The sequence below is a fragment of the Panthera uncia genome, chromosome C2 (genome assembly GCF_023721935.1).
Source record: "Panthera uncia isolate 11264 chromosome C2, Puncia_PCG_1.0, whole genome shotgun sequence".
Taxonomy (NCBI): domain Eukaryota; kingdom Metazoa; phylum Chordata; class Mammalia; order Carnivora; family Felidae; genus Panthera; species Panthera uncia.
Genome location: NC_064810.1, coordinates 69,113,453 through 69,348,539, shown reverse-complemented (window position 1 = coordinate 69,348,539; position 235,087 = coordinate 69,113,453). Strand labels below are relative to the sequence as shown.

Below are 235,087 nucleotides of genomic sequence, written 5' to 3'. Positions count from 1 at the left end.
TTTTATTTTATTTTATTTTATTTTATTTTATTTTATTTTATTTTATTTTATTTATTTTGTAATCTCTGTACCCAACTTGGAGCTCAAACTCATGACCCTGAGATTGACTTGCATGCTCGTCCACTGACCCAACCAGGCACCCTTCCCTTCTGTATTTTATAACTCCCTTCTTGTGCTCGCTTCGGCAGCACATATACTATAACTCCCTTCTTAGACAGTGAGAAACCTGGCTTCCATTATCATTAATATATTTACTTACTTGATTAGACCTCCCCTACCCCCCATGTGTAAAACCATTTGTCACCCCATCTTCCTGTGCAGATGCCCTCTTCCCTCTACCCAGGCTCCTATACTCCATTGCAGCTCATACCCTCCCCTGCATGTGCTTTGACAACTTGTCCTGGGCCTCATCACCACATGGAGCCCTCCTTGTACGTGGTTCTGGTCCACACTCATACTTTGATACCTTCCGCACCCACTTAGCTTCTGACACGTTGCTCCAGGCTGCTCTTCCTATATAATACAGACCCTTCCTTGTGCTGCTTGGGTTCTGACAACTCACCCTGAGCTGTCTTATGTGAAGAACCTCCTCACCCTACGTACATTCTGACATCTTGATTTGTGCAGCAGATGACTTTATCTTGTCTGGGATCTCGTACCCTGTTATGCTACAGCATATGGCTTTAGGAGTGAATGATTCATGGAAAGCGGGTGAATAGGGAGGGGCAGGAAGGGGAAGGGACAAGCTTTATTCTTTTACTTTTGTTGAAACTTAATTTTGAAATTATACAGAGTCATAGGAAGTCACAAAATTAGTACAGAGAGGTCCTGTGTAGCATTCACCCAGTTTCCTCTAGTGGTTAAATTCTACATAATTATAGTACAGTCTCAAAATCAGGCAGTTGATGCCTATAATCAACTATAGCTATAATATGTCCAGTGTTGTATACTTTATCACACATGTAGATAATGTGTAACTACCATCGAAACCAAGATAACAGAATGAATCTATCATGAGGAGACCTCCCTGGTGCGACCCCTAGTCACACCTCTTCTTCCAACACCATCATTCCTAACCCCTGGCTATCCTACCCCTAATTTATTTTCTACCTCTATGTCGTTGTCATTTTATGTGTTATATTAGTGGACTCCTACAGTATGTGACCTTTTGAGATTGACTTTTTTCAATTAACAGAATGCCTTTGAGAGCCATGTGAGTAGTTGTGTGTATCAATAATTTGTTCCTTTTTATTATAGAATAGTATTTCATGGTGTTGATGGACCACGGTTTAACCATTCATTTACTGAAGAACATTGTAGCTTTTTCCACATTTTGGCTACTACAAATAAAGCTGCTATGAACACTCATGCATAGGTTTTTGTGTGAACATAGATGTACATATCTCCAGGGTAAATACCTTATTATATCCCCACCACCAGGTATAGTCACTCCTAACATTTTGGTGTATGTACCCCTATGCTTTTTTCATATGCATACCAGGCATGGAATGATGTTGCTTGTTTATCTACTGTTTTCATTTACCAGCATATTTTGAACTTTTCGTAACTTCTTATTCTTCTAATACTTCTTAAATGTCTGTTACATATTCCATATGTATGGATAATTTGTAGTTGAGTCCTGTTACTTCTACTAGGTAATGATAAATTTGAGTCCATGCTGGGAATGAATCAATGAAAAGTTGTCTCATACTATATACACCAAAGGCAGAATTTAGGATTTGTGTAACATTGCTTTATAGTAGAACACAACAGACATGAGAAATCATATTCCTTCTTTTTATTTATGCATTCCTGCTAATATGGCATGTGGTGAAGGGCAAATCTTGGGATCATGAATATACATTTTTGAATTAAAGAGAGGACAGTGATCTAGAACAGTATGACTCAGGTCCCCAAAAGTGTGAAAACTTGAGTTACCAGGCCTTGCATCCTTTTTAGATTGTGTTAATAAAGACTTTTAAAAATACATATTGAGCATATTAATGATTTTCTTTTATTTGTTCGTTTGGAAGACATAAAAAAACTTTATTTCATATTAACTTTTTATTTATTTTTTTGTTAATTCAAAACAAAAGTTGAGTTTTGAGTTCTTTTAGATTGTTAATAACGGTTTAGGTTCTGTAGCCTATGTAAACTCTCAAGTGTTTTGTGACAGTTGAATAAAAGTTCTTCATTTGTGGTAACTGCTAATTTTCAGAATTTATCTTAACCTTACTATTCTGTATCAGTCACCCACCCTCAGTGGCCCTACATTTTCAGCTCCAGTCTACGGGCGAACTTGTGAATGTCTACAGTTTATTCATTTAGAGAACTTTGTTTTCTAATTTATTAGAAACTTGAATTAAGGGGCACCTGGGTGGCTCATTTGGTTAAGCATCTGATTTTGGCTCAGGTTATGATCTCATAGTCTGTGAGTCCAAGCCCCATGTCAGGCTCTGTACTGACAGCTCAGAGCCTGGAGCCTGCTTCAAATTCTGTGTCTCCTCTCTCTCTGCACTTCCCCCACTCACACTTTGTCTTTCTCTCTCTCTCAAAAATAAACATTAAAAAAATTTTTAAAAAAAGAAACGAATTAAAATTAAGTAAAATTAGTTTTTCATTTCATTGGTCTCATTAGCCACATTTCAGGTGGTTAAGTGGCTTCTGTTTTGGACAGCAAAGATAAAGAACATTTCCATCATTGCAAAAAATTTTATTGGATACACTGAGTCAGAAAGCTTCTTCACTCAGAAACTAAATTTATTTTAGGAATGTGAAGAAAAGTATTTGGTTTATTCTTTTAATTCTTATATTCATTCAGTAGGATTTAAGAAACCATAACTCTGTATGGTCTTTATTTTTCCAGTTTGATGGCAAGCAAGCATGTTGAGGAGTAAAGACTTAATTTGTGTTGACAAAATGGAGCAAATTGTAATTCATAATCATATATGCCACATTTGTTTTTAGAAAACTGTTGGATTATATCACTTGAGCAAAAGGATTTTGTAAATTAGGAGCTATAAAAAATCACGTTCTAGTCATATGATGGTAAAATAAAATGTAAAGTTATTTCAGGTATTCATAACTCCTGAAAAAATATACTTCAGCATTTGTGTGGCATTTTATTTTAGCCATGAGTTCTTGTGCTATAAAGCAGCATGAAGAAAATTGTAGGAATACTTGCATGCATTTTATATTTATGATTATTTTATTTGATGGCCTAAGGAACTCAAAATGTATTTGGCTATTGGTAAGACCTTTGTTTGATTTTTGAGTCTTTAAATTTTCTTAAATCCTGTTATTAACTTAAGGAGGATTATATAGATATATTCCCATATAACTCTTGCTCTAGTCAGTAAACACCTAACATACACTGATGCTAGTAATTTGAGTATATGTCTTGTAATGGGTAACTTTTTTATTAAAAAAGAAAAAAAACCATTTTCCCCATTTCAGTGATTTTAAGATACTTTTTAGTTTTGCCACATATTTTGTACTCTGGTTTAATTACAGAATTGGATTGCCTTTTGGTAACAAAAGATCTTTCACAGTCATCCTGGAAGGTGATAATTCTGTTTGCCTTTGTATTTATTTGCTTTTAAATAGTCATTGGATAGGATATGTTTCTTCTCTTTTTGGCTATCTCCCCACTTGTTATATCCCCATTACATTGTAAGCTTTTTAAAAAAATTTATATATATAAATATAACAGAGTCATTTATTACTTTTAGCCAATTCTTATTACCATTACATTTCTTTTAAGTTCATGTGAGGGATTTAGAAATAGTTTTGTTAATGTTCATTGGCTGTTGAGGTCCTTGTCTTTGAGGTGAATGCACTGGCTGTTATTAGGGCTCTATGTTTTAAGAAGTGCTTTTATTTTTCCCATTCAAATACTTTTTACTTGAGCATACCCTTTGGAGATCATTTTTCAGAAATAGATTCATTAACTGAGCTTATTTTAAGGAGAAGAGATGGTAAAATGTATCAACAAGGTTTTTTTTGTTTTTGTTTTTAAACAAGACTTTACTCACATGCTATATAGATTCTAGTGTGGTATTTGATAGGAATCGATATTTGAGCAGAATACATAGAGTTAAGTAATCTTGCTTCATAGTTTGCCCTGGTATGAGTCATATTACTCCTTGTTTGTTATTTCAACTCACTTGATAAGCTGATGAATCAAGGTATTTCTTCTAGGAGATTATTTCAGGAAGCTAACACAGAACGATCTGTTTTTTAGTATCCTCCTACACTCTTAAAGTTGTTTGATTTAATTTATTGTTTTTCCTTTATGTGGACATAAATTGTTAATAGACTTCTTTCTAGATGACTTTAATAACATAGCTAGTCTCTTAACACTTTTAATATAGTTCTGTCTGATCTTTGATGTGTAATTGATCCGGAATTGTGGGACAATAGTACTGAATGAGCATTGTACTCTTAGGACAGTAGAACACAAATTGAAAATCATTATTGACAAGGCTAGCTATTATTGTCAGCCTAGCTAGATCAGTCTCAGATCATTTTTTTTTTAAATAATGGTATGATATTGTTTATTATAAAACGATTACATAGTGATTGTAAAGATTAAAATAGTTTAGAACAAAGTAAAAAGTTAAAGTTGTTTCCAGTACTTACTTACTTTACTTCCAAAGAGATAACTACTAATATTAATAGCATTTTGGAAATTTTTAATTTACAAACATGCAGAGTGTGTATATCTCTATATAATGTTTTAAAAATGTATTTCTTATGAAAATATCATATATTTTGGTTTACATAGATTATAGTATTTGTATCATTTTGAGATTTGCTATATTCATTTAAAACACATCTTGTAGAGATTTTGTTATTGTATATAAAACTGGCATATTTTTTATTTAAAAAAATTTTTTTTAGTGTTTGTTTATTTTAGAGAGGTAGAGTGCAAAAGGGGGAGGGGCAGAGAGAGAGGGAGACACCGAATCCAAAGCAGGCTCCAGGCTCTGAGCTGTCAGCGCAGAGCTGTGTGGGACTCAAACCCATGAACTGCGATATCATGACCTGAACTGAAGTCAGATGCTTTACCGACTGAGCCACCCAGGTGCCCCTGGCTTATTTATTTTAGTGACTGATTAAATGGTGTGCTTTATTTAAGGCAATACTGATGGATATTTGTGTTGTTTCTAGTTTGTTTGAAGTAATCATGAAAGGATCATCCTTATGTATGGGTATAGACATAGATGCCTATATATACAAGCATGTTCCTTGTATTTATCAATATGTACCTGCAGATTTGTAACACCCTTTCTCTAGTGGTATGTCTTTTTATTGAAATACAACATTTATACAGAAAATTTGTAAGGAATTTTCTCAAAACTGAACATACTTGTATAACACTGCTCAGATCTCTCAGAGGCTCTCTCCTTCTTAGTCACAACCTTTTTCTAATTCCTAAAGATAACCACTACCATAATACTTTTAGCATGGCCTATTGGTTTTACCTGATTTTGCACTGAATATAAATAGAATCATATACTCTCTAGTATCTGATTTCTGTGGTTCAGATTGTGAGATATATCCATACATGATTGCATGTAATAGTGGTTAATTCTTATTTCTGTAGAAGCATCATTTGTACAAATATATCAAAATTTATTCATTCTAGTGTAATAGGCATTTAGATTGTTTCAAGATGTGGGCTATTATGAAAAGTATTGATGTGACTCTTCTTGGATGTGTCTTTTGGTGCATGTACATAGTCATTTTTGTTGGTTATATACTTAGGGTTGAATTTGATGGGTATGCATATGTTCAGCTTTAGTAGGTACTGGGAAAGTTTTTCTAAGTGATTCTGCCAATTTATAGTAATTGCCCATATCCTTGGTATGTGAAACTGTCAGTGCTTTTAATTTTAGCCATTTTGGTTCAGTACTAGTTTTGCAATGTGATTTTAGGTTGTGTTTCAGTGATAACTAACAAAATTGAGTTTTTCTGTTTAACTGTTTTATACTTAACTGTCAGTTTGAATATTATTTTTTTTGTAAGGCACATGCTTATCTTTTGTCCATTTTTTGGCTAGATTATTTCTCTTACAGATTTGTAGTTTATTTGTTGGAGATCTGTCTATCTGATCTTTGTATGTATATCTTGTGTTTTCCACTCTGATTTGCCATTTTACTCTTTTGATGAACAGAAGTTAATGTTAACATTCAGTTTAGAAGTCTTCCTTTTGGTTAGTGTTCTGTATATCTTATTTAAGAGTTCTTTGCCTTCCTCAAAGTCACAAAGGTATTGACTAATATCAAAGATACTTTGTTAACTTCTAGAAGCTTTATGGTTTTCTCTCCCATTTAGATTAATAATCCATTTGCAGTTGATATTTGCTGATGATGTGAGATAGGGATCAAGGTTTATTTGTTGACTTTTTTTCCCCACTCACCCATAGACATTTTTCAGTTTCACTTTGCTGGCCTAATGTTTTAGTTCTTAGAGCAACTTAATATGTTAAGATAATGACAAACAGATTTCTCTTTGATTAATACCAAGGATTTATACTAATACTGGACTTAACATCTCTTTAAGATTATAAAGTAACATACTTGATAAAAAGGTAAAAATTCTATAAGTATAAAGAAGTTAGCAAAATTTTGCTTTAATGTCACTCCTCTAGGGTAATCACTACTAACATTTGTGTGTTAGCATTTTAGTGTTTCCTTTTTGTTTGTTTTTCTGTGTATGTATTTGTGTTTCTATACAATTTGCTGCATATATATTTGTGTGTTTTAAATTGTAAAATATATTTGCTTACATAATTATATATTTACCACTCAAACTACTAAAATTTCACTACATCATTAATATTATCCAATACTAAGATTTTTCATAACTGTATAATGTCAAATAGGTGTAATTTATCTCAGTCTTTATTACTGGATATTTAGACTGTTTGCACTTTTTTTACTATCTTAAAGAATGTTCTTATATGTAAACATTGTTGCCATGTGAAATTATTTCTTCAGTATAGATTTCTTAAGGCTCTTGATATATCCTGGCCAATTTGTAGTCCACAAAGTTGACCAATTTATTCTTCTTCTAGTAGTGTATGAGATTTCCAACTTAATATCTTTATAAATGATCTAGAATAGGAAATGGGAAATAGAATTTCTAGATTTGAATATGATGTGAGGAAAAGAAAACAGCTGTACTTGGTCTTAGGTTGGCAGTGGAGAAGTAAATTAAAACATGTCTTTAGACAGGAGGCTGAGATAATTCAGCATATTGAAAGGTGGAGAATTTGGAAGAAGGTTCTGATGTGAAAGAAAAGATTAAGCTATTTTTAGCAACATTGAGTTGCAGATAATAGCATGTCTAAGTGGAGATGTTATGTAGAAATTGGTAACCCTCTGTATCTAAGCAATTAGACATCTGTAATTGTAGGATAATAATTAATAACCATAAATATTTGTTTGGAACTTGAAAGTTTTCAAGGTGCTCTTTATATAATCTCATTTGATTTTCTGTTGTGTATAAGCTGGACATTGTTATTACCACGATTAAGAGATGAAGAAATGATTATGATAATGAGTGGCATCAAGAACTATCTACTATCTACTGCTATGTATCGTAGGCAATACTTTCCATATATAATCTCTTTCAACTCTGCAGAAACTCTGTGAGGATTATTTCCTCCATTTTATGCGTGAAGAAAGTTGTAAGTGATTAAATTTTAGTTTGATCTCACACTGCTGGTAATACTTTTTGGAATTAGGTTTTATTTCCTTTAACACCCCACCTAAGCTTTTCTTGTTTTTCCATACTATTTCTGGAAGCCGAGTTCAGCCAGATAGTAATTGGAAGAGGTGGGATTGAAACTCAAGTCTTATTCTTCACCTAAATATTGATGATGTTTTGTCCACTTTGTTATTTGTTTAGTTATTTTCTTTCCCTTTTGTAGTAGCCATTCTAGAACCACTAGAATTTTTTTCCACATTCTGGCAGCAAGCATACTGTTGTTTGTAATTGGAGAAATAAAATGTTCATGCAAAAATTATTTCAAAAGAAGTTTTAATAATTCACATTTATTAAGAAGCTGTTAGTAGTTATGGAAATAACACTAAGCTAAAAGATACAAGATCTTGGTTTAAGTCCTAGTGTTTGAAATATAACATAGCTTGGGTAAGACACCTCCCTGAAGTTTTAGTTTTCTTATTTGTAACATGAAGGTAATAATTAATTCACAGATCACTGCAGTTAGAATTTCAGTTGCTAGATTTGGAAGACTTGGGTTTAAATTTTGATTTCCCCTCTTACTTAAGAGGATTTTAGGGGCCCCTGGGTGGCTCAGTTGGTTGAGCGTCTGACTTCTGCTCAGGTCATGATCTCACAGCTCGTGAGTTCGAGCCCCGTGTCTCGCTCTGTGCTGACAGCTCAGAGCCTGGAGCCTGTTTCTGCTTCTGTGTCTCCCTCTCTCTCTGCCCCTAACCCACTCGCATTGTTTCTGTCTCTCTCAAAAATAAATAAACATTTAAAAAAAAATTTTTTTTTAAAGAGGATTTTAGATAAGTAACCATCCTAGGCCTTGGTTTTCTTATTTTGAACATGTCAGATACTGTCAGATTAACTGCAGTAGACTGTACAGGCTAGATCATGTGCTGCCTCCCCCAACCCTGCTACCATTGTATCCTTAGCACCTAGGACAGTGCCTGGTACACAGTAGATGGTAGATAAATCTTTATTTATCATGCTGAGGAGGAGTCACAAATATATAGATGACCGTATAAATGCTAACTTTTTAAAACCAGCATTATTGAGGTATAATTGATATGCAGAAGATCTTCACATATTTAATGTATACACTATGGTAAGTTTGGGATGCTAAGTATTTTTATATTTAGTGTTCTTAACTTTTTATTTTGTAATAATTTTACATTTATAAAAAGGTTGTAGAAATAATGTAGAGTGCATATAAACCCTAATGCAGTTATCAAGACCAGGAAGTTAATGTTGGTAAAAGTACAGAATTTCATTTGTTTATCCCCTAATGTCCTTTTTTTCCTTTTGAGGATTCAATTCAAGATCCTACACTGCATTTAGTTTTTGCATCTTCTTAAGTCTCCTCCATTCTGTGGCAATAGTCAGTCTTGTTTTCTAGGACCTTGACACTTGATTTGTTATTGGTCAGTTATTTTGTAGAACGTCTCTCAGATCAAAGCGTTGAATTTTTGACAACCCCACAGAAGTGATGTCCGTACACAGTGTGGCTATATCTTATTACTGGTGATACAAATCTTAATTCTTATTTAAGGTGGTATCTTCCAGTTTTCCCCATTGTAAGGTCACTACTTTTCCCTTTGTAATTAACAAAGGGAATGCCAGTGCTGGCATTATTGATTTCATTGCTCAAGTTGTTCCAGGTTTGTCCATTAAGAGCTCCTCCAGACTGGTTCTTATGTCCTTTTGACATGTGCTGTTCCTTTTTCTGGCTCTTTAGTTTGTGCTACCACAAGATGTTACAGGGTCATCTTATATTTTTCCCTGGCCCACCTCTGAAATTAGTCACTTTTCCACTGAGCCCCAGTTGCTTTTATTTGGATAATGGCATTTAGAAATGAAGTTCTGGGTGCTAGGTGTGTTAAACACCATTGCCCCTTGGTAATCTCAACGGACAGAACTAGGAAATACATGTATGTCTACCAACCCACACATGTACACACATCTATACTAATTTCTTTGTTAGTGAAGTCCAGGCATCTGTATTACAAGAGATTGAATGGAGAAGAGGAAGGGAATGCAAACCGTAGTTAAGATGTATCTAGGTCAGCAGCTCTCAAAACTTCTGGTCTTATGACCCTTTTACTCTTTTAAAAAAATATTTTTTTAAATGTTTATTTATTTTTTGAGCGAGAAAGAGAAACAGTGTGAGCCGGGGAGGGGCAGAGAGAGAGAGGGAGGTACAGAATCTGAAGCATGCTCCAGGCTCTGCATTATCAGCACAGAGCCCGACATGGGGCTCGAACCCATGAACCATGAGATCATGACTTGAGCTGAAGTTGGACATTTAACCAACTGAGCCACCCAAGCACCCCATGACCTTACTCTTAAAAAATTTTTGAGTGCTCCCAGTAACTCTTGTTTATTTGGTTACTTATATCATTGCCATTTTAGAAATTAAAACTGGGAAATAAAATTTTATTTATTTATAAAAAATCCAGTTGCAAAGTTAATGTAGAACATATTTTTAAAAAATTATATGGGCAGATCATTAGCTAACTGTTCCCCATCAATTGCAGTATTTTTTCTGTCTCCTAAACAGAGGCTGTCTTTCTTTTTTAATTGTTTTTTTGAAGTGTAGTTGGCACACAATGTCACATTAATTTCAGGTGTATAACATAGTGATTCTTAACTCTGTATGTTACATTATGCTTACCACAAGTGTAGCTATCATCTGTCACCATACAATGCTATTATAACACCACTGACTATATTCTCTATGCTGTACCCTTTATCCCTGTTACTTATTTCATAACTGGAGCCTGTACCTCCCACTCGCCATCACCTATTTTGCCCAGTCCCCCACCTCTCTTCCTGCTGTCAGTCACCATTTTTGTCTCTGATTTATGGATCTGTTTCTGCTTTTTTGGGTTTGTTTGTACATTTGTTGTTTAGACTTCACATAGAAATGGAATCATGTGATAATTCTCTTTGATATATTTCAGTTAGCATAGTACTCTATAGGTCTATCCATGTTGTTGCAAATGGTACAATCTTATTCTTTTTTATGGCTGAGTAATACTCCATTGCCTATGCGTGTAGCACATCTTCTTTATCCATTTATGTATGGTTACTTCTGTCTGTTGGCTACTGTAAATAATGCTGCGGTAAACATAGGGGTGCATATATCTTTTCAAGTTAGTGTTTTTGCTTTCTTTGGGTAAATAGCCAGTAGTAGAATTACTGGATTGTAAGGTATTTCAGGGTTTTTTTTTTTTTTTTTGTCTTTTTTTTTTTTTTTTTTTTTTTTCCGTTTTTAATTTTTTGAGGAACCTCCATACTCTTCCACAGTGGCCACACCAGTTTATATTTGACCAACAGTACACGGGAGTTTTTTTCTCTCCACATCCTCACCAGCACTTGTTATTTCTTATCTTTTTGATTCTAGCCAGTCTGATGGATGGAGGTGATATTTCCTGGTGATTATGATTTGTATTTCCCTGATAATGAGTGAGCATCTTTTTGTGTCTGTTGGCCATCTGTATGTCTTAATTGGAAAAATGTTTATTCAGACCCTCTGCCCACTTGCTAATTATTTATTTTTTGTTCTTGTTTTTATGGTATTGAGTTGTAGAAGTTCTTTATATACTTTGGATATTAATCCCTTATCAGAAAGATCTTTTGTAGATGTCTTCTCCCATTCCATAGATTGCCTTTTCATTTTGTTGATAATTTCTTTTGTTGTGTAAAAGATAATTTCTTTTGGTGTAATCCTAATAGTTTATTTTTGCTTTTATCTTCCTTGCCTGAGGAGACATATCTAGAAAAATGTTTCTTTGGCCAACTGATGTCACAAAGATTACTGCCTTTCTTGTATGAGTTTTACAGTTTCACGCCTCACATTTAGGTCTTTCATCCCTTTTGAGTTTATTTTTGTGTATGGTGTAAGAAAGTGGTCCAGTTTCATTCTTTTGCATGTAGCTGTCCAGTTTTCCCAGCACCATTTGTTAAAGAGACCGTATCTCCTCCATTGTATATTCTTGTCTCCTTTGTCCTAGATTAATTGACTATATGAGTGTGGGTTTATTTCTGGGCTCTATTCTCTTCCATGGATTTATGTGTCTGTTTTTGTGCCAGCGCCATACTGTTTTGATTACTACAGCTTTGTAGTATATCTTGAAATCTGGGATGGTGATATCCCTAGCTTTGTTCTTCTTTCCCAATGTTGCTTTTCATAGGGTCTTTTGTGGCTCTGTATACATTTTGGAATTATATGTTCTAGTTCTGTGAAATTAGAATTTGTTTTACAGTTACATAAATCTGTATATTATCTGGCTTATTGTAACGTAACTGGATTCTCATATTTGCTAATACATTCAGTCTGTAGTGACATCGCATGTTAGCTTCTGGAAAATGCCACTCTGTACTCAGGAAAGCAAAAAAGAAAAAAAAAGTATTATTATGAAAGTATTTTTGATCTCATGACCACCTGAAAGGGTGTCAAGGACCTTCAGGAGTCCCTGGACCACACTTTGAAAATCATTGGTAAAGATTTACTGAAATTCTTACAAAATGAAGGTACATATATACTGGAAGGATGGATTCGGAAGAACTTCCATGAAGAACAGGAGAGAACTTAAATCATGATGTTATGGTAGTTGAAAGAAAGGAATGTCCAGGTAGGATGGGGGTGGGTCAGCACTGTTTCAGGTAAGATAGCTTGATCGGAGCACTTCATCTACTTCATCTTATAGTTATCTCTAATTTATAAGTTGCTAGTATACCAGCCAAAATACAGATTTACAGTAAGAAATACAGAGAAACAGACTACAATGTTTGCTGTAAACTGGTTCCCTGAACCTTTCAAAACCAGAAGATAACTGTGGACTTCCTCAAAACCCTGGCAAATGTAGCTCCTTTCAAAATTTTGAATGCAATCGTGGGTCAGGCAGAAGGGAGAGTTAAGAGTTCATGACTCACACAAAGGCCTATTCCATCAGTGCACCGCTTCTCCTCCTTGACCTAATCTGTGACTCTGTGAGCTTGGAATTAGAAATACTCCTGTTGACCAGTTACACTGAACTGTTCTTGCCAAAACTATCCTGGAAATAGACACAATACATACATCCACACACAGAAACACTCTTGGTCTTAACTTTCTCTTTTTCTGGACTCCGTGAATATTCCCCCTCAATATTGCTAACATTCTTTCTTTAGGCAGTATGTTTGCAGTTTAGTTAATTGTGATTTCATTTTCCTTCATTCAAACACTTGTTATATTTGTAGTCACCTTGATTTAATTTGTTTCCTAGGCAATACTTTGGAACAGTTCCCTTCTAGTGATAAACACATCCTTTTTATATGGATATGTACTACTTTTACTCTCAGAATAATCATCTCTCTAAATTTTGGAGCAGTTATTTTGCCTATATTCTTTCTTTTTTTTAAGTTTATTTATTTTTGAGCGAGAGAGCACATGAGTGGGTGAGGGACAGAGAGCGAATCCCAAGCAGGCTCCACATTGCCAGCGTGGAACCTGATGCAGGGCTTGAACCCTTGAACCACAAGATCATGACCTGAGCTGAAACCAAGAGTCGGATGCTTAACTGACTGAGCCACCCAGGTGCCCCTATTTTGTCAATATTCTTATCACAGATTATTCTTTGTAAAAATTTGTCCATAAGAAGAAGGAAATTGTTAGAAAAATTTTGGTTTACAAGAAATGACTTTATAGGGTAAATGTAAGTGTGCTTTTAGGCAGAGAAAACGCAGCTGGTGGAATAAGGAAAATTATTTTAGAGAGGCAGTGAAGCAGTAGAGCCTTGGAGATGGATAGGAACAGAGTCAGCACAGAGTAGAGAGGAAATTGAAAATTGAACATCTGGCTCCAGAAATGGAGAGGAGGGGTGGTAAGGACAGATACTTCTGCCAAGTGACCTACATCTTTTCTGTAAAGTAGATCATCTAGAATCTAGAAAGCTGAGCTGGGGAGATTATAATTGATACCACCGGCAACAAGGGGCTATTATAGATTCCTCACTAGGGATATGACAAGAAAACAGTTTTATATTAATTTTTTCATGGGAGACTATATGGGGGAGATGATAATATCCTAAAGTAGCAAATTTGATTAAGTTAATTAGAGTGAAATGGATGTTGCTGGATAAGGATGGTAAGATATGGAGAATAAGGAGAAGGAAGAGTCCAAAATGATAGTAAGGGACTCACCTTCTTTCCTGGGAGCTGTGGGTATTGGGTAGACTAAAATGGGCAACCAAATGAAATATTTGCTCATTGTATACTCTGTCTGGTAACATTATTTTAGTAAATTTCACATTTGTCATATTAACTTATTAGCATTATTGAGTCTGGAAGAAAGAAGTTGGGAAGGGTAGCAGGTTGGGAAGGAAAAAAAATAAAAGGGGGATACATAGATAAACCTGCAGCTCTGATTAAGTCTTTGATTTCATCCATGAAGCCTTTTGCAGTTATTTCCAATCTCATTAAGTTTTCCCTTTGATTCCTGCCTTTATTCCCTGTACCATTCATTTAGGTTGAGCCTGACATGTGCTGTCTTGAATTGCTAGGTTGTTTTTTTATTTTTTATTTTTTTATAATGCATCAAAACTCCCCATGTACATTTTTAAGGAGTAAAAATGGAGAAGGAGACCTTACGCTTAGACTATATTCTCAATATCTAGAATTATGTTATGTACACATTAGAATTTTAGTAAATTTAAAGCTTTTGTTGTATTATTTTAGACTGAGTTTAGCACACAACAAGCACTTAATAGCTGTTGCATGAGTAAGTAAAGCTATTATGAGAAATACCGAAGAAGAATATCTTACTTGCAGATATCAAGATAAGATACAAGAGCATGAAATAGTTAAATATGTAAGTAGGATCGTTTGTTTATTTTTGGGCCAGGAATGAAATAAGTTTTGAAAAAGAGTGGTTCTGGATTCTGGTGTTGAGTTACTAGTGATCATGGGACTCAAAGGAAGGATTTTTTCAGTGTACAGAGACCTCTTTATATTTAAGGTTAGGAGAATGAAATGAGAAAGATCAAAAGATGAGGAAAACAAGGTAATTAAGGGATACATTTTAGAAGTAGTAATAAAGAACCAGCTTTGAGCTGTGGCAAGGGGTTGGAAGCATGACACTATAGGACTCTACCTCTTCTAAGGGTGTTGTGGAAGAAGTTATAGGAGTATGGAAGTAGATAGGGTAGTCCTGCTTGATGGCTTCCCTAGTCTCAGAGTGGGAGGCCTAGAGAGGGCTTCAAGTTTAGGTAGAGAAATGCCTGGATTTAGTCCTATCTTTTGAAAGAAGGATAGTTAGGCTGATTGATGGTTTGATGCTATTTCTAGATTGGTAGTGAGGACAGCAGTGAAATTCAGGTCTCAAATGCAGGTATGAAGTTGTACATGGGACAAGGTAGAATGGTAAAGCTTAAGTGACGAGGAAGAAACCAGTTTTTATTTTGTTTTTTTATCTGACATATTTCTCAGTTCGTTGATTTTCTTGATGCTTTAATGAGTATATCTGAAAAATCCAGCAAACCATTCTCTTTATATATCATGTATTTGCTGATTAATTATACTTTGGTTTATTTTAGATGAAAAATAACACTAAAAGTTTGATTTTCTTGTAAAGACAGTTCTCAAGGAAAGAATAGACAACTTAGGGATGATTATTGTCTCTTTTGTCTTGCTTAAGAAAGTTTCATGTTTTTATTGATTATGGTTGTCTTACAAAGAAGACAACTTTTCTCAGATTTTTTTGCAACTGACTCTTAGCTGACTTACCAGCATCATATACATTTCCTTATGGTTTGGAGTTACCTCCATCTTTTCTCAGCACCTTAGGCTGGATCAGTATACTTCAGTGTGTTATTATGTTATATATAGAGGAGATTACTTTATTCCATTAATGAGTAATAAGCCTGTTGGTGCACTCTAAAAATGTAATTTCTTGTGTGCCTGACATTCACAATGTTTTGATCCATTGATACTTCTAGGTTTGAGTCTGCTTTCATATATTAAAACTGTTCCTTATAATAAAAAAAATGCTAGTACAAATACCATTTTCTATATATGTGGAAATAACTGAAAGGCTTAGATACATTTATTAATCTTTTTCACTCTTTGGTTTGTGAATATCTGCTAATTACAGGATTTATTTGTGAATTTGTCTTCTACTCTACTTGGCACTTTGGCTAAAAAGGATTCCTGTTTCTTAGTGCTGCATGCTACATTTTCATGGTTTCTTTGCAGTGTAGAAACGGACAGAAATGTTGGAACTACTTTTTCGTGCCCCTGCAAAGTGGGACAGAGCCATTCAACAACTGGTTGCATAGTCTGTAATCATTCTTCTGTCTCACACCGAACCCAAGTCGTTAGTTATATTCAGTACACATCACTTCAGTGGTGGGAACATGTTTGTATTCCAAAGACTTGTTGGTGGTGATTTTACCACTTTATGTTCCAAATAATGATACCAAAAGAAGCCCTAAGAATGTTCACTACTACTATTCTATAACCTGATAGAAAGAATTAACTGATCATTTACCTCCTGTTTTTGTGCCAAGCTTCTCCTTGATTTATGATTCTCATACTGCCCGCACTTCAGGAATTTATGAAAGCTTCCAATTCCTTATTTTGTCAGCCTGAACCCTAGCTTATGTTGCATTTTCCTCATGAACCCTTTCTACATAGCTATATTTTCCAACTTTCCACTGACTCTGTAAGATGTTTATAATCTTGTGCACCATTTTTTTTAGTGTATTTTTTGAAAAATGTAGCCACTAGTACATTGAATTTCCTGGATTATTATTAAGGAGTTGTTGTTTTACTTTAGCTTATAAAGAACAGAAGTTTATTTCTCCTGATTATGGAGGCTGTAAGTCCAGGATCAGGGTGCTAGCCTGGTAGGGTAGGGGCCCTCTTCCAGGTTGTACATTTATTGGACATTTATGGTTGTACATTTGTTGTAATGGTTGTACAATTTGTTGTAATGGTTATACATTTATTGTAAGGACACTTCTTGTGTCCTTACATGGTGGAAAGGTCAGGATGTGTAATATATTCCAGAGGCTGTTGAGTTGGGCAGTTTTTAGTTTTAAGATTCTGTTTTCATTTCAAGGATAGATTGAAAATGTAGTACTAAAGAATGGATGACTGAGGATCATCAGTTGTGATGAGAATTGACATTACCATTATTGATCTAAGAACCTTGGTGCGTTTTTGTTTTAGAACAAGCACCTCTTTTCATATCTGTGAAAACAGAGCTGAAGATGGAATAATGTTGACATCTTAATGTTTCTTGTAGCATTTATTTGTTGTGTAATTAGTATCCTGTCTTATACATAGCAGTGACCTAAAGTTATATGCAGTTCTATAAACATCTTTATTTGGTGATGATTTAATGTACAGGTCAGGAAAATACAGGCTAAGCTAAGATACTGTCAGTGTTGAGTTTACAGATAATTAAATTTTCATTTTTTGACCTTTCTTTTGATGTGGGTTATCTTTTAGGATTTTTGTGTTGTTTTCATATTTTGTATATCGAGAGAAAGCCTCCTGTGAAGTCTAAACACTCCCTTCGTCCTCCAGTATTTTACTGAATTTTCGAATTAGGCCCCTTTTTGTGCTTTTAATTAACTTCATCAGTTTCCTTAAATATGGGAATGAAATTGATGTTAGTTTGTCCTGACTTCTGCTTTATTCTGTGGTCTGATAATCTTTTCCCAGAATGTCTTTAATATTCTCTTCCAGATAGATTTTTGTAAAATCTTGGTTTATTTCTCAGTTTGTATACTCTTGATTCTTATTACTGTATTGCCTGTTAATGAACTCTTCAACACATTATTTACTTACACACACACACACACACACACACACACACACACACACAGATAATCATTTTGGAAGCACCTATATGTAGGCTTAGTAAAGGATTAACCATGCAATGGCTTTGTCACAGTGGACTTTTTGTTTATTTGTAAAATTGACTCTTTTTTTTTTTTTTTAACAGATAAGTGTAAAGCAGGAAATTACTTTTACTGATGTGTCTGAGCAACTGATGAGAGACAAAAAACAAATCAGAGAGCCAGTAGACTTACAGAAAAAGAAGAAACGGAAACAACGTTCTCCTGCAAAAGTAAGAGAATATATTAAGGTGGTGGTCCCTAACCTATTGATTCCAAACTGTTGGTTAATCTTATGGGCAGGAACCTAGCTGGATCATAAAGCAGACATAAAAATTTCACTTGGCTTCGTAAAGTTGGAATGTTTGTATCAGGAGAATGGGATGCATGTCTGCATGGAGGTGGTGGGCGATTGGTTTCAATTTTTCCACTTTTTTCACCTTATCTTTTTTTCTAAAAACAAACTTTTCTTTTTCCATGTCTCTCTTTTCTGCCCTTGCTGCTCATTCATATTAATATTACAATTTCAAGAAAATTAACCAGTTATTCATCAGGGAAATGTGGGATACCTGTACTACAATGTAAACTCCATGCCTGGAATAGTAGGCATATTAGACCCTTAATAAATACTTGATGGGTAAATGATGGATTGGTAAATAAGTGACCTAGTAAATACTAGTAGTAATTGTCTGCTCTTTTTCCTCTTCAGTACAGTAATAGTTGACTATAGGTGACATTTTGGTATTCCTAAGAAGTATCTGAACTTTGAGCAGTATGTTTATATCTTTATAGTTAACTTTTCAAATTCTGTTTTCCCTCATATAGTGAAGAAGGGTTTTTTAATAAGGTCATATTATAATATGACCTAATTTTGATGGCTACTTGTTTTTGCATTTGTGATTTAGGTAATCATTATTTATATATTTTGTCTATTTTTGGACTCCGTGATATGCTAGAGCCAGCTTTGTATATAAAGATTAATAGATTGAATTTCCTGATTTTTTAACAGTGTGTAAGTGATTTTTACATTAAAGTTCTTAATGGTTTTTATAAAGATGTCTTTTGATACATCGTACTATATTCGGGGATTGCTGTGTTGTTGGAAGTTGTGTTCTCATTGCCTTCATTTTAAATCATGCCGCACTTAAAATATTTGGGTATAGATCTTTGTGTGTTACTGAGTCAGAGGGCATGAATTTTTAAAAAGGGTTCTTCACAGTATCACTCCTTCCAGAAATGTTGTACCAGTTACATTGCTACCTACAGTGGACCTGATGTGTGTCTGTCTTTACTCTCAAGCGTGAGACCTTTCTTTTTCGTAGCTTAAAGTGGACATCTCATTATAGTTTAAATTTTGGTTTATTACTGGCCATACTAAACTTTTTTCCTGCCATAATTATTGGCATTTTATATGTTTTCATGTTTTGTGAAATCCCTCCTGTTTTCCTTCCCCTTCTTTTCTGGGGGCTAATTTTTTCCCCAGTGATTTATATGATACTTTTCTTCCCCACATTAATGAATAAATCAAGTTCTTCATGTATAGAACAATACAGGGTTTTGAGAAAAAATTAATTTATAAAATTGCAATAGAGATTATGTTACTTTGGGCTCACTGCCACTCTATGGGGAATAAAGTCTTTTTAAAAAACATGATTTGTGTAAGTTCTACATTCTCCTTGACATTGCCATTTTTTTTTCCTGGTGCTATTATTGAGTGTAATGTATTCTGAAATTCTGACTAAAACTCAGATTGTTATCTTCTAGTAGGATGTTATTTGGAATCTTTATTTGGTGATATGTTCTAGGTGTTTGTAAATACAGATCAGAGTTTTAGAGGTTTTAAGCTATTTTGCTTGTCTAATTTGTAGATAAACTCATTTATAATGTATTGTAAGTATATGTGTATGTACTTGCTAGATAAAGGATTTGGCCTATTTTACGTATATTACATACAAGAAAATGTTTCGGAAAGGTCTTTTTAGGGAATTCTTAGGAGAGTGAAATAACCAGAAATAATACATGGGAGATGAGGGTTTGAGAATAACAAAAACAATAAGAAAAACAGTAATTTTTTATTTTTATTTTTTTAAACATTTTTTATAAAGTTTATTTATTTATTTTGAGAGAGAGAGAGGAAGGGCAAGTGGGGAGAATTGTCTTGACACGTTACATGTAACAGAGAATTGTTTTGGATGGTTTTTAACATTGGTCTGAAGTCTCCAGGTGAATAATTTTTGCATCTGGAGTCTGAGGCAGAACCAGTGTGTTATTTTACATTTTCTCAAGTTTGTTTTAAAAAATTTACACATAATATTTTTCATTAAAGTAACTGTTTCTGCCTTTTTATAAGAAGAGAAAGAAAAGGTTATCTTGTGTTTATAAGTGAAAGTGTTGTTTGTTTTAAATTCCTTAAAAACAGTTTTAAGTTTCTCAAAGAACTATAACTTGTTGTGCTTAGAGGACTCCACTTTCCCCTAAAACCTTTCCCAGATCTTGAATTTTGTTATTATGAATATTTTGAGTGTGTGCCACCATTGTGTCATATTAGATTGGGGATCTTGTATAGGAAATATAACTAATGTGGTAGACTTTTAGTTAAAATATTAGAGCTTCTACATCCCTATAATTGTGGCTCCTTTCAAGATAAGCTTTGTAGTGAGAAGTACTGTATTGTTACGTCATGTTTAGCTGCTGTGGATTTGAAGCAATAATTGCTTTCTATGCCTTTATCATATGGCAAAGCATTGTCATCTTAAAAATTGAAAATTGCTAAAATGCACTTGGCAACATCTCTGAAGAAGAAGAGGGTAGTCAAAGTAAGGAATGTTAGCTAGGTCAAGTTATTTGGTAGTATCCTGGATTAAGCTGTTTTATGAAAGTAAGTTCCCTACATAATAAAATCTTGCCCCTTTTAAATGCCAAATTTAATTTAATTTTAACCACTTCATTGGAAATTGTTAACGTGTTTTCTTTTTAAATATAACGCATTTGAACTATAATGTCTTGTCTAATATCTATGTTGATGATGTAAATGTTTACAAAACTCGTATGTATTCTAACGAAGCCTTTTGGGAGGACTTGAGATATTAGGGCTTTTTTCCCCCTTACCCTGAAAACTCCTGGCTGGCAGACTTTAAGTATTTTTTGACTGCTTATACTTGCTCATTGTCTCATTTTTTTAATGACATGCTATTCATTTTTACATTGCTATACTTAGTTCCATTGCCCCTTTGACTCTCTTTCTGTTTTGTTGTGGATTAGGACTGTGGAGAACTGAAGTTATTAGAAATGTGTGAAAAGTCTTAGTAAACTTAATTCATTCTCAGTACATTCATGTTAGTGGGTGTCCTCCTGGCTGTCATTAGAATCCCCTATAGGGCTTTTCCAGTTAAAAAATTTTTTTCTTAAGTTTATTTATTTATTTCGAGAGACAGTGGGGGAGGGGTAGAGAGAGAGGGAGAGAGAGATCCTAAGCAGGCTCCACACTGTTAGCACAGAGCCTGTTGCGGGGCTTGAATTTACAAACTGTGAGTTCATGACCTGAGCTGAAACCAAGAGTCGGATGCTCACCCAGCTGAGCCACCCAGGCACCCTGCCCTGGCTTTTCCAGGTTTAAATACCCAGGCCTCATCCCTGGGGATTCTTGTTGTGGGGCTTTCCATTTGTACTTTAAAAGAGTCCAAGGCAATTGTGATTTATGTTTAAGCTTGGGAATCTCAAGTCTTAATACTAGAAGTTTCTGAACAAATGAGATATTACTTTGATACTGACTTGTTATGTGAATCAGGAAGTAACATTTCACACCACAAAGTTTTTATGAGGATTATTGAGTTAACATCAATGAACTCTAAAAATCTTAATTTAAAAAAAAAATTTTGACATTTATTTTGAAAGTGAGTGAGAGCAGGGGAGGGACACGGAGAGAGGGAGAATCTCAAGCAGATTCCACCTGGTCAGTGCACAGAGCCCAACGTGGGGCTTAAACTCATGAAACCGTGAGATCATGACCTGAGCCAAAATCAAGAGTCAAATACTTAACTGACTGAGCCACCCAGGCACCCCTATTTATTTGTTTTTGAGAGGGAGAGCACAAAGGTGGTTGGGGCAGATAGAGAGGGAGACAGAATCCCAAGCAGGCTCTGTGCTGTGCCCAAAGTGGGGCTCTAACACACGAATTCTGAGATTATGACCTGAGCTGAAATCAAGATCGGAAACTTAATGGGCTAAGCCACCCAGCTGCCCCTAAGAATCTTTTTCAGTAAAATATAACAATATTATCTTAATTCAGTATTGTATACATTTTATAGGTCTTTTCAAATGTCTTAGTAATTGAATGAGATAGAGCAGAGTACTTTTAATTGCTTCTTTATTCTGAAATGTATCTCCTTTTTCTTCATTCTCTCAGCAAACAATTTGGTTGCCTATTATATGCCAGAATCTCTTACCAAGTGCTGAAGAAGGGAACTATGTTTGTTACAATACTTTTTAGGTGGTCTGCGTAGAAATTGATTATTCAAAGTTATATTGAACTCAGAAAGCATAGAATATTCCACAAATCACATAGATTGTAAATATAGAGAATCCTTTCTCAGCAATTTATTATAAACCATTGGTTCCCAGAAAAGATTTGTGATTTTGGTATCAAAAAGATCTTAAATTATATAAAATTGAGAAAACTTAATTAAAGGGGACAGAGAAATAGATATTACCAGGCATTTGTCATACTTTCTCCTACGCGTTAACTTGATTGTGGAAGAAGTGGTGTTGAAGCTGAAGAACTGCTTATAAGACCAGGAATAGAAGTACAGAATAGTATTTAAGAGAAAAATGAAGAGGAACATTAGTAAAAGAAGTATTAATATTTTATTTCTCTCATTTCCCAGGGAGTTCCGTATTCTGGATAAATAATTTTCCCATAAAACCAAACCCCCCTAACTTTAAAAAATATTTTGATGTAAACCTTTCTTTAAAAACTATTGCACATTTTTTTTGCCTAGTATTTAGGAAACCTGAGAGAAATGACTCTTTCTAAAACTCATGGTTATTATGCTGAACATTAGTTATTGTACCATGCTTACAAGATAGTGAATTTCATGTTCTGGCACTATCAGAAGCTTGTCATTTTAAATTATTGTTTATTTTTTTATTTTAGAGAAAGAAAATCTTTTTTTTTTTTTTTTTTTTTTTAATGTTAACTTATTTTTGAGAGAGAGAGCAGGGAAGGGGCGGGGCGGGGGGCAGAGGATCCAAAGCTGGTTCTGTGCTGACAGCAGTGATGCCAATTCGGGGCTCAAACTCATGGACCGTGAGATCATGATCTGAGCTGAAGTTGGATGTTTAACTGAGCCACCCAGGTGCCGCCCCGAAAGAGAGAATCTTAAGCAGACTCCATACTCAGTATGAATCCTGACACAGGGCTTGATCCCATGACATGGCCTGAAAAGCTTTTCATTTTAAAATGAAATTTGTAATATATAAAATCTAGTATGGAGAGATAGTAAAAATCTGAAGAATCAAAGTGACAGTGTGAGGGTGGGATATCAGAGATAACCAGGATGGTCAAGATGTTGTGGTGGTTATTGCTGTGTTATTTTGTCGTATGTCTTTGAAATTGCACTATTCTTTTATTTCTAATAGGATTTGAAGAATAAAGAGATTTTTTAATTAATTAATTTATTATTTTTAATGTTCTGTTTTATTTTTGAGAGAGAGTGTGAGCAAGGTAGGGACAGAGAGAGACACACACAGAGTCGAAAGTAGGCTCCAGGCTCCGAGCTGTCAGCACAGAGCCTGATGTGGGGCTCAAACTCATGAGACGTGAGATCATGACCTGAGCCGAAGTCGGACGCCTAACCAACTGAACCACCCAGGCATCCCAGAATAAAGAGAATTTTAGAAGATCTCATTTTCCACCTCCATTTGCAGTGAACTGACTCACAACAGATGAGAAACTTAAACTATCACCTCTTACATTGTCTTTTGGTTTTTGTTGGTGTAGAAGATGGTTTACATTGATTTAAGAATGTATGATGGGGCATCTGGGTAGCTCAGGGCTCAAGTCATGATCTCAAGATTTGTTTTGTGGTTTCAAGCCCTGCATCAGGCTCTGTGTAGACAGCATGGAGCCTGCTTGGGATTTTCTGTCCTTCCCCTGCTCTCTCACTTGCTCTCTCTTTCAAAAATAAACATTAAAAAAAAAAGAATGTATGATAAAACTTACAATCATTAGCTTAAAATATGCCGTAATACTTTTAATAGTACGTAGCAGATAGAGAATGGAGAAAATCATGTCTGTCTTTTCGGACAGTAAAACTTTTTTTCACTGAGGGGTGTCTATATCTACTAATGGACCATGAAATTAAGAAAGTGGATTGAGGAGTTCCATTCAGTTTTGAAATTTTTTACTAAGAAATTATCTCTTAAATTTATAAACAGCTAAGAAAATCAAATATGTTGAGTATTGTTTGGACTCTTACTAATTTCTCTATTCATGATAAAGCCCAATTGCTTGGTCTGTATAATATGCCATATTTCTCCAAAAGCGGGAGTGACAGGAAGCACGATAAAGCATGTGGCGATATTATAGGAGGCATTTTAGGACTTACACCTTGAAATCTAAAATCTTTGGTTGTAATCATGTTCATATGTTGAGGGGGAAAAGAAAAGCAAAAATATTTTATGGTACTGGGTTAGTAGCAAATGGGACTGCTAATCTCTAAGGCAGACACATTTAACTGGTAGATCGCCTTCTACGAAAAGATCTTGAAAGATTGTGAACAAGAACAGAAGCCAAATTTATACCAAGGAAGAAAATTTTTCGTATATTAATGTGCCATTTCTTTTCACTAAGGGACTTTTGTTCTTGGCATACCCACCTCTCTGGCGCTGTTCAGTAACTGAAAAATTGAAAGGCATCACTTTTGGCAGAAATTTTTAAAAAGAATAAAGTGGTGAGCTGTGAGGATGTTTCGTATGGGTAGCAGGTAGCCACGTCATTAGACATTTATAGTCTCACTATGTTCCAGACACCATTTTGGATACTGGGGCTATAGTGATGAGTAAAACAACAAAATTACATGGTTTTATTTAAAACAGATTACAAATTGGAAGAGCCACTGGAGTTCTGAGGCAAGATGAATTTTACTCAGTATCTTTTATACAAATATGTTTGTTATTCTGGCCTAAAAAAAGAAAAAAAATTAAATATAAAATGTCCAAGAATTTTTCTTTGAATTTAAAAATATGCTAGATTTTTCAGTCTTCTTATTCACAAGTCAGTGTTAGCTGTTTCATCCATAAAATCCACCTTAATAAAAGGCAGCACTACCTCCAATGCCAGAAAACAATGACCTGGGACTCCTTAACTCTTCATAAAAGGGCTTTGTACAATCAGGGATGACATCCGTTTCACATTAAGTAACTTGGGCCAGATTGGTTCCTTACAGAGCCTTTCCTTGCAGTTGCTATGCCACAGAAAGCTATTGAGCTGCTATGGGTTTTGGCACTTGGATCTTTGTATTTGTTATCAACATATGTGGAAAAATACCTGGTGCTATCTTGTTTTTGGTTATGTTTTATATAAAGTGCTTAACATCTTTTTGTTATTTATTTTATGTTAGAGATATTTTGAATCTTGTTTTAAAAGATTTTGTGTGGGTTTTTTTTGTTTTTGTTTTTTGTTTTGTTTTGCCCAGTGTTAACTTGCATATTATTTTGTGACTTGGAGGGGTCAAAAAATTTTAAACTGGCCAGAGATGAAGCTTTCTCTTCTCACTGACTCTCATCAGGAAGCTGTGACACCCACTTCCATTTTTGTGCCAAATGTTTCTCTTTATGACTCTGGTGCATAAGTCTTTGAAGCTTTGTTGACCACATTGGCAGTTTGCCCAGAACCCAAATATCCTGTGTAATTTGCATGATAATTACCATTGATTTACATACAGTACAGTCTTCCTGAATTTAAAGTAAAAAAATGTTTTAAAAAATTAAAGCCTTTCCCCTCTTACCTCTCCTGTTTTCTAGGTTTGAGAAAGGGTCATAGCTGTGTTTACAGGCCCTAATCAGTTTCCACAGGCCTTTGTATTTCCTAAGATGTTACATAGATTGTTGTACCCTATGTGGGACACAGTTTCATAGTTCCCACTCTATATGCCCCCACCTCCAGTATTGTTTCCCTCTTGCTTGCTGTGCTTCTCCTGATCTGATCTCCTACTAGTTTTCTTTGTTATCTTCACATCATATTCTGCTATCTCATTTCTTCTCTCCTCAATAATGAAAAAAAAAGATTATTTATTATTACTCTGCTGTGTGTCCGATGAGTCAGTTTAATGTTGCATGTGCAACAAATGATTGATAAATTGGAATACATGAAACCCAAAGGTGAGCTGCACTCAGGCCCTGCCCAAACCAGGCCCCGTAATACTCTCAACCTCATGAAGCCCAGGAAGATAAGGTTGATTTCTTTGTCACCCATCTTCCTTCTCCATAGCCATTCTGATTTATTTATCCAATAAATGTTTTTAGGAATGTGCTCAACAGTAGCTTAGTAGTCTTAGAATAAATAACCTTAGACATCCTAGACTGAACCAGACTCGAAATTCTATGCTGGATGACTTGAAAACTTAGATTGCTCTTTTTCTCTTCTTTAAAAAAGGGGGGGGGGGGATGCAACAGGTAGCATTTATATAGTTCAGAAAAGGGTTTAAGTGTAAACAGTGTAGAGTCCCCCTCCCACTTTATCTCCTCTCTGCCAGGTTCCCGCCATCACAACCAAGGCTACTATACATGTTTTATGTGTACCCTTCTTAAATATTATGCATATACAAATATATATCCTTGTATGTACTTTTTTATATATAAAAATATGCAGAATTGTGTACAAAATTCTAAACCTTGAATATTTTACTTAATAAATCCTGGAGCTTTTTCCATATAAATATATAGAGAGTTTTCTCATTTTATGTTACAACCACATAACATTAAATTGTATTCATTTTCCATGATTTATTTAACCAGTCCTATGCTGATTGATATTTATGCCATATGTATCTAAAACATAAAACTTTTGTCCTATGTTTGTGACAGTTTGAAATTGAAAATAAAGTTATACTCACCCTAGCAGAGAGCACTTAGGGACTCTGTTAGACATCAGCTTTGGAGAAGGGACAGAGTGCTGAGATCTTATTTAACCAAGTTCCAAGGTTTTACTAATAATTTTTACCATTCTGAGTCACATTGTACCTTCCTACAATTAGTGATAACATTATTCTAATAACCTTTTCAAGTTTGGGGGAAAAATGTCATAATTTCTGGTGACCATTGTTTGCATTAAAAGGCATTACCTTGAGGCGCCTGGGTGGCTCAGTTGGTTAAGCATCGGACTCCGACTCAGGTCTTGATCTCACAGTTCGTGGGTTCGAGCCCTGCATCAGGTTCTGTGCTGACAGCTCAGAGCCTAGAGCCTGGAGCCTGCTTTGGATTCTGTGTCTCTTTCTCTCTGCTCCTCCCCCATTTATGCTCTGTCTCTCAAAAATAATTAAACACTTAAAAAACAAATAAAAAAATTAAAAGCATTACCTTTGTGAGTATTATGTTTTTAAGACTTCTTTTGTTTTTATCTTTTTTTGTTTTTAACTAGATCCTTACAATAAATGAGGATGGATCACTTGGTTTGAAAACCCCTAAATCTCACGTTTGTGAGCACTGCAATGCTGCCTTTAGAACGAACTATCACTTACAGAGACATGTGTTCATTCATACAGGTATTTCTTGAATTAAAATGGGCCTATGGCCATTAAGAGATTATTATTTTTACTATTTTCATCTTTGTGTAAATGTCATTCATTTCTAAGACTGTAACTAACCAGGTATTTATTTCAAATCAGAGATTTCATAGGCCAGAATATCAGAAGGAAACCAGGAAAACTTTAAATGAGAAAACAATGGGCACGAATGTGCATAATTAATTATAATTATAATATAATTATATATAATATAATTACACACTTATCTGGCTTAATGTGTTCTTTTCAGTTAGAGAAACTGTTAAAGAATGTATTATTAAAAGCCTATCAACATTTATTTTTCTCTGCAAGACATCCAGATGGAGTTTGAAATATGAATTTGGGAATCAGATATTAAAAAATGATAATTAAGAACATGACATTATAGAGAGCAGAACTAAAGACTAATCACAGATCCTTGGGGAAACACACTGGACACGTAGGTTAAATTAAAGGATATGGGGTGGGAAGATAGAGTAGTAAGGTACGTTTGATGGACTAGGAAATTACAGTATCCCAGAAACTAAAAGAAGAGACGGTTCCAAGGAGGGTATAATCAGCAATGGCACAACCTTCATAGAGGATAGAGAGGAATAGAGAACTGAAGAAGAGCTGTTAGAATAAATAGCAAAGAGAGCACGAGTAGCTTTTAAGAAAGCAGAGTATAAGGGTTAAAGCACAAGTGGGTGGTGGAGGATTTGAGACATGGGGTAAACTACTCTATTAAGAAGAAATGGTGAAAAGGAATGAGAGAAAGTAATAAGTGTTTCAAGATTTCTGGAAAGTTTGTTTGCAAAGGACAGACCTGAAGAATACTTACTAGGAAAGGTTCCAGCAGAGAAGGAATGATTAAAGAGACAAGATTAAAAAAAAAAAAAAAAAAGGAAAAAGATGTTTGAAAGTTCCCAAAGTCCTGGAGAAAATAATTGAAAGGGCATAAAGTGATAGTTAGCCACAGAGAACAAGGTGGGTGGATCTTCTTTTGGATAAAAAGGAAGAAGAGATGTTTAAGATAGCATAGATAACCTGTAGAGTTCTTTCTAGTCTTCTGATTTTTTTATTGTTTTCTCCTTCCCTCTCTTTCTTCTTTTCCTTTTCCTTTCCTTCTCTCTCTCCCTTTCCTTTCCTTCTCTCTCTCCCTTTCCTTTTCCTTTTCCTTTTCCCTTTCCTTTTCCTTTTCCTTTTCCTTTTCCTTTTCCTTTTCCTTTTCCTTTTCCTTTTCCTTTTTTTCAGACATAGAGCAGATTTGATCTCATCTTTCTATGATTGTGAGAATGTGAATTTTCTAATTGTGGGGGGAAAATTGAGGAAATAAAATTCTGTTAAATTAATGAATAGTATAAAAATATTTTATGGATAATTTGGAATTTTAAAGAATTTGGGCTTTCAAGATTTATCTTTCCTCAGAAATAGTAACTATGAACTGTGTTTTATCCAGTAACTAATTTGTGGATGTGAAATTATTTTAAGGTGAAAAACCATTTCAATGTAGTCAATGTGACATGCGTTTCATACAGAAGTACCTGCTACAGAGACATGAGAAGATTCATACTGGTGAGTGTTGCCACCCTTCTTACGGTCATTAAGTTTATCATTCTAAATATGGGGAAAAATTTTTAACAGATAGCAACTGCTTGCCACTTTTCATCAGTTTTGTTTCTTAAGAGTGTATATCATAGTTTAGATTTTTCCTTTCAATAAATCAATCTTAACTGTTAAGACTTGGCTTTAATGTCCAAGCCCAATAAATTACTTTGAAATAGAATTTCATAATAAAATATATTTAAAAGGATGTAAGAAGATTTTTGTGAAATAGCTTTTTCCTAAGATGTTTAAAAAGTTTAGGGTTAGGTAATTATCGTTCATATTAATTAGTGGCAAGAAGCAAAATGCCTGAGCCCTAAGATACCACACTTTTTTTCCCTTACTAGTTCATGTATATAGCTTACTGTGTCAAGAGAGTTGTAATCCTAATAAATTGGAGACTTCCAGTTTTTTGGGCTAAGTTGTTAATGATTTAGAAACAAATATTTCAGATCACTTATAAAGGAACCCATACCTTAAAAAGTTAAGTCTTATTTTAGAGCAGGTGTTTATTTGCTTTTATTTTATTTGCTTTTATTTTATTTTATTTTATTTTTTATTTATTTATTTTTTTATTTATTTATTTTTGGGACAGAGAGAGACAGAGCATGAACGGGGGAGGGGCAGAGAGAGAGGGAGACACAGAATCGGAAACAGGCTCCAGGCTCCGAGCCATCAGCCCAGAGCCTGACGCGGGGCTCGAACTCACGGACCGCGAGATCGTGACCTGGCTGAAGTCGGACGCTTAACCGACTGCGCCACCCAGGCGCCCCTTATTTTATTTTATTTTATTTTATTTTATTCTATTTTATTTTATTTTATTTTATTTTTTGACAAATGTAAAGCCAAGTTTTATATATAACCTTGACTTAGTAGACTGTTAGCTTTTGACTTTGATGTCTATAAGCATGGTGAAAAGTGTTTCTTTAGAATTTATTTCTAGTGTTTTGCCTTTTTTGTGATGGAACAAAAGCAGAGTTGGTGAATTGGTATCACTTTGATTCTTACATTTAAACAGATTTGGGAATGATGGTGATATATGAATATTGAAAATACTAATGTTCTTCATATTTTTCTATATTAAGTAATTAAGCAAGTATCTGCCCAGTGTTATTATTTCGATGTTTTCTCAAGGTACCTGTAGTACCTATGAAAGGGCATCCTGGACAGTTTGTCATATAAAAGAAGCAACTTCTTCTGCCTAATAACTTCCCTTTCTTTTTGCCCCTAACAAAGAAGCATGAATGTGGCCGGTCTCCTTAAATAAAACTTCCAACTGTGCAGCACATGTATATACTTTAAAGTTCTACTTTTCAGAGATCATTATGCACAACATCCATTTCAGTTTCTTAAGTAAACATGTATTCATCACTTCCAGATGGAAGGGAGTGTAATAGGCACTTTGGGAGAAAGAACAACTTTATTGATTTATGCAACTTGTAGCCAAATTTATATTTCTGTACAGTAATAAAACCTGATCAGGTAATGACAAACTGCTTAAATAATTTTGTATGTTCTTAATACCTATTAGGTTTTGATGATTTACTCATTCATTCAACAAAAATTTACTGAGCCTTCAGTATTTTTCAGGTATCAGAAATACACAGGCAATATAAGGTAGTTTCCATGAAATTTATATTCTAATGGGAGAGACATACATATAAACAAGCACAGTGTGAGAAGTGTTGTAGAGTTTTATACAACATGCTGTTGTGCCCTTGAGCAAGAGTCAGATGTGTTAGCTATTAAGGGTATGTAGGGAAGGGAACACAGACAAACTGCAGGAGGCTCAGTTGAGAGAGAGGGGGTGGGGGGAGAGAGGGGAGTGTGTGTGTGTGTGTGTGTGTGTGTGTGTGTGTGTATCTGACAAGAAGATTTTTGAAACAGTACTTTCTGTTACTGCACTCTGCTATTTTCTGTTCTGTTCTAGTAAATTTTTCTTTAATGTGCTGGTCACAACTCTGTAATCTCACTGGAAAAACAACTCTGCTAGGCCAGGAAGGGTATCTTGGATTTAAACAGGTTATAATGGGTAGTTAATATTTATTGATAATTTACTGAGATCAGATATTGTGCTAATAAATATTTTGTTAAATAGCTCATTTAGTTCTCACATTAATCTTGAAAGAGGAGCTATTACTGTCCACATTTTTTGTTGAGGAAGTAAGATGAAGCACACAGAAGAAGTTAAGAAATTTTTCTAAATTTATATAATCTGGTAAATATATGATGGAGCTAAGATTCCAACTTAACTCTGTGACTCCAGATATACATGTGAAATCACTTAACTGCAGAATGGGACTAGAAGCAGAACAATATCTTTGGACTTTTTTGAGTTTTTCTTGCTATGCCACTAAGCCACTTACACCTTAGCCTTCCTAAGTTATTTAGTAAGTATCTTCCTAAGATATTTAGTAATATCTAAAAAGGACGGAAGCAAAGGCTGGGGTTCTCATGTTATAGAGTATACAGTTAGAAAAAGATACGAAATTGAGAGGAACAACCAGAGCAAACCAGTAACTATGGTTCCTTAACAGAGAAAAGTTTCCTTTGAAGAGACACTCAGTTTGCTTCACTGTTCACCCCACCTCAACCCCCCAGATGGAACTGACAAAAAGGGAATTGCTTTTCCTTCTTCATTTTCTTGGTTCTTTTTATGGACTCTTTCTGAAGACAGTAAGGTACTTTTGTCTTGTAATCAAGATACCTGTAAGCTATACCTATCTGGGAATATATATTTAGAACCACAAATATGTTCTCCAACATGTATTATTCTGTCCTTACTGTTCTTCTTTCATGTTTTAAATGGCTTTTAGTTTTGGAGAGGGGGGCAGTGCCCTAAAGTTTGCCCATGTCAAGGCTTTCTCTCTCTACGTTCTTAATTTAGAAGAATGCATCGAAGTAGTTATGGCAGTAAAGAAATTTTGTGTATTTTTATCCATTTTTAAATTGTCTAGAAGGTAATGAGTCATTTATCAACTGATCCTCAAAGGTCATGTCATGAGAAGAACTGCTAGTTCCTACAGGCTCAGTTTTCCTTACGGTCTCCCTCATTCCTCTAGGCCTCATTCTACTGACTCCTGTAGCTTTCCCAGCCTCCAAGCCTGTACTCTGCTCTATTTGCAACACGATTGAAAATCATTACCTGCTTGACTGCTTTTGTCACCAATCAAGAAATCTGTGGCTTTTAAAAACCAAAAGCTTGATTTGCTTTTCAAATAGAAAATTGTAAAACTCAGCTTGGATAGGTTATCACTTAATAATGTTTCCAGAATGTGGATTAACCTATGAAATATCATTTTTAGGGGGAGTACTGTTTCATCTAGAGGCTGATCCATGAAATTCTGGTTAAAGCTGTAGCCTAAAGCATTGAAAAGGGCAAATATTCTTGGGACTGCTATTTTTGGCATTTATGGGAGATTTCTATCTTCTTTGTGAATGTGTTCTAGGCCCTTTGCTTACGGTATGTTTGGGAATATGGGAGAGAAGGTGTGGACTTGAAGCCAAGATTGAACATAAACATCTTAATTGATCATTTTGTTTAGGGTCACGTACATACCAAAGTTAAGCATTCATTGTCACTGGCAGATTTACGATGTCATCATGTACTTTTATTTTATCTACGGTGTCTTTTCCTTTGCATTTTCAAATGCATATATAGACTAAATTTTCAAATAACATATATCCAGTTATGTTCTTCTCTAGGCACCTTGTCACACTTTTACTCTAAGGAAGTGGCAGTCTTACTGCCATGGAGAAGGGGGTATGGGTTTGAGGTGTAAAGAACTTAATATAATTTTCAATATTTTATTTTATTTTATTTGTTTTGGGAGGGGAGGGGGAGAGGGGGAGAGAGAGAATGAATGTGAATCCCAAGCAGGCTCCATGCTGTAGTGCAGAGCCTGATGCAGAGCTGGATCTCACGAACCTTGAGATATCATGACTGAGCTGAAATCAAGTCGGATGCTTAACTGACTGAACCACCCAGCTGCCCCTCAATATTTTATTTTAATTTTGTATTAGTTCTTTAAATTCCAATAAGTAGTAAACCACAGAATACCTATCTTGATATTCTGCCTGTTTTAGCAAATCATGGTTATTTTTATAGTATGGCAGTTTTCATAATTTATTTTTATCTCATTAGTAAGATGTCAGGAGCCATTTTTGTATGTGGGGAAGTTTTTATAGAATCTTCTTCCTCCCTAAAATAAAAAGGATTTTGAAAATAAACCAAATCATTCAGAGTTAAGCATTTTCATTAGTTTCTTTTCCTTTTTTTTTTTTCTTTAAGGCTTTGGGGGCGCCTGGGTGGCTCGGTTGGTCAAGTGTCCGACTTTGGCTCAGATTGTGGTCATGAGTTTGTGAGTTCGAGCCCCACTTTGGGCTCTGTGTTGACAGCTCTCCGCCTGGAGCCGGCTTCAGATTCTGTCTCCCTCTCTCTCTGCCCCTGCCCCGCTCACAGTGTGTCCATCTCTCTCTTAAAAATAAACGTTAAGAAAAAGCTTTTTTAAAGCTTTAGTTCTTCATACATACAATTGTATAGATGAAACATAAGAACCTGGAAAACCTGTCACCTAAGTTAGCACTCTTTACACCTGAAACATGTTGAGCTGCTTTTCCTTCTGACTCTGACTTTTATTCGCAACCGTGTTAAAAGGCTGAACGATAGCATTTTCTTTTTTTAAAAACCAGTTGGGCTAGTGGGGTGGAGTAAGAATGTTGATTCACCCTTGACTAAATTAACTCAACACTTTGTACTTCCTTCATTATAGTTCAGTTATTAATAAAACATACAATTTTTTTCTCTTGTTTGAATCCCCAATCTGTAGTTTATTAGCTATAATAGAGAGAGGTCTCATTAAAGGAAAATGTTACAGACCTAGTTAGAGTTTAACTCTTGTTTGTGGAGATGAAGGAAGTGAATACTGTTTTTGCTACTGAGGATGTTGCCTGCATTACTTGCTGCTGGCACTTTGATTGCTGAAGCTAGATACTAGCACTGGCATGGGCAGAGCCTGCCAAGAAAGATTAAGCAGGGAACTAACTACAGATTGCTGTGACTGACATTTCTCTGGTTTAACAAAGCCAGAAACCAGGTTTTTTCCCTCTGTAAAACTGTTGATAGTTCACACTAAAAGATTTGATTACACATAAAATACATATAAAGCTTTAACACTATAAAACCAAGTATCTCAGTAAAGATGTAAAAGAAATCATACGCACACCCACATATACACATGTGTATACACACACATACATACATAAATAAAACTATGTCATACTTTTAAAGTTTTTTTATTCGGAGAAGTCATTCTGAAAATTAACTCCATTTTAACATTATGCATTAGTACCGAAATACGGAGAACCAGAGGCTGTATAATGAAAGTTGCCTAGTTTTCAATTGTGTATATTTTGTGTATGTGAGTCCCTTCCCCTCAAATCCATGTGAAATGTTCTTTGTTAGTTCATAGTGTCTGCAGTTAAAAAAAAAAAAAAAAAAAGTTTATCGTTTGTTTTGACAGTCTCTAGTTTAACAAATTGGGAATCTCGAAGTAGTCTCATTCTTTTATTTGTATCATTATTGAATGAGTGAACATGTGAGTGAGATGACTCACAATTTGACAAGTCCTGTACAAGCAAGTACAGACAACATGTGCTTGAAGTGTTTAGGCCAGTGAAGATTCAGATTGGTGGCTTCGTGGAAGATGTTAGAGTTTTCCATGTGTTACATGGCAGTTAGGTGTCATCACGGGAACTATAGGTAGTAGAGCAGAAGCATGATGAAGCCAGGACCAGGAGAAAAATCTGGTGTATTGAAGTTGGGAATGTTTGGGCAGAGATAGGTAAGCAGATAATAAGTTCAGAAACACAGAGAGAGGGACAGACATTTTGAAAGACATCAGGACAATTGGAGATGCCACATAACAGGACAAGCAGTGTGTCTTGCTAGGTATGCTAAATGTGCTAGGTTAAAAGAACCAAAAAGAGGCAGGTACTTTAAGATAGTTAAAAAGCTAGAAATTCCTAAGAATTCAGATCATGACCCTAATAATAATGTCAAATAAATTTATTGAGTACCTGTTCTCTGCCAAGAACTGAATTAAACAGTACATAAGTTATCTCACTTTATCCTCACAGCAGTCCTGCAAGGAGAGGCTACTATTCTTCCCCCCCCCCCCCCCTTTTTTTTTTTTTTTTACAGGTAAGGAAACTGAGGGTCAAAATGATTAAATAGTAACTTGCCTCAGTGTGCGCAGTTGGTTAACAACACAGTCCAGGTCTTCAGAATTCATTCTCTTAACCAGCATGCTATTCAAAGGGTAGATCAAGCACCAAGAAAATTTTGGGTTGACAAAAACTTTTGATTTTAAACATGGAGGTTTTTATTTTGTTTGGGTAAGAGCAGAGCCACTCACAGACCTGGCCTTATAGCTTGCAGGTAACTGGGTGTGCCTGCCTGAAATGAAGTCTGTGGATGTAGCAGTAAGAGCAGGTCCCACCTGATATGGAGTAAACAAAAGCAAGATGGACAGTGTGTAAGTGGCCATTCTGAATAGAGCAGAAAAGGGGATGGTGTAGATTGGGGGTGAAGAGCTAAGACTAGAAAGCTTGATTTTAGAACTGTATTGTCAAATCTTGATGCCAGGCTAAGGAGTGACAAATTTATTATCCTGTAAGCATTATAAAATATCAGGGCATTTAAATTCCATGTTGGAAGTATATTATTGGTCTGTGAAGAAAAGTGGAAATTTAGTGAATGTGTTACTTTTTTTGTTAACTGTTTAGAACTAAATGAATAATTTATTCAGATAATTGCAAATGTATTAATCAAGTTTATTTTCAGGTATTAAAGGTTTTTAAACAAATGAAACAACATTGTTAAGCTTTAAGGAATGTAATATTACTTCAGTTTTGTGACCAAGTTGTGAGAAGTAGGCAAAATTTGGAAACCAATGGAGTATTGCAGTGAAACAGAGTTATGTATTTTGGACTTTAGATCCTCTTCATTGTTGTTTTTAATATTTAAATTTATGTATTTTGAGAGAGAGAGCAAGTGGGGAAGGGGCAGAGAGAGAGAGTAGAGAGAGAACCCCAAGCAGTCTCCATGCTGTCTGTGCAGAGCCTGGCGCAGGACTCGATCTCATGAACCCTGAGATCATGGCCTGAGCTAAAACCAAGAGTCAGATGCTTAATCAACTGAGTCACTGAGGTGCCCAAGATTCTCTTCATTTTTGGACAGTATAGGATGCACTAATTCTCAGGAAAAGAGCTAAAAAAGGACTCCCCACATTTAACTTAACACATAGAACTTCTAAATTTTTTGAAAGTTACTTCTGGGCAGCAGTTTCTCAGTTTTGATTGTTTTAAAATCATTTTTAGTTACTTTAGAAAATGTGGTTAGTCTAGAACAAGATAAGTTACTTTAATATGGGTCTTTCCCTGACTCCCCCCTACCCCTTATTATTTCATACTCCACAGAAGATGAAGCATTAAGACAGTTGAATCTAAATCTGATGGTTTCTTGTACACATTCTTTTGGAAGAATACAGTTACTTCCTTGAATTCAAATACCTGAAGACCTTCAGTATTTGAAGCTTTCTGACAACTACTACTTATTATTCCAGAATTCATTTGAGTGGATTACCAGCATTCATGCTTTTCACATCTAGAATTCGTTACATTTTCAGATGTTTGGATTGGCTGATAAAGAAAAAAAATTATTGGTTGAAAAAGTTTTTCATTTGACAACTCTTAATGACAATTTCGGGATTCATATATTTTATTAGGGTCTTTGATGGAAGAGTGGCTGACAAAATGTACTGTCTGGTTTGGACAAAAGATGAAGAAATAGGATATAGAGTAAGGCGATCTGATTTTACTTATCAAGGTTATTTGTTCTTATTTTCCTGGATACTTTAATTCTTTTTAATGTTTATTTTTTATTAAAAAAATTTTTTTTTCAATGTTTATTTATTTTTGAGAGACAGAGACAGAGTGTGAGTAGGGAAGGGGCAGAGAGAGAGGGAGACACAGAATTCAAAGCAGGCTCCAGGCTCTGAGCTGTCAGCACAGAGCCCAGTGCAGGGCTCAAGCCCACGAACTGTGAGATTATGACCTGGGCCGAAGTCGGACGCCCAACCGACTGAGCCACCCAGGTGCCTCTAATGTTTATTTATTTTTGAGAGAATGGATATGAGGCAGAGAGAGAGGGAGACACAGAATCGGAAACAGGCTCCAGGCTCTGAGCTGTCAACACAGAGCCTGATGTGGGGCTTGAACTCACGAACCATGGGATCATGACCTGAGCCAAAGCTGGACATTTAACTGACTTGAGCCACCCAGGCACCCCTCCTGGATACTTTTAAGTTCCTTAGACGTTATCTCTGAAGAGTTTCTGATTTTCACAAGTTCTTAAATGTTATTATCATTTTCAACTCTTACTTTGAATTTTATGGAAGTGTCTTAACATTCTTTGAAAGCAGCCACAATAATAGGAACTGCTTCTACATATTTTATAACTTTTTTGCTCTCCTATAGATCTTTTGGAGAGAGTCACATGAACTTCATGATACTGTTAGGAAGCAAATATGTCATAGGACTGACATCCTAATGTAGTAGTAGGTAGTTAATTTATCTCTTCAGCTCCATCTCCTGTGCTGCTTTTATGCTGTTTGCATTATTGGTCATTGATGGAAATACTTCCTACTCTTTATTTTCTACAGGACATAGAAAATAAATCAATTAGAAGTTTATTGATTCCCCCTCCCCATATATTTTCATCCATCTGTAAATTCTTTCCAAGGCTTAACTGATTCTTCTTTACTTACATTTCATTATCTATTTTGATTTTGACTTTCTAAGGGCATATAAAGAATAACTGCTAAGCAAGAACTTTCAGTGTGCATTTTTAATTATTCTAGAAAGTATATTCAGTCAACTCTTAATTACCTTGGGGAGCTGACTAGATTATAGATTATTTAAAATTTAAAAAGACAGACGCAATTGTGAAAAAATAAATACTGGCACAAAAAGAATAGCATATATTGCTATTGTTTGAAGCTACAATAGTATTCTCATATATAGTCCTGTTCTCCTTATATAATGGAAGAGTGGTCTTCATCCTTAAAATTCAGTCAGGTGTGTTCTTACCTACTTCATCTACTTTTTAGTTATGTATCATTGGATAGAGGGGAGGGACATGAAGTCTGATCAGCAGTAACTCTATAGAGTCTTAAGAAAGTAGCTTTATACCTATAGACAGATCTTCCTGTTAAGACATTTTATTTTTCTAATGCCAGAATTGGGAGGAAATGGAGGATGGACTCATGGAAACCTGGAACTGAAGGGTATTCTTTTAAATTGTTAGGATTCAGTGAAAAATACCAGGATTTCCTTATGCTAAAGCCATGGGCATAAATGATTAGGGACTAGGAGATATTTGAGGGGCTGTTATTAAGGAGATGAAATGCGAAGCAGGGGTGGAGAAGAGAACTATCGTTACAAGGAGGGGTAGAGGCCACCTACTAAAAACATTGCTTGATGCTGCATTTAACCGTTGAGACTTCTATTATTTAATAGGAGAATTTGCTCAGTGGCTAACTGATGTTGTGTAGGTTTTTTATGATATTAAAAAGAATTAGATTGTAGCCACGAAATAGACAATGGTAACAGACTGTTCTAGCAGAATAATAGCAGTTTTGGTCATTTTTCCCTTTGTATTTCATGTGGTATTTTGTATTTCTAAGCTGTTAACATTTGCATTATTTTAACATTTTGGATGACAGTTCTTGAATGATAAATATGTTCCTGAATATTGTGTATAAACAAAGTTTACATTAAATCATTACAGTGGTGAATTGAAAGTTGAAGCCATTGTTCTTTAACAGTCAGGATTTATTTATTTGGTCAGGAGTGTTTGAATTTTAGATTGACTAATTAGCTATTAAAGTTTTTTTGTTTTTCCCCCCCCCCCCCCGGGACGCCTAGGTGGCTCAGTCAGTTAAGCGTCCAACTTCAGCTCAGGTCATGATCTCATGGTCCCTGGGTTTGAGCTCCACGTTGGACTCTGTGCTGACAGCTTGGAGCCTGGAGCCTGCTTCAGATTCTGTGTCTCCTTCTCTCTCTGCCCCTCTCTGCTCTCTCTCTCTCTCAAAAATAAATAAATGATAAAAAAATTTTTTTAAGTTTTTTTTTTTCTACTGAAAGTAACTTCTGAAATGAATCCCAATCTTTCTTTTTCTCTCTCATTGCAACAATTGTTTTTATGAGGTTTCTTAGGAATGCCACTATCATACTCTTGCAAAGCAATGAGGATCTGAATTTATGAACAAGACATTAAGACCAGAAATGGAATGAGATTGATGTGAGAGATATTTTAAAGGAAGAATAAGTATAGATGAAATTTAATAGCAGTGTAAACAGAAGTAACTAATGGAGTGAAGGCAGTATAGGCCAGTTGGTTCTCAGCCTTTATTGTGGAACCCTGGGTTTCAAATGAAATCCTACATGGAGCAACATCAATAGTCAATTAAAAAATAAGGGAAATGATTTCAGGTGGTCTCCTTGGCTCTTGATTAGTTGACAGATGTTACCAGTACTACTCAATTGTTACTTACTCAAGGAGACTGTGCCAGGTATGAAGTGACTGAAGAATTAGCCTCTGTGGAACAACTGTAGGCAAGAATATTTTCAAAATGGAATGATACACTTTAAATGGTTAAATTAAATCTCAATAAAGGTGGTTTTATTTTCTTAAAAAGAATACACAAGAAAACATTATTTCAGTATAATCCAAAGTGGACTCCACTAAGATGTGTTACAACTGATTGTGGGAGAAATATGTGTGGAGCTGAAAAAGTTTAGTTGAACTAATTTACAGAGCTTGAGAAAATGTAAAGCATTTAAAGCTTGTTCATTGTATTACCTGAGCAGTACTTTGTGGAAACATTTGAATTTATTATGTGTCATTGAACCAGTAGTTATCAACTGCAATCTTCATTTGCTCTAATGGATTTAACCCTTATTGCTCCCATGAATTTTCCTCTGAAACAGAAGCGAATATCCTGACTTATTCTAATAGCAGTTTAATATGTTAGAATTGGTAAAGTTTCATTGGAAGGTTGTTCTTTTTTTTTTTTTTTTTAATGTTTATTTTTGAGAGAGAGAGGGAGAAAGAAAGGGAGAGAGAGAATCCCAAGCAGGCTGTACACTGTCAGCACAGAGCTCATTGTGGGGCTTGAACTTGCAAACTGTGAGATCATGACCTGAGCTAAAATCAAGGGTCAGATACTTGACTGACTGAGCCACCCAGGCACCCCTGGGAGTTTCCGAATATAGATGTAACATTAGAATTTTTCTGAATGAGAACTACTCCCAACCACTATTATATAGAACAATGGAAAATGGCTCTGAAAATTAGGTTTTGCTGAAGACTTGAAAATGTTTCTTAGTAAGTTAAACCTAATGCTACAAGGGGAAAACAGTGTTGATAGTGAAACTTATGTGGTAAAGTCGTTTTGAAAGCTGCTAATGTTGAATCACAAAATGCTGCTTTATATACACTTCCCCTATTGTTACCAGTTACAAGAGGCAAAATCTCCATTCCCACATAAATATGGGGTAGATACATTTTCCAGCCTCAAATTATATTTTCATTAGATTTTAGACCTTGATGCAAGCGCAAAAGAAATTTTTGTATTTCACAAACCATTCAACTGTAACGCCACCTCCTCCTTCAGTTGCAAGTAATTCATCTCCAATGTAATAGCATGCTAAAAGGCAAATATCAAGAAAAGAATCTAACAGAATTCTATAAATGCCTTCCAAGTGATGAATAATTCTTAATTAAAATTCTATTTTCATGGATTAATGTCAGTATCTTTGTGACTTTTAAAAGAGTTTTAAAGAATACATAAAATCTCATTACAGATCAGCATTAGCAGATAAACGTTTGCAATCAACTTTGATGATAAGGAACATTAACTTCCAACCCCAATTCAGTGAAACACAACATCCTCCCATAAAAAATTATCCCAGTCTTCTCATTAGTACATCTGTATGGTCAGAAATTATATTCTATTATTACTTTGCTATTCTGTTATTATCATCCTTATTATTATTATATGTTGAATTTCATCAATAAAATATACATGGAAGTTCTTTTTTCCTTATAGAAGTATGTATACAATATCCTTGATTTTTACCTCTTTGCCCACAAAACTTAATATATTTACTATCTGACTCTTTATAGGGTAAGTTTGCCAACCAGTGTCAAAGTTTATTCTTTGACTGTCCTACTCTGTCAGTTCTTAGACCTCTGCTTTATTGATGATCTTGTCATTCATTCTACCTCACTCTTTGTCATACCTTAGGCTAGTGGTTACCAAACCTTAATCTCTTCATGATTTCAGTTTCTCATTTTCTAAGCACTATCTCCTGTCATTGCTGCTGATGCTTTCTGGTACTTAGGTTTCAACAATCTTTTATCTCTACTAGGACCTACAGTCCAGTCATTATACCTCCTTTTCACTAGCGCTCCTTTTCCTCAGCATCTCTTTCCTTTCCAGTTTAAATTCTGTTGTCTTCGTAATCACTACTTTGCTTAACTCATACTTTTTGTTCTCTCTCATACATAGTACTCACTTGGCTAAATTACAACTTTGGGAAATTTAACTCTTGCCGTTTGTGAAATAAAACAAAGCTGTGCTGAATTAGGGTCACATTAAACATTAAGTGGGGCCCTTAATGCCTTTTGGAAATCGTGTATTCCCTCACAGTCCATTCAGTCTACCACTCATCTAGATGGGGTCCATATTTCAGCCCATGAGCCAGTTCCACCTGTTGCCTGTTAGGGTAATTAAACTTTTATTGGAACATAGCCATATCCATTCCTTTATGGAATGTCAGTGGCTGTTTTCTCCTTCCAGTACCAGAGTTGAGTAACTGTGACAGAGATTGTATGACTCTGAAAGCCTAAAATATTCACTGTCTGATCTTTTACAGAAAAAGCTTGCCAACCTTTCTCCCAAATATTTCATACCTTCTCCTTTTCATAAACCTCCAACATTTCCTCCTACCCTCTCACTTTCAGCTGATTGTCTGTTTCCTATTTCACTGAGAAAATCAAAATAATCAAAAGAGAACTTTAGTTCCTAGTACTGTATGTATTCCTCTGTGAGTTGGAAAGCTTTCGATCTTTTGGAGGAAGATGGGCTAATAGTGATTTATTTTATTTTGCAAAATAGCTGGGGATTTTTCTGGTGTTTTGTATACGTATACATTTAGATAGTTTAAATTTTCGTTACCTTTTTCTTCTTAAGGGAAATATATTTTCTTGGCTTTAAACTTCTTTTTTTCATTATTTTAAACTGAGGTTTAATATACATACAATAAGGTTTACTATTTTTAGTGTATGCACTGTGTATACAAATGTATAAAATTTATACATTTGTGTAACCACCACCACAGTCAAGATAGAGAACAGTTGTCACTCCCCCAAATTCCTCTCCAATTCCCATCCTTTGCCTCTTTCAGGATATCCTATAAATTAAACCATGTGGTTTGTATCTTTTGAGTCTAGCTTCTTCCACTTATCATAGTGCCTTTGAGAGTCATCCGTGCTGTTGATGCATCGGTTATTTCATTCTTTTTTACTTCCGAGCATTGTTCTATTGTATGGATATACCACAGTTGGTTCACCCATTCTCCAGTTGAGGTATATTTGGGTTGTTTCCAGTTTTGGGTGATTATGAGTGAAGCTTCTATAAACATTTGCTTTTAAAATTTGCATATAGCTTTTTTGTGAACACATTTTCATTTTGCTTAGGAAACTACCTAGAAGTGGAATTGCTGGGTCATATTTTAAGTGTATGTTTAACTTTATAAGAAACCACCAAACTGGTTTCCCAAGTGGCTGTACCATTTTGTCTTCTATAGTAGTTTGTAAGCAGTCCATTTGATCTGTATCCTTGACAATACTTGGTATTGTCATACTTCTTTTTTTTTTTTTTAGCCATTCTAATAGGCATGTACTTCTCTTTCATTGTTTTAATTTGCATTTTCTTAAGGACCAAACATGTTGATTATCTTTTCATGTGCTTATTTGCCATATGTATGCAAATACAGATATTTGAGGGATGGTTAAAAGTATCAAAGAATGTGTTTGGTAGCAGATATGTGATTTGCAGTTTTTTCTCCTATAGACTTATTTTTTCAAATTGATAGAAAAACATGATTTTCATGAAAGACCTCTTCGTGTTTTCCAAAATAATGTTACATTTAATTTCAGTTTTATGTACAATATTAACTTCCTATTTCTAAATGTAATACAAAATAAAAAGTAAGATAGTAATGAATCTACATTAATTATTTTCTGAAATATGCAGAAACCCAAAACTAAAAATTTGGCAAAAATATTAGGCTTCATTTTTCTCCTTGTTAATATGGACGATAAGTTTTATTATATATTTCAAATAATTTTTTATATTCAATGGGTAATATAAGACTTCTTATATAACATCTGTTATCTAAAAAACGGGTTAAACTGTGAGTCAGTGTTTAGTACCAGAGTGATGAAGCACTAAAAGAATTTAATTTACATCATATGGAAAATAAATTACCTTTGGAAAGTATTTTTAACCTGTAACTTGTTTGTTTTTATTCTAATTATATACAATGTAATTCGTCAGATTTGTGCTTTGCTTGCAGCAATTAAAATGCTGTTACTGCATCATATATGGAATTAATGGCACAATCTCAGTAAGCAAAGATTCTCATTCACAGTGAATAGTCTTAAGAGTCCATAATGAAATTCATAAAGACTTGGTACCATCAAAATAGATTATATAAAATTTTAGAAATTCCATTGTAAAAGTATTGAAGTTGGTACTAAGTACTAAGTTTTAAAGTAGTAAGGCAGTTTGCTTGTCACTGACCATTTTTTTGGAAGTAGAAGATGGGGAGAAAGTAGACAGAAGATATTGGACTTGCTGTAAAATAACCCAGTCTCAGGTTGCCCTAATCCATTTGGAGATTTAGGTTATCAGTCCCTACACTGAGCGCTTAGAAGAAAGGGTGAACTCTCTTTAAAAGACATTAACATCATCCAGAGCCTCTACAAATTTTCATATGTAGTGCTTTGCATTCAGTCAAAAATTACAGAGCATACCAGGTGATAGGACAGAATCACAAAAAAGTAAGAGGAAAAATACAGATAATAAAAAACAGCCTTTAGGGTGGCTAAGATGATAGAATTATTTGGGAAAGAGTTTAAATCATAGAAAATCGTAGAAAGGTATAGAAAATAGTTAAAAAGATGGAGAATTTTACCAGAGAATTGCAGTCCGTAAAAAAAAGAAAATGAAAATTCTAGAACTGAAAAATAAAATATTTGATATACAGAGTATATATATATAACATAGGCTTAACAGAAGAATAGAGATAATGAAAGAGAGGGTTAGTGAAAAGTGGTTTGATATCACTAGAAAATATCACAGAGAAAAAAATGAAAACAGAAAAAGAGACATAAAGGATGTAACCTTTTCCACTGGGATATAGAAAGTGCTAGTCATGATAGAAAAAAATTTGATAAATTGGGTTACATTAACGTTAAGACTAGGTTCGTTAAAGACTCTGTTAAGAAAGTGAAAACTAAACCTGATGATTATGTACAGAATTCCTACTAATTTGTTATGGAGAAGACAAGCTAATAGAAGGGTAGGTAGAACTCTTGAGCAGTCACTTAACACACAAAAAGGATATCCAGATGATTAGCAAACCTGTGAAAGGGTATTCAATTTCATTAGCCATGAGGAAAATTGCTTAAGATTGCAATCCAGTACCACTTGAACACACCCCAGAATGGCTAAAATGGAAAATACACACCCTACAAAGTACTTAGAAGGATGTGGATCACTCAGAACTCTTATATACTGCTGTCAGGTATGTGAATTGGGACATCCACTTTAGTAAACTTTATCTGCCAAGGCTGCACATGTTGTGTTTATATAGTACACGTATATTCACCAAAAGACATGTATAAGAATGTTAAAGCAACATTGTTATTAATAGCCCAAAACTGAGAACATCCCAGATTTCCATAAAGAGTTGAGTCAATAAATCCTAGTACGCTCATGTGATAGAATACCAAACACGATGTTGTGATAAATCTTAAAAGCATGACGTTGAGTATAGGAAGCCAGACACAAAAGAATACATACTGTATGACTCCATTCAGTTTAAGTTCATAAAAAGGCAAAATGAATTATGTGTCAGAAATCAGGATAGTGAATACTGATGGAGAGAGGGTAGAAGTGCATCTGTGTGCATAGATTCTATTTCTTGGATAGGATACTGTTTACACAGGTGTATTATTCACTTTGAGAAAATTCAGTAAACTGCATTTATGTTTCGTATACTTTTGTGTAAGTATATTACACCTCAATCTATCTGTTTTTAGAATATGATAAAGGTAGCGTCTGTGTACTTTTTTGTATGCTTAAAATTTCCATAACAGTTTATTAAAAGGCAAAACTAATCTCTGGTGTCAGGAGTGATTATCTTTGAGAGATTAGTGACCAAGTGAGGCTTCATGAAGTGCTTAGGAGATGCTAGTGATGTTCTTTTTCTTGATTGTGGGTGCTGGTTAAATGAGTCAGTGGACTTTGTAAAAATTGAGTGAACTATGATTATGATTTGTTTACTTTCTCTATGACTCTTACACTCCAATAAAAGCTTTGCTTGCTTAAAATGAAGGAAGGAAGAAAGAAATAATGGGAAGCATTAGGTAAAATAAAATTGACTGTTGATAATTATTAAAGCTGAGTGATGGGTACAAGTACTCTTTATATTGTTTTGTGTGTGTTTGAAAATATAATAATTAATATAAACTATAGGGACAGACAGCAGATAATAAGTTGCCTGGAGAAGGGGGAATAGAACGAGAAAGGGTGAGAGGAAGGGATTATATAGTTGAATTCATTGTCTTGAATGTGGTGATGTTTTCAAAGGTATATTCATTTGTGAAAACTTATCAAACAGTCAAATAGTATGGAAAAAAAAAACACACAAGAAAACCTAGGTTCCATCTATTCCACTCTTGTTCTTTTCTTGTCATTTCCAGACACTGACAGGCATTTAGTACTTGTTAATGAATTGATGAAAGCCTGGTGTGCATTTGGTCCACAGTTTGGGATTGCTGTGAGATAAACCATGAGGTAGATAGATGCATTTGCTGCTGATGTGATTTTTCTGGAGATGAAAGAATGCCACCAGTGTTTTTGTTCCTGGGCCTGATTATATTAGTACCATGACTTTGGGCAGAGGTTTCCTAGCCTGGCAACTGGAGATAATGTACTTAATTGGTAAGAATAGAGTTGATTCAACTGTAAGAGTGCCCAGCAAGTGCTTGGCACATGGTAGGTGCTCAGTAAAATGTTAAGATTAAAAACATAAACCAGACAGGTGTTCTAGGTTGGAATGCATATTTCACCCGCATTTTTAAGATGACACTTTAAAAAATAGAATAAACAAGAACCGTTGTGCTTGTTTATTATCTTTGTTTAACTGACAGCTGAATTCAGAAAAATATAGCTGCTTGAAATTGTTACTAATTCTGAGTCCCATTGTCTGAATTCTTCGCTAAAAGTTCTCTTATGCTACTTGCCCATGTTAGGTTATCTATACCATCCTTCTTAGATGCACTATATATGAAATAAAAGTGTTGGCTGCAATTAATGTAAAAAGGCAAATCATTTTTATTGTGACAATAATAGAGACAGTGGGCAAAAAATCAAAAGACCCTGATTAGGGCTCAGATTAGGAAAAAATATTTTAGTGATTAAAAAAAACTATGTTTTGAGAGAATGCTTCTTCATCCTTTGATGCCCTAGTTAATTTTTTTTTCAATTTTTTTTTTTTTAACGTTTATTTATTTTTGAGACAGAGAGAGACAGAGCGTGAACAGGGGAGGGGCAGAGAGAGAGGGAGACACAGAATCTGAAACAGGCTCCAGGCTCTGAGCTGTCAGCACAGAGCCCGATGCGGGGCTCAAACTCACGGACCGTGAGATCATGACCTGAGCCGAAGTCAGACGCTTAACTGACCGAGCCACCCAGGCGCCCCAATTTTTTTTTTAAATAAAGGAAAGCTGATGTGCATTTGCCCAATCTTATATGAGGATAGTGTCATAAATAAGAAAGGTAAGCTGATGATGGGTTTCTTTCTTTTTATGGAATGCAGTACAGAATACTGCATAGAATAGAGTTCAGTATAGAATAGAGTCTGTTGATTTGGTAACCTCTTTATGTGGTTAGTGTAATCTTAATTGTTTTCTAGAGCACTTGTTTTCAAGAGGTAGCTGGAAAATGGGGTTTTATATTAAGTTCAGAATCAGACTAAAATGTTTACAAGTCAAGGTAGTGCTTACTTAGCTCATTGTTTAAAATTTACATTTGAGATTCTAACTTAAATTTCCTTTTGTTATTATTTTAATTTTAATCTTGTACCGCCTAGGTGTTATCATTAGGACATCAATCACTTAGTGTTAATATGCTTAGATATTGTTACACGTTGTGTGTTGGATGCATGTATTGGCCCATTAGAGAAATAAGATGTGGAAATTGCCATAATTGTATGATGTTCAGTTTAATTTTAGACTTAGGACACTGTTTGTTTGTGTTCCACATGTGAGTCCTAGACCAACTCTCAAATCTTTAAAATTGTGAATAAGGTCTGCCTGGGATATTGCTCTTACTGGAGGTGACTGATAATTTTTTACTGTTGTCTGTCTCATAAAGCGAAGTCTAAAACCTAAGCCAAAAACAGCTCCCCACCTGTCATTTGCTGTTTCATCTTAAGAAGACTAGACCACTTAAAAAATTACAATGTAAATGTATAATTTCATAGCCCCCGCAAAAGAAAAAAAGCCAAAGGAAACGAAAGAACTCTTTCTTCATTTTCTTTTGTGGGAGGAGGTGGTGACCCCAACCAGTTACTTTTTTAAATGGGCAAATATTATCAATGTTTCTAAAGTTTAAAATGGCAGAAGTTGGAAGTTTCTCCCTGACCTCCATTCTAGGGAAAGAAAGCCATTCTATTGTACTGGAAAGGTGGGCTTTAAAATTTGGTACCTGGAAAAATTACTTTTTCCTTTAGTTAACTTAAAACCTTTTGGGGTTTTTGTGGTCAGTATTGATTTAACCGATATGTCTTAATGTTACTGTGGCATCTTCACAGTTTTTATTACTGACCTAATTTATATTTCATTGGTTGTAGTTTCGTCTCAGATTATTTCCTATAGAAGATAGTTTTTTGCATAGTGCAAGCATACCTTATTCTATTGTGCTTTACAGATACTGCTTTTTTTTTTCTTCAAATTTAAGGTTTGTGGCAACTGCGTCAAGTATGCCTATTAGTGCCATTTTTTGGATAGCATTTGTTCACTTTGTGTTTCTGTCACATTTTGGTAATTCTTGCAGTATTTAAAACTTTTCATTATATTTGTTACGGTGATCAGTGATCAGAGATTACAGCTTGCTGAAAGCTTAGATTTTTTAATTAAGAGAATGTGCTTTTTTAAGACATGCTGTTGCACACTTAATAGATTATAGTAGAGTGTAAACATAACTTTTATTTGCACTGGGAAATTTAAAAATTCATTTGACTCCTGTCATTGCAATATTTGCTTTATTGTGGTAGTCTGGAACTGAATCCCTCAATATATCTGAGGTATACCTTTTATGCATTCTTCTTAGACTGATAAATGATCTTTCAAACCTCCTGGAAGGACATAGGCAAAAGATACATTTTCTAAAGTTTTAAGCAAATAACTGAATATGTGATTACTAGCCCATGTATTTATTTCAGTAATCCTTCTTGTTTCCCTTTTCCAAAACTTATTATCAAAGTTAAGGGTGTTTGCATTTGGGATATTATAGTCTAGCCATTGGGTTTATAACTATAATCAATATGTAATATAATGATAATCATTTATTATTAACCTCTTCATTTCTTTTTTTTAATAACTAACATTTATTGAACTATTAAAGTACACCAGGTTTCATTTTTAAATTAGTTCACACAGGTTATCTAATTTATTACTTTACAGATAAGAATATCAAGCCTTAAGAGTTTAAATAACATGCTCAGTTTCTCACAGTTAAGAAATACTGAGCCCAGCATTAAAATCCAGCCGGTCTGGCTCTAGAACCTGTATTCTTAAGTATTTACAGTGCTTCTCATAATAGTGCCTGATCTTTTTTGGTTAGTGTAATATTGGTTATTCTTGTGAATTTTGTCATACCTACCTGTTTTTATGATTTGCTGAAGATGGACCGTTCCTTCTGTTGTGAACTATGTATTACTGGATAGGCCATGTGAATTTTGTCATAGGTTTAGTATTACCATAAATATTTTTGACCTAGATTTTAAGAAGACTTCGTTAAATATATTCACTATCATAGAATTGGTTTGGGGGAGGAATTTTAGGAGAAAATGATCCTAAAGGAGAGAAAAAACATGGTAAGTTTATAGGAATTGGAAGAAGGCAACTTTGATTAGAACTCAGAAAGTAAAGGAGGGAATTGTGAAGAAACATCAGACATGCAGGGGCCAGTTGATAGAGAACCCAGTTGTTGTTGTTGTTGTTGTTGTTGTTGTTGTTGTTGTTTTAAATTCTAAGAACAGTGGAAGGCCATGGATAGGATTTAAAGGTGATCAGATGTACTTACATTAACAAAATCTGGGAGTGGTATGGAATTGTAAGGAGATGAGAGCAGATCCCAGAGAGACTGCTATAAAAAGGTTATTATATAAATAGTCCAGTCCAGGGCATGATAGTGTCTTGAACTTGGGTGATGACAGTGGGAAATGAAAAGAAGTGGGGGGGTTTGGCAGGGATTTAATAGGTGGAACCTGTTCATCAGTTGCATATGGAGAGAGGGGATAAAGAGAAGTTGTGTGGGCCTTTGGGGTGCAAAACTGGATGAATGGGAGTGCCATCCATATGAATAAGGAATCAAGAGAAGGACTAAGCTGTGGGTTGAAGATCACAAGGTTAGTGTGGGATATGATGTATTTGAGATCCCCAGGTGTTCTGGAAGTGGATATGTTTGTTGAGTATGCAGTTTGGATGTATGGGTTTGCAACTCAGATTTAAGTGTAATTAAAGCGATGGAAGTAGATGAGTTTCCCTTCTTGCCAAATAAAAAGAAAGAAAAAGCAAAAAACTTAGGAGGAAGCCTTAAAGAACTAAAACATTTCATAGGTGGAGGGAAGAAGGTGAGCTGGGAGCAGGTGGAGATGCCTAAGGAGCATGGCTGCCATAGAAGGAAGCCAAAGAGAAAGCTAATTTAAAAAAAAAAAAAAAAAAAAAAGGGATCACTTGAGTTGAATGCTATTGAGAGGTCTGCTAAGTTAACTGAAAAGATTTGGTTGAATTTGATAACTTGAAGGTGATGTGCAAGAACCATTTGATGAAATAAGTGCAAAAGCCAGATGGGAATGGTTTGAAGAGGAAGAAGAGGCATAGTTGAAACTGCTAACAATCAGATTAATATGTCAGTCCACAGTGAGCTACTTTATGCATAAAGTTTATGTCCTTAATGCTTGTATATCATTTGGCCCAACAATTACTCATATATTAGAGTAAGAATTCTTACCCGTAAGTAGCTCAATGTGTGCAGTGTTAAAGTTACCAGGGAGAAACACCACAGTGCGAAGAATTTGTGGTCTCAGTGGATAACCATTAGAAGAGAAACCCGAGGCTTCTTGGGTATTGGAGATTACCATTAGCAGAACACCTTGTTTTTTCCTCCCCATGTTACAGCTTTCCTGAATTGAAAATAGTATTTATAAACTTCTTATTTTTTAAGTAAGCTTTTTCTCCTAATCTTGAAATTACTCAAACGCTGTATAAATTGTCTTTTCTAGTAGAGGGGCCCTGGCTTTCAAGGGGAAAAGCAGTAAAAGGATTTTCTATGTGTTAGTTTTATTCTTAGAGAAATTATGTATCAGTCATTTTATTTTTTATTTCCTTTCAAAAGACATAACAAAGTACCAAAGTCGGGAGTAAGATACAGAGCACATTATCACCATTACTTCCCCCACCACACCTGATCCCCCTGTTAATAACCCTGTTACCATTACTTTTTAATATAATATTTGAGAATAATAGCCAGCAAAAGTACATACACACAAAATATACTACAGGCCAAAAACCAATTTTTGCAACCAATATTATTGCATACTTGAAAAACCCATGAGTGTCAATGAAAAATTATTGCAAACTAGTAAATTCAGTAAAATAGAAAACCATACACTTTGTATATACACACCCACAGTAGAAGATATAACAGAAGAAAACACCCTTTTTTACAGTATCAACAATAAGAAATGTGGGATATCCCATATGAAGAAATCACTAAAACACTGTTGACACAAAACAAAACTTGATGAAATGGAAGGACATATTTCCCCTTCCCTGTTCCCCCCCACCCCACCCCCCCGCCCCGGGTTGGTTGGTTGGTTGGTTGGTTGGTTATTTATTTATTTATTTATTTAGTGGTAAGAAAGGTCAACATCATAAAAGATACCAATTAAAAAAAATTTTTTTTTTAACGTTTATTCATTTTTGAGAGAGCGAGGGAGACAGAGTGCAAGTGGGGGAGGGGCAGAGAGCAAGGGAGACACAGAATCTGAAGCAGGCTCCAGGCTCCAAGCTCCAAGCTCCAAGATCCAAGCTCCAAGCTATCAGCACTGAGCCAGACTCGGGGCTCAAACTCACTGAGAGATCATGACCTGAGCTGAAGTCATACATCTAACCAACTGAGCCACCCAGCTGCCCAGGGATACCAATATTTTAATAAGTTAACGTAAACATTTCAGGCAGCTCTCCCTTTCCTACTGCAGTTACTAGACAAGATAATTTTGAAGTAATATGGAAAGTGGATAAACCAGAACAGCAATGAGGGGGATTAGCCCTACCAGATGATAAAATGTATTATAAAGTCATAAAACATTTTCTTTCTGGCTTATGAACAGTCAGACCAATGGAACAGAATAGAAGGTTTAGAAATAGACCCATGGAACTTACTAGTATATGATTTTGATTAAAGAAGTGATCGAAAAAAGTGGAACTTTTCAGTAAATGGTGTTGGGAAAACTAGATAGTCATCTGGACCTCAGGATGAACCCCAGATATATCAGATTTAATGTAAAAGATGAAACTACAAATATGTCTTGAAAATATGGGCAGATTCTCTACATCCATGCTAACATTTGTGATTGTCTTTTTTATTTTAACTTTCCTATTGGGTGTGAAGTATCTCATTGTGGTCTTGATTTGCATTATCCTAATGAACAATGATGAGCATCTTTTCAAGTACTTATTGACTGTTTGCATATCTTTGGAGAACTGTCTATTCAGATCTATTGCCTATTCTTAGATTGTCTTTTTAACTGTTGAGTTGTAAGTGTTCATTTCATATACTAGATGCATATCCCTTATCCGGTACATAATTTACAAATATTTTACCCCATTCCAGAAGTTATCTTTTCACTTAAAAAAAAAAAACACAACATGAAGTTGAGCATTTTAATCATTTTTAAGCATACAATTTAGTGGCATGAAGTACATTTAAAATATTATGTGACCAAATGAAAACCTCTAACCATTAAGCAGTACAACTCTCCTTTCCTCCCTATCCCAGGCCTTGGTAATCTCTATTCTACTTTTGTCTCTGTGAATTTGCCTATTCTAGATAACCTCATCTATGTGGAATCATTCAATACTTGTCTTTTTTGTGTCTGGCTTCTTTCATTTAGCATTATTTCTTTAAGGTTCACCCATGTTGTAGCGTGTATCAGAATTTCATTTCTTCTTATGGCTGAATAATATATCATGGTATGTATATATCACATATTGCTAATCCATTCATCTGCTGATGGACACTTGGGTTGTTTCCATCTTTTGGCTGTTCTTAATACTGTTTCTGTGAGCATTGGGGTACAAGCATCTGAGTGAGTTGTTGTTTTCTATTTCTTTGGGTATGTACATAGGAGTAGAATTGTCTGTGTTTAACATTTTGAGGGGTTGCTAGACTGTTTCCCACAGGAGCTACACCTTTTTTTCTTTTTACCTTCTTGATAGTGTTTTTTGAAGAATTAAACATTTTTTATGAAGTTCATTGTATTTTTTGTTTAGTTGATTGGACTTTTGGTGTCATATCTAAGAAATTATTACCTAATTCAAGGTCATGATATTTCTATGTTTTCCTCTGAGTGTTTTATAGTTTTCATTCTCACATTTAGGCCTATGATCTATTTTGAGTTTAGTTTTGTATATGATGCGAGGTAGGGGTCCAACTCTATTCTTTATGTGAGTGTCAAATTGGTCCAGCATCATTGTTGAAAAAAAACAAAACAAAACGATTTTTTCCCCGTTGAAGTGTATTGGCACCTATGTTGAGAATCAGTTGACCATAAATGTAAAGATCTATTTCTGGATTCTCAATTCTATTCCTTGATCTATGTCTATCCTTATGCCATTACCACACTATCTTATTACTGTAGCTTTGTAGTAGGTTTTGAAATTAGGAAGTGTGAGTCTCCCTACTTAGTTTTTCTTTTTCAAGATTGTTTTGGCTATTCTGGATCCCTTGCATTTCCAAATGAATGTTAGGATCAGGTTCTCAATTTCTGCTTTGAATTTGTAGATCTGCTTGGAGAGTATTAACCGTCTTTTTTTTTTTTTTATTTTTTTTTATTTTTGGGACAGAGAGAGACAGAGCATGAACGGGGGAGGGGCAGAGAGAGAGGGAGACACAGAATCGGAAACAGGCTCCAGGCTCCGAGCCATCAGCCCAGAGCCTGACGCGGGGCTCGAACTCACGGACCGCGAGATCGTGACCTGGCTGAAGTCGGACGCTTAACCGACTGCGCCACCCAGGCGCCCCGTAACCGTCTTAAACAGTATTAAGTCTGCCAGTCCATGAATATCGTGCAGCATTAAATGAATTCTTATCAGTCCACTGATTTTCTCTTTTATCCTTTCTCACTTTTGAGAAGTGACTTTCACTTGTGAGCTCAATAAACTCTATCATCTACATTCTCTGTGTCAAAACATGCAACTGTTTTTTTCTTTTATTCTAAAATATAATCTGCACTCTCCTTCCCTTTTCATCTTAAGTCCTCTGAGATCTTGTTCTTTTGATTATTAGTGATAATATTTCATTTTAATCTTAGTTCAGTATTCCATTTCTCTCCTTCACTGGCTCTTTCCCTTCTGCCTTCAAATAAATTAATTTCAGTCTCTAACACTACTTGCTCTTAAATAGATTGCCTCCTAATTATTACTTCTCATCTCCTTTTCCTCATTTCTTTCACTTCCAAATTTTCTTAATAAGTTATCCTCTCTCCCAGCTTCGATTATTTCTTTGTTTTGTGGAATAAATGAATTGGTCTTGATTAGTTGTGTTAATCTTAATCTAGCCTCTGAACTGTTGAAGTCCGTGCTCAAAACCCTATTACATAGAAGTGGAACTATTCTGTCCTGAAATCTGGGTGGCACTCTTAGAGCCATTTGCCACAACAGCATCAGCCTTTGGGGGTCTCTGTGGAGCCCCCAATGGCACAGTTTGAAAGCTACCACAAGGTCCCTTCGGCCCTAAAATTTGGTAACTCCATAGCAATTACAGAAGTTGCATTCTTGAAAGTTTCAAATAATTTACTTGTCACCAAATTAAATTAATATTCTCCTAGGCACCATTTCTCCTAGACGTTTTATAGTAACTAAACCCTTAGTTTCTCTGTTGTTTCCCACTACATTTTCTTTCTTTGGCTTTAATTACATACACAGTCTCTTTAAGTGCTATTCACTTTAAATTCTAACACCGGCAAGAAGCTTTTCCAAATCATACCAGCTCAGTAACATTTTTCCCACTAGTAATCCACTATAATAATCATTTATGCCATTCATTTGACACTTAAGTGCACAAAATATTTTGAGCTACATAAAGATAATTTAGGCTCAGATTCTGCCCTTAAATGTGATCTTGTAGAATAGAGATGTACAAAATAATTATTGAGATGAATTAATGAGTGCCATAGGAGAGCCACAGATGAAGTTAGTTCTATGGAAATTTAAAGAAGATCAAGATACTTTTCCTTGAAAGAATAGGGCAAAGGATCTCAGAAGATTTGGGTTGGAACTTGAAGGGAATGTAGCGCCTGAACACACAGGGGTAGGCATTCTTGAGTAAAGGAGCAGTGTGAATTGTAGCAGAGGTAGAAAAGCACAAGATGGTAGGTATTTTGATTTGGCTGGAGGAAAAGTTTTAAGAAGAAAGGTAGTGCGATAAAACGTTGTAAAAGTAAACTGGAGCTGGACATAGTTTTATTAGTTAGTTGTCTGTCTAATGTGTGCGTCTTGTTTTCCCAAGCTCTTTGAAGACAAGTAATGAATCTTACACTTCTAATCACCTGCAGCAGGGTTATGGGTTAGAGAGCAAGTATTCCATAAGATTTTGTCAAATGTATGAAAGATAGAAACAGTTGCTTCCCAAAAACATACTATTCAAGGTAACTTATTATCACACCCTTCTGTTTACTGTGGTTTTATCAGTAAAAACTATTTTAGATCTCCATAGTAATGGTTCCTTACAGCCAAAAAGTCCTTATGACACTTTAAAACATAAAATGGAGGGGGTGGAAGCCGGGGTTATGTGTCTGGTGACCAGTACTTGGTTTGATTCATTCCCCGCCAAAAAAAGGGCCTGAGAAATTCTGGTTTGAGTTGAGAAAAGTGATCAGTTATAAACAAACCTTTTGAAATTTAGTCTGTAATTTAAGTACTTTTTATGTTTTAATGAATTAGATTTTTAAGACTATTTCCTAGGATTCAGATTTCATTTAACCACAAATATTTGTTGAAAAGAAATGAAGAATTGAAAAGGTGTATGCAAGTATTGTGTTGGACTATGTATGGGTAACATTTTCTTTTTTCAAAAAATTTTCTAAAATAGTATTTTGTATGATTGAATAAAAAAGATTAAAAGCTTCAACCACTCTTACTAAAACCATGTCCATCTTGCTGTAAGTTCCTGGTACTGTTTGTCTCCACAGAGAGTGTGTTATGTACACACATAATAGAAAGGCAGGGAAATTGAGTATGCCTGCTTTCAGTCTTTTCTTCCCAATGGCACATGCCAATCTTTTATTTTTATAAAGCACAATATTCTTTAATGTTTGTTTATTTATTTTGAGAGAGAGAGGAAGAGTATGCACAAGCACGCATGCTGGGGAGGGGCAGAGAGGGAGGAGAGGATCCCAAGCAGGCTCCATGCTGTCAGCGCAGAGCCTGACTCAGGGCTCCATCTCACAAACAGATTATGACCTGAGCTGAAATCAAGAGCCGGATGCTTAACCAACTGAACCACCCAGGCACCCCAAAGCAAAATATTTTTTACAAATTAAATTGGAAGATATATTTAATATAGGGGTAGAGTTTTTGTCATAACACTTGTTTTGTTTTAAACTTTCTATATCATGTGCTAGGTGAAAAACCATTTCGCTGTGATGAATGTGGTATGAGATTCATACAAAAATATCACATGGAAAGGCATAAGAGAACTCATAGTGGAGAAAAACCTTACCAGTGTGAATACTGTTTACAGGTAAGGGGTGGTTTAAAATGTTTGTTTTTTTAACCATTTTGCTGAGGTATGATGGACATTGAAATTCTTCTATCCTAAATTAAATTATAAAATCATTCTAGTAAATTAGAAAATGTCACTACTAGAACTGTTTGAAGAACCTCCCAACTGCTGTTGATTAGATTATAATTGGCAAACGACTCAACAAATTCATTTGGATTTGCTTATATTATTCTGCTTCTGTCTATTTTTATATTAATTACTTTTTTCTTTTCTTTTCTTGCTTGACGAAAAACACAAACTAAAACAAAAACTCACTGCTGAAATCTGAATTTGACAGTATTTTTCCAGAACAGATCGTGTATTGAAACATAAACGTATGTGCCATGAAAATCATGACAAAAAGCTAAACAGATGTGCCATCAAAGGTGGCCTTCTGACATCTGAGGAAGATTCTGGCTTTTCTACATCACCAAAAGATAACTCACTGCCAAAAAAGAAAAGGCAGAAAACTGAGAAAAAATCATCTGGGATGGACAAAGAAAGTGCTTTGGACAAATCTGACCTGAAGAAAGACAAAAATGATTACCTGCCCCTTTATTCTTCAAGTACTAAAGTAAAAGATGAGTATATGGTAGCAGAGTATGCTGTTGAAATGCCACATTCTTCAGTTGGGGGATCACATTTAGAAGATGCATCAGGAGAAATACATCCACCTAAGTTGGTTCTCAAAAAAATTAATAGTAAGAGAAGTCTGAAGCAGCCATTGGAGCAGAATCAAACAATTTCTCCCTTATCCACATATGAAGAGAGCAAAGTGTCAAAGTATGCTTTTGAACTTGTGGATAAACAAGCTTTACTGGACTCAGAGGGCAATGCTGATATTGATCAGGTCGATAATTTGCAGGAGGGGCCCAGTAAACCTGTGCACAGTAGTACTAATTATGATGATGCCATGCAGTTTTTGAAGAAGAAACGATACCTTCAAGCAGCAAGTAACAATAGTAGGGAGTATGCGCTGAATGTGGGCACCATAGCTTCTCAGCCTTCTGTAACACAAGCAGCTGTGGCAAGTGTCATTGATGAAAGTACTACGGCATCCATATTAGATTCACAGGCACTGAATGTGGAGATTAAGAGTAACCATGACAAAAATGTTATTCCAGATGAGGTACTGCAGACTCTCTTGGATCATTACTCTCATAAAGCTAATGGACAGCATGAGATATCATTCAGTGTTGCAGACACTGAGGTGACTTCTAGCATATCAATAAATTCTTCAGAAGTACCTGAGGTCACCCAGGCAGAGAATGTTGGATCAAGCTCCCAAGCATCCTCATCAGATAAAGCCAACATGTTGCAGGAATACTCAAAGTTTCTGCAGCAGGCTTTGGACAGAACTAGCCAAAATGATGCCTATTTGAATAGCCCGAGCCTTAACTTTGTGACTGATAACCAGACCCTTCCAAATCAGCCAGCATTCTCTTCCATAGACAAGCAAGTCTATGCAGCCATGCCCATCAATAGCTTTCGATCAGGAATGAATTCTCCACTAAGAACAACTCCAGATAAGTCCCACTTTGGACTAATAGTTGGTGATTCACAGCACTCATTTCCCTTTTCAGGTGATGAGACAAACCATGCTTCTGCCACATCAACACAGGACTTTTTGGATCAAGTGACTTCTCAGAAAAAAGCTGAGGCTCAGCCTGTCCACCAAGCTTACCAAATGAGCTCCTTTGAACAGCCCTTCCGCGCTCCATATCATGGATCAAGAGCTGGAATAGCTACTCAGTTTAGCACTGCCAATGGACAGGTGAACCTTCGGGGACCAGGGACAAGTGCTGAATTTCCAGAATTTCCCTTGGTGAATGTAAATGATAATAGAGCTGGGATGACATCTTCACCTGATGCTACAACTGGCCAGACCTTTGGCTAAAAAAAAGTGTAAATAATACTGGCACTTTAGAACAGATTAATCAAGAGTGGGGTTACTCTGTGTAAATGGAGTGCTGTACAGATTTAAGAGCAATGCGTTATAACAAGTTAAGCTGATATGAATAGCAAGATAATCCAATAACTGCATTTTGTTTGGTTAGTCAGCATTCTTTGAACTGCCTTACATGTTGTCACCTTTATAGAAGCAATGCATTACTTGTTTTAGAACAGAAACTTGCTATTCCACCTACACCGAGTTTAAAAGGAAAAAAAAAAAGACTTTCGCACAATTGTTTCCTAATTGATAACATTGTACATTCTTAGGAGATTAGTAATTGTGTGAAATTTACTCATACTGTTTCTAAGTTTTTCAGCATAGTCATTGCACTTCAGCAGGGAATCTGAGTATACTTTACAGACAGAGTGAACTTCAGAGTTTAAATGTCAAGAGATTATGGCTTAAATAAATTAGTGTGTCCTATAGGAGGAAAAAAAGAAACCAAGAAACCACCGTTTAAAAAGAATGATATGCCATATACCCTTGATTTTCATTTTGCATTATATTGACATGTTTTTTTTTTTGAGAAAAGAAAGTAATAAAAATCTGATAGTCTAAGACTCCACTATTTAAAAGCCTAATTACTTTTAAAATATGCATACTTTCAAAACTTTTACCAAAATACGTAACTGTTGAAGCATTCACTTCTCAATGGAAGTATGCATATTGGTGTCAGTTTCTTTGTACAGTTGTACTTAGATATTTTTTATGATTTTTCATGTGCAGGTATCAAGGTTTTGAAGTTTTAGTAAAAAGATATTCTGTAGATTACATTCCCAAGAACATAATGCTTACACAAAATGTATATTCCACGTTTTAAAGCTTAATTGTATTTTACTTTACATATACACTTCAGTTAACATAGAGCACTTAGAATCTATTTGGTATTTTTGATTTCTCAAAGTAAAAAAAAAAAATTAGATTTTTAGGTTTGATATGGTTGTGTCATAATCATCTCATAATTGACAATTTTAATTTTTGGCAATAAAAGGAAATTGGATATCTTTGGAACTGTAAAACCTGGTTTAATCCTTCTCTTTCTAGAATCTTGATAGATTGAATAATTAAACAGTATCCAGAGAAACTAAAGAAATGGGCATTTTAATTGCTTATTTTATCTTGAATTACTTTTTAATGAACACTGCTCATTACAATTTTACAAACCAAAAGTGTTTACTAATTCTAGTAACTACAATTTCTTTTTCAGCTAGATGAGTGATCGGAAACTTTTTGTTGCATTTCAAAATCTAAATAAACTACAGACTTTATCCTTATACCACGAATGTTTTTTTTTTTTAATATATATATATATATATATATACTTTGTCTTAAAATAATACAGCATGGTACCATAAATAGTGCTTTTATATATACACATATGTATACTTTTCTAAAGAATGATGGTTTGATTTACACATTGGACAGTTTTAATTTTTGGAAAATAACATTACTTCTATTGATTTTATTATCCTCTTTAATTTGTTCCAACTTTTTTGCTTATTTTAATTTCCACCATGTTTGTCACAATGCACATACTGATGTAGCACCAGTGATACTCTAAAATTAATATTCTTGGAAGGTGAAACTTTATAGTTGCTAATTTCCACTTTAACTTTTATATTGGCCCTATAGATCTGCAGTCTTTGTTTCAGTATAGAATGTTACACATTTAAATTATTGTTTCTTTTATTTAATGTTATCCCAAGACTGTTCTCATAAAGGGAACAAAGAAAATATCAACCCTTAACATCTTTTACATTTATTTTGAATATTTTGGTGTTTTATGACAATGAATATAAATTATGTTTAATGTGGTTTCCTCTGTACGTTGGTTATTAAGCTTTGCTTGAAATATTAATTTTCCTATTTGACAGCTTTCTTTGCTGCCAAACTTTTCAAGAATTTTATTTAGGCTTCTCTGAGGTAGATGTTTAAGTTCTGCCATTACTGACTTTGAAGAATAGTGTGTGTTGTGTTATACATCATGCAATTGCAAGAAGGCTCTATTCAGGTGAGATGTGAAAAATGGAACTGTGCTCACGCTATATAGGTGTTTATATTTTTCTCATACTGTTATTTGATAATAGGCATTTATTTCCTGAGTTGATTTCTTTCTCTTTTTTCTTTTTCTTTTTTTCTTTTTCTTTTTCTTTTTCTTTTTCTTTTTCTTTTTCTTTTTCTTTTCCTCTTTCTCTTTCTCTTTCTCTTTCTCTCTCTTTCTCTCTTTCTCTCTTTCTCTCTTTCTCTTTCCTTTTTCCTTTTTCCTTTTTTCTTTTTCTTTTTTTGAGCCTGGTCAAAAATTTTGTTGTTCAACAGCTTGTTCAGTCCTGATATAGTATACAGTTTTTGTTTGTTTTAATATCACCAGCACAGTTTTTTTAGAGTGTGACTCTACTGCTGAGCAGTTAGGGTAAGCCAAGGAAGGCAGGCCTTTGAAAATGGTAGTTACGCAAGCAAAATTTCAGGTGTTGCATTCCTGTCTTTGGCACATTTCTTTAAATATACATAATGGCAGACTTTTCTACCACATTGTAAGCATTTGATACTTTGACATAAGTTATTGACGTACCATTTAAGTATAGTAGTTGTGGCTCTCTTACTGTGAAATTCTAAATGCCTACCAGAATTACCTTGTATTATCATCATAGGATAAACATCTCAACAGTTTGGGTTTCCCCACTTTGCTTTAGAAAGTTACTTAATTTGTATCTGGGCATTAATAGTAAAAAGTAAGTAGCCTTTATGTGCTGCTGTAGATCAGAATATTGAGGATATGAGATAATCCTTCTGCAATTTGTGTTTTTCATTTCAGTTAGCAAAGTGTTCCATTAAAACATGCTCTTCTACCATTAAACTTTTGGTCAATGTAAGGGAGGTATGCTTTTGCACTTAGGACCTACTCTCCTGTTTGAAGATTAGAAGCAGATCAGGTTAGATGAGGTAATTTCTGTTGAACATCTTGTAAAGCTTTTTTTTTTTTTTTTTTGACTTCTTATTGTACACATATTCATTTGGTTCAGAATATTTGAGTGGCTCTTAAATCTTTTGGATGTACTTGCAGATTTTCTGTTTGATACCATACAAATCCATCCTTTTAGCTCTGGCTGAGGACTGTCAGTGTTCGGGTAATTTTCCCTTTCTGACAGGCAAAAGAGGTCTTGTGCTCAGGGTAGGCTTTCATTACCACAGGGGAGAGAAACTTGCAAAGTGCCAGCTAGGTTAGATCTTTTGCCACTTCTTTCATTTTATCAATTTGGGTTTTTAAAGGGCTGTTTTAAAAAAAAAAAAAAAGCCGGGAAACTTTAAAAGTAGGCATTACTGTAGTACCGCATTTCTTAGACATAGAACATCTTAAACTAGAACTTGTTTTTTCACAGTATAATTACTTGAAGAAGCACTATTATAATCAATGAGAAACTTTTTGACACTGCAATTTAATTTAAACTTTTTCCGTTTCAAATTGCTTTATTTCAGGGAAATAATTTTCCAGTTGTTTTGCTATATTCTGCAAATAAAACCGTGTTTCCTTTTTTCACTTAAACGTTGGTAGGAAACAAACTAAAGCAGACAAACATTTCTTGTTGTGTTTGTTGCTTTCTTTAATCCAATGGATAAAAAAGTAAAACCCTGTAAACATTATTTTATTTTTTTATGCAATACCATGCTGTAAATACGGTTCATCAAATAAGGATGTACCTATGATTGAATCTTTAATTCTGCACAGTTAGAGTTTATATATAAACGTGTCTTGACAATCAAGGACTTTTATGTGAGTCTTCCTTTATGATGTTTATTAATGTTATGCATTCCATTTGTTTTGAAGTGAGTACCAATGTGCTAATTTGTATTGTCTGAAAGTATGTAATGTTTTTACAGCTTGTTTTTAAGAATCTGTAAATATGTACAAACAAATCACAGTACTGCTTTATGTTAGAAGGCATATGATGTTGTACTGTACGTAAGCAATAATACATAGCAGTGCTAACTGTACAAGTAGCATCAGGAAAGTTCTAAAAACATTTCAGAGTTATTCTCCTTATTTCATTTAATAATGATTATCTTTAATCAGTTTTTATAAGTAAATTCCATTGTTCCTCCTACTGGAACATAACACTGTTTACACAGCATAATTGAAGTTGCAGGGGAGACAGGCTAAATCTGACTTCATCTGTACTCACTTTCACTAAGCATTGAATGGCCTTACCACTCTTCTGCAAGATGGAGGAAGACCGCAAAACTTAGTGCCCATCACACTGAAGGAAGGGGGTGTGGTTTTTTTTTTGTTTGTTTTTTGGTTTTTTTTCCTGCTTCTGTACTGCTACCTAACTTTGTGGTTTGCTTTGGATTTAATATTTGTTTCTGTTTTAGATTCAAGCCCATAAGTTTTGAGGTGACTTCAGCTCCATTGTGACATAGTTCTCTTCATATTTCATAGCTACATTTCAGTAATTCTAAACTTTCTACTTTGATTTTTAGATATGTATTTTTCAAGCTTGATTTCTCAGCTGAACAGATGAATTTATTCAACTTCAATACAAAGAAAGACAAACCTATTGTAGTTTGAATTGAGTAGATATTATACTGTACAGAACAGCTAACTATTTGAACACACACATCACTGCTTTAGAAATAAAACCGCCAATTTATAAATGTATATGACCTACATTTTATAGGAGAAATGTTTTTAAATGCTAGTCATTTATATAATGTGCTTTGAAGGATTTGCTAGTCCACTTCTGTCACTTTTTAGTACACTGGTATCTTTTATATGTAATGTATGCTTTTTATTATTGTAGCAAAGCATTTCAGTAGAATGAATTTTGCAACAATATGGGGGGAATTTTTCATTGTTGGATTTGAATTATACTGGATTTTATCTGTGTAGTCTTGTCTTTATTTTAATGCTGTCTGGAAGGGAACTTGGTATCCAAATAAAGCAGGTAACCTCATTTTACTTCAAGGGCATACTGTGTAGTGCTGAATTTAATCTGGAAATCTGACGATTTTGAAAAGAAAAACACATTTATAAAAATTGTACAGAAGAAATTAAATGTGTGATGGAAATCCTTATGGTGGAGCACGTTGAATTTTCTGATATATAGTGTTATTTTCCTGGGATCCCCTATGCCTTCTTTGTATTTCAACTAATAAAGGAAAAACCCTGTCATTAAAACTGGTAGGATAATAGGATATTCTGATTATACAGTATTACTTTTCCTATCCCATTTTCTGACCCTTTCTCAATCACTGTAAATTTTTATTTTCTATTTCCTATTCATAATTAAACCTGTACATATTATAGACACTGTTGTATAAAACTCAATTGGGTTGCTATGCTTGAATGGGTAACTAAGTGGAAATATTATGGATACTGAGAATTCGTAATATCAGAACAAATTTCCAGGAGAAAGGGGCATCATGTGTCCTGGGAAGAAGGTCACAGCAGATGTTTCTTCAACCCTCTGGTCTATCTATGTGAAGGAATCCACTATAAACTTAGTATCTTGGACAAGTGGGTCTTTCCTTCCCCACCTCCCCCCAAATATATGAGCACTAAATTTCAAAATCTACTCAGGTGAAAATTACTTTGCAATGAAACTTACCACATTGAAATTTTCACTGTTAAAGATATTTGTGATATTTTTAAATACAAATTTTTGCTCAGTAGTCAGCAGCCTGACAATTGAAATTTGGTAAGTCAGTGTGTTTTAAAATATATTTTACCCTCCAAAGAGAATTGTTTTCAAACAATTGGGAGGACTTCTGTTTGTTTAAATGCATTTTTTAATTGTCATTGTAAAAATAAAATCTTGCTTGACCCCGTATTATGCCATGAATGAATTGCTGAGCCTTTATAATACATGAAAGCTTGTTTCATGCATAGTCATGGAACATAGAAATGTTCTTTAAACTGACCTATTCATTAAGTGGTTTAATGAGTTTCACAGCTTCTGGCATTGTTGTCATGTAGTTAACCTTGCCACTTGGAGTTTATAATACCATTTTATGTATTGTGATACTAAAGGAAGCTGTTTTGTTTTATTTTTAATTGAATTATTAGACTAATTTATATTTGCAAATTCTGCATTTTAAATGTGGACACTTGCTGTTTGAAAAATAAAAAAAAATACAGAATACAGTTTTATGAATAATTTCCTAGCTGACTTTTTCACAATATTCTGAACCAAATAACTAATGGTAAATATTTAAAAACTGGTGCATAGATTAATATTAAAAAGAGAAGGATGTCTGTATGGAATTCACAGTTTTTGTACAAATTGAGTAACCATCAGCAGGAACTTTACTGTACTTTTGTGTAGAATGTATAGGCAGTTCTAAAATTTAGGAGTCAAATGTTACGGTCCAATATTGTAGACTTGAAATATGTTTAACATAGGTTTAAAAATTATGTGTTGTTGTTTTTTCTTTATGGGTAAGAGTCTGTAAACCCATCATATGTGAGTTTTTACCCCCTATTAGTGAAGACAGTTTTGTTTTTATCCATTTACCACCTTGCCAATCCCCTGTCTTGTGACACATTGTAAGAAAGCTGTCTGCAGTTAGGAGTGCAGTCCAGGTCCTTGGAACGATATAAACTAATGGCCTTTGCAGAGATTAATCCTAGGACCCTGGCTTTATTAGCATGGTGCTTTAAGTAACCATACATAATAATACCACTGATAGTCTATTAATCCATTTCCTAGATCTCAGTTTTTCTTGAATGGTTAGAAATGGTAGGTAGAGGGGTGGGGAGATATATACTCTACATGACACTTCTACCTTCTGAAGATTACAAGAAAAAATGAAATTGAAGTCACTTGAGTTAATGTTATCATAGAGTCTTACTTGACAATTTGTCATGCACAAAAGGAGTATGAAGATTTCTATGATTATGTTTGGATAGAAATTTACTTTTTTGCAGACTGCTGGCTATCCTGTCTCTCTTTCCCTCCCACCCCCAGCCTGAAAAGGTATTAGGATAAACTATATCCATTTGATGGCTTATAAAGAGTCAATGGAGCAGAAGAGTTTAAGTGCACTAAAGGTAAAATTTTTAGTTCCTCTTGTCATTTTCAAATGTCTTTAAAAGGACATTTATAGTAAAACATGCACACACCCATGCAGATGTGCATATGTGTAAGAGCTAGGATGTGAAATGTGATCCTATAAATGAGAATGACCATTTTCAAAGTGATTTTCAAACTACTGGAAAAACCCAAGTTTAGAAATGGACCTGAATGGAAAAATGGAGAACATTTTGAGTTTTTGCATATTTACGCATTCAGGTGAACTCTTAAAATCATAACTTAATTTTCCCTAGCTGCTCCCGTTCATAGTAAGATTCTGAAATTCATGCTTGTGTTAAGGTGGCCAAGGGAGCCAAAGAAATGTATTATTACCTGTGATGGTACTTATGTTTCTAATGATTTGAATTCTTACTTGCTGGGGCCTCGTATTCAGGATCCATCGCCTGCTAAGGAACAAGCATTGTGCTAGATGCACATAAATGGTTAAGTCTATTAACATCTTTATTTGGGCATCTGAGAGGTTTTTGAGGTGGTGGTAGTTGCAGGGTGTGGTACTGTACATTAGATTATTAAAGCATAAGATGTATTGGATGCTGTGCTGTGTAGCTAAATACCTCAGGCCTCATCAAATGGGTAAGTAGTAGATTTCTTTAGGACAGTTTTCTAGAGAACATAATTTTAATAAATTGGTTGCAGAAGATAGAAAATATCTACAGGCCAAATAAAGTGGAAATAACGTTAAAAATATTGCCTAATTAAAATACCAAACTCATGGATAAAATTCAAACCTGGACTGTGGAAATGAGACTAGCCTTTGTTCAGAAGGAATGTACCTGTTACAGGAATGGGAAATGAATGTGCTCTAGGGATTCGTGAACCCGAGGGGTACCTATATCTTAGTGGGGAGTTGGAAATGGATTCTGGAGGATGCTTTCCTGGAAATAGGAGAGCTAACTGAACCGGTGCCACAGTCTTCATGGAGTGGTATTAATACTAGTTTAAATCATTTGAGTCACACATGAGTCAGTACTCCCAGCTATGATTATGTTTATGATGCTCTTTAAGTCAAATAACTTCCACTAACCCCTAATTATCTTACATTCTCTTTTCCTTGACTGTTTCCTTCAAGGTGTTTGGACCACTATGAAATTTACCCTTAAACCTCCTGAATAACAGTTTTCCTTTGTTTCTTTATGGGAATTCCAGCACTGTCCCACAACTGTTGTCGTGTTGATAATGAGAGTTAAAACTGATTGCTAGAGCACAAAATGAAATGGCAGAAAGAGGATACAACTGAGCAAACACATTCAGAACCACTCTCGGCTTCGCTGGCAACATGCACTGAGAGAAGTTGTGCTGTGCAGTTTGTTGAGTTGGCCCTCACGATCTGAGAGCAGATGGTGGTGCTCAGAGGTGGCATAGCCAGTGCTGCAAGGGACAGCTTTAAATGACCTTTATGTGATCTTCTTGAGTATTGTGAGACTGCAGGGGTGTAGGGTCATGAGATTCTACAAGCTGCATGGGCAGGTTGAGAAGCAGAATGAGCAAGAGAGAAAGAGACAAGTGGTGGTTCTCCCTTGGTCTGTCTGTGTAACATTGTTCATGTCACCCTTCCTGAGCCTCGATGTTTTATCTGTAAGGAGATAATAAAAGTTCTTTCGGAATTGCTGTCAATATCAAGTCATTTGAGATGATTTGTAAACTATAAAGCACTAAACATTTCCTAGTTCATATTTTAGAAGTGGCACAAAGGGGAGCTAGAGCAGAATTGGACAAGTGTTGGAAGCTTCATTTCTTATAAAGCAGAGCATGTGATAAATTCCTGACTTGATGACAATATCCTCTTTCAAAAAATTGGGAGGTATGAGTGGGTTTGTCTGGATTTTATTGACCGGCAAGGAAAAGCTAGTTAGTGAGGTGGGTGGAAGAGATTCCATTTTCAGAGACCCTGGAAGGGATGCAACATTTTTGAGAGTGATGTATATTGCAGTGAATTTTTAAAAGTCAGTAAGCTTGCAGGGGGGAAAAAGAGGCAAAAATATCCTACAAAAGTAAGAACATATTGAACTACTCCATTCCAAGCTATTGGTTAATCAGGAACAAGAACCTGACTGCCCATGAGGCAAAAAGCCAACAGTAAGGTTGGAATTTTGCAGCCAGCTTCACCAGGCAGGAGGAAGGGACACAGGTCTGTGTGGTGGGCCTGGCCTGCTCATTCACCTTTTTCTCTTAAATTTATTTTTCACCATTTCTCTCCAGTTATTGCTATCTCCTTTGTTTTCCTCCTTAGTGACTATATGGTGTTTGCCATAGTGAGTATACACCAAACGGGAACAGCTGCTTGATGGTATGTGATGTTTGGCCTTTCATGCAAGTTAGATTTATTTACCTTAAGTGTTTTTAGTAATATTTCAGAAAAATTCAAAATTAATTGCTCATCAGGAAAAGATTCTTGGTGGTGTTTTATTCACAGTATAGAACAGTGCCTTACCCATAAGCAGGAATGAATGAATGAAGAGTTTTAAATGTGGTAAAAGGCACAAACAGTGAAGGTATTAGAAATGATGGTGGTGCCTTTTTTTTTTTTTAAATGTTTATTTTTGAGAGAGAGTGGGAGCAGGGGAGGGGCAGAGAGAGGGGGAGACACAGAATCTGGAACAGGCTCCAGGCTCTGAGCTGTCAGCACAGAGCCTGACACGGGGCTCGAACTCATGGACTGCGAGATCATGACCTGAGCTGAAGTCGGATGATTAACCGACTGAGCCACCCAGGCACCCCTGATGGTGGAGTTTTTATGGTACTAAGATGATGCTGTGATCAAGGAGCCTGAGAATACTGGATGTCTATGCTCAGCCACAAACTTCTAAACAAGATTCCCACTGGAGACACATGCGAGCATCAGTGGCTAGTGAGAAACATGGTATCTGATGTGTTGGACCTGTTTCCCAAACCCTAGTGTAGAAATGGGCCAGAAGATGTGGCCAGGACTACATGTCTCTAGGGCCATTTACTTCCCCCTAGGCTCCTTACTACTCTCTGGCTCCAGAGAAATGAGAGCTTCTCTATATATGACAAGTGAAGAACAGGAGGCTAGGATTCCATAAATGAACAAACGGTCCCAGCACTTTCCCCTGCTCAGTAGCATGGGAATAAAAGGAAGAAGCCAACAAACAAAGGCCATGTCCACATGTGAGGACATGCTTACTGCTGGGTGTGACTCAGTAAATATTCTATGATCAGATCAATCAGATTGACAACTCATGGTAGGCGGGTCTTGTGACTTTCTCAAATCCCTTTGAACCCTTCATCCCTTTATCATAACCACAGGCCAAGCCACCTTCAAGTCTTGCTTGGGCTCCTACAAGTTTCTACCCATTATCTCTTGATGACCTCTAGTCCTTTCTACAGGTAACAACCATGCAAAAAACCTTCAGAAGCTTCTCAGTTGCTATTTAATAAACACTAAGCACCTTGCGTTGGCCCTGGTGACCGCCACTGCCTACAGCCCCAGCCTTCCCCACAGTGAGTTCATCCTCTGCTCTTCCACTTCCGAATTGCTCTCAGATTCTCACACTCGGTCATGCCCCTTCTGCCACAAAGACTGTTTTCTCTACACTCTACCTATTAACTCCTCACCCTGATTTCAGCCCCAGCATCACTTCCTCGGAAGAGCTTATCCTGATCTCCGTTAGGTCATAACTACCCTCCCCCTCTGCACGTCCCCACCCAACCACAGACTCCTTGCCCTCCATACAGTTGCTTTCAGCATAGATGGCTATTTGTCATGATCTGATTAGTGTGAGAATCTGATTTCCTGCCTGTCCAGAGCCATCATGTCCCTCATCGTGTGCCAGTGTTGGGCTCAGTGCTTGGGGAGGAACAGATACCTGGTGAATATGGTTGAAAGAGAGCAGCCAGGCCCTGTGAGTCACATCTGAGGGTGCAAAGAGCTCGTGGGTGCAACAGAAGAAGCACTGCCTGGGAGTTTGAGGCCCTGTGGATAGCAGCAGTGGGACCACGAAACTGCCCCTGTGAGTTTCAAAATGAGAGGAAAGATGGTGTATTTGGAAAACAACAGCGGAGCTGGATTTCAGTGCTCATCAAAATTCTGGAATGTTCATAACAACTCTGTCACGTAGGCTTGGCAGGCTTTATCATTAACTCCGTGTTGTAAATGAGAAATGAAGGCTCAGACACATGAAAGAGCATGGTGGAAAGAAAGAACTGGGACCCAAATGCAGGTCTGACTTCTCTCATCTGTCCATGGGTCTTCCATATCGGGTATTTAAGCAAGTGCTGAAGGCTAATTGCGTTGTTGTCACGGTCCATTAAGGCTGCCACTGTCATTCATGAACTGGACCCGGTTCATTAGGCTTCTCTCTGCATCTCCTGTGTTCTCTGGTCCCAATAGGTCCTGGCTCAAACTAGATGCCACGTGGCTGCTAGAGGGAGAATGACTTCCTCCTGTCAGAGGGCAAACTCCCAGAATCAACAAACAGTATAGATCCTGGAGGAGAAACAGGATCTCAACAGGAGCTGGAGACACCTGACAGCAGGGAAGTGGCAGCCCCTCCCTCTCCACTTAGCCCTACCCCAGATAGGCAAGGCAAAACTCTTCTTCCTGGGGTCTTGCCCCCACCTCTCTGGGAACTAGGAGATCTCAGCCTGTGTGAGGGGTTTGTATTTATGTCCGGTTTGCAGCTCTCGAGTCGCCCCTTCCAACTCCCAGTAATGCCTGCCGGCCCTTCAAACAAATGTCCTTCTTGCCTTTGGGACTTCTGGAAACACATCTCAACCTTTTTCTGTCTTATCTCTTCACCTGGATTAGAGAGGCCGTTTTGTGTACAGGAGAGAGCCTAATACTGGAACCAGATGTATGTTCAAATCCTAACTCCACCCTCAAAGCCAGCAAACTTTTCTGAATGTGTACAGAAGTCTTGTGATTTTTTTTTTAATAGGCATGTCCCAGGGAGGTGTATCACAATGATCAGCTACAAAGAGAGAGATGGATAGTAAATTACTTGTGCTCCCTGAGTAATATATTTCACAACTTCTCTTTGTCATTGAAAGTTATAACTGGAGTAAGACACCACTGTGGATAGGGTATATTCTATCCCTTAAGTATTTTAAGAGAGAGGCAAAAACTGCCCCAAAAATTACTGAGCTAGAAATTCCATGGGTTTCAACCTTGACTGCATCTTAGAATCACCTGAGAAATTAGGAGAAAATACTGATGCCCAGACTCCACCCCAGACCTGGGTAAAACCACCCCCAGGTGACTGTAAAGTCCAGCCTAGGGAGAGGACCAGCTGACCTACCTCTTGTGACCCTTCTGACTCTGGTTCCAGCGCCTAGGCTGTGAGGTAATTTTGTATATATACATATTTACATCATGATTTAATGTTTTCAACCTGTTTTTACATTTCTGTTTTGGTTGAATGTCTCCAAACTCTGATCTTTCCTCAGAGTTCAGACTTTATGACCAATGAGGTCATTTCTCAAGACATGGTTTCTTCTGCCTTCACACAGAGGGCAATTCTTAGCACCAATCACTGGAAGGGAAAGAGGTGAAGGAGCTTTCGTCAGCGGCTAAGTGGGTGGGGGTAAGGCCCACAGAACAACAACTTCAATGTTACAAACTTCAACTTGAGCTGGAGTTGTTACTGAATGGAAAACAAGTGAGTTTAAAAACAATATTATGATTTTTTTTATTTAACAGGGCTGCAATATTAGTAAGTCCAAACAATGAAATGAATAAAAATCCCCCCCCCTTTTTTTTTTACCTTGGCTGGATGCATTATGTATTCACTATCTATTGCTGAATAACAAAGTACCCCCACAACTTTGTGGCTTAAAACAGCAACAATTTATTGTGTCTCGTGGTTTCTGTGGTCGAGAATTCACACAGCACAGTCAGGACAGCTTGTCCTTACTATAATGTCTGAGGCCTCAGCTGGAAGAACTTAAAGCTGGGGACTGGAATCATTTGAAGGCTTATCTCACATGTCTGGCAGTCGATGCTGGCTATAGGTGGGAACACCCACTTGTATCCTCCGCATGTGGCCCAGGCTTCCTCACAACATGGTGGCTGAATTCCAAGCACAAGTGATCTGAGAGCAAGGAAGCCAGATGGACTGCCTACTGCTTTTATATTCTATCCTAGGAAGTCAAGCAGTGTCATTTCTTCCATTCCTACCGTTGGTTAAGGCACTCACAAAGGTCTGTTCAGGCTCAAGCATAGGGAACATAGACCCATCTCTTTTTGAAGGAACATTAATGGCATATTGCAAGAAGACCATAAGAGATGGGATACGTTAGTGTAACCATCTTCAGAAAATACAATCTGCCCCACATTGTCTTCTAATTTTCTTATTTAGTTTTTAGACTCCAAAAGTAATGTGCTGATCATAAAAAAAAAAAAAACCATTAAAAATCCAGAATTTGTACACCAGAGTAGATTTCCTCTCCCACTATCTCAATCCCACTCCTTAGAGATAATCACTATTAACAGATTGATGTGTTTTTCCATACAAACTACATATATGTATACATTGCATTATAAAAAATAATTACACATTATTCTGCAACTTGGTGTTTTTACTTATTATGTGATGAACAGAGTTCCATGTTAGTACATATAAAAACACCTAATTCTTTCCAATACTGGTTGCCAGAGCATGGCTGTACCATAACTTATTTAATAATCTTCTGTTAATGGATATTTTGCTTCTAATTTTTTTTAACTATTACGGATTAATGATGCAGTTAACATCCTTATATTAGGTTAGATAGGGTAGTATGTTAAAAATGGAATTGTTCTATTCAAAGGATATACAAGGGTAGTGTTTTTAAATATAGCAAATGTGGGTTTTTTAAAAAAATATATCATTGTTATAAGATAAATCTACATTAAGCAAGATGGGTAGGTTTCTCTTGCTTTAACATAAGGAAAATAAACAAACATTTGTTCTTGGGTTTGAAGATGTTTATAAGCTTTGAAGGGAACTTCTCATTTAGAAAGTAATGAGTAACAAAAAAGGTGGTTATGAACAGCAGTGTGGATTTCCTTTTCTAATGTTTTTAGCTCAGGCTGAAATGGAAGTGAATGTGTATTGTTCAAAATTCACACAGACACTTAGAGGGAGGCTCATCAGAAAATGATAGCAAACAGGAAACCAACCTTTTATTTTTAAGGCAAAAAATAAAAGTGTCATGTGTGACCCCAAACTGAATAATAAAAATGAGTCTACTGGCCATGTAGATGTAGTATACGGATATACAGTCAATTCCAATAAAACGACAGTGTTATCCTGCCCACCTATCTATCCGTTGTTTACAGACGGCTAATGTGTAATTTATTCTGGGAGTCTTTTCTCTTGCAGAGATGGGTAATTAAAAACTTCTTTGCTGGGAATGAAGTTTCACCACACGCTACAACATGAATGAACCTTGAGGACATGCTAACTGAAATAAGCCAGACACAGAAGGGCAAATATTGTCTGATTCTGCTTATGTGAAATACCTTGAAGAAGCAAATTCATAGAGACAAAAAGTAGATTAGAGGTGACCATGGGCTGAGGAAGGGGGAGATGGAGAATTATTGCTTAATGGGTGCAGAGTTTCTGTTTGGGGTGATGAAAAAAGAGCAGTGATGGTTGCACAGCATAGTGAATGTAATTAATGCCACTGAATTGTACATTTAAAAATGATCAAAATGGCACACTTTATGCTATGTATCTTTCCATACCAAAAAAGCCTTTACTGGAGCAGGAGATGTTGGGACTCTTGTCAGTGTTCCCATGGTTTTGCCTTCCCTTTTGTTTTTAAAAGAACAACCTCTATTTTTAGGGATTTTCACACAAAGGCTCATGTGGGTGTGGGAAGTACTCCCAGCTGCCCTCCTGTTTTCAGAAGCCCACATGGAAGCCTAGCAAGTTATTTAAGGATTAGGAAATATGCCAGATTGGAAATGGAGATAATTTAATCCTCTGTATGTTAATTCAGTCCCCCCCGCCCCCTCCCCTGCAAGCTGGAGTCCTGGAAATCTTATTTCACTCCCTGGGGAAGTCGGTTCTCAGTCTTGCTGAAGGTGGTGAAGGGCAAAAGAGTTGCACTTTCTTCGAGTTGAGGGTCAGCTGGTGGTGTAGCCAGCCGCACGGGGGGACCTCTGGAGCGCAGTCTCCTCTCCTGCCCAGAGGCTTCTGCACCCGCCCGGGGGGCACGGGGCCAGTGTGGGAGTTGTGGGCCCTCGGGCTCCCCGCCCTTTCTCACTCTGGTGTGCAAGGTTGGACAATTTCTCAGAACTGCAGTGAGTAGGATCGCGCCGCGTCCTATTTCCCAGGGCTGGCCACCTCAGCTGGTGGCACTGAATTGGCCGAGGGCTGCAGCGGCAGTGGCTGGTCCGGTCACGTCTGAGAGCTAGCGGAGTCCCCACTTCCCCTCCCGGTAACTCGGCCGGGGCTCCAGATTCCCGTCCCCTCCTCCCAGGCCTGGCAGCTCTGTCGCGTAGAGCGGAGCCCTCCTGGGAGGCGCTAGGTGTGCGGGCCCCACCCTTGGGGAGGGGAAATCTCAGCAGCCCCTCCCTCTCCACCTGGCACCGAGGTTCCCGAATGAAGGCGTGGCTGGGGTGGCCGAGCCCGGACGAGACCCGCCTCTCCAGCTGGACAGGGGGACCCGCGCAGAGCACACCTGGTCAGCCACGTGGCGGGGGCTAGGGGAGCGGGGACAAGGCGGGCCCCGCGCTAGAGCTCGCTGATCCTGCGGCAGGTGAGGGTGGATGGGGCTGGTGGGTGGGGAGTGCACAGGGTGGTCTTGGGGACGACTCCTCTCCCTGGAGGAGCTCTGTCCGGTAGTAAGGGAACCCGGCGTTGCCACCTGCTCAGGTAATCCCCGCCCCGCCCCCGCGTCACGGGGCGCGCGTGTGCACCTGAGCGTTTGCACGCGGACACTCGGACGCGCGCGTGCCTGCCCCGCGCCCAGAAGAGGAATGGTGGGTTCTCCCCAGGATCGAGAGGCGGGTGTGGGCTGCTCCATCTGGGATTCGCAGAAGTGGGGATGCTGACTGAGACGCGCGGGAGCCAGGGCTGCGGACCCGGAGCGGCTCTCCGGAAACCTGGGGGTCCTTTTCCGCACACCGAGGGCCCGAGCGGCGGGGGTCAAGCCAGGCCCAGCGCGCCTCGCTCCAGACTCGCCTGGCTGTGCGTTGGCAGCGGGGCCGAGAGCCGCGGGGACCTTTCTGGGGTCTCCCTCACACCCAGCTCGTCTCCGCAGCCCGCCAAATCCTCGCAGTCTCCCGGCCCCCAGCTCCCAGCTCTTTTCTTGGAATACTCTTTCCCTTCTCGCCTTCTCTGGCTGCTGTCATTGATCGTGTTCTTCTCACATGACAAACTCTGCCCCCAAACCCCCCCTCATTCTCCCTTTTCTCCTTCCAAAATGTCATGAGCCCTGTCTCTGTCCCATCCCAGTGCTAGGGAAAGGGGCGAACAGGCAGGGCGCAAAGTCCCTGCTCCAGGGAAAGCTGGTTCTGGTACCAAGGGGAAGACTGCCCGTCTGAAGAGAACCAAGCTCTTATAATGATGCTCAGTCCTCTTTTGCTTACCTGCTGTCTCCACTCCCCTACCCTTTCTGGCCCTGCTCCAGAGGGGACCTTCAAAGAACCACCTAAACTCCTCTGTCTCCCTCCGCCCATGGACCAATCTGTATTCACTCACTACCTGCAACCAGTTCTAGGGAGCCAGTTCTGCCTTTGCTGTGGACAGAGGGGTTCACAAGGATGAGAGGGGAGTGTCAGACTGTGTCCTCTGGGGCTGGGTAAACTGGCAGCTGGCTCTGACCCCCATACTGAAGGAGCTCAGGGAAGAAAGCTCTGGGGGCAAGTGTGGCTCCAGGACAGCAAGGTGTGAGCACAGGGAGGTTCTGAAAGATGTGTGGAATAGATTTGGGTACCAAAGAGAGGAAAGGGGTGTTTCCAGATGAGGTAGAACAAGGTCCCTTCCTTGGTCAGGGCTGTGTGTGGTGTATGAAGAAAGGATGGATTCTACGGATGGAGGGAAGAAGAGCCAGCCTGACCAAAGATGGTGTTTACTTTCCAGAGGGGTCTCCCCACCCAGACCACCAGGACCCCATTTCCAGGAGAACAGCCCAGATGTCTCAAGTGCAGGAACTCTTCCATGAGGCAGCCCAACAGGTAGGCTTGTGCCTTGCGGGGGTCTGAGATCCAACAAGGGGCACCCAGACAAGAAGCTGAATGGAAACTTTATGGTAGACTATTTTAAAAGTAATTATCTCAGAAGTTTATTTTGGTATTCTCGCTTAATCAAGAAAATATTAAGCCAACTCTTAATCATCTGTGTGCAGAAAATCTTCTTTGGTATTATTTGTAATGGGTTTTGAATCCTGAGCATTCCTTCTTGCCCCATGGAGGTTTTCCATGAACAGAGTGAGGACTTAGATAATATGAACTCCTTTTACTTTTGAATCAAACCCGTGCAAGGAGGTAAATTTATTTCTGAAAAACTCATATATGCTGAAGCCAAATGGATTTCTGGATTTCCTGATGTCTGCAGGTCTTTTTTTTTTTTTTTTCTTTCCCTGTTGATCATTAGTTGTAGTAAATATTCAACATAGCTATGGAACTGAAGGAGTTCTCTGCAGAAATACAGTTAATTCCTTTAAAAAATAAAAAGCCATGCTTAGGTGTTAATCAGGAAACTACCTGCAGTGGTCTTGCTATTTAATGATCACTCAACCTTGAAGTTTTCACCATCCCTTGGATTTCTCTCATGCTTTGTAGAGAAGGGCAGGAGGGGTTCTGGCATTATAATGGGGTGCGGGGAATAAGCCTGCCATGAAGGGAGAGGATCAACTCAAGCCCTCAAACAATAGCAAGAGAGCAGGCTCCAGAACCTGGGGGTCTTGAGACAAAGGGCAGATGAGGCAGGAGGTGTTGTAAGTTGGTGGGGGAATCCAAACTGGCCAGTTACCCCCTCTTCAGGTTCATGGGTACATGTGAAAAATGCAGCATGGTGGCTGACAGATGGTGAGTACTCAGCACAGGGTACTGCTCCTCTCCCCCTGGCAGGTCCAGGGCTGTACCCCACACCCTTGTACTTAGCTCCTGACATTCAACTCTGCCAGTTTTCATGCTGCTGAGAAGTGAGAGACTGGAGACTCGGCAGAATGCCTGCCCAGAGCTGTTCTTTCCTGGATGGAAAGGCCTGTGGCCATGCTCTTTGTGTGGCCGAGGACCATTAGAGAGACCTTGATTTGTCAGGGGTCTTCACATTTATTTAGCTTGACCAGCTTCTCATGTGTTTTCTTTAGCTATGTAAGACTATACGTGAGTGTTAACACACTTCACATGTATTAGTGGACCACTTCTGAAATAATGGCTGCCATGTTGGGCATGAGAAAGATGCCTACATGAAAAATATGAGGCTCTTGTCCACAGGGATTCCAAAAAAAGAGACAAGATATTCTTGATTCATCTTTGTGAGAAGGATCTGTTGAAGCTCACCTGTACCCCTCTCTCCCCTGTTAAAAACCTTCAGTGGCTCCATGTGTCCGCTACTCAGAGCTCAAACTCCTTAGCTTAGGTCCTGCACAGGCTGATCCTGCTGGAGTTTCAAGCCTAGTCCCTTGAATCTTCTTTGTGCCCCACATGCCAGCCAAAAGTCACCATTCCCCAGGCTCTGTGCTTGTGTCTTTCCCCTTTGGTGGTCTTTGCTGATACTTCTCTCTTAACTGACTTGTCACTGGAACCCTCCAAGTACCTGAGGCAGTGCCTGGCATTTAAGTGGATGATGAATGTTAGTTGGTTGAGCAAATAAACAAGCAGTAGATGCCCACAATGCAAATTAAATTGTCATAAGTGCACCAAGAGAGAGTTCTTTTTATTTTTATTTACTTATTTCTAATATTTTAATGTTTATTTTTTGGGAGAGAGAGAAAGAGAGAGAAAGGGAGAGAGAGGGAGAGGGGGAGGGGACAGAGAGAGAGGGAGACACAGAATCTGAAGCAGGCTCCAGGCCCTGAACTCTCAGCACCAAGCCTGATGCGGGGCTTGAACTCACAAACCACGAGATCATAACCTGAGCCGAAGTCGGATGCTCAACCAAATGAGCCACCCAGGTGCCCCAAAAGAGTTGCTTTTAAAAATGTGGTAGATACAAAGGGCTTTGTATTCCCTCTCTCCATCTCCCTCTCCCTCAATCTTCAAATATTGAGGGACTGGACAGTGTTCAGTGTCAAGGCCTTTGGTGTTCACTTGATGCTTGAAATTCATCCTTTTTCTCTGTCTCCGTTGCACTGTCTTGTCCTGAGCACCATTTCTGAATTGGATTATTCATACTCTCCTAACCTCTTTCTCCACATTGCTCCTTTCTACAGCAGAAATCTATACATTCGACTGCTTTGCTAAAAGCCTTTCAATGGCTTCTTACTGCTTTCAGAATTCAGCTCAAACTCTTGGCCCCCAAAGCCTTCCATGATCTGACTCTGCTCCCCTGCTCCAGGCACATGCTCTATCACTGCACTTACTGTGTAGCATTGAAACAAGCTGTTCCTTTCCTATCTCCCTTATGGTTGTGAACCCCTGATTCATTGTTGCATCCTCAATACCTGTCATTAGTGTTTAGCATATAGAAAATGTTCAGTTAGTGCTGGTTCTACTTAACTGAACTGAGCTCACTAGAGATTGAGGGAGCTGCCATCTGCATTAGGTGTCGAAGTATTGGTGGCAGTAGAACATATATGGTGAAGCCAGGTAACACATCCCAGGCTGAACAGGTAGGAAAATGATACTACCGATTGGTGGGTGCTTATTACGTAATGAACATTTCATATGCATTACTTAATTTAATCTTCATAACACATTCTGGAAGAAATATGATTATTTTGGTTTGACAGATGAGAAAAACAGAGGCACTTAGAACCCAAGCGTGCTTATTGCCAAGGCCTTTCTTCTCTTTGTCTCTTGCCCTAGCGGTGAAACAGAGCCACTCAGATGGCAAACCAGAGGCCTGTGTGGAGAGCAGGTAGCCGGTTGGGTAGCTAACATGTGAAGCTGAACTCTGGGAGTGGCTGGCCCTCCAAGTTTCCTATGAACCTTTTTCTACCTTCACTCCAGCCTTGGTAGTCAGGAATTCTGCTAGGAGCTTTGGAGTTTGAAGGACGGAGGAATAAGAAGGCAGCACCCTGTGCCAAATCCTTCAGTTCAGATCTGCTCTTCTCTTGGTCACTGTGACTAGAAAGTAGCTCTTAGGATATTTGGCCACAGTGGTGATGCTTGTGAGTTAGGTGGAGAGGTGAATTAATGGACTCTTAGTTTCGCTTTAATTATCTCAAGACCAGGTGGTGTGTGCGTGCGTGTGTGTGCGTGTGTGTGTGTGTTGGTCAGTAGTAAGTGGACCAGCTGGGACCTGAGGCCGTAGATCAGGTTAATAGTATGGTGGTCAAGCATACATGGGCTGCCTGGATTCAAGTACTGACTAATACTTTGTGATTTGTGACCTTGGACAAGTTACTTAGCTAAGTCTCTGTTTCCTCACCTATAAAATGGCTACAATAAAGAGAGTTACAAAGATTAAAAGAGATAATTCATGTAAATATTTAGTGTAGTGCTTGGTTCAATAGTGAGCAGCCAGTGAATGTTGGCTAATAATAAAACTAGGGTGAGGAGTATGTATTTGTTCCAGAATGTACATAATGTACAGAATGATAATAAGTAATCAGAAGGTTCAGTTGGGGAATTAATGCAGAACTCAGCACAGCAAAGACTTGAATCCCAAATCCAGAATTATTTCAGTGGCTGAAACCAGAATGTGGGGCATTGTCCAGGATAGCAGGCTGGGTGGGCTGGGTGAGCTGAGGAAGATGGGACACTTTCTAGACCCAGATGGTTGTGGAGTGGCTTGAGATTGTGTGTAAGTATGTGTGTATGTGTGCATGTTTGGGAACCTACTGAATCTCTGGCAGGTACAGGTCTTGTTCTGGCAACCTCTGTCCTCAGGTGCTTCACTAACATGACTTGAACCTGAGAAGCTGGGTTCCAAATTCTGACTTTGTCACTGGTTGTGCTGGACCTTTGGGCAAGTTATTCAGGGCTCCAACTCTGCTTCCACAACTGTGAGATGGGGTGGGAGTACCTGATTTTCAAGGCTTTTATGCCATATGTGTAAAGATCTGGCCCAGAGCCCGTCACATGGTGAGCACTAAATACAGTGTGTGTTCAGTGACTGGATGAAGCAGATTTCACACTGAAACCCAGTAGAGTACACTGTTTGTGAAACATGGGCCTGGGAAGTTAAGGAACAGCTGGAGCCAGAGGGAGGAGAATGGAAGGCTAAAAACCATATATTCCATGCTTGTCTCTGCCAGTCCCTGGACAGAGAGGACTGTGGTGGACATGATATGTCAGGAAGATTAAGCTGGCAGGAGAAAGCAGGTGGCCTGAGACAGGGAGAGATAGCAAATAGACATGCTCAGTGAGGTCTGAAGTCCAGCAGGATCAAAAGCTTTTAGCATGGGGAATAGTGAGAATATTGAGCTCAGCTTACCGTGGATTTATTGAGTGCATATTATTGCCAGGATCTTCAGTAATAGCTATTGCTGGAGATGTTAAAACTGAAATCCCTTAACTGCTATGGAATAAGGAATGCCTCCAATGAATCTGAGGTTCTTGTCTTCCTTCTCCCAGGGTTAGATGGTCTCCAGAGAAACTTAAAGGGGACCTGTGTTACGCTATGGGATGCAAACAAGTCACCAAACGCTGCAGATTAGCTAGTATGAGTGACTTGTGTTCTTTCCTCCCCATCTAGCTTTCTTCCAAGAGATTTGGCTCCTGTAGGAATAGTCTATGAGGACCCTTCTTTAGGAAATCTGGTTGCTAAAGTCTGGCTGACCTGAGCTTATCACCCTGGAAAAGAGCCTGATGAAGACCCAGGAAGTAGGTGCCCTGGTAGAGCCATGGCATCTGGCCTATGTGTAGGAGGAGGTGTTTCCAGGTTGACTTCCGGGGGGTGAGCCGTGTCTGACCCTGAACATGCCCCACCCAGCATTGCCTGACTTCCTTGCCCTCCCTTTCCTTTCTCTGTCCTCTCATCCTGTGCTCTCTCCCTGTTTTCTCTGCCTCAAGTCAGTGGCGTACCCAGGTTAGCTTAGGATGGTAAGGGCAAAAAAGAGAGTGTGGTCATATTGTGGGACACTGGAGAGCAATGAGGTAGCACTAACAAGAGAGGCAGATAGAAGCAAACATTTTAAGAGGCAGAGGGGTTCTCAGAGACCGCTGGCCCAGTCCCCTTCCTCAGCATGTCAAGAAACAAGGCCAAAGGTGTTGAATGACTTGTCAGAAGACATGTGCAACAAGTGGCAGAGATAGGCTAGAACCACAAGTGCTAACCCGTACCACAGCTCTGGATTTAGCGTAATGCATCCTGTCTTTAGGTTATAGTATAATTTTGAGCATTGGTGTCAGGCTTCATTGCAAAAGCTTTGCTTTGGTTTTCTGTGCCCCCATCAGCCAGTGTACAGTGAAGAACTGGCTTGTGTTTTTGCCATGTGTTTATCAGGCCTGTTTTGGAATCTTTAAAACACCAATATTCGGAGTGAGCCTTGGGAGCCACATGTGAGGTTCTAGGGTATTGCTTTGTTAGTATGTAGAGAAATGAATATAACTAAGGAGAAAGGAAAAGGGAACTTAAGACAAAACTGCTCTGTTCGCCCCTCCTTTTACGGATAAAGAAACTGAGGCCCTAAATAGTTGGGCAGAAGAGAAGGGCTCACATCAGGGGTCTCGGGGGTCCTTGGAGCCATGACCCCTCTTGCCTTCCCAGTTTTTGTAGAGCATGAAGCTTGTCTGATTTTAGACATTGTCTTAAGATACAAATCACAAATACAAAATTAGGTATAATCTTTGGAAGGGACTCCATGCACATGAAGCCTTGAAGCTTCAGCTGGTAGCTTCACTGCCAAGCCACCAAAGGTACCCGGACAGAATGAACTTTTGGAGATGGCAGAAGAAAAGAGGCTCACAGTCCTGGAATCTGGGAGAGAAGAAGGGACAGAACTGGTTCTCAGTGTTGAGTCTGAGGCTTTCATGTGGGCACTGTCACCCTTCCTGCTCTCACCTCTTTGTTGCTCTCTCTTTCCATTTTATAGCCCTTGTTTGCTACTTAGCCTAGAAGGTCAACCCCAAAAATGACATTTGAGCCAAAAATGCTGCATATTTGTACAAAGGGGAATGGAGACATTTTATGAATGAAGGTTCCCTAGAGACTGTGATGGAAGTGATTCTTCACTGAAATGAATTAAGTACAATCCTGTCTCATTTATACCCACAGAATCTTCATTTATGGAGGGGATTGAGTGATGACATGAAGAGGTCAATAACATTGAAATTTTACTATTTTCATTTCCCAAAAGAAGGAGGTGAGGATCCCATGCCATGCATGGCCACAGGGGAAGCATCAGGCTCTGGCTAGGAGGCAGAAGCAGGAGCTAGGGGAGAGCCTGGACCACAGCCTTTTCCATGGGAAAATCAGGGCAAGGCAGTTTAGGATTGGCTAGTTGGAATACTTCTGGTGGGCTTTGGGCTATGGGGTGTTCTCTAGTTGCCTAGTGCCTGGCCCTGGGGTGGGTTAGGCCAGGGGAAATATTCACTTGTTGTATGAAGGTTAGATAAAAAGGGGTGATTTGGGAGACAGACTCAGAGTTGGTTGGTTTGCATAGGAAAGGCATGCTCCTGGCCAGCCCTCTCCTATCTCTAAGAATTGGTCAGCCCTGGGAGGGTCAATCTTTCCTCGGTCAGCAAGATTTTTAAGATGTTATAATGTCATAAGATATAGGAAAGGAAAAAGATGATTCCTACATTCTGCCTAGCTGTGAATGGACAGACTAGGAGACTTATAACTTCTTACTGCCTTAGGGTACATTTTATTCATGGCCAGATATGTAAAAAACACAGTCCTTGTCATCTTTTAATAGGCTGGGGCTTGTAAGGAGAATCCTACTAACTCTGAAATACTATTCTTGTAATTTGAGTAAGGTGCCACTAGGTGGTGCTTACTCCCTGGTGTGGCCTGATTGAACGTTGTGACTTCCTATGGGGTGGATATTTTTCCATTAATTTTATCCTTTCTCTAACCAAAATATATCTCTTCAGGATAACAGTTGAAACACCAGATACTTCTACATTCACAGAACAGTATTAAATAATTGTAGTAAGATTTAAGGAAATATACATACCCGAGTATAATTCAATATCTCTTTTTGCTCCTCAATCATTACCGAGTGTACAATTGAAACTAATTCTTAATTTTTTTCTTTCTGAGTTTTAATACCTAATCAAAGGACTATGGTGATTATGGATTTAATACCTAATCAAAGGACTATGGTGGTATGCTTTAGAATAGTTTGACAAAATTCTTCAGAGGTGGCACCTATATAGGCTCTGATGCATTTCCAAGAAAATAATGCTTGGCATTTCTATTTCTCAGGAGAAAGGTCCTATTTTCATTTCTTTTGTTCTTATTTTGGTGTGTGCATGTTTTTTTTCTTTACAGGCATAAAGAGAAAAATATAGTGGTGTAAAAACCCCTGGTCTGTGTAAAAAAAAACCTGTGATGTTCTTTACTAAACAGTCCCTGTCAGCAGTTACAGGACTTAGGTGCTTTCTGATAAACCGGAGGCACTGGTGGCCTTAGCAACCCTCACTCTGGAAAAAATAGTTATGTCTGGTGCAGGTGATAAATTTGCTCTAATGTGAATCCCAGTGTCTGTAAAATTTAACCTAAAACAGAAAGCCATGTCTCATTTTGAGTAAGCTTCACTTTTTATTTTAGGCAGTTACAGTAAAGAACAACACATAGCAAAACCACATTATAATTTCTCTTAAAAGATACACAGATTTTAAGAACAGACATCAATTTTACAAAAGACTTCACTTTAAGTATCCTGTCCATCTGACACATTTAAAATGTGACTCAGAGGCGCCTTGGAGGCTGGATTCGTTGTCTGATTCTTGATTTTGGCTCAGGTCATGATCCCAGGGTCATGGGATTGAGTCCTGTGTCGGGTTCCATGCTGACAGCATGGAGCCTGCTCTGGATTCTCTCTCTGCCCCTCCCCTGCTCTCTCTCAAAATAATTAAATAAACATTACAAAAATATGAATAAATAAATAAAATGTGATTCAAACCACAGGTATCTTTTGGTGCTGCAAAAAATGAGGTTGAGTTAAAACCAGGATTACTGGGGAACCTGGGTGGCTCAGTGGTTAAGGGTCCAATTCTTGATTTTGGCTCAGGTCATGAGCTCACTGTTCATGAGATGGAGCCCCATGTGGGGCTCTGTACTGACAGTGTGGAACCTGCCTGGGATTCTCTCTCTCTCTCCCTCTCTCTCTGCCCCTCGCCCGCTCGCTCACACACATGTGCATGTGTGCGCTTTCTCTCTCTTTCAAAAATAAATAAACATAAATAAAGTATAGGAAATTTACCTGGGTGGCTCAGTCAGTTAAGCACCCAACTGGCTCAGGTCATAATCTTGTGGTTGGTGAGTTTGAGCTCTGCGTCAGGCTCTGTGCTGACAGCTCAGAGCCTGGAGCCTGCTTCAGATTCTGGGTCTCCCTCTCTCTCTGCCCTCCCTTGCTCTCTCTCTCTCTCAAAAATAAATAAACATTAAAAATTTTTTTTTAAATATCAGAAATTTAACTAAATCCCCATGAACTAACAGATTAGACTATAGAAGGCCAATTATGAGATTTCTTTCTTTCACTCTTCTCCCTACATTTTCTCTATCCATCTATATCTCAGTTCCCTAAACAGCCTTAATATCCAGTCAAGTGTAAGTAAAGAACTATGTATGACACTTTCCGCAAAGGAGATTTACTGTTGTTTAAGAACAACAAGGGGTGCCTGGGTGGCTCAGTTGGTTAAGTGTCTGACTCTTCATTTCTGCTCAAGTCATGATCTCACAGTTTGTGAGATTGAGTCCTGTGCTGGGCTCTGTGCTGACAGTGAGGAACCTGCTGGGGATTCTCTCTCTCCCTCTTTGTACTTGTGCACACACACTCTCTCTCAAAATAAATAAGTAAACATTTTTTAAAAAGTACTGTATGCATGTAATAAAAAAACAATTCAAACAATAGAGAATGATATAAAAAGTTAAGTCTTCTGCCCTTCTTCCTTCACCCACACTTTCCAGAGACATCCACTGCTTATGCTTATGGTTTCTCATTTTTATTTTGCATGGTGGTTATCATTGTACCTTTAAGTAATATATTTATGCCTTCATTTCTTGACCAAGTTATCAGTTTATTAAAAAATTTCTTTAATGTTTATTTTTGAGAAAGAGACAGAGCATGAGTGGGGGAGTGGTAGAGAGAGAAGGAGACACAGAATCTGAAGCAGGCTCCAGGTTCTGAGCTGTCAGCACAGAGCCTGATGCGGGGCTCAAACTCATGAGCCATGAGATCATGACCTGAGCCAAAGTCAGACACTTAACCGACTGAGCCACCCAGGTGCCCCAAGTTATCAATTTATGAATCATTTACTTATTGCTTCCTGATCTAACAAAAAGAAGACATTGGAACATTTATTCTTCCATCCCTTTACCCCATTTCCTTTCTAATTTTTTTATTAGTTGGATTATTATTTTTACATTGTCAAGGTTTATAAAATTTATATATTTCTTCCTGTAATTATAATGAACATTTCCACATTTGTTGTAGTTGTTTATAAAAATTTTAAACCTAGAAATGGCATTTACGGGCAACTGGGTGGCTCAGTTGGTTAAGTGCCCGACTTCAGCTCAAGTCATGATTTCACATTTCGTGAGTTTGTCCCCCCTCCCCCACCCTCGCCCGTGGGACTCACTGCTGTCAGTGCAGACCCAGCCTCTGTTTCCCCCTCTTTGCCCCTTCCCGGCTTGTGCACGCTCTCTCTCTCTCTCTCTATGTGTCTCTCTCAAAAATAAGTAAACATTAAAAAAATTTAGGATGGCATTTACAATAGTGAGGGGTGTGTGTATGTTTAACTGGATAACCAAGTGATATTCTTGGACTCATGGAGAAGAAAACATGATATTAAGTTATTAAAGCTTTGCTGCCTCTGAGCAACAGGGTCTTCATTTCTTTCAAGTTTCCTTTCATTATCCTGGCCCTGTGTGGCTACAGCTGTTTCTTATATAGTATGTCACTCTGTTTTGTAATTCTCTTTTCTTCTGGGGGACGGTAATTTTTTTCACGTAGGGATCAGTGGTACTAATTACTCTTCCCTTGTCTAAGTATAGAACTGTGGGAGGCCAAATTGTTTGCATGTATTTCAAAAACATTTTACAACAGACTGAACGCAGAAGTAGATATGAGAATCCAGCTGTGTTGTGTCAGACCAGACATTAAGATGATAGGCAAAATGTATAACAAGGCCTCTTTTCATTAAACTTTTTTGTTTTGGAAAGTAGTTATTTTTCATGAGAATAGGTAATTTATTTTAACAGATAGTGAGCTTATTATTACTGTTATATTGAAATGATTAATAAATATTTAAAAATATCTTCCTGTAAGTTTCTAATATGGTAAATGTTGATAGATATAACACACCTAAACAAAAAGCTCTCTCTGGAGTCCTTGATAATTTTTAAGAATGTAAAGGGGCCTTGAGACCAAAAAGTTTGAGAACGGCTGTTCTAGGGATTAAGTGTACAAATCAAACTTTTCACGGTTTATTTAGAGTTAAGACTGTACCACGTCAATGTAAAATGCAGGAACTTGGCAAGCACCTAGGCCCTTTACCAACCCTGTCTTCAATGTTGTAAGTGCCATACACATGTTACTTCCATACACACGACAAAGGCTCCAAGATAAAGTCATGGCCAGTGATTGCCCTGTCTGTGTCCACGCCCAGGGATGGCCGGCTCTGCACTTGGAGTTTCTCAGGTGCTTTGGAAGGCAGCCTTTCTCTCAGCTGCCCTGCTTCTCCTTCTTTTGCTTCTTCTTACCCCTCTAAGCCCATCTGTAGAATTTCCTCAAATGTCTAATCTGCTGCTGGCACTTGTTTCTTTTCCCCTTCTAGTTATAAGTATACTTTTACACTTAAAAAAAAAACACAACACATCTTTTCTGTCATTTTCATGGTAATTTGGAAGGCACAGCAGTGCTTTATCTGCCATTTTGAAAGAGGTGTCTAATGTTACTTTCTAAAGCACATTTATTCATTCATTCATTCATTCATTCATTCAGCTAACTCACATGTAATAAAAATCTGTTTCATGTTGGGCACAGGAATACACAAGCTATTTTTTTTTTTATAAGTGTCTGGGCTCCTTGTATAAATATAGCTTTTGTTGAACTTACTATTTATTTATTTTTAAACTTTAACATTTTGATAAAATTTCATAGTCATAGAAAGTTGCAGTAGCACAAAGAATGCTCATATACTCTTGACTCAGATTTCACCAGTTGTTAACATTTTGTCCTTTTGCTTTATCATTAGTATGCCCTCTGTTTCTATTCCATTTATGTATATATATATACACATATATATATGTCTACATATTCTAATATATATTATATTCTATATTTTTCCCTAAACCATTTGCGAGTAATTTGTATACACCATGTACCTCTATCTATGAATTCTTCAGTGTGTGTTTCCTAAGAACAAGAATTTTCTTTTGCCTAACCACAGTATATTTATCAAGATCAGGAAATGTAATATTGGTAATCCTATTATCTAATCCATCATTCCACATTCCAGCATTCCAGTTTTGCCAGTTATCCCCCTAATATCCTATAACATTTCTTCCCTGGCCCAGAGTCCAGTCCAGGATTACACATTGCACATAGTTGCCACGTCTCTACCTTTTTTTAAAATAATTTTTTTATTAAGTTTATTTATTTTGAGAGAAGGTGAGGAGGGGCGGAAAGAGTGGGAGAGAGAGAGAATCCCAAGCAGGCTCCACACTGTCAGTGCAGAGACTGATGTGGGGCTCAAACTCACAAACTGCGATGGGGCTCAAACTCACAAACTGAGATCATGACCTGAGCCCAAATCAAAAGCCGAATGCTCAACCAACTGAGCTACCCAGGCACCCCATACTATTCTTTAATCTAGAACTGTTACTTAGACTTTCTTGGTCTTGCATGACCTTGACATTTTTTGAAGAACACAAGTCAGTTATTTTGTGGAACATCTCTCACTTTGAGACATGACCCCTCACAATAGGATATAGGTTTTGTATTTTTGGCAGGAATGCTCTAGAGTGATAGTTGTGTTCCTCTCTAAGATGTACAGGACTTCTGTTCATCTCATTTTTGGTGATGTTCACTTTGGTTATTTATTTAAAGTGGTGTCTGCTAAGTTAATCCACTCTAAAGTTACTGATTTTCCTTTTGTAATTAATAAACAATTTGTTGGGGATACTTTGAGACTGTGGAAATATCCTGTTCCTCATTAGTCTTTCACCCACTGGCATCGGTATCCATGGATGATTCTCTTTTTTTTTTTTTTAAAGTTTATTTATTTATTTCGGGAGAGAGAGAGCATGCACATGCGTGCATGAGTGGGAGAGGGGCAGAGAGTGGGAGAGAGAGAGAATCCCAAGCAGGCTCTGTGCTGTCAACATAGAGCTGGAAGCGGGGCTTGATCTCACAAACCGTGAGATCATGACCGGAGCTGAAATCAAGAGTTGGACACTTAACTGACTGAGCCACCCAGGCACCCCAGTCATGGATGATTCTTGACAGAATCAGTTGTCACTGTCATGATTACAAAATGGTGACATTTCTAATGCCATCACTCCTTCTACAGATGCCAATCAGTCTTCTACTGTAATGAAGGACTTTCCCTTCTTCCTCATATTTTAATTTATTCATTTATTTACATCTGCATGGACTCAGATTCTTATTTTATTACATAAATATTCTCCTGCTGTTATTATTTTGATGCTCAAATTATTCCCGAGTTGGCCAGTTCCCTTCAGGCTAGTTCCTATGTCCTTATAACATATCCTTTTCTTTTTCATCGCTTTCTTGCTTTCTGGCACAAAATATTCCAGGCTCATTTTGTACTTTCTCTTCCCTAGCCTTGAATCAACCATTTCTCCAAAGAGTCTTGGTTACTTAAAGCAAGGAATAGGGGGCATCTGAGGGGCTCAGTCAGTTGAGCATTCGACTTTGGCTCAGGTCATGATGTCGTGGTTTGTGAGTTTGAGCCCCACATTGGGCTTGCTCTGTCAATGCAGAGCCCAATTAGGATCCTCTGTCACCTTCCCTCCACCCCTCCCTGACTTGTGCTCTCTCAAAAATAAATAAATATTTTTTTAAAAAATAAAAAAATTTAAAAATTAAAAAAAAAGAAAGTGAGGAATGGTATTTAAAGACCAAGATCTGGGTGCTAGGTATGTGCATCGCTACTGGGGTGTTTCTGCTTATAGAGCCTTCAGGTGGACAGAGAGAAGGCATACATGCACACACACACACACATCCAGCTCTACATTTTTCTATCTATATTAAAAACCACAAGTTCAAACTGATACTTCTCATTCCAGTCCATCACCCAGGGTTCATTCTTCTGTTCATTCCTCTTTCTTTTGTTGTAATTCCCTTCTTCAACCGTGAGAAACTTAACTCCCATATATATTTACTTATTTGCTCAACCCTACAATTCATAGAAAGTAGATTCAGAATCGAACCTAGTTGTCAAAAACAACCTTTATATCTAGAATTTAATATTTGTACTTATTTTTGCCTTTAGACTGAGAGCACATAGTCAAAGAACCAGTTATTCTGGTGAGTTTCTTTCCCACCTTCAGCGTGGTTACGTTCCTTGCCTGAAATACAGTCAGGCTAACTTATTTCTCTGCGTTCTAATTTTTCTCTCATCCTTATTGATTTGATTTGATTTGATTTGATTTTGAGTATGTAAAACAATAACGTGATTCCAAATGTCAGAACTACTCATCACATAACAATTCTTAAATAGGTATAATATCTGTTGATCCACTGATGTCCTCAAGAATAAACCTTTTGCAGTTGATATTTAGCTGGTTTGCCTATTACTGAGGGAAGGCGTTAGGACCCATGTTGCTCTGTGATGTTAAACTCAAGTAGACTTTCTAGTGGCAGCCTGAGTCCTGCAAGAAAGGCTCTGCCCTTTTGCCAAGGAGGCTGGGAAGGGCAAGGGAAGCTCCTGTTAAGTGGCCATGGCATTGCTGCTGTGGGCTCCTGCCATTTGTGGGATGGTATCAGGTGTCCCAGGCACTGTGCCTTTGGGCTCTGAGTTCAGCGGGCAGAAGTGGCTATTCTGGGGAAGAATCTGCCGTGTGGTTCTAGGAGGCAGAACTATCAGCATCAGTGTTTTCATGGCATAGGAGGGTCTTGCTCCTCCTGGGGCTGTGCAGTTGTGGGACCAGGTTGTGCCTTTGGAGATTATCAGCCTTGGGCAAGGATTAGGATGCACAGCACGGAAAAACCACAGATCAACCTTGTAGAAACTACTGTATATAGACTCTGGCTTTCAAACTAGTTCTGTGGCAGAGGAGACCCACATTACCACGAAGATCTCGCATTTCTAGCAATGCTTAAATCAATATTGACCAAGGGTGCTGCCCAGATTCGAATCCAGGGAAATCAGACTTTGACCACTCCATGTGGATCCTGACCTCCTCTGCTGCAGAACCATTTCCATTTCTAGCATCGGTTGGGCTGACAGAACACTCACTGGGTGTCCATTCTAGAACTAGTACAGTACAGAAAGGGGCTAATTTTTCCAATGCTGGTCCTGGGCGTGGGTTCGGAAGGCAGCTTTCAGGGCTGAGCTACAGAGCGAGGATTTACCCGAAACATGAGGACAAGTTAGGTGGGGAAAATAGAAAATACATGGTCAGTAAGACCTCTTTTCTAACTCTTCTTCCTGACTTCCCTGAGGTGACCTTCACCCACATTTAAAATTGTCTGTCGTGCCTCATGCTTGCAAAAGCTGTCACAATTATCATCACATCTGAACTGCACAGAACCCCTACAAAGCAAGTATGTGGCTGTCTGCATCTCAAACAGGTACCACAGGTGGGCCCCGGCCCCTGGAGCCCCTGCCCAGCTCCTGCACATGCGGTGCCTGTTCCGAGCCGTAGGAGGGGGCCTGCGTCTTCACATTTCAGCAGCAGCTTGGCATATTCTCTGATGTGTAATTAATAAATAATTAGCTTTCTGAAAGCAAACTTCTGGCTCGTGTGTATATTCCAGGCACAATCAGTCTCTGTGGGGAAGGGACAGGCTGTGTCTTGCTCTGACCCTCTCCCGACCTGAGTGGGCAGAAGTAGTTTCTCACCTGGTTTCTTTTCCTCCAGCTGCCATTAGAGAGAAAAGGTACCATCTCACATGTCATGTGTGTTCCTTAAGGCCTGGCAGGTGGTCTGCTGGCGGTGGCTGCAAAAGTCTCCTGGACGTGAGCACATATCATTGCCTACCACAGAACTTTTCTCTCTCACTCCTCTCAGTTTACTGGGTGCAGGAAGCTGAGTGTTTCCTTCTCTGGGCACATTTCATGTACAATTTTCCTGCCTTTCTAGATACCCTGCTCAAGTGTAGAGATTCTCTAGTCACAGGAGAAAGACTTCTATCTCTGAACTACAGTACCCAGCACACAGGCATGGTGTTTCCAGTGTGGGGTGCAGGCCCCTGGGCTCTGAGGACAAACCCTGGCTTCCTTCTAGTCCTGAGAGCTGGGGAAGGAAAACCCTTGCAACAAGCATGAAGGTAGATGTGCCCCCTGGAATCTGCCAAACTTGTCCTAGCAGGCTGAGGGTCCTCAGGACAGAGAGAAACTGATCTTTGAGCTTGGGTGGCTTTTTTTTTTTTTAAGTTTATTTATTTTTTAGAGAGAGAGAGATTGAGGGATGGACAGAGAGAGAGGAGAGAGAGAGAATCCCAAGCAGGCTCCCTGCTGTCAGTGCAGAGCCCGACATGGGGTTTGCATTCACAAACTGTGAGATCATGACATGAGCCAAAGTCATGAGTTGGACGCTTAACCAACTGAGCCACCCAGGTGGTCCTTAAGCATGCTTATGGTGCCCATTCTGAGGGGTTTTGTTTCTCACTCTTTTTTGTCTTATTTCTTAGTGTCCACCTCTGCTTCCCAGTAGGCTCCATATCAGATACTGCCACTTCCCTTCCTCACAGCCTGTTATGTCATGGAATGTGGAATGAGACTTATATTATTCTGGAATTGATGCCTGGGGCCCAGATCTGAGGACGATGAGGTTCTAGGAGAGTTATCAATAGCTGGGACCAGACCTCTCCCCTGGATAGTTCCCCGAGATAGCTTAGAACTGGAGCTGCTCAAAAGTGAGCCAGGCAGCCCTGGCTGTCATGATGCACCTTGGCCCAGCCTGGTCATAGCATCTGGCTTTCTCAGGTGATGGTTGGGATTTAGGCTGTCACCTGTGTCACTCACAGTGGGAAGAAATGGGGAAGACTGTTGTCTTCCTGCAGAGACCTGTAAAGACTGAGTGGAATTCCCAGTGTGTTCTTTTCACCTGTTTCCAGGGGGACATTGGCAGCATAGTGGTTGAACACTTCTCTACAGCTCTGAGCGATGTCAGTAGCCCCCAGGGATTGAGCCCCTTGAGCCAGAGTGAAGATGTGATTCTGAGGAGTGATAGTGACCTGCCTCCAAATCAGTGGCATTTCTCTTCTCAGTAGACAAAGCCATAGACAGAGTATATTTTGCATATGGTACCACCAACTGCAGCTTGAATGGGCCTGGTCCTGGCTGTGGATTGGTATCCAGTGTCCTGGGCAGGGAGCCCCTCCGTTCAGTCTGGTGAGCTGTGACATTTCCACTCCCTAACCAGGCCCAGCTTGCCGGAGCCTGGCTAATCTCACACCTTCTCCACTGGGCACATGGTGCCAGAGCCCCAGCCTGATGAATACAATGAGCCCTTCCTAAGTCTCTTCCAGGAAGCCAGATACCTAGCTAGCCCATCCTCAAGAATCTGCAGTGTGGGCGGATTGCAGCTCTGCCCAGATTGGTAGAAGACAGGATTGCTTTTCAGTCTGCCTCCCAGCTCAGCTCTGTAAGGAAATCTATTTCCCCCCTGAGCATGGACCTGCCTGTGCCAGTCTTGCAAGTGAAAAAAAAAAAAAAAAAAAGCCAGTCTACAGAGAGAACAAATCTGTTCTTCTATTGAACTTCAGTTTGTAGAGGAGAATACTTTTTTTCTAAACCTGCTCATGATTCTCTACTGTGACTCTGGAGGGTCTAGAGACTGTCCTTTTCTCTTTCCTCCATGAAAGAGGACTGTGTGAGGAGCAAGTTTCTGTTTCCCTTCCTTAGCACCTATGTCCCCTGGAAGGGGTTTTCAAACTAAGTGAATCCTCAGCATCTGAAATGGTTAAAAGAGAGGTTCAGGGATGGGGACCATAGAGGCCCACCTGCTTGCTCGTTTCACCCACCCTGCACCCACTGCCCTCCCACTTAGAACTCACTCCTCATAACCCTCTACCCCACAGGGTCTTGCAAACTGAGACTGACCGCGTCATGTCTATGGGGTTGTATCATTTTGCCAACTGAATGGAGACACCAGGAACAGCCTGAAGCTTTCTAGCCTTACCCAGACGGTGGTCAACGTCACTCCTGCCTCTACCAAAACCAAAATGAAAGTGGGGTGGGCAAGACCCCTTGAGACAGGGTTGAGACTGGGCATTCCTTGCATCCTCCAAGTCTGGAAGGAAGCTGAAAGTCTCAGAAGGCCCTCACAAACCAAATGCTTACACTTGGAAATTTTGATTCTTTGGTTCTAAAAAAGTGATTCCAAATGGAATTGCTGACAAATCTGAGGTCAAACTTATTGAAAGTTAGTTAGTTAGCAAACTGCCCCATCTTAAGCTGAGCCTGCAGTAAGTTCTGAGATGCATGGGTTTCTGTCTGCCCTCACTCTGAGGATGAGGCCTGTGGCATCTGACACCCTACAGGTGTTCATCTGGACCTTGGCAACACCTCACAGCCTTCCACAGGGGCCCAGCTGGCTTCTGCAAACAACATGACCTTTCCTTTAGCTATCTAACTGTTAGTGACATCTGGGAACTCTTGGCTAATTTTTTGGCACACAGCTGTTGGGGCCACCCATGTGGATCCCCACAGCATCTTAGACAAATTGGACATGAAAGACAAGACTTGGTCCATGACATGGCAGCAGGACCTCCCTGCAAATGGTTCCAGATAAAGTGAGAAATTTCTCCAAGTCATTCATCTCCCCGCTCTGGTAGACAGCCTTGTGTCCGGTGTGAGCACGGCGCTTAGCCCAGGGCCACCGCAGAAGCCCCCGCTGTTGTTGTTCCCCACTGTACCACCCAACTTGCTCTGGCATAGTAGCTCAGAAGGTGAATAATAAAACTACTTTTCTGGATTTTTTAAATTTTTAAAATTTATTTTATTTTATATTTTTAAATGTTTATTTTTGAGAAAGAGAGACAGAGTGTGAGTGGGGCAGGGGCAGAGAGAGAGGGAGACACAGAATCTGAAGCAGGCTCCAGGTTCTGAGCTGTCAGCACGAAGCCCGATGCAGGGCTCAAACCCACAAACCGCGAGAATGTGACCTGAGCCGAAGTTGGATGCTTTAGCCACCCAGGTGCCCCTGGATGTTTTTGAAAAAGGTAGCTCAGAACTGGTCCAACTGTCACCTACCATCACCCCAGCTGTTCTCCCTCCTCCTGCCCCCAGTGATAGTAATGACTGGGTAGAGGCGCAGAGGGAGAATCTGTGAGCCATAGCCTTCATGGCAGGGCATATCTGAAATATGAGGGGATTCCTTACCCTCCCATAAAGGAGGGAGTTGGGTGTGAGGTTCCAGGGTGTGGGGGAGAAGCTGATATTCCCTTCTCCTGTTGGATGTCTGCTTGGGTGCAGATCCATGGCTCTGCCCTTGGCCTGAGCAGGAGTGAAGGGGAATTGGAAGAAGCTGGCAGGGCAGAGAGAGAGTAGGGTTGTGGAGTAGCCAGTCATGATATTGTGATTTATAATGAGAAATAAATATTTGGTTTTTATCCCCAACCCTGGCACAGAGCTCTTAAAACCCTTGGAATTTTCTAAGTGATAAGAGTGATAAGGGTATCTGGATATTCATAACCATCCCTTTTCAACCACAACTGGGTTTATGTTAATAAGGTGACTTTTGGAAAGCACCTAAGGATGGGGCTGGTTGCCCGGGGCACCAACCATGATTAGAGGGTTGGAACTTTCAGGGAGAGAGGTGGGGGCTGGAGAGTGTGAGTCAAATCCCAATGGCTGGTGATTGAATCAACTATGCCTATGTATGAAGCATCCATAAAACCCCCAAAGAATGAGGTTTGAAGAGCTTCCAGGCTGGTAGACACATAGACATTTGGGGAGCGTCGTGTGCCTGGAGAGAGCATGGAAGCTACACACTTCTCCCCCATGGGCATCTCCCATGGGCTGTTCCAGGGTTATATGCTTTTATAACAGCAGTAATCTAGTAAGTGAAGTGTTTCTCTGAATTCCTTGAGATGTTCTAGCAAACTAATGGAACTCAAGGCGAGTGTCATGAGAACCTCTGATTTAGAGCCAGTCTTTCAGAAGCACAGGTGACAATTTACACTTATGACCACCATCTGAATTGGGGGGTTGACCAGTCTTATGACTATTTCCAGATAAAAAATATCATAATTAAATTGGATTATAGGACACCCAGCTGGTGCTGGAGAAATGCTTGGTATGGGGGGGAAAACCCACACATCAGAATTGGTGTCAGAGTCATACCAGCCGTGGGCCATCTGACTGGTCACTCTGCAAGGTCACTGGTTTGAGTCGTCTAGCTGGCAGACTCCTAAAAAGTCAGCTGTGGGGCAGTGGCAGAGTCTGGGGGCATCCTGGAAGTGGTGCAGCTGCAGGACATGGTGGAGAAGGGAGAGGTGTGAGGAATGGGCATCCAGTGGTGCTTCTATGCTGATGCCTAGAGACAGCGTGTCAGTGCAGGGGGTGGGGGGCTGGGAAATGCCGTTGTGGTCTCTAAAATACTTACTTAGCATTTTATTCTAGGGTTCTCTGTCTCATCCTCTTTCCCTTTTTCCTGTGCTTCTGTATCTTCTTCTTCTCTCTCTCCCTGAGCTTATGCTGGTCTCTCTCTCTCAAGAACATCAGGGTTGCAGCTTTGGAGTTAAACGCAGGCTCTTCCTACTGGCCTCTGATGAGCAAATGCAGGTGCTGGGAAGACTTAGTTATATTCTTTTGTCACTTGGTAAAAAAAAAAAAAGAAGAAGAAGAAAATAAGCACATTCCCCTCAGCATCCTGAGGTAAGCTGTCATGACCTGGTCCCCAAGCTCATTTTAAACCATTTATACTTTTATTCTCAGGGTACGGAGTCTCCTTAAGTTTCTGCCTCCTTTGGGAAGCCTCTTTAAGGCTGATTTAGCCCCACGAGATCCAGGGAGTGAAAGCTTCTCACAAGCCATTAGGTAAACACATAAAGCAGCCTTCAGAGTGGACATGCGAAGGCTGGGATGGAAGAGGAATAAAATTTCTAAATTCATGATGGGAGATCCATGGGTAAGACAGACGTCTTCATAATTTAGCAAAGTTCAGGATGTTACAAATGGGAACCTACAGAATTGGCTGTTAGGAAAGCAAAGGGCAAATAACCGGAGGTGCAGGGCCAAGTACAGATTTTATAGTCTGGCGTGGACTTGGGGCCATCCTGTCTCTCCTCCCAGCCTCCTTCCTCTGCTCTAACAGGGGCCCTCTCCCTGCCTGCCTCCCAGGGGCATTGTGAGGATCAAAGGAGAAGATTGATTTGGAAGGTGAAAGCCACTCTCTGAATTATTGCTCTTCGTTGCTGAGAGCTGCTATTGTTACTGCTGTTTCTAATAAATAACAGACCTATAACAGGCCTTGGTAGGAAAATGTAGGCTTGTGAAAGACAGATGAACAGAAATCTGAGTGGAGTCAGGGACTGGTGGGTTATGCCATCCCATGGGGTGCTTAAGGCTTAACTGACTGCCCTGATGGTTTTTTTAGGACCTTCCTAGGTCTGTGGGTACATGTTACAAGAGGAGAAGAGGAGCTGGGCTCCTCTCCTTTTGTTTTGACCAAGGCCGGTTGGCCTCAGCTTTGGGTCCTCGATCATGGGCACATCCTTTGCTCTCAGCCATTCAGAAGCTCTGACCTTAGATTTTATTTCCTGTAGTCTTAACTTTTCTGCCTTCTCACTGTGCTTATAGGTCACATACATGCTCCAGGTAGACTGCTTGTCCACACCGGTCCATAGTTGGGGCTTCCTAGTCCCTGTAAGGTGAGAATCCCTGATCACTGCTATGGTAGTTTGAGGTACTGGAAGACTAGTGACGTGTGAAGTTAGACTACTATCCTGTGCAAGAGCAGCTCACAACATGAGCTGCTACTAGTTTTCTGCAAGTCATTTTAGTATTTCCACAAGGTTTAGTCTTTTTAGTAAAGAGTTTCCATTTGAGTGTTTTGTTAAAGTGCCTTTGTTATTTTTGAATTAGAAAAATAAGGTAGGCATCTGTTTAACTGCTTATAAATAAGCCTCTGGTTCTAAACAGCTGCCAAAGGATGCCTTAGAATCCTGGGGTGTGGGATGGAATGGAGCTTAGAGATCACCGTAACAGCGGTGTTCAGGCAAGAGAACAGAGACCGCTCCAGGCATTAAAAAAAAACTTTTAAAATGTTTAATTATTTGAGAGAGAGGGAGAGAGCAAGCATGAGCAGGGGAGGGGCAGAGAGAGGGAGACACAGAATCCGAAGCAGGCTCCAGGCTCTGAGCCGTCAGCACATTGCCTGATATGGGGTTCAAATCCACAAACTGGGAGATCATGACCTGAGCCAAAGTTGGACACTTAAATGACTGTGCCACCCAGGTGCCCCAGGCATTTTAAACAGAAGTAATTTAATATGCAGAATTCATTACAGCAGTATTAAGGACGGAGGCTCAAAAAGCATAAAGGAAGTCTACACGAAGATTAGTAACTGCTGGAAGCTGCTATCCCAGTGGGACGGAGATACTGGGAAGGAAAGTGGCCTTATCCAGAAAGCTGGAACTTAGAATCCCACACTCACCTAGAAGTGACACACAACACTTCTACCTATTTTCCAGAGGCCAGAACTCAGTCACATGGCCACGCCTACCTGCAGCCGTGCTGGGAGTGGTCTACTGAGTGGCCAGAAGGGAACCGGCCTGCTGGACAACCAGTCTGTGCCTGTGTGGGTACAGGGATCACTGTCGGGAGAGAACAGCGACGCTTTTGCAGAAACAATCTTCAAGACTGTGCGCACATTCACACCTGCCCTGGCATACTAGGGTGGATGTATGTCAGAGCGGAGTTCTCCTACCCACCTCCTGTTCTACTTCCCTTCCCTTCCCCTTGCTGGCCCTCTGAAGCGCTGCATGCTGAATTCTGTGTGCTCTGTTTTCAGGGGACGCTGGCCCAGCCCCAGCCCTGGTGGAAGAGCCAGCTGTTTGTGTGGGAGCCAGTGCTGTTTGGGACCTGGGACGGTGTGTTCACATCCTGTATGATCAACATTTTTGGGGTTGTCCTTTTCCTGAGGACTGGCTGGTTAGTGGTGAGTGATGAGCTGGTGGCCCTGGAGTTTCTTGTGAGCTTGTGACACGGAAAGGTCTGCACTCTTGGGCATTCCACAGGGCAGGCAACAGATTCCTGAAGCACGGATGCTCCAGAAACATGAAACAAGAAGCAAGTACATATAGCTAGCGTTGCTATTTAAATGAGAATCCTGAGAACCTAGGCCTCAGACAAAGCCTCCAATGGAAGCCTCGCCATGGATTTAAGTTATATGAGCACAGAAATATGAGCAATGTGAGTCAGGGCACATCCTGGATGGGACTAGAGGTGGATCAGAGAGAGCAGACTGGTGGCAGTTTTGCCTCCGGTTTGTGACCCTCTCCTGCTTTCCTGGTATTTTTCAACTTGTCTGGTGCCCTCCTGGTGGCACTGGTTGCCTTGTCCCACCACACACAGATCCTGTGTGAGAGGCTGCACATGGCAGTGCTTGGTCACAGGTGCATGAGATCATGGGGGTACATTTGCTTCCTCCATGGAGAAACCAAAGGCCTCTTCTTTGTGTCTTTTCTGAAGGCATCCTGGGAGCTTCCAAGCAGATGTGTGTCCTGAGCAGGGGTTCTGAACCCCTTACATGGCACCTTCTTCCTAGGACACCAGTAAACTAAACAGGCTGCTCGAAACAAAAGGCTAGCCAGTCAGGGGTCATTGATGAGCACCTAATGTGTTCCAGGCACTACAATGTACCAATGGGATTATGAAACAGAAGGCTCTGTTCTTCCCTCTGGTGAGCTAACAGTCCTGGGTAGATTTCACATCAGGAATCCAAGTGGTTTCTCAAAGCAGCATTAAATACCTCAGGAGTGGAATAGGCTATGAACATATGGTGGCTAAGTGTCCAGGAAAGCTTCCTGGAAGAGGTGTGGTTCAGCCAGGCTTTCAGAGGTGAGCTGGGTTGCACAGATGAAAGAGAGAGGGGGTCATTCAAGGTGTGGAATGTACTAGTCAGGGTTCTTCAAGGGAACACAGGCAGAACCAATAGGAGCTATATATCTATAAAAGATATATAGAATGTCCTATATATATGACTGGGGGGTCTGGTGAGTCCAAGTGAGACTCAGGTAAGAATTGATGTTGCAGGCTTGAATCCAAAGACTGGGAGCACAGGCGGAATTTCTGTGTTGCAGTCTGGCTACAGAATTCTTTCTTCTTTGGGAAACCTCAGTCTTTGCTGTTAAAGCCTTCCAACAGATTGGATGAGGCCCTTTGGCATTATAGACGGTAATCTCTTTTTAACAAAAAATTTTCTTTTTTAACATTTATTTATTTTCAAGAGACAGAGAGAGACAGAGTGCGAGTGGTGGAGGGGCAGAGAGAGAGAGAGAGGGAGACACAGAATCCGAAGCAGGCTCCAGGCTCTGAGTTAGCACAGAGCCCGACGTGGGGCTTGAACCCACTAACCTGAGCTGAAGTTGGACATTTAACTGACTGACCACCCAGGTGCCCCTAGACAGTAATCTCTTTTACTTAAAGTCTACTGACTGTAAATGTTAAGCACAGCTAAAACAAAAACAAACAAACAAAAAAAGTACATTTACAGCAACATCTAGATTACTGTTTGACTAAATAAATGGTCACCATATTCTATCCAAGTTAACACAGAAAATTAACCATCGCATGGGCAAATTCTGGGGAAGGAAAGCTGAGCTGTGACAAGGTGTATGGGGTTCTTAGCCCCTCAGGGGGCCTAGGTGAGGCCAGACCTTCCTGAGCTCTTTTACCTAGGTCATTAGCTCAGGGTTCAGCCTTAATCATGGCCTGGGTTACGCCTGGGTGGCTCAGTCGGTTAAGCGTCCGACTTCAGCTTGGGTCATGATCTCACGTTTAGTGGGTTCGAGCCCTGCTTCGGGCTTTGCAGTCTGTAGCCTACTTCAGATTCTGGGTCTCCCTCTCTCTCTGCCCCTCCCCCACTCACACTCTGTCTCTGTCTCTTGAAAATAAATAAATGTTAAAAAAAATTTTTTTAAAAATCAGATCCACCCAGGGGTGGGTGACTTTTTTTTTTTTTAATTAACATGTGAAAGCTTAGAGTAGGGTCAGCCAAACTCCCTAGTGTAGCTATAAGAATTTATGCCTCCTACACCCTTCCCAGACTTATAGGGACTTCTGCTTACAAAAACACAAAGCCTTCATCTCAGACTCCTTGTTGTGCAGGCAGATTTAGGCTTCTGGTATCCACCTCTGTTTTTAACCTCTTCCTAAGGGCCACCTCACTGCCCAGCACCTCTCCAGCCTGTGTCCAAGGGAGGCCCATCAGTCTGACTGCTGTGTGGCAGAGGAAGATGTAGCCAGTGACAGCTGGGTCCCTGGGCTCTGCTTCACACAAGGTAGTTATGGAATTGTAGAAAGGAGAAAAAGGTAAGCTTTCTCTATTTTTTTAAGTAGGCTCTATGCTCATCATGGGGCTCAAACTTACAACCCCAAGATCAAGATTCACATGTTCTGCTGACTGAGCCAGCCAGCTAGGTGCACCCCAGCTCTCTTTATTTTGATTCTTTTTTTTTTTAAGTTTATTTATTTATTTTGGGAAAGAGAGAGCAGCAGAGGGGCAGAGAGAGAGGGAGAGAGAATCCCAAGCAAGCTCCACACCGTCAGAGCAGAGCCCAATGCAGTGCTCAAACCCATGAACTATGAGATCATGACCTGAGCTGAGATCAAGAGTTGGATGCTTAACGGACTGAGCCACCCAGGCGCCCCTCTATTTTGTTTCTTAAGTCTGTAAGGGCTTCTTCTGAACCCTCCTACTGGGTTATTTTTTGGAGAAATGACTATCCAGAGGTGTCAGTTCCCTCTGCAAAGTGAAGGTACAAGTTGTATTCATTTTCTCTTGCTGTGTAACAAATTAGTCCAGTACCTAGCAGCATGAGGCAAATACGTGTATTATCTTATGTATTATCTTACAGTTTCTGCGGTCCAGGTATCCAAGTGCAGCCTAGCTGGGTTCTTCTGGCTCAGAGTCTCTCCCAGGGTCACAGGCAGGCTCTCAGTCAGGACTGCATTCCCACCTGAAGGCTCTACCAGAGGAGGAGCTGTTTCCAAGATCACTTGCGCAGTTGTTGGCTGGCCTTGTTATGTGGGCCTCTTCCTAGGGCTGCCTCCTTACATGCAGCTCACTTCCCCGGAGACCAGCAGTCTAAGGGAGAGAGAGAGAGAGAGAGAGAGAGAGCACCCAAGATGAAAGCCACGGTCTTTTTCTATCCTCATCTCAGAAGTGATCTCCTGCAGAGTTCTGTTCATTAGAAGTGAGTCACCAGGTCCAACCCCAACTCAAGGGGAGGAGATTACACAGGGCATGTGTGCCAGGGACTGGGGGTCATGGGGGGGGGCTGCCTTTGAAGCTGCCTGCCACACAAATGCATCCTTTTGCCCTGAAATGATCTCTTGTTTTTCAGCTTTGACATTAGTTTTACCTGAAACATCATATTTGATCATGGGAAAAAAAGGCAAATGTGAAATGGCAAAGAAAAGATAGAGCTTCTAGGAGGTGGCATAAAGCTGGAGTGAGTAGAGGTCATGCTCAGATTCTCAAATAGACCATGTGAACTCTAAAGAATAATTTGATAGCACACTTATAATTTTGAAGATGTTAAAGTGGTAGTTTTGGCCTGAAAACCTAAAGATTGGTGCAAGATATTTTATTATCACATGCAAACAATTTGAAAACACAAAGGAAGAAAAGAGTAATTCTATAATTTCATTAAAAATATAAAATCAGCAAAATAAGAAACTGTCTGAATAAAGCATAACTGGATAAAGCATCATCCTGCTCTCTTGGCACTCACAGCCCGGAGGTAAAGATGGGCTTGGAAGCAGTACTTGACAAGTACTGTGGAAAGTACTAAGCCCGGGCACTGTACAAACCAGAGGAGGGTTCCAGGGACAGTTTTCCGGAGGAGGTAGCCCCTAACCTAAAAGGATGGGACGGAGTGAGGCTGTCTAGGAGATGGAGTGAGCAGGAAAGGCATGCCCAGGAGGGTGGTGGGGAAGAGCATGTGACTTCCTGCTAGGGCACAGGGATGAGACAGACTGGAGGGCGGGGAGGGGATGGATGGGGAGGGGCCTCATGAGGGTATCCAGTTGCTTTGACTATACCCTATTGGCAGTGGGAAGTCAGTGAAGAGTTTGAAGCAAAGATGTTTCCCTTCATCTGGAATTTCTTCCAGGCCTTATGCTTGTGGGCTGCCTCTGTCCTTTTTCAGGTACCCAGCTCTTCCTCCCCGACCCCTGTTGCAGCTCTGGAGGTGTCGGGGGAGGTGGCTAGTGCTCCTGGGAGGGGCCTGACTGGCAGGGCCTCCCTGTCCTAACCCCTGACCTTGCTTCTTGCTGTTCTGCTGCAGGGAAATACAGGAGTGCTCATGGGCATGTTTCTGGTGTCCTTCGTCATCCTGGTGGCCCTCATCACCGTGCTGTCTGGCATCGGTGTTGGGGAGCACTGTGGTGTTGGCAGCGGTGGTGTCTACTCGATGATCTCCTCGGTCCTTGGTGGGCAGACCGGTGGCACGATTGGGCTACTGTACGTGTTTGGACAGGTGAGCCTGGGGGCTGGGGGAGGAGAGTTGTGCCCTGAGGCCATCAGCATATGGGATCTGTTCCCTCGCTTGGCTGTTTGCCACCATCTTCTCATCCACGTTCTCATTTGATCTAAAGAGAGGCAAGTTGGGGTAATTGGCCCCATTTTATAGATGGGCAGACTGGGGCTCTGAGAGGGAGCTCAGAGGCATAGCTTAGCCCACTGTCCAGGACCCTGACCCAGAGTCCAGGGCTCCTTCCTCTCTACCTCTGGTGCCTTGTGGCATCCTGATCTGCCCAGGAATGCAGGGCTTGGCTGGAACTATCCTTGATGCCCATTGTAGGGAGGGGAGTGCATGACAGTGGCCCAAGCCCAGGTGGCAGCTGGGTGGCCCTGTCCCTGGGGCACTTTAGTGCTGAAGAAGGGACATTTTACCTGTGCCAAAAGACTTTCCTGGACGCGGGCACTTCTCAAATGACCTGGAGCTTCAGGCTCATTGACAGCTTGATGGCCTTGCCAAGGAGGCCAGAGCCGTGTGTGGACGCCCTGTCTGAGAAGGAGGGGGCGGTGCAGCAGGGTGGACACAGGCTCTCAGAAAACCAGTGAGCAGGGAGAAGCACTGGGACTTACTTAGCTAAAACACAGGGATGGTGACCTAATGAGGACGAAACAAAGACAGACATTAAGAAGCAGCTCTTTGTAAGCACTTCTTGGCTTGAGAAAGGCTTTTATGATGGTGCAAAGGGTGGTGGGTGGTTGAAAACACAGTTTCAAGAAAAGAATTTGTCTAAGGGTACAAGAGTCTCCTCAAAGAAAGGATACGTTTGTTCTTTTCTTTTTCAGCAGGGTTATTTTAGTATAACTACATCTGATTCTCCAACAGCGCAAAGGGTGTGTGTGTGTGTGTGTGTGTGTGTGTGTGTGTGTGTGAGACATGCATGAAGGGCAGAGAGATTGTCACTGCACTCTTAAAGCCACTTGCCTTTACTGGAGAAAGATCTTTAAGCTCCGTAGCTTGGGAGTGAGAAATAAATGGTTAGTTTACTTTATTACCCTGGGGATTTGTCTGTCGATGTTTTACTTCTGCGCTGTCTCCTAGCCAGGTTGCAGTCCTGCTCTCTGGGTAAGCAAGCTTACCTGCAGCAGCAAATACCACGACAGGGACCAGCGCCAAACCAGGGGTCAGCGAAGGGCCCCTGTAGAGGGGAAGCTGGGATGTCGTGTCTCCTGTGTGTGGGTTGCTTCAGAGGAAGGGTGTTCACAGAAAAAGTGTTTTCTGCACACTGGCAGCTGCTGCCGAACAGCCACCCCATCTACACCCTCGCTCGCTTAGCTTGCTCTCTGTTCGGGTCTCGGTGAGAAACACCGGAGCCCCTCTGGCCGGCGTCTTCAGGCCTCTCCTTTGCCTGCTGCTGACCTGGGCTGGCTTCTCTGATCGGGGTGTGGGTGCTGCATAACCCTTTTTATATGCTATTGGATTCACTCCGCTAGGATTTTGTTGAGGATTTGGGGTATGTATTCATGAGGGATATTGGTCTGTAGTGTTCTTGTGATCTCTTTGTCTAGTTTTGGTCTCATGATAAAGCTGGCCCGATAGAATGAGTTGGGAGGTGTTCCCTCCTCTTCTATTTTTTAGAAGAGTTTCTAAAGGATTAGTGTTAATCCTTCTTTAAATGTTTGGTAAAACTTAGTGGTGAAACCATCTGGTCCCTGGCTTTTCTTTATAGGAAGTTTTTTGATAACTAATTCAATCACTTATATAGGCATAATCTGATTTTCTATTTCTTCTTGAGTCAGTTTTGGTAGTTTGTGTCTTTCTAGGAATCTGTCCATTTTATCTCTGTTATTTAATTTATTGGTGTAAAATCATTCATGGATTCCTTGTAATCTTTTTAGTGTTTGTAAGATTGGTAGTAACGGCTTCCCTTCCATTCCTGATTTTAATCATTTGAGACTTTGCTCCTTTTTTTTTTCCTTCAGTCAGTCTAGTTAAAGAAAGTTTTGGTTTTGTTGGTTTTTCTTTCTTTTCTTTTTTTTTTTTCTGGTCTCCAATTTATTCCTACTCCAGTCTTTAGTATTTCCTTCCTCTTGCTTCCTTTGGGTTTAGTTTGCTCTTCTTTTTCTAGTTTCTTAAGGTGGAAGGTTAGGTCACTGACTCGAGACCCTTCTTTCAGGGTGTAATTGGGGTTTCTGAGGGTCCCTATTCCTGGGTCTTACTGACCTGTAACCCCGTCATTCCAGGGCATGAATACACTCATTTATTTTTAATGACTGCTGAGCAGATTGCCTGCTTGCCCTAGAACAGGGGTCAGCAGACTTCCACTATAAGGTCCAGATAGTAAATATCTTTGTTTTTATGAGTCATATATCTCTGTCACAACTATTCAATTCTGCTGTTGTAGTTCAAAAGCTGCCATAGTCAATATGAAAAACTGGGCTTAGCTGTGTTCCTATAAAACTTTTTTACCAAAACAGGCAGCAAGCAGGATTTAGCCAACATGTTAAAGTTTGCTAACACTTGTTTCAGGCATAAAAATTTAGACAATATAAGGGTACCTGGCTGGCTGAGTCAGGGAGCATGCAAGCTCTTGATCTCAGGGTTGTGGGTTTGAGCCTCATATTGGGTGTACAGATTATTTAAAAATAAAATCTTTAAAAAATAGAGAGACTATAAACACTTAAAATAATCATTTTAAAGCTTGCAAATATTTTCATAACCTTGCATCCTCCCAAATCCTTCCCCATCATCTCTCTGAGTTGTTGGTGACCCCTTGGCCAGTGGAGGAAACAGTGAACTGGAGCCCCTCCTCACTCTCTGCCCCACTCACTTTTAAAAAATTTTCAATGTTTTATTTATTTTTTTTTGGGGGGGGGGAGAGAGAGAGAGAGAGAGAGAGAGAGAGAGAGAGAATGAGAATGGGAGAGGGGCAAGAGAGAGACAGAGACAGAATCTGAAGCAGGCTCCAGGCTCTGAGCTGTCAACACAGAGCTCGACACGGGGCTCAAACCCACGAACTGTGAGACATGACCTGAGCTGAAGTCAGATGCTTAATTGACTGAGTCATCCAGGCTCCCTCTGCCCGACTCACTTTTGGGTCTGAGGGCTTCTTTGAGGTTGCTTACCCTAGATACCAAAATACATGGCTTTCACCTGCATGGTTGTGTCTGTAATTACTGCTTTACATGGTCTTTGCTGGACTGTGCAAAAACCATGGAGAACTGGAAAACTTTCGTAGACCTGATATGGGCTGGAGTTTTGTTGTGGGAGTTAACGCAGTCAAGCAGCTTGAACCTTAAACAAGGATTTCATGTCAGAAAGGAGGGGTGTGGAGGGCAGCTCTGGTCTGTTAGGTAGGTACCCAGAGATGAAAAACAAAATGCCCATGATTGTGAGGTGCAGTTGTTGTAACATAAACACGTTGGAGTGGAAGTGTTCTGCCCTGAAAGTAGGTCACTTTCTCTCTATGAAATGGTGGGTGATGCCCCCAGCTCCCTGCAGCAGAAGATTAGAAAGAAAAGGGAAAAGGAATGTCTGTGATTATAAACTTTAAGAGGTGATAAAAATACTGAAAAACTATAATAGGGGTGCCTGAGAGGCTCAATTGGTTAAGTGTCTGACTCTTGATTTCTGCTCAGGTCATGATCTCACGGTTTCGTGAGTTCAAGCCCCACACTGGGATTCTCTCTCTCCCTCTCTCTGTCCTTTCCCTGCTTGTGTGATCTCTCTCTCTCTCTCTCAAAATAAATAAATAAACTTTAAAAATATATACATAATAAACTCTGGGGGTGTTTATGCATTAAACAAGTCGACAGGGAGGTTTTCCAGTGAAGAGGTGTACTCATGGTTGGAGGGGAGGGTAGCTGGACTTCTCTGGGGAGGGGTCTGTGGTGTTGTCCATACCTCTGGGGTGGGGGTGTCAAGCTCAGTGGGCAGAGAGGTGTGGGGGGAACTTTGCTTCCTAGACACACCGTGCTCTCCGTACCTAAGTGTAGCATTTGCATAAAGTCTGCAAATCTTAATATATTTGTTTTTATTTTTCCTTTATAAAATTCCTTTAAAGTTACAAAATGATGTTCATTATAACTAGTTAACATCAGCGATAATGTAAAGAAAAAGTTTATTTCCCTCCCCATCCTAAGGTGTCCATTGTGAATACCCACCATCCTTTTCTGCCACCTTCCTGTGTTTATGTATGTGAATTCATGATTGTTGAAGTGCTTGCTTGTTTTTACAAAAATGGGGACAGAGTTTATACTCTATTCCATGGTTTGTGTTTCTCACTTAACAATAAGTTACAGATATTCCTTGAGGTCAGTGTTTTAAACTGGTGCTTTTTTGAAAAAACTGTTTATTTATTTTGAGAGAGAGTGCATCTGTGGAAGCTCATGCAAGCTCACACAAGTGGGAAAGGGGCAGAGAGAGAGAGTGAGAGAGAGAATCTCAAGCAGGCTCCATACTGCCAGTGCAGAGCCCCATGTGGGGCTTGAACTCACAAACCATGAGATCATGACTTGATCCAAAATCAAGAGTCAGATGCTCAACTGACTGAGCCACCCAGGTGCCCCTAAACCTGTGCTTTTTAACTAGTAGCTTAGCATTGCCTAATATGAATGTATGATAATTCATGGCACATTTGTCTTCTGTATTCATCATTTTACTCTCTTCTATAAGAGTAGTTGTATTTCTTTTCTCATTCCTAAAATCTGTAATTTTTTTTTTCTTAATCAGACTGCTAGGTGTGTATGTATTTTATTTATCTCTTAAAGGATCAGCTGTTATTTTTATTTTAAATATCTTATTTTTAAGTAATCTCTACACCCAACGTGGGGCTCAAACTCACAACCCCGAGATCAAGAGTCACATATTACACAGAGAGGGATAGCCAGGCTTCTCTTAAAGGATCAGCTTTTATTCTCTGAATTCTTTCTTTTGTTATTTTTCTTTTATTAATTTCATATTTCCTTTTATTAAATACCTCTTCCTACTATCTTTTTATTTATATTGGTCTTTTTTATCATGTCTTAAGTTAAATATTTTATTTTTTTTTGCCCTTTTTAACTAATAAAAATATTTAGGGTTATACTTTTTTTTCCTTCTGAATGCAGGATTAGTGTGCCTCTCAAGTTTTAGGATATAATATTCTCCTTTTCATTACTTTCTAGATCATTTGAAATTTAAAAAACTCATTATTTTGCCAACATGGCTCAAATTTATTTCTATTGTATGTTTTCCCCTTGCTGATTTGGAAGTTCTACTGTGCTTTTTGTTCTGAGAAGAGTTATAGTCCACCCTTAGAAAAGCCATAATTATACTTTTGCTATAGTTCCCAACCGAGCAGCATTGCTTACTATGTTCATCCGCCTACCAAATATGAAATCTCTATGACACTTTGACTCCCCCACATTCCATAAATACCCTCACCTCTTACCCCAAAGCTCTTAGATTTTGAGAAGATGGTTTAATTTGTGGTTGTTATTGGTTTCCTTCATAGTAAGTCTTTTCAGTTTTAAGAATCCTTATTTATAAATTACATTGCAAATTTCCAGTGACAATACCATCGTCTATTTAACATTAACAAAGTATTTTATGAAATTCATGGCTAACTACTGTTTCTTCTTTTTCAGTAGCTAATAATAGTACAGTAAAAATGATAAGGCCAATAGCTAGTATCTCTATAACTCAAACTATGAGCCAGATACTGTTCTAAGAACTTACATAAATTATCTCATTTCACCGTTACAGTAACTTCTTTTTTCCTTGACTTTATTTATTTTGAAAGAGAGAGACTGCGAGTGGGGGAGGGGGAGAGAGAGAGAGAGAGAGAGAGAGAGAGAGAGAGAGAGAGAGAAACCCAAGCAGGCTACACACTGTCAATGTGGAGCCCAATGTGGGGCTCGAACTCGAGAACCATGAGGTCACAACCTGAGCCAAAACCAAGAGCCGGACACTCAACCAACTAAGCCAGCCAGGTGCCCCCTCACAATAGCTTTTGAAGCAAGTACTATTATTATTATTTGTATTTCACAGATGAGGAAATGAGGCACAGAGAGCTTAAAACACTTTCCCAAGTCACACAGCTAAGCCTGGGAGCCACAGCATTTGGCTCCAGTCTGATTTCACAGTCCATGCTCCTAACCACCATATCCTTTCACACAGCCTCCACGGGCTTCTCCTTTATGTTTTGTTCCTAGCATCTTCGGGCTAAAAAGTGATTTTAGCTATGAATTGGAGAGAGGGACTCTACTGGAGCCACTGGAGACAAAGGCAGTCTTTACTGCTTGGCCCACTTCATGTGAGCAAATTCTGTTCACCAGCTAGAAAAGGAAAATGGTGGGTTTGGAAGCTCCAGATGCAAATGGTTGCATTCCAGTTCTGGTGTCACCCTCTGCACACGTGAGGTGTCAGACACCTGGGAAGGTGATGATCATCACTGCATTGTTACCATTTGTTTTTTTAAATTCTGATATATCTGGCCATGAAGAGTCCTGTTGACCTGGCCAGATAGTGACAGAATAGCAGCATCCTTGTGCCTGTCACACTCTTGTTATTTAGCCAAGTGTAAGTATGAGTCATGAGGTGATGTTTCTCTCTCATCTCTCTCTCTCTCAAGGATGACTTTCCTTCTGCTTACATTTATTGGGCTCCCCCCTCCCCACTCCAATATAGACAGAAATGCCTAGTGTAAGTTTGGGGAACATTGACAATGATGGTATATGTCTAGTAGCAAAATGAGCTGATCTCAGTGAAGAATGGGACCTCCTTCCTGAGCTCCTCTCCAGTACAGAAATTATATCACCCTTCTGGTCTTTACCTAAAAGAGCAGGAAATTAATGGTACTCCGCTTCCCAGAACTCTTTTCATACAGTCAACATATCACAAAATATCTGTTGAATGTTTGCAACATAGTTAGCAAATGTAGGGGCTTTGAAGAGGTATGGTCAGCATAAACATTTTTGTTTTTTAGCATGTTTGCATTCTTGGTGGCTTGGGGTAGGGGACAAGCTTATATGCATGAACTAAGAATAGACTAGTGACCCAGATAATTAATTGCATTACTTACTGGCAGTAAGCATAATATTTATTCAGAAAAGGGGGATGAGGAAAGGCTTCATGGAAGAGGAACTTGACTGAGGCCCAAGAAGAATTTGTTTCCTGAGAGAACAATGGGAACAGAGCACAGTGATGACCATGACCCAGTGGCCTGGGGGTGGGGAAGGATCAAGCCTGATGGAGAGAAGGGTGCTGAGGAATTATGAAAAGTGAGGTTGGTGTTATTTTCAAATATTTATTTGAAGTTGAGTTTTAAATATATATATATTCTCTCGAGACAGAGCATGAGCAGAGAGAGAGAGGGAGACACAGGATCCTAAGCAGGCTCCAGGCTCCGAGCTGTCAGCACAGAGCCCCACATGGGGCTCGAACTCATGAACCACGAGATCATGACCCGAGTCAAAGTCAGATGCTTAACCCACTGAACCACCCAGGTGCCCCTTAAATATTTTTTTCAAAGATAAAATTATGACTTTCAGGCAAATATAAAATATACATGGACTAAAGATTTTTTTTTAACTAATTAATTAATGGAGGAGCCAGTAAGATGTACCTAGTTCCTGGTGAAGCAATTTCATAAATAAATGTAAGGATAAGATTGCTGATACAAAATTGGTTAATGTCTTACAGGGTAAGAAACCGAATCTTTTGGATTGTCTGTTCCACTGGACAGAAGCTATTTGCATCTCTGCTGGGAAAAAAAAATCTATAAATGGACAGTAACTTCATAAAGTCTGGGACATTTAACACGTTTAATCAATAGTAAACAATGAGTAGAACTAAGTACATTCACCTAGCCAGTCCTTGGGTAGCCTTTGTTCCATATGACATTGAAAGGATTTGCTGCCCACTTTTTTTTTTTATTCTAAGTTTCAGGTAATTTTTTTTTTTTTAATAATAGTGACATACAAAGAAGTGGAGAAAAACTGGGGTTTGCTTTAGTGCCTTTCTTAGGCTCTGCGAGGGGACCCCCTGTGTGCTTCTATTCTGTTTAGCTCTTGAATAACTCAAACAGAGAAGTCCAGAGTGCTCTTTGGCCCAGAGTCCCATCTCCCTCCTTCTCATCTTAGTCACTACTGACTGCCATTTGTGCTCCCCTCTGGGTGATGGTAGAGACGTAGATGAGAAGAAATGGGGCCAGAGGCAGAGGGCATGGCCAGGAAGGGCTCACTGACCCCTCCCCCATGTTGGTTCCCAGGTGCTGAGCCCTGATGAGGGTGGGTGCAGCCCTCAGTGCTGGGCGGGTCTGACCCACGGGTTCCTGATTCTCTGTTCTCTTGCCAACTCTTCCCACCTTGCTTGCCTGTCAGTGTGTCGCAGGGGCCATGTACATCACCGGCTTTGCTGAGTCCATCTCCGATTTGCTGAGCCTCAGGAGTATCTGGGCCGTGCGAGGAATTTCGGTGGCGGTGCATCTGGCCTTGCTGGGGATTAACCTAGCAGGTGTCAAATGGATAATCCGCCTCCAGCTGCTGCTGCTGTTCCTGCTGGCCGTGTCCACACTGGACTTCGTGGTGGGCTCTTTCACACACCTGGACCCAGGTAAGCCTTTGGGAGTTGAGTGGGTGGGGTCTTCTAGGGGTCTGCACTGCTTTCTAGATGTGTGTTGGTGTGAGTTTGCAGGACTACCTCCCCATAAGCTTTGCCTACCAGGCGTGTGCTGTTCCTGGAGCAGGCCCGAAAGCCCCTCCTCACATAGGCATTTTCATTTAGCATATTTTCCACATTCCTTTTTATTTTCTTTTTGTTAAAAAAAAATAGGAACATTTAAAACAAAGAATAAAGTAGAACTGGACTAGATAAAGATTAAATTCATTAACAGTGATTGGGAGAGTGGGCAGGAAATAGATTTGAAAGTAGGTAAGAAGATAGATTTTAATTTTGTGTGTCACATTTTATTTCTTTTGTTTCACTTATTTATTTATTTATTTATTTTAATTTTTTTTTAACGTTTATTTATTATTTTTGAGACAGAGAGAGACAGAGCATGAACAGGGGAGGGGCAGAGAGAGAGGGAGACACAGAATCCGAAATGGGCTCCAGGCTCCGAGCCGTCAGCACAGAGCCCGACGCGGGGCTCGAACTCACGGACCGCGAGATGATGAGCTGAGCTGAAGTCGGACGCTTAACCGACTGAGCCACTCAGGCGCCCCTATTTTTTATTTTAGAGACAGAGAGAGAGAGCTCGCACATGCACACATGTGTGCCGGTGGGGGAGGGGCAGAGGGAGAGGGAGAGAGAGAGAATCTCAAGTAGGCTTTATGTCCAGCATGGAGCTCGACATGGGGCTCGAGCCCACAAACCGTGAGATCATGACCTGAGCCGAAGTCAGGAGTCGGACGCTTAACTGACTGTGCCACCCAGGCACCCCTCTTTTGTGTTAAAAGGACTTGATGCAAATATTACAAATGCTACCAACTGTCATTTGTGGGAGATGGGAACAGATATAGGTTGATCACCTACAGTTTCTTTAATAGTACATTTTCTTTCAAAATAAGAACATAAGTCCATTAACTAAGCTTAAAGAAGGAGAATAAACAGCAGGTGTATTCTGGACCATTTGGAAATGGTGTCACATGTTGGTAACGGATGGACCACTGTTTAACCCTGGCTTTTCCTGGGCCTGGAGGATGCTTGGCAGCTATAATCCTCAATCCTTATGCTTTGAGTGGGATGCTGTTGCCCACAGTGTCTGTAAGGGTATAACTTTGTGGTCTGGGTTGGTTTGGTATCAGAAGTCTTTGTTCCTCTCCAGAGTACAGGGCTGTTCATGGGTGCCTTAGAAAAAAGATAACTGCCTGATATTTCACACTTCGGGGACTCTGGCTTTTTATGGCAACAGTGGCCAGGCATCTACATTGGAATCTGGATAGGGAAAGGGAAATGGAGCCATCCTCTATGATAGAAAAGAGATGAAAAGAAAAAGACCTGCAGCACAAGTGCCTGTGATGGTGGGGGCGAGTGCCTGCTTTGTGCCAGGCCTGGTGCTTAGCACTGCACATGACTTAGCTCGTGGAATCCTTACCATAACCCATGAGAGAAGAACAGTTATACCCATTTTACAGATGAGGAAACTGGGGAGTATATCACTCATGGTGATCCGTGGCAGAGCTGGGAATGAAACTGGATCTATTCACATATGTAGTTGAGCTGTTTCCTAGGTAGGAAGCGATGTCTGTCTTTACACCACCAGCTGCCTTTTGGTGATAATAGCTCTGCATTCCCCCGTGAAGGCTGCCCTGACGTGTTCTAAATAGTCTTGTCTTTCATAAAGATGTTGGTTGCAGGAAGTTCAGAATTCAGTTGGTACACGCTACTCTGGCCTTATTTTTCATATGTTCAAATTCTTCTGTTGGAAAATAGTCTCTCCCCTGAGCTCCCTGAGTGCCCCCTGCACTCTGACATCCTGATCCCTGCCCCAGAGCCTCCAGACTGCCCATGACCCAGCATATAAAGGGTTAAGCCCTGTGCAGAAGGGCTGCCCCAGGACCCGCTCCAATGCTAAGAGCCAATGCAGTGTCCAAACAGATCACTTGGCGCCTGGGCCTTGCAGCTTGCTAAACACTTGGAGCATCTCCATTGCAGGGGAGGAATGATTTGTTTCCTGGCCTTGCACCAACTGCAGAGACAAGCCCACATCCGGAGGGAGACCTGCTGGCTGTTTGGCTGTAAAACTAACTGTCAGTGGGGGCGAGGGGGTCCACTCCAGTCTCCCATTCCTGGGTGCTTTCTCCCTCCATCAGCGTGGTTGCTGAAAAAGCTTAATTAATTAAATTGCAGGTTGATGCTACTAGCCTCTTTGAAACCTCACTAGGCCAATGTGTTTTCCTTCTTCTCGATTAGAAGCTATCTTGGCTGCTCTTCTGTTACTCCAAGTATTTCTCCTTCTTTCTGGTCAGTGCATTAGCAGGGTGTAGTGTGAAGTGAAATTTATTTTCAATCATTTCCATGGCAACTGGCCCCTCTCAAATCTGTTTTTGGTATCACTGATGTTTTATATGGGCTACTTTCTTTGCAGTAAAAATCCAAACTAAAACTAGATCATAAACCTTCAGAATGCATTTAGCAGAATGATTTCAGCCCTTTGGAAAAACGACATGCACATAGACATTTGAAAAAAGGCTGGAAAAAGGACTGGAAGGAACTATACCTAAGTGTCAGCAGTGACTGTCTTTCTGCTGAGGTTATGGGTGGCGGCATTATGTTATTTCTCCTTTCCATCAATTGGTTAGTGCTACTTAAAAAATTAATAGACTGTATTTTTTAAAGTTTATTTATTTATTTATTTTGAGAAAGGGGTGTGCAGAGAGAGAAAGGGAGACAGAGTCCCAAGCAGGCTCCACACTGTCAGCACAGAGCCTATCACGGGGCTCAATCTCATGAACTGTGAGATCACAACCTGAGCCAAAACCAAGAGTCAGATGCTTAACCGACTGAGCCACCCAGGTGCCCCTAATAGACTGAATTTTTTATTAAAAAAAAAAAAAAAATTTTTTTTTTAACGTTTATTTATTTTTGAGACAGAGAGAGACAGAGCATGAACAGGGGAGGAGCAGAGAGAGAGGGAGACACAGAATCTGAAACAGGCTCCAGGCTCTGAGCTGTCAGCACAAAGCCCAACGCGGGGCTCGAACTCATGGACCGTGAGATCATGACCTGAGCCGAAGTCAGACGCCCAACCGACCAAGCCACCCAGGCACCCCTAGACTGAATTTTTTAGAGCAGTTTTAGGTTTATGGAAAATTGAGCAGATGGTGCAGAGGTCCCCATATCTTTTCCCCCTCCTTTCCCCACTTCCGTTCCCCCTCTTATCAATATCTCTCATTACTGTGGCATGTTCATTACAAGTGATGAACCAATGTTGATACCTTATTAGTACCTGAAGTCCATGGTTTAGAGTAGGATTCACCCTTTGTGTTGTGCAGTTCTGTGAGCTCGTACAATAATAATGTGTATCCACCATTACAGTGTCGTAGAGAATAGTTTTAAGGTGTCAGAAATTCCTGTGCTCCACTTGTTCATTCCTCCTTCCTCCCACCCTTGAACTCTTGACAACCACTGATCTTACTCTTTCCCTCTCTTGTTTTGCCTTTCCTAGAGTTGGAATCATATGGTATGTAGCCTTTTCAGACTCACTTCTTTCACTAAGCAAATGCATTCAAGGGTTCTCTGTGCCTTTTTGTGACTCGCTAGTTCATGCCTTTTTGTCACTGAATATTTCACTGTGTAGTTGTAACTCAGTTTTTTTTTTTAATCCATTCACCTAATTAAAGGACATTTTGGTTGATTCCAACTTTTGGCAATTATGAATAAAATGTCTGTAAACATTTGTGTGCAGACACAACTGTTGTTGAAGATACAACTGTTTAACCCATTTGAATAAATACCTAGGAGCATGAATGCTGGGTCATACAGTAAGACTATGTTTACCTCTCTAAGAAACTGCCAAACTGCCTTCCCAAATGGCTGTGCCATTTTGTATCCCCACCAGCAGCTGGTGAGAGTTCCTGTTGCTCCACATTGTCACCAGTGTTTGGTGTTGTCAGTGTGTTGGATGTTAAACACTCTGATATGTATCTCTCTCTAATAGTAGCATCTCGTTATTTGAATTTGAAATTCAGTAATCACCTATAATATTAAGCATCTTTTCATACATTTATTTGATATCTGTATGTCATCTTTGGTGAGGTGTCTGTTCAGGTCTTTTGACCATTTTTTAATCTGGTTGTTTTCTTATTGCTGAGTTTTAAGAATTCTGTGTATATTTTGGACACAAACCCTTTATCACATGTAGGTCTTGTAAATATTTTCTCCCGGTCCATGGCTTATCTTTTTATTCTTAAAATAAATTTTTTTAATGTTTATTTTTGAGAGGCAGAAAGAGCACAAGCTGCGGGAGGGTCAGAGAGAGAGGGAGACACAGAATCCAAAGCAGACTCCAGGCGCTGAGCTGTCAGCATGGAGCCTAATGTGGGGCTTAAACTCACAAGCTGTGAGATCATGACCTGAGCCAAAGTCAGACACTTAACTGACTGAGCCAGGACTTTCCTTATATATATAATTCTATATTGATAGATACAGAGTTCTATATTGATAGTCTTTTTACGTTTAATACTTTATTTTTTTAAAGTTTTTATTAATTTATTTTGAGAGAGAGAGCAGGGGAGGGGCAGAGAGAGAGAGAGAGAGAGGAAGAGAGAGAGAGAATCCCAAGCAGACTCAGCGCTGTCAGCCTGGAGCCCCATGTGGGGCTCGAACTCACAAATTGTAAGATCATTACCTGAGCCAAAATCAAGAGTCGGACGCTTAACCGACTGAGCCACCCAGGTGCCCCATCTTTTTATTCTTTTAACAATGTCTTTTGCTGAGCTGAAGTTTTTAATTGTCATGAAATCTAACATCAATATTTTTCTTTCATGGACCATGCTTTTGGTGTTGTACCTAAAAAACTCATGATTAAATCAAAGGTCATGTAGATTGTCTCCTATGTTATCTTCTAGACTTTTTACAGTTTTGTGTTTTACGTTTAAATCTGTAATCTGTTTTGAGTCAATTTTGTGTACTGTGTAAGGTCAATGTCCAGATTTGCTTTTGCATGTGCCTGCCCTGGTGTTGCACCATTTTTTAAAAGACCACGCTGCCTTTGCTCCTTTGTCAGAGATCTGTTGACTGTATCTGTGTGTGTCTATTTCTGGGCTCCCTGCTCTGTTCTAGTGCTCTTTGCTTGTTCTCCAATACCACACTGGCTTGGTTATTGCTACTTTCTAGGGAGGGCTGGGGTTGGCTGGTGTCAGACCTGCAACTTTGTCCATTTTCTTTTGTGTTATGTTTAAAATCAGGGAAGGAATGTTTTAAAAATACACTTAAGCCTAACTTTATTTCTGTCCCTTTATTTAAATATAAAAGACTAACTAGAAAAAAATCTAAACAGTCCTGGAATGTATAAAGTAAGAACGTGGAAAGTAAGACCACACTTCATTTTCACACCTCTGCCCTCCCCAGGGAGCTTGGTACAGGCATTCCTTATATACTGCTGTCAAATACATCACCCCAAAAGTTAGTGGCATAAGACAACAATAAACATTTATTATTTCTTGCCTTTTCTGTGGGCTAGGAATTTAGCTAAGGCATTGCTGGTGGTTCTGGCTCAAGGTTTCTCATGAGGCTCAGTCAGACGTCAGCAGGGGCGGCAGCTGCCTAAAAGCTTGACCAGGGCTGGAGGAGCTGGCTGGCAAGTTGGGGTTGGTTTTTGGAGGGAGGCCTCCCTCCTCCTCCCTGTTGTCCTTTCCTGAAAGCTGCTTACGTGTCCCCAAGTCATGCAGTGGCCAGCCTCCCTGAGAGCAAACAATCAGAGGGAACAAGAAGGAGAGAGAGCGCACGCTCTGTCCTTCACATGATCTAGCTTCAGAAGTCACAGAGCCCTACTTCCTCCATAGTCTCTTTGTTAGAAGTGAATCACTTAGTTGGGTCCTCTTCAAAGGGAGGGAAATTAGTTTCTATAATTTTGAATGGAGACGTGTCAAAGAATTTGAAGACACACTTTAAACCATAACAGTTCATTTTAAAATCAGAAAAAAAAATTTTTAAGTACACTTAAGTGAAATTATATTTCCCCTTTATTTCAAGACAAATGTTTTATAAGAATTTTAAAAATATTGAAATATAAAATAAAAAGTGGAAGTTCCCTCCCCTACTCTCTTCTTCTGCTCCTGCTCCCCAGAGGGAGATTGGTAAATATCTTTCCAGTCTATTTTCAAGTGCATGTGCATGTACATAAACACATATAACATAGGTCTTTGTAAAAATGTGCTTAAATTCTGTTGTTCTGCTATTTTTCCTCTTTTTTTTTTAATGTTTATTTATTTTTGAGAGAGACAGAGACAGAATGCGAGTGGGTTAGGGGCAGAGTGAGAGGGAGACACAGAATCCAAAGCAGGCTCCAGGCTCTGAGCTGTCAGCACAGAGCCCGACGCGGGGCTCAAACTCACGAGCCGTGAGATCATGACCTGAGCCGAAGTTGAATGCTTAATTGACTGAGCCACCCAGGTGCCCTGCTATTTTTCCTCTTGTACTCAATAATATATTATGGACATCATGACTGTAATGTCAGTACATTTGGGATTCCCTCATTCTTTTTTTGACACTTAAATAGTATTCCATATAACAAGCTGAAAATACTTTATATTTAAACATTTGTTTACTGATGGATATTTAGTTTTTTTCTAGTTTGTTGCTATTAGAAGTATTGCTGACATGAATATCGTTGTGCAAAATTTAAAGCTTATTTCTATAGGATCAAGGGTTGTAAATAGAATTAATAGGACAAAGGTCAAGAATATTTTAAATTTTGATAGGTTCTGGGGCGCCTGGGTGGCTCAGTCAGTTAAGTGTCCAACTTTGGCTCAGGTCATGATCTTGCAGTCTGTGAGTTTGAGCCCTGTGTAGGGCTCTGTGCTGACAGCTCAGAGCCTGGAGCCTGCTTTGGATTCTGTGCCTCCCTCTGTCTCTGTCCCTCCCCCATTCTGTCTCTCTCTCAAAAATAAACATTAAAAGATTTTTTTAAAATTTTATTATGTGCTGCCAAACTGCCTTCTCATAAAGTTGTTCCATTTTGAACTCTCACTGACAGTGTGTAAGAGTTATTGATTCCCCATACCCTGAACAATATTGGATATGTTCATTTTTTTAAATTTCTGGCAAGAAATGATGGGCAAAAATTGTGCTCCTTTAAAAAAAATTAATTTTTCTGAAATCATTAACGAGAATTATTTTATTCATATTTTTATTGCCATTTATATTTATTTTCTTTGAATTATTTATAATCTTTCCCTATTGTTCCTTTGTGCTATCTTCCTTTTCAATGATTTGTAACTCTTCTACCTTCACAATTAATTCAAAATAAAACAAATACCTGGTTAGCTTTTATTAATGTTAGACAGTGTTTGTTGTATATGTTGAAAAGTTTTTTCTAATATGTCATTTGTTCTTTTAAAATTAATTTTTATGTGTAGTTAAAGTAATACATATACATAAAGATACTCATTTTTGAGCCAAATTGCATACTCTGATTGCTTTCTTGTTTGTATATCTTCAGCTTCTCCTGAAACTAAGCTTACTCTATGTCTTAGTTCCTGGGGCTGCCTTAACAAACCACCGCAAACTGGGTGGCTTAAAGCAACAGAAATATAGCAGCTCATTGTTCTCGAGGCCAGAGGTGGGAGAGCGAGGTGTTGGAGGGGCACACTCCCTCCCAAGTCTCTAGAGAACACTTCCTAGTCTCTTCCAGCTTCTGGTGGCTCCTGGTGTTCCTTGGCTGGTGGCCACATTGCTCCTACCTTTGCCTCTGTGGTCACATGGCCTTCTCCTCCTCTTGCCTCTCCTCTGTGAGAAACTCAGGAGGACAACTTGTCACTGGAAATGGTCCAGTTTGGATAATTCGAGATGATCCCACCTGGAGATCCTTAACTTAATTATATCTGCAAAGACCTATTTCCCAAATAAGGCCACATTCACAAGTTTCTGGGGTTAGTGTGTGGGCATATCTTGTTAGGGTCCACAATTCAATCCACTATGCTCTATTTTTTTCATTTGCTTTATTTTCTAGCTTAAAAAATTTTTTTAATGTTTATTTATTTTTAAGAGAAAGAGAGAGAGAGGTAGACAGATAGACCATGAGTGGGGTAAGGGCAGAGAGAGAGGGGGACACAGAATCCGAAACAGGCTCCAGGCTCCATGCTGTCAGCACAGAGCCTGACATGGGGCTTGAACCTATGAACCATGAGATCATGATGTGAGCCGAAGTCAGATGCTTAACCAACCGAGCCACCCAGGCACCCCTCTAGTTTTTTTAAATCACCGTTATAAAAATATCCATAGAGTTTTATTTTTATTTTATTTTTTATTTTTTTAATGTTTGTTTATTTTTGAGAAAGAGAGGGAGACAGAGCACAAGTGGGGGAGGGGCAGAGAAAGAGGGAGACACAGAATTTGAAGCAGGCTCCAGGCTCTGAGCTGTCAGCACAGAGCCCGATGAGGAGCTTGAACCCACAAACTGTGAGATCATGACCTGAACTAGAGATCAACACCTAATCGACTGAGTCACCCAGGAGCCCCATCCATAGAGCTTTTAAATATGTATAGGCATTTTCCCCAATTCTCCCTATGTTACATTTTCTCTTGGAAACCCCATCCTCACCTTCCTTCTGGATGGATGATATCAGACCAGGATCACAACTGTTGTTTGGTACTTGCCCTCACTTCTCCCAGGTGCTGTCCCTACTGTCTGGATCCCAAATCATCCTCTTCTGTCTAGGATGGAAAATGTCACTTTGGTAGGAGTGATTGGTAGGAGATATAAAAATCTAGGCTGAAAATCACTTCCCATAGAATTTTGAAGTCATTACTCTACCTTCTGGCATTCAGCAGCATCCAGGAGTTTGGTGCTATTTGGATTTCTGCTCCTGGTAAGTGACCTCTTTCTCTTCTTCAAGTGCTTCAGAACCTTCCCTTTTCCCTCCAGGTTCTAAGATTTCATGATGAAAATTGCTATTTGTTGACCTGGGGCACTTTCGATTTGGAATTTTCAAATTATTTCTTTGACAATTTCTTCCCCTTTGTTTTTTCTCTCTTTTTTAATTTTTAATTTTTTTCTTGAATTCTGAATACTTGGATATTAGAGCTCCTGGCTTGAACCTCCTGTTATTATTATTATTTTCATCTTCTCTCTTCTCTAGCGTATTCCTTTTTTCCATCTCTATGGGAGAGTTCTTCAACTTTATTTCTAATGTAGTAAATTTTTCGTTTTGACTAGCCTTAATTTCCAAGAGCTCTTCGTCGTTCTTTGATAATTTGAGAATCTTGTTTCATGAATATAATATCTCGTTTTGATTCTTTTAGGCTATAACTTATAGGAGTTTTTTTTTCTTGTCAAATTTTCTTCTGCTCTCAACATTATCTGTTTTTTTTTCTGCATTTCCTTTTTTCTATTATCTTGTTTTGTTCTCTGTGTTAAGTGCTGCAAGCTTTCTTCAATGTCTGGTAGTCCCTGGCTGTTCATTCTTTTTTTTTTTTCTTTTTTAGAGTTTATTTATTTTGAGAGAGAGAGACAGAGACAGAGAGAGAATGAGTGGGGAAGGGGCAGGGAGGGACTCTTAAGCAGGCTTAGTGCCCAGTGTGGAGCCTGACACAGGGCTCGAGCTTATAACTGGGAGATCATGACCTGAGCCGAAATCAAGAGTCTGACACTCAACTAGCTAAGCCACCCAGGTGCCCCTGTTCATTCATTTTTTATTATTTATTTACTTACTTACTTACTTATTTATTTATTTATTTTTTAAACATTTTTTATTTATTTTTGGGACAGAGAGAGACAGAGCATGAACGGGGGAGGGGCAGAGAGAGAGGGAGACACAGAATCGGAAACAGGCTCCAGGCTCCGAGCCATCAGCCCAGAGCCTGACGCGGGGCTCGAACTCACGGACCGCGAGATCGTGACCTGGCTGAAGTCGGACGCTTAACCGACTGCGCCACCCAGGCGCCCCTATTTATTTATTTTTAAAGTTTATTTATTTGTTTTGAGAGAGAGCGTGCACACACATGCACCTGTGCGCACAATGTTGGGGAAGGGAGAGGGGCAGAGAGAGAAGGAGAGAGAGAATCCCAGGCAGACTCCTTACTGTCAACACAGAGCCCGTCTCGGGGCTCTCTGAACCATGAGAACATGACCTGAGCCAAAACCAAGAGTTGGGATGCTCAACTGACCGACTGAGCCACCCAGGTGCCCCCATTCATTTTTAATAAGGAGGCACTGGTCAGCCATTGGAAGGTCTATGTAGCAGAGGTGGTAGTTGTGGCGGCAGGCTTCACTGTGAGGTGATGGTGTGGCACACTGGGCTGTTTCAACCAAGTCTCCCAAATATGAGTTTCTGTAGGTCTTTCCTCTGGTACAGTTAGTGTCTTCCAGAGAACTCTCCAGTCTCCTGCCTCGGACAAGCCTGGCTGCCACAGTGCTGGGAACAGGGCGGAGGAACAGGGCTGGCGGACTCATGGTCAGGGTGCAGACTTTCATTTAGTCTGGTGTCTTTCACCTGGTGCATCCTTCCCTGCACTCAGGCTCCTATGTCACACCTCATCCTGCATCTCAAGCCACTATGTCATGTCTCTCATTTCGTCTCCATGCTGCCTATAAAAATGGATCTCACTCATCATCTCCATTTCCTCACTTCTTGACTCCTTGGTCTTCAAGCAGTCAGCACAGGCCCCTCTCCCTCTCCCCATCTCCCATCCTGTCTCTTCCAAAACAGCATCCTTGCACAAGGCTCTGTGGAGACACAGCTACATTACTGTAAAAAGCTAAATAGCACGGCAACTTAATTTAAACAAGGCCCTCTCAAACATTTGTTTGGCTTAAGGCTCCTAAAATGCCATTTTGTTGGATTATATTTTCATTTATGTAAGATGTGTGTCATGCCAAAATGATTTTATTGCCATAGAAGTCAGGCAAATATAGATAAAATACATTTTAGAAAATAAAGTGACATGTGGCACATTTTAATTCTATGTTCTGCATTTAAAAATGAAATTATGCATCTCCAAGCTTAACTTTTTGGTTATCTAGGAAGATGGCTGCTTTGCATGGGTCTGTAGTCTCCTCCAGTCCACTTCACATGCTCTACTCTGCCTGGGTACTCTGCCATCCGTGGGAGGGGGCTATTGCTCAGTGCACGGCTTGGGCAGGCACAGGTTCTTGTGCTGAGTCTGGCGGGTGGGATCCGGGTCTGCCTATGCCCAGCTGTAAGGCCAGCTTGCTGTTAGGAGCTATTAAAAGATCAAGGATCAGGCATGGCTGACTCTGCCATCTGCTGAAAATGCTGTACTTGAGGTCCCACTGACCTCTTGGTCTTTAAATCCAGAACCTTTGCTCATTTCTTATACCTGACCCCCTTTGCACCAGTGACCACTGTCTCAGTCCATTCAGGCTGCTATAACAAAATATCCTAGACTGGGTGGCTTATAAACAATGGACATTTATTTCTCACAGTTCTGGAGGCTGGAAATCCAAAATCAAGGCACTGGCAGATGTAATGTCTTGCAAGGGCCTGCTTCCTAGTTTGTAGAAGGCTGTCCTCTCACTGTGTCCTCATGTGACCAGAGGGCAAGGAAACTTTCTGAGGCCTCCTTTATAAGGGCACTGATCCCATTCAAGAAGACTCCACCCTCATGACCTAATCCCATCCCAAAGGCCCACCTCCACATATCATCGCACTGAGGATTAGGCTTCAACATATGAATTTGGAGGGGAGGGTACACAAACCTTCAGACTATGGCAACCACCTGTGCTGACTGGAATCAGTCTCTTCCCATTTCTTCTTCAACACAATGCTGCCTTGACTCTTTTCTTAGTCTTCTTGTCCTGGACACAGGCAGGGGACCACGGGTCAGTTGTCAGCGCTGCTTTTCTCTGTGCTGTCTTCTTCAGAGAGATCCTGCCAGCACCACTGCTGCTGTCATCTGCTTCTTCAGCTTTCTTGGATGGAGCTCCCATGTCACCAACTGCCATTCCATTTCTCCCTGGATGTCTGAGCATCACCTTGAATTAGAAGCAAAACTGAAGGCTTGCATTTTTTCCTCTTCCCTTTATTTACCTTCTCCTCACCCCCTTGCCAAAACAAAACAAAACAACAAAACAAAACAAAACACCTGAAAAAAACTCAATAAGCAAATAATTAGGTTATCTCCCAAATGCCTACACCATTTCCCCATGCCTGGAAAGCTGGAGAGAACTTTTATTTCTCTGTGTAGCTTAAACCTTCCTACCCTTTTCAACACAACAATTCTCCCCTTAGATCAGCAGAGGCCACTTCTTATGTGGGGCACTTAGATGATTTCCAGAACTGAATTTATCCTTCCAGGAACTTCCTTTTGGTCGACTCTACCCATCTCCTATGGGCAACCAACCCTCCTGTACACTGAAGCCAGATTACTTTTCCTAAAACCATGCTTTGCTTAGGTTACTCTCCAGCTTAAACATTTCCAGCAGCCTTCTATTGCCTATAGGACAGAGTCCAAACCTAGTGGGTTTGTATTAACTGAGTTTCACGGGCTAGCCCCAAATTACTTGTTTGGTTGCGTCTCCAACTCTGCACCTTCCTGCACCCTCTTCTTCCCAGAAATGTCTCCACTCACTGGGTCATAAATACATATGAATACAGCCCTGTTCCTACATCTAGAATTCTCTCTACGTACTCCGTTTGACATAGGTGCTCTCTCTTGGATGAAATAGTAGGAATTGTATACGAAGAATATGGTCTGAAATCTGGAAGCCTCTGGTGGTCTTGAGCAAGGTTACCTGTTCTGAGCCTTGGTTTTCTCATTGGCAAAAGTGAGGATAAAAGTGTTTACGACACCGGATTGCATTTTTGATTGTGTGGTGGGGCGGGCAGCCACAGCGGTGTGCTCAGGCCCCCCGGGATGTTAACGAGGGCATTGGAGGCTCTGGTTCCTCATTAAAAGTTTTAAAAAATGTACTGATGAAATATTTCAAATATACAGGAAATAATGTAACAGATTCTCATCTACCCATCCCCCAGTTTAATGGATGATATTTTGCCAGTTTTGTTTCAGAACTCTCTTAAAAATAAAAACGTGTAAAGTGTTACAGGTACAATTTAAGTAGTACTTTGCTCCACTCTCTTTTCTCCCCCCCGGCGACCACCATCCTGAGTCTGATATTTGTCCCTCCCGTGTGTTTTTATTTTTCTAACATATGTAGATACCACCGTTGATCTCTATTATTGTTTAGTGTTTGAAAGTTTTACACACATTTTATCATACCGTATGGACCCACTCACCTGGTAAATATTTAAATAGTGTGGATGATTGAATGATTTTGCAGTTTGCTTTTCCCATATTTTTGAGATTTGTTCACGGTAGGTCATGCGTTGCCATTTCTTTCATTTTAACTCTTACGGCGTCCCGGGAGACCCAGACAAGTAAACGATTGCTAAGTGACAAGTCCTGTGACAAGGATTTTGGGGTGGGGGGACTCCCAGTCCAGCCTGAGTCAGGGAAGGTTTTCCAGAGCATTCCTGCTGAGCTCTGAGTGCTAAAGGAGTACAGGATTTAGCCAGAGGAAGAAGAGAAGGAAGCACATCTTGCAGTTCATGCAAAGACCCAGGAGCCTGCTGTGCTTGGGAAAATGAGAGAGCCCGAGTGGCACGTGTGAAGAGGAGCCTGCAGAGCACGTGGAGACAGCTCCTGAAAGCCTGGGCTGTCCCGCTTAGGGGCCTGGGCTTTGTCTTGGGGCAGTGGGAAATGTGACATAAGTTTTCCATTTTAGAAAACTGCTCTGGCCACGGTATGGAAAACCAGTGGCTTGGGGTAGGGGCGGAGGACGGAGGCAGGAAACTTATTTGAGAGGCTGTTGCAGTGATCTGGGAAAGCAGTGATGCTCCAGAGCCTCTGGAGACAGGAAAGGGGGCAGGTTAAAGACAGATGAAATGGCAGGGTGGGATGTAGAGATGAGGCAGAGTGGAGCGACATGGCTGACACGAGGCTGACTGGCTGATGGCTTCGCGCTACTGGGATCTGGGAGGAATCTGGCAGGATAGACGTGGGGGAGAGGGAGAGGTCAGCATAAGAGTTCAAGTGAGGTCCAAGTGGAGACGACTAGAAGGCAGCGATGTGTGGTGGCCAAGGGCTCCCAGGGGCAGTCAGGCCTGGAGATGAAGCACTGGGATGGGCTGGCGCTTGGGGACAGCATGCCCATTTTGAAGCCAATAGCACCACACTTATACTAAGATGGAATTTAATTCACAGAAGAGGCTTTTTTTTTTTCACTTTTCCGTATTAAACAACAACAAATCCTCTCTGATAGAATTCCTAACATACAAAGCAGGTATCCTAAAGATTAATATTCTTTACCAAAGAACATACCCCATAATCTCTTCCGACGACTGTTTCCTGGTCCATTCAGGATATAACAAACACATGAATGTTTTGGCTGCTTCCCTGGAGCTTGCAATCAGCCTGCACTTGGGGTACTGAGGACAAGGCTTGTGGTGTCCCTGGGATGCACAGTGCCCGGCATATAGTAGTTCAGTAAATATTTGTGCAGGAATGTGCACACTAAGGGAAAGATGGTGATGCAGACTGCGACCTCTTCTGGTGCCAGCAGGTGCAGATGGCACATCTGTGCCCCCACTCTGGAACATCTTCCCTAGGGCCCCTTTTTCTTCCTGAGATGAAGACAGTGGCCCAGCTACCATCATGACTCTGTAGCATCATCTTCCCAGCCACGTGTCTTCCCGAGCCTTCCTTGTGGGCTCCTTTCCCCCTGTGGTGGGAGGGCATCTCTGTATAGCTTTGCTGGGAAGGGTTTTCCAAAGCCTGGGAGCAAGGCCTGCCTGGAAGGCCTTGCAGTGCCCCAGGTGGCCTCTGTGTGGAGTCGTGATTCTGGCTGTTTGTTTTCTGGCCTCTGAGGGCCAGGGAGCCTTGTCCCAGGGTAGCTTGCTCAGTCTTTCCTCTCTGCCCACAGAGGTACTAGGAGGAAGCACGACTCCTTTGTGTAGAATGGTCTATGGTATACTGGCATTGGCATTTTACTTACACGGTGGTCAAGTAGGTGATGCTGTACTGAAAGCTTTCACACCCACCATCTCATGAGACCCTCACAGATAAGGAGGCTGGGCAGGGTTATTTTCTCCATCTCACAGATGCAAGAACCCAGAGAAGTGAAGTAAATTCTGAGAAGCCAGGCCTCGGTACTCAGCCCTCCCTGGTCCAGCAGAGTGGAATAGAGTCTTCTTGGAATAACCGATGACCCAGCCTCTATCCTTGGGGGTCTCAACGCTGCCTGCACATTAGAAGTGACAGGGGAGACCCACCGCAGACCAAGTCACCCAGCACCGATGGGCGGGACCTATTGGGCTGTATTTTCTAACTTTCCAGGTGATTCTACTATACACCCAGGGTCGAGAACCCCTGTCTGGCCCCCTGCTCATATAGCATCTGCTTTGCTGTCTAACACAAACTCAGTGGAGTAAGAGCCAGACAGTGGTGAGGCCATGTGTCATACTGCTCAGACTGGCAGAATCCTGGAGACAAGACCAAAGAATTCATTGCCCTAAGAGGGGGCTCAGGACAAAGACTAGCTCCTCCTTCCTCTGCCTGTCTCATTTGACTAGCACTCAGCTAAGGGCCCTATGTGTCACAAAACCTGCTTATTCGTGTGTATGGATGTATGTGGGAAAATTATAATGAGTGCCAACTTTATGTCAGGCACTTTACATATATTATTCTTTAAAAAATTTTTTTCTTAATGTTTGTTTACCTTTGAGAGAGAGAGAGAGAGAGAGAGAGAGGGAGTGTGAGCGGGGGAGGGGCAGAGAGAAGGAGACACAGAATCCAAAGCAGGCTCCAGGCTCTGAGCTGACAACATAGAGCCCGATGTGGGGCTCGAACTCGCAAACTATGAGATCATGACCTGAGCCAAAGTCAGACACTCAACTGACTGAGCCACCCAGGTGTTCCCATATATCGTTCTAATTAAACCTTAAAGCAACCTAGTGATATGGGTGGGATGGTTATTCCCATTTTACAGACAAGAACATTGAAGCCCAGAGAGGTTATGCAACTTCCCTGAGATTGCATAGTAAGTGGCTTAGCCAAAATTGGAACCCAGAGCTCCTGACTCTAAAGCACTATTCCATGGTGGTCTGGCATGCCCTTGAACAAGGGTGATGGAGCCATTCTCCTCCACCAAATCCTTTACTGCTTACCTTCTCCTTTAGATCAAGGGCGTCTGAGAACCTGTTAGTCTCGGCTGGGCCTTCCCATACATGATCAGAGGTATTATGGGTCAGCGCTTGAAGGGGAAGCAGGAACGAGACAGAGGACTATGAGGCTAGGCGAGGAGCCAGAACCAGGTACTGAAGTGGCTAAAACATGGTTCCCGAATCCCTCCAGCACTGTGGGAATAGACAAGGTCAGCTGACCAGGATCTAATTCAGGTCAGGGCATGGTGTCAATCAGGATAGGACCTGGTGCTCCCTCCTGGGTCCTCAGGCCCCATTCCTTTTCCTGGAGAATGCAGGGGTGAGGCCTGGCTCCCAGACTGCTCAGCCCTCAGTCCTCCATATTGTTGGTCTCAGGCAGTCTGACCCCAGCAGAGGTGAGAGTTTCTGCACTTTCTTAGGTGACTCCTTGGAAAGTTTTGCTAATTCAGAAAGGAACAGGACCACAGGACCCCTAGTGGGAGCAGCCGACCATCTGATGGAATTTGTGGCCATGGTAAAAGGGATGGGAAGCAGCCCTCTTTTAGATTTTTCCTATCTTCTTTTCCTTTCTTTTCCTTTCTCTCCATCCCTTTCTGACTCCTTCCCCCCCACCCCCTTCATATCCTGGTTTCCTACTCTGAACTTCTCTCTTTCCCTCTACCGCTATTCATGGCTGGATCCTTTGAATGGGCTACTATACTGGGGTTTCTGGCTCAGCCTGGGGTCCTCATTACTGCCCTAATCCCCCTTTGCAAAACACAGATTTTGCCATGATGGATAAAAGTTAGTTGCTATCCAGTTAAAGACTTGCTCCATTGTAGACTGGTAATGAGCAGGCTTTTGAAGGCTTTTTGAAGACTCAGGCGGTGTTGATGATTTAGGCTTGAAAGGTTTATTCACGTACCAGATCAGAGCCCAACAGGTATGCCAATTAGCACGGCCAACTTTCCAATGGGTTGTGACAAGATGTGTCCTTGGGACCAGAAAGTGGACCTAATTTCTGGAAGCCATATTGTTGTGCTCAGGGAGAGATGAGGCCCAGGAGGTGGGGCTGGGGCTGCATCATCTGCTGCCCAGTCCCCTACCCAAACCCTCCGTTGCCTTGTTTGTCAGGTTATCTTCGGGACTCTACTGGTGGGAGCAGTGTGGGAGTGCAGAGAGGTGGTTTCACCGGGGGCTCCTGAGGAGTCCAAGGTGTCCAGGGCTGCCCCTACACCAAGAGGCCTGTCACAACAACACTGGTGCCCCTGGAGACAGACAGACATCTCAATCCCCTTTTGTCCCCAGCTCCAGAACAGGGCTTTATATCAGCAGGTGCTCAGTATGTTTGCTGAGTGAATGAATGAAGAATGAATCAGATAGACTGAGGGTACAAGGGAAAGGCTCTGGAATGTGACTGGAGGTGTGGAAAGCCCTGGCCCCTTCATCTCTTATCTGTAGTCACCTAGGAGACGGATACTCCCCAGGCCTCCCTTCTGAGAGGCGCCGACCTTCCTGTTTTGGCAGCAGTTCCCAGGTATTCTGTCTGCACAGGCTGCAGCTGGCAAGAGAAGCCACAATGCCTGTGTGGAGGGCCCAGCCCAGGGTGGGGTCAGGTTGTGAGTTCAGTCAGACAGTCTTGGGAAGGAGGAAGGAAGGAAGGGTTGCAGCTGAGAAGAAACTGGCTTTGAAAGTTTTCCTCCTGGATTTTTTGTTTGCAAGGAGTGGAGATGCTTGGAGAGGCATTAAATGCTCGACAAAAGAGTGTAGATGAATCACTGGTAAAATCAGAGTGCAGATCTTACCTGCAGCAGGTCAGCCCGGATGGTTTTGTCTGGGAATGTCTGTGTGCTGGAAGGATGCCACAGGCTCTGTTAATAACAGCTCTGTATCCCTTAGGAAAAAAAAAATTTTTTTGAGAAAGCACATGTGCTTCATATTATGCATATCCACTGAGCATGTGTGTCCAGATGGCTGGGACAGGAGTCTCCTGACCCGTTCTTTCCGACTGTGCAGGTTTGAGAGAAAGACCAGGGATCTGGCAATGTTGGCTAGAAATTCCTGTAGGTCAGCTGGAATCCGGCTGGGGATTTGCTGATGTGAAACATGCATGGACAGTCAAACGCACAACAAAGGAGTCAAAGAGCAAAGCCAACTTGACCTTGAACAAAATCTTCCTTTGCTCCTGAACCACACACCAAGCAAGGCAAATTAAGGGAGATGGGAATATGGATTCCTATTTGTTAAAAAATAGACGATTGTTTTTCATTAGGCTTTTCCAGTTATAGCACATAGGATTGTGGTGACCTCATTTTTGACCAATGGCCAATGCATTCAACTGTCTGGTGGAATAATCTATTAATTGGGCACCTGCCAATTGTCTGCAATAGGAACTAGTTTAGATGTATGTTTTAAAAAGTGATAACGTTGTTATGGGCTCTGCCTAGACATGGGAATGGAAGCCCAAGCAGGTCACCACCAGCACTGCAGTCAGTTTTGGATGACGGGCTGTGTTTTCAGAAGCCTCACTGTCCTATGAGTGTCTTCTCTTACCCCTACACTAATTATATGGTATTGAAGGGAAAGCTGACATGTGCCTAGATTCCTTGAACTTCAGTATGTTGAATCTGGGTGATGTGCCTGATCCTGTGGGTGAGGAAACTTAGGCACAGAGAGGTTGAGTGACCTTTGCTGGGTCACACAGAGCCACAGTTGCAAGCCAGTTCTCCCAGCGCCCCATCCAATGCTGTTTGCCCTACACTCCACTGGGGCCGAGGCCCATGTGTGACTCGTGTTTACAGCAAAGTGGTTGCTCACCCCTGTGTGCTGGCTGATGCTAGTTGGTGAAGGAGGCAGCTATGCCGTTTGACAGCCCACCTGCAAGGCAAGTTTGCCATTTTTAGGGAACCATGTCCCAGTCCCAAGTGTGAAAAGGCTTGGACAATTTGTTGCAAAGGCCACCTGCTTCATCCAACCTGCCTCTTCGAGCAGCCACTGACTAGAAGATGGTGGTAGTTGTGGAACACCAGGAGGCCATGAGGAGAAGGGCTGACCACAGTGAGTCCCCACACTCATGGATTTCTTCAATGGAAATAACTTCTTCTGTAGAAAGATAGTTGCCATGCATAGTAAGACAGTTGCTTATCTATATAATAGTAATAAAACTGAGCACTTAGTATATGTCAGGCATTGTTTCATGTGTTGTACATGTGTTAATTTATTTACTTCTTACAGTGAGAGGTAGGTACTATGATTATTCCCATTTTACAAGTGGGGAAACTGAGGCTGTGCATGGTAAGTACCTGCTGGAGGTTGCCTTGTTGGTAGAGGTAGGAATCAAACCCAGATAGTCCACCCAGAGCCCAGGCTCTCAGTCCTTAACTTTTATGCTTCCTAAGACTCTCATGACTCTAGACTTAGGCCTGCAGTCAGAGATGGGGAACCTTCTGGTTCCTGACTTAATTTCATCTGGTCTTCATGCCACTTTTTACCAGGTAATATAATTTTTGCCTGACACTGTGAAAGTGCAAAATGGAGATTCTCAAAGTTTTTACAGAAGGCATACCCACATCTCACAAAATGAGCATATTACTTTATAAATATAAACAGTTATGATTTTCTCTGTAAAATGAAGTACATCACTTTGCAGAGAAAGAACATGGAAGGGGAGGTCTCTAAACAGGAGGAAAAACATTAATGCTTCCAATATTTGTATTACAATTACTTTCTTAAGTTATTTCATTCTAAAACATATATTGTGTATAGAAGAGTGTCTGAGACATCCATGCTGGTTAAAGAACAGCAGAATGTCATCTAGTGCCCAGGTTAGGAAATAGAAGGTTGCTCCCTCAAGGGCTCCCTGTGCTCTCCGCCAGGGGCTTCTCCTTCCTTCCTCACCAACGTAATCTGACTTTCAGTTATTCAGGTCCCTGACTTTCCCAAGGTTGTAATATGTGTCAGGTACTAAACATCTGGAGGGGTGTGTTGGCAGACAGAACTGCTGTCTGTTTTTACGTCTGAGGTCCTCATTACCATCCTTAGCCATTGACAGTCGGTCGAATAGAACAGTTCTATGGGGTGATGAGTAGGCTGAAGAGGTGAGGGCAGCAATTTCATGGTCAAGTTCATGGTCAAGATGAACCAAGTACATGAGATTCTGAGATAGGCTCAGACCAGTGTTCTGACCTCAGGTTAAAAACTAGGTGTGGTGGGCTCCAGAGAGCTTGGTGATGAGGGCCCTCAGCATGTCTTTGGTCCCATTACTCCAGTCTGGGAGGTCACCCCATATGCATGTACAGAGTTGTTCACCCAGGATCTCTGTTCACCCTCCTTTATCTCCCCTCTCTGTTGGATCTCCATCAGAAATGTCATTCTGATTTGCTCTCTCATCTTTAAAAAAAAAAAAAATTCTTAAATGTTTACTTTGTTTTTGAGACAGAGAGAGAAAGACAGAGTGCGAGTGGGAGAGGGGCAGAGAGAGAGGGAGACACAGAATCCGAAGCAGGCTCCAGGCTCCGAGCTATCAGCACAGAGCCTGATGTGGGACTCGAACTCATGGACTATGAGATCATGACCTGAGCCGAAGTTGGATGCTTAACTGACTAGGCCACCCAGGTGCCCTTGCTGTCTCATCTCGATGGAGGTTATCTTCCAGTAACTTCTTGAGAAAGAGCTCATGGGAGAGAAGTGGTTTGAGACTTTTTGTGTCTGAAAATTCTTTTTTCTGTGCTCACACTCGACCCATAGTTTGGCTGGATGTCAAATTCTAGGTTGCAAACTATTTTCTTTTAAACTTCTGATTGCTTGTCTCCTGGCTTCTAGTATTGCTGTTAAGCAGTCCATTCTGATTCATAATCTTTTACATGTAACTATAAACTAGTAGGAAGTTCTTTTTGTCCCCGGTTTTCTGAAATTTCAAAACGATACACGAACATGAGGTTCTCTTTACATTATGCTGGGCACTGGGTGGGCCGTTTCTGGTCTGGTAATGTATCTTTCAGTTTTGAGAAATCATCTTGAATTATTTCAGTGGTGATATTTTTCTACACTTTCTGTTCTCTCTGGTACTTTTACTATTTGGATATTGGATTTTTTTTATTACCTATTTTTATCTTCACTTTCTGAGGATTCCCTTAACTCAGTCTTGTATGCCTTCAATCAATTTTTTTATTTTGCTAAACTGTTTTTAATAATCAAGACCTTTTTCTTAGTGTTTTGATTGTTACATTTCATTTTATTGTTTTAATGACATCCTTTTTTTTTTTTTTTTTTTTTTTTTGGTTTGCTTCAAGGATGCAATACTTTCTTGTAGCCCTCAGAGTATTTGTTGATATATTTTTCAGAGTTTTCTTATCTTTGCAAAGTTTCTGTTTCCTTTAAGCTGACCTTTTCCTTTTGTTTGGGTCTTTATCATCCCTATCAGAGGGACTTATCAGATATCTGGTCATTCTTGGCTTTCTGCTCCAGAGTAAGAGTAGGGAGAAAAGGCCAATTGGAAGTCTGAGCTCATAGCTGGGTCTGGTCAGTTTAGTCTGGGTACACTAGCTATTGGGGACCCTCTCCCAGGATCATCTTTTTAGGTGCTTCATGAAATGTTTCACTTTCTTCAAAGAGGCATCTTCCAGTCTGCCTGAAGGATGAGTCAAGCCACCCTTGCTATGAGAGCTGAGTTGGGGGAAAGGGTTGGGGACCACTGCTTCAGTATTCAGTAAACATGGACTCGATTTTTCTCAGCTGGGCCTGGCACTCCAGTCAAAGTCCTTGGTTTGCCGTCTCCAGAGAGTGAATACGCTGCAGACTTCTGTTGGCCAGAAAGCACCAGGTGCCTGACTTCCCAGAGAGTCTGCCTTGGACTTCTGGTTTTAATGCACCTCCTCTCCCATGGCCAGACGCCTGGTGCCATCCATCTGAGACTTTGGAGAATTTTGTGGGGTAAATCAGGTTGGTTTTCAGTTTCCCTTTGCTGGTTTGAGATTCCATTTTCTCAGGTCTGATCTCAGGACCACTGGACCACCCAGCGTGTTTCAGCTTCCAAAATGTTGTTGCCGTTTTCCCCATACTTAGGGATTTAGATACTAAAAACAAAACAAAACAAAAAAACCCTCTTTACTATGTATTAGTGGGATTTGTGGAAGGAACAAAATTAGGTACATATATTCAGTCTGCCATCTTACCCCAAAGGTCTGGTGTTAATATTTTTAAATGACAAACTGACCATGTTTAAACATTTTTTTAAATTAGAGATTTTTTTTCTCTAGAAAAAAGAAATTATCTCTCTTGCTCTGGCAGCCTCTGAGGTCTTGTCCTTAAGACTATAATTACTGTGTGGATTGTACTCTGATTTGGGGAGCCACTTGTGAAAACCTTAATAATATTTTTTAAACATAAGGTTTCTGAGTGTTTATGAAGTTGCTTGGGATGATACTGTAGAAGAGATATGAAGAAGGCATTTTCTCTTGGTGGATTGCCACAATGTGATTTGTGACCTGGGGTCACAATAAATACTTGTGACTACTTGTTATCTCCAGTACGTGTGACCTTAGGTGGTGGTACTTCATCATCCCAGTCAGAAACTGTGAAATTAGCATCGTGGAAACCCTCCCAAATGACTGTACCTGTACGAGCTTTCCTCCCCCATTTTGGAGAGTTTGCAGCCTATAGGGAAACAAGTTTTAGGTATTGCTCTGAGGAAAATAGGACTCTGTGCTTGAAATATGTGGGAATAGTGACTAAGGAAAACGCTTCAGTTGTCTAAAGAGGGTTCTATAATGGGCATCGGGGCTCACTAGGATTGAAAATAAACAGAGAAATAGTTTACTTAGAAATGAAACCTTAGCTTGGGGCGCCTGGGTGGCTCCGTTGGTTAAGTGTCCAACTTTGCCTCAGGTCATGATCTTGCAGTTTGTGAGTTTGAGCCCCGTATGGGACTCTGTGCTGTCAACCCAGAGCCTAGAGCCTGCTTCAGATTCTGTCTCTCTCTCTCTCTCTCTCTTTCTCTGCCCCTCCCCTGCTTGCTCTCTCTCTCTCACAAAAATAAGTAAACATTAAAAAAAAAAAAAGAAATGAAACCTTAGCTTGAAATGGGAAAATGCATTTATTCCTGAAAAGATTTTTCACTGTTCATTTTAAAGTTGTGTCTTGCTGGGGCACCTGGGTGGCGCAGTCGGTTAAGCGTCCGACTTCAGCCAGGTCACGATCTCACGGTCCGTGAGTTCGAGCCCCGCGTCGGGCTCTGGGCTGATGGCTCGGAGCCTGGAGCCTGTTTCCGATTCTGTGTCTCCCTCTCTCTCTGTCCCTCCCCCGTTCATGCTCTGTCTCTCTCTGTCCCAAAAATAAAATAAACGTTGAAAAAAAAAAATTTAAAGTTGTGTCTTGCTGACGCCTTGTGTTTCCCTGACTCCTTTATTGCCACTTTGTCCTTCCTTTGTCCTTTGTCTCTTTGTCTCTGTCTCTCTCCCACCCAAGCTTTATTTCCCTCTCTGTCATCAATTCCCTGCAATCAGTTAATCAAAAACCTTTTCTGAGCACTGCTATGTGCAGACCCAATGCTAGAAGTTTAGTTTATACACAGGGATAAGGTACAGTCTCTCCCCTAACCAAATAATCACCAGATGTGGGGTACGTGTTGTAAAGGAAAACACACTGGTAGGGGGTGGTGGAAGACCTTTACCTTGGAGTGTCAGAGAAGTCTTCAAGGAGAGGGAGACGTTTGAATGGACTGTGGAGGTTACTCGGCAGCTCATCTGGTGGTAAACTGGGCAGGGTGATCCCAAGGAAAGGGAACAGTATATGTGAAGACATGGAGATGAAAAATGTATAAAAAATTTTGAGAAAGCGCAGGAAGTTAGGTGTGCTGGAGCATAGGACCACGGGGTGGAGGGGGGTAGCTAGAAGGAAATAAGGTTCCTTAGGTTCAAGGAAGAGCCATGTCCTGAGGAGACAGAGGGAAGCTCAGGAAACTCAGGGCTGCTGTGTAACCCCTGTGGATCCCAGTGCTCCAGAGATCTGCCTTGGTGAGAAATAGAACATTAGCTGGTCTCTCTGTTGAGATTACAGTGGTAGCTGATACCTGCTGTCCCCTGCTGCCTTCTCTCAGAGTCTCCCTGTGCATTCTTGCCAAGACAACACCTGGTTGGATAGGGTGTCCTGGGGAATCTCTTGGACGGTGGACTCCTTCAGGACCAGGCTGTGGAGTCACCTTTGGCTCATACTGCCATCTCTGGTTCAGAGACATGTCCAGGAAAGCAGGGCCATAGGTTCCAAGGAAATCTTGGGGCAGAAATAAATTCTCATGACTCATATTCTCAAAAGACATAAGTATGACAGGTATCAAGGGTTTCCTGGATTGTCCACTACAGAGCGGCCAGGATTCATCCATGGGCTAAGAGGAGCTAGCCAATTTAAAAACTGGGGCTTAAACAACAGAAGTTAATTTTCTCACAATTCTAGAGGCTAGAAGTCCAATATTAAGGTTCCAGCTGATTTGGTTCCTGATGAAGAATGTCTTCCTGGCTTGTAGACGGTCACCTTCTTTCTGTATCCTCACATGGCCTTCCCTCATTGTGCCTGTGTGTGTGTGTGTGTGTGTGTGTGTGTACACATGTGCAGGTTGGAAGAGAATAGGGAGAGAGGAAGAGAGAGAGAGAGGTAGGGAGTTTGGGAAAGAGTGTATGCAGTCACTAGCTCTCTTGTGTCTCTTCTGATAAGGACACTAATCCTATCTGCTCAGTGCCCCACCCTTATGACCTTATTAACACCAATTACTTCCTTATAGGCTCCGTCTCCAAATATAGCCATTCTAGAGCTTCAACATATGGATTTGGGGGTGGGGGGGAGGAGGGGAGGGTGTGGGTTAGGTGGGGATGCAAGCATTCAGTCCATAATAGATAATATATACTAAATTATAGTGTTAATTTATTTTTATTAAGAATAACATATTTAATTTTAAAATATGAAGTATGAAGTTTATTTCCTTATAGCCTTTTTTCTATCCCCCTTTTTGTTACATAATTGGGCTCACACCATATATAGTATTTTTTAAAGTTAAAATTAATGTAGCAACATTCAGAAGCCCCAGATGGAATGTGATATAAACATAGGCTTGATGACATGTCTTATCTTGAGGATTTTCTTAGTCCTTCTAGTTAGAAAAGCAAACAGATAAACAAACAAAATAACTAGGAATAACTTTAGAACTCCACAGGAGGTTTAAAGATACAGAAATCCTAAACATGGAGCAAGGTCAGTGGGTTTTTCCTTTGAGTAGGGAAGTGACAGACTCCCAGTGGCTCTTTGAGAGCCCTGCCTGGGGTTAGTGTGGGTGCACAGGGGGAGATCCTAAAGGCAGGGGACTGGGCCTCAAGCATCCAGCTTACACTGCCAGGAGCCGTGGGGTAGAAAGGAAGACCAGATGCAATTTGGGAAAACAGCTTTGTGATCTCATTCTCTTGTTTCTAAATACCACTTCATTGTTTCCATCCCCTCCCTCCACCCCTCACCCCTCACTCTCTGTACACTCCACCACCACCACCACCACCATCAGGAACACACACTCCTTAAACACAAGCAAATAAAATTTATTTTAACCACGAGAGCCATGATTGTTTTGTTTCTTGTTAGTCTATGATCCAAAATAATAAGAAAACTCCCCAGATTCTGCCATAAGTATTTGCTTTACCCCACACCACTGGCTGTGTGAATGCACGCACACATAAAAGCCACGCGGTGACTGCGCTGCTAACCTGGCCACCTGAGATGCTTTGTAGAAAGCACCCGGCCGCAGCGCCCGGCACCCAAACCCACGCACTTGACTTCCTCCCCTGAGTGTTGACCTGCCCCATCCACGAGTCAGTGACTAATGCTTTCTCCGAACTGAGCTCATTTGCGTGGTTTCACGTGCGTGGTGTTTTGAGTCTCTCTCACACACATCCTCTCCTGGTGGATGGTAGGCTCCCTAATCAGGCACCAGGCGAGAAACCTGGGCGGGGCTGGGGTCCCTGCTTGCCCCCAGGCCCACATTAGTGCTCTAGATGGCTATCATTCGCATGTGCAAATAAGGTCTGCCTCACAAGTCTGCAGCCCAGAACATAGTCTCTTTCACCCTGAACACTGGATCTAGAGATGTGAAGGGAAAAACTTCCTGGGCTACTCCAAGAATTGATGTTACTTTTCTGAAGAAGTGAAAATACTGCATTATGAAGGTATTTTGTTTTTGTTTTTGTTTTTGTTTTTTTGCAGGAGAAAACTTAATGATGAAGTGGTTCCCAAACTGTTACTCCACTCTTACTACTTCCAAACTTGTTTCTAATAGGCCATCAGATTTTAATGTTGCATGTCTATATCAGTTGGTACATTAGAAATCTCATACCTGTACCCTTGCCTGACTTTCTTTACTGAATGGCCCAGAAACAATTAATACTTTTGGAAACACTAAGTATATTTCTGCTTGTAAATAGAGAAAAAAAAAATAAAGTGAAATAATTTATTAAGAGACAAAAAGTAGTGGGTCAAACCGCTTGCTACAGATTTCTTGAATATAAAATCTGAAGAGAGCATAGTGACCAAGGAAGGTCATAGTAGCTAATGTTTATCAAATACTCCCCACGTGCCGGCACTCTACTGGGCATCATCTATCTCAATTTATCCTTACGGTGTCTGTGGGGTCAATGCGCTGTTATTGTCCTTGCCGTAAAGATAAGAAAACTGAGGTTCAGAGAGGTTGTCTTGCTCCTGACCACGCAGCTAGTAAGCCATGAAGCCAGAGTCTGACCTGAGGGTCCATGTCCTTCTTAACCCTCAAACTCATGCTGCTCCTAGCCATGCTGTTGACTGAATTGTTAAATAAGCAGCACACTTACAGCGTGATGTTTAAAATGCATCTGGGAAGTTGTTCAGTAGTCGAGTGGAATGGGAACCATGGTTGCAGCGTTTGGCACTGGGAGATCTCTGGCCAGAGTCCCCTCAACCACTGCCTGTGCACTCTGGGCCAGGACCCTACCTCAGTTGCCTCATAAAAGAACTTGATTTTCGATTCATCATTTGTTAGAACTCAGCAGGCTGTGGTCCCTTTCTGAACCAACCCCTCATCTACTGGTATGCATGGTAGGTGCCACGGAAGGACACTGGCAAGAGCAGAAGCTCCACTAGCGATTGGGGTGGGCTGTGTACCTTCTGTTTCCTCACCTGTAAGACAGGGGGCTTCTTTCACTCCCCAGGTGGCTCCTTCCGGTCATACCCATCTCAGAACTCAACAGAACTTTGTATGATGCTGCCTGCCAGCACGTGAAACATAGCCTAAGTGAAAAAGTACAAGAACACGCTAAAAGACAGAGAGTAGAATCACAACTGGGCCCTCCTATGTCTGCAAAAATAACAAAACAAAGCATCAGAAATAGCAGGGGCGCCTGGGTGGCTCAATTGGTTGAGTGTCTGACTTCAGTTTAGGTCATGATCTCGCAGTTTGTGAGTTTGAGCCCCGCGTCGGGCTCTGTGCTGACAGCTCGGAGCCTGGAGCCTGCTTTGGATTCTGTGTTTCCTCCTCTGTCTGTCTCTCCCTCCCACGCTCATGCTCTCTCTGTGTCTCTCAATAATAAATGAAGGTTAAAAAATTTTTTTTTAATTTATAAAAAAAACCAAAAGAAACAGCAGAAGTGCTGGTGGAGGCCAAGAGAGTTTGGCAGGTAGTTGCAGAAAGTGCTGAGGGACGCAGAGCTCAGCAGAGAGTACAGAGGTCACTGTTTCAGGCTGGAAGAGCCCCAAGGACAGGAAGCGCACCTTACCCCGTTTTCTATCCAGCACCTTAGAAAGGACCTGACACATGGCTGGCTGTCAGTTACGCTTTGCTGAGCGACTGACTGGGAAAGGAACCAGAATAGATCAGGCTCCAATAAGGAGATGGACATAGTTCTAGAGAACACAAATCAGAGCAGCTTATGGAAGTGTGATACCAGTTGTAGAGAATGAAGCCGATCAAACAGATTGTCAGAGCACAGACTCCAGACAAGTGGAATGGAAGGGTGGAAGGAGCGCCTGCCTAGGGGGCCAGCACACTGCACACTTACTCCATTCAGCCTCCCTCTGTCTTCCTTCCATCCACCCACCAGGCAGTAGCTATGGAAGCCTATTGGGTGACAGGAGTCAGGCTCCAGCATACAGTGGAGAATAAAATAGGTGTGGTCCCTACCTCATGAACTATGGAGATGATTAGGGAAGGTCATTGTTAATGGCAATAATATGTGCTTTTATTTATTTATTTATTATTACCATTTTTAATGTTTACTTATTTTTGAGAAAGAGAAAGCACGAGCTGGGGAGGGGCAGAGAGAGAGGGGGACAGAGGATCTGAGGCAGGCTCTGTGCTGTAGCACAGAGCCCGATGTGGGGCTGGAACTCAGGAACCACGAGATCATGACCTGAGCTGAAGTTGGATACTTAACCGACTGAGCCACCCAGGTACCCCTGTGTTTTTATGATTAGTGCTACCAGAACCCAGGCTTCTTACAAGCTATGCGATGGCAGGCGAGTCACTGAAACCCTCTGAGTTTGCTCATCTGAAAAATGGAAATAAATGCCTCCCTGGAAGGGCATTTCTTAAGAATTAGAAATAATATTATATGTCAATAGTGGCTGTGGTTTTCTTTGAGTTTATGTATGTGTGTATATGGGGGAGGGTTCTCTCCCCACCCACCTCCCTGCTGATTTCAAGAAAATGAGCACTTCCTGAATATTATGGAGAACAACATTTTGGTTTTATTGTTTTGATGATGATTTATTCTGTTAAATTTTTTCCTGCTCCTCACAAGCTGACAGAAAATGCTAGATATCTTAAGGTACAACACCTTAAAATCCTGATTGCCAAAAATCATTAGAAACATTCAAAAGTAAATAAAATAGTAAATTCAAGCAGGAAATTGATAATTGTTGTTCCATTGAGGACCATTTTAAATTAAACATGCCAGATGTGATCATTATAAGAATAGTTCTCTGGGGATGCCTGGGTGGCTCAGTCTGTTAAACGTCCAACTTCGGCTCAGGTCATGATCTTGTAGTTCTTAGGTTCGAGCCCTGCGCACGGCTCTGTGCTGACAGCTCAGAACCTAGAGCCTGCCTCAGATTCTGTGTCTCCCTCTCTCTGCCCCTCCCCCCTCCCGCCCCCTTCGTGCTCTGTCTCTTTCTTTCTTAAAAAAATAAATAAACATTAAAAAAAAAAAAAGGAATAGTTCTCTGTATGGTGCAGTCTTAAGTTCCTAAAGTCATAAAGAAACTTCAGTTATGGTCTAAAATAAACAATAGCAACCAAACAAACCCTATCCGTTTTTCCATTTTTTTCTCCAAGTTCTATTTGAAGTCAGAGGAAAATCACTTTTTGCTTTCTTGCATTGCAGTAACTCGGGTGGAAGCCATTTTTCAGACCCTTAAATGTGCTCACAGAATGTTGGGAAGGAGGCACGAAAGACTGGGTTCCAGTCCTGGCCCTGTCGCTCCCTCGCTCTGTGAACTCTGTCTGCGCTTCAGTTTCCTCATCTGGAAAAAAGAGAATAATGATATCTGCCTCACAGCTTGCTTCAGGGTTAAATGAGGTGGTAAACCTTATTTTCTCAATTTTAAAACACCATCAAGTTTGAGACACACTAAATTTTCAGGTGGAAAAAAAGATCACCTTAAGTCTACATGTTGATTGTAAGATATCCAAGTTTCAGGAAATCAAAATGAAAAAAAAAAAATCAGAGTCAAATTGAGGAAATACAGTAAAAAGGAGTACCTGGCCATTAGGGGGATTCTAGACAAGGGTGGGGCTGTCTCACTGCCACGATGTCCTGTCCGAGGGTGGAGGAGCTGCAGCGTGTTGTGCGGGGACCTCCCTGTCCAGCAGTCTGAAACGGGGCCGTCTTTGCAGCATTTCTCTGGATGCCTCCTCCCAACCCCCAATCACATGCCAAGCCTGGTGTGGATCAGTTTGGACACATGGTTTCCTTCCTCTGTGGAAGTTCCACCTTGTAAAGATCAGAAAATGCTTCGGCATTCTCTTCTGGACCAAAGAGGATACTCTCTCCCTGTATGAGTTTCTTTGACACGGACCTAGTGCCTCCCAGCCATTTTCATGTCACTGCACAGCCAGAAAATGATAATATTTGTATAGTACTCCAGGGTAAGGGAGGGACAGTCAGGCCAAGAGGCCAAAATCTTCACCATCTGGAACCCATTCCGGGCATTTAGCGTGGCCCACCTCCTCTAGTTGGTTTCCCCCCTGAAAAAGAAGGTGGAGGGGGAGGAGGAAAAGAAAAAGAGACAAGAAGGAAACCCTGGTAATGTTCACTGTTCTTTGCTGGAGAATTTTGAGGGCATTTTAGTGTTTCAAAGCATTTTTGCAATAATTGTCTTGTATAATGGTCTTGTATCTTGATCAACATAAGCTTGGGCCTATGGATACCATAAACAAGAAAGTTTCTATACCTGTATGTGTGTCAGAACAACTAGGGAATCTTGTTACTGGTATAAATGTATATTTCCCAGTAGCCCGAGGCCTGAGAATCTGAATTGTAAGAAGTATACTCCAGGTGATTCTTCATGTGCCCACAGATCTAGGAACCACTGCCATAAGGCCCTTGGAGAGTTTCACCTGGCACTATACTTTTTATATCCTGCCTTATTCCTATCCTTTCTTACCTTGTAAAGGTAGCCTTTCTGATGCAGTGGTCAAAACCTAGTCACATAGTAAGTTCCCTTGCATATGTGCTTAGTCCTGCCCCTGGTATATGAGGACACTACAATGAGCAGGGAATCTGCTTATCTGCTGGCCCAGAAACCCATCCTCCCAGGCTTGCAATTTTTAAAGAACAGTGTGTCAGTTTGGTTTGGGGACTGCTTGCATCAGAATCACCTAGGAGCTCATTAGAAAAACACTCTGAATCAGACTATCAAATTTTGAACTAATAATCTGCATTTTAAATCAGCACAAGGGTAATTTTTTATTTTTGAGACACAGAGAGACAGAGCATGAATGGGGGAGGGTCAGAGAGAGAGGGAGACACAGAATCCAAAACAGGCTCCAGGCTCTGAGCTGTCAGCACAGAGCCTGCCACAGGGCTCGAACTCACAGAACGCGAGATCATGACCTGAGTCGAAGTCGGACGCCTAACTCACTGAGCCACCCAGGCACCCCAGCACAAGGGTAATTTTTAATGCACATTCAGATTTGGGACCTACTGCCTGTGGGTAATTTAATAATCCCATTGATCTCTAAAAGGTTAATTTCCAGGTAAATAGATTGTTACCTCCATCAAAGGCAGACCTTTTAACCATCCAAACACACAGCTAGCCCCTTCAAGTAACCAGCCTTGCTTCTAGTACCATTATTGGGGTGGTAACCAGGGAAGGATGTTAAGGTCCAAGGAGCCAATGGTGTTCTTAAAAGCTTGATATGATGGCTTGTATACGCGTAAGATTCAACACATCCTGCCCTTGTTTGAGTTTAATCTGGCAGTTGGGATGTTTTCTCTCTGGCTGTTACAGGTCTCCCAATCAAAGTGGACATTTCAGAGGAAGCAGTTGTATCTTAGGGTCCACAAGCCCCTGAAATTGCATGCAAAATCTTATGTAAAAAAAATATATTTTTCTAGGAGAGGGTCCAGAACTAGTGCCAGGTTCTTAAAGGCATGGTTAGCTCAGAAAGGGGAAAGATTAAGGATTCAAACAGAGGAATTTTTAGCGGTTAGAACTGGGGAGAATTGTAAACAAAGGCTCATGTCCTGGTAAGGATTTCTGAACTTGAGCACTCCGAGCCAACAGCAAACCGTGACCTTCAGCATTTCTCAAAACTTACCTAGTTTGTCTCCTCTTTCCTTCCTGCCTCACTCCTTCTTTTAGGCTTGTATCTCTCTGGTTTTCTTCCCCAGTGTTCTTTTTTCTTTCTTGAACTCTCTGCCCTGTCTGGATCTTGTGCCATCCCTCCTCCTGTCCATTCCTTCTCTCCTCCTCTCCCTTGCTGCCCTAATTAGGAAGAGAGCATATGCTCTTTTATTTGTTCTACCTATAGAATAACATTTCATGTTGGTGGTTCTTGGTTTTAAAACTAGATGAATTGAATATTTAAGATTTCTTTGGAAGGGGGAGAAAATTATACCTTAGGTACCCGAATTCCTGGCTTTTTGGATCCGGCCTTTGATATATTGAAGGTTTTCTGTGGGCAGAAGTACTTACTCATCCTTGGCTGGAGGAAGGCAGGAGCAGACATGCCGCAGGCCTTCCTCTTGTTCTGAGTTGAAGAGTGATTGACCAGAATCCTGGGTACTCCCGCCCAGCTCCCACTAGTGATTATTTTCATTTGTTGGCTTTGACTGTGGAAGGCAGAGAAGCAACCTTTAGACTGAGGAGGCCATGGGAACACAGTCAAGGCTGCTGAAGGAAGTGAGAGCTAACACTGTCCAGCTCTACCCTTGTGTCTGCTCTGGCTCTGTGAGCAGGAGGGGGTTTGGCCTGCTCGGCTCCCTGGCCAGTTCTGGGGATAAATGCCTGAAGCATGAAATCACTGGCTTGGGAGGGCTCTTTCACACTGACGGGCCTGCCTGCCTCAGCCCTGAACAGCTGGGAGTTCCAAGGAAGTGGAGGGTGACACCCTGAGGGATGGGCTAGCATGTGTGTCCCGCCTGTGCCCCCAGCTCCTCTCCCTGCACACGGAAGTGTCCTCTGGCTGTGGGGAGTGGGCAGAATACCCTGCGTGGTTCTGTAGAAGAGCTAATAATGGCACTTCCTAGCTCAGGCATTTGGGGGGCACCTGCTGGATTGCGGTGGGTCTGTGAGAGACAAAGTCAGGGAGACGTGCCCTCACGTCGCTCACATTCGGGTGGGGAATGAGGCGACCACCTATATAGACACAGAACCAGGCTGAGGGTAGGTGGTGCAGAGAGGACCAGCTGAGAGCCGGGGTCTGTGACTGGGCCTGGCTTTGTGGCCTGGGGAGCCTCTGAACGCTGGCTGGAGGGGAATGTGGGGTTTGCCACGGGAGCAGTTGGCAGGAAGGTGCTGCCTCCTGGGGGCTGGCAGTAGATGAAGCCCTAAATCAGACATCTGAAGATTATAGAATGGGGCCCTGTGTGAGCCTCCCCTTTACCCTCACTCTGGCCCCGGGGAGGCCAGTGCTAGAAGTTGCTGAGCTTGTGGCAGAAGTGGCCCCAGGCCTGCTTACCATCTAATTTATTTGTCGCTCCAGTCACAGATCTTAACGCTCACTGGGGGCTGGACCATGCGTGTTCATCTTCAGAGACTGTTTCTGAAGACATAGTGAGCCCTCTGGCACGGCGTTGGCCCAACCCCAGCACACAGGTGCTCGGGCCAGCACTGGGCAATGGAACAGCCCCTGGAATTCATTGCACTTGCCAGTGGATTTCTAGGCCCTGTAGAGAGTTGACAAGTGGCTGTAACTGCTGGCCCAATTTGAAACACCGCATCATACTTACAACACTTGTCAGAGCCGTGGCTTTCGAGTCAGACCCGGTGTTCAGAGTCCAGCTAGCCTATAATTTGTGGCATGGACTTTCTGACTGCCTGCCTCATTTCTGAAGAGCAGGTCACAATGCCTACCTTGCTGGATTGTCAAAGCATAAAATACGATAACGTACGAGTGTCGTAGCTGGCGCAAAGTGGTAAGAGGTCCGGTGTGGTAGCTGGAACCAAGTGGGTGCTCAATACATTATTATCACTATCATTGTTTTTCCTGGACACGTATGTCCCTGGGGGTCCCTGGGTTATATTCCACGACTCCAAGCTTCTCTAGCTTCAAGATCTGGGGATCTTGTCAAAATGAAGATTCTGATTCTGCAGGTGTGGGGGTGGGGAGGGGAGAGGAGAGAGCTGAGATTCTGCATTTGTAACAGGCTCCAACCTAGTTCTGCCTAGAGGAGTGTCCTCTTTCCTCCCTTGTCTTTGCTCTCTGCCCTATCGTGCCTCCCCTGCCCCCCAGGTCAGCCGGTCATCAGAACACTTCCTGGGCTCTACTGAAAAATACTCTCAGGCAACAGGTGTGAGCTGGGACCGGCCCAGCCAGGATATATGGTTGCCCCTTCCCACTGAGCACCCCCAGTTATTGCATCCATCTGGGGATGAGGAGAGGATCCTGAGAGAGGAGGGAACTTGTCCATGATTTTGAGGAGCTCCTAATCTGTTGGGGGGACTGTATGAACACACCTTACTGTCCCTGCAGAAAGGCATGCAAAGGCTTACAAAGGAACACGCAGACCAAGAAACCTGCCATCAAGGAACACACTCAAACCAAACTGCATCCTCTCTGGGGCTTCAGCAACCTGGGAAGGTGGCAGGTGCCCTGCCCCGCTTGCCCTTCTCAGAGCCAGAAGACTGAGGGGCTGAGAGGAGAGCATCCCTGGCAGCCGCCCTGGAGGGAGGTGTGTACACAGCATGGGCACTAGCCCAGGGCAGCCCTGGGTAAAGGCATATCCATTTAAGGCCAGTTCTCATTAAGTGGGACCTGTGTCAACTGCTCCCAGGCCTGGGGTCATAGTGACTGTGAGGTTCTCGAAAGTGGGATCATGTGCTAAAAGCAAGGCTGGGATAACAGTGCCCTTGACTTTACTGTAGTTTTGGGTGGGAGCTGGATATGGGTGTTATTGAGAAACTGCATTCTGTGCATCTTGACAGCTTTGCCTCAAATCCCTGCCCCCATCCCCCATCCTACTCCCCACCACTGGCGAATAAAACTCCATAGGTTCTCGATGTCAGCAAAGGGAGCCCTGATTTCTGCCAAAGCTCCTGAGAATATGGTGCTTTCTCCTAAAATCTGCCCATAGAAATGGCGATGAGATGGCTCACTGAGTGGCTCCACTCAGCAAGAGCTGAGCTCCCATACCTTTGCCAGAGGCGTCCACCGCTAGGAATAGTTCGTACCTGGGGCTTTGCCCCTCACTTTCTGAAAAGCTGCAGCCAGGAAGCTCCCTTTATTCTCTATTTCTGCATCTGCAAAGCAGAGAGGAGCCCAGGCCAGAAACAGGGATACAATGATGGTCCCTGCAGGGGGCACTGTGGAAACAAGTGACTTGTTTATGTTTTATTGAGGTTAAACATATGTGACATAAAATTTGCCATTTCAACCATTTTTTAAATGTACAATCCAGTGGCATTTATTACATTCCTCACGTTGTGCAACCATGATGACTTTCTGCTTCTAAGAAACTATGTCTATTAAGCAATAACTACCCATCCCTCCCCCACAGCCCTTGGTGACCTCTATTCTATTTTGTCTTTATGAATTTGCCTGTTCTAGATGTTTCATATAAGTGGAACCTTACCATATCTGTCCTTTTGTATTTTTTTCACTTAGCATAATGTTTTTGAGGTTCACCCATGCCGCAGTATGTGTCAGTATTTCATTCCTTTGTATGGTTGAATAATATTATGTTGTATGGACATACCACATTCTGTTTATCCATTCATCTGTTGGCGAGCATTTGGGTTGTTTCCATTGTTAATTATTAATATTTTATGGGTTTTGTATGTTTCCTGGGTCTAGACACTGGAGACACACCAGGAAATAAGACAGCACGGTTCTTGCCCCCACCTGGTAGGTAGCCAGGCAGGGACAACAGAGAGATGAGTGCCGTCACAGGACCTGTGAGGACCTACCGGACACACTGGTTGGGGGCTTGGCCACACTGGGTCCTGGTCTGGCCTGACCAGCCGTTAACTGTGCGGGGTTCTTTTTCAGGCCTCAGCCTTCCCATCTGTAAAATGGATTTGAGGCTAAAGGCCTCTGTGGCACTATCATTTCATGGTCCTATGATGCTGAATCTTCTGCTATGGAGTTCTAAGAGAACATTTGCTTCCTTTCTTTTTTGGGTCCGGCGTGTGGTGGGAAAGAGGTACCTATGGCTGTAGAAGTGGGGAGAGGAAGGGGTGTCTTGGAATTTGAGTATTTCCAGCAGAGTGCCTGGCAGGAGGGTGGGCTTGCTGACACAACTGTGATTGTCTTGCTGACAACCCCCTGCAGGAGGCCACTTAACCTCTTACCCCCCACCCCCCTTCTCAGTTGCCTGCCCCTGAGAGGGTGTCCAGGCAAGACTAGGGAAGGTCAGAACTCTTGACGGCCAAAGGGGCTAGAGTTGTGTAGGAACAGCCCATTCGGGGGACTACCAGTTGGGTTAGGATTATTTCGGGGTCTCTGGGCCTGGAGTTTAAGCAGGATGGGACTTGGGATGTCAGAGGCCAGGATGGCCAGAAGGAGTAAGTGGTGGCTGGGTGGAACCCACAGCCAGGGTGGAGATTTCCTGTCAAAACAGCCACTTATCCTGGCGGGAGAGTGCATTCCTTTACCCTAGGAGATAAGAAGGCCCGATTTTCCTCTCAGGGTTCCTTTGAGCTGTGAGCAGCCACTGGAGACTCTGTAGCCCCCTCAGTCGGGGCCCCAGCCTGACCAGCTCATGCTCCTGGCTCCCCTCCCAGGCTCCCTGCATCCTTGAGTGAGCACTGACCCCAGCAGTGGCAGCCAAGGGTTGAATCTAGCCTCCTCTGTGCTTTGATTTCTTTACCTGAAAAATGCACCTATCTTGTAGGATCGTTCTGAGCTAATATACTTAAAGGGCTTAGAATAGTGACTGGGATAAAGCCTTACTCAGGGTGTGTGGCAATTGCTAGTCTTATCCCAAGATACCTCTTTGTTTCCTGGGCCCAGGAAAAGTTCCCACCAAAGTCAGGCCCTTTCATGTTCTGGGGCATTTGACAGTTCTTTTCTCTGTAGGCATCTCCAGGCAAAAATTTCTTATTTCAGCTGGCTGACCCCAAGGCAAGAAAAGATTCATTAAGCATTTAAAATAGAGTCTATTTCAGCAGACTGAACAATTTCTTGGGTATTAGAAATCATTCTTCGTTAAGACAAGGTTCTTCCTCCCTTTCACAAGTGAGGACTCCTTTGCTCAGAAAGAATCTCTGAACAGTCCATCCTAGATTGTAGGGATTGTAAGGGTTGGCAGGAGCCTCTCTTGTTATGGGAAACTTTCAGCCACCCCCTTCCAAGGGGGCACCCCTAACCTCTCCCCGCAGACCCTTCATCCCTTGGGTTGCCCAGCCTTGGGGGCTTTCCGGCACTGTTCCCGCCAGCCAGTTGTCCTTCAGGGTGGAGGCCATCCCCAGGGGCCTCGAGGCTCCAGACTGCTCCTCCCTGTGCCCTCTGGGCAGGCACAGCCCCACTTCAGACTTCCCTTCTGGCCACTGCTGGAATGCCCAGCCCTCCCTCTGTGTATTTTCTCTCTGGGTGGGGGCCTGGGAGCTGGAAACCCTGCTCACATCCTCTCCCCACCCTCTCTTTGGAGGACCAAACTCCAAAGAGGCCAAAGCCAGAGAGGAGACTGTGGTGTGGGGAAGGCTAGCAGCTCGCCGCCCAGAACTCCCGTGGGGAAGGAAAGCTGTGCTGTGGGTGGGCATCTTGGGAGCCTCTTCCAAACCTATCATCATTTCCCTTCTGTCTCTCCAGTCTGTGGTCAACACAGTCCCAACCAATACAGCCTGACCCAGTTCAAGTTCAGAGCACTTCTGTGGAGTACCTGTAATGGACTGAGATTGTTATGACCCAGTTTAATGAGATAGCCCTGCAGACTGGGGCTCGGTACTCTGTGGGCTCCGGGCTGGACTCCAAGCTAGGGCCACAGTTCCGCTTCCAGCTCTCATGCTTTGCATAGCTGGTTTGCATCTCTGAGCTCAGTTGTCAAAATGGGCCCACGGATTAGACCATGAAGGTTCGTTATCTGCACTAATGGAGGGCACCCAAGATGCTGTAATAACCAACAGGAGACCTGGTAGCATACTTGTAATCCATAATTGCTTTGTTTCCTTAACATATTCAGGAATGTGACGGCAAGCTGATGTCACAGTTTTGTAGCACATGTTGTATCACCACCACAGGGAAGGGAGGGGGCATCAGGGAGGTAGGGGATGGTGCTGTGATGTTCTAGAAGCTAGTTTGGGATTTTAGATCTGCTGCTGGAAATCAGTGGTATAATTGGACTCTGGGTACTGAGTGTTAAGAATGAGCTTCTTGGGGGGCGCCTGGGTGGCTTAGCTTGTTAAGAGTCCGACTTCGGCTCAGGTCATGATCTCATGGTTCATGAGTTGGAGCTCCACATCAGATTCTCCGCTATCAGCACAGAGCCTGCTTCAGATCTTCTGTCCCCCCTGCCCCCACGGCTTCTCCGCCCCTCCCCTGCTCATGCTTTCTCTCTCAAAAATAAACATTAAAAAAAAAAAAGAGTGGGCTTCTGGCTGGGCCACTTTCAGAATTAGAAGGGATCTAAAACATCACCTGGTAGGCCCTGCACCTGCACCTGGGTGTGTGGTCTGCATCACCGGGGCGCTCAGTAGGGGTGCGGAACCTTGGGCTCATCCCAGAGTGACAGTCAGAATTTGCATTTCAAAGGGAAAAAGGACTCACTCACTGTCCCCCAGGAACCAGGGCACCAACCCCTGTATCTAGACTCTTGGTTCTCTTCTCCCAAATCCATGCTCTTTGGGTCCAAGTTGACTGCCCCGCCCCTTTGCAGCTCCCGGGAGCTAACACCACAGCCCAGAGGAGGAAAAACTCCACTGGCCAGTGCAAGCAGGCAGAGGCATGCAGGTTGAACTGCCCATCTTTGTCCACCTTGGACTGTGTGGGGTTGGGCAGTGTCTGAGTAAATTGGGGGGCTGCTTGGGCAAGAACTCTGCGGGGCACTTAGTAGCAGGATGGGGCCCTGGACACTCTCTTTCTTCCCTTTTTCACTGACCTATCTTTGTGAGGCTATTTCAGACCTGTTCTCTCCCTTAAGCTGCAGATCTCTCCCCACAGGGCGACAACCTAGAGTGGTCACAACAGCCCTGGAGGTTGAGTGGACCCTCAGGCCACCATTCCAGCACCACCATCAGGGAGGGCCTGAGGGGAGGGGTGTGTGTGCAGCATGATGCTGGGCTCCTGGGAGAGGCACCCAATTCGTGTTTCCCCTACTGCAGGCCTACTGTACTTCCTCCTCGACTGGGAGCCTCTGCTGGCCCCTCTCCTCGTGGCCTTGTCCCCATCCCTCCCCCACTCCTCCACTACGTTGTTTTGGTGTGTGTCCCTTCCCAGAACCTCGGCCTCTCCTTTCCTTTTCCTTGCAGAGTTGCTCTTCCTGTGATCCCTCAGGCCCCAGCCCGCCCTCTGGGGCCCTCCCTGCCTTCCTCTCTCCCAGGCCCTTCCTCCGCTCTTTCTATTCCTGGTTGGACCAACCTCTCCCATTGTCCATTCCCAGGAAAGGGCTGTCTTGCTGGTCGGGGTTGGGGGCGGAGTGAGGGACCTGAGCCAAGAAGAAAGCCGGTGCCGGTGCCGGAAGCCCCTGCCTGCCCCCACACACCCCCCAGCTCTACTCACAGCAAGGTGCCCCCCACCCCTGCCCCATTGCCAGTGTCATTTTTAGAAATCTCACTTTCTAAGTTAGTCAGCAGCAGCAATCTGACACCCACATGTGGGGGCTGATGACTTCCCGACTGCCTCTTCTAATTTCAGCAGACCCCAGAGGTGGGGCCGGCAGGAGTGGGGGAGCAACAGGTGCCACAGGAAGCTTCCCAGCAGCCACTTGACCAGAGGGCTTGGGAGCTGCGGTTTGTCACAACTTGTGACCAGGGCAGACAGCCTTGGGCCAGGGCAAAGTGGCTGGGTTCCCATGAGTACTCCTTGGGAGCAGACAGCAGACCCTGCAGAATCAGGGCCCACTCATGGCAACCAGAGGAGCTGTGTTACCAGATTCTGGGAAGAAAGGCCAGGGCTTTCTGTAGATGACCTTCAAGCATCTTCCCTCTGCCCATTCCTGCCTGGACTTTGTCTTGATTTATTTTCTCCCTCTGTGTCTCCCCACTCCACCCCCATTCTGTTTTTGTTGTTCCTAAAAGCACATAGCTCAAATGGGGCCAAAGTATTTTTGGTAAATACAGAAACAGATGTTCGGGTCAAACCCAGATACATTCACATGTGGCAGGTACAGGCACTGAGCATCCCGGGCCTTTCAGAGTTGGAAGATGTCAGCTGAGAATGCCCCAGATTGGCTCCCTGTTTAACCAGCAGAGGAACTGAGAGGTTTACAGGGGCAAAAACACAAGCTTTAGAGATCTCTGGGGAAACAGCTCAGGATGAATTACAGAGAGACAGTATGGTAGATGGAAAACTTTGAATTCAGACAGATCTGGGTCCAAGCTAGGCTCTGCCTTCTGGCTATTCAAGCCTCAGCCAGTCATATACCCCTTGGTACATGTGGCATTCCACAGGGGAGACCCTCTGTTAGCCCCCTGCAGATGGAGAGAGGGAGATCCTGTGATCTTTGGGGGGGTGGGTTTCAGGGGTTGATGAGAATCTATGCTGTATGCCGTAGCACTATCCCCCTGGGGAAAAGATGTCCCCAGAAAAGTTTGTCCCACAGACCACAGGCCTGCCCAGAACCAAAGCTGGCTCTCTCTTGGTGGGGAGGGCAGTGCTGGGGATCTGGGAACTGGTCTCCTACAGGAGAGGCAATAGCTGTAATACAGACAGGTCTGGCTGTGTGACCTTGGACAAGATTCTGTGCCTTCCTGAGCCAACTGTCCTTATATCTGATCTTGCAGGGTAGTTATGGGAATCGGGGATGACATTGTAGAGGACTTACTTCCCAGTAATTGGTGCATAGGAGGTGCTCAATAAAGGGCTGCACGTCAGTGTGTTCAGAAGAGAGGTTGCCCTGTGATGTCCTTGAAGATGGAACCTGCACAATCCTGTGCACAGAGAGACTCCTCACTGCCTGGCAAGGACTGCGGTATGAAACTTTGCTGGCTGTGTCACCTGGGGCTGCTGCCACTGCGAGGTAGGGCATGGTAACAGTCAGGGCATGGGAGGCCGTAGGGGTGCAGGGCCTGGCGGAAGTCTCAGGTGCAGAAGCAGCCCTAGTGTGGAAGTCCTGAACTTCGGGGTACATGTCCCTCAAAGAGACTTCAAAGGCCTGGGAACCTCCAAATGATGTGTAAAATGTGTTGTCTGTGGAGACAGCTTTCAACAGATTTTCAAACGGGGCCAAAACTAGCCAAATTAAGAACCTTTGTTCTGGATGTTAGTACATCAGGCTTGAGGACGCACTGTAAGAGGACATGGCAGGTGGGGTCCTCTCAGCCCTGTGCCCTGGATATGACCAGCTGATCTCACCCCATGCCTCAGCCAGCAAGTACAAGCCAGGCAGGGACATCAGTGCCTGAACTGGGCACCCACCCTGCCATAAGCTTGAGGTTCAGCTTGACTTGGCTTGGGGTGTGGGATAGAGACTGGGTCCCCAGAAGTTGGGGTGGGGACCAGTAGGGCCAAACCTCGTTGGGGGCTGGCTCAGGACTGGGGGCCTGAGGTGGTGAGGTTGTAAGGGGGTGGGAGTCATAAGGGCCTGGGAAGGTAAAGGCAGAGGAAATGAAGCAGGTCCATTATGCAAGCTTCTGGAGCTCCTTCTCATCCATTGGAAAGTGGCACTTGTGCCTGAGGTCTGTCCCTGCCTGAGTGGGCTTGACCAAATAGTCGTCAAATGATCTCTCTGGGCCTTGGATTCTAGTCTGAGGGTGATCACTGCAGGATCTTACCTCAGAGCCTTATTTGGAGACCTCAGGCGTGTCTCATGGAGGTGTGGCTGAGTTAATTTTAGTTTATTTGCAGGTGAGATCTGCTCAGCCCTGTGCTCTCTCTTTCATTTTCTTCCTTCCTTCCTTCCTTCCTTCCTTCCTTCCTCCCTCCCTCCCTCCCTTTCCTTCCTTCCTTCCTTCCTTCCTTCCTTCCTTCCTTCCTCCCTCCCTCCCTCCCTCCCTTTCCTTCCTTCCTTCCTTCCTCTCCCTCTCCGCCCTCCTCTCCCTCCCTCCTTTCCTCTTTCTTTCTTTCTTTCTTTCTTTCTTTCTTTCTTCCTTTCTTTTTCTTTTTTTATCTGCCCCATCTTTTATTTTTTCTCATAAATCACTTAAATCATGTCTAGAAGCAGATAGAGTATAAATAGAAAGAAAGAAAGAAAGAAAGAAAGAAAGAAAGAAAGAAAAGAAAGAAAGAAAAGATACTTGTTTACAAAGAAGTTGTCTAGAGAAGGTAGGCTTTCAGTCCTGGGATGTTTTGTTTGTTTTTCTGAAAGATATAGTTGTTTTTTTGGTAAGTCAATTTTAACTTGTGAAAGACAATGTGGAACACTTATGAAAAGAAAAGAGAAATTGCTCATAATTGCATTATATAGATATCCATAGTTAGTATGTTTATGTTTCCTTCTAGTCTTTTCTTACACGTGTATATTGAAACTCTTTTGGTATTTGTACTATAAATGGTATCCAGGTTTCTTGCTTCACCATGTATCATACATAACATGGACAATTTTCTGTGGTGCTAAAAGCCCTTTATAAACATTTAAAATACTTCAGTTCCCCATAGTTAGGCATTTAGACTCCCCATTTTACATCTTTATAAGTAAAGCATTGAAATGTTTCTGTCCATAAAGTTCTTTTCAAAGTTAAGATGATTTCCTTGAGAAAGATTCAGAAGCACATCTGAAGGGAGAGGGCTGTCTCAGCAGCATGTCGGCGTGAGCGTGTGCTGGGGAATGCGTGGGGCCGCATCTGCCATAGGCCCTGCAGAGACAGGGGATGAGGCAGGCCTCCTCACAGACCCCCATGAGAGCCAAGTGACTTAGGCTCTCAATCTGTGGTTCTTGGTGGGGTGGAGGGAGAGAAGACTCATCCATGGGGCCTGGGCAAAGCCTTCATATACCCCTCTCTGACTGAGCTCCCATGGGCCTCCTCTGCAGGGATCAGTGAAGCCTGATGAGGTGTTTCTGTCCTGCACGGCTGGCCCGCCCAGCATGCCCACAGCCCTGTGTTCAGATGGGCCTTCAGACCTGTGCAGCATTCCAGCTTGGCTGAACTCTGTTCCAAGGCAGGCTGGGCTTGGTGTTCACCTCAGAAAGGCTAGTCAGTGGGGTCAGCCAGTGGATAAACTAAAGTTAACTCAGCCATTATTGCTTTTTTGTTAATGAGGGGAAGACCAGCTGTGAAGATGCCAAACCATTCAGAAATGTTGCACAGTACTTGGGATTTAATGTCTCAGGACAAATTCCGCATTCAGGCAGAAGAAAGCAATCGACAGTGATTTTAAGTCTTGACTGGACTCCCAAGGGTCCCTTGTGCTTCACTGAGCTTTCATTTTATTATTTTTTTAAAAAATATTTTTCCTATTAAGTTATGAATCTTGGAAGCTGTGAAAAGCGCTGGTGATCTCACTGGGCTCATGAGTGAGCAGGAGCTCTTTTGTGGATTGAGGCCCAGGGGGAAGCTAAGCCCCGAGGTAGGTGGAGGACAGTCGGGCAGGAAATTCTGTCACCACAGCTCCAGGGGTCGGCTGGAGTGGTGGCTAGACGCCCATCCTATGTGGTTGTGGGGGTTGAGGGAAGGAGGGCAGGACTGGCTTCTCTTAGGCTATAGTTAACAGGAACAAACTAACTCATTCTCTGAGATGAGATTCAAAAGCAGAAGCTGGATATCCTGGATGTTCCTGAGCCTAAGAATACTTGATCTGGATCTTAAACTTCCACAGCCCACTAACATGTCACAGATGCTCTTCAAAGTGACCTCCTTTGACAAAGAAACAAAATAGGCTTAAAACCACCTGAAAAATTTTATTGAAGTCAGTGTACAAATGTTTAAAACGCTTTGAAGAAATCGGATCTGAGATGTTCTTGCTAAAAAGCAGCCTATGAACAAGTCAAAGTGAAAGCATGGATTCGAGATGTACCCATAGCCAAGATCTAAGAGAAAGATTCTTCTTAATGTGACCCATATTTGCCACCTACCTCTTGTGTGACAGGCACAGTGCTTGACTCTTGAGGGCAGACATTTGTGAGACTGGATTTCTTGCCCCAAGGAGTCTAGTTGGGGTAAGATCTAATATGGCCAGTCACAGTATGAGGGCACTTAGGAGGAATTGATTCTGATCAGGAGTTGATGTAAAAGCCAAAGGAAGTAGCATTTGAGATGGGCTTTAAAAGTGAGCATGGTGGGGCGCCTGGGTGGCTCAGTCGGTTAAGCGTCCGACTTCGGCTCAGGTCATGATCTTGCGGTTTGTGAGTTCAAGCCGCGCATCGGTCTGTGTGCTGACAGCTCAGAGCCTGGAGCCTGCTTCGGATTCTGTGTCTCCCTCTCCCTGTCTCTGCCCCTCCCCCACTCATACTCAGTCTCTCTGTCTCTCTCAAAAATAAATAAACATTTAAAAAAATTTAAAAAAAAAGAGTGAGCATGACAATGGGGCACCTGAGTGGCTCAGTCAGTTGAGCATCAGACTATGGCTCAGGTCATGATCTCACAGTTCATGAGTTTGAGCCCCTCATCAGGCTCTCTGCTGTCAGTGCAGAACCTGCTTCACATCCTCTGTCCTCCTCTCCCTATGTCCCTCCCCCCCTCACAAATCAATAAACATAAAAAAAAAAAAGTGAGCATGGCATTGATGCTTAGAGATGTGGGAGAAGGGGCTGGAAGACAGGGACACAGGAATGGGTATTACTGGTGTTCTTGTGGAGAGTCATTTTTGTGACTTCTGGGCAGAGGAAAGGCAGGAAATGGTGGCATGTTGCCTGGTTGTAGAGGGCTTTGATATTCATCTTAAGGAGTTTGGACTATATTCTGCAGCTAACAGGGACCCGTGGAAAGGTTTCTGAAGAGGGAAAGTAGCTTAACTTTTTCAATTAACAGAAAATACATAGATACACGCTCAGTGAAAGATTCCAGCTATATGGAAATCTGTAAAGAAAAAAGAAGAAAAGGAAAAAAGAAAATGCTCCCTTTCCCAGAGGTAACTATTGTTCTCCTTCAAGTCATTTTATCTACCTATATCTGTAGATAAAGACATACAAAATCCAGCCCTGGAAGTGTTAAGGCTGATTCTGTCAGACTTCTTCCTTTTCCTTTCTCTCACAGACACGCCCCTACCTTTTTTTTTTTTTAAGTTTATTTATGTATTTTGAGAGAGAGAGAGGAGAGAGAGAGAGAGCAGGGAAGGGGTAGAGAGAGAGGGAGAGAGAGAATCTCAAGCAGGCCCTGTGCTGTCAGCGCAGAGCCTGACCCTGGGCTCTATCCCATGACACTGGGATCATGACCTGAGCCAAAATCAAGAGTCAGACGCTCAACCAACTGAGCCACCCAGGCACCTCAGACCCCTACCTTTTAATATTTAAATTTATATAAGCTAGGCCTGTAATCTAGGGAAGCCTGCATGCTGTATCTTCTCACTTGACTCATTTTGCTCTCCTTTGTATTATTTCAGAGCACGGTTTTATTGGGTATTCACCAGAACTGCTACAGAACAACACTCTGCCAGATTACAGCCCTGGAGAGTCTTTTTTCACTGTTTTTGGGGTGTTCTTCCCAGCGGCTACAGGTATAGTAATTTGGATCCTTTTTCACTCCCGCGTTAGGGGTATAAATGCTTGGTTTCTAAAACTCAGTATTATAAATGGCCTGCATATGCTCCTAGGATGTCTATCTGACTTTAGAGATGGCCTTAGCTTTGACTAAAAAGCTATTAACAGAGAGTTTACTTGTCCACAATTCCTGAAGGCTCCAGCATTATTTATTCTTCCTTACCCTCCATACCTATCTATTGAAACCTCTTGGCCCGGTCAGTAGAGGAGACATATTTCTCTTAGGGCTGAGCAGGATGGATTCCTTAGCAGGGCAAGCTGCCCCTTCCACCACAGAATGGGTGCAAACTTGGTCTAGAAACTCCCCTCCTCCCTACCCCAACCTGTGAGTCTTCTCCAGGGGGCAGAGAAATGCTATTGTCTTCTCCCTGTTCTGGGTGTGGGTGAGATCAGGACCCTTGGACAATGAATGAATCTCCCTGCCCTACCTTCCCCATTTTTCTGCTCTACAGTGGCCAGGGAGGAGCGTTACAAAGCTGAGATCCCTCTAGAACTCTTGTCTTAGGCTCCAGGCCTTGGCCCGGAAGGTGGTAAGCGAACATGTGGACTGAATGATCATAAGAAATAACCATTTGCTAGAGACTGGACTTGTCCCATGGCACAGACTCAGAGAAGCATTTTACTCTTGATCAGGCCGCATCAGTGGCCTGGAGTGTGGCTGATCTTGTCTCCGTGTCCTTCTCCCCTCTTCCCTCTGCCTGCCTTCATGTGGCTATTTCCTTGCTCATGATCCTCTCCTCAAATAACATAGGGATAGAAAAAGGAGGAGAAGCTACTAGGATATTAAAACTTTAAAAGGCTGCCCGTGACAAATGCTGGCAAGGATGTGGAAAAACTGGAACTCTCATACACTGTGCAACCATTTTGGAAAACAGTAGGATGATTTCTTAAAAATTGAACAGTCTATGGCCATAGCACCATAAATGTGTCTGATCTTGGAAGGTAAGCAGGGCTGTGCCTGGTTAGTGCGTGGATGGGCGACTGCCTGGGAATACCAGGTACTATATAGGCTTAAAAGAAAGAAACCTAAATATACACCCAGCCATCCCCTCCTGGTTATCCGCTGCAGAGAAGTGAAAACATGTAAAGACTTGTGCATGACTGTTAAAAGCAGTTTAATTTGTAATAGTCATGAACTAGAAATAATTCAAATATTCATCAACTGACAAATAGATAAATTATGGTATAGCCATCCATGTAAAACTACTCAACAATAAAAAGGAATGAGCTATTGATACCTGCAACAATACAGATGGACCTCAAAATAACAGTGCTGCACAGGGCACCTGGGTGGCTCAGGCTCAGTTGGTTAAGCGTCCCACTTCAGGTCAGGTCCTGATCTTACAGTTCGTGAGTTCGAGCCCTGCATTGGGTTGTGTGCTGACAGCTCAGAGCCTGGAGCCTGCTTGTGAGCCCCTCCCCTGCTTGCGTGCTCTCTCTCTCTCTCTCTCTCTCTCTCAAAAATAAACATTAAAAAAAATTAATGGTGCTGCAAGAAAGAAGTCAGACAAAAACAAGTACTTTTTTTAAAAGATAAAATTATACAAAACTCCATTTATATAAAATTCTAGAAAATGCAGACTATAGTAACAGAAGGGAGATCAGTGGATGGGGAATAAGGGTGTGGGGAGCAGGAGGGAGGGACAAGGAAATTTGGGGGTATGAAACACTATTCTGGACTGTGGTGATAGGTTCACAGGTGTATCCCTATGTCACAGCTTTCCAGATTATGACACTTTAAACGTGTGCAGCTTATTGTTTATTAGTTACACCTCAGTAAAGCTGTGCAAATGAAAAAAATGAACAACGTTAATCGCCTTTAATCAGCTTTCCTGAATCCCACTCTGGCCTCCAGCAATGCATGTTTCTCTGCTTTTCACAATCAAGCACTGGGGCTTTGTGCTCCTGTCTCCATTTCCTGCCTCCTGTTGCCTTTGTGCATGCTCTTCTTTTGGAATTCCGAGCCTGCCTCTCTACTGAAATGGCCTTTCCAGAGTCTTCAGTGGCTGCCATGCTATTCAGTTCAACTATCATCTCTAGTTTCTCGTGCATTTGACTGGCAACCTCCACTTCCTCCTTTTCTCTTGCCTTCTCTGATGTAGCACCTCCTGGTCTGCCCCCTGCCTCTCTGACTTGCCTATTTGGGTACATCCTCTTCTGCCTGCCCATTAAATTTTGGGGTTTTTCTCTTCTTTCTCTACTGTTTTCCTTAGGATCTCATCCATGCCTACTGTTCAATGACCACTCACAAGACTGATGACTCCCAGACTTGTACCTCTAGCCCAGATTTCTCTAAGCTTCGTATTATATTCTTAGTTGCTTACATGGCATCATCCACTGGGTATCTCAGACCCAACATGTTCAGAACCAAGCCCTCCCACCCATCCCCCAACTGGTTCTTCTCCTTACTCTTGATCTCAGGAAATGGCATCTCCATCCAAACAATTGCTCATGCCAGTAATGGGGAGTTATTCATGATAACATCCTCTTTCTCACCAGTACCCTCCAAGTCCTCCTAAAGGAGCTTCTCCTTTACTTCCTACTTCTTTCCACCTCTACCACCTGACCACTCTGGTCCAAGCCTCATCTCTCAATAGATCACCACAGCAGTCTCCTACCTGACCCACCGCCCTGACCCCCACCCCCCAGGCTGACCACAGAAGTGAGCTTGGAGCTAGGCCTCAGGAGCGGCAGGTAGAATCTTGGTCCACAAATCCAGATGTGCCAGAAGTAATGCATCTCTTTCATTTTTATGAAATGAAAAGAGTCAGTCTCTGACTCAGTCTTCATTCTGCCAGGATGATTAAAAATGAATGTCAGTCATTCATCAATGCCTCTACATTGCCCTGCCATCTTGTTCCAGGGTCTTAGGGTCTTATCAAGTCCCAAGGCATGTCTGGCTTTTCATCATTGTACACACAGCCAGATGTCCTGTCTGCACATCTGTTCAAGTACATGCTCAAGTACATAGGGAGCCCTATGCTTTAGAGTCTATGCACTTTCCAGGCCCTCCTTCCAGGGGTCTTGTGGGGCTCCTGCTGTGCTGACCAGGAGTGGGTCGTACATCCACACGGCTCCAGATCTTATGAGCCTTTATCTCCTTGCCTTCAGCTCCAGGGGCAATCTTCTGTAATAATATGGCAGACACTTTTGTCCAGGGCCAGCTTTATGGGCATGAACCTATGCATTCACACTGGGTCCCACGCTCAGAAAGGCCCCCTGCTCGGTGTAATGATTTACTTTTGCTAAAACTCTTAATAATTTTTGAACAAGGGATCTTATATTTTTATTTACACTGGACCCAGCAAACTATGTACCAAACTACGTCCACGCCGCCCCCTCCACTGCCCGCCTCCGCCCCTGCCATGCTTTCCCCCACCTATTTTGCGGTTCCTTTTCTCTAAAATCTCCTAAGGGCTCAGGCTTTTGAGAAACAGAACCCAAAACAGGGTGCAGGCAAATTAAGCTTCCTTCTGGCACGTATCTCCCTCAAGGCAATGAAATATATGTCAACTTCCTCTTGAATGGGCAGAAAATGCAAGGGGGAAAATGAATAGAGGAAATTTTTTTTTTAAGTTGACATTTGAAAATATTGACTTGCCCTCCCTCCCCCACACAGGCAGAGCACACCTTCAAGAGACTTCCCACCTGAGCATTTCCTTGGACCCCTGCCTGGGTGTCAGGGCCATAGTTACACCTGAGGCAAGGTTGTGGACCTCTTTGGCTGGCCGCACTCCAGGGGGCGTCCTCAGGCACCCACAAGAGCTTGTGTCAATAGTGTGACCCTGCTGGGCCCCCTCCACGCTGCTCCACACTTCCCCTCCTTTGCCTCTCTGGGCCCTGTGTCTTAGAAGAGAGGGGATGCCTGGTCTGACGGGGCATCAGGGAGTGGTGCAGGGAGGGTGCCCCCCTCTTCAGTACTTCTCCCTCCAGCAAGGAATTAGCAGCAGCCTGAGGTTTGAAGAGCCACACAGTGGCCCAGAGTCTGAGTGGGACTAACATTTGAGATCTGCTAGTTCAGCAGCTCTCAATTCTTTCTTTCTTTTTCCTTCCTTCCTTCCTTCCTTCCTTCCTTCCTTCCTTCTTTCCCCCCTTCCTTCCTTCCTTCCTCTTTTCTTTCTTTCTTTCTTTCTTTCTTTCTTTCTTTCTTTCTCGTTCGTTTTATTTATTCCTTTTGAGAGAGAGAAAGAGAGCATGCGTGAACGTGAGTAGGGGAGGGGCAGAGAGAGAGAGAAAGAGAGAGAGTCCCAAGCAGGCTCTGCACTGACAGTGAGGAGCTGGACGCAGGGCTCAGTCTCACAAACCATGAGATTATGACCTGAGCTGAAATCAAGAGTCAGATGCTTAACCAACTGAACCACCCAGGTGCCCCTCAACTTTTTCTTTTTAATCCATATTCACTTTTGATAATGATACTGAAACCCTCACCTACACTAGAAATTCTGATATGCCTCCCTGGACCAGAGAGGGGTATATTTGTCCTTCCTTTGAGAAAGATTGCTACCTAAGAATATTAGTCAAGCTTTATATTCTTCAGCTTAAATTATGAAAATATTGTTTTGTAAAAGTCCAAATATAAAATTATAATATTGAAGAAACTATCTACACAGGCCTTTTGTTTTACCTCACGCTTCTCCGGAGATGGGCTTCCCCGTCTCTCCCACCGCCCCTTGGCCCAACCAGGTTGAGAAGGACTGATCTTTTATGTGACCAACTGGGGAAGGAGGAGCACAGAGGGGCTTATGAAGGATTGCTAAAGGTCACCCGGCTAATTAGTGACCAGAGTTGGGCCACCATCCTGCTATGGAACATTGCCTCTCTGGCTCTCTCACTGTTTTCCAGCGGCCCCAGTGTAAACACGGTAGGCAGGACGAACAATTTGTATCACTTGGCTTTCCCCTGGCAGATGTTCTGTTAAGCTATGAAAAGCATGGATGATTGGCAGTTTCCATGGTGACGGATTTGCCAAGGATTAGCTCCGAGTGAGTCATGGCTGGGGCTCCCTCCAACGCCATCCTCTTCTGGAACAAGAGAACCTCCAGGCTGTGGAGAGGAGAGAGGAGTTTGGAAGAACAAACAAAAGTCCCCCCACCTTGTGTCCCCATCTCCAGTCAGACATATGATTTAAATTACTTCAGATATTTTATCTCAAGGGCAGGACACTTCCTGAGAGGAGCAGCTGAAGTCTAGGTTTCAGTGGCTTCTCTGGATTTATGAAGCATGTCCTTTTGTCCTTCTGTCCTTCTCCCCGAAGTCCACCACACCCTGCAGTACTGGCTGCAGGGTGGGGCTGGGACCTTGGAGTAGATTCTGCATTTGCTTTGTTTCTTAGAGCACTTTCCTTCTCCAAGCTACACAACCAAACTTGCCCTGAGAAACAAATATCCACCCCACAGAATGCTTTTCTCTCTCTCTGTTTCTTTGTCTGTCTGTCTCTTTCCCTCTCTCTCTCCTCTCTCTCTCTCTCTCTCTCAATCACACACACACACACACACACACACACACACAGCCACTCCAGGGATTAGGGACCACAGTACATGGAGGAACTAGGAAATGGAAACTCCCAGAGAATGGGGTCCACAGGTTTAAGGAAGAGAGAGCCTCAAGTAAGGACAAGCTGGAGTGGGGCTCACTCCACTGCATTCTGATGAGTAGGATAGGAACAAGAGAAAAGAAGGAAGCTTTATAATTATTGTCATGTTTCTTTTTATAATTTTATTTATGGAGTTAACATATAATTTTATCAAAATTATTATAAATATCTGTAATAATCATTAGCATTATAATAGCCTACTAGGTGTGGAGCTGTGCTGAGCACTTTACATATAGTCTTTCACTTAAACCCCACCACAGCCCCACTGCTTCGATTAAGCACAGATTTACCCTGAAGGTAATGAACCCCAGACTTCAGGGTCCCTCACTTGAGTAAGCTCCTGCTTACGCCCTGTTCTTAATTTCATATTCATAAGTCTGTGTTGTTTTTAAAGTGTCAGACCCCATAGAACCTGGACCCTTCCATGGGTTCTGTTATTATTCCATTTTATGGATGAGGGAACAATAACAAAGAGAGGTTATTTCCCCAAGGTGCTGAACCCCATTGCTTCCCACCTACTTTGGAGAGGATGCTGGAAGAGAGAATGCACGCTTGTCTGGAGCTGCCCCCGACCCAGAAGCCAACAACTCTGGCATTTAGTTGAATTGAATTGAATCCTGGGATTTAAACATTCCATTATTTGACACTGTCTCAGCAGAAACTCTAAGGCACCGAGAGGGTGGGGCCTGACAGGTTCTGCCTCAGAGAATGGAGCCAAGAGGGGATGAAAGGTTCCTTTGGGAACAGCTGAAAAACCAACCAATAGGTTTGGAGAAGGAGTGGGTTTGGAGTTCAGGTGGAAGGTAAGGAGAGACCACCAGAGTCCTTAGGAACCCAAGGATCTCTGAGTGAGGGACGGAGCCCGTCTTTCCTGAGTGGACATTTCTTTAGCACCTCCTAGGTGCCAGGCACTGTGCTGAGTGCCTTATAAATGCTCATTCTAACTTTAACAACAGTTCTGTCAGATAAATAATCATATCCCCATTTGTAGACGAGGAAACTGAGGCTCAGAGCCACACTGCCTCCAAACAGTAACAGACTGCTTCCTTCAGGACAAAAGGCAGCAGAGAAGACATGGAACTTTAGTGCATGGATCTTCTGCCTTTTAGTGCATGGATCTTCTGCCTTAATGATAGAGAAAAATAAACTCATGAACTTAAAAGAAGAAAGAAAATAGGCACCAGAGATACAATTAAGCTAAAGCTGAAGGAGAAAATTAAAGGTTTCTAAGAACACAGATTTGGATTGAAAAGCACCCAGGAGGAAGCTTGGAACCTCCTTGAGAAAGAGTCGTTCTTTAATGAACAACTAACAGAAACCAGAAAAGCCTAGAAAAACTATTAGGCTTTTTTCCCCCTTAGGAATTCTCATTTTCAGTAACAAATAAGAAAGTAGGGTGGGGAGTGGGATTGTGATGGCAGGCAACAAATGAAGTGTGTGTGCTGTGGTTGACTCCCCCCACCCTCCGAAAGGACATGGCCATTGTCTTGCAAATGTTGTAAGCCTGTGGTTACTTGACATACTGGTTCTTTTAACCACAGCTTATTTTTGAGATGTAGAGGGGATGAGTTCCTCCCCTGGCCATCCATGCCTGTTTTTAGGTCAGATATTTGAACTGGGGCATTAAGCCCAAGCACCATATTCACCTGGTGACACCCACCCCAGCTATAGGCATAATGTCAATGCCCAGGAGACTATGGATGGCGCTGGATGTTTAGCCTCATAAACCTAAGCTGGTAAGATGATGGCCAACACCAGCTCACATATATACAAAAGCTGAGACAATAAACATGCTAAAAGTCTGTAGAACTAGGGTGGAAGACCAAATCAGGAGGCATATGAAGGAAACCATATGAAGGAAGCTGTTTACCAAAGTCACATGTGCACAGACTACATTGTCATCCTGATGCAGGGAGAAATGTGGTTTCAGGTAAAACAATTAACTGCTTCCTGGAACTGGCAGTTTAAGACCTACCAGGAGGGGAAATGCCCTGGTCCAGGCACAGACTAGTGATTTGGAACTGGTGATGAAAGTACCTGTGGGTAAACCAATGTATAGTGCTGATCATAACTGATAAATTCAGCCTTCTTGTGGGGGAGGTAACCCCAAATTAATCATACAGCTACTTGGTTATAAAAGGGAAATCCAAGAAAAGCATGGGTGTTAGAAATCAAGAAACTGTATTACATAGTGGAAAGAACACTGATTTGAGATCAGGAAACTTGAAGATAGTACTGCAGTTAGTCTGAAACTTGGGTAAAATCACTTCTCCTCTTTGGGCCTCAGTTTCCTCATATGTAAAATAAGAGGTAGGAGTAGATAACCTATAGGACACCTCTAGCTTTAAGAATTGTTGATTCGGGGCGCCTGGGTGGCGCAGTCAGTTAAGCGTCCGACTTCAGCCAGGTCACGATCTCGCGGTCCGTGAGTTCGAGCCCCGCGTCAGGCCCTGGGCTGATGGCTCGGAGCCTGGAGCCTGTTTCCGATTCTGTGTGGCCCTCTCTCTCTGCCCCTCCCCCGTTCATGCTCTGTCTCTCTCTGTCCCAAAAATAAATTAAAAAAAAAAAAAGTTGAAAAAAAAAAGAAAAAAAAAATTGTTGATTCTAAGTAGCCATTTTAAGCAGTTTTAGGAAGCCTCCCAAGAAAAGTATAAAGATTAAACAGTAATTATAAAATGGACACAAGTGTTTCCCAAACTGTCTTCCATGGAACACTAGTGATGAATAGTTTTTCTTTAAAAAATAATGTAAAATTGTTAAGTGAGTTTTGGGAAACACTGTGTTACATTTCTCTTCTTAGCGATGGATGATGAAAATTAGCATATTGTAGGCACTGGTAAGTCCAGCAGTAAAAAACTTTCTAACCTTATTTATCAAGATTTTCCCAAGCTTTTTTTCCCTTTAATATCTGTAAAACATCTGGACACCAATGCTCTCGGAAATAGTATTTGTTCTTCTACACCCACCCTAAATTCAGCTCTAACATTAACAGTGATATCTTAAAATGGTAGCAGAAGCAGACAGAAAGCCAAACTAGAGAATCTCTACAATACTTGACAAGCATGGGCAAAAAATTACTAAATCAAAATAATTTTTCTAGATCCAGCTGGCAAGCGAGAAATTTCTAATTCACCAGAACTAGTGCTCATCTGCTTGGGAATTGTGTAGTCACGCAAGGGTGAAATTCTGGAAGTGACAGTGTCAGTGTGCAAGCCAGTCTAACAGGTGTGCATAGATCACTACAGTAGCCTGGCAGGAATGACCTGCCTAGCAGGTACTTCCCTGTCGTTGATGCTTTGTGTCTGTCCTACTGACTACCTACCCTTTGGCTTCTCTGTTTTGTCTCAAAAGCCACCTTCTAGCTGTCTGTGTTCCTGAGGGTGGCCTTGTCCATGTCTATCCTCTCTGTTCCCACTGACCAGGATCCCAGGGCATCCCACACCAGGCCAGCTATCAAGACCTGTGATCAAAGGTTGGGTCATGGACTGTAAGGGATTCTGGGTGAAGAAAAGGGCTTTTGTTATGAGTATAGAACCTGGTTGGAAGCAGGAAGCAATTAGGCTTAATCAATCACTTTCCTAGACAGAGCATACATATCAGTGGAGTCCTTGTGGGTCTTTGTAAATGATCTGATGGAAGGTGCACAAAATGATGTGACAAATTGTAGGAGGTACTAAAGTGGCAGAATCATTAGTGGTATGTAATCTTACAATGCTGAATGAATGGGCATAAAATTGCTAGGGGCTAGGAGCTAGAATGAGGAGGCCATTGTAGATGTTGGGAGGCAATGTGGCCAGGCAGGTGAGTTACCGGGGAACCTGGTGACAAGTGGGAACCTTTGCGGAGGTCAGAATTTAGGAGGTCCAGGAAGGGCTGGTATTAGTGGATGAAGTTAGTGGGGTCTGGGAGTCAGGTGAACATGGATATTTGGCCAGGGATGCCCTTGACACCAGGTAGTTCTGGCAGTGAGCTGTGAGCCCGTAGCCTTTGAACAGAGCCTCCGTGACAGATCTGGTCTCAGGGACACTGGTCAGAGTGAGGCAGGTTGTGGGTATCCTTTTTTGATACAAATAAGACCTACACATGCCAAAAAGGAAAATCCTACAGAAGTGCTTATAATATAAAGCAACAGTGTCCCACTCTACCCGTTACCACACCAGATACCCCTCCATGGAAGCAACCACTTTTTATTTTTAGCACTTTGGGAGCTAGCTGCATATTTACCAAACAATAAGCTTGAATCTGTAACTTGATGAATCAAAGATGTAATCTATTGAATCTGTGTTCAGAAGTAGAGTTTAGCTTACTTACATGCTCCTTCATTCACTTCCTAAATTTTGATGGTTAACGTTGCTTTTTTTCTTAACTTTTTAACTTTAAATAATATTCTCAAATCTCTGTTATTTTATCAATTTTGGGCTACATCCTTTCATTCTTTATTGTTGGTGTGGGAAATTGAGATTCTGTGTTGTGTTTTAAGATTAATGTATTACAGTCATATTTATTTTTATGTGTAAAATATTTTTACAAGGAATACTTCATTTATCTCAAGGGAGTCCCTAATTGTAAGGGAATCTGTATAATCTTTTTGTATTTGTGCTTTTTTTTTTCTTTTTTAGCAGCAGGCAAAAGTTTATTAGAGTATAAGATTAGAAAGTAAGAGTAGTAGCTAACTTCGGCTCACGTCATGATCTCACAGTTTGTGGGTTCGAGCCTCGCGTCAGGTTCTGTGCTGACAGCTGAAAGCCTACAGCCTGCTTTGGATCCTGTGTCTCCCTCTCTCTCTGCTCCTCCCCTGCTCATGCTCGCTCTCTCTCTCTCTCTCTCTCTCTCTCTCAAAAAATAAATAAACATAAAAAAATAAAAAAGAGAGAAAGTAATAGTAGTAGGAAAAGCTCTGTTTACAGAGAGAGGACATTTGGAAGTGAATGCCCATGTATCTGTGCTTTAGAACAGTATCAGGGAAGCAATAACAAGTTGATTATTAGCAGGTGAATGGGCAACATCCTCTGAAAACTGTAGTCTACAACTTTAAGTGAACAGACACAGTTTCACATACACACAGACACACAGACACACAGAGGCTCAAATCTATTAAAAAAACATTTTGGTCTTAAGTTTACAAGTCAACAATCTTTGTAACTTCAAAGGCAAACTGGCTCAGTATTAGAAATTTCTTTGTTCTTTTTAGCAAACACTAGAAATTCTCCTTTATGATAACAAGATACAGAATAAGTTTAGAATTAGCTTAAAATTAGTTGCAACTGGTATAAAAATATTCACTAGCCTTTTCCTTATTTACCTACCAAATTTAATGGCTAGCTCAAAAGGCTAGATTCATTACTAGAATCTTTCAAGTTTTCTTTTCCTTCCTTTCTTTCTTCCTTCCTTCCTTTTCTTTTCTTTTCTTTTCTTTTCTTTTCTTTTCTTTTTTGTATATAGAGAGGGGCAGAGATAGAGAGGGGGAGAGAGAGAAGTGGGGCTCACCTGAAGTGGGGCACGAGCTCACCCAATGCAGGGCTCAAGCTCACCTAATGTGGTGCTCAAGCTTGCCCGATGGGGGACTCGAACTCACAAACCATGAGATCGTGACCTGAACTGAAGTTAGATGTTTAACCCACTGAAGGCGCCCTTCAAGTATTTTATTAAATGCATTGAAGCTTGTAACAGTTAAGCCAGACTTGAGTGAAAGATTATGGGACTTATATTTTTGTTTTTCAACAGTACTATGATGAAATTATTAGTGCTTTTTGTGTTCTACTTCTTTCTCTGTCTCTTTTTAAAATTAGTTCCTAATATCAGTTAGTCATAGCTTTACTTTTATATTGTCAAGGTAGATAATATTCATATTCCATTTTGTAACTAGAGTTATGTCCTCTGTGCTTGTCTATAGGTCAATTTTTAGACGTCAGAAAACAGTAAACATGTATCCTATTGTGACTATGTAGCTGTTGTTCATTGAAGAGTGAAGCAGCAGCTAGAATTCCATTTCCTTTGCTGTGATTCTAATGAGGTCCTTGTGCCGTTTAGGGGAGAATATTCCTAATATCGTGGCCAAATGACTTACTTTGTTCTTACATTTTATTAGTTGTGTAAAATCATGTCATGACATGTTAGCTTGAATCCTATTTAGACATGGACTTTCTTCTTCCCTTTTCCTGGAGTTTCAATAAGCTTTCTTTTCTCTTGTTGCCAAAATATACAGTCAGCATGTCCTTAAAATCATTCAGTTTGTTAGTCCGGTTTGTTCATTGTGTTGAATCCAGTTCCTATTCAGAGGCCTCTCTCTTGGGGCCTCAATCCTTCTGCTCAATATCTTCTGGTTTCTCTGCGGTACAACTGTTATTCTGGGACTCTACTCCATTTCCGAGTCAAACAGAATCTTGTGTTTTCCTCCTTCATGGTTTACATCCTCATTTTGCTGGAGTACATGCTTTAGTATCTTCCTCAGAAATGATATGTGGGAGGTCAGTTTTTTGAGCTCTTCTCTACTAAACTTTGCTTTCACTTAATTGGTAATCTGGCTAAAATTCTCGTTTCAAAATAATTTTTCCTCAGAATTTTAAAATCAGTACTCCATTGTTTTCTAGCATTCACTGTTGCCAAAGAGAAGTCTAATTTTTTTCCTTTATAAGTGTTCAGTTTTTACCTTTGGAAATATTTAGGGTTTTTCCTGAAGTTGCACAACGATGCATTTGGGTATGGACTTTTTATATTTTGATCTTTGTGTTGTCTACTCTATGGGATATTTCAACCTGTAGACTTGTGTCTTCTCCAGTTTGGAGACATTTACTTCTGGTTATCTATTATTTACTTCTCACTTATTTATCTGGTTATTTCTTGTGTTTTCTCTGTTCTCTCTGCATCTCCTGTTAGCTGGATGTTGTAGCTGTAAGATATTTCCTCTATTTCTTCTCTTCTTTCCTCAAATTTTGTACCCCTTCATCTTTCTGTTCTCAATTCTGGGATACTTACTTTATCTTTCAAATCTTCTACTGCATTTTTAATTTTAGTGATCATTTTTGTAATTTCCAAAGGTTCTTTTTTGTTCTTGCACTATTTTTGTTTTTCATTGCATCTTGCTTTATAGATAGAATATTCTTCTTGGGTGTGTCTGGAGCTACTCATTACTATTTTCTTCAAAATTCTCTTCTGTGTCCTGATTTATACTTTTATTCCAGCCCAGGTTGTTCTATTTTTATCATGCATGTATTTGTGTATTTGTTGCTGGTTTTCATCACACCCCTGGCAATCTTTGGTTGCTGGCATGGATTCCTGGCTGTAGTGTGTGTAGGTCTGTTTCCCTAAAGGGGCTCTTCCTTCACAGGCAACTTGACAGCAATAGATTTGTGAGAACAGCTAGTTCTTGAAGAGGGCTTCCTTTGGGTGTAAACATCCACACTAACAGCCCTGGTTTTCCTCGGGTTTATTCAGATCCTCTAGAGAAGTTTTCTAAGGCTTTCTTTTCCTTCCCTTTCACTGTCATTTTCACCATTCTCTGTGTTCCAGACATCTGTAGCAACCTTTCGTCTACTTATGGCTGATGCCCCATCCCAATCCTCCTCTTAGAGGCATGTATGCATTTCCCCCTTTCCTACCCTTTTAATAAGATTTTGGGAAGAAGAGAAACAGGAGGAAAGAAGAGGTGCCTAATGTGTGGTTTGAAAACAAAAAGCCCTTTAAAAATTAGTTTTCCCCAGTTTCAAAATGATCACTGTAGAAAATTGAGAAATATATATATGTATAAGCAATAATATAAAAAATGATCTGTTTTCTATCACCCAGAAATAACATTGTTAACATTTTTAAAACATGTCCTGGTTCTTTTTTTTTTTTTCCCTATGCATAAATTTATCTGTTGCCTTTTTTTTTTTTTTTTACAACAATGGGATCATGCCATATATGTTTTCTAATATGCGTCTGAAAATGAAACAATAGCTTTTGAATATCTTTCCATGTCACAACATATCTCTGATAACACAGAGCCCTGGTATTTACTGAAAGACATATCATCACTTATTGAACCAATCCCTTACTTGTAGACATTGGGTTCCTTCTCATTTTCACTATTATAGACAAGCACTTATAAACATTTTTGGCTACATCTGTACTCATATCCTTGACTATTTACTGAGGATAAAGTCCCAGTCTTTAATTGCTGGTCCCAGAATTAATCCCAGAATTAATTGCTGGTCAACCCATGTTCAGTCCCAGTGTGGGGCCCCCATTCAGGGCACCCTTTGAAATAGGCCCTCATTAGCTCCCTGGTTCCATACCTTCACCTCACTCCATTTCACCTGAGCTCCCCCAACAAGCATTATAGAAGGTGGGGGGTGGGTAAGAGCATAATTTTCAGTCAGAGTGACTGAGGTTGAATCCTAGCTTTCCCACTTACTAAATGTGTGACCTCCGGCTATTTTAATTAACCTTTCTGATCACTAGTTTCCTTTTCTATAAAATGGGGGAAATAATTCTACTTTTCTGATGTGATTGTTGTGAGGATAAAGCAAAATAAAAAATGCATGGAAAGCATTAGCACAGGCACTGGCAGGTTGAAAGTGTTCATAAATCCATAATGATGGGTTTAGACCCAGCTCTGTCCCTAAGCCCATGTAAATCTTCCTGCAAGGCCACATTGGAGATGCACCCACCCCTTTGTAAAACTTTCCTGACCAGGACTTATAGAGCACTTGTGGGCTGGACCTACTTTTGACGTTCAGAACATATCATCTGTTGCATTCTTCTGTGTGTGAGCATGGACAGAGGTGATGCCCCCCCTCCCCATCCCACACTGCCCTCCCTCCCCATCATGACTAATTTATGACTTCTCATGAGTGTGGTTGGGGAATAGAAGCAATAATGAAGAGGAGTTTGTGACTCAGTTCTTTAGACTGTTCTCAGGATTGTTCCTTAGAACTTGCTTAGAGCCCTTTGGTCTCTGGCTCTGGCTGTTGGATGCAACCTGCCCCCCAGGACACCTGAACCCCAGTGTAGTCAGTGGGAAGCAGAAGCAAGGAACTCTGCTGAAGAGGGGAAAGCAGGTGCTTTGCTAAGGCTGAGTCTCCCCAGGGAATTGGCAGGGGGGGGGGTGGGTAGAGGCAGAGCTCAGTATGTGGCCACAGGACCTTTGTGCAGCCTGCCAGCTGCCTCACTCACCCTCATTACTTTGCACTGCACCATAAGATGCTTTTGTGGCCAGCAGGGCTTTCCTCCCAAGCATCATCCAATCCACAAAGGTCCCATTCATGCCCCACGGATGCCTCCCTAGTTGCCAGGGGAGATTGAGAAGCTCAGTTGTCAGAACTGCAGATGGAAGGGCTTGCCGTGGGATAGCTTCCAGGAGAGGGCCCTGATGAAGAGAAGGCGATTCATGGAGTGGAGTTCGTTGCTCACCCCTCTCCCCTGTCTGGGTGTCTTTCAGGAGTCATGGCTGGTTTCAACATGGGGGGTGACCTCAGGGAGCCCGCTGCCAGCATCCCCCTGGGCTCCATAGCAGCTGTTGGCATCTCGTAAGTAAGTTCCCCTCATGGCAATCAGCTGGAGAGAGGGAGAGAAAACCCCAGGCAAAAAGAGGGGATTGCCCCTTTTGTTCTGAGAGTGCCCCAACTGTGGCCAATCTATTTCATATTCCAGTTCTCCTTTTAACACTCAGCGGGCTGGAAAATTCACGTCTGGTGGGTTCAGACGCTTGCCCTTTCATACCCCCTGCCTGGGAATGCGGGAGGAGGAGGAATCCTTTCTTTCCTTTCTCCTCAGCCTCCTGCCCCTCCTCCTCCCCCACTTCCATTTTGAACTTGGGGATTTTTTTTAACCATTGGTTTTCCAGGATCGTTGGGAGGAATTTAAAGGTGAAGAGTTTTGCAATCAGAAACGTTGGAATTTCTATCCCAGCTCTGCTGCTGGGGGGCTGTGTGATTTTGAGCATTTTACTTGGTTCTCTGAGCCTCTGTTTCCTTTCTTGGAAAGTAGAGATAATGAGAATATGTGTGCCCCAGAGACTGTGGAGCAGATACTATGTGTAAAGACACATAGCAGGCTCTCCTTACCAACCCCTCCCCCCCCAACTGTCCTCACCCGGCCTGCCTCCCCTGCACCTCTCCAAGGCTGTCAGGCTCCCTGGGTTTTAATTCACACTGTGCCACCCACAGGAGCAAACCGAGTGGCCTCGGGTCTGCTTCTGACCTTCTAGAATCTTCTGTTTTATTCTCAGTACTACAGAAAGAAGCTTCTCTGCCTTCACTGGGTAGACATGACAATGTCTTGAGAAGTTAAAAGTGCCCGTATTATTTCAACCATGATATTGTTAAAATATTCACAAATGCTGACTGTGCTCTTAGCTTATTATAGTGGCACCATCACTTCAGTCTATTTTGTGCTCAATATGGCTGTGCGTGGGGAAGAGAATGGAGACAACAGAGCATACATGGGGTGTTGGGAAGGAAAGAGAAGAAAGAACCCTGCCTCATTTGGAGGTCATAGCTGGGAGGCCCCTGGAGGAACCTTTGGCCCATCCTCTCACTGCCCAGATGGGAATGAGGCTGCGGGGATCATGTGACTTTTTCAAGGTCACAGGGTGCCTGGGGGCAGAGCCAGGTCACTGCTGCCCTTTTCACACTTGGCTCGGCTCTCTATCATCTGGGATCCAAGGAACAGCAGGACCAAGAAGCCTGAAAGATCATGTACTTGTTCTTCAGGGGTACGAAGGGGGGTTGGGGGGCTGCCCGTCAACCCTGCCTGAGTCCCGGCAACCTAGAGGTCAGTGGGGCCTCTCGCTCCCCACTCCCAATACACTTTGTGTGTTTTTCTTCTTTGATGTCAGAGACAAAACAATGATACACTTTTTTGGCAAAAGATGCTAGAGGAGAAAGAGTACTGAAAGCCCCCTCAGACAAGCGAGGGAGGCTTTATGACTGGCCTTTCTCTTTCCTTCTGAGACAAGTCCCCACGGGACCCAGGGGCTGAGTTGGGTGAGTTGGGACGGGGTTGGCCTAAGTCAGGGATGTAGCTCTGCTCCACTCTTGGGGTTTTTTGCAGGTGGTTTCTGTACATCGTATTTGTCTTCCTGCTGGGCTCTGTCTGCACCCGAGAGGCCCTTCGCTATGACTTCCTGATAGCGGAAAAGGTGGGTGAGTCCAGCACTGCTGAAGGGCTCAGTCTGCTGGTTCCTTTATTTGCTCCCATAACAAATGGCTACCTCCCTCTTGCAGCCCTGCCTGGGAATCCAGAGAGTCTTGGGCCCAGGGCTGAAGTAGCAGGGGAAGAAGGGCAAAAATATGGAAAAGGTAGAAGTTTTTCTTATAGATCCCTAGAAACAGATAACAGCCCCTGGAAAGGCACTTACATGCAGGTGACTAAACAATAGAACACAACCATCTCTTCATGTCAGAAATCAGGACAGAAACAAAGGATACCATCAGCAAAAATCCCTTGCTCAACCAGTCCTTCATTTTTGCCAAAAGCCTCACCTCCTACCATGAGCAGAAAGTGCTGCTCTAAGGAAGCCAGTAAAAGGAGGAGGCTGATGGACAGAAAAGAGGCAGCTAAGTGGATGGAGTCCAGAACACCAGGGTGAGGCCCGCCTTGCCCTCTGAGGACCTTGACTCTGTGTTCTCTCCCAGGGGTGGGCTGGGGTTGATCTGGCCGTGATATCTTTGTTTCAAGAGCTGTACACGCCGCCTGCCAGAAGGTTAGCAAATTCCTCACGTTCCACTGCTGCCCTTTACAGGATAGAGGTCGTGTGACAGTCAAGGACACTCATTTGGGATCTCTAGAACCTAGGAGAATAAGATTCCCATATGCTTTTCTGGAAATCCCCAAAAACTCCTACCTTCCCTTAAGTTCCTAGAGGATGAGTGGACCCTGAGATTCCTGTTAGTTATCAGAGAAATGTAGTAGGCTAGGAAAGTTTTCTTTGTTAACTTCTGAGTGTTTCTGCTCATATTTTGGGAGAAAGTACTATTTTCTCCCGGTGAGAGGCTCGGCAAAAGCTACTTTGCTCGTCTTCATGGAGGGCCACTGGCCACTCCTTGGGGCAGCCTGGGGCAGAAAACTCTGAACTTTCTCTTCTGAGCTACTTTTGGGCTTGGTTTCCACATTAGCACATGTTTCTTTTTAAGATATGTAGGCCACGATGTAAAGATGACTTATGTTTTCAAGGGTCTTGACTTTACTATGAAAGCAGGTTTTAAAAGAGGGGAGCTGCTCAGGTAATGAGAGGACTGTCACCCCACTTCCAGGGACCAAGGTCTTAAACCCCCAGAGAGAGGTTTGCTCTCAGGGAAGGAATCTACAACCCTCATGTTTAACTGTCTGCATGCTTCCATCTTGAATTTCACCTCCAAGGGGCCTTTTCTCTAATTGTGGAATGAAAAGCTTGGCTGCATCAGAGGAATTAAAGGCCTCAGGGAACAGCTGATCCTTTGACCTGGGGAATCTGCCTGCTGCTGTCTGCAACTTGCCAGTGGCTAGCTAGCTGGCTAGCTCCGCCTGCCTCTAAAGCTGGTTTCTTTCTAGTAGATTCCCTCACAGAGGTCCTTTCAACCACTTGAGGCTCTTATCTGGATGGAACACAGCAAATTATCCCCTGGTCTGGGGCTCCTCTCTCTCCCTCCTTCCCCTCCTTTGCAGAAAGAACTAAAAACAGGTATGTGGGATGGGAGGCAGCCTGTATCCAAGGAAGGCTACAATGAGAAAGTAAAAACATCTCCATGGACAGCACGGGAAAGCCTTTGTGGGTGGAAATTCCACTGTTAATAATAGACACATGAACTGGGGAAGCTTGCTTGGAATGCCACCTGTCCCAGACATTGAACAGGTAGGCAAGCATTTAGCCAGTTGGGGGCACCTGCTAAACCGTGCTTGGCAATGATCTGTGGGAATGACATTGTGCACACATCAGGATGAGAGGTGGAGAGTTCATTTTTTAGAGAGGAATAGACTGTGTCTTAGAATAGACAGTTGTAAAACCTAAAAGAAAGGAAAGATACTGTTCTTGGTTCTCAGCAGCAAACAGGGGCTGGCACAGCAAGTAAGTCAACAGGGACAGAACCTACCAGGGCAACTCCAAAGTGGCGGCACTTTGGTGTGCTGTTGCTCCCCAAAGCCCCCCCCCCCCCAAAAGGGATCACACAGGACTTCCCCCCCTCGAAGCCTTGAACCTTGGCTTTCCTCCTTTTGGCTTTCGGTGTTCCTCCTTGGGACTGACTCAGCTGCAGTAGCAGGCACATACTCAGGCAGTGAGCTGGGCCACAAACAACTTTATTAGCACTGCCTGGAGAATGGAAGGGTATAAGTGTGCAGTGTCCCACATGGTTACTTGACCCAGCTCACCACCCTCACCTGATTTTAGTAAACTGTTCATCCGGTTTCATGTCTTAGCTATGGCCTGTGTTCTGAGCCAGCCCATCTCTGAGCTCTTCTGGGCCCCGCGGAAGCAAATCCTCCTCAGTCTGGTCTGTGTGTCCTGAGGGTCTCCCCTTCGGGCACAGACCAGGGCAGGCCTCCAGGATGCTCCCCTTGGTGCTGGTTCTCTCAAAGCTCCTCAGTGCACTTCTCTGTCTTTCTGTCGGGTGCTTTCTGCCAGAACACTTACCTTCAATGGCTGCTGGCTGCCCCGGCCTTCTTTCTGCAGCTGGTCAGTTCATCTGTTTCTTTTTGGGTTTCCTGCAGCTTCTCAGATCTATTTCTAATTATTTGGCTTCCCAGCCTACAGTTTCTCTAAGAAGTTTCTTTTTTGTTTTATATCCATGCCCCACCGAAACTTTTTCCTGGCTTTTGGGTGTTAGTCTCTGTAGTGTTACACTTTCTAAAAAACCTTTAGTACGTTGTGGTGGCTCTGAGGTAATCTATGTAAACCACAATACTTGGTACATAGTAGGTGCTTATTAAATTTGGACTCCTCTGTACATTACTTATGGGGATAACCTTATAGATGGGGCATATTTTTCCCTCTACAAATCCAGCATATTTAGCAGGATAGGAAAAAAAAAAGTCAGTCCTAATATCAATCCCAATATTATTCAGTTATAGAAAAGGGAGTTGTATAAAGATCAGTTATTAGTAGGGGTAAAACTGAACAGATTAAATAATTGTTTCAGAATAAACTTGTATACAGTTCAGGAAAAAAAAATGTTTATTAACATCCAAAAGACCAAGTACTTTAGGAAGCCTGGAGCTTGCTATCTAGCAAAATAAGAACAAACTAAGTAGGAAAAGTACCCCAAAAGCATCTTTGTTAAAAATGAGGTATCCATAGATTTGGCAGTCATGGTTTCATGTATTCAAGAGGGACCTTGAGTGCCCAGGGTACAGGTTGTGCTTGACAAGATGGGGTGGGGCAGGGCCCTCGGCTGGTGAAGGAGCCTCGCCAGCTGTTGAGTATCCACCATCCAGCCCATCCTGGCTGCCCTCTGCTCCCCATCACAGACACGGAACTGCCTCTCAGGAAGTGAAGCCATCTTTATTTCCTGATGGAAAATGGCTATGAAGCGAGAGAGAAAACTTGACTGAAAGTTGAGTTGTTGGTTATTTTGTGGTGTAGGGTCCGTATTAGAAAACTCATGTCTGATGTGAGAGAAAACTAGGGGACTGTGAGGCAATTTGGGATTATAAAGGGTTTCAGGATATACTCCTGAGTAACATCAAGGGCACATAGGAATTGGATGAGGCAGAATGAGCACCCTGCAAATGACTTTGAATCCAATCCTTCAGGAGAAGGGAGCAGCCAGTGGATAGGTGGGATTTCTTAGTGAAGCTCCAATGGGAGTTGGGATATAATATGAAAAGCAGAGAGATGGAATTATGATTTTTATCAGTAGTTACTGAGGAAAGAAATTAGGGTAGTTCCCACCTCAGGTAATATGTTGGAAAGACAGAATTTTTTGTGATGGCTCAAACAGGTGTATGACAGAGGGGTGATTTTTTTTTCCCCCATAAAGAACTGTTGACACACATCTGCTCAAATAAATGCTCACTTCCATCTCCACTGGCACAGTTAGCAAGTCTGTAGTTCTGTATGAATAGAGACAGTGATTAAATTCTCCAAGGGCTGGGAGCAAAGCTGTGTGGTTTCCTGCTGTGCCTAAAAAGTCTTACCCTGTGCCCAGCATTGTGCCAGGTACATAACCTGTCCTCAGTGAATGCTTCCAAGGATGGATGGATGGCAGATAGAGGGGACAAAATAGGATGCACATGGGAGAGAGAAATAGAATGGAGTTCTTATAATTCATCCAGACATGAGACATTTCATTTTTCAGCAAAATTGACAGAATAATCAGAATAATAGGTTTTTTTGTTGTTTTAAATATTTATTTATTTTTGAGAGAGAGAGAGCGAGCAAACCGGGGAGAAGCAGAGAGAGAGGGGGACAGAGGATCCAAAGTGAGCTCCATACTGACAGCAGAGAGCCTGATGCGGGGCTCAAACTCTGGAACTGTGAGATCACGAGCCGAAGTCAGACGCTTAACCAACTGGGCCACCTAGGCACCCCAATAAAAATTTTATATAAAAGGATTATCAAGTGAACAGACCATTGTAAACACAATTGATACACTGGACATAACAAGTCATTATACCTGGACAGTCCCCTCTCCTACCCCTAGCCCAAAGGTCCTGCAGGAATCCCAGGGAGTGTTTGTGGGAAGGCTAGCCAAAGATGGGCATCCTGGTGCCAGAGACTCCAGCTCCTGGGTCAGCCCCACACTAGGAGGAAGCCAGATTAGGGAATCTCATTTCCAATCTGAGTAAATGGACAGACTTTCAATAAAAAAAATTTTTTTTAACATAAATATGTATAATCTTTTGGATAAGAAGCAATACAGTTTCTGCAAGGAGATACCATGCCTACGTCTCCTGGAGAATTCTCTGAAAGGACAGCGTGGTGGGTACAATGCACCTTGCCCAGTGGTTCTCCACCCTGGCTGTGCATTAGAATCACCTGGAGGGTTTCAGAAACATCAAGGATGTCTGTGCCCCACCCTACACTCATAAAGCAAAACTTCTGCAGTGATTCTTAGGTATAGCCAGATCAGAGAACTACTAATTAGATTTTCTATAAAGCTTTTGATAAAATTTCATCATGGAGTTTATGTATTTTTAAAACCAGCAAATACAGGATGCATTTGGTCAAGAAGACAGAAACAAAGGTTAGAGGTGAAGGATTGCATCTCAGAATGGATCAGAGATTGATAATGGAGGCAGTTTATCTGCCAATTTTGTGAGGCATCCAGGGCACGAGTCACAGTGAAGTCGTGAAGCTTCATGAATTCCATGCGCATGTGCTGAGCCTGTTTGCCAGACTGTTAGGTGTGGTGGGGCAGGGGCAAGATGCATGAGACACAGGAGCTTATGTTGCACTGCAAGATAAGCCATGAGTGTAATGGACTATAGCCCAGAGTGGAAATTACAAATGCTGTCAGAATATACAAAGAGAGTGATGGGAGGGGCACCTGGGTGGCTCACTTGGTTAAGCATCTGACTTGGTTTTGGCTCAGGTCATGATCTTGTGGTTTTGTGAGTTCAAGTCCCACGTTGGGCTCTGTGCTGACAGCATGGAGGCTGCTTGGGATTCTCTCTTTCCTACTCTCTCTGCCCCTCGCCCAGTCCCTCTGTCTCTCTGTCTCTCTAAAAATAAATAAACTTAAAAAAAAGGGATAAACATTAGATGATATTAATTTCTTCTAGTTATAAAATGGTAAGAAGAGCGGGGGTAGAATAGACATAGACACCTGTGATAATGAAGAAAATAGACATGAGAGATTCTGGGGATAAGATGAGGTAACACATTTAGGGAAAAGTAATCCACACTGAAATGAAGTTCAAGTTAGGCTCTGCAGTGGACCTGAGTCATGTTCATCAGGCCCCTGGCATCCCTGACCATTTGGGGGTTATTCCACCTATATGTGATCTTGGAGGGAGTGATGAGCCCCACTTAATATTAATAGTACAGAAGCCCGAAGGACAAGACGCTCTCTTGCCTGCCCCTTTGTGGCCTAAGTAGGGCATGTGACCTAGCTTAGACCCATCAGATGCTCCAAGTGTAATGAATGGGACAACAGTGAAGGGATAGTGGGAATTCATCTGCAGGGAAACAGGGTGCTGGTAGCATCCTGGTCAAACTGTTCCCATTCCAGAGTCCAGCTTGTGCCTCCAGGCTTCGGTCTTGCCGTTTCTGAGCATGATCTTTCAGCTTCGTGATGATTCTGTGAACCTCCAGTGTCCTACAAATATATTCTTTTAAAAGTATTTTGTTTCTAATCAGGAATCCTGGCTGATGCAGGTTTCCTGTGATAATTTATGAGCCAGGAAAGAGGTCTAGCCACGGACTAGTATTCCATGTAGCTTGATGCCACTGACCCAGTGAACTGACAAGGCAAGGACATAAAAAGTGAGGTGGAGAATCTTCATCATGAAGGGTGTGACAAAACCATGCAAATTAAGATGACCCCATCTGTGATCTTTGGACAAATGAGCATTTGGAACATACAGTTCTGGCCACCGTGCCTATGGTAAAGTAGAATGGAGATGGGCATCTCAAATAATCAGAAAACAGACTTCCCGCTGGGTACAGATGAGGTCCAGCTCAGGGCAGGGATGGGGAGTGGGGGGACAGTTCCTGACAGCCTGTGACACAGCTGCATGGCCAGTAGCACTGATCTTTGCGAGTCAACATCCAGCAGAACAACTGTGCCCTCTCTTAGTCTATCTGTTGGTGATTTGTGGGCCACGTGGGTCATGGAGCTCATTCATTCCTTCAGCGTTCGAAGCTCTGTGTTGGCACCGATACTAGGATGAACAAGATAGGGGCCCTGCAGAAATGAGGCCTCTGGGACCACTTGTGTGGGAGGGTGTTACTCACCTTACACTGAGGTGCTACGGGGTCCGGAGGAGCAGCCGCTGCTGTGAGGGGCTTGGGGAAGGCCTCATGGAGGAAAGGAGGTTTGTGCTGAGTCTTGAAGCACAACTGGGTTTAACAGACAGACAATGAGTAGATTAGGAGTGGACAGAGGGTGTTAGCTGGCAGGGAAACATTCTGACAAAGACTCAAAGACTCTGAGTGTGTGGGGTATGGGGCTACAAAGGTCACAGACCAGGAAGGGGCCGAGAATGTCAGGGTGTTGGGAAGCCATTGATATTTTTATGGCAGTGACATTATGATCGAGTTTGAGTTTAGAGACGTCACTCTGGCAGAGGCTTGGGGATAATTCAGAGTGGACAGAACGTAGAGGCAGGAGGCCAGTTGGCCAGTGGTTCTCAAAGTGTGGTCCCCAGACCCTCAGCATCAGCATCAACTGGGAACTTTTTAGAAATCCAAATTCTTGGGCTCTTCCCTAGAACTGCTTAATCAGAAACTCTCAGGTGGGGATCAAAAATCCGTATTTTAACAAGCCCTCTAGCTGAGACTGATGCACGCTCAATTTGAGAACCTCTATGTTGTCCATACAAGAGGTGATGGTGAGCCAAACTGAAATAGTGGCGGTATGAATGAAATGGGATGGAGTTGGGAATATTGGAAATATATCCGAGAGGCTGAATCTAGAGGACTAATGATCGATGGGGTGCAGATGGTGCTAGGGAACAGAGAGGGACAGGCATATTCTGGCATTGGGTAATGAAATTGCTTCCTTATATAGGTGTCCCTGGTGGGCTTCCTGTTCCTTTTGGGCTTATACATCTCATCTCTGGCCTCCTGTATGGGAGGACTCTATGGAGCCCCCCGGATCCTGCAGTGCATTGCCCAGGAGAAAGTGATTCCCACACTGGCCTGTCTGGGGAAAGGGGTGAGTGATCCTTTTTTTGAGAAATGTACATTTTGCTGTGAACCAGATTATCAGCCAATAAGTTGCTTAAGTCTCTCCAATTAGAGCCAGTGGTCAAGTTCTCCAGAGTGGGAGAAATGAGAATGCAGAGTTGTTCTCTCCTGTCCTCTGGCAGCCTTAGGGCGGAGCCAGTTGGACAAACCATCTGTCAATGTCATAGCCACCAGAACCCCTTGGCACTGGGTTAGCTAACTGACAGAATGGCATCTTGGACCCTGAGCAACAGGGAAAGGGAGTGTCACATCCTTTAATAAAAATAAATTTGGGATCCTCTCAGTTCAGCATAGAAGAAAAAAATCTCTTGGTGAGGAGGGGAGCTGGACCTTGCAGCTCAAACTCTGCCCTTGATTTTTGCCTTTCCTTTGGGGTTGCTGTATGATGATTTCTCATACCTCAGGCCTCTGGGCCTCCTGTCAGTCTTCATGGCTCAAACTCTCACCAATAGAATATAGCTTGGTTGAGTCACGAAATGATAGAATGAGACATTCCTAAAACCTAAGCGGTGACAAAAGAGAAATAGAGAGAGAGAGTTAGAGAGAGAGAACCCCACTTCCCAATAATGTGGTTTACTGAGAAAGAGTTCATTTCTGTCTTATTGGAGCACCACAGAGACCCTCCCCCAACCCCTTCCCACCCCAGACCCCTCTCGGGTAGGGTCACCAGCCCTCCCTTACCATCCTCCACTTCTGACCCATCAGCCAGCATGGGCTGGGTGGGAGCACTGACTCTCATCTCTGTACCTTCTATGTGGTATATGCCTTTTCTTTTACTTTAATTTCATGTATTTTTATTAGGTAATGTATACACAGGGCTCAAAACTAAGAAAGATATAAAAGGTATACATTGAGAATTTTTGCTCCTATCATGACTCCTTTATTATCTCTTTCTTCACCAGCACCCATGCCCTGTCAGTTGCTGTTTTTATTAGTTTTTTTTATGAATCCTCTCTATTTTTTTATACAACTACAGTGTTCTAACATGTGGTTCTATACCTTGCTTTTCTTCATTTAATATAACTTGGAAGTCCAACTTTTCATATGTATGTCAAGAAAACTTTTTCATTCTCTTTCCATTGGGTGGATAGACCATAGTTTTTATCCAGTTTCCTATGGATTGATCCATGTGTGGCTTTCAGTAAACATTGCTACAAGGAATAATGTTGTGTATGTGTATGTAATTATTTAATGTGCAGGTATATCTGTAGGATATAGTTTCATAAGTAGGTTTGCTGCAACAAAATGTATTTTTAATTTTAATAGATATTGTCAAGACACCTTTCATAGAATTTGTATGATTTTTGTATTTCTACCAGGAATGTATAACAGTTCCTGCTTCCTGACAGTCAGCATCACTCTTAGATTCAGGCCAAAAGACCCTGCTTTATAGACTCTGTTCTGGGTTCTGGTCCTTGATAAGGAGTTCATGAGATCAAGGGGACATGCCCACTGGATCCCAGACCCCTCTTCTGGATGGTGTACATGTGCTGCCCTGGACCATTTGCACTCTTGCCTGGAATTCTCTGCCCGGATGTCCCACAACCCACATCCAGGGTCTGCGAGGGCCCCTTCCCTGGGCCTGTCCTTTTAGGCCCTGGGTATGGGCAGGAGTCCAGATGTAGGTGTGAGGCCCCCACAGTATGGTCTGGGAAGGGTAGGAGGTGGGCTAGGAGCTGGTGGCTGTATGTGGCCATCCTCTACTGAAGAACCCTGAGGAGAACAACGATTCTAAACTTGAACCTGTTCTTCCCCATTGTCCTAAAGATGTGTTTGCAAAGGAAGGAAGATAGAACATATTTGCTTTAACTGTTTGTTAGCTTGGTTTATACTTATACATATTTGGACATCGTGTGTGAGGACTGCCATTTGCACTCTGGTCCCAGGTACCACATTATTAGCAATCACAGTTCATTGTCAAATGTGACTTTTTGCTAGTTGTATAGTGAGAAATGGCATCTCAGGATCCTTGTGATTTGCATTACTCTCTCTCTTTTTTTTAAATGTTCATTTTGGGAGGCAGAGGGACAGAGAGAGAGGGGGACAGAAGATCCAAAATGGGCTCTAGGCTGACAGCAGAGAGCCCGATGTGAGGCTCAAACTCACAAACTGTGAGATCATGAGCTGAGCTGAAGTCAGACACTTAATTGAGCCACCCAGGCGCCCCTGTGGTTTGCACTACTCTTATATGAATGAGGTTGGAGATCGTTTCCTCTTAGAGTCATATATGTATCCTGTGATTGTTGGTCTTTTTCTTCTCAATTGCTAGAAGCTCTTCTTTTGTTGGGGAAGTTAACTCCTTGTGATATATATTACAAATGTTTTCTCTAGTTTGTCACTTGCCTTTTAACTTTGAAGTTTTTTTTCTCCCCAAAGCTTCTTTACATATGATTAAATTTTATTAGCACATTTTCTTTTTTAATGGGGGGAGAGAATAAACTTTAAAAAAATTTTGAGAGCTATTCAACATATAGAAAAGAGCATAAAACCAATATGAACAGGTTTTTTTTTTTAATTTTGTATGTTTATTTTTGAGAGAGACAGAGTGCAAGTGGGGGAAGGGCAGAGAGAGACAGAGACACAGAATCTGAAGCAGGCTCCAAGCTCTGAGCTGTCAGCACAGAGCCCGACTTGGGGCTTCAACCCATGAACCATGAGATCATGACCTGAGCTGAAGTTGGACACTTAACTGACTGAGCCACCCAGGCACCCCAATATGAAGTTTTGAAGAATAACTGAAATGAATGTTCCAGCCTCCACATGCCTTCTCTGGTCAGAGCCCCATCCCTCTCTGTACCTGTAGTCTTCTGTGATAATAATTTCCTTGCTTTCTTCAAGGCTTTACTCAGGAGTCAGCAAACTTCTGAGAAGGGCCAAATAGTAAATACCTTAGACTTTGCAGGCCCTATGGTCTCTGTCACAACTACTCAACTCTGCAATTGTAGCTCAAAAGTAGCCACAGACACAGACATGTCTATTGGGGGATAGGTGTAGCTGTTTTCTAGTCACACTTTTTTATGGACACTGAAATTCGAATTTCATGTAATTTTTGTGTGTCATGAAATCTTCCTCTTCTTTTGATTTTTTTCCCCCCAACTGTTTAAAAGTGTAAAACCGTTCTTAGCTCATGGGCATACATAAACAGATGGTGGCCAGATGGCCCATGAGCCATAGTTTGCTGACCCCTGGTTTGCTTCCTACATATGCATCTCTAAACAAAATTGTTTAATTTTGCCTGTTTTTAAACTTTGTATAAATGTGGCATGCCTCTTTCCCTCAACATTATGTTTATGAGATTTGTCTACATTTTTGCTTGAAGCAGCAGCTTGTTTATTATCATCCCTATATAGCATTTCCTCACTTGCTAGAATTTATTTATCCATTCTGCTGTTGATGGACATTTGGGTTGTTTCCAATTTGGGACTGTTACAGACAGTACAATAAGCATTCTTATATTAGTAGAAAGGTTCACATTTAAAGGTCTTCCAGACTATATACCTGTTATTGGAATTGCTAAGCTATAAGGTATGTCTATTTTCACTTACTAGACGACAAACTCTTTTCCCAAAGTACTTGTACTAATTGACCCCTATCAGCAGTGGATAAGCGTTTCTATCCCTCTGTGTTTGTGCCAATGCTTGACACTATCAGACTTTTTAATTCTTGCCAATCTGGTGGGTGTTTAATGGGATCTTCCTATGGTTTCAATTTGCATTTCCTTGATTACTTAATGAAGTTGGGTACCTTTCATATGCTTAATAGACATTCTTTTGCTCACTTCCTTTTTTAGTGGGTTGTCTGACTTCTAATTATTTTGTAAAGATTCTTTGATATTTTGGATTGCTCTTCATCAGTTAAATGTGTTACAAATATCTTTTCCCATTCTGTGGCTTGTTTTTTTTTTTTTTCATTTCTTTATGGTGTCTTTTGGTAGGAGAAGTTCATATTCCACCCTTAAAACACTTTACAACCTGCCCTCATCAAAATCTTGGCCTGGACCATTAGCATTTCCTTTAGCCCACCTAGCACCCTCCTTTTACATTCTCTTTAGTTTCTAAGTACTTACTTTATTCTTAGTAGTTTTATTGTTAGAGTATGCTAAATAGCTGTAGCAAATTTACCCAAAAATGTAATTGTCAAAGGCAGTAAAAGCATACTTTTACTTCTTATTTTTCCCCCCAGAATTTTACACTAAAGCTCTTGGGCAGGTGTTTCAGGTCAACAGGGGCTTTGGCCCTCTGAGATTCGGGCTGATGACTTTGCTGTCTTCATCCTGTGACTTCGAAGGCTGCACTCTATTCTGACCGTCAGAAAAGGGAAATGCACCTGAAAGAACACATGTGGGAGATTCACAGGTCAGGTCTGGAAATGGCTTATGTGTCTGCCCCTCCCCTTGCAGACTGCTGGCTGTAAAGGAGGTGGGACCAGTGTATAGATCCTGTGTATATCTGAGGGTGAAGCTGACAGAATGAGAGAATGAGAAGAGACATGAAGAATTTTGCTGGATTGAGCAGCTGTTTTCTGAGACAGAGACTACAAAAGGAGTAGATTTGATGGTGGGAGATTAGGGGGTCAGCAGTTTGGTTTGGGACATTTGAGATCCTTTTAGACATCAACTGGAAATGTTGAGTAGACAGTTGAATATTTAAGTCTGGATTGCAGGGGGACATTTCAGGCTGGAGATTCAAATATGGGAGTTAAGAGCACAAAGCTAGTATTTAAATTTAGGATTCTGGGTACCTGGGTGGCTCAGTGGGTTAAGCATCTGACTTCAGCTCAGGTCATGATCTCACAGTGTGTGGGTTTGAGCCCCACGTTGGGCTCTGAGCTGACAGCTCCTTTGGATTCTGTATCTCCCTCTGTCTCTGCTCCTCCCCTACTCACACTCTGTCTCTCAAAAATAAAAATTAAAAAAATTAAAAAAAAATAAATTTAGGATTCTGGTTGAAATCACCTAGGAAAGGAGTATAGATAGAGAAAAGAAAGGGTCTGAGGATAGAGCTCTGGGCTACTTTAAATGTAGATGTCAGAGAGAGGTGCCTGGGTGGCTCAGTTGGTTAAGCATTGAGCTTTGGTTCAGGTCATGATCTCATGGTTTGTGGGTTCAAGCCCCACATCAGGCTCTGTGCTGACAGCCCAGAGCCTCCTTGGGATTCCCTCTCTCTCCTTGCCCCTCCCCCACTCACGCTTTCTCTCCCCAAATAAATAAACCTAATAAATAAATAAATAAATAAATAAATAAATATTTCAGAGATGTAGAGGAGTTAGCTACAGAGACTAAGAAGGAGCAGACAATGAGGGAGGCAAGTCAGGAGAAGGTAGGCAAAGGAAGTCTTTCAAAGAACAGGAAGTGATCAGCTGGGTCAAATATAGTTCTTAGGGCAAGGAAGATGGGGACCAAGAAGTGTCCAGTGCTTTTGGCTGAAGAACCATGTCAGTGACTGTGTGATGAACAGCTTCTGTGGAGTGACAAATTATATGGAGTTAGCGCATATTTTCTACTCCTGTTCTCCTGAAGGTCACCATACCCACCTCCATTAATAACAGATATGTATAAAATAAGTGTGTGTGTGAGCATGTGTAGGTTTTGTTTCAGAATTTCTTCACCACAGCCACAAGAGATTCTGTTGTATCTTTCAGGGTCTGCCACTCCCTTCAGGTCATTTTCTCCATTATAGCCTGGGAACTTTGCACCACTTTGATTTCTAAGACTGATGTTAAAATCCAAAGAGGGTTGCCTGGGTAGCTCAGTCACTTGAGTGTCTGACTCTTGATTTCAGCTCAGGCAATGATCATAACATTGAGCCCCATATTGGAGAGGGACTCCATGCTCAGTGTGGAGTCTGCTTAAGATCCCCCCACCCCACTACCCCTCTCCCCCACTCACTCTCTTTCTCTAAAAAAAAAATAACAAAACAAAAAACAAAACAAAACTCCCCAAACCCCCCAATAAAAGCCAAAGGAGAAATATTTGGGAAGTCCAAGTTCTATATAGCCATACTCCATATTAATAGTTCTGAATACAACCAATACCCATGGTGTATTGACCTACTGTGTGTCAATGCTGTGTCAAGCATTTTATGTGCATTAGCTCTGTTCTCACAATAACCCCATGGGAATGAGTTGGATATTATTATCCCAAGTTTATAGACAATCAGTTATTTACTGATTGGTAGAACGTGGTACAAGTGGTTGAACCATTATGAATTGTGTTTCTATCATATAATGTGATTTTCTTCTGAAATTTCATAGTCTTGCATGTTATTTTTCTTTCTGCAGAAAGGGCCAAATAAAACACCTATAGCTGCCATCTTCCTGACCAGCTTAGTGACCATGGCCTTTGTCCTTGTGGGCCAGGTGAATGTTCTAGCCCCCATTGTCACCATCAATTTCATGCTGACATACATTGCAGTGGACTACTCTTACTTCTCTCTGTCCATGGGTCCCTGCAGCCTTCCCCAGGTGCCTGAGTCAGTGCACAGGGAGGGCACAGGAGCTCTCCACTGCTCTGAGCACCTGCTCTTGCAGAAGGCTCCCAGCTATGGCTCTGAGGGCACTGCCCGAAACCTCTCTGAGGGGACTCTGCTAGAATTCACCAAAGACATGGATCAACTCCTCCAGCTAACCAGGAAGCTTGAGAATAGCCAACCGAGGCAAGGAGACAGTGACGGGATCCCAGAAAGTAAGAAGGGGAAAAGCAAGAAGGCCACAAAGTCAACCTTACAAGATAGCTTCCTTTTGGACCTCAAATCCCCAGCTTCCTTATCTGCTGAGGGCTCTGACAGATTGCCTACTGCCTCATGGGAGGGGCAGGAAGACTACTGGAACAAACAGAGTGCCAGGAGTGAAAGAGTTTGGTCTAGAGGAACATGTGGAGAACAACTTGTCCCTGAGCCAAGTTACCAGCCTGGCCCAAGTGGAGAAGGTGAGTGCTTTGGAATCACATTAGGGCCTCCTAATTTGGGGTGACCTCACCTACCCAGTTATCAAAACCCCTTTTCAAGTCCTCAGCCAGTTTACTTTATAGCTGGGTTTAAAATCCTTGTTAATTTTGTGCGATATTTATTTTTTAAAGTTATATTCAAGTATCAGCTGAATTTGTAACTCTACTCTGTTATAGTGATTTTAAACAGAAATTTCTGTTTACTCTTGTATGGTAGATCTTGGAGCCATGGCTAATAATTGAACATTATTTCATTTTACTCAAAACTCAGCTGAGATATAATATAAACATGAAGGGCACCTGCATGCCTTAGTTGGTTGAGTGTCTGACTCTTGATTTCAGCTCAGGTCATGATCTCGTGATCTCATGGTCATGATCTCATGGTTGTGGGATCAAGCCCCACGTTGGGGTCTGTGCTGAATATGGAGCCTGCTTGGGATTCTCTCTCTCCTTCACTGTCTGTCCCTCACTCGCTCATGTGCTCTCTCTCCCTCTCAAAATAAATGTACTTCAATATCAACACAAACGAGACCAATTTTTCCTCTCAAAAGAAGTGGAAATGTAACAAACTGTCTGCCTTAGGAGGTTTTGTCTGTGGACAAAAGAAAAAAGAAAAATCTCCCAAACCAGGCAAGAGGGGGTGGAAGAAAGATGGCCAAAGGAGCACATCTTTGCTTTATTCTCTCAAATCTACAAACATGGTAACACACAGGGAGATTCTCAGAGAGAGGCTTACAGGGCATGAGAAATTCTGAGAGAAAGAAAGAACTTATAATTTTGAGTCTTCCACATTCTAGGTGTTTTCCATATGTTATTTCATGTAATAAAATAGATATTATATTTTTCCATTTTACAAATGAAGACACTGGGCCCCAGTGAGGTCACAGAGAAGTCTCAGAGCTCATACTTTGCACAGCCAGATGTCACACCCAGGTCCATTGCCTGTATTTGAAGTTCATTACTTTCTTTACATTATCCTGCCTTTTGAGATCTGTATAGACAAATGTGAGCAAAGAGGAGAAGACAGACAGATGTAGAAAGAGATGTCTAAAAACAAATGCTTTACATTCTTCCATACACTTGCTTTTCCTTCTTTACCTCTGAATTGGTGGGAGATTTTTAATGATAGGAGCATTATTAAATTTTAAGAATTATTTTATTTTTATCAAAATAATAAGTGTACAGTTTAATATGCCAAGTAGACTTAAAAGTAACATAATCAGAAATAGTAGTTCTCACTCTTCCATACCATCCCTTGTACCCTAGTCCCACTCCCAGAAAATCCCACTTTCAACCAAAAAGTTGCTTCTTTTATTAACCTTCATGTGACTAAATAATATATTTGTATTTCTATTTTTTGATATGTCAGTTTCAGATATCCTCATTTGACTTTCTATGGTAAATGAAGTTTTAACACATTTATGCCACTCTGACTTCTCATCCAATATCCCCAGTGTACTTATATCACAGTTTTGATTAACTTAATAGCTAGTATTCATATTATTATGATTAAGTAAATATTGCTTAACTCTGAGCCATATTACATACACTATGATTACATTTCCTTTTTTGTACAACTTTTCTGTTTCCTGGAGTTAATAATTGCCTTACTTTTTATTTGCTTGGTTTTCTGTCATCATTTTTCTCTAAATACTCTGGCAGATATGTCAAATGCCTCTTAATGTTATTTTCCAAATGCTTGAATTCTTCAGAAATCTAACATATTCATTTCTTTTTTTGTCTTTGTCTAATGGCTGTCATCCTGTTCCATTCTAGACTATCTGTTCTCTAAGCCTGCTATAAAACTCCTGGAATTCTCTTTATCACACTCTATGTCAGATCCAGGGAACAAAGATTTTCTGGATACAATATTACAGTGGATTTTTTTTTTTTTTTTTTTTTTTTTGCCTACCCAGCATTGAATGACCTCTCTATGTTTGAAGAATTTCCGGTGTTACAAGTCTTGGTGAGAGGAAAAGCAAGCCTTTCACACTCAAAACTGAAGATGTCAGATACACAGTTTTCCAGCCTCTCCTATATCCAAGAGTTCAGGCATGAGGCTGAGGCTCTGCCAATCAGATGAGCCCTCCTTATACCTGGAACTGGGAACTGGAAACCTGAAGAAGTGGTGACTTCTAGGAACTCTCTAAAAGCCTTATGGTAGCAGCAGGATGGCTGCATTCCTGGCTCCAGTGTCCAGCACTTTCAGAGTCAGTGGGCAGGATTCAGCGTCTAGACCTTGGTGCCTGCTGCAGGAGTGTCCCCTCCTAGACTGCTCTGACATACAATATTGAGTGTTGTTCCTAGCTGTATAGCCTTGAACTTAATTTGCTAGCCTTTCCAGCTACTCTCAGAGGGAAGGCTAGGAAATATATTTTTACCTGATCATTTTGCTGCTTCATATGAAATGGTGTGGATTTTTTTCCTAAGAAAGAAGGGAGAGATTGGGTAATGACAATCAGTCAGTGCCACAATTATCATGGTTTTAATTTCTAAGAGCTTTTGGTTTAACCCAATTTTTCCTTATCTTTTTTTTTTTTTAATTTGAACGTCATCTCATTCTTGTTTTATGGATACAATGGCTTATCTTATCTCTCTGGTAATATTACTTATTCTCCCTTTAAAGTCTTTTTCTGCTCTTTTTACTGACTTGTGTTCTCTAGATCTTTTTCTCTTTGGCTTAGTCTCTCTCTCTCTCTCTCTCTCTCTCTCAGAGGCTTTACTAAAATGTCTGTTGAACTTTTGATTTCTTTTCCTACTTAGAAGTGAAGTACTAAAAAGTTGTTTAGAAGACCTGTATACTGGTCAGGGCCTGTTGATTAGGGCACCTCACTATATAATGATTAGGTTGTAGGCTAGCTTTTGCACAGGAGGATCCCAAAAAGTGACTATCTAGAGGTTTTCAAAACCTCTGGACTCTTTAGTTCCTCCAGAGGAGACTCCTTTAATCTCTTGTCTTACCCAGATGGCTGCATGCATTCAGGGAGCAGGGGGAAGTAGGGGAGTTAGGGTGTCTCATTGTTTAGGATACAGACTTAAATTCAATTCCCCAGTTTCTAGCTCTATTTACCCATTCTTGCTGTGCCTGGTGTCCCAAGTCCAGGCACTCACTGGTTTTATTTCTTCAGAGGAAAGGGGTCAGGCAAAGGAGTTATTACCTAGCTGTGTGGGGAGAAGAAAGGATCTTGATTTCCAGCTATTTCAGATACAGTCTTGGAACCAAATGCCTTTACCTTACCACTTCCCAGGGACATGGCACTGCCTAGTCTTGAACTTTGCTGGGGCCTGCCAGGGTGCATTGGACTGCTCCTTGCTGGTACCCTGTCTGTAGGGCCTAGAATTCATCCTTCTCTGCTCTGCTCACTCTGTTACCATTCCCCTGTCACCTTTCCATCTTCCAAGACCTGTTTTTATCTTTCTTCCCTCATTCTCCTTATGCTTGTGGGTTTATGCCTATCTAATTCCTTTTCTGTTTTCTCAGTGGGTTTCCAGGAGAGATGTGCAGTCAGTTTGCAATCTTTAGTCAATGAGGTGCTTGCTGCCCAGTTGCCCAATCATAGAAAGGTCATAGCTGTTGACCACTCCCTGTCCTTCATCCTTGCTGCCTGTACCTTGGTGCAGACCCTTCCTATACAGCACCCAGACTCTTGTTAAGTCTGCAAACCAGTGTCCTGCCTCCAGATTCTCCCACATCCTGTTTCTCCTTCCCATTGTCCACTGAATGATTTTCTAAAATAAAACTCTTATCATGTCTCTCTTACTTAAAAACCTTCACTAGAATCAAATCTCTTCCATCTAAAGTCCAAGATCCTTGGTGGGATTTGCAAGGTTCTTTACAATCCTGCTCTGTACTACATTTTTGGCCGTTTTCCTCATGACGGCCCATACTCTGGATGTTCCAGTTAGACCTAAATGAATGCCCTAAACACATCTTGTTCTTCATCCCTTCCCGCCTTTGCATATGCTGCTCTGTCTTCACAGCTGCTTCACCTCCCGCTTCTCCATCTGGAAAACTCCAATGTATAGTTTAAAATCCATCCAACTTTTCATACGCATTTACACTCCCTCTGAGAAGGCTTTCCTGATTTCCTCTCCTGTGCAAGTATAACATTTGATTTATGCTAGCAGTATAAAGAATTAACACATTGTTTTATACATTTATATCGAATTTTTTACACATTTGTCTTCAGGCCCATGTGTCTGTCTGTCTTGAGGAAAAGAAATAGTAGTTTTATTCCTTCGCCCCTAGACTGTGGGCTTCCTTTAGTCACAAGCCATGTCTTTCCACCTTATATTTATCACAGTATTCCCACACAGTACACAGCATGCAGCAAACACTCAGTAAAGGCTAAATTGATGCACAATTGAGCAAATATTAACTTCAAAAAAATGAAACATTGATCAGTAAAGTAGAATAGAAAGAATTACACTATGATAAGAACCTAATCTGTGACAAACCAGATGTCATACAATAATAAGAATCAAATCACTATTGAGTAAACATTGTTGAAATCAAATGGATCAAAAAGATTAACTTGGGCTGTATTCTTTACCTTATATAGCCATGAATTCCTTATTTATAACAGCTGTGCAAGAGAGATATTTCTGACTATTGAAGACTATCATCAAAGACAAAAAGGATCTGATTAAATAGAAATAAAAAACATTTGTACAACACAGTGTCACAGAAGGAAACAATTATTCTGACAAGCACGGCCGATAAAAGCATACCTTCCAATGCATATTATTTTTAAAAATAGGAAGGTCAAAATCCAGATTCTACTAAAAAGCAGCATGCAGATGAATATGGAGTTTACATTTGAAAAATCAATGCCCAGATTCATTCATTGCTCATTCAACAAACTAACTTTTATTGTTAAGTGTAAAATATTGTTAGTAGTTAAAAATAGCCAGTGTTTTTCAAACATGTCCCATGTTCTTGGCACTGAGATAAGCACCTAACAGATTATCTCATCTAAGCTCAGACTTAGGCATTGTTATTGTCATTTTACAAAGGCATAGAGAAGTTAAACATTTGCTCAGGATATGAGACAGCCAGAATTTGAACACAGGTCCTTTCACTTTAGAACTTGTGTTCTGAACCACTATACAAGGTATATGCTGCTAGCTGTTAGTATCTGTTATAAACTAGGCCATCGTATTAATTCAATAAATACAAATTAAACCACCTTCAAAATATCATTGCACATCTATTAAGCCATCAAAAAATTAAATAAAATAGGTCTGTGGTTCTCAGGTATATGAACACATTGCTGAAAGAAATTCCAGTGGATTTATTCCTTCTAGATCTGTTGATTAAAGTTTTTCATCAAATTTGGGAGCCATTATTTCTTCAAATTTTTTTCTGCTCTTCTCTTTCTCTCCCATCTCTATGGGACTCCCACTACACATTAATTAGTATACTTTACATTCCCCCTTCTCCCCCCCCCCCCACCCGGTTTCTGAGGCTCTGTTCTTTTTTCTTCTACCTTTTCCTCTCTGTTCTTCAGTTTGGATAATTTCTACTGATCTATCTTCATGTTCACTGATACTTTCTTCTGCCATCTCAAATCTGCTATTGAGCCCATAGAGTAAATTTTTTATTTCTGTTATTGTACATTTTAACTATAGAATTTTCATTTTTGAAATGTTTGTATGTTTTTGTTGATATTCCCTATTTTGAAAGTCATTGCCATCATATTTCTCTTAAGTCACTGACATTGTATTTTTATTCAATTCTTTGAACATATTTATTATACTAGTGCTTTGAAGTCTTTGTCTGCTAAACTCAGTGCAGGCCCACTCAGAGTCCATTTCTTTTGATTGCTTTTTTTTCCAGAGCATGGGTCAGTTTCCTTTTTTTATATTTTTCAAGTTTATTTATTTTGAGAGAGATAGAGACAGTGCAAGTGGGGGGAGGGGCAGAGAGAGGGATACAGAGAATCCCAAGCAGGCTCCGGACTGTCAGCTTGGAGCCCAATGTGGGGCTCGAACCTACGAAACCATGAGATCATGACCTGAGCTGAAACCAAGAGTTGGACACCTAATCGACTGAGCCCCCCAGGTGCCCCAGTTTCCTGTTTCCTTGCATGTCTTGTAATTTTGGGTTGAAAACCAGACAATTTAGATAATATAGTGTGGCAACTCCTGATTCTGATATATGTTTCCATGTTTTTGTTTGTTTTAGTAAATTTCCTGGATTTGAACTTTGGAATCTGTCTCCTCTGTGGTTGTGGATTCTGAGGTCTCTACTCAGTTTTTTATTCTTATTTTTAACTTTTAGCCTGGCTTCTAAGGAGTTTGCCCTTGTGCCTATGTGGCCCATAAGGCTCGACCGTTTGCCAGTGGATCTGTGTATAGGTTGAGAAGCAGTCAAAGTTGCAGCTAGTTTTCCAGTCTTTCCTGGTTTTGCCAGTCTCAGTTTGGCCTCCCCAGGCAGGAGCATAGTTTTTCAGTCATCCAGGGAAATGTGGGGAGATATAGTCCTTCCATAGTCTTTCTGTGACTCTCTCATTTCTAGATCTTCCCATTAAGTTTCTGATGGTCCACTGCTTGCCCCAGCTGGGTCTGCAACCTCAGGCTAGCAAAACTGAGGACTTTTCCTTTTCAGTTTTCTACTATACTCACCATGTTTAGCTTATAAAGGCACAACTCACAAGTCTGCCCCCTCTGGCAGTGAAACTGCTGGTTTCTGACCAGCTCCATGCTGGTAAGAATGGGAATGAGGATGGGAGATCAGGCCATAGGCTCTCACTGTTCAGACCCTCAGCTCCATCAGTTTTTGAAAAATAAATACTTCTTAATTTTTGTCCCCATTTGGTAACTTCTAGAGCTGAATGATTACTTTTTTATTATTTTGACCAGTTTTATACTTATTTCTTGTGGAGAGGATTCACTGACCACTTCACATTGCCATCGCTGAAAGTCCCTCTGGTTCATTCTCCTCCTCCTCCTCCTTCTTCTTTTTAAATTTTTGTTATTGAAGTATAGTTGACATAACATCTTTGGTTAATTCTCTCTGGAGAATTATCTTTCATGATATAACAAGAAATATAAAACTATTTCATTGCCCTAACTTTGTAAATCTGTTTGGGGGAATTGCATATCAAGGAAACAACTCAAAATCAAACAATAAACCATAAAATGTGTTCAAGATGGTCATAGCTGCATGGTTTGTGCTAGTAGCAAATTAGAAATAACTTAAATATGCAACGTTTGGAAAGTGGTTAAAAGAATTATATTATCAACTTAATAAAATACCATATGGACTTGAAACATGATCCTTTGTGGACTATAGCAATGCACATTCTTGGTTTGTACAGGTTAACTAAAACTATGTGTTTGTTTATTCTGATAAAGATATGGAGTGCATTTTCAGAGATGGTTTAATATTTATTTATTTATTTATTTATTTGTAATATAATTTATTGTCAGATTGGCTTACATACAACACCCAGTGCTCATCCCAACAAGTACCCTCCTCCATGCCCATCACCCACTTCCCCTCCCCCCCCCATCAAGTCACTCATCGTCAGGGAAATATAAATCAAAGCCACACTGAGTCAGAGTGGCTAAAATGAACAAATCAGGTTTAATATTTATTTTAAGTAACTTCTATCAAATTACTTAATTTGTTATTTTAAGAATTGACATAATTATGTTTATTATATTTGATACATATTTTTAAATTTTTATTTATTTGAAAGACAGAAAGAACAAGCAGGAGAGGGGCAGAGAGAGGGAGACACAGAATCCGAAGCAGGATCCAGGCTCTAAGCTGTCAGCACAGAGTGCAACGTGGGGCTCGAACTCACAAACAGAGATCATTACCTGAGCCGAAGTCCAATGCTCAACTGACTGAGCCACCCAGGCGCCCCTATATTTGATATTTTTAACATGTCTAATGCATAACTTTGTGTACCTGTTTGTTTTGCAACTAAGGTGTGATAAAGTAAAGTTGCTTTCTCTTTTTTTAAGTTTATTTATTATTTATTTTGAGAGAGAGAGAGAGCATGAGAGAGAGTGGGGGAGGAGCAGAGAGAGGAGAGAGAGAAGCCTAAGCAGGCTCTGTGCTAAGAGCACAGAGCCTGATGTGGGGCTCAGTCTCACAAAACATGAGATCATGACCTGAGCCGAGGTCAAGAGTTGGATGCTTAACCGACTGAGCCACCCAGGCACCCCTTTGGTTATTATTGGTTATTGCTTTCTTGGTTATTATTTTAGAATCTATAACATGAGAGACTGTCCTCTCCCACCACTAGTCTGTAAGACCTGCTTCTTCTAGCAAAATCCTTGACGAGAGAAAAAAATTTTTTTAGTCATTTTGGAAGGGTTTTGAAACCATACCTGTTCAGAATTCAGAAAAATTGTCTGCCTGCTTTGTTGTACCTATTCAAGTTAGTTAGGTTAGTTGAGAATCCTTGCATGAATTTTCCCTCACATTGCTGACATATAAAACTGCACTGTGCTTGCTTGGAGAGCACACCCCTTCCTTTTGTTTCCCCTCAGAGCCCTTAGAAAACATACACACATACATACAATTCCCTTAGGTACAGTGTAATTGAGGTTATGTGAGACTGAGATTAACTGGGAAAGGGTGAGCTTAACATTTCACAGATCTCAGAGAGGCAAAAAATCTAAGTCCTTAAACAATACTCTTCCGTCTTAATAACTGAGGGGACAACTGTATTTCACTAAACGTATGATTAAAAAAATGAATCATGCCTTGGGATGTTAAAATTGTACAATTTGATTAATGGTAATCAATAGTATTCCCATTTTTTAAAAAAGTAATAAAGCCATTAATTCAAATCAGTCATAAACCTTGGCAGAATTTATTTTAATCCACAATTAATGAGGAGACATTTATTGAGCACTTCTGATACACAAACTTCTAAATGCCAAGATTTGGCATTTAGAGATGTAAAAAACAGTCATTGCCCTCAAGGTATGGAGGTACAAAAGATAAGTATAATAGTAGGAAGCACATAATGAAGGGAGACAGATGTTGAAAGGATAAAGGCTACCTTGGGGCTAAGATGATTTCTTTATTCATTTAACCACTTGTAAGGAATATTTACTACATCTCAAATGCTGTTTCAGGTATGGGGGACATTCTGTATAGACATAGAAGGCCTCTGCTGTCATCAAGCTTGCATTCTAGTAGGGAAAGACACATACTAAATAAGCAAAGAAATATATAACTGTAATGTCAGTAAGTGATAAGTACTATCAAAGATAATAAAGCAAGGTAACAGGATAGAGAGAGAGACTAGGGTGGAGAGAAAGGTTACTGTTTCTGATAGGTTTTCAGAAAAGATATCTCTGAGAAGAGGATATTTTAATGGAGAACTGAATTGTATAAAAGAGAGAGCCATGCAGAGATATTGGGGAAGAGTTCTAGGCAGAGGAAATGGTGTGTATGAAGGTACAGGTTGGAATAGGATTGGCAAATTCCAAGAACAGCAGAGGTCCAGCAGCAACTGGAGAGGAATGAGCCAGGGGAGAGGGATAGGATGAGTACAGTGAGGAAAGGGCCATGCAGGTCAGGGTTGTGATATGATCAGATTTAGGCTTTAAGGAGATAACTAAAACCAAACCAAACCCTGTTGAAGATATATAAAGGTAGGCGAAACTGCTATAACAATAACCAAAAACATAGTGACTCAAACACAACAGAAATTTATTTCTCACTTGCACTAATAGTCTAGGAAGGCTCTCCTCCATGTATTGATTCGGGGACTCAGGGTCCTTCTATTCTTTTGACTTTACTATCCCTTAGTACCTTGTCATACAAAGTCAAGACTCAGTTACCATATTCATATTTCAGGCACAAACAAGAGGCATACCTATTCTCCTAAAGACCTTGGTGCAGAAGTGACATTTATCACTTTTGTTCACATTCCAGTGGTGAGAACCTAGTCATCTGGCCACACCTAGATGTGAGAGATCCTGGATATACTCTGACTGTGGTTTCTACTACAGGAACACAATACAGTAAATCAGATGAAAGATGAAAGTGACATGGACTAGGATGGGAGAGCAATGGAGTGGTCATATTTTGGATACATTTTGGTGGTAGGATCAACAGGAATTACTGATGGAATAGATGTAGGTATGTGAAAAAGAGGAGTCCAGGATAAATCTTTGATATTTGAGTGAATGGTAGTGTCATTTATTCAGATCGAGAAGACCTGGGGAAAATAGATTTCTGCTTTAACCATGTTAAAGTTTGAAGTGTTTGTTAGTCATGTAAGGGGAGATATTAAGAAGACAACTAAATATTCAAGACTTCAGTTCAAGGGAGAGGTCGATGATGATATAAACTTGGAACATCAGTGCGTGGATAGTATTTAAAGCCATTTGAGACTAGATGAGATCTCCTAGGAGTGAATATATATGGAAATAAGAAGATTGCGGGGGACTAAATAAATGCTGGGATACTCCAATATTCGGAAGCTGGAAGGAGGTGGTAAGCCAGCAAAGGAGACTGACAAGAAGTGGCCAGTGAGATAGGAGGAAAACAAGGGGAGCAAGTCATCTTAGAAACCAAGAGGAGGTAGTGTTTCAACAAGCAGAAAGAGATCACTTGTGTCAGATGCTGTCTGAAAGGTCCAGTAGGATGAGGACTGTGAGTTGACCATTGAATTTGAAGTTTCACGTCATTGGCAACTGTAGGAAGGGAAGTTTAGTGTTGTTTACAATCTTAAGAGTGGGCTGAGGAAATAGTGGGAGGTAGAAACTGTATAGGCAATTCTTTTGAGAAATTTAGCTCTAAGGAAGATAAAGAAATAGAGCAGTAGCTGAGGGATGACTGGGAAATATTTGTTTAGGTGGGAGAAGTTACAGTATATTTGTATTTGGTGGAAAAAAGTGATGATGCAAAAGCAAAGCCCTTGAGCAGGGCACTAGTGGAGGGATGTGCCTTATGCAAGAGCCAGGGATATTCATCCACTGTAGAAGGAGGGAGGGCAGAAGAGAGGATACAGATGCAAGTGGCTTGGTAGCTTTGGTGATGAGAGAATATAAAAGCTCTCTTTTGAGAAAAGAGGTCATAAGTTTGTTACATCAGAGAGTAGGAGAATGAGTTGACTAGGTGTAAGACCACTGAGGAGTGGAAGTGTGGAAGTGTGGAAGCAGGTAATGTAAGCAAGGGAATGCTCTTAGTCTTTGATCATAGAATCTTAGCTGGGTAAGAGGGTACTGAAAAGAGGAGGTAAGTAATAGAAAGCAAAAACATACCAGGGCAAATTGACTGGAGATCCCTCTGTAGGCTATGAACAGTTGAGGCGGGAGACAGCAGAGTAAATGAGAAAAAAGAAGTGATAAGCAGGGGTAGATAGATTGAAATCATGATTTAAGAGATGTAAAGTTACTAGCCTCAAGTGTGGTCAAGGGAGTTAATAGTTGAGGTGAATGGAGATTGTTTTTGGCTGAGTTACAAAACTGGAGAGGAGGAATTCATAGATATTTGCTCTTAAAAATAGAAAAGGGTTTGGTAACAAATTGGTAACCAAGGATTTGGCTCATTTATTTTTTAGAGTTCTTCCTGAAGTCTAGGCTCCAGGACCAAGATATCCAGAGGAGACCAATTTCTTTCTACACCCACATGTGCAACCCCTGGGTCTCCCTGTTAGGGGTGAGTTACCTCATTTTTATCTCAATTGTCCTTGAGAAAGAATTCAGGTAGAGATGTTGATCTAGGGAGCTGCAGAGGGAAGAGGAAAAAGGACACCCTTAATTAGGAGCAATGTGATTTAAGTGTGTTACATTAGACTTTAGATGGGATTACAAATGGCAAGATTATATTTAATGAACCACTTATTTCAATCAGTGGTTTACTTTAAAAAATAATTAATCATCTGTGATAACCTCTGGGTCACTAAATTTCTAGGTATACCAAATTAGCATAATTTCACTCTAATTTGTTTCTTCTAGAGAGAAGTAGGACAAGGAGCTAGGGTAGGATATTTATTGATAGTTTTGATTACAGGGTACTTTTGGGTGGGTGTCTTCTCAACTATCTGCTTAAGTGCAGTTTTTTGAATTATGTGTGAACTTCTATTTAGAATTTATAGTGATCAGAGGTGGATTAGAGGGACTGTTGTTTCTTGAAGTCTTTACCTTGTGACTTGCTTACCACGTGATAAACTATTAGGTGACTTGCCTTCGTATTCTGTTTCCACAGGCTGTTGGGTCCCTTCTCATCATGTTTGTGATCCAGTGGGTCTATACCCTCATTAACATGGGTGTTGCTGCCATTGTGTATTTCTATATCGGTCGGGCCAGTCCAGGGCTTCACCTTGGTAAGCCATTTTGCTGCCATCTTCCTTCTTCTCTTTTAGCTTTCATTGAAAAAACTGCATTTTGAGCACCTATTAAATGCCAACTAATTCAGATTCTAATCTCATTTTCAAGTAGCTTATTATAGTCTAGGAGGAAAAATATAGCATGCATATAAATGGTAACAAAAAATAATAACAACTTGTAAGGTTTATAAGACGTGTGGAAGTAAAATCGATGACAACAGCAGCACAAGGGAGGAGGAAAGAAATGGGAATATACTGCTTTAGGTTTCTGATACTAATGTGAAATACTATAACATCACTTAAATGTAGACCACGATAGGGGCACCTGGGTGGCGCACTCAGTTAAGCGACTGACTCTTGATTTTGGCTCAGGTCCTGATCTCACAGTTCATGGGGTTGAGCACTGACAGTGTGGAGCCTGCTTAAGATTTTCGCTCTCCCTGCCCCTCCCCTACTCACGCTCTCTCTCTCTCTCAAAATAAATAAATAAATAAATAAATAAATAAACATTTTAAAAAAGGTAGACCATGATAAGTTACAAAGGTATACTACAAGTCCTAAAGCAACCACTAAAATAATACAACAAAGAGTTATAGCTAATAAGCCAATAAAGAAAATAAAATTGAATTTAAGAAAGGCTCAAATAGAAATAAAGCAGGAAAAAGGAAAATGATCATAAAGGACATATAAGACAAACAAAAAACAGAAGGGTGGTTTACAGCTGTATCAATAAACCTAGCTATACCTATGTACCTATATAGTTATATCAATAAACACACTAAATATAAATAGTCTAAATATTCACAATTCAAAGGTATAAACTCTGAGATTGTCAGATTCAATAAAAAAGCAGCTATATGCTGCCTATAGGGAATCTACTTTAAATATAAAGACACATGGGTTACATGGGTGGCTCAGTTGGTTAAGGGTCTGACTCTTGACTTTGGCTCAGGTCTGATCTCATGGTTGTGAGATCAAGCCCCACACAGGGCTCCATGCTGAGCATGGGGTCTGCTTGGGACTCTCCCTCTCTCTCTCTGCCCCTCCCCAGCTAGCACACACACACACACTTGCACTCTCCCCCTGCCTAAATAAATAAACATTAAAAAAAATAATAAAGGCACAAATAAGTTAAAAGTAAAGGGGTGGGAAAAGATAATATCATGATAACATGAATCAAAACAAAGCTGGACTGATTATACTAACACCAGACAAAACAGATTTCAGAGAAAAGAATCTTATCAGAGATATAAAGAGGGTCATTTCATAAAGGTAAAGGATAAAGAGGGTCATTTCATAAAAATAAAGGGAAAAATTCATCAAGAGGATATAACAAACCTTAACATTTATGTACTTAGAACAGAGATTTGAGGAGTGCCTGGGTGTCTCATTTGGTTAAGTGTCCAACTCTTGATTTCTGCTCTGGTCATGATCTCACAGTTCATGAGATCAAGCCCCACATCAGGCTGTGTGCTGGCAGGGTGGAGCCTGCTTGGGACTCTCTCTCCCTCTCTCTCTGCCCCTCCTTTACTCATGTTCTCTTTCTCTCTCAAAATAAATAAGCATTAAAGAAAAAAAAAAAAAGAAACAGAGCTTTAAAATAACATGATGCAAAACCTGACAGAACTGCAAAAAGAAATAGAAAAGTTTATAATTATAGTCAGAGATTCCAACACCTCTCTCTCAATAAACCTAGCTCTACCTATATACCTATATAGTTATATCAATAAACACACTAAATATAAATAGTCTAAATATTCACAATTCAAAGGTATAAACTTGATAATTGCTAAAATAAGTAGGCATAAAATCAGTAACACTTTATTTATTTATTTTTAAATGTTTATTTATTTTGAGCAGGCAGAGAGAGAGAGAGAGAGAGCGAGCACTAGTGGGGGAGGGGCAGAGAGAGAGGGAAAGAGAGAGAATTCTAAGCAGGCTCCGAGCTAACAGAGCCTGACATGGAGCTCAGTCTCCTAAATCGTGAGATCATGACCTGAGTCAAAATCAAGAGTCAGATACTTAACCAACTGAGCCACCCAAGTGCTCCAAATCAGTAAGACTTTAGAAGACTTGAAAAACATTGCCAACAAACCCAAGCAAATTGACATTTATAGAACATGCCACCTAACAACAACAGAATATACATTTTCTTCAAGTATATATGAACTTGCCAGGATAAACCATATTCTCAGATTTAAAAAAAAAGTCACAACAAATTTAAAAGCATTCAGGTATATTCAAGAACAAAGTATGTTCTTTGACTAAAGGGGAATTAGAAATAAGTAATAGAATAATATTCTGGTTATCAAAATATTTAGAAACCAAAGAACACTAAATAACACTAAATGACTAAGAATACTAAGGAAACTAAATAACTTGTGGTCCAAAGTGAAATTACAAGGGTATTTGGGTGGTTCAGTCAGTTAAGCATCTGATCCTTGATTTTGGCTCAGGTCATGATCTCATGGTTCGTGAGCTCAAGCCCCATGTCAGGCTCTGTGCTGATGATGCAGAGCCTGCTTGAGATTCTTTCTCTCTCCCTCTATCTCTGCCTCTCCCCTGCTTGCATGCTCCCTTTCTCTCTCAAAATAAAGAAGATAAACATTTAAAAAAGTGGAATTACAAAATATTTTGAACTGAACAAAAATGAAAATGTAACATTTCAAAATTATGGGATGAAGCTAATTCAGTAGTTGGAAGGAAATTTATAGCATCAAATGCTTATATTAGAAATGAAGAAATGTCTGAAATCAATGACCCCAGCCTCCAATTTAAGAAACTGGAGAAAGAAGAGCAAATGAATCCCAAATACGAAGAAAAAAAAGAAACAATAAATATCAAAGTAGAAATCAATAAAAATTTTACATAGGGAGAATGCCAGTGAAACAAAAATCTGGTTACGTGACATCAGTAAAATTGAGAAATCTTTAGCCATACTAATGAGTATAAAAGGAGAGAAGTTATAAAACTATCAATACCAGAAGTGAGAGAGATGGCATTACTAGAGTCTACAGATATTAAAAGAAAAACAAAGAAATACTATAAACAGTTAGGTGCCAATAAGTGTGGCAACTTAGATAAATTGGACAAATTCCTTGAAAGATATGAACTACCAAAGTTCTCTCTAGAAGAAACGTAGGACTATTTAGGTCATGTAAATACCTTGTCATTAAAAACCTTCCCACAGAGAAAACTCTAGGCCCAGATGGCTTCACTAATGCAAACTACCAAATATTTAAGGAAGAGAAGAATATTAATTCCATAGAAACTCTTTGGAAAACTGCACACCAATATCCTTCATGAATGTAGATGCAAAAGATCATAACAAAACATTAACAAGTTGAATATAACCATATGCAGCATAGGGACCAATGCAGGGCTTTAACTCACGACTCTAAGATCAAGACCTGAGCTGAGATCAAGAGTCAGATGCTTTACCGACTGAGCTACTGAGGCACCCAATTCAGTATTCTTAATGCCGGTTCTCCCCAAATTGTTCCACAGATTCAACACAATCCTAATAAAAATCTCAGCTACCTTTTGTGTAGCAACTGGCAAATGGATTCCAAAATATTTATATGGAAATGCAAAAAACCTAGAGTAGTCCAACCAGCTTTGTAAAAGAACTAAGTTGGAGAACTTACATTACCTGATTTCAAGACTGATTATAAGCTAAAGCAATCGAGATAGCATGGTATTGGCATCAAGATAGACAAATAAATCAGTAGCCAAAATAGAGAGTCCAAAAATTAGCCCACACATACATGGTCAGTTGATTTTCAAAAAAGGTGCAAAGGCAATTCAGTGAATGAAAAGTCTTCTCAGCAATTGGTGCTGTAACAACTGGAAATCCATATTCAATGCATACATCATACAATATAAAAATAACTCAAAATAGATCATAGAACTAAATGTAAAGCCCCAAATTATAAAGTTTCTAAAATAAAATATGAGAAACTGTGACTGTGAGTGAAGCAAAGATTTCTTAGACATAACACTCAATACAGGAAAAGAGTTGAAAAATTGGACTTCATCAAAACTGAGAACTCTGATCTTCCAAATATCCTGGCAAGCCATAGGCTGTGAAAGAATATTAGCAATTCACATATCTGATAAAGGACTTGTATCTAGAACATATAAAAACTCTCAATATTCAATAAGGATATGACAACAAAAATGGGCAAAAATTTTAAATAGATTTCACTAAAGAACATAAATGGATGGCAAATAAGCACATGAAGATGCTCAACATGAGTGGTTATTAGGAAATGCAATTAAAATCATAACATATTACTATACATCTATTTATAAGACTAAAATTAAAAGTACTGACCATGTCATATGTTGGTGAAGATATTCCAAGGAGAACTATCATACACTGCAGGTGGGAATGTAAAAATGATACAATCACTTTGTATAACAGTTTGGCAATTTATTAAAAAATTAAACAGGGGAGGGGCGCCTGGGTGGCTCAGTTGGCTGAACGTCTGACTTCGGCTCAGGTCATGATCTTGCATTCATGAGTTCAAGCCCCGCGTCGGGCTCTGTGCTGACAGCTCAGAGCCTGGAGCCTGCTTCAGATTCTGTGTCTCCTCCTCTCTCTGCCCCTCCCATGCTCATGCTCTGTCTCTCAATAATAAATAAATGTTAAAAATTTTTTTAAAAATTAAACAGGGGAGATGAGGGTATGTGTGTGAAATAGGTGATGGGGATTAAGGAGTACACTTGTTGTGATGAGTGCTGGTGATGAAGGGAATTGAATCACTATATTATATGCCTGAAACTAATATAATGCTGTATGTTAACTACACTGGAATTAAAATTTAAAAAATATATAAATAAATAAAATCCCCCCCCAAAAAGTTAAATCTATACCTGCTATATGAACCAGCTACCGTACTTCTAGTTATTTACCCAAGATGAATGAAAGAATATGGCCATTAAAAACATGACATGGGGCGCGTAGGTGACTCAGTCGGTTGAGCTACTAACTCTAGATTTTGGCCCAGGTCATGATCTTACAGTTGTGAGATTGAACTCCACGTCAGGCTCCACGTTGAGTGTGGAGCCTGCTTGGGATTTTCTCTCCCTCTCTCTCTGCCCCTCTCTCCCACTCTCTCTCACAAAAAAAGTACATGAATATTCATAGCAGCTTAATTTGTAAGTAGCCCCAAACTAGAAACAACCCATATGTCCAACAACAGGTGACTCTATAAATAAATTGTAGTACAGCCATACAATGGACTACTACTCAGCAGTAAAAAGAATGAACTTACTTTTTTTAAAGAATGGACTATTGATACATGCAGTAACATGGATGAATCTCAAAATAATGATGATGAGTGAAAGAAACCAGACAAAAAGAGTACATAGTATATTATTTCATATATCTATAATTATTGAAAATGCAAACTAATCTATAATGACAGCAGATCTGTGGTTGCTTTTGGATGGGGTTTGTGGGTTGGGGGAATGTGTGGGAGAGAGGTCTTATGAAGTGACTTGAGGAAACTATCGGAGGTAATAGATTTGTTCATTATTTTGTTTGTGGCAATGGTTTCACAGTACATATATGTGTCAATACTTACCAAATTTTACACTTTAAATACATGTAGTTTGTTCTAAAAATGTACCCAGGATTTGTTTTAATTAGTAAGATTAAACACAGGCACAGAAATGGTAAGATACACACACACACACACACACACACACACACACACACACAGAAGTGATTGTCAAGAAGGAAGAAGTTTATACTGACAGACCCCTAGAAAGAGGAAGCATGGCATACCACTCAGGGCCACATGGGGAAGGACCAGGTCAGGAGGCAGAAGAAGAAGAGGAGAACAAGGCTCAGAGCCATAATTGGAGTTTTAATGGGAAGGAATGGGTGAGGCAGGTAGGTAGCTGAGTGAGTTTAGGTTTGGATAGTTTGAATAATTTCAGTGGGCTCTGGGCTCGAGGAGTGGTCACTAGCTGTCCCTGGCCCTGGAGTCACAAGCTGTCCCCTGGCAGGGGAGTATCTCAGTGTGTGGGAGTTTAACAAAGGAGGAGATTGGGGGTAAGGGCTCTGGATTGGTTGGTTTGTATATCAAAAGTATGCTCACAGGGGAGTTGGCTATTTCTAGGAATTAGCTCCACCTCCAGGATCAAGGCCACAAATTCCAGAGTGGCAATAATAAAGAAAGTAAGAAAACACAGTCAGTACTCTGATTATATGTCAGTTATTCCTCAGTAATAAAGCTGTTTAAAAAATACAGTTGAGGAGTGCCAGGGTGGCCCAGTCAGTTGAACGTCTGACTCTTGATTTTGACTCAGATCATGAGCTCACGGTTCATGAGATCCAGCTCCACTATGGGGTTGATGCTGACAGTACAGAGCCTGCTTGGGATTCTCTCTCTCCCCCTCTCCCTCTGCCCCTCCTCCAACTGCTCTCCCCACCATGAGCGTGTGCTTTCTCTCTCTCTCAAAATAAATAAACTTAAAAATATATATACAGTTGAGAGCACTTTTAAACAAAATTCTATGATGCCCTAATTTAAAATGAAGCAATTAGTTTCAAGTTCTAACTAAATCAAACCATAACAATCTAGGCAAACTGAAAAGAAAAAAAAAAGTTTTTCAGAATTAGAATAGTTTGATGTATAGAGGTTTACTTGTTTGTTTGTTTGTTTGTTTGTTTAGGTAGGCTTCACACCCAGTCTGGAGCCCAACACAGGGCTTGAACTCAAGACCCTGAGATCAAAACCTGAGCTGAGATCAAGAGTCAGACACTCAACTGACTGAGCCACCCAGGTGCCCCTGATGTAGAGTTTTGAAAGAAAAGCACTGCAAACATTTTAAGTCCCACTTATGTGAAAAATAATGCTTTAGAAAAAGTCATGCTAAGGAGAGGTCCTAGTATCAGCTAGTTTAATGGATAGAATATATTTTGATTAACATAGGGATTACATTGGTGATTGCTTCTAAATTTCTTAGAAATTAGTTTGATATTAATAAATTTAAATATTTCCCAGAAATTTATTCACAGGAAAACATGAAATAAAATTTCAGGCCAATCTACATCTGAAATTTAGATAATTTAGAACCTAAGTGATCATACATAAGAAGGGTCAGTAAAATGTTTATTTTCTTTCTTCTGAGAGTATCAAAATATATTAGGAACTTTCTCTTACAATTGTAGAATTAATGCAGATCTAAAATTTGTCCTCCCATTAACCATAAGAACCCTAAATGAAACTGAGGAAATAAATGTTATTAGGGGCATACTGTTGACATTAGCCAAGATTCTCATGTAAGCCCCATAATGCTAACATTCTGATTATATATTGAATATTATCTTATTAACCAATGTTATGTATATATATGTATATATGTGTGTTTGGTGTATATGGTAGATATATATTCACTGTACCATATACATACATACATACATATACGCATATATGTATGCATATGTAAGCATATACATGTATAGGTATACATATATACCTATACATATATATAAAACTTGGAGAAGCACTTTAAAAAAATTACGTTTGATTTGATTTCCTTCCAATTTTAGTATATGTGCCGCCAAAGCGAGCACCATTTGATTTGATTTCCTAAAGTTTTATATATATATAATTTATTATGTGAGATTTTTAAAAAACCCACATCAAAGGAGGGATGGATTTAAAAAAAAGTTGATAAGTCCTATTCTAATCAGTATGTCTGATGTCAAGATATTTGGGTAGTATCACAACAGTCTCACTTCAAACTTCAGCTCTGACGTTTCTACATATTGAGGTATGTGAGTCACTTAACACCTATTGAAACATCCTAAGTGCCAGGTTCTGTGGGTGTTGTACTGTGAGTGTTCCAAGATGAAAAAGACATCCTTTCTATCCTTAAAGAGTGAATGGTCTAGTAGGGGATTTTATACCATGTATTTAACGTATTATCAATTTGAATCTAAGAGATTATCAAAACAATTTTAAATTCCTAAGACTGAAGTTAGCAAACCCTCTGCTTTTTCCTGTATAGCACTGTATTTAGTTTCTTTCTTGGGATTTTGAATTTTAGAAATTTTTGAAATATAGGTTTGAAAACTACATTTGGGTACAAAGTCCTTAGCTGGTTGCTGTCGGAGTATTACCATGAATAAAGTTTAGTTAAACTGAAAAATGAAAAAAAAAACTGTGCTAATTCTGTGTGTGTATCAGAGAGTGTATAATCACACTATTAAAACTGAGCTCCTGGATGCATACATAGAGCCTTTAATCAATATTTGTGTATATGTCTTCCCTGTAGGATCAGCCTCCAACTTCAGCTTCCTCAGGTGGATGAAGTCTCTTCTGATCCCCTCCTGCAGGTCTGTGCTACTCTGGGGCCCTGAGAGGTATGGTACTAAGGGTGTCTAGCCCCTGGCTAGGTTTAAGCGAACTGTGGAATGGGAACCTGGCATTTGACAACCTCAAGGACACTAAGACTCTGCTCCTCGCTGCCACCCCCCCCAACCCTACCCCCCAGCCTCAGCTCATCAGAAGCTTCCTCTGGCTCAGGCTTCTTCCCTTCTTACCCTCAGGAATCACGAATAGAGGCTTTATTTAGAATGTGATCGCTGGGTGATGAGTCAAGAGAGCTGCTGTCAGTGTGCAGTCTAAGACACCAGCATCAATACACAATCATACACAAGATTAAGGCCTGAAACACCACCCATCTGCCATCTCAAATCAGAGGTAGCTGACATGATTGTATTGGTGAGAACGAGTACAGAAACAGAGCAGAGATGCTGGAGGATTTCTGTGGGCCCTCCATGTTCAAATACACAGGGAAAGGGAAGAACAAACTGTCCTGAGAAGCAGGAGGAGGGCTCATGTAGAAGGTAAGGTTTCAGGAGTGCTCTCATCTCTCTCCTCTTTTTCCAACACCCTTCCAGTAGCAATGCTTCCTCAACTTTGAAGGCCTTGGGATTCTGGAAAATCACTTCCTTCCCCTTTCAATACCAGTGCAGAGTCGAAGCGGCAGGCTGGGCAAATCCAGTCAGGACCCAACCAAGTGTTTATTTGGTTTCATTTTGTTGGTTTGTTTCTGAAACTATAGATATCGGGGTCGTACTTAATAGTATTTGCACCTTCCATGCCCTGACATTGCTAATGGATAATGGGAGCCTTTCCCATTGATCCCAGATGTAAGTTCAGAATCCTCTTGCCCCAGTTTTTTTTTATTGTGGTAAAATACACGTATCATAAACCTTGCCATCTTAGCCATTTTTAAGCATACAGTTCAGTGGCATTAAGTCCATTCACATCGTCATGCAACCATACGCACCATCCATCTCCAGAACTCTCCATCTACAAAACAGAAGGCCTATACCTATTAAACTAACTCCCCATTCTTCCCTCCTAAGAATTGTTTTAAAGACAACTCTTTATAAGCACTAGCAATCCGTTCAAGTTGGTGAAGAGATGAAACCTAGGTGTTAGAGCCTAGGATGATGACAAAAAGGAGCAGGGGCCATGGAAACCAACAGGGAAAGGGCTGGGAGGAGGTGGTGTGTGTGTGGAGAACCCCTGTCTGCCTGGAAGCTGGGCTCACATCCTTTGCCTAGCTATAGAAGGGGGCGGGTCACCTCTTGGCCTCTCTTCCAGTCTGAGGCACCAGGTTGGATGACATGTCACAACACACTGGCATTTTCCCCTAACACTTAGTCCTAGGGGAAAGTAGAGTTTGAGTGGACATAGATTCTGTGTAGAAGTCACCTACAGAATCTGGAGCTAGCTGCAAGTGATGTGTGATTGACAGTATTTGGCCTTATCTGATTGGCAGGAATATTTTTAGGCATGTCTGGGTTTAAAGCCTATAAATGACCATGAGAGGTCACTACTCCTTAAGCTGCACTTTGAACTCGAGGAATCTCACCTCTGAGGTCACTGTAGTACTATGTAGAAAAAGCAGTGTTCTAGGAGGAGATTATTCCTCCTAGAAAAGGATAGTGCTTTGATTGGAATGGAACCCAGTGCACACTATTGAAAGCTCTGTGGGCTTGTAAAGTGGGTGGTGGAGGCCTCAGCTAAGTGTCAACATCACACTTGCTGGCCTCACATGGCTACAGGGTGAGGTACCCTGGTGGTTATTCAGGAGGGTGAAAGGACCAAGACATGGTGATTCATTTAAAAGTAGAAATTGCTAGCTGTGTTTTCTGTTTTGTAGTTTGGAAGGTTTTGTTCCATCCACCCACCACAACTATAGTCCTAGAGGCTCTTCAAAACCCAAGAAGAATAATATTGTAGAATGTGTTTGGGCAAAGGACTTTGGCTATGTTATTTCCTCTGTTACACATATAATTCCCAGAATTATGTGAAATTGGCCTGACCTTGCCTTGAGAGAACTTTCTTTTAGAAGTCCTAGCAACTGCCCAGGTGAGAATTCTCAGGCCATTCTGCTGTAAAAGTGAAGCATATTATTTCCCCGAACTCAGAAGAATGCAATGGTTTCAGCTAAAAAAAAAAAAAAACAAAACAAAAAAAAAAAGGGCATTAACAAAAAAATACATCAGCAAAAACACTTACATGTTGAGTGGCATGGCATTTTTGTCACCTCCTAACCTCACTTCCTGGAGATCCAACCTTTAGAGAAATTAACTCATTTCTCAGAAAACCTCCCATCTTTCTGATTTGGGTATGTTCTCAGCAAGCAGCTGCAAGCTGTAGTCCTGTGATCTGAACTTCTGTAACAGCACATCTTGCAGCAGACAGCTGGAGCTTTCTGCTGACGTTTCACAAGCTTAGAACCTTTTAAAAATAATTGTCAAATATATTCTTTCTTTATTTTTTTTTAATTTTTTTAACGTTTATTTATTTTTGAGACAGAGAGAGACAGAGCATGAACGGGGGAGGGTCAGAGAGAGGGAGACACAGAATCTGAAACAGGTTCCAGGCTCTGTCTGAGCTGCCGGCACAGAGCCCGACGCGGGGCTCGAACTCACGGACCATGAGATCATGACCTGAGCCACCCAGGTGCCCCTCAAATATATTCTTTAAACAACTCGCACATTACTACTCATGAAGTAGATGATTCTTTTTAAGTAAAATTTTAACAAGGAAATCCATGCTTAAGGTATGACTTAAGGACCTAACACAGACTGACAGAATTGATAGGGACTAAAAGATGAGAAAAATAGAGGCACCGGAGGTGAAGAGGTTTGCCTGGGGCCGTTAGGCTAACTAGTGGCAGAGCTGTGACTATCCATCTTCAATAGGTACCCTGACTGCCCGTCTGATCTTTCCTTACTGCATTCTGCCTCTAGCACTTTCCTCTTGTATCCCAGACATTTTCCCTTACCGGACTATTTTAACTCCAACTGTATGTAGACACTTCAGGGACAATGGAATCCATATCAGGACTTGCTTTTTGTCTTCAGGCCAACAAAGTGTCAAAAGCCTTTGCAGTTCCCATCGTAGCTGGTTCCTATGTAAACCTTAGCCCTGGGAACCATTCCTCATTCAACTTCCTTTCCAAAGAACCAAAGAGGGAGTTTCTCTTCCTACTCTTCTCAGTTTTCCAGCCTCTCCGTTCCATGATTTCATTTGACAAAAAAAAAAAAAACAAAAAAAAACAAAAAAAAAACAAAAAAAACCAAAGCAAAGCTGTAGAGCCCCAACTTGATACCATTTGGATGGTTATCTTTGTGGGTTGCCTCCTATGGGGTGGATGCAGTTTTACCTGTTTCTACTAAAGAGAGATAAATCTCACTCTCTCCCCTTATTTTGATATATATTTATTACAGTTTGGGTTCATAAACTATTATACACATAGTGTTCCGCAGTTATTTTATTTAAATCCATATTAAATAATAAGTACAAAATAATAGCACAATGACATTTTTGTAAATTGTTACTCTATCCCAGAGGAGACTCATCTCTGCTGTTACAGTACTTCGTCTTTCTTTCTGACTGCCCTCTGTGTTTCTCTCACTGAAGGAGCTTGAGATCTCCCCAAGAGCAGATAATTTTGGCGCCATCCCTGGCTAGGGTTGACATGGAAATGACTCAGCTCACCCAGGAGAACGCAGACTTCGCTACTCAGGATCGCTACCACCATTCTTCCTTTGTGAGTCGGGAACAGCTGATGTCTCAGTACTAGGGTACTGAGTGCTTAGTAGTAGGCAGCCCAAGGGCCCTCCTTTCTTGGAGCTGTCCTGTGCACAATTGATCTGGATCTCAGAACCTTCATGATGCTGATTCTCCTCAGTAAGAAACTCAAAGACCTGTCCTCCCACTGTTGTTCTGGAAAATGGACATCTGCACTCTGGTCTGGAGCACCACATCTCACCAGGGTAACCACTGGAGTGGCTGTGGCCTCCTCAACATGCACCCAGTGTGAAGAGCTCCACAACAAACATCAAGACTTGTAGGTGTGGAGAGTCAGCCCAGGTTGCTTGTTCTGAAGGCCACAATAAACGGTTATTTTAAATTTTATTGTATTATTTATTTTTTGAATAAATAATACACTCACATGGTTATAAACCCCAAAGGATAATCATATAGAGTGAAAACTCTCCCTCCCATCCTCGTTTCCCCTGTGTTCACCCCCTGTCCCAGACGTAGTCACTGTTCTTATATATACTTCCAGCATGTCTTTATGAATACACAAGTAAATAGGAATGTGGATTCCTTCTACTCCTTTTTTATCCACAAAAGGTAAAATGTTATATATATATTCTGTACCTTGCTTTTCCCCTTAACTTGGAGACATTTCCACATCAATGCATATACGGTTTCCTCATCATTTTTCATCGTATGAAAGTGGTATAATTTATTTCATCAATTCCACAATGATGACATTTGGATTGTTTCCAATCTTACGCTGCTATAATCGGTTCTGCAGTGAATAATATTGTACATATGTACAAGCATAAAGTGTATGCGTAGGATACATTCCCAGAAGTGGAATTGCAAGATCAAAGGGCACATGCATTTGTAAGCCATTATTGTTTAGGGAAGGTCTTTTTAATGAAAAAGTTAAATTACCATGAAATACCTAATAGTGACTCACGTTCTCAAAAGCCTTTGTGGTCCCCAGCTCTGTGGACACCTTTGCAGCTGTTTTGCAGGATGAACGCATGAGGGGACAAGACTCTTTTGGTTCCTCTGTGAGCTCAGGGTGGCACTCATCACAAGCACGCAGTCCTGGAGGCCAGGGCAGTAGCTTCCCCTGGTAAATTCAGCACCTGGCCCAGAGTCGGTGGTTTCACCACTGAGCCGGAGGGACATGCCATTGGGTCCGTTCTGACCCCTTTCTTCTGTAGTAGACGTTCTCAAGCCAGTGTGCTGAGACTCACTTGGGAGGCCTGTTAAATGTGCAGATTTCTGCACCTCATCCATAGGGTTTTTTATTCAGTAGGTTTGGGGCAGAGTCCTGGTCTTTACATTTTTAATAAGTGTCCCAGTGATTCCACATGAGCCATCCTTGGGCCCTGTGTTGAGGAGCACTGGCCCGCTGGATGGAATGGGCTAAAGCAAGCAGGGATGGGAAGGTCATGATGAGAAGCCAGTTGGATCTCATTCTCTCCTGAAAATGAGGCCACATTTATGATTACTGTTCAGGCACCGTTTGGGTTAAAGAAAACAAACCCAATAGGCATGTGGGAAATAGCAACACCATAATGCAATGGACTATATTCATGAAGGCCTGAGTTGGTGATCTCTGAGGGCCCTTTTCAAGAAGAAACTGCCCTCATTTCTGAAATGTCTTCTCTCACCGTGAGAAGTCAGTCACTGAAATTAAGGTGTTAGCAGGGCTGTGCTCCCTCCAGGAGCTCTGATTACTGGGGAGGATGCCATCCTTGCCTCTTCCAGCTGCTGGTGGCTGCAGGCTGTCTTTGCCCTGTGGCCACATTACTCCTGTCTTCACAGCCAACATCTTCAAATCTCTCTGCTCCATGGTCACACCGCATCTCCTCTGTGTCAGCCTCTGCCTCACTCATAAGGATACGTGTGGTTGCATTCAGGGTGCACGCAATCCAGGATCATCTCCTCGTCTCAAGAGCCTTAAGGATTGGGATGTGGCTATCTTTGGGGGTACCCCTTTTCAGCTTTCACAGAAGCCTTTAACAATTCTGCGTTTTACTCTTTTGGATTCTGCATAACAAGCTAAAAAAGTAATGCCTCTGAAAAAGGTGGTACTGAGCTTGAAAACCACACACAGCAGAGGATTCAAGTATCCAGGGTGAGAACTTTGCCAATCTGATTCATGTTATAGAAAAGAGTAAGAGAAGGACAGGGTATAGAATTTCAGCATTCCCCTCAGTGTTGGGGATACCTAAACGAATAGCTCACAGTCTTGTGTGGGAGGCAGATGCTAAACACACCGAACCATCTTATTAGGTCCAAAAATCTTGTGTTTCACCCAAACCATATTGTGTAAATGGTCATAGTAACCAGTACAACAATAATCAGATGATAGCCTGGGATCCGCAGGAAGCAGAAGTTCCCTGGTGCGCCCAGGGAAGCAGGAGCGAAAGGAAACAGGACTGAAGCAGGGAAAGAGGCTCCACATTGAATGAGCAACGCTTTAGCATCAGGGGCAGCTAAACGCTCCATCTCGAAGGACCCTTCTGAGAGACTGTAGGGACACCTGCATCTCAAGACCTTCTTGCAGAGGGAGAAAAGGATGAGAGTTCAGCCACTGGTTTTTGTTTCCCACAAAGTTTAGCCATGAGACTTAAACCACCTCCCTGCTTCAGTCCTGACCATACTTGTGATTTGCACTCTGTGAGCACCTAGCAAGTTCTGCAGGAAGCAGCAACCTTATTCTGCGGGAAATTGGCTGGAGCCTAGCAGAACTGGTCACTACAGTGGTGGCTGAGATGGAACAAGTGGCCTTGGCCCCAGAGACAGGTGGGTCAGAGAGGATCTGAGGTGGCACATAAGGGATGTTGCCAGAAGTAAGTACAGTTGTCAGAAAAATGAGACACAGATGTCACTGGATCATTCAGACAGTTTGCTTATCCAAAAGCTGCTCAAAACTGTCAGCGTAGTCGGGGTTTATGGCAGTGAGACTAGGAGCATTTTCTAAAATAGGTGGAGGGGAAGGTTCTGGCCTAAAGATTTTACCAAGGGGTACACTGTCGTGGATGAGAATGTGAATGAGTGAGGGTCATATGACACCTTCTAGGACCATGACTGTCACCTTTCAGGCCATGCTGTCTATTGATTAATCTATCCAATGATCTATCCTTCCCCCATCTATCTATCCACCTACCCACTCATGTATTGATCTAGCCATTTATCTACCCACCGCCCCCACCCACCCATCCATTGACCTTCCCATCCATCTATCCATCCATGGCTGGAGCCACTGTATACATGCCCAAGACCACCTCACCTGAGCCAGGTACCCCTCACCAATCTCAGAGCTTTATAATGTAAAAATATGACTACAGGCCATTCAAACAGAGATGAACTCAGCCACCACCCTCACACTTCCAGGGTGAGTACAGCCCCATTCTAGAACATCCTTGAGTTCAGGGCTGGGAACCAGCCCTGATTGTCAGGGCTCAGATGTCTCTGGGAGTCATGCTAACAAGTCCTCTGACCTACACAATAGAGTATATCCTGTATAAACAATTATAAATTAATGTGAAAGTTCGAGGTTCAGGATTCCATCTGCCTTCCTCCTCTCCAGGTTTCTGAATGAGGATGTATATTTAAGGATGGGAAACAATGTTCCAATTTATGTATTAATACCTGGACAAAGGTGTAAGAGCAGTAGTGGAGAATGCGGCTGAGGTCAGAAGATCGAAGCGAGGCCTGTGGTGTCTAACTTTGTTCCTTTTGAATATATATCACTTCTCCCAAAGACTCTGGGATGAGGAGCTGGAATTAAGAGAGAGAATGACCAGCTGACCTCATCACCCAGTAACAGATGAGCAGAGATCATAAGGTGACCACACATTGCCTTTCAATTCTGGGTCCTGTTCGCCAATGAAACGTGGTCCCAGCTTTGACCAATCAGATTGGCCTCCTGCTCCCATGGGGAGGAGCAAATATAAGAAGCCAGGTGGGGTGGGGCCAGAAATGTTCCTTGCTTCTGCCGTGGTGTGGCAGAGGGAGCTTGGGTGGTAGCTCCATCCTCTCCATGGGCAGAGGAGGAAAGTGAGGAGAACTGAAGGGACCCCAGAAGCAGTAAGAGCAGTGACAGAGGCAGACACAGGGATTGTGAATAGGCAGAGAAGCCCTAAGCCACCCTTGATAGCAGTCAGGGGGGGCTCCCTAGAGGAGGAGATATCTGACCTGCATCCAAGCACTTGCCGAAGAGAGGAGAGGCGAGACATTCCCAACAGAGGGGACAGCGTGATGAAAGGTGTTTGTGGTGATTCAAGATTTCAGAGGCAAAAGAGTGAGGCAGTGTGAGGCGAGAAAATCACAAGGCAAGGGCCAGGTCCTGAAGGGGCTTGTAGCCCACTCTGTGTGCTAGGAGAAGGGAAGGCTGAGAAATGATAACAAAAACCCGTCTTCAATATTTTATGGGACTTTATCAGAAGATCCTTATAGGAATTAAGTAAGCACGATCCAGGAACACTCCAGCTTCAGCTCCACTCCTACCTGGACACATGTTGACCTTCTGCACTGGAAAGGGAAGGGGGGCGAGTGGTGGGCTTTCACTCCTGAGGTCAGAGCAAGTGGAGGAAGAGGCCGCAGAACCAGCCCTGAAATCTGCAGGGGCAGGGACCAATCACCCGAGGTTCCCAGAAGGCCCGCTGTGTTCTGAGTCCCAGCCACACTCGTAGCTGGTGAGGATGGGCTGTCAGGGCAGGAGGAGGTGCAGGGTAAGAAGAGAACAGAGTCCTCCGTCCTGCTGTGTTACTTTCCTATCCCCTGCTGTAACAATTACCACAGAGTTAGTGGCTTAGAGCAACACAAATATATTCTCTTACGTACGGTTCTAGGAGTGGGTCTCACTGGGCTAAAAATCACGGCATCGGCAAGGCCACGTTCCTTCCAGAAGGTCTATAGGAGATTTCCTTGCTTTTTGCAGCTTCTAGAGGCTGCCTGCGGGCCTCGGTGGTGGGCCCGTCCATCTCCCGAGCCAGCAACCAGCCATCATTTGTGCTCTAGCCTCTGCTTCTGTTACCACATATTCTCCAACTCCACTGTCTCCCTCTCCTGCTTTTAAGAGCTTGTTTGGAGATCCTAGCAGGAGAGAGCAGCTACCCCTATACATTTGGCTGAAGAACGGTCCACCCGTATCAGGGAAGGTCATCCTCTTCCACCAAGCATGCAGCTTCTGGAGGGACACACATCGAGCCATGAGGGAGGAAGGGGACACACCCGCCTAGCCAGCCAGATCAGCCAAATCAACCCTGGCTGTCAGTGGGGTGACAGATGTCGCAGCCAGATCACCTTCACATCCCTTCTGCCTTCAAGGACCCGTGCGATGACATTGGGCTCACTGGATAATCCGGCATATTCTCCCCATCTCAGGGTCCTTAGTTGAACTCCATCTGCAAAGTTCCTTTGACCATGTAAGAAATGTTTCATAGGTTCAGGGCCATCTTTGGGGGCTGAGGACCAGGGAGACAATGGAGGTACACAGCCACACAGCAGTGCAGCATACAGCCAAATGACACTCTACAAGTTGAATTCACACATGCTGAGGAGACATGGAGGGAGGAAGACATCCAGGAGACTTTTTGGGGAAGTGGGTTTTGAACCAGGTTGGGCAGAGGATATGGCAAGGCTTGTGAAACAGCAGAATGAAGTTCAAGGACAAATGAGACAGAAGGACCAAAGCAAGAGAATGCAAGGTCTTCCCTTCAGCCTAATGACTCTTCTTCCTACCTTTGACTCTTAAGTGGATTCACTTGGAGGGAGTTTGGTGTAGTTGCAAATTCATGGGATTTGGGGAAGCAAATCTCCGTTTGAATCCTGGCTCTACCACTTACCAGCTCTGCGATCTTAGGGAGGCTTTTTAGCCTCTCTGATCCTTGATGTCCTTCTCTGTGGAATGGGAATTGTAAGTCCTTCCTGACTCCAAGTGGCATTGTAAGATGAGATGCACATTTTTGGGGGGGAGGAAATAAAGGTGGAGGAGGTGTCATAAAAGGGTTCTTCTACCAGCGCTGCTGATTCCGTGTCACTTAACTGGGGGGGGGGGGGGGGAACACAGAAAGAAAAAAAAATCCACGAATCATTGCACTGATTCTTGGCGTCTACTAGCCTGAAATTTCATAGCAGAGTGGAGTCCTACTGCTTCAGCCGCAGACATAGTGGGACACACCTTCGCTAGCCGGCAGCAGGAAATCTGCGCATGCGCAAGAGCGAGGCGAGCCGGCAGAGTTGCCTCCTGCCATTTCAATCTGCGCTTCCCCATCACCCCCTCAGCTTATCAGATTCTTTGGCCACATTCCTATACCACTTCTCCTCTCAAGCTTCTCCCTTCTCTTCCCTTCCCAGAGCCTTGGGTGTTTTTCTTAAATATCAAAAAACCTACTCACCAGTTTATTTGAACCAAGACTTACTCTAGAGCAAATAACCCACTTTCTTGCTATGTCTTATCCCCTCGGTGTCTACATAGAGCCCAGGAGGAGAAGATCAGATAGTGGTTACATGGGTTGTGGGGGGGAGGAAGGGCAGTAATTCTGTACTGTTTGCACTTTTCCACGGACAGGGGAATGCCGAAGTCTGTACTCATCACACACTGCTCAGCATCCCTGCATCTGGGAGATGTGCCTGGGCTCCTTTGAGGGGCCTCGTGAGCAGAAATAGATGCCAGTTTGTCAGTTTGAGGCAGTGAGTGGAGACATAAGCCCCTGACTCTTGACAAGGTACTCTTCTTGGGGAGAAGGTCATACTCAAGTAAAAGGCAAAGCAGATGGCAAGAAAGGCCCACCAGCATCAGGGGGTCCCCAGTTGGCTCTGCTCCTGGGCAGGCAGCCCATCTTGCAGCATCGAGGCTGGTACCCTTTCTCTGTTCCCTAGTCTGATGGGCTGGGAGTGAGTGGAGGTTGGATAGCAGTTGACCCTCACCACCATTCACTGAGGTGAGGGTGGCCACAGTCTTCTTCCAAAAGAGGCAGAAGGAGTTCTATAAATGAGTCTCTAATGGAGAGCCTGGGCTTTTCCCTGTTTTATTTTTTGTTTGAAAACACAAGTGTGTGTGTGTGTGTGTGTCTGTCTGTGTGTCTGTGTGTCTGTATCTGTGTGTATATGCACTTTCCTGTCTGTTAGAGAAGTCACTATATAAAAGAAGCTGGACTCACCAAATGTGAAACCTGGCTTAAAATAGGGGCCATGTGGTCTACATCCGATTCACTTTGGGAAGCCTTGAGGGTGAGTGGCATTTCAAAGGATTAGTAGCTATCCCCCAGCAGCCAGCAGAAGGGCTTGATGAACACTGATCTTTGTGATGTGACCTGCAGCATATGTGATAATAGGTCGAAGATGGAGAAAACAGCCCTGCTTTCAGATATGAACCCCAAACTGAAAGTCACAAGGGCAGATGCTCCAAATGGCAGTGTCGGCTTCTAACTGAGCTGCTTATCAGATGGGCTATTCTGTGTAACTATGTGTGTCTGTATCAGTCAGGGTAGACTTGCTGCTGCAACAAATAGCCCTCAAATCTCATTGACTTGACACTTTACACATTTATTTCTGGCTCATGTTCCAGTCTGATATAAGTGAGAAGGGGATGAGAGTTCTCTTCACTGTAATTCAGGGACCTAGGTTCCTTCTGTTTAGTAGTCAAACATTGTCTAGGCAGGCAGGGTCTTTCCCTGAATTCTCAACATCCAGCTGGTAGGTGGAAGAAGAAAGGGACACGTGGAGGATGCCATAGAAGTTTTTGGGCCCAGGGCTAAAAGGGCTCATGTCACTTCCTCCTATGCTCCATTGGCCAGAACTAGACATATAGACTGTCTAAAGGGAAGACTGACTGGGAAATACAGAGCGGCTGTGTGTTCAGGAAGGAGAGGAATCAGGTTTGGTGGGCCTCTGGCTGCTGTCTGCCACCCTCTGCCACTGTGCTCAGGATGTAAACAGCTGGAGTGGGTTCCTTATTGATGGCAAATGAGTGAATCTCCTAATCTGTTCCATGTTGTTTCACCACACTTGATCCAATGGTTCTGCCATTCCTTAAATTGTGCATAGAATTCCATGTTTAGTATTCTCTTCAGAGCCTGTGAATATTCTAATGAATGGCAAGTTTTTATTCCTTGAGGGTTCATTTGAATTCTGGAAGCACCCCCAAATCACTAGGAACCCAGTCGGAATAAGGGGACCAATCAAGCTAAATTTTCTTCTTTGGGTCAAAAATGAAGTGTGAGCACAGAGCCAACTGACTCTTGAGGCAATTTCCAAAGTTGAGATCCCAACACAACACATTTTGAGGACTGACATGACCTCTCAAAGGGCTAACTTGAAAGAATATCATGTATTTATTTTTAAGTTTTTTAGAAGTCTATTTATTTTGAGAGTGGGGAGGGGCAGAGGGAGAGGGAGAGAGAGAGAATCCCAAGCAGGCTCTGCACAGTCAGCATGGAGCCTGACGTGGGGCTACAACTCACGAAACCCTAAGATCATGACCTGAGCCAAAATCAAGAATCAGACGCTTAACCAATTGAGCCACCTAGGCACCCCAAAAGAATGGCATTTATTGAGATAAATTGTGTGGGTTTGCATGCATGCATATGTGTGTATGTGTGTGCAGTGAGTGACAGCGATTATGGTTCAGGCGCTCTTTTATTCATGACCTGTGGTCTTTTTTGCCTAACCAGATGAAAGACCTTCAGTTATAAATCATCCCAATTCGTCGTTTTAAATCTTTTTTATGTGCTCTGTCAACTTATCCAACCTATCATGGATTTGTTCAGTCACTCACTTGGTAAGTATTGAAGTCTATATGTGCAAAACTCTGAAAGAAAGAAAGAAAGAAAGAAAGAAAGAAGAAAGAAAGGAAGGAAGGAAGGAAGAAACTGTGAAACCAGATGACAGCAGTTGCTTTGTAGCTCAGTCTGTAGGTGCTGGAAGCAGAGTGTTCTAGGATGCACACCAAGGTGTGCAATAATTGGGTACAGACTTCTTGGATGGCCAGGAAGAGAGGAACTGGGCTTGGAATAGACTGCACTTGGATGTTTCAACCAAAGTGTTCTGAGAAGAGTAATTATCTGCAAGATTTTCTAATCGACTGAAGAGATTAGACCAGTTCTTCTCTGGACTGAAGTTTTACTTTTCTGGGGAAACCCAGTGCCCTGGAAAATCTTCACGTCTGTTTTAGAATTAGTCATGTTACCCCAAGACACCCGGCCTGAGCTTATCTTTTCCCCACAAGCAGTAGCTAGAAGCGTAAGAGATAGGGGTGGATCATGCTCTCTGGCTGCAGTTCCAGGAACCAATTTGGGGATCCCATCATTCTATCATACAGCTGTGTTCAGAGATGAGGGGGCAAAGCCTTATTTCTGAAAGTGTGGTTCTCAGATCACTAAGGTAAGAAATCACCTGGGATTTTTTGCTAAATTGAGATTCCTGGGCCCTTGCCAGACCTACTAAATCAGATCTACTGAATCAGCCTAAGCAACTGCTTCCCCAGGCGATTCTCTCAAGTTTGAGAAGTACAGGTGGAAAGGCTTTGGGCTGACCCGAATCTGAGATTAGTTGTCTTTATTATCTCCAGCCTCTGTGATAGGCGTTAGCACTCCCAGACCAGAGCTTTATGTGATGTGTGCTGGCGAGGTAAGCTGGTCTGTGCCGGGGTCCAATAAACCGCCCTGCAGGGAGGCACTTCCCCATGGGCCACACTGATTAGCCAGAGACAAAGCATCTCACAACCTCATTCCACTAAGAATAGTGGAGTTGGGTTGTATCACCTTGGTGTGCATGTGAGTGCACAGGTGTGTGTGTGTGTGTGTGTGTGTGTGTGTGTGTGTGTTTGCTTGCAGCTGTGGGTCTATTTATCTGTAGACCTGGATATATATGTTTTGTTCTCTCTGCCATTAGCTAGTGCAACCCTCCCCTTGCTTTCTGCCCCAGCCCCCAAATCCTCCCTTCTTTCCAGTCCCACCCCTTAGGTTGCTAGGGTTCCATGGTCATGATACTCAACTGCAGCTGGGGTCCTGCAATTCATGGTCAATCCTTAAAAATTAAATAAAATCTTTCCTGAACCAGGTGTTATACTAGATACCCATATGCATCGTCTCGTTTGATCCTCAGAACAACTCAGTGAGGTAGGTACTGCTGTTTCCCCTATTTTACAGATGAGGAAATTAAGGCTCAGGAAAATGAAGTAATGTACTCAAGATCCCATAGCTGGTAAGTGGCAGATCTGGATTTGAACTCAGATCATTCATTGCTCACAGTCCACAGTCCCCGTGGAAGAAAGTCCAGCTCTTCTCTTCTCTCTGTAGGTCCTCAGCTGCTCATCCTTTACTTCTAGAGCAGGCATTGGCAAACTATAGCCCCCTGGGTCAAATCAAGGGCGGGGCTTGTTGTTATTTTAATTGAGGTGAAATTCATAAAATGAGCCATTTTAACCATTGCCTGTTTTTAAATTCTTTTTCATGTTTATTTACTTATTTTGAGAGAGAGAGAGAGTGTGAGCGTGTGCACAGGAGAGGCAGAGAGAGAATCCCAACGGGACTCAATCTCAGGAACCACCCAGGCACCCCTCAAAATAAGGTTTTATTGCAGTTCTGCCCATTCAGTCACATGTTGTCTGTGACTGCTTATGCACTACTGTAGCAGAGGTGAGCAGTTGTGACAGAGAACATATGGCCCACACGCCTAAAATATTGACTGTCTGGCCCTTTATGGAAACAGTTTCCTGGCCTCTGCTTTAGAGAGTATTGACCTGGATCCAGGCCCTTGGGAATGAGTTTTCTCAGACATCTGTGTCCCCATGAAGAAACACCCATCCTTCCTAAAGGTAAATTCCCCTCTTTTGTTGTATGCCATGCTTTTGTACCTCATGGACCTAGCTCCTCAGCAACCCCTGTTTCCTCCTAATTCCTCCTGTTTCCACCACCCACGGGTCAGTCCTGGCAAATACACACCTTTGCCTGATCTGCTGTGTCCCATCCCATTTTTCTTTCTTTTGTGTCCAAATGACTGGTATAGAGAGGGTTTACACCTGGATATTTCACCTTCTCTCCTTACTTTCCCTCCTTACCTTCTACAATCCAGCTTCCAGCTTCTGCCCTTCAGTTAACCTTTTGAACACATCTCCATGTGGATGTCTTGGAGTTCGGTGAAATTCATATAATCTACCTGGTGTCCCATCTTTGCAAAGGCCATGGTATCGTGTTGTCCTGCTGTCCAAAATTAGTTTGTCTTTGTCTCTCTCTTTCTCCTTACATCTGTTCTGCTACCAAATTCTGCTGCCCCCCCTTTTTTTTTAATTTTTTTAATGTTTATTTGTTTTTGAGAGAGAAAGAGTGCGAGTAGGGGAGGAGGAGAGAGAGAGAGAGGGAGACACAGAATCTGAAACAGGCTCCAGGCTCTGAGCTGTCAGCACAGAGCCCAACGTGGGGCTAGAACTCAGGACCAGCGAGATCATGAGTTAGGCCAAAGTCGGATGCCCAACCAACTGAGCCGCCCCGGTGTCCCTCTGCTGCCCTTTTTGGAAATGTCTCTTGGGTTGCACTCTTCTTCATTTCCATCATCAATTCTTTGGTCCAGGCCTCCATCACTTCCTGTCTGAATCACTACTGAGGTTCCTCACTGGTGTCCCTACCTCCCCCTTCCTGAGCTCATCTCTCAGATACTGAGAGCTCAAGTAGAATCAGGGCCTTGGTGTTTGCTTTCACCATTCTTTCCAGAGTCTTGTCCCTGCTGTAGTCCTCAGCACCCGTGTCAAATACTCTCTCTTGCACTGAAAATGTTCTCTTTTGTTTTCTTTGCTCGACAAACTCCTTCAGGAAAAAATTCTGATATTACCTCTCTAAGAAAGCTTTCTCCAGAAAATCCTCAATGTTCTTAGAGGACTTGCTTCATACTTTTGTAAAATAACTTCTTCTACTTACTTGTAGGTCTGTACTTTCCTAATCTGCTGGCCAGTCGAGGGCAGAGACTATATCTATCTTCCTCATCTCTGTGTACCCAGAGCCTAGCATGGTGCCTGTTGGTACTGAGTAGGTACTCACTAAATGCTTCTTGAGCAACCACTTTGATCACATTCCTCTACTGCTGTAAGCTTACACTGAGTCTCTCCTACCCACTGCACTAAGTTTAAGGCAGTGGTTTTCAACCTTGGATGCACATTAGAATCACCTGGGAGCTTTTGAAGACTACTGATGCCCCAGCCCCATAGCCAGAGATTTGGATTACATAGGTGGGTTCTAAGCACTGGCATTTTGTAAAAACTCACTTGGCAATTGTAATACCCAGCCAGGATTGAGAATCACTGGTCTGTCTGATGCTTAGTTTTCATACTCTCATTCATTTCTCCATCTCCGCAGGAGATCCTGCTCAGAACCCTTCTCACACATGTGGCCTCTTCCCAAATTGCTCTCTCTCCTTCAGACCACCCTTCTCTCCGACAAGGGCAGGGACCCTGTAGGTTTGCCTCCCCAGAGCACCAAGCACAGGGCTACAAGTGTTGGGAGAGGTCCCTGCAGAGTGTGAGCCTGAGCACCCAGGTTTTGTTTTTTTTCTTTTTTCAAATCTTTCTTTATTTTTGAGAGAGAGAGAGACAGAGTGCGAGCAGGGGAGGAACAGAGAGACAGGGAGACACAGAATCCGAAGCAGGCTCTAGGCTCTGAGCTGTCAGCACCGAGCCTGACGTGGGGCTCCAACTCATGAACCACGAGTTCATGACCTGAGCAGAAATCAGACGTTTAACTGACTGAGCCACCCAGGCAGGCGCCCCTGAGAGCACAGGATCTATTTGGGTTGGGTGGGGAGGAAGAACTGGGTGTGTTCCTAGCCTGCCTCCACACCAGTGTGTGGACAGCACCTGTTTCCCTACACGAGTAAATGACCCCCTGTTGGCAGAGAGCACAGAGCACCCAGCCTTAGATTTGCTCCGTTAGCAGGCATACAGCCCTGTTTCCTGTCCCATACTCTTTGCCAATCCTCTCCTTACAAAGTGGGGATGGTACAAGGTAGAGGAGAGGGCACTGGGCTGGTGTCCGAAGATGAGTTCGGGTTTGGCCTTCTGTGTGTCTTCTGCAGGCACATCCCTCCTCTTGCAGGTCCTGGGCCTATCGCTCAGGTCCCTGCAGCTCAGTCAGTGGAGTTTTTACTGCTGTCTTGACGAGGAGCCCCCAACCCCCGAGGCCACTCGGAAGGAGCAAAAGATGTCACAGGCCCGATGTTTCCGCTTGCTCATGTGAAACAAAGACCTTTGGAAACAGGACATTTTGAGACATTTATTATCTTTTTTTATTATTTATTATCTTTGAGAGATTTACTTATCTTTTATTGTCCACAGTGGGTCAGAGATTAGAGGGATCTTTTGTGTAATGAAAGCCACAGCTTCAAATATTCCTTTTTTCCAAATTTTAAAAACAGATAAATCATGAGACTCATAATGTAACTGTTATTTAGTTTAACCCATGCTGAAAGAACTCGGGATGGCAGTGACCCGTGGGGGTGGAGAGTGGAAGGGAACATGGGTATCTCTCCCTTTGAGTGCTAACTACACAAACGCTCTGTTCATTGAGCTCCGCATGGCATATTTATGGCACAGGTGTACTTTTCTCTCTGCTTATTTTTTTGAAGTTTAATTTATTTTGAGGGGGAGAGGGGCAGAGGGAGAGGGAGAATCCCAAGCAGGCTCTGTACTGTCAGCGCAGAGCCCGACACAGGGCTCGAACCCACAAACTGTGAGATCATGACCTGAGCCAAAATCAAGAGTCGGGTGCTCAACCAACTGAGCCACACAGGCACCCCTCTATGTATATAATATTTTATTAAAAACATTTTTTTAATGTTTATTTATTTTTGAGAGAGAGAGACAGATTGTGAGCTGGGGAGGGGCAGAGAGAGAGGGAGACACAGAATCCGAAGCAGGCTCCAGGCTCCGAGCTGTCAGCACAGAGCCCGACACGGGGCTGGAATTCATGAACTGTGAGATCATGACCTAAGCCAAAGTCAGATGCTTAACTGACAGCCACCCAGGTGCCCCTGTAGATCATATTTTAATAAAAAGTTTCAAATAGTTGCTCATGCCCTTGTGAGAAATTCAGACAACACAGAGAAGTACACATGGTCTTCCAATGACTTTAAAAATAAAACCCAGAGAATGTAAAAGTTGATAACACAAATATTTTTTTTAAACACCTTTAGTTCTAAGTAATAGTGTGTTAAAGAGAAGAAACAGAAAAGAGAAGGACAGAAAGATCAGGCATGAGGTAGGTGATTGGCAGAAAACCATACAAAGAGAGAGAGAGAGAAAAAAAAAGAGCCTGATGGAGAAGTAGGGATACGGATGACCAAGGAGGCACTCACTGATGCAGAGTGAGACGTGAAGAAAAGTAGAGATGGAAGTAAGCAGAAACAGCCCCATGGAGGAGACACCTTTGAACAGAAAGCAAAAGAGAAAGGCCAAAAGAATGGCAGGGGGCAAAGGGGGAGCCCAAGGAGCCAGAGAGGAAGGTGAAACCCCCCCAGACTCAGAGCACAAGGCAAAGAGGAGCGGCAAGGGGATAGGGGGAATCCAGCTGAGAGATAAAGGTGTGGGTCTTGCACCTGATCACCACTGGATTGCCGCTGCTTGTTGAAAGGCAGGGAGCTTTGCAATCACATGAAGACATTGGCTCCCCAGTGACTCTGGATCAGGGCCCGGCACTTGGGAGGCACTCATCAAATAGGTATCGACTTATTGACTGAATGAAATGATGCCTGAAACCCCAGGCCCCTCTGCCCGCAGTGGGAAGTTCACCTCTGAGTGTTCTGCTCTTTCCCTAGGGCTCTGGCCACTTTGCCCAGTGTCCTGGCATCTTAGGAATTTCCCTGCCTGCTCTGGGGAGGATTTTTCATGCTGGAAGATTTTGCAAAATAAGACCACTTTATCAAAATCCTGTTGCGTCGGAGAATGTTCCTGGCTCATTGACGTTTCCAGTGTGTAACCGATTTTATCGGAGGAATGTTATTTGGAATGCAGTGGTCCTTTCAGATGGGCAGACAAGAAACGGAAGGTCATTCGAGGACCCACCCCAAGCTGTCTAAGTTAGAACTCAGGGTTGCCGTACATGATGCTTGGGAGCCTGGCCAAGCCATGAGCAAGCCTTCCTCCCTGGAGGAGGTCCCAGCGGTTTGCGGTGGAATTGTGGTGTTTGTATCTCACCTTGGCCCTCAAGGCAAATACACCAGCTGGTGGAGATGCAGCGAGGGCTCCTGAGGCCTGGGGTCCAGCAAGCAGCTCAGCTGGACCTGGGCAAAATGAAACCATTCCTGACATTTCAGAAAGGGGACAGTAGGCTTCTTCAGTTTCTGGGTCTCTGAACAAAAATGGTGCTGGTGTAGTAAGTGTGCCAGGGGGGCTTAAATCCTCCCTCCTCTGTTGTAAGCCATGTGCTTCCAGGGTCGGTTGCTTCTGTTTGCAGAGGTTCTTATACTGAGTGGGATGGAGAGGCTGAGACAGGAGGGGAGGGGATGTCAAGGGGGGTCAGAAGTCTTTGTTCCTGGTGGGAGGGAATCTACCCCGAAGTGGGACAGGCTAAGGTGCTCCAGCTCAGGCCAAGGATGCTGGACACTGGTCAGCAACGAGGGGCAAGTTGGAAACCGCTAGTGCTGCTGGACGCTCTCCACCAACATCCGTGAACCCTTGACAGAGCTGGGTATTCTAGCATGTTTCTCCCACTCTACAACTATTTCTAAACGTCTTCATCGTCCTGGGTAGACTGGTGTCCCCAAAAAGATATGTTCAAGTCCTAACCCCTGGTACCTGTGAATGTGACTTTACTTGAAAAGGTCTTTGCAGAGGTAATCAAGTGAAAAGGAGACAATCCCGGATTAGGCTGGGCCCTAAATCCAATGACTGTTGTCCTTCTAAGAAGGCCATGTGGAGACACAGACATGAAGGGAGAAGGCCATGTGACTACAGTGATGTGTGCACAAGCCAGAAATTAGGATGAAGCGAGGTGCCTAGGTGGCTAAGTCGGTTAAACATCTGACTCTCGATTTCGGCTCAGGCTGTGACCTCACAGTTGGTGACATCGGGCCCCGCACCAGGCTCTGCACTGTGAGCACATAGACTGCTTGGGATTCTCTCTCTCCCTCTCTCTCTCTCTATCCCTTTACCATTCTCTGTCTCAAAATAAATAAACTTAAAAAAAAATAAAGAAATTAGGACGAAGCAAGGAAGAATTCTCCCCTAGAGCCTTCAGGGGGGAGCCTGGCCCTGCTGACTCCTTGACTTTGAACTTCCAGCCTCCAGGTCTGTGAGAGAATAAACTTCTGTTGTTTTAAGCCACCAGGTTTGTGGCACTTTGTGATAGCAACCGCAGGAAGTGAATGAATATATTTGCTCCCTGCTCCTGCTTCAGGCCCTTCACACTTAGCAGATATCTTATATTTGCTATTTAATAAAGAAAATAGAAGTCCTCAGCCAGAAATCCACACCCCTTCGCTGTGCCCCCTCTCCTCTTTTCCTCCTTCCAAGGCCAGTCCCTCTGCCTGTGCTAGGAATTCTATCTCCTCCTGCTTCTCAGAAACCTTATCCTGACCACCATCTTTTCTCTTCCGTAGAGCTCTGATTTTCTCTCTCCCACATAGACCCTTTCCATGCTCAAATTCTTCCCCTAAAAGTAAGGAAAACTTCCCTACTCCTTCACTCTTCCCCTTCAAAGCCAGACTCTCTTGATACATCATCTTACCAGTGTGGTTTCTTCATTTCCCGCCCCTCCCTACTCTGTTGCTGCCTCTGCTCCAATTGCTACATTCATACCTTCCTTATTATGGTCAGAGGGGACTTCCATGTTGCTAAAGCCAATGGGTATTTTCGGTCTTCACCTTACTTGACCCTTCATCAGGGTCACATACTGTTAATCAACATCTCCTTCCCTTTGCTCCAGTGACGTGACTTTCTCCTGGGTCTCCTCCCACATCCTTCCCCATCTCCTCCTGGCTCAGTCTCCTCTCCCCAGCCATTTCATCTTGTGGCCCCAGGGCTCATTTTTAGGTTCTCTTCACTTACCATAGTGCTCTCTTTTCTAGGTGATCTCATTCCCTTGTGTGCAGATCTGGACCTCACACTTGGACCTCTCCTTTCAGCTCCACATCTGCACATCTAAATGCACACTTGACATTGCTACTCAGATATCTCAGAGTCACCAAGACCCAAGTCCAAAACAAAGTTAATGATCTTAACCTCAAAGATCTAGTTGTCCTACGCTGTTTCCTCTCCTTGTGAATGGTACTACCATCCAGCCAGTCGTGAAGGCTAAAAACTCAGGAAATCTTTGACCTCTTCCCCCTCATCCTCCACATCCATCAACATATCTTATGGATTTTGCCTCGTACAATCTCAGATCTCTTCTATGAACTGATTTCTATCATCCTTGTCCAAGAATTATAATTTCTCACTTGGACTCCAAGAGTTCAGACATCAGCTCTTGTTTCTAAGTCATTCATTCCCCTTATCATAGCCAGAATAATGATTTATTATTCTGTTGCAAATCATGTCACTCCTCACCCCCTTTGTCTTTTCCACTCCCACCTCACCCTACCTCCCCAACTTAAAGCCTTAAAATGACTTCCCTAGATTCTTAATGTAAAGCAAAAACCTTTGAAATTAGCTGTTAGGGTCTGTCTGATCTGGTTGCTATCAAGATCTCAAACCTCACTTCCCTCCCTCTTCCTCACTCTGTGCTCCAGCCACATTAGTTTTCTTTTGGTGTTTTACATTTATCCCAGTTCTTCCTGCCTCAGGACCTTTGCACATAGTATCCCTGCTCTCCTTTGCCTGATGAACAGCCTATTAATTGCCTATACGGCTTTCAGAGGGTGGCTCAATCTCAGGTTTACAGGAAAACTGAAGACCCCTCCCAAGTGTTCTCCTTCCGGGCACTTTCCACAATGACAAATTTACATTTATGTTCTTTTGATTACTGTCTGTCTTCTCCAAACCTTTAAGGCCTATGAAGTCTGAGACTCACCCAGCACCCAGCACAATGCTAGGCACAAAGTAGCCACTTAGTAAATATTTGTTGAATGACTAAATAAAAGAAAGAAGGTACTGTGTTGGAGTCTGGGGATACAGAGATGAATGAGGCATGGAGCTTCTCAGAAAGCAGCTCATAAATTGGGGGATGGGGGCAGGGGACAACCCAACGAGAGGATGACTAAACAGACTCAGGGTATAATGGGGTGATGAGTACACAGAAGAGGAGCACGCCAGAGGAGACGGTGCTGTCTGGGCCCCGCTCACCACCCCCGGATGAAGCTCAATCCAGGTGTCTGCTGGCTGATCTCAGCCCTCAGGGATCCTAGTCCTGTGATGTGACTGCTCTGCAGCCACCACTGTACCCCATCCATGGCAATGCCACCCCACACTGCCATGAATCCTACAGGTGCTGTCCTAAGGATCTAGGCACACGTCAGGCCTGAGCAGAGTGCAGTGTTATTAAAGGCTCTGGTTACAATTAGAGCATCTTGTGGAGTGCTTCAGTTGGAAGAGCTCTGTGCCTTCTGGACAGTGATCTCATCACATCCTCAGACCAACCTGGGGATGCAGCAAAGGGTAATGATTTCTCTCCCCACTCTACAGGTGGGGAGACTGAGGCCAACGGATACCACTGGACTTGGCCAAGGAGTGAGAACAGTTTGGGAACGGAACTTGGAGAGAACCCAAAGCCCTCTCTATGGGGTCGCACCAGCCACACCAGTTGGCAGAGGACAGCTCCTCAGGCCAAGGATAAGCTGCAGCAGGAGTCTGTAGGCTTGTTTACTTTGGTGCAGAAGGACATTTCATCAGCTCTTGGAACCACAGAATGCTAAAGCAGATGGGCCCCTCAGAGATCATCTGACTCAGCACCCTTGTTTTATGAGGGAGGAAACTGAGGCCAAAGCAATGAAAATCCTTTACCCTCCCGTTCCTTCCCCTGCCCTTCTGATAGTGAGTGGTAGGTCACAGACTGCTAGCTGTCTACCCACATCCCTTCTCCCCTTCTTTGCCCATATGGCTAGACTGCATTTCCCAGACCCCTTTGCAGTTTGGTGAGCCATGTGACCATGTTCTCTCCAGTGGGGTGTAAGAGGAAGTGAAGGATGCCACTTCCAGGCCTGGCCCTTTAAAACCTCCCATGCTCACACCTCCATGTTCTTTTTACCTCTGGCTGATTGGGATGTCACTTCCAAGGGCAACCTTGGAAGCCATACATTGAGAATGGTAGAGCTGCCATGGTGTGGATCCTTGGAAGGCTGTGTGGAAAAGAGCAAGCCGCTGACCTGAATGTCAGTGCCTAAGGATGTTGGGAGAACCAGAAGAAAACATCTGTGATGTGAGGCTGTAGCACTTGGGGGCCTGTAGTCCTGCAGTCTGGCCTAAACCTCATCTAACCAACGCAAGCAGAGACAGAAAGCCCCTGCAGAAACTCTGACCACATGCAGTATTGGGTGGTAGAGACACCTGGCTTACTGCTGAGTTCACTGTCAACCACTTCGGAGTGTCCCCACTCCCACCCATGGAGAGGTTAGGAATGCCTGACTCCTAACTCACTCCATCTGGGAACCAGGTCCAAGCTGGCTTCCCGACTGTTTCATTTTAGATCAGTAGATTCCTAGGGCTGGGAGACATCTGAAAGGTCATCTGATTTGTCCCCTGGCTCCAGATAGGGCCTCTTCGAAGCCATCTAGGGTGACCAAAAATCTTATTTGGATTTTTATATCCCTGGGAAGGAAGCACCACAAATGTCTGTTTCATACCTCCTTGCTAACTGTGTCAGAGGTCTTTACTGAACCCTAAAACACCAGAGCTGGAGCACTCCTTAGCAATCATCTCAGACAGTCTTTGTTTCACAGATGAGGAAACAGAGGCTGAGATCACACAGTTAAACAATGGTAAAGTCAGGACAAGAAGCCAGGGCTTCAAGACCAAGCTGACTACTCTTTCTAAGGTTCTATCTGCCTCCAAGTCTCTCCTGCTGTTTTCTCTTATTCTGTCCTAGAAGGAGATGAAAAAGTGCCAGGGTCCATTTCACCGTGTTCAGTCTTTCCAGATTCTCCTGCATCTTCCCCTCCTCCTCCACAGGTTAAGCCTTTCCCAGCTGACATGATGCGTGCTTGGTTATTTCTCTTAGAAGGCAGAGAGGAGATTAGAGAGAGAGAGAGATCTGTGGTGCCCAAAAGGAAGGGACATGTCCCACGTGCACGTTTGCTCCTTGGGCTTTGGTAATGAATTGCAGACTCTCTAGTGGGATCTCTGATCCACATGAGAAGCAATTAAACCTTTAAATGTTGTTACTGGTTGCCTGGGAGGGCGCCCGTCCTATGTGAAATATACTCCGAGGAAGGGAGGGGGTGGTGGTGACCAGAACCTCTGAGTGCAGTGTCTTGGCTTGTTGGGGCTTGTCTGGCTGCGTCTGGACAGCTGGGTAGTTCTGCCTGTTAATATGAGAACACGATCCTGAGAAGTTGAGCTGGGGCCACGAGAGCAAATCAAGTTACTTACAGGGGATCATTGTATGGTACTTTCTTGGAAAGACCTGGAAACTCCATGTAAGAGCCCTGGCAAGTTGGGTTTGTCTTGTGGTTGTTCAAAACAAAATAAAACAAAACCAAATCGTTACTCCCCACTCCCCCTTTTAAGGTGAGGTTGTTTATACACAGTATCCTTTATGTTTTCTGCCAAGTGACTCACTTGGACTGAATCACTAGAAAGTGGGCCTAGATCCATCTGCAGCTGTCCTGGACACCATGATCTGCTCATGGCCCTGGAGGTAGGGGTCATGGAGCTCTGGAGACAGCAGAGAGGAGCGGAGAAATGGGGTGGAGAGCCAGGCCTGAAAGGGGAGTCCATACTCATAGTTTTCTGAGCATCTGGTGGTCAGATAGGAGTCCCCAGTGGAACTGAGGAGATTCCCCAAGGAACTCCAGTGTTCATTTCAGTTGAGACATCATCTAGATTATTGCAAATTCTGTATTATGGGACCAGAATTAATAATGCCACACAGTCCTTTACAGGTAAACCTCTTAATCTTTGGGTCTAGCTTCAGAATTTTGAGTCAATTATATTCCCATTTTGAGCCCCTCTTTCTTCACCTAGAAATAAAGACTCTTGCAGTCCCTAAAATTTAGACATTTATTTACTGGGAAGGGAAGGGATATGGACACAAATGGAACTTCATTTGCCAGGAAATGTTGTTTTCATTAAATCTTTGAATTTCTCCCCTGAAAGTTTTCATTTAAAATTCAGTGATCCCTGTGTGTCCTTCTGTTTAATTTTTTGATCTGCGGCCCTTTTTCTGATTACGAGTTTGCCTAGCCGTGCCTGAATTCACAGTTTTCTTTTCCCTGCGGCCTGTTTGGGTGTCCGGGAGGTGACATTTCTGCCGAACTCTCGTGCGAGCCAAAGTTCACATCGGAGCAGTGGTCCGATGGGGTTGGAGTCCGGGCTTGAGAAGGCGCTGGGGGATAGGATGACTCTCGGGTTGGCCACAGGGCGAGGCGTTAGGCTTGGCAACAGCGAACCCAGCACCAGCCCAGAGGAGTAGTGGTGGTGGCGGGAACGGGGGTGGGGGTGGGGAGGGCAGTTCAAATGAGCAAGGGGCAGTGACCGCGCGCTGTGAGGAGCAGGGGAACAGGTTCCACTTCTCTCCCATATCAAAGCACTTTGTACAATCCAGTTAGCGCAAATCACATCACCCAGTACCTGCTTTTTACCCATTTACTGTGCATTTAAGGACTTGGGAAATTCGGAGGACTCGGTTTTTCTGATTTTTTTCTCCCAGTGGCAAAGTAGCAGTGATGGGGGTGGGGAGGGCGTGTGTGAGTGTGACCGAAGTTGGCCTGCAGCGTGGCCCTCACCCCGCGGTCCCCGGCCGGCCCCCGCCCCCTTCCTGCCCTCTCCCCGCCCCCGGGCCCGGCCGCGCTCGGCCGGTGATGTCAACCCGAGGAGGAGCCGCCCGCCCGCCCGCGGCCCGCCCGGGCTAATTAGCATGTAGCGGCGCCGGGGCCGCCTCCGCCTCCGCCGCGCCCGCCCGGCCCCGGCCGCCCTCCCGCGGCTCCCCACAACTTTTGAGGCGGGGACTGCGCTCGCAGCCTCACTTCGCTCACTTCCCCGGCCCCGCGCGGCGTCCGCCGCCCGCTTCCCTCGCACCCGCGGCCGCCCCGCGCCCGCCCCGCGCGCCGGGCATGTGAGCGCGGGCGGGCGCCGCCACCATGGCTTCGCCGCCGCTCCCGCTCCCGCTGCTGCTGCTGCTGCTGCCGCTGCTGCTGCTGCCGCCGCCGGCCGCCCCCGGGACGTGGGGGCAGCCGCCCTCCCC

The 235,087-nt window shown here is 41.8% G+C and overlaps 2 protein-coding genes, 1 long non-coding RNA gene and 1 pseudogene across 7 annotated transcripts in view; 3 read left to right on the top strand and 1 right to left on the bottom strand.

Annotated features, from left to right (window-relative positions):
* ZNF148 (zinc finger protein 148) overlaps nt 1-63,593 on the top strand; it is a 167,998-nt gene extending 104,405 nt beyond the window's left edge. For all 5 annotated transcript variants that reach the window (XM_049629451.1, XM_049629450.1, XM_049629449.1 and 2 more), the window contains 5 exons: nt 17,732-17,857; nt 27,262-27,385; nt 28,877-28,960; nt 56,540-56,658; nt 56,978-63,593. In XM_049629451.1, coding sequence (XP_049485408.1) covers nt 17,732-17,857; nt 27,262-27,385; nt 28,877-28,960; nt 56,540-56,658; nt 56,978-58,576 — 2,052 coding nt within the window. In that variant the 3' untranslated portion in view covers nt 58,577-63,593. The remainder of the gene's footprint in view (nt 1-17,731; nt 17,858-27,261; nt 27,386-28,876; nt 28,961-56,539; nt 56,659-56,977) is intronic.
* An 11,122-nt stretch (nt 63,594-74,715) lies between these two features.
* LOC125921577 (transcription cofactor vestigial-like protein 1) lies at nt 74,716-93,719 on the top strand (annotated as a pseudogene).
* Nucleotides 93,720-97,952: 4,233 nt separating this feature from the next.
* On the top strand, nt 97,953-213,128 carry SLC12A8 (solute carrier family 12 member 8). Its single transcript, XM_049629463.1, has 12 exons — nt 97,953-98,249; nt 102,604-102,795; nt 111,138-111,369; nt 156,874-156,987; nt 172,045-172,132; nt 173,658-173,745; nt 181,253-181,399; nt 187,711-188,356; nt 199,915-200,012; nt 200,562-200,679; nt 208,978-209,038; nt 212,649-213,128. The coding sequence occupies exons 1-12, from the start codon at nt 97,992-97,994 to the stop codon at nt 212,809-212,811; spliced, it is 2,205 nt and encodes a 734-aa protein (XP_049485420.1). The 5' UTR covers nt 97,953-97,991; the 3' UTR covers nt 212,812-213,128.
* On the bottom strand, nt 132,021-144,325 carry LOC125921799 (uncharacterized). The gene is made up of 3 exons (XR_007457500.1): nt 143,778-144,325; nt 138,762-138,872; nt 132,021-133,654 (listed from the first exon to the last, which is right to left on the bottom strand). It is a non-coding gene; the product is annotated as an uncharacterized LOC125921799 (long non-coding RNA).
* Nucleotides 213,129-235,087: the final 21,959 nt, after the last annotated feature.

Excerpts from the sequence above, each read along its gene's own strand:
- SLC12A8 (XM_049629463.1), top strand. The coding sequence starts at position 97,992 with ATGTATGTCAGAGCGGAGTTCTCCTACCCACCTCCTGTTCTACTTCCC. Across the intron at positions 102,796-111,137 it reads TACTGTACGTGTTTGGACAG|TGTGTCGCAGGGGCCATGTA; the intron begins GTGAGCCTGGGG and ends CTTGCCTGTCAG. Across the intron at positions 181,400-187,710 it reads TGGCCTGTCTGGGGAAAGGG|AAAGGGCCAAATAAAACACC; the intron begins GTGAGTGATCCT and ends TTCTTTCTGCAG.